This window comes from Eupeodes corollae, chromosome 2, assembly GCF_945859685.1.
Source record: "Eupeodes corollae chromosome 2, idEupCoro1.1, whole genome shotgun sequence".
In the NCBI taxonomy this organism is placed as follows: domain Eukaryota; kingdom Metazoa; phylum Arthropoda; class Insecta; order Diptera; family Syrphidae; genus Eupeodes; species Eupeodes corollae.
In genome coordinates this window covers 106,085,319-106,311,466 of record NC_079148.1, presented here as the reverse complement: position 1 = coordinate 106,311,466, position 226,148 = coordinate 106,085,319, and the positions used below count along the sequence as shown (strand labels likewise).

General features: G+C 33.2%; 8 protein-coding genes across 11 annotated transcripts; 4 read left to right on the top strand and 4 right to left on the bottom strand.

The window, feature by feature from the left end:
- The first annotated feature begins 970 nt into the window (after positions 1-970).
- On the top strand, positions 971-137,837 carry LOC129945900 (neurobeachin-like protein 1). 2 transcript variants are annotated; one of them, XM_056055857.1, is made up of 36 exons: positions 971-1,191; positions 1,583-1,780; positions 1,844-1,993; positions 2,096-2,282; positions 2,347-2,435; positions 2,656-2,739; positions 9,106-9,255; positions 9,325-9,929; positions 10,004-10,211; positions 14,985-15,205; positions 15,280-15,532; positions 15,655-15,816; positions 15,882-16,238; positions 16,294-17,199; positions 17,270-17,861; positions 17,931-18,193; positions 18,367-18,495; positions 18,563-18,721; positions 18,790-19,126; positions 19,191-19,378; positions 46,791-46,940; positions 47,162-47,319; positions 100,697-100,840; positions 100,909-101,178; positions 101,242-101,356; positions 101,419-101,587; positions 101,648-101,772; positions 101,834-102,141; positions 102,200-102,361; positions 102,427-102,545; positions 102,610-102,961; positions 103,023-103,195; positions 103,271-103,536; positions 103,605-103,719; positions 134,295-134,472; positions 134,719-137,837. In XM_056055857.1, the coding sequence occupies exons 1-36, from the start codon at positions 1,141-1,143 to the stop codon at positions 134,879-134,881; spliced, it is 8,256 nt and encodes a 2,751-aa protein (XP_055911832.1). In that variant the 5' UTR covers positions 971-1,140; the 3' UTR covers positions 134,882-137,837. The 2 variants fall into 2 exon arrangements, with proteins under 2 accessions (XP_055911832.1, XP_055911833.1); XM_056055858.1 differs by lacking the exon at positions 2,656-2,739.
- Positions 23,382-38,137, bottom strand: LOC129945904 (uncharacterized). Its single transcript, XM_056055865.1, has 2 exons — positions 37,587-38,137; positions 23,382-25,797 (listed from the first exon to the last, which is right to left on the bottom strand). The coding sequence occupies exons 1-2, from the start codon at positions 37,608-37,610 to the stop codon at positions 23,494-23,496; spliced, it is 2,328 nt and encodes a 775-aa protein (XP_055911840.1). The 5' UTR covers positions 37,611-38,137; the 3' UTR covers positions 23,382-23,493.
- Positions 54,738-55,847, bottom strand: LOC129945915 (larval cuticle protein A2B). Its single transcript, XM_056055886.1, has 3 exons — positions 55,700-55,847; positions 55,359-55,577; positions 54,738-55,291 (listed from the first exon to the last, which is right to left on the bottom strand). Exons 1-3 carry the CDS (start codon positions 55,709-55,711, stop codon positions 54,959-54,961), a joined length of 564 nt encoding a protein of 187 aa, XP_055911861.1. The 5' UTR covers positions 55,712-55,847; the 3' UTR covers positions 54,738-54,958.
- On the bottom strand, positions 69,010-69,717 carry LOC129945918 (larval cuticle protein A2B-like). The gene is made up of 2 exons (XM_056055888.1): positions 69,571-69,717; positions 69,010-69,507 (listed from the first exon to the last, which is right to left on the bottom strand). The coding sequence occupies exons 1-2, from the start codon at positions 69,583-69,585 to the stop codon at positions 69,142-69,144; spliced, it is 381 nt and encodes a 126-aa protein (XP_055911863.1). The 5' UTR covers positions 69,586-69,717; the 3' UTR covers positions 69,010-69,141.
- Positions 72,996-73,707, top strand: LOC129945916 (larval cuticle protein A2B-like). Its single transcript, XM_056055887.1, has 2 exons — positions 72,996-73,152; positions 73,223-73,707. Exons 1-2 carry the CDS (start codon positions 73,138-73,140, stop codon positions 73,604-73,606), a joined length of 399 nt encoding a protein of 132 aa, XP_055911862.1. The 5' UTR covers positions 72,996-73,137; the 3' UTR covers positions 73,607-73,707.
- Positions 82,042-84,269, top strand: LOC129945907 (cuticle protein-like). The gene is made up of 2 exons (XM_056055870.1): positions 82,042-82,404; positions 82,486-84,269. Exons 1-2 carry the CDS (start codon positions 82,390-82,392, stop codon positions 83,821-83,823), a joined length of 1,353 nt encoding a protein of 450 aa, XP_055911845.1. The 5' UTR covers positions 82,042-82,389; the 3' UTR covers positions 83,824-84,269.
- On the top strand, positions 97,137-98,261 carry LOC129945913 (cuticle protein 18.6-like). Its single transcript, XM_056055884.1, has 2 exons — positions 97,137-97,269; positions 97,371-98,261. Exons 1-2 carry the CDS (start codon positions 97,255-97,257, stop codon positions 97,968-97,970), a joined length of 615 nt encoding a protein of 204 aa, XP_055911859.1. The 5' UTR covers positions 97,137-97,254; the 3' UTR covers positions 97,971-98,261.
- An 8,105-nt stretch (positions 137,838-145,942) lies between the features above and the next one.
- On the bottom strand, positions 145,943-222,221 carry LOC129945912 (neural/ectodermal development factor IMP-L2). Of its 3 annotated transcripts, none has more exons than XM_056055882.1 (4): positions 221,984-222,221; positions 146,853-147,494; positions 146,660-146,782; positions 145,943-146,595 (listed from the first exon to the last, which is right to left on the bottom strand). In XM_056055882.1, the coding sequence occupies exons 1-4, from the start codon at positions 221,990-221,992 to the stop codon at positions 146,587-146,589; spliced, it is 783 nt and encodes a 260-aa protein (XP_055911857.1). In that variant the 5' UTR covers positions 221,993-222,221; the 3' UTR covers positions 145,943-146,586. The 3 variants fall into 3 exon arrangements, with proteins under 3 accessions (XP_055911857.1, XP_055911856.1, XP_055911858.1); XM_056055881.1 differs by lacking the exon at positions 221,984-222,221 and adding an exon at positions 150,934-151,943; XM_056055883.1 differs by lacking the exon at positions 221,984-222,221 and adding an exon at positions 148,802-148,955.
- Between the last annotated feature and the right edge of the window lie 3,927 nt (positions 222,222-226,148).

Genomic DNA, 226,148 nt, shown 5'->3' with positions numbered 1-226,148 from the left:
GATTCATTAATATCAAAAGCACTCATTTTCGATAAGAGAGCTTGCTGTCAAATACCAAGAATGTTACTTTCTCCAAAACAATGTAAAGATTTCTTCCCATGTCCAGTGAAATAAACCCTAAGATCACCAGTGGACCTATTGCTACGAAAACCATACTGCCGGTCATCAAGAAGCTTCCGTTCTTCGAGATATTTCTTATACTGATAATTAATCAGCGTTTACGACCTTGTGTGTGTACTTTTTCTAACATACGTCCTATATCATGGAGATGAACCATTTTACTTTTCTTTCTTCTAATATTGGGGTTCATTTAGTTCATATAATTGCAATATTTTTCTTCAATTACTGAGACAACCTTCCGAAGTTCAATGCATTTTTACTATATAAACAATTATGATTATCTTAAAACTATGGAGAAACACTTTTTTCCTTTAAGCAATATGTTTTTCCTGTCCAAAAATCTTTTTCGATTTTCATTACTACTTATTTTTTACACTTTCGGGTGCCGAAATATATCTGCCTATCTCACTATTCCGCATTATGTAGACGCATATACATGTAAATCCGCTTCAACTTTTTCATATGTTCTGCTACCACTGTCTTGAAGCAAATTTTAAGTCTTGAAACACTCCTAATTTTTTATTTCAAATCTAGAATAAGCGATTTTAATTCAAACGCCATGCGTTTAACTTTGCAAACTCATAAGATGTCTAGTGTACATTCGGTGTAATCCAAATAATTTCAATTCTCGCCTTAGACTCTTTCATTTCTTTCACTGCCATAGGCCCTCAAACCTATTAACAACACCCACTGAATGCATTCATCTGTCAATTCTCCAAACAGCTGATCAACAGCATTACCATCAGTCGGTATTTTTACTGTTATTTTATGTTAGTATTTTGACAGGTGTTTTGCATTTGTTTCTTCCTTTCTGGCTTTTGCTTTCAAACTTTTTCCTTTTTTCTCTCACTCACATTCCATTCTTCTTGACAGGTAGAATGTGTGTAAAGTGAAAAATTTTTGTAAACATTTTGCCCAATCGACGACATCAAAAGTTTAATTTCAAAGCAAAGAAAGAAACACTCAAAAATCTGTCCTCCTTCGCCCAGAAGTGAAGATCATTAACTTCTGAACAACACAATGGACAATAAAAAGGATATTTACAATTTGTGGGTGCAATATACAACAAAAGTAAGTCCAGATCCCGAAGTACCTGGTACCCCATTCGAGAGTATTGTAGAGCGAAAGGGTTGAGTTTGAGGAGGATTGTTCATGTTTCTTTATAATTTCGTAGATTAAGTATCGTTGTTTTTAATAAGTTAATGTTTTTCATTATCTAAAGGACAACGCCTTGGTCCTCAGGGAATTAGTTTTGTAATGTTTGTAAAGTTTGTTGTTGCGTCGACGTCGTTTTCGTTATTATTATTGCATTTTTTTAGTAGGTAGGCATGGGGCTTAGGTGAACTCCTCCCAAGTTGTTTAATTCTTATGTAACACCTTTGTTAGCTTATTTGTTTACCTGGTTAGGTGCTTACTGTTGTTTTGGGTGCTTTTTTCACCTCTGTCTATTGACTGTCCACAGAATGACGAATCTTATTTTCGGGAATTCATTGAACGTTTTGTGACAATCTGGAGGAATCAAATCACCATCGATCTGGAAGAGTGTCAGCGATGGGATGAAGTTAAACCGGACAGTGGGCCGCATTTGGGTCGACTGCCCGATGAATTGTTGCCGGCAATTGGTAAATTTATTATAATTGCACGGGATCAAAGTGAACAGGTAAGAGTTTACGTTCAGGAAAGTGGTTTTCCTTATGTTCTATTTCTTGATTGTTTTTTTAAGGGCGAACTCAGTGAGAATTCACTTAAGGAAATTGCTATTCTAATCGACTGTCTCATCATAATTTGTCGGCACTTCGAGAACATCTTGGCCGTAATTAAGTATGAATACAAATCGAATTTGATTGCTATTCTGGGAAATGTCTTTAAAAATGTAAGTATCCGTGGACAAACTCTATTAGATCCTTAGTTTGACATAGAGTAAGGGAAGACTTGTCAAAAATAATCTTCTCATATGTTTTGTCTTATTTTTCAGGCATCAGAGAATAAAAAAGCTACCCCTGCTTCTATACAAGTATTCAAGAGCTTTTCACACTTTCTTGAAGTTATGTACGATCCTTACCTGACGTGGCGAAGTTTTCTTAAAGGAATCATCGCCGATTATCAACAGTTATCATATAAACCACATTCCGTTCATGTAGAAATTATACCTTTTATTTATGGTAAATATTTCTTTGTTTCTTTTTTTGCTGTGACATTGAATTTAATCACGTTATTCTTTCTTAGATTGTTTTCAAAACGACGATATTATGAGATTCTATCAAATTGGGGAATCTCTAATTCACATTCTTGGAGCTGTTGTATCCGGATCACAGGTAACATAATCTGAAATTTGGGCCTTTCTTTGCTTTCTACTTGTGTAATAATTTATTTAACATTTAAATCTTAAACAAATATCTTTGCTTGATATGAATTTAAAAAAAAAAAACCGAAGCAAGTCAGTGTTGTATTATTTTGTTTTTCTCTTTAAATAAAATTTAAATCTTTAAATGCAAACAAAACAACAACAAACAAAAAAATCAAAAAATATTACAGAAATCCTTAACAACTACTCTCAAAAATAAATCAGCTTATATGTCCTCTTCTTATGGTGATGGGATAGATAGTTGTGATCATTCGGTGAGTCTTAATACGTTTTTGTCTCTTCTACTTTTTCTTCTTCTTCGTCTTCTAAAAAATATGTTTTAATTGTTGTTTTTCTATGCAGAGTTTGCATGGGTTTGCATATGCACTAACAAATTAAATGTTTTTTGTTTTACTACCTTAACACTTGGCTTTACATATTTATAAGATTTTACTAATGTTTCGTTTACTAATTTTGAGTTATTAACTATTTAAAAAATATTGTTACATTGCACACTTGAAATGAATGCCTTATTTTGTATTAAAAATCAAATTAACTTTTTCACTGCATGAGCTTTTAATAGTTACACATATTTATTTAAAGCTGCACGACTTCTTATAAAACGTAAACCTTATCTTATTAAATGTAAAAATATTTGTTCAACAGAAAAAGAGTCGTTCGATTTATTCAGTTACAAACTTCAACGTCTTGTTGCTTAAAACATATCGTCGGTATGCTGCAAAAAGAGCTCAAGTTTTTTTTGACTTAATGATACAAAAATGTCCCAAAGTTCATAATCTTTGCCAGGGTTCGGCAAGTAGTCTTTAATGGGGTCCTGATATGGTTGAAAATATTTTAATAGAGGCCTAGGAAAAAAAAGTTTTGTAGTTTTTATTTTGCTTCATTTAATTTATTTGTATTTGTATTTTATTTGTTTCAAAAATCGCTTACAAGGTAGGATATGAGTCTTATAAAGTGTTGGAAGCCTTTACATTAATTTCAGAATTCCAACAAAAATTGTATACCTAAGACTTCTGTTTACATATTTATGTAAAGAAAATTAAATTTAACATCAATTATTTGCCAAATAGTTGAACAGTAAAAATTTAAATCTACTTATGCTTGTTATTCTTCTCGTGGCGATGGGCAGAGAGTTCCAAACCCGTACAATATAAAGGGTGTCCCAAAATTAACGCAAGATTTGAATTAAATAGAAAACGCCGTTTTTAGTCTTTTGATAGTTATGTTTTTATTGACTCGTAAAGTATATAGGATAGGGTTATGTATGGAATAACACATCGGACAAATGGCCTCCACGGCTTTGCATGCACATGCGCACTCTTTTGTTGAAATTTTCCATGACCATTCTGCATAAATGTGGCTGAATTTCGTTAATGCAGCGTTGAATCTCCTCCTTTAATGCACGGGTGGTTGTGGGCTTGTTGACATAGACTTGTGATTTCAAATAACCCCATAAAAGGAAGTCTAATGGTGTTAAATCACACGATCTAGGAGGCCAATTTTAATCACCGAAACGGGAGAGTACACGACCTGGAAATGTCTCATGCAGTAATGGAATTCTTTCACTGGTTGTATGACATGTGGCACCGTCTTGTTGAAACCACATATTGGACACATCAATATCATCCAATTTTGGCAGAAAGAACTGTGTAATCATGTCGCGATATCGAGCACCAGTAACAGTCACTGCTTGACCAGCATCATTTTCAAAAAAATATGGCCCAATTATGCCTCCAGCCCAAAATCCACACCATACAGTCACGCGTTGTGGATGCATTTGTTTTTCGACAATCACTTGTGGGTTCTCCGAACCCCAAATGCGGCAATTTTGGCGATTGACAAAGCCATCAAGATGAAAATGTGCTTCATCGCTTAGGATGATTTTGCTCGAAAAATCAGGGTCCATTTGTTGATGTTCAATAATCCATTCAACGAACTCTCTTCTCTGTCCATGGTCATTAGGCTTCAATTGTTGTGTTAATTGAATTTTGTAAGCATGAAGACACAGATCTTTGGTGAGTAGAGGAGTTCTTGAAATTTGCAATTCTTGTCCGGGACGTCGAATTGAGGTTCCTGGATTGTCAGCAACACTCTCACGCACTGCTTCGACATTCACATTTGAATGGCTTGTTTTTGGACGACCAGTGTGTTTGACGTCTCCAACGGATTCAGTCTCCATGAATTTTTCAACTAATCTCTTCACAGTTGACGAAGTTAAAACACTATTCCGACCATATTTTGTATGAAATTTTCGAACTGCAGCCGCCAAGCTTTCACTATTTTTGAAATAATCTTTAATAATGAAGACACGTTGTTCTATTGTGTAACGCTCCATTTTTAATAACCCTATACTGTTAGCTGTCAAATTGCTTTTTTTTCAGGGTTGCCAACACTTCACTGCACAAATGGCGGCAAATTCAAATCTTGCGTTAATTTTGGGACACCCTTTAGGTACAAAATTGACGCTCAGTATTTAGAAAATTGCATCGGGGTATTATTAAAGCAAAGGATCGAAAGGTTATTAAGCTGTCTAGACTACAACCAGAAATCCGTACCGCAAAAATGGATATGTGATCATAACGACGTAGATTATAAATATAGGGGGCAATATAGTTGTTAGCAACATTCAATTTGCGGCTAGTCACACAGTGTAGTTTCCAAAAGATTTCACATCCATACAGCACAATTTGTAGTATAAGGACCTTAGAAAGTAGCAGTTTAGTTTTGATCGTGATGAAATTTCAAGTGACTTGAAGAAGGCAGAGACTTCCATAGACTTTACCAATGGCACTATTAAGGTGGTCATCCCTAGTGAGAGTGCGATTGAATACTACTCCTAGGTTTCTAGCAGTGCAATGGTATCGTCGTCAACAGGTTTAAACCCGATAGATCAAAGTTATTGTGATAGATGGGGTGGGATGTTGATTTGACAGGGTTAAGGCGGAGATCGTTCTTTTTTGACAACTTTGAAATGCGGAATGGATCCTCGTTCATTAAAGCTACGGCATCAACTAGCCCTAAGAGGTCGACTTATTAAGTTAATTCGCAGCTTTCTACAAAGAATTGAGTGGTTAACAGTATCAAAAGCATTTCAATAATCTTACAGTGTTAGCAATGTAACATGATCACTGTCCATAGCCATTCTTATGTTTTCAGTTACAAAAAGTAAGGCGGATTTGCAGCTGCGCTTAGATCGAAAACCAGACTGACAGGTACTTAACAGGTTGTTGATTGTAAGATATTTTTGGATCGGCCCCAGAATAGTTTTTTAAAACACCTTCGAAAGAAACGGAAGAATGGCAATCGGCCGAAATTCTGTAGCAGTACCTGTTTGCTTTTTGGGTATGGGAATAATCTTAGCATTCTTCCATTCTACAGGAAACTCGGAAGTAGTCAATATGCTGTTAAATATGTAGGTTATATAGCGCAGTATATATGGAAGCAGTAATCTCAAGTCAAGTCCATTTGGTCCATTCCAGTAGCATTATAAAACTCAGAGAGCTGTTGATAGCAGTTGGTTCCTCCTTAGTAAGGGAATGTAAACTATTTTCCCTTCCAATTTTCGCTTTTTAGGATCCATATTATTGGTACGACCGGTTTTTAAATACGAAAAATTATAAAACAATCGATATCGAACGAAAGCTCCGTAATTAGATTTACAATAAGGCTGACAAACGATTTGACAGCAGAGAGAATTTTACTTACAAAAAAGGCGATTGTTTACATTTTGTATGTCAATTTAATTATTTGTCTGTGAATACGTGCTTACCCTCCATATTTAAAATTGTTTAAATTTACACACATATGTTATTAAATTGAATCGGTATAGTATGGCTAAGTTTGACCTTTCGTGGTTCCACGGTTCGCAGTTTGACCTTTCGCGGTCCGCTTGTTGCTGTCTATTTACATTAGTTTTAGTTATTGTATAAAAGTGAACCTGTGTTTTACTTACACAATTTTTGTTTCTACTATCTATATTTTTACTGCAAAAAAGGTCATGTCCTCAAATTCAAATATTCCAGAAGAAAAAATATATTAAAGCCTACTTCAAAATTTTAAAAGAAATTCCTAAAAGAAATTCCTTTAAATTTATATGTAAGGAAATGTTCATTACTGAATGATCTCAATGTGAAAAGGTTAAACTTTCAAATTTACGTAAAACTAAATGAATTCTTCAAGTAGTGGTGCTGTTTTACTACAGCTTGCATTAAAAATAGGTGGTAATTTTGCAAAATCCTTAGACAAAGAAAAGGCAACGAAGGAGCCTAGTTTCATTCGACTTACAATCTGTCTTACAAATACCATCCAGTGACGTTAGTCAAATGTACAACAGCTGCACGATGAAACGTTTTAGCAATGTATAAATACTTGCATCAACTTTCACCAGAAAAGAAAGGAAGTTTCAGTGGCCAAAATAGGAATACAAATATTTCAGCACTATTTTTCCACTTGGTTCAAATCTTAAATTTGGATATAATTGAATAAACATTTCTAAAAACGGGTCAAAGCTATATGGAGGTCAATAGCATGTATAGTGCTATCGAAAAGCAAACGAAGAAAATTCCAGGCTACACTATTCCAGACAGGCTTAGTTTATTCCGACTCGCACGCTTCAAGAGGCTTAAAAGCAAAGGAAGTCCGTATAATATAACCCAAATGAAGTATACCGATTTAGACTTATCAAAACTATCGGATATTATAACAAAAAAAAATTTGAACGAAGGTGAAGAAAAAGGAAATTGGCTGAAGGTAAAATATTTTAGGTACTAGGAGATTAAACCTGGTGTGATTGAATACAGGTACGATCACAATGAAACCTTTAAGGGCATTCGTATTTTCGTTAGAGGTAGGCCCAGAAATCTAAAAGAAGTCAACATGCAAATGCTTCGAAAACCCAATGCTGCCTTGTATTGAAAGCGAGACATACCCCCTTGCCATTACCCATAGATGACACTTGCATCGAGGAGACTGAACTTCTCGGTATATGTATCAACAACCACCTTTTGTGGAACGATCACATACGCGATGTCGCCAAAAATTCCGCAAGATGTTTGGGTTTTCTAAGGCGATGCAAGAAATATATCACCCCTTCTGATCTGGCTGTTATCTACAAAACTTTTATACGTCCAAAGCTTAAGTATAACTCCGATATCTGGGTTGGTGCTCCTTATTTAAGCTTCAAGAATTCAAAACCAATGTGCACCGACACCTCCTATAAACTCCTCTCTCCCCTTCCTAGTGCTCACACTGTGTCTACATAATAAGGGTAGTATTATCCCCTTAAGTGTGTGCTTATTATAAAAAAAAAACAGTAAGGGATTGAAACCAAGACCTCTCAAAAGATTAAGTAAAGTTGTTTTCAAATTTTGGCAGGGATGCCAAACCTAGTCTCTATACAATTCGTCCTTGTAGATGCCGCCATATAAGAAATTTGTATTCGATCTTAAGGTTCTGGTTTTTCTTTAATTGGATGCAATTTACATTCTCCTTTTTTTTTTAAATCGGGGGAACAAAAGAATGGTTCCATTAATCGGATAAGATTGTACAAATCAGTTCGTGCATAATCCTTTCTATTCAAATCATTTCCAGTCACTTTGAAAAGCTAGGCAGTTACAGGATGTCCTCTTCTAACAAGCTCGTTAGTAAACCTTTAGCCAAAGACTTGTTGGTAAGTTTTACTCTGTTAGTGTTCCAGTTAACGAAAGTGTATATCAGAGTTGCTCATCCTCTTTTTGCCCATTCCATTATATGAGCATTTCCTGTATGGCTTTGTGCAATTATTCGGCGACTCGAGCTCTTTTAAGATACCTTATATTCCAAGTAAATATATGTCTGTTTCCGAGGGGTTTCGGTTCTTTCCTTACTCGTAAAGGCAGTGTACACTTTTTCTGTGCACACTGCCTCTTGTGTGGACTTTAACAATATCCCAAAAAAAACTCATGTCATCACAAAATGGTTCTCTTCTGTTCAAATTCTATCATAAATTGTAGGTGTACACAGAAATTGAATATAGAGTTTTGAATTACCATTAAGTCCTGGTATTTATAAGATTAACTCATTTTCTCAGAACGCCAAATCCTATTCCAAAACTAGTTTGGAGCAATTGCATAGAAATTAAAAGGCTTTTACAGGCTTTGGCGTCTTATAAATCTTGAGAGCATTACAGTTTTGGGTTTACTTCTAAAAAGATTTCAGATCCTGTAACCAATTGATGGATAATTTTGTGGCGATTACGAGTAAAGCTGCGTCAACATCCCTCATATCCCAAAAAATAAATAATTATTTATTTAAAAACTAAAACTGCAGCCCTTCATTCTGAGACAGTTAAGATACATTATATTAAACGATTTTACTAAAACATCTTGCTACTTATTTGAAAAATATACAAAGGTTTTTTTATTTTGAATTTTATTGTTAAAAAGTAAACAATCCAGTGAGTTTTGAATAGTCATATTTTATGCATGCCTCACCATATGTAAATAAAAGCATGCTAAAAATGCACAAGCACCTTGTATGCACATGATTTTCTTTAAAAACCACAGTTATCAAAAGAAAACTTTTTGTTTGCCATTTTATTTAATATTTTTACCCAAATTTACTCAAATAAACTAATTTAACAGCGAAATGGAATGCGTGCAATTTGTCCAGCAACAATTTCAGTTTTAATGAAACTCTTCTCCAAGTGGGAAACTGAAAATGGTCTTCGTAACGTTTCTTTGAAATGTTGTGCCCTCATGATAATGGTTCTACAACGATCTAGTCCTGAAGAAGTAAGAAATACAAAAAATATCCTTACAAGTATTCCTAATGTTTAATATTTAATTATATCTAATTTTCAGCGCCAAATTGAACTGACTACTATAATCCAACTTTATTGTGATGTCCTCAATGAACTTTTAAGCACTGAACAATTCAAAGGCGAAACATTATTTGACATAGCCATGGAAGATGATGAAAACGACGCTAATAAAGATTTAGGAGTCGATGTTAATGCATTGTCCGATACAATTGCAAACATTGCAAATTTCCTATCCGATGTTAAAAACTCCAAACAAATTTGTATTGCTATTATTGAAACGAATTTATTAGACTTACTTATTGGCATTCCAAATGAAATCCAATTGTGGAATTTAAATCACACAATGATCTCGTATAATACAATTAGAACTCTTGCGGTTGTGACACATGCTTCGTTGAAGGCAGCAGAGATAGTCAGATCGTGTGATAAGATTGATAAATTATTTAAAGGATTGAAAACTTTAGGTGCTCCAACGGAAAAACTTCTAGAGGCATGTTTTGGTTTGGCATTCGATGAGGAAAGTGATGCAATAATGTTGCCTGAAGTTATTAAAAAGATAATCGAATGGATTCCTGAGATGAATGAAAGAGAACAAGTATTTATTAGTGCATTGCTTGTTAAAGGATGTTCAAGTAGTTATGCCAGGTGAGCTAAGTTAACTTAAAAAAGTTTTTGTTTTTTTGAAATTTTAACGTTTTTGTGTTTCTTTATTTTTTCAGAAAATCAGTTGCATGTGAGAATAGAACAATCAAGGCAGCTTGTGAGTGCCTTCAATCTTTTGAAAAACTCTCTGAGACTTGCATACAAAACCTTATCAAACTCATAGAGGAACTATCTAAACTTAGCATCATTCCGATTGAACTTAAACGTGTTATGTTTTTGCTGAAGAACGAAACTAAATTTCCACAGTCAAAACAATTACTACAGGTAAATACTCATTTGTTAAAGATACAAAGAAACATATATATTTTTTAAAGGTTTCAAAAAAGATTCACAATGTTGAAATTTGACAGCCTTATGTGCATTCTACAAAGGATCTATTCAAAAGCGTTAAGTTTTTTAAACAATATTCTCCCAATCTTGATTTATTTTTTGGTGAAATTAGTCATACATAAAAGTTGTCACATCTATGGGATATTTTCGTACTTGGAAAAAAGCAAAGAATACATTTAGCAGACATAAAAATACGGTGTCGATTTTCTTCTCTAAAAAAACAAAAAACTTGGGGGTCATTCCGTAAAATGATAATCGCTAGACGAAAGCGTTTCGACGATAGTCTCACTTCACGTAAGACGATACTCGTCAAAGTGATATCGTAAAAACGATACCGTTTGCACGATAGCTAAGTAGGTATCGTCTGCTATTTATTTCCATTGACAACTAAGCGAATTGAAGCAAAAGTTTCGGTGTAGTTTAGTTTTGTAACAAAATGAAAATAAAACTAAAAAAAAATACAATGAATTCAGTTACGCATTTTTTTATATACAAAACATTAGTAATCTCTCTTAACTGTACATTCAATATTAAAATTTGTTGAAACTTTGGGGCGTAGGAACATTGGTATATTCGACAGGCAACGATTTTTGTATCGCTCGTGCACAAAGCACTAATCCAAATTAGATTTGGAAACAAAAAATATTTTTGAAGCCAAGTTATGTTTCCTGTGGATAAAATGAAGTCTTCACTTCCTTCCCTTGGACCAAATTGGGTTTATTAATGCAGCTGATTTACAAAAATATCAGACATTGGACAAACATTTTGGTATTATTGTTTTATCTTAATAAAATAGGTGGCATGTTTATTAACAATACATTTTTTGCAAATTTTCCAAGTTTAATAACATTTTCAAGGTATTGAACAAGCATTATCTTTCGTTGAGTTAATTTTGACATTTCAGTCATAGTATAATATACTCAACGAACTTATACTGAAAACGATTGAACGAGACGATAGTGAAAAAGTTACGTGAAGCAAATTATTGACGATATCGTTTTGTAGATTATCTTTTCCCTGAAATCCCAAAAACACAAGGTCAAGATTTCAGTTAAATAACACTGGTCGACAAAATTATTGTTTTTTTTTTCTGATGCACAAACAAAACACTCCTTTTTTTTAAAGCATTAAGTTGTCTTGAACTCGAATCTTGCCTTTAAATTTTTAAAACAAACAACTTTAAAAATGCTTAAGACAACCAAAAATGGGCTTTTAAAGCTAAGTTAACACACAACATATCCCTGAACAATAAAAATTACCTTGAATGATTTTGCAAAGTACAAATATTTATCTTCTAGATACAGTTTAAATCGTTTTAGTATCTTTCTTAGTGTTCGTAATGATCACTAGTTCTTAGATGGCTTATAAGTCTTCATTTGACATTTTCTGAAGTTTTTAAAAATCTTGAATGTAATTCCTTTAAGTTGTTGAATAGTTCGTCTAAGAGTTAATTTTTAGTGCTTATTCTGTACCCAAACTCTGACTAGCTATATGTGCTCAAAATTCCCGTTTTTAACATTATTTTTAAAGTTTTTTTTCTAATTTATTTCAAAAACTTGATGTTACAAACTTAAAGCTACAAATTTGTTCTTCTTAAAACTTTTTGAAATTGATGTTTCTTTCTTCTGATCTGATTTCCGATGTAAATACCATCGTAAAAATATCCTACAGAGCTTGATATCTTTACGCAGATTTTATATTAGCTCGCTTTTTTAACTGGACATTGCTTAGTTGAAAAGCAAGCCATGTGGTTTGGATTATTCAATTTTTGCAGATCTGCATGGAAAAGAAAATAATTCCTCACAATTTTCGTTCCTACCGTGATCTAGCTCAAAAACATGTAATCAACCTATGCCAATTACATTAAAGCTTCATTAGCAGCCTTAATTGAATTAATTTAGTAGAGAGAAGTCTCTGGATCCATTTGGCAACGAGATTAACTCAAGTGTATCTAATTCTATCCCTGACACCGACTTCAACCTAATTCTACCAATTATGAGATTTAACTATTCATATTGTGCGTTTAGCTAAATAATCAGTTTATATAAAAAATTGATTTTCTGTATTCCGGTGTCTATACGCGTAAATTTGGAAGTATACATTTTGTGTAAGTAAGCCCAAAATCGTAGCATAGAGGTTGGTCCGAAATAAAGATATTTTCCTAGCTTTTACTCTTGAACAACTCCTACTTGAGCAATGACTGTTATCAATCTAGACACGTCTTTTCTCTGAATATTTGTGAAAACTGGTTATCCGAATACTGTCGTCTGCTTTTTTATTTAACCTGTAAATTTTCACCTTTTTCAATGCCTGATACGATATTAGCACTAATAATAATTTGCCCAAGTTCTGTGACACGAAGTCTTAGGTAGGGAGGAAGTATGAACTCAACCCTCCAGTTAAAAGAAGAAACCTTAATGATAGTTCCAAAAAAAAATAATATGTTACGAATTAATCTTCCAAAAAAAAAAACACACAAATTTCTAACTATTAGTAGAGTTATCGGCAGATCTGCCCAAATGAACTAAGAATGAGATATTTTACCGCGGTAAAAAGTAGCTTAAGAAACTCTTTAGGCTCGTAAATACTTTCACACGAAGAATCATATCGTAATATTGCTCCGTAGAGATGCGAAGAACGGACAAACAAACAAACAACATGACTTTCCCATTTATAAAATTAGTATAGTATAGGATTAGTGTAGGTTATCTAATATATAAAATTCTCCTGTCACAGTGTTAGTTGCCATACTCCTCTGAACCGGCTTAACCAATTTCAATGAAATTTTGAATATACATTCAGTAGATCCTAGAATAGGTTTTTATTTTTTTTTATATTCCTAAGTGCTATTATCTAATTGCATCAACATCGTACACGGTGCAACGATTTTACGATAGTATTCAGTGATTACTATTGAGGATCTTTGCGTTATCATTGCCAACTTACCACTCAGTCATTTCGGTATGCATTCACCAAATCGAAATACATCTGATTTGATAGACACTGAATTGAATCTTGAATTACAATAAAATACTGTAGAAATGGCAGCGATTATAGCTCGCAATGTCCCACTAATGAATGAAGAACACAGAACCATTTATGACCACATCATGCTCAGAGTTTCGGCAGGACAAGGTAGATTCTTATTTTTGTATGCATCAGGAGGAACTGGCAAGACATTCCTTATTTCGCAAATTCTTGCTAAAAAAGATATAAAAACCACGACGGACTATTTGGCGGTACTCTGTTACTCCATTCTTATGATTTCAAAACAAAACACTTCCGTTACTCCGCGTTCAACTTACTCTGATGAGCGTGTTTAAAAGCATCGCCACTGTAGTGTTGAAAAAGCACAACTGATAGTAAATATACGTGATCGAATGTTTCAAGATCCATCCGCTGCTACATTCTTACAAAAACTGGATGCTTAATACCGGTCGCTTCCTGCCGGATTATTAATTCACTAGAAGGTCCCAATGACCAGATATTTCCAGATGTCCACAACCAATATACAAATCATGAGTGGCCGGCAGAAAGAGCAATTTTAACATCAAAAAATATGGATGTCAACGAATTAAATATCAAGGTACAACATTCGTTACTAGAAGACTTTGTGTCATACAAATCTATTGATACAGTTTGTGATCCTACCGAAGCTGTAAATTATCCAACTGAGTTTTTGAACTCATTGGATTTACCAGGCATGTCACCGCATAATTTAAAACTGAAGGTTGGATTTCCGGTGATTTTGCTTCGTAACTTGAACCCACCACGGTTGTGCAACGGCACGCTATTAGTAATTAATGAAAATTTTTATCGAAGCCATAATTCTAAATGGCAATGGCAGATGTGCCAATTCAATTCAAACGCCTTCAATTTCCCATTAGAATGGGCAGGTTCAGCTATTAAGGGACTGCCTTTGCAGTTAACTTCATTCTTTGAACGTAAATTTTGACCAAGGCAACTATTTAGTTTTTCAAGCATCATAAATTTCAAATTCAGAACTTTACTTCAGAAATCTCTACTTTAAATTCATAATACAAAAAGTACCAACAAAATTACTGCTCAGTCAAGCTACAAGTCCACCACGATTTGTATTTTGTATTGTAAAGAAATATTAGTTATTTCTCCTCCAAATTGACAAGGAACCCTTTTACAGAAAACATCGAATGAAGTTTTTCTTGACAAACTTTCCCGTCAACTTTTCAATAAAGTTGCCCTAATTGAAAGGCAAATTTTTGGCAGCCATTCAATCGAATTCTAGAAACTTGCCTAATTTTTAAGTTACTTATGTCGTCTGAACCTGCCCATTGGCATTTCCAAAGACTATCAAACGATGTCTGTCTGCGGGCGGCTTAGATTTAAGCACTTAATGTTTTTCACACGGACAATTATACGTGGCGTGCTCTCGAGTGGGCAAACCATCCAGTTTGTTTGTATTGGCGAAAGATGGGATCACAAAAACTATTGTACACTTTGTTGCATTAAGGAATTGATATTGTTTGTTTCTAGTATTGTCATAATTAAGGATATGTTTATAATTTTAAAGAATTAATTTTAATAAATTAAAAAAAAATGTTTGGTGATTTATTTCTAGCAAAATATTCTCTAGATATTATTTATATGATAAAAAAACTTGTGTCGGGTCAGCTAGTTTACTTTATATATTTTTTATTGACCAACACTTCTTTTATTAAAATTTTTCAGACACTCGTCACTATCTCCCTTCAAAGTTTGACGAATGGAAACCTGTGCTCACAATATTTTAATTTAGACAACGATAACGATGGAATTATTGTTCCTGATATAAAAAATTGGACAATGTCTGGTTCTTATGGTTTTATTTATCATATTCTATTAAAACTAAATAATGTTAATGATACAACAGAGACAAATTCTGGAAAAAACTTTCGCAGAATGTTACTTAAGTAAGAAAACAAAAAACTACTAAAGTTACTATAAAATTGAGATTCATAATTTAATTATTTTTTTGGTTATACAGCCTTCGGACAATCAATAACACAGGCTTTGAAGTTTTTATTCAAAATAATGGAAATATAGTTGTGGCAGCTTTAACTCGCAGAGAATATCTAACATCATCGGTTATGTCAAAAACCCTGCTCGATGGACAATGGCATTATGTTACAGTTGCAATAACCCCTCCGAAACGACCATTCTCTTATAGCCAAATCAATATTTTTGTGGATTTCATACAAAAGCTAAGTGCAACTTTAAAGGTTCAAGCTGTAAATGAGGTAATTAATTAACTAACTAAGGACAAAATTCCTTTACATCAGTCCTTAGCTATCCTAGTGAGCTTGTTAGATAAAAAAGTATTCAGAACCTAAATATTTTCTTCTTGTTTGTTCTATTTTAGCCATTTGTTTTTTGTGCCATTGGATCAAACCAGTTGCCATCAAGACTTAGTGAACCTCAACAAACAGATCGACTAAGTCGATCAGCATCTCAAGAAACCTCGTCACCATCACCCTATCGAGGCATGTTACCAAGCATACTCGAAAGAACTCTATCCACAAATGTAACTGCTTAGATTTCCTCTTTCTTCAAAATTTGGACCCTAAATCGTTTCTTGTTTTGTTCTAGGTTTCAAATTATTTCACCCTTCCTCTGCGAACAAGCACCACATCATTCGATCCGAATGTGAAAAATTTCCCAATTGGTATGCAAGACACCGTATTTGGCGAGCAAACCAATTTGAATGGACAAATCGGATCGGTACTACTCGCCGAACCCACTACCAACCTCAAGACTATCTTCGATGGGGCAGCTAATTTTGCTTCGATTTTCTCGCAAGACAATGAACTTTTAGATCTTACTTCTCGGTTTGTATTTTGCTTTTCAGCTGGAGCTTATAGTCATGATTATTGTCCTGACTTGATACCGAGTGGAAAATACCCAGGAACCATTTCCGCTCAACATTGTCGAATTATTAAAATTCAGGTAAAATTGGAATTTTTCATATTTGAACTTCAGAAACATTGTGTCTCTTTTTTAGGATACAATCAATAGCATTGGAGGTGTTCAATCCCTCCTGCCCATCCTGCATAGAATCACCAAAGAAAAAACGGATTTCTCCCTCTCGACCGAGGAAAGTAGTGAGTCAGAGAATCTAACCTCGGAAACTGTCAAAACACCAATAATGGAAGAGTTTTCCGATTGGGAAGTTCTTTCGTCCAACTCGTATACAGAATGGAAAATGATTCAACATCCAATTGCGAGTTTTATGTGTTTCCTTCGCTACATAATCCACGATCATGAAAACAACCAAGAAAATCTCCTCAACAGCGAGAGCCTCTCGATAATTGGGATGATGTTGCAAAAATGTAGTGCCAAACAATTCGATGTCAATGCCCTGATGGCAACTCACCTCTTCATCGAATCAATTCAAAATCAAAAAGTCAGAGCTAATGTTAATCTCCTCGAAGCTCTGTACACCGAGATAGCATTCAATTTTGGAATTTGGTCAAAAATGCACTTTCAAATAACTCTGGGCCACGTGCAGTATTTGAGTGCAATGATTAAGAACGATCGAAAGTATTTTCGCAAGAAGTTTGGTATTCAATTCTTCTTGGATATCATAAGGCAGTATTATGGTACCCCAGAGAATATTACTGCTGATGATGCTGTGACCATTCGTTCGACTCTGCTGGCAGTCATTCGATTCTACATACAGAAGGATGTGAATGTCAAGGAGATTCATTGTATAATCTCGTTTTTGGCATCGGTCAAGCATGAACACATCTTGATTGAGTTTTTGGAAATGATGATATTCCACTTGAAGAGTAAGAACTGCAAGGATCAGATGATTCTGCTGCTGCACGAGCCACAGACTGCGAATTTGCTTTATAATTTATTTATCGAAAAGATTCATTCAGTCGAGGTTCAGGAAGCTGCTATTCGGGTATGTTTCTTTTTCCTTTGAATTCCTTTTGTGTAAGTTGTGATGTTAAACTCAAAATTGCATATTTTAGTTTATTGATTGTCTCCTCACATCATCACGTGTCCATCAAAAGTACAAACAAATCATCCGTCTACATGATCCATCGCTGGAAAGTTCCCTATTTCCGGGATTTTTCTCCTTCATGATACCAATGAACCTAAGTTCAACAATTCTATTTCACATGGTCGATGAGATTCTAACATCTGAAACTGACTATTCGGGAATAGTTTTTCTGATCCATCACATCTCATCGTGTGAGTTACCAGTGAAACTAGAAATAGCCAAAAGGCTGTTGCAAACAACTTTCCTTAAACAAAATTCATCACAATCAATTGCAAAGCAATCTGGATGGCAGGAATCAATTGCTAGACTACTGATACGCAAACCTATAACCAGTGTTAAGCCAGATGAAGAGAAACGTAAGAGTTTTGGGATCAATTTAAATGATGTTCTCCTCGAGGACAATGCAGATTTTCTAAATCAATCGGATTTGATAAGTTTCTGTGAGCATGCAGTGGATTTGGAGGAGCTACAGCGAGATGGTAAAGATGGAGCTTTGATTTTGAATGAAATTCAAGCTAGTGTCACTGAAGCTGCTAATGTTATTGAAAGTGAAATTAAGGGTGAGGAGCTGGAGTGTATTTTTTTGGAATCTTGTTAAATCGATGTTGTTTTTTTTTTATAAAAATTAGAATTGGCTGGTTCAGTGTCAGGAGCAGTTGCTGAGAATATAGCGAGTGTGTATTCAGTGATAAGACAGCGGACATCTGAAATCCACGACACATTTGAATCGCTAACAATGGGTGGTCCATTAGAACATGGTGGCGGTGGTGGAGGAGTAGGAGGGGAAGGAGGACGAGAAGGGATGCTGACAAGACAACGAACTTCATCAAATAGTTCAGCTAGTTCATCTCAATCACCGAATAGCAGTGCCAAAAACAAAGACTCCATGGATGTAAGTTACCTCTATTAGAATCTGAATCTAGAAACTCAAAAAAAATCCTGAAATCCAAAATTTAAGAAAATGAATGTGAGAATTTTTCGGGATGATAGGTTTTTCATATTTTGATTTTCAGGATTCTGTTCGAGCGGTTGTTTTACAATATTTCTTTTTTGAATTTATTCTAGGTCGCTGGATTTGATTTCTCTCCTGAAGCTGACGTAGATATGGAAGAGCAATTAGTGTACCTAGTCACAAATATTTTGTTTTCCATCTTCTGGAAGGGAGTCAGTAACGAGAATCCACAATGTTGGAAGGTATACACACAAAAATTAAGATGATTCCTTATTTAGGAAATTGTATTACAATGTATTTTTTCCCTAGGAACGAGGTCAAGTATTAGGTTGCATTAATTTGCTAGCGTTGAACAATGAGCTCATAGCATCACACTTATCTCTGCGACTACGCATTCTAGAAATGGCTGTTGAAGCATCACTCTCTGACCTAGCTGAACATGGTCATCAAACTTTAATCAATCAAGAAGTATTAACTTGATTTCTTTTTGCATTAAAAGATGTGCTCTTATTTCTTTTTGTTTTAAATATTTATAGAATGCATCGCAAATCCTTCGCATGGTCTATGACCTCGTCGTACTCGGTTCAAATGAGGATGAATCGAAAAAATGCTCAACAAAACTACTTGATGGTGTTTTAGCGCTCTTAGACGCTCTCATGGTATTCCAACAATCAACATCCGACGATTGGTCGGATATGATACGATTATGTTTAGGATTATTGCTTAAATGTTCACATCATCCAAATCCTGGTGTTGTGGCCATGGCAACAGCAAAATTACATGCCATTCTACAAAGTCGCAATTCTGAGGACCCAGCTGAAATGGCATATCTTTTGTTTAGTATTAACAAAGCTCTTGATGATGCTATTGAAGGTAAGTGAAATGGATGGTACGAAAGATTTAAGAAAATACTTATTTTTTATTCTTTTTTTTTTAGTTGGAAACCCAGAGCAATATTCATTCCTTATGCCTGTTATGAAAGCAATGCTTGAAAAATGTAAAAGTGTATTTAATTTAGAAACAAATTTACCCGATCTACCACCAACATCATCCGGGCCGGTGTTCTTTAATGATTTTCAAATGTACAGCACTAGCAGAAAGTGGAAGAACTTCATTGAGAAGATGGTAAGTCATATAATTACTTTTAAGTTGGAAAAAGTGTAACATTTTTGCTTAGTTTCAAGAGACAAAGTGAATGATTTAAGAGCTATGGGTCATTCAATCTACTTTAAAGGTAGAAAGAAAGACCCATCGGGCAGATTGATATTTCTTATTTCTTGTGCTAGTACTTAAGAAGTTAAGAATGTTAAACACAATACGATACGCAATCAGGAAAATAGGACTTGATTAGAAAGGATAAAAGAATACAAAATATTTCAAAGCAGTCCACATTCGTGTAGTGAGGCTAAAATCTGAATATCAGGTAATAACAGTGCGTCTGAAACTGAGTAAAGGGTAAACTGATTTAACAGTTTCATTGTTTTATGAGTATCTATTATTTTTTTGAAATCTGAGAAAGAGAAACAGGGTTTTGAGTTTCAGGCGAAATAAATGCTTTATAGATCACATCGAAACTATAAAGGGTATAAGACTTTTTGCATCATCGGAGGAAAGCTGAATTCTTAGCATCATTTTTGATTATGTCAAATTTGTCATTATTTAATGAATAATTTAGCAACAGGAGACATTTATGGTTCTCCATTGGATGTTGCTGTCAAGGTCAGAATTCAATGAGTTTAACAATTGCTGCCATTAGTAATCCATATCCAAAGAACAAGGTTGTGTGTTTAAGAACCCACAACATTTAAAATATCAAGTGCAATCATTTTACTTTCACAAAAACTATCTAAAGATTCGTTCCACTGTTCCGTAAAATAAACGATGAAAAAGCCATACTGCAGGGCATTAAGAAGTTTTTGTTCTTTAACATATTTCCTAAGGCAAATTGATCAGTGTTTCCATAATCTTGGAATGAAGTAACGTAAGAGGTAAAAGGATTCACTATTCTGTTTTCAATCTACTCTTAAAGAGACCTGCAGAAATGTAGAATAAAATAGATAAAAAACATACGCAATGGTTTGTCTGTGCACGTCAAGGTCTTTCAATACTCTGCTCTATTTCGAAAGATAATAAGTTTGTTTATATTCTCAAGTACAGGAAGAGTCTGACCAAATAGTCACATTACGGCAGGTCTTGGAGAAAATCCAGGAATTTCAAATGGATACCCACCATCTCTTTATTGATTTCGAAGCCGTGTATGACAACATCTATAGGGAAGAGCTCTACAAAGCAATGTCTGGTTTTGGAATCCCTGTCAAACTTACCCCTTTGTGTAGAATGACGATGGAGAGTGCACGTTGCTCTATCAATGTCGGAAAAGATCTCACAGCTTTTGATGTTAAAAAAGGTTTCAGAAAAATTGATACAGTGTCATGCGTCTTCTTTAACATCGTTCTGGAAAGAATTGTGCAAAACTGAACAGTCAACACTAGAGACACGGAGATGTCCTCTCTAGAGCATCTAAAATCACCATCTATAAGACACTTATCATCCCGCTTCTTAATTATGGCGCTGAGGTGTGGACCCTGTTAAAGAAAGATGAGAGCTTCTCCGGGTGATTTTAGTCCCGTCTGCTGTTGGAGTCATGCCTCTCTTCTTCATAGTCGAATTAACAACTAAAAATGCTAAAAGGGAGTAGTATTAAAAGCGAGCGTAGGAACAGACGATGACGTAGTGTTAAGTACACTTTACAAAGTTTTTGTCAAATATGACCGTTATAGATCTTTCTTGCTTGTTCAAACTTATTCCCTTTTCTTTTTCTTAAACCATGATTTCTTTTTTGGGTTTAATGGATTTTTTCCTATCCGAAATATTACTTCACAAAGAATTTAGTTTGTGAACAAATCTACTCTTAACTTTTTAAGAAGCACAGTGACCAGTTAGAGTTTTTAAAGAAGTCATTGAGAATGTTACCATTTGGCTTTCTTATATCGGTTAATGTTACTCGTAGAATTTTTTTCGTAAACTGATTTTTTTTAGTAGGAAATTAGAGGAAGGAAAGGTTTGCTCAAAAAATTTCCTGCTTGACTAAATCTTTCCTTCTTTATCTTCACGGCGAAATTCCTTTAAAAGGTAAAAACATAAGTTAGGTAGGTTTAGGTTGGAGGGAGTGATTTCTGACCAATAGCTGAAAACATCCAACTTACATCTTTGAAGTGGATTTATTGTGTTCTGCAAGATTTAGTCAGGATTTAAGTAAGCGGAAGGTCAAAAAGAAAATAAATGGATATTCAGGTTAATGATGCCCCTTTGTTCTGGTACTTGGGACAGTTCACCTTGTTTATTAGTGGCAAAGACGAGATTCAGCAGACGTTATTGGAGAAGTATATTATAGGAGTTGTTTTCCTGTTTCAAGCTTGGTTGGATCATTTAGAAAGAAAGTGAGAATTTTCTCCTTTCGCTCGTCATCTTCAAACCACCATTATGTTTTTTGGGGCGACAATTGAGTGGTGACCAAAAGGGATAGGTGAGGTCTTTTTATGTGTACTAAATTATCTGGAAGTATTATGTTAAATATTTCTTGAAAAAATTGGCACTTGTGTTCTTTGCCATTTTTAGAAAAAAAATCTGAATGTTGTTTTTATTGAATTGCAAATAGACTTTACTTTTCATGAAAAGAATTACTCTTGGAGAATTTGCCAATTCCTCGCAAGAGGCAGTACCCGTGAAAATTTTTTAGATGGAATAGGCAGTGATAGAACCCAAGACCTCTCGCATGACAGTCCATCGCACTAACCATTATGCCACAGGTACTTCCCATTCCTGACAACAGTACTCACTCACAGGAATGGTTGAGAGTTGTCAGTCACTAGGCCCTAGTTCTCAAACGGACTGTTGCGCCACAAAATTTATTTATTTTTAAATAAACTTTACGGTTTAACTTGAATCAAATAGTAAATCATTTTTAGTAAATGATATTTCCAACCAGTTTTAATTTTTTCAGACTAGAAAATTGCTTCCTTCTTTTTGATAAAAATGTCTTTATTTTTGTTTACTCAGTTGTAAAAAGATTTTTAGCCGGGTTACAAAATTAACCTCTTGGAGTTTTATTGATTTTTCTAGGAGAAAATTAAACTGTTTTTTTGTCCAATGCTACCTTGTAAGCAAGTCTGATAGGGCTACTAAGCTAAAATCCATTTACGGGTTTAAATTGTTTGATTGCATTGGTCTGTATCTGTACCGTTCAATACATGTGTTTGCATAAACCAAAAGTCCAATTTTTGGACTGTTTTAGCCGTTGCGGATGGCACTGGAGCTCTGAAACGGGTCCTTGGCTAACAAACGATAAATTACTTTGTCTTCTTTTGGTGTAGTCTTCCTTTTACGCGAAAATTGCTCGATGTGTTGAATGGTTCCAAATTCTTCAAAATGTCGAAGCGCGTTGTAAACCATCTTTCTGGAGCATTCCCACAACTTGTATATGTCAGAAACTGTCCTTCACTTGTCTTTCATTTTTAAAATTATTTTTTGTTTATGTTCTGAGCACCATTGTCTCTTTGCCATGACTATTTAAGTACATTTTGATTTATAAGTTGATATTAACCAATACCGGATTACATCGAAAAGTGCACTTTTGTTCAACTAAACGGATTAAAAAGTGTGTTACGACTAAAATGTGCTAAATTTGGTTTAAGCTGAAAATAGTTTTAATTACAAACTTAAGCAGTTTTATAATTTAAATCAAATAGTGAGTGGTTGTTGGTAAATCAAATTTCCAACCTGTGAGAATAGAGGAGATAGCTTGAAATGACTTTATTTTTGTTTACTAAATTGTGAAAAGATTTTTAGCCGGTTCACAAAATGAACCTCTTAAAGTTTTGTTAATCTTTTTAAAAGAGAGTTAGTTGAAAAGAGCTTATATCCTCTTTTGAAAAATTTGTTTTTAAGTCTCTGTTTTTTATCCAATAGTTTTAGAGCTGCAAAAGAAAAAAAACATTTTAGTCTTTCAATTTTGTCTTAAATTGGTTGGCTTGTCTAAGGAACTATTTGTATTACAGCATTTGGTTTATCATTGCTGCGTAAATCCATTAGTAAAACATAAGTAAAACTATAAGTTTCTTTTTTTATTTTAATGTATTTCACTCTTTGAGCACCCTTAGATCTTAAAAAAATAAATAACTTTATATCAACTTATTCCTATCTCTTAACTTACAAAACTTTGTTTCTAGAACACCAATAACTTAAAATAGTTTATGATTCTTAGGCAACTTTCCCGTGCCATCGTAAAAATCCTCATCTGAATTATCTTTCACCTTAAAATAAGTTGTATCAATAATCAATCCTCGAGTTGGTTTGAAGGCATTTTCAGCCTTAATTGGTGTTGTCGTTTTCTTTGTCGTCGAAACAGTTGCCATTTTAATAGCATCTGCTCGAGAAGTCATTTTTCGAGTTCGTTTCGTTGGCATTGGCGTTGGTGCTGGTGCTGGCGCTGGCGCTGGTGTCGTCCTTGTTCTCGTCGAAGGTGCCTCAGTACCCGCATAATAACTATGAGAATGTGATTTTTGTATCGAAATTACTTCGATATTTCTAAGATCTTTCAAATCATTTGTCGAAGCTGTTCGTTGACCTCTTTGCGATGTTGTTATAGCTGTCGATGATGGTCTTGTTCGTATTCTCATTGGATTCCATGAATGTGAGGGGGAGAAATCTGTAATTTTCTGAATTTTACTCGTTCCCTGATGGCGGTGAGGTTCGATGTTTTCTTTTATGGTCGAAGCATGTGCGGTTAGTTCATCGGATTGTTCTTTATCTCGTCCAGTTTCGAAGGCTTCTTTTAGTTCTGGGACGTCGAGATTGTGTTTTTCAGCTATCAGAGGAGCCTTGGTGCGTTTCCTCTTGCGACGTGGTCTTAATGTACTGGTCGTAGTTGATATGACTTCCTCTATAAACTCAGAAGATGGAGCCTCTGCTGGCACCCCGGTTTGTTCTGTGGAAATAGGAGCCTTGGGGGTAGTTTGATATCGAGCCGGTTTCTTATAGCGATGTTTGCTAGTTGTGTATCGATGGACTTTAGTGTTTGCCTGCTGAACTTGTTCGTGTTCTTGTGAAGTTGATGCCGTGCTTACGGCTGGAGTTTTTGGAATCCGTTGAGTGTGGGTGCTGGACTCAGAAACATGCTCATGTCGTCCTTCGTCATGGTAATTATTCGGTGGAAAGTAGTCCTCATGTTCTTCAGTAGTTGATTCGAAGGGAATTGGGTCGTAGAGTGGAACCTCATAGCTGCTTTTGGGATAATCGTAACCAGGTGGCATGTGGTTTTTATTTAGAGGTAAATCCTCTGGCAGATGAGGTGGGGGAAGGTATGATTCTGGAGGTTCTGCAAACTGTCCGCTATTTGAATGGTGATACGAATCGATAGATGGAGATTTTTTGTTATACTCCGGAGGAGGGCCATAGGCGTTACTTGGAGGACCATAGCTGTCACTTGGAGGTGGTCCGTAGGTTTCGTGGGGTTTCGGATATGTGTTCTTTGGCGGAGGGGCATGCTTTTTGGGTAAAGTCTCTATATCATAAGATGGAGAGTGGATGATGTGGATGTCGGTTGGTGGTTCACCAAAGTCATTGTTGTAATTGTAGCCACTATTGGACAACTTTTTATCGTAAGATTCAAAGTGGACTTCCTTAGATGGAACCTCTTGGGAGTGATATGGAATGCTTGGTGCTTCGTACTTGTTGTCTGGTAGTTGATAAGAAACCTGCTCTGATTGGTGGATTTTCTTTGGCGGAGCTCCATAAGGAGGAAAATCCTCGAACTTCTGTTTTGGTTGTGGAGCTGGTTCATAAACTTGTTCCACCGCCGCAACCGGTGCCGCTGGTGATTCCTCATGATAGGATATTTCATAGTGCACCTCCGGCTTGGAAGGAAAATTGAAATCATACGATTCCTCAGGAGCTCCATACAAATTCTGTGGTCGCTGAATGGAATAGGTCTTCTGGGGCTTTGAGAATTCATATTGAGGTGGGAATTTTTGAGGCTTTGAAAAACCTTTCTGCGGTTTCGTGTATTCATATTGTGATATGACCTTCTTCTTGGGATATGATTCTCCATAGAAATCCAAGTCCATGGCTTGTGTTTCGTAGTTGGACTCCTTCTTTGGGTATTCCGAGCTGATCTCGTAATGAATTTCATCATAACTATACGAAGGTTTGTAGGCCAAAGTACTTGTATGAACTTCAGGCTTGAATTTGTAATAGGTACTCGGTTGGAGACTTTGTTCGAAATGATGTTGTGTGAAAATGGGTCGATTGTTTTTCATTTTAGGTGGTGACTTATTAACTACTATTCTAGGTCTTGAACGCTTTTGAGGTTGACTCTTGTGTCGATAGAAATTTGGAGGTGGCTTACTGCGATATCGTATAAGTTTCGAGGCAGTTGCATCGAGAATTGGAGGCATCGAGGAATTCGTTGGCATGGAACTTTGTATTCCTGATTTGACATTTTGCTCTGCTTCCGTACAAAATGATGTTTTTGTAACAGCAAGTATCTGTGGAAGAAAGAAAAATAAATTAATTGATATTAAAAATTTGTTTAAACTAAATTTGTAAGTTATTTTTTCTGCGTGTAAAATATCAAGTATACGCATAAGTGAACAATTGCAGACAAATTGAAAGTAAAGATATTCGATTTTGAAACTACTGTATGTCTTGATCACACACCGAAGTCATGATTAATGCCTAGTTATGGCGTCATTATCTAACAAATCGTTACCCGGCGAAAAAAAAACCGTCAGTATGTCAATTCTTCGTTAAAGTTATTGGTTTTAATTTATGGGTTATTAACTGACCAATTGGACAAACATGACTACCTACATTGCACAAGCTCATGTTCAGGTCCACATGCGCCCTCATGCATTCACGCACATGTTCAACTTTCTCACGCTCAATTGCATATTACATATGTATATGCATGCAGTGAAAGTGTTTTTTTAAATCTGCAAATAAGACGTTAAAACATCAACGCCTCCAAATTGGCGGAACATGAATCTAAAACCATTGAATAAAACAGCTGGGCAATCGATAAATTTATCTCGATGCATAAATATCACTTCTTTCAACTCCTCCTGCCAGCCCCAAGATGCCTCTGACTGAGAGTTGTAGGACTAAGGGGTGCTGCTGAGATCACACAGTAATTTATGATGACAGTGGAGAGAGAAACCCGTTTGACAGATTTAAATGAAATTGAAACTAATGCCGATGTTGATATCGATGCTGACGCCCGGTACACAGTGGATCGTTTCACGTACAAAATTCAAAAATTGTTTCAAAAATACTGTTTTATTCAAATAAAAGAAAAACCTTAAATCATTTAGGACACATTCATTTTGGTCGAAACATACTCAAAGATTTTGCGGCGTTCCTTTTTATATGGAGGCCAAAGTTCAGAATACTCAAAACGTAACATCCATAATTGCAAATATGCAAATTCATATAAAATGCAAATAGACTTCAGGGGTGCAGTTAAAGTAGGGTATCAGAGTTGGCACCCCAATAGTTTTAACAGCCCATAAAACTAGGTTTCAACATTAATAATAATAGTCAATCAAATAACAATTTAAAATTTCTACAAGCTGCAAACCATGACCACATGGTAAAAATTTTAATCAAACATGACATTAAAAGGTTAGAGAAGTCGAACAAAAGTGGTCCCCCGATTCCTACCGTTTGTCTGTCTATCCTCGCCTCTAACGCCCAAACCATTGGGTCGATTTACTTGCAAATTAAAGTCTTAAACTTATTCGCGTTAGGCGTTTTTTTAAAACTAAATGTAACAGTATTCCCCATGCAAATATTTAGAACAAAATTCGAATTTTATCAAACACAAACAGATAGATTTTTATTAAATTTTCTCTAATTTTTTTAAATTTAAACAAAATTTTAAAAATTGTACCCAATTTTTTTTCAAAAAAAATATTTTAACGATTTTTTGAAAAAAAAATTAATGAATCAAGGTTTTTTGGTAATTTAAATGGCAATTCAATTTTTAAAAACTTACTCTAGGTTCATTTTTAACTTCGATCCGATTTGTCGAATCAAAAACTTGACATTTCTTGACGTTTCAAGGTTACTAGAGTCTATATAAAAGTTTTTTAGAGAGATGTCTGTGCGTGCTTGTGTACGTACGTTCGTACGTCTGTACGTCCGTACGTTCGCGACGTTTTTATCGTCGTCCATAGCTCAAGAACCAGTAGAGAAATCGGCTTCAAATAAATTTTATTATACAGATAATAATAATAAACAATCTAATTAATTTCAAACAAATTGAAATTACGAACAAAAAATGATTGTATTTCCAATTTTGTGCAACGAAAATTACGTTTTCAACATTTGGTTAAATTTTGAAAAAAATTGAATTGACAGTTTTCTTACAAGAAATAAAAACATAAAAAAAAATTATAAAAGTTGGTAAATATTGATTTTCGACTCAAATATATTTTGAAAATTTTGAGGTATTGGCTTTAAGCTAATTCTATCCTTTAAAAAAATATTATTGTCAACATTCAGTAAAATTTTGAGAAAAATCATAGTTTTTTTATAAAAAATAAAAACCTACAAAACAATTAATAAAAATTAGTAAACATGTACATTCGACTCAAATATCTTTTCAAAAATCAAAAATATTGGCTTCGAACTTATTTTATCTCACAAAAAATATTGTTTTCAAAATTTAGTAATTTTTTTATAAGTATCCAACAGTCCGTTTTTTTTATAAAAAAAATAAAATCTATAAAAAATAGTAAGCAAATTTGATAAAAATTGATGTTCGGTTCTCGATATCTCTCAAATTAATTTCATTCATCAAATTTGTATTTGTTTATATAAGAAATAAAAAAAATTTAAAACTGCTAATAAAATTAGTTTTTGACTAAGAGTCCTGTTAACAAAACTAGATTTTGAAATAAGACTATTTCATTATATGCAAAATCTTGTTGGTAATTTTGAAATTTTTAAAAATAATTCAACTGACAACTTTTTTAACGCAACACGAAAACCTACAAACTTTTAATCAAGACAAATCGAGAGACGGGATGGGAAGTTCTCAGTGTGGATCGAATACCAGCCTTTTTCTAAGTTTTAAAATATAAGCACTATTTGGAAACGGAGTCCTTTAGTACAGGAGCATGTTTGTGTGACTTTAAATATTTTATATGGATTAGGTCGACCTTACCATTAATTTCAAGGTTTTCAAAGTAATTAACTGTGCAAACAAAAACATACTTTTTACCTTTCTAAATGTTTTAATAAATCTTGAAGATTTTTAAATAAATAGTGTTTTTCAGACGTGTGATTTTTAAAAAGAAATACAACAATTATAATTTAATGTCTTGATTAAGAGTTTAGCTTTATTTTAAAGAGTAAGGTTTGGACTTATGTTTTAAAAATGATTTCAGGCAAGTGGCCGTCGCGGCTGGCTCGAATAAACACCAGCCGAGAGGCGCAGTTTTCGACCACTTTTGAAAGTAATCGACACCGTTTGTCAGAAATAAAGCGCCAAATATTCTCTTCCAAGGCGTGAATCGTCTCAGGTTTATCTGCGTAGACAAATCAAATCAAATCGAAATCACAAAGACCAACTCAAAAGAATTGACAGATTAGAAAACACACGTCTAAAACGAAACCCTTAACATTATTACATTATACAATTTTTAGTAGTAATATTACAACAATACATTTTAGAAAAACATTTAGTTGTCCTTAATTTGAATTCTGCCTTTAAATTTCTCTATCACATTAGGTTTTTAAAATATGAAACCTTAAAAATGCTTAAAAATGTGTTTTTTAAGGCTAAGTTAAAGCACAACATATCCCTTAAAAATGAATTGTATGATGATTTTTTTGTAGTACCCGTGGCATGATGGTTAGTGCGTAGGTCTGTCATGCCAGTGGTCTTGGGTTCGATCTCTGCCTATGCCATCTAAAGTTTTTTCACGGGTAATGCATCTTGCGAGGAATTGACAAATTCTCCAAGAGTAATTCTTTTCATGAAAAGTGCTTTCTCAAATTTGCCGTTCGGATTCGGCTCAAAACTGTAGGTCCCTTCCATCCCTGACAACAGTACTCGCACACAGGAATGGTTGAGAGTTGTCAGTCACTAGGCTCTAGTTCTCAACGGACTGTTGTGCCACCCAATGTATGTATGTAAATGTATGATGATTTTGCAAAGCACAAATCCTTACATTCTAGATACATTTTAAACCATTTTTCGAATTTAGTTTTAACTATTTTCACAAAAATACCGGTTTTCGACATTAATTTTATATTTTTTTAATTTATTTAAAAAAAAAACTTGATTTAAAAAAATTGTTTAAACAACAGTTTTGCCTTTTTCTGTTGAAAACCGTTTTACTATAAATAGCTGAGAATTTCTTTTAGATTTTTTTAAGAGAGTGTTATATTATAGGAAATAATAAAAATATTTTAATTGAATATTGAAGAAATTGATTATAGATTTGGAAAACTATCACAGATTTTATTTAAAAAAGGCTACTTTATAAATTAAGATAGCCTAAGAAGGCCTTTTGTATTTGTTTCTTTTTTGATTTTAAAGAGTAATGTCTCAAAAACCTTGGGTGATAGTTATTTTGAAATTGAATTTGAAGTAAGACCATCAAAACTCATTGGAAAAATTTGGGAACAAAAATTTGTCGACTAGTGTTATTGAATTGTTATTATTTGACTTCGATGTCCGATAACTTCTAATTTGTTGAAGTCATTTTTGCGTACTTGGTCTTTTCTAGGCAATAGGGGTATTGTTATACAGGGCCATCGAGATTAATTCCAAGCCCGGGATGGACAAATCTTCTGTCCTCCATATTTAGCACTTTTTGCAAAGTTTATGCCTATGATATGTAATTTCAGAAACAAAAATAGAAAAAAAGAAACTTGATAAAAACAGAAACCGAAATAAATATTTGTGTTTTGTTTTAAGTTGCCGGGCCCCTTATTTTCACTTTGAAAATTTTCAAAATAAAATGAATTTGAAATTTGCGATAAATTAAATAAGAAAAGCGAAACAATTTATTATTACTTTCTTTCAATAGTTCGAAGTTGCCAAATTTTTCATTAAATATTAACAAAAATGTACCAATAATAATCAGGGGCCCGATCGGCAAGTCTGTGAATGATAGATTGGTAGATAACATGCAAACAGGGGCCCGATTGCGAAAGCATGAATGATTTTAAGTTTTTGGGCACCTAAAAATAAGTGGGATTAGGTATGTTGATGATGAATATAGAATATCTTGGAAAAAAAACACTCCTCATTGATTCCAATTTTACGAGCCCCTAGAAAATCCGAGGACCGAAGTTTTCTCCTCTTCCCCTCCCCTCTCGACGAGGCTGATGTTATATAATACAATACAATCGAATTCTCGATTTAGTCTTTTCTTCTGACCCTATTAGTACTCTTGTTCTAGAATCTAGATCAGGAATCACTAATATTGACAAATATCACCCCCCTTTGGACATTTTTTTTGACTTAAGTAATCACCTTACTAATCACAGTAATTCTTTTGATTGCTTATATAATTTTGATTTCAGAAGAGCCAATTTCCAGCAGTTGTCTGAAGGTAGCAAGTCGGATATAAGCAACTACAGGCCCATTGCAAAGCTTTCTTGCATTCCTAAAGTATTTGAACAAGTTGTTTGTGAAAGCGTAGCATATTTTAGTAAAAATATCATTTGCGAACAGCAACATGGTTTTGTGAAAAAAAGATCAACCGTTACTAATCTCCTCACATTCTCAAACATATGTTCAAACGCTTTAGAACAAGGTTATGAAGTTGACTGTGTATACACTGACTTTTCTAAAGCTTTTGACCAACTTAGCCAAGGAATTATTTTATTTAAACTTAAGACTCTTGGTTTTCCACCATTTTTCTTAGCTTGGATTAAGTCATACCTTAAAAACAGATCCTACGAGGTAAAATTTAGAAATTGTCATTCTGAACCTTTTGTTGCTCAATCTGGTGTTCCCCAGGGAAGCCATCTTGGCCCTTTTCTGTTCATCCTGTCTATTAACGATGTATCGTCATGTCTACGCTCAAGTGAACTTCTCATTTTTGCTGACGATATGAAGATTTTCAAAATAATAAAGTCCAACCATGATCGTATTCTTTTACAAGCCGACATTGATAGTTTCACATTTTGGTGTGGGAAAAATAGCCTTTTAGTCAACCCTTTAAAATGCCAGACTATAACTTTCACTACAAAACTAATCAGTAACGTATTTGACTACTGTATATCACAGCAAAAACTCTGTCGTGTCTCCACATTAAAAGATTTAGGTGTACATTTCTGTTCCAACTTAGAGTTTACACATCACATTAATGTTATTGTTAATAAGGCAAGTTTTATGCTTGGTTTTATAAAACGCTGGGCAAAGGAGTTCAATGATCCCTATGTTACCCTTTCTTTGTATAATTGCCATGTTCGTCCTCATCTTGAATATGCTTCGCAGGTATGGACTCCCTATTACGAAATTCATAGAAAACGTATTGAATCAATTCAACATAATTTCATTCGCTTTGCCCTAAAAGGTCTTCCTTGGGAAGATCCCTATGATCTGCCTCCCATGAACATCGTATTCTACTTCTTCAAATGCAATCTCTCCATCAAAGGCGTGTTAATAATGGCTTAGTATTTTTTCATCAACTCATTAATGGTGAAATTGATGCACCTTATTTGCTATCTTGTGTACATTTGAATTACCGGGGCGGAACTCATCACCTGCGAACATTTGATTTTATACATATTGACTTCCATAGAACTAACTATGGCAAGAATGAAGCTTTAAGTCGAATGAGCATTTTATATAACTGAAACTGTTCATCGATAGATTTAAATTTAAATAAGGTGGGATTAAAATCATAGTTTAGAACCAGTGCTCCACTATCGTAAACGTTCTCATTTTATTTTTTGTTCTGTAATAGTTAAATGCTAATTTTGTTTTGTATTTTGTGCGTGTGTTAGGCTATATTTGTATTATTTTTTACTAACAACTAACACATGCACTTATGATGAGCCTCTGATCGTAGTTTGGCGCTTGCTATAAGCTTACTACTTTCTTTAATTCTGAAGTGTAAAAAAAAAATACACACATTTAAGAAATTTTGGGTTTGATCTTTTTACGTCTTCATATATGAAACGATCCACTGTGCGCCACCGCTGCCGGACGGGACGACTCATAGAGTTACAACCAACCAAGAAATAAAAAAAAAAACTAAATTTAACGATTTGTTTTAATGGCAGCCGTTGCATTGAAACAAACAACTTAACCGGGCCTACCTCACGCATACTACATACAATACCACTTTTAAGGCTTAAGTCAGCATCATTGTCGATTGTGTCGGAGATAAAATGTGCGAATTGAGAATGTTGCTCTTGTTTTCAAAACCTTTTTTTTTGTATATAGTTTAATCAGTGGGGGACGCACTCAAATTTGAACTTGGAATTGGCTGACAGCAGGAGCTGCAGCCGCGTGCGTTTAACACACCTAAGTATGATATTTTGTAATATTTTTTGTTTGAGGTTAGTTCAATTCTCTTTAAAGCTTGCAAAAAAAAGTACATGATCGACCTAAATTTCTGATATGGTGCGTCGAAAAAACGCTGGGAGTGTTAATAGTCAAGGATGTTTTGTTTCCTTTCCAAGAAGATTTTTTGTTAAGTTTTTTTAAGGATTAAACTTTAATGCTTCTTCTTTCAAAGTTTAAAAAATTCAACAGGTTAAAGATGTGATGTTGACAAACAATTACTTCGACCCTCAAAAACTTCCCAAACGAATTTTGTATAAAAGAAAAACTATCGTAAGCATCTCTTTTAATGCAACACAACCTCTTTAACTATAAGATCTAATGAATAGCTTTTCTAACTAGACAATGTTGATGTTTTATTTTGCTATAAGATATATGTGTCTGCCATTGGCATAAAGTTGATTCATACGCAGCCGTCAGTGGCTATTATGTGGTAATTAATTTGTTGTTAATTATAGTCTTGTCTTGCTGCTGCATAAACTTTTTTTTCACAACGAAAATTGTTGTTAGCTTCGAGGAATTTCTTTCACCTATCCACATATACCTACTAAGGTACTCTCCTGCATTTAAATGAAATTGGAATTTGACAACATTATCAATCTTTTAGTTTTTATTATAAATGGAAAATATTACCTTTTATAATCTAATTGCTTAATTTTACGTTTATGTTTTTATCAATTCAGTTAATTCGCTTTTTTTCTGATGCATAAAAGGTTTGCTTTCTTGTATTTGACTTGAGTGACAGGATAAAGATTAATGACAATTTAGATGGAAAATATTTAGGAAAAGCTCGAATTAAAAATTGTTTGCTAAAAATGCATTCTCTGCTAAGGGCTTTTCTATTCGATTCTTTTTTTGACTTTTGACAAGTGCATTTTAGCTTTATACCACCTACTTTAATAAGAATGTTATAAAAAACCAAGACTTACAATAAAAACTTATATAGTTTAATATATATATGTGGTGTAGGCCAGTACCATATAAGTAGATTTTTGTAAGGCATTAAAAATGCGTAATGAAATAAGTTTGTTAGGTAAAGTGCCCTCGTTATGTAAATTATAGGCTGTTGTTTTAGGTCAAAAATAAAAATCTAATAAATTATTACAATGTTCAATTTAGTTGTAAACAATTTGACTTCAACTTTTTACAAGCAAATAAGTAAGTTAAGAAGAGAAGTTAGCCTTCACAAAACAATGTTTAATCGATCGATGTTATTTTTAATACTTTTCAAACTACAGGCAATTTAAAATAAAAACAACAAATATTTTTTTAAGACAATTTCGTTGCACAATAATAACTTATAAGTTGAGTTGAGAAGTCAGTGTTACATTACAATATGACCATACGACCATACATACACAGCTATTGAGAAAAAAGAGTAGTACCCCTGGCGAGATGTTTAGAACGTTGAACTTTCATGCTAGGGGTCATGGGTTCAATCTATGCCTGTGACATCTAAAGTTTTGTACCGATTCTTGCGAGGAATTGGCAAAGCCTCCAAGATTGATTCTCGTCATGAAAAGTACTTTCGCATAGAAGACGTTCGGATTCGGCATAAAACTCTAGGCCACCTCCATGACACGACTTTCACACAAGAATGGTTGGAAGTTGGAAGTCACTAAGCCCTAGTTCTCGAACTGACGGTCGTTCTAACTAATTAATTTATTTTTAACTTCCCATAAAAAGTTATTGTAATGGGTCTGATTTGTCAAATTGGAAATGTTGAAATTTCTCGACGTATCAAGGTCCCTAGAGTCGAAATAAAAGATTTTTAGAAAGATGTATGTGCGTGTGTGTGTTCGTACGTCCTCACGTTCGTACGTCCCTACGTCCGTACGTTCACGACGTTTGTTTCGTCGTCCATAGCTCAAGAACCAAAAGAGATATCGACTTCAAATAAATTTTGTTATACAGATAATAAAGCAGTAAGATGCAGAAAGGGCTCTCAAGAATTGAGTGGGTTAGTTTTTTACCATAGCAGTTTAAAAAAACGGTGAAAATATATTAAAAAATATATCGTAACGCGATACCAAACAATTATATTTTTTGACAAAATACGACGTTTTTTTCATAAATCAAACAAAATGAAAAAAAAAATTGTCACCTCGAAAATTTTACGAATACAAAATGATTTTATCGCCAAAACAATTTTTTTACAACGAAAAATAACGTTTTTAACATCTGCTTAAATTTTGAGAAAAATCGAATTGACAGTTTTTTTTATAAAAAATAAAAACCTAAAAAAAAATTACTTAAAGTTGGTAAAAATTGATTTTAGACTCAAAAATCTTTTCGAAACTTTGAGATATTGGTTTTTACCCACTTTTATCTTTTAAAGAAATATTGTTGTCAACATTCAGTAAAATTTTGAGAAAATTGAATTGACAGCTTTTGTTTTACTAAAAATAAAAACTCAAATTTAACAAAAGTTGTTAAAAATTGATTTTCGACTCAAATATCTTAAAAACTTTTAGATTATGGCTTCCAACTTACTTTAACTTATAAGCCATATTACTTTTAACATTCGGAAACATTTTGAGAAAAATCCAATTGTTAGTTTTTAGACAAAAATTAAAAACCTAACAAAAAAAAACAATACTAAAACTTGGTAAAAATTTACTTTCGACTCAAATAGCTTTTCAAATATTAAAAATAAATAAAATATTGTGGTCGATATTCAGTAATTTTGTAAAATTTTATGTTCGGTTCCTGATATCGCTCAAATTAATTTCATTCATCTAATTTCTAAAAATTTAGAAATGAAATGGTAAAAATTTGTTTTCGACTAAAAATCTATTTAACAAAACTAGATTTTCAAACTAAACTGTTTATTGAAATGAAAAATATTGTTGGTAATTTTGAATTTATAAGAATAATTCAACTGACAAGATAAATCGACAGACGGGATGGGCAGTTATCAGTTCGCATCCCAGCCTCTTTTATTGAAAACAAAATTGCAAATTAATCTTCAAGTGATATTCACTTCGAAAAAATCCCGAGAACGGTTAACTTTTGTGAAAGCTTTATTTATGGGTCCTTAACAAACACATTTTAGTGTGGATTCTGTATCGAAATATAACAGATAACTCACTTTCTAGGAGGCGTTTTTTTCTTTTATGTGTGACTTCTAATCTGACAATACTTTGCTCGGATTAAATCTGTTTGTACAAATCGTATAAATTTGTTTCCAAAATATTGAGAATATTTGGCGTGTTATTACTGGTCTTATTTGTTTGGCCAGCAATGACAGCCACTTGCTTTATTGCTAATTTTTAGAACATTATGCAAAGCCATATTTTTATAATAAAGCTAAAGTCTTGCCCATAACTTTAAATAATAATATAAAACCCACATCTCCAAAAACACCCTTTAGCTGAACTACAAACTGTTTGACTTCTTGAATTTTAAGTAACAAATATTTTAATACATGCTTTTTCTGTGTTCTCTCAAATAGATTTTTTTTTTTAAATAGTGCTCTTTACATTGTTGCAGATAACTTAACAACTTTTAAATTGAGAACTTTAAATTAAAAGTTTGATGTAGAAAAATTAATAATCCGCAAAAAATCTGTGTGTTTGTTGTTTTCGAAATATGGAAAGTGTGTATCTAATTTTGTTGACCAAATTTTTAGTTATATTATTTTAAGTATTTGTATTCGGGAAATAGTCTTATTTTATTATTGTCAATTTCCCAGCGACAAATAAAAATAAAAGAATCTTCCATTTAATCCTAAAAAAGCATGAAAAAATGATGAAATTTAATTTATTTAATTAAATTAACTCTTTCCATAAAAGTTGATTTGAACGAAAAGTCCATGCTGTTAAGGAGTCTTAAAATACGAGGTTTTCTTTTACTAATTTGTTGTTTCATGCTTATGCCTATTGATATAAATTCCATTTCGGGATTTTAATAAAATTAAAAGACGCTCCTAGTGTAGTTAATCTAATAGCCATAGCTAGTTTCTTATTCCAAATAGATAGTAAAAAGGCTCACTGGGGGGTATACGTATTTGTTATTTGATTGATTTTTATCAGGAAATAGCCAGTTGCATTCCTCCCCTTAAACAATTTAACCGTAATACCCGCGCCTCTAGGAATGCCCATCAGTTTACCCTTGAGCCCAACTTCGGACGTACTATGAAGTACAGAGATTCTTTTTTTAGCCGTACTACGCGAATGTGGAACGCCTTGCCACGCTCTATCTTTCCCTGTCATTGCAATGTTCAGAAATTTAAAACCAATGTACACCGACACCTCCTATCCAACCCTTCCCTCTTTTCCTAATGCTCACACTGTGTCTTTGGCATATTAAAGGTATAAAAAACCCTTTTAGTGTTTTTGTCAAATGCATTTCGTCCACTTGGAAATCGAAACCAAATCTTTTAATCTTAAAAAGATCACTTAATCCTTAAACATGGTACTGAAACCACTAGCACTGCCCAATATGTTATCATTTTCCAAAAACTTAAAACTACAAAACAAAATAATTAAACGTGAGTCGACCTCCCCGTCTCGTATATTGTTTCCTCAAGAAATCCTTACACAATTATTAAAATGTTTGACGTCGATATCAAAACTTTTAGTTTAATATCATTTCACTTTCTTTACTTATAACACTTCTTCGATTTATTTAATTTTTTTATTAATGTCCTTTTATTCACTTCACGCTTTTTCTTAAATCCTTCTTAAGAAAATATAAAAGTCCATCATAGTCACAAAACCAATTTAAAAAAAAAGAACTTACTGTAAATAAAAATGCCAAAAGCATTTTCGTTGAAAATTTAAATTAATCTAGTGGTAGATATGTACGTAAGTAATCCAAAATAATATCTCGCCACAAAGATGAACTTTCTTCCAAATCCCAAACCAAACTAATATCACACAAGGTCTTAAGACTTTCTTTTGCTAACTAAATCGTGAGCTATGAAAGTATCTTGTTTTATAAAAAAGCACACAAAATATACAAAAACAAAAAACAAGAAAGAAAGAAAGATACATCGGCAGCTATTTTCCCATTTTACGCGTAGACATAGTTTATAGTTATTTTTTCCTTTTTCCGTTTTTTGTTTATGTTTTTATTATTTTTCATTCATATCTCGAAACAACAACAAACATTTAATAAAATAAAAATAAAAAAATAAAATTATCCCCGTAATAAAGTGGCTGCACGGGTTCAGCGTCTGCCACAGCGTCATAAAACGTCGTTGTTCGTTTTTTGTTTTCTGATCCGTCTTTCCACAGACTGTCACAGATGTTTGGCATTGGATTCGCCACTGTGCTCCGCTAGTTGTCCCATCTTCCCCATAATCATGAACCTCATCATCGTCATCAGCAGCAAGAAGCTGATGATGATGGTGATTTGGATGGCATGGATGGTGGTGTCTCAGCTGCAACCTCTTAGGTGGCTGATGATATACATGAAGTTTCTTCCACTACCTCAACATCAACACGCCAAGTTATCGAACCTGTAATTTTCCAAGTTGATTCCGCGTGGTAGTGGGAATCGGAATTGGAATCGGAATCATCGTCGTTGCCTTCGTTGTTCATCGTTGGTCGGGCCAACATCATTGCATCGTCATACTCATAGACACGGATCGTGGTGTTCTGCTTCGATGTGCATTTCACTTAACCCAAGCTCCCAGTTCCAACGAATAAATTGACTAGCGGCAAAAATTTTACTTTTCACGAGACGTGCAACACGCTTCGTTTGGGCCTCTAAAGTGAGTCGGGTTTTTATTTCAAGAAAGAAGATAAAAGATAGAAGACGGGTAAAGAAAAAGATTCGTACGTTTCCTCACTTTTGAACTTGAACTTGTTGGATTGTGATCTTCTGGAGTCTGTCTGTCGACGACGAAAACTGACGGTCGTTCGTCTTCTTTTGCTGTAAGGTCTTTTACGACCAAAAGAGATTCACTCTCGATTTTCTTTTCATGGTTAGGTATATTATTTTGCAAAAATAATTTGCATTATTTAAGAGAAGAGATAAAATCGAAGGTAAATCAAACAAGCAATGACAGCAAAGACGGCTTGAAGATGACTTTTTGCAAATAAATTTTGCGTATCACATTATAAATAGTTTAAGTATCATTATGTAATCCGAAACAGTTTTTGCAGTTGGTAGAATACTTTAAATGCTTCCTGAAAGTGAAAATATTCAACTTATTGGAACTGTATGATGATGATTTAACGAGATTTCTATAACATGTGCCTCAATTTAAAAGTAATTATTATAATCTAGATCCTTGTATCACAATTCAATCGTTTAAAGAACAGTTTTTCATAACTGACTTAATTTTAAAATCAATATTAAGAAAAATGTCTTCATGACAAAAACGAATAATCGAGTTCCGGAGAATGTTTGGAACTTTCCAATTTCCCATCGCAAAGCTTTAAAAATTGATGTAAAATCTCTGAACTAGGTACATGTGTTTAATTACCCTTACCACAAATGGTGGGTAAAGTTTTAGGTTACTCAATGCAATTAAATTAATTCAATGAGCAATGAGCAAACCCTTCAACTTTTGAACACGACGTTTTTAGTAGTAGCTGCATTGGCATCATTTTCGAAACGAAGAAACGAAGTCTAATGATGTCACTAATCCACAATCCGCACCTCAGATGCGGAAATTTTGTAACGTGTCTGACGAGATAAACGAATTTTCGCCAAATCCTAGCCCAATTCAAAATACTCTTAAGGTCGAAACTTCAAAGCTGGTTGTCATGTGCCTTTAATTCCTAATTTAATTGATTATTGGAATCGAATCACTCGAAATTTTTGAAGAAGTGTTATGACGCAAACTTTTGTATACAGCAAAATGTGTACATTTTGACGAAAACTTCTTTTCAAAAAATGCTTCAAGTAGATACTGACTTTTGCAAAAAATTTTCAATATTTCCAACGTTATTCACCAGTAAATTGATTTATTTCGATTCGCAGAAGTATTATTTCTGAAAAGATATCGAGCTTGAAACAGCTGTCAGTGTCAAATAACCTATATGTAAATGACTTAAATAAAGAACACTAGATGGCCTACCCTGTTTATTCAATAGCATCTCCTGAAGTAAACTGTTGTGAACTTTTTTTAAATAATTGCATTTTAACAAAATATTAAATCACTTTATTTTTTTACAAATTTATTCACAGATTCCATTAGGGGCTTAAAAACCAAGTGTTGGTATACTTTTCACTTGATGAAATACCAAAGAGTCATTCGTGGTTTCAAATAGGTGAAGCTAAAATTTGACATCTGTCAAGTCAAACTAAGCAGTCATTTGAAATGTCATAATATTAGATGAATATTAGCAATTTTCGATACTGTATCGCTTAACAATCAAAAGTATTTATTCAAACGTAGCCGGATTTTGTGCATTATACGCAATTATTAAAGTCATTATAATCGAGCGACTCGCATGCAATTTGTACACTCTTTTATCATTTTGTCCTGCTTTTTTAGGAAATTCTAATTTACCACACATTGTCTGGATTCCACCTGAAGATTAGTCATTCATTAAAGCCTCTATCTCTTCTTTAAAATGTATACTATCTTTTCTATAAAATCCTTTTTACTTACTTACAGCGAAGAAGCTGGGTTGGATTCTAGATCTGGAGTCTATTTCAAGAATTACTAATATTTATAAATATCATTCCCTTTTTATTGCTTATATAATTTTAATTTCTGAAGAACTAATGGCTGATTACATTTCTAATATTGACAAAGCATTTTCAATTTTGTTGTTTGGAAAAAATCTATGTGTAGAGAAATCAAGAAATACAAACTTTAGCTACTTTTGGAAACTTGATCTTCTATTTGTGTTGAACAGAAAGTTAGAAATGCTCTAGTTGAAGCCCTTAAGTTAATATTCAAACTATCCCTGAAAACATTAAAACTAACCAGTTTATATAGGGTTTTTCAATAAGGGCGGGTAGATGTTTTGTGTGGATGTCGTGGTGTTAGCTGTTTAGCAAGTAGAGCCGTCCTGCTGGAAATACATGTCGTTCCCGTTCGCTGTTGAAGGTGACCACCTCACTAACGTTGTTTTCAGAAAAGTACGAACCAATCACGCCGCCGGCCCAAAATGCTCACCAAACAGTATCTTTTTGAGGATGCATTATCACCTGGCGTGGGTTGGTGTCGTCCATATACTGCAAATCTGCTTGTTAACACAGCCTTTCATTCAAAAATGCGCTCGTCACAAAAGATGATTTTTCGGCCAAAATTGGGGTCCTCTTCCAAACGATTTGAAGCCCAATCAGCCAACAAACTTTGAGCTGCTGGTTCAGTTGGCCAACGCAAAATTCGCTAAGTTTAAGTCTGCGAAAGCCAAGTTCTTGTGCACGGCGAGGAATAGACTGCTTCGGGTTCTACTGTACACTTATTCGGGCCGCGGTGATGTTCTCGGCCGATCTTGAGTTTTTTGAACGTACGGTTTTTTGCTGGCTGTCGCAAATTTGGCCACCAAACGTTGAAGAGTCGACTGTGAAGAATGGTGTAACAATATTTAATAAAAGGTAACATGGCTGACAAACTTTGTAATGAAATTTGATATCCATTAAAAATGATCCTAAGACAAATACAAAATAACTATCGAAAACGAAAAATGAAAAATCCCATATTTTAGTTTTCTGAAAATAAAATAAAAAATATTTCTTTAAAACGTTGAACAATATTACAAAAATAAAAACTTGGCTCCTGCGAGACAATATGTGGCTTTACGGTCAACCGCCTTAAAACAGACATAGTACTCTACAAATAAGACAAAAATACAAATACAATCCCTTGTATAGATAGAAACCCACTAAAATTATCAATTTAAGCTAAATAACTAGGGGTAATCCTAAATAAAAAGCTGAATTGGTGTCCAAATACATTAGAAGAATTCCAAAAAAGCTCAATTCTACTCATGCAATAGGATCTTCAGTAGAAACAAGGGGCCAAATCCTAAAATCATACTGTGGACCAGTACTCACTCATGGTAAAATAGTATGGTGGAATACGTAAAGGAAAGATAAAACTCTAAAAATCCTCACAAGGGTACAGACACAACTACTCCCGCTGAAGGAATGTAAGCAATACTTAATCTTTTACCCCTGGACGTTTATGTAGAGAAAACTGCTGCAAATAGGGCCTTACGGCTAAGCCAAACCAGTTGCTGAAAAACTAGCAACAACGTAAACTCGCATGTTCTACAGGAATACAAAGGGAACAATGTAGGCCTACATGACACCCTGTTTGAACTTAAATAAACTTTTAAGTACTATCTTCCCTGATAGGAACTAATTGTTGTTCCACACATAAGCAAGCCGAAAATATCCATATCTTATACTGACGACTCGAAAATTGATGCTAGAGTTGGTGCCGCTTTTTTTCGGCAACACTCAATCTTGGCAACACTTTCAGACTCCCCGATGAAATCAGTGTCTTTCAAGACAAGGTATTGGCAGTGGCAAGCACTGTTAAACATTTCCCGATGATTATGCTATCATGAGAATTTAAATAGAAAGTTTAAAAATCAATGTCGCCAAGAACTGCATGTTCTTTGCTCAATTGGTTCGGTTAACATTATGTGAGGTAAAACAGATAAAATCTAATAAAATACTTCAAGAGACAAATGAAAGATGGAATAACTTCAAAACCTGTGATACGGTCAAGAAATTTTGTACCCTTCGATTATTCACCTAGACCAGCTATACTCAACTTGCTTATAAAAGTTGGTCCGTAGCGTGGTTAAATAAATTCTTAAAATATCGAAAAAGAAAAAAAATATATCATTCAAATATATCAAAGATGAAAAAATATATCATTTTGAGTTTTCAAAATGGAAGCAGTGGAAAAGTGAACATGGTGTGTTTTAAAAAAAATTATTCTAGATATCACTTCTTTCTACGCCAAAAGAGGTTTGCTCAACTAAATGAAAAACAGATGTCACTGAGTATTACTTTCTTGCCATTGCGAAATTGAATTGGAATTATTATATTCCAATTTTGAATCGAAAATTCATAAACACAGCAGTATTAATAAGTATTGGAAACTACTTTGCCGGCATATCTCGTTTTAAATTTCAGTTATTGCGGTTGCAGTGATTTTTAATTTGAATTTTTGTAAATAAAGAATAATGTCAAGAATTTCTTCTAACTAAAACAAAATATATCTGACGGAACACAATTAAGAAGTGAGAAATTAACTTTTTTAATTATGTCATTACAACAGCAACAAAATTTCATGTCCTTGGCTTTATCTCAAGAGTCTGTGGTAACTAGGGCATCTCACGAAATTTGTTATACTCGTGGTATGCACATGAAACCGTTCACCGATGCAGGAATTGGCAAAGAATGTTTCGCAAGTGCTATTGATATATTGTTTGATAAATTTAGCAACAAAAAACAAATATTGTCTGAAAAAATAAAACTACAGCTTCAATTGAAATTTACAAGGAAAAAATATCACAATTTTCCAGATGGCAAGTAAAATATTTGCTTTTGAAGAAAGGCTTAATATTTTTCATGAAGAAAAAGAAGTTAACTGCTACAAAACTTCTAAAAATGGTAATGGCCACAAAGGACAAAAGGACATCTATCAAGAAAACTGACAGCGCTGTTAAGTTATTCAATATTGCACTTAGCAGCGCTGTCAAAAGAATTTGAAAAAAGGTTTCATAATATCAGACAAATAAAAAAATGCTTAACGCTTGTAGAAAACCCAAGGTATCTGGAAACAACGACTATCTCGCGGGTTTCTTCTGTTTTAAATGAAGATCAGGCAAAGTTTTTTGATGAGTTCATCGATTTTAAAACCGATTAAAATCTTGTAGCTCTGTTTAAGGAAAAAAGGGAAAAAGGGGAATACTTGGAATTTCAGAGCATCATCCCAAAAAAAAATATGCAATCGTGAAACGAAGTTCATAGATTCTGCTGAAATTATTTGAATATACATTTGTTTGAAAATCTTCGTTTTCGAGAATGAAATTGCAAACATATTTACATTTTATTTATTATCTTTAAAAGAATCTGAAGTCATTCCGTTGTTTAAAAAGGGTAGTCGTAGTGTTATGAGTCAATACCGGCCAATCTCCATATTACCAACGTTCTGTAAACTTTTTGAAAAACTCATAAAGGATTGTGGTTTTTTAAGACAAAAATGAGTTTTTCAGCAACGACAAATTTGATTTTCGTGAAGGTTGGGGTATTAACGACGCCATTTTAAAGTTATGCAGTGAAGTGAGTGAAAGTTTCAACAACAATAAAAGTTGTTTATTGATCTGACTAAAGCATTTGATTTGGTCAATCGTCAGCTCCTTTTAGGAAAAACGTATAAAGCTGGATTTAGAGGTCCGGTTTTCGATTAGTTTGCTTCCTTTTTATCCGCAAGACATAGAAGAGTTAGAATCGATGGAATATTTATAGCAATGTTCAGGAGCTTACTACCGGTGTTCCTCAAGGATCTGTGCTAGGTCCAATATTGTTTTTGATATATATAAACTATGTCTTCAAACAATCATCAATTAGCAAAATAACAGCGTTCGCTGATGATTTGCCTCTGACATATGTTAGCAATTCGCTATTTGAATTGATCGCTATGTTACAAAAAGATTTAAATGCAATAAGACAATGGTTTTCTAGGCATGAGCTCATTTTAAGTGAAAAAAAAAAATTATGGTCTGCAATTTAAAACAAACAGCTCCAATTCTGGACTGTATTGTTATCTTGCATTCAAGAACATGTAAGAAACTTAGCTTAGCTACACATTCTTGTGAAAAATTCAGCTTTGAACATATGACGACTTGTTGCAATGAGTGTTTTAAAACCAAATTCGTTAATAGTTTTAAATATTTAGGAGTTACAATTCACAAAAATTTAAATTGGAAACAACATACTGGGGGATTAAAAAAATACTTAATGTTCGTAAAACGTAAAATGTTCTTATTAAAACGAACTTGTACAAAAAATCTATTAACTACAATATACTTTGGGCTCGTTCATTGTATGGAATAACTAGTTGGGAAGGTGCATATCAAAACACGCTTGATCCCATAATTACATCGCATAAACATATTGTCCGAATCATTTGTTCGAAATCAAGGTTAACAAGTAGTTGGCCTTCATTTAAAGACCATCTTATCTTGCCTTTAAAAAACCTTTTTGTATATAAAGTTCTTAACCTTTATTTCATGAGAATTGGATACAGTCAGGTACTCAGAAACTCAAATACACATAGCTTAAGAAAAAATACTCTATTTTTAGTTAATATTCTTAAATTTTTTACACTGCAACAGCCCCCAAACTTTTTAATCGGTTGCCTTTTGAAACTAAAAAACTTTAATAGCTTAATTTATTTTTGAAATCAGTAAAAAGATGGCTCTTTGAAATGAACATTTCGATAGCCAAGAATCTATTTTTAAGTATAGCATAACTTTTTAGCTTTGTACTAACTTTTTTTCAACTTACATTTTACTTAATTTAATATTTATTATTTTTTTTTAACTTTTTGCTAATTGCATGTAACAAATGACCCCAAATATTTATTTGTTTTATACTTATGCTTCAAATTTCCTGATATGATTCATTTGCCTCTAGTTTTCAACTGTAGAATGATACCTATTATTTTGTTTCTAAATAAATATTTATGTTAACATTATTAAAAGTGTACGGATACATTGAGAATGGAATTAAAATAAATAATTAAAAAAAATCTAAATAAAGTTTTGAAAACGTGTTCTCAATTTCGAAAATCACATTAAAATATTTTCATTATATAAATAAATACGGAGTGGTATGTGTGCACATTAAAATGAGTATTATTATTTAGTAGACATTTCCGGAAACAGCCTTTTAGGTTTTATCAAAGCCTCTAAATTGCTAGAACACTATAATTCATAGACACCATTGGTTTTTAAATAATGTTTTCGGGGAAGTTCAAGAATTTTAATTTTTAAACGTTGCTAAACTAAAGCAAATTTCATAATATACATACTTCACCGTAAAGCGCTTAAACAGTTTACAGACTAAGTCAAGATGTCAAAAAACTCATAATACTTAAAGTTGAGCAATCCATTTTGTGGTTTTGCTTTTAATATAATGTTAAAAAGTTAAACTGTTTTTAATCGACAAAACAAATTATTTTTTTTATACCTTAGTTATCTTATCTATTTTGTTTAACAATTTGTTTGGTGAAAGTGGCTCTTATTAACTTTTTCTGTTCTTGAACTTATTTTTATCAAACTTTTACACAATAGTTAAACAAGCATTTATGTGACGGCTAATTTAAAGGAAATTAAATAAACATAAACACTTAAAATTAATTTCAAACAAATATTTAAATTTCGTTTAATTAATGGATTAAATGTTATCATCTCTATTAGCCCCTTCCTTTTTTAATATGGCGCGACCGTCAATTCGGTATCGGTATTGTTAGCCATACTATTCTTATGCAATCTACAGAATTTGACCAAAACCAAAATTAGCGCTTACTTGGTTTTGTTAGTGTTAAGTTTAGATTTATAGACCCATAATTTAGAGTAAAGCTAAGCAAACACAATAAAGATATAAATGCACTTTGATTAAAAATACACACATTTTCTGTTATTTTTTTTTTTCGTTTATTAAAAATACTTTAATTTAAATAACTTATTTATACAATTTTCAAAATTAATAATTCATCAAATTAATATCATATTCAAGTGTGATTAATTTAAACAAAAGAAAATCATAACAATTTTATACGAATTACTTTTTAAGAAGTTAAATCTAAAATACCCCCACGTTAATGCATATATAATTATTATGTACATTTTCTGTTAGCATAATTAGTGAAATCACTCTCTTGTTGTTATATGATATTTTTGATCTTAAACCGAAGTCAAAAAAGTTCATCGACATTTAAAAAAAAAAAACATAATTATAAACATTTGTATAAACTTAAACCTCATCTTTTGTGTGTTATTGCATTTTTAGATAAAACCTCTGTTTGACAACTATCAGCGTGAAATCGAACAAACTTTATGGGAACCCATCAATCGCTATTGGGCTGAATGTTATGAAGCTTGTAAGGCTGCATCCAAAAAACGTGGTACATTTCAAGCTGAAAATCGTCGTCATTTCCAGGTAGGAACAAAAATAAAAACAAACAAAATATTGCAACTCTTATCTGATGATCTAATCATTTTATTTCCGAGTCTTATTTTCTTATACAACAGTTTTTTAAGACTTTGCCATAACAAAGTCTACATAATTTTATATTAACATTGTCTCCATTAATTACTCTTTTTTAATGTTTTTATTCCGTTTTTGTCTCTTTTTTTATTTTAAATTTTCGTATCTATTAGCAAAAAATTGTAGTGCCATGGAAAGTGCGTCAAGTAGAAGAAATGACACGACTTAGCGCCTCAGCACTTCAACAAAAAACCAAGATAAGCTACATTAAGAAAAAATGGAAGACAGCCAAAAGATTCCTGTATGGTCCCCGCGGACCCTGGTACACTGGGTAAGTCTTCTTTAAATCCTACACGTTTTGTATTTGTTGCATAAGATAATTAAGACAAAATATAGGAAGTTAAGTGACGTAGCTTAGACAGATTGAAATTTTGTATCTCCTAAAAATATTTGTCTTAAAATCGACTGTTATAATATTAGCATATGTGTACATATATATTTTTGTAAACTGGAATCAGCATTAATTCCAATTTTGAGAAAAAAGCCGTCGAAAACAAACTAATAAGCTAAACAAAATGAACACTAAGATGCAGTCGTAGTAACTACTGTCAACATTTTGATGACACTTACATACATTGAATATTTCGTAGTAGTTTGGGAGAGCCTTTACAGTGATGGAAAACATAATAGAAACATGCTTCGTCTTCATTCTTTTTAATACATAAAAAGGTATTTCTGAGGTGATGAAACTTAAAAACTACACAGAAAGATTTTAATAATTTATTGCTTCAATGCAAATAGATAGATTTTGGCGCACCTTGGCAGCCATTTTGTTTTGGTGACATCTGTCACATGTTTTGTTTATTATTCTGTTGTTTATGACATCATGAAAAGTTACACTATTGAACAACACGTTCAAATGATAAAACTTTATTATCAAAATGAAAGTACGATAACACAAACGTTGAGCGCATTGCGACTCTTCAACGAAAAACCTTACGATGTTACGAAAATATCTATTCACGAAAGTTTGCAGCTTTCTTTTACTGGCTGAAGCAACCTCCCAAGTGCTGCACCCATAAAGAAGCACAGATTCGATATTTGTGCAACACAGTCGTAGCTTTTTTCTTAAGGTGATAGAGTTATTCTTCCAAATTCTTCGACAGCATACCGAACGCCGCTTTTGATATGCCGATGGAGAGGATACTTCTAAGGTATTGAAAGCTCTCCACTTTTTCCACCGGTTGCGAGAAAATAATTATTTGAGAGGATGGTCGGTTTCCGAGGCTGATCATTGTTGTTTTGCGGAATAATTTTCAGCCCCACAACTTCTGCTTCTCTCTCCACACTTGTTGTCATTTGATGGAGATCCATGATCCTATGAGAGAGTAAGCAAACATCGTAATCCGTAATCCAAGTGCTTTAAATAGGATGTCAAAGTTCATTGGATCCCTCGGCTACCTGACAGAGCTGAGGGCAGTTCATCGCTTATCACCAACAAAAATAATATTGGCGACAGAATACAGCCCTGTCTGACTCCGCTACAGATTTCAAAATCATTTGACAACCTACCATCGTGCATAACGTGACACTTGGATCCATCATATGTTGCTTTAATACTAGTAATAGTAATTAGTTATTCTGGGATGGATCTCCTCCGCAAAGCTAACCAGATGTATTCCCTGTTAACGCTATCAAGATGTATTCCCTGTTAACGCTATCAAGGGCCTTCTCTAAGTCGATGAACAGCAGGTGTAGTGATGATCGATATTCAACGCACTGTTCAATAATGATCCGCAGGGTGTTGATATGATCAATACAGGAGGATCCAGCACGGAATCCCATTTGTTCGGCATCGAGTGTGGCCTCAAGTATGAGTTTTGCTACTATTTTGGAAATGGCCCAGGAAGAACGCAAATTCCTCTTCAGTTTTCACACTTTGTAAGATCTCCTTTTTTGTGAGCTAGACAATAATTCCCTGCTTCTATTATCGGGGAAGCTTTCGGTGGTGCAGGCTTCTTTTATTAGCAAATGAAGCAGGTCGCTTGATGACGTTAGCACTGCTTGTAAAAACTTTGCAGGAATTCCATCAAGTCCGATTTGTTGTTCTTAATTGATTTAAGATGTTGATAATGCATCCTCAAAAGGTTACTATTTGGTGTGGATTCGGGGTGGCTTACTTTTTTGAAAACGAGGTTAGTTAGGTGGTCACCGTCAACAGCGAGCGCTACATAACGATGGTAACTAATTTCTTATGGCCTATATTGAACCATATGGGCCTAGACGGCATGTGGTTCCCGCCAGCAGGATGACGGTGGAGGAGTGTTTCAGGTCATTTCCTTCATGAACTCCCATTTAATTGTCATATCCTCTTCAGTAAATGAGAGCATGACTGAATATAGGACGTGGACATAATATAAGCGCACATCTTAACTTTGATCCAAAATATTGGACCAACACCAGAGACTGAAAAGCACCCCCAAATCATTATATTCCCTTCACCGTGTTTCACTGTCTTCTTTGTGTATTTTGAGTTAAATCCTTTGTTCCTTGGCCTTCTCCCATACATTTTTCCATCGGAACCAAACAAACTGTCCTTTATTCATGCCACCACAAAAACCTTATTCAAATAAGAACGATGCAGGTTTTTATTTGCAAGCCTTTGCATACTTTTATTTTAGTTCAAACATGGCACTTAACTTGAACTTGTTCCAGAAAGGCCTGCTTCTATGAGTCGGTTTCTTAGAATTCTAGCTGTCACTGGTCCATTTAATACATTTTTAAGTTCAGTTGAAGAAAGAAATGGTATCTTCTTTTTCTTCCTCTTATTGTTTCTTCTTTTCAGCTTGAATGTTGAGCTGTAAATACATATGCCCAAACACAGTTTATAGTTTTTGGAGTTTCACCCATCGTTTTTCCAGCTTGTCTTAGTTTTTTCATAATTTCTCATTAAAAATGAGTACAATGTAATTTACGACCCGTACTTATTAAACTTAAAGACTACTGTTAAAAATTTTGTTCAGTATCGAAAATAAAATATCTGACAAACCCGAAAACCCTCTTTGCATGAATTAAAAACTGACCCTTATGTTAGAACAACAGTTGAAGTTGCTTTTATTTTTTTTCCAGCCAAAATCATCATTGAGTTCAAACTTTTTACCTTTAAATGAAAATAAAACTAAATTGGTAAAAAAATATTGTTTATTGAAAATGATGAAGACACTTGTTTCTATTATGTTTTCCAACACTATTACTTTTTCTTTGAGTCCATTTGACGTTTGAATATTCTAAGTAAATCCGAGCTCAAAATGTTATACTGAGTGACATTTCCAATCGTCCTAAATTAACGTGTTATTAGAAAGAAACTTCAAAACTCTCTTCAAACTAAATTTAAAAAAAATGAGGGGAAAACTGTAAGAATACTTCTGGACACTTAAAAAGCAAAAATATTGAATGTTTTCGACAGCTGTTCCTTCTGCAGCTAAGAATGCCTCATTGTGTTTGGGCAGTAAAGTTCATAAGATCCCCTTAAAAATATTACCAGGTTCCTGAAAAAAAATCATTTATACGGCCCTGCTTGTATAACACTAAAACAATTATCAGTTAGTGACATGTTTGAATGGTAACTTTTTGCGGAACTAGTCATTTTTACAGTAAACTGTTAAAGAAAATAAATGCCTTCCAGTGACATCGTTGATGTTACGTATCGCGTGCGTGGATACAATTTGTTTTTTTTTTTTTTTAAATTTTATTCACACTTGTATCTGCAACAAACCGTAGATGCATAATTTTTCATTTTCAATGTTTTTCCATTTTTGTATTGCAATTATGAAGGTGAAACTTTTGTAGGAGTGATTTTAAGTGCGATAAGTAAAATATTTACAGTACAGGTGTTATGATCTATCGATTTGTACCTTAAGATAATCAAAGACAAAAGTTAATATCCGTTAAAGTCTAATGTTTATGACTTTATCAAATCAATCTGATTCATTCTCTGATGACATTACCCACAACACCAACTAATTTATTATAGGCCCACCTACTGTGAAAAAGCCTTATAAATACAGTAGGAGCAGCAAATTGTAAGACAAATAAAATAGAAATATTAGATTTACAATTTCGGATATGTGCTTGTGTATTATTATAATAATGTGTAATGTGTTCTTTTTGCTAATTTGAACAAACTTAACGCCTACTCTTTTTGTTGACTGCTTGCTGCGTATGGTAAGTATGTTAATGCCATTTAATACTTAATTTGAATAATAGCAAACAGTCTACATTGCATATCCCATTCAAGAGAGATGATGAGGAGGTAATCTTAAGTGCTTAACATTGTCCGGGTGGGTGGTAAATTGAACATAGTTCCATGCATGACTAACACGATATAAATGCAAGTTCGTTAGTTGTTTTTTTCTTCAATTTATTCTTTTTTAATAGGCTGAAATGTGTTAAAAATGTGTTGAATTATTCGTGATTAATTACTGATTAGATGCTTATGATAGTAATGATGTGCTTGATTTGAAATCATACAAACAAAATGTACGTTCATAGTTTAAAAAGGTACAGCAAAAATTGTTTAAATAACTTAAATTGATTTATCTATTGAAGCTCATGTTTTCAATCTTTGTATGTTAACTGGAAGGAAAAACGCTTTGAGGTCGATGACAAAATTCCGACTACTTCAAATTCTTTTCGTTAAGTTTTGTTTTCTCAAAAAGCCTGCAAATTATGCACAGTAAATTAAGTCATTTTAAATGATCTTTTTACAAAATAAAATATACATAGTACTCAATCCAGAAATTTTCTTTTAGTTGATTTTTGGGGACATTTTTAGCTATCATTGATTTTCATCATTGGAACCAATTATTGGGATTTTTGACAGGTTGATTATACATATATAGCTTTCATGGAAATTTTTTGTCTTTGAACAATAACCTCAGTTTAACTTTAAGCTATCAACCCTATTCATAAATACTTGATTTCAACTAGGAAATGCTTCGTTCAAATCAATTATTGTCCAATTACAGGCATTTTCAATAAATGTTATAACGAAATATGTAGTTTGATTTCAAAATCTATTTTTGTTAACGACATTTTTAGTCGAAAACCAATTTTTACCAATTTTAGTAGCAATTTTTTTGAAGTTTTTATTGCTTATATAAACAAATACAAATTGGATGAATGAAATTAATTTGAATTCAATGTCTTCTATTGTTCACCATTTTTACTAATTTTGCGTCCTATTTTTTTTATAAAAAAATAACTGAATGTAGAAAACAATATTTTCTGTGAGTTAAAATAAGTTTAAAGCCAATATTTTTTATTTTTCAAATGATATTTGAGTCGAAAATCAATTTTGAAATTTAGGTTTTCATTTTTTTATAAAAAAAACTAAAGATTCGGTTTTTCTTAAAATATCAATATTTTCTTATAAAATAAAATTAATTTAAAGCCAACATCTCAATTTTTTTAAAAGATATTTGAGTTAAATATTAATTTTTACCAACTTTTATTATTTTTTTTGTTTTTTGTAAAAAAACTGTCAATTCGATTTTTCTCAAAATTTTTCTGAATGTTGAAAACTATATTTCCTATAAGATAAAATTAGTTGGAAGAAGAATAATTTCAAAGTTTTGCAAAGATATTTGAGTCGAAAAAGAATGCTTACCACCTTGAGTAATGTTTTTCTCATAGGTTTTTATTTTTTTGTAAAAAAAAATGTAAATTCGATTTTTCTCAAAATTTAAACAAATAATAAAACGTTATTCTTCGTTGTACAAAATTGTTTTGGATATAAAATCGTTTTTTGTTCATAAAATTTTCTAGGTGACAAATATTTTTGTCAGTTTTTTTTTATTTATAAAAAACTCGTTAATTGGAATGTTCTCCAAAAAGGTATTTCTTTATTATCGCGTATAATATAAAATTCAAGTCTCTAGCGTTAATGGTTCGTGAGATATTTGGGGTTAACCGAAATTTTCGCATTTTTTTAAACTGCTTTGGTAAAAAAAAAAACACTTGAAAATCGTTTATTTCGACTCTAGAGACCTTGAAACGTCGAGAAAAAATGTTCAATTCGAAAAATCGAACCGATTACATTAACTTTCTATGGGAAATTAAAAAACTGTTTGTGTAAATCAATAAGCTGATATAGCACACAACAAGGATTTTCATGATTACTACTTCAACTTCAAGCACAAATATTTCGAAATCTCCCAAACCGATTTTTAAAAGTATTAATGATTTCTATTAAGCAAAATATCAGCTTTCATTTGATACCATTATCATGGGTGTACAGACTGGGCCCAAACTTGTATGGAAAGTGGTCATTCTTCTTTATATTGTTGGGTATAAAACCACATACACACTTAATAAAAGTGTGATGAAAATATCGTCTTGTTCGCAGCACATGAGGCTCTGCTACCCAACTACGTGGAAAAATTTGTTTTTGGTGAATGAGCTCTTGAACTTTTTAATCGAAAAATTGCATTCAGCGATGAAGCTCATTCCTAGCTGAATGAATATGTGAGCAAGCAAAACTGCCGTATTTGGCCTCGAAGAGCGACCATATGCATCTAGAAAAAGTCACTGTTTTGAAAGTCATTGGGTCTTATTTCTTCAAAAATGATGCAAATCACAACGTTACTGTGAATGATGAGAGCAATGATAGCACATTTATTTTTGCCCAAAATGGAAGAGCTGGACTCGCATTACATGTAGTTTTTAACAAGCCGATGCCACATGCCATACAGCACGCGTAACAAAAGACCAATTGAAAGGTGAGTGCAGTGAACAGTTTACTTCTCGTTTGGGGATGTTTAATTGGACGCTCAGATCACACGATTTAACGTCTGTAGACTATTTTGTTGGGGTGCTGTTACGGCTATGTGTCTATACCACTTCGATTGACGCACTGGAAGCCAGCATAGTTAGTTTTCTTACTGCCTTACCCATTAATCCAGAAATAGTCCTCATCGCTAGAGTTGTTGCTTCATGGGTAAGACACATTTTTAGGGCTGCCGTTTTAGTTTGCGACCCCAAACTTAATATGTTGTAGTTTACAAAAGAAGAATTCTGTGAGCCAAACTGACTGCCTCGTGTTCTTTTGCATAATTATAACATTCGTACAATATAAAAGTATTATTTTATCATTTACTTGACCTGATCAAGTTATATTCAACAGTCCCTTCGTTGGACAAATTCGACAAAATTGATATGGGTATTGAAAAATTCCTGTTCTAGAAGTGCTATTGAAGAAAGAATATCTGATCTTAAAAGTACGTCGATAATTAAGATCATAGGTTTTTTTTAACAAAATAATTAAATACGAGAACTAATGCTGTTGTGGAATCTAATAAATCAGAGAAATAATGTCGCTTTAAATTTCCAATAGCTTTTTAAACTCTTTTAAAAAGTTCTGTTTGGTAATTGGAAAATTTTATTCAAGTTTTGTCAAAATAGGTAACGAAATATGAAGTAGAAGTTGTCTTTTTTAAAAACCTTAACCTTCATAACATTCTTGAAATGCTAACATTCTGCAAATCGCGTTTTAATAAAGTAAGAGGAGTGATTAATTGTTGGTTCAATTATTGTAGCAGTATTTTCAGAGCACTTTGAGGTTCAAGTTTTGATCGTACTTTCTAAGGAGAATATTGGGATTTTTTAATTTATAAGTTCTTATTCAAGATCACCAATTAAAAGAAAGTAATGTTTTAAGATTTGATTTTGATTACCAAAAAAAACAGAAAGTTTTGATTTGCACATAACGTTTATTTATTTATCGCGGTCAAACATCCTTAACAATTAAAAAGAATTACAAATAATAAATACATTTACAACAATAATATATATATGACACAGATTAGGCGGATTGAAGCAGAAGAGATATTCCATATACAATAGAGAGTCTTTGATTTCGTTTGAAATACTACATTGTGATCGTGATCATAATCATCATATCAGCTTCGTTCTCAACCGTGAATCAATCCTGGATAGCCGAGTGGTCCGTGGGCAGCAGCCAATGGTAAACCATAGGGTGAGGCAATCTTGGGCAACAATGGTCCATGAGCTAGAAGTGGTGCTGGAGCCAAGAGTGGTGCTGGAGCCAAAATCTTGGCAACTGGAGCTACGGCCTTAACAGCAAGTGGTTCACGATGAACGACGGCATTGAATCCATGGACTGGATCGGCGGTGTATTCGACCACACGCCTTGTGCCATCAGGTTCGATCAGAGAGTATGATCCTTGAACGACATCTCCGCTTCGGCTTTCTTGTTGGTTCTTTACATCACCGGTTGATGGATCCTAAAGAGACAGATAAATTTGTATAAGTGTTGGTACTTCCAATGACAGAGGTACGAGATGCACTTACATGGACATCATAGCTGTAGCTGTATTGTGGGTTTGGATCGTATGGTTCTGGAGCGGCGACCTTAGCAATGAGTGGAGCGGCAACCTTTGCAATAGCTGGGTAGGCTGGGTATCCGAGTGGAGATGCAATTTTGGCAATAGCGGGGCCATAGGGCGAGTAGGCAGGTGGTCCAATGACAACTGCTGAGCTCACTGCCACAAGGGCGGTCAGGATGATCAACTGTTTCATTTTTTTTTTGTTTTAGAAAGAAGAAAACAACCCAAAAATTAAATTCAAAGTTTTGGAAAATAATATTTAGAATATTATGATATAGTTTTCTATATTTTAAAAAGCTGCCTTACCTTTTGTACCATGACTGTAAGGTTTGACAAATAAATGCTCTGTGATTCTGTGGCTGTCTAACCTTAGCTTTTATACTCTGATACGCCCGTTCGCCTAAATATTTATTCAAAAATTAATTTTTACTTTCAGGCCTACTATACGCCACTACCGTAGGCCTTTAGTTTTGCGCCTTTTATTTTCCTCAATGCCATTTTTGTATAGGTAGGTAAGTCATTCATAGTGAGGCGGTGACTATGGTGGCGGTGGCGGCAGCAGCGCGCGCTGTTCTATCTTTTTTTTTGCATTATTTTTCTCACTGCATCTTGGTGACTTATCAACATTTGGCATTATTTTTTTTTTGCATTCGGGCTTGGTACCATAACGCAAGTTATTTAACTATCGTTGTTAACCGAGAATAAAGCTATAGACTTAACAAAACTGGTCCATGCATTAAAGACTGCCGCATGCTGCTAGCCGGCCGTTCGTTGTCGCGTCACCCGTCGCTGTTCATCATTTGGCAGCCGTGTAGCAGTCTATTTACACGTGAAAAATAATTCAGACTTGATGCATGTTCTCAAAGTCGAGATCGAGAGCGCGAGAAATTACGTTATTTGAGGGGGTTGTCAAAGTCGTCGAACATGTAGAGTGGCGTCGTCGGTCGTTCGTGTCGTTATGCTGGTCGGCTGGTAATGTATGGTATCATAAGGCGAGCATTGGTGACGGAGGCACGTCAAATGGGCAAGTATCTCAACGTGTCTAGGCTTTAGGGGCTAGGATGTATGTTTGTCACTGTAAACTATACAAAGTGGTGGCCTAGTACATACCTACTTTTTTTCTAATGCTTGCCCTGAGGGTGTTCAAAAAATAGGTATATGTACCTTTTTTTTATTTTTAGACAAGAGCTGAAAGGAGATCATTAAATGTGTACCTCCGTGTAGGACTAGGCTAGGTAATCGTCAAACCTCGCCGACCGTCGTCGCCGCCGCCACTCTGCATAGACGATTGTAAGTGCTACATGCATACTATTTAGTTTGTTAATTGAAATATGTTTAGGCTTCTGATTAGAAATTTGATACCACATTACTTAAACATTTAGCTTAAAAGGGATATAGTTAGAAATTTGTTTGGATAATTGTTTAATTTAAGTTGTTGGGATTCAATTTTTCATTAACTATGAAACATTAATTTCTTCCAAAGTGTTGTAAAAAAACATTAGTTAGTTAGTTCAGTTTTTATTTTCAGAAGTAGCCTTAAAAACATTTATTAGTCATAAGTTCAGCTTGTGGGCTTTAAATAAAATACTATACATTCAAATTTTCTGCATACATGACTAAAATAACAATTCTTTTCTAAATACTACCAATACCCACCGACACAACAAAGTATTTAATTGTAATGCCGTCTGCCCCCAAACTGTTGTTAAGAATATAAGTTGTTTATGTAAAAAAGAATTTAAAATTTTATCCTACAATGTCTCAGGATTAAGCAATAAATCTATTTTTACTAATTTTTATAATTTTATATGTATATTTGATATTATTTTCCTATACGAAACATTTATCACCGAGTTAAATATTGATATGTACGAAAATAAATTTTCCAACTACGAACTTAGGTCAATACCAGCAACCAGAACTCACACGAGAGGAAGAGCAAGTGGAGGACATATCTTTGGATTTAAGAGAGATCTTAACATTTATGATTGCAAAATCGAAACTTACCGTTCCTTGTTATATATAACTATGAAAATTGATAAGAAAATTGTACGTCTTCTACCAACCTACTTGAATTGCAACAATTGGGATTCCGATTTCGAGAACCTACAAGAATTCATGATATGTGGAGGTGATAGTTCAAATGTACTACTTATAGGCGATTTCAATGCAAGAGTGGGTGATGATGAAGGTGCTGTTAACAATCGAGCTGGAATCGAGAGAAACTCAAAGGATAATGTTAGAAACGCCAATGGTTATAAGCTAATCGAACTCTGTAACTCTTTTGGTTTAAAACTGCTAAACGGAACTAGCCGAGGTGATCAAAATGGAGAATTCACGTTTGTTGGAGGGCAAGGTTCTTCCGTCATTGACTATTGTTTTATAGGATGCGAATGGAATAATCATGTTGTCGATTTCGAGGTATTAAACGAGCCATTTTCAGACCACATGCCGATTGTGGTTTCCTTCAACCATTCAGAGGTAGCTAATGTCACAACCACAAACATGGAACTCCTCCCAAAGATAGTTTGGCATAATAGCAATGAACACTCCTATAAAGCGAATTTAGATGAGGCTCTACAAAATCATGAAGTTGCGAATTTCAACGATCTAGAGGAAATAATTAAGCAAGCAAATCCTTCCAGCAGATTGAAGAAAAAACGCATAGCATTCAAGGATCGCTGGTTTGATGAAAGCTGTAAAAAGGCAAGGGATGTGTCCTATGCCTGGCTAAAACTATTCCGTAAAGCCAGTACCAGGTTTGCCAAGGAATCGTATTTAAAAGCTAATCAGAGATTTAAAAACCTATGTAAAGAAAAGAAGAAACAGTTTTTCGAATCTGAGGCGCTTAAAATCACTCTCGCTATGAACTCTTCAGAATTTTGGACCCTAGCTCGCAATTTAAATGGTACTAAATATATTATTGACAACAGCTTAAGCCCGCAAGTTTTGCAGTACCATTTCCAGCAACTTTTAAACCCAACATCAAACGAGATATCCAAGTACCATTACGCCCCACCTAACTTTCAAGAGCCTATTTTAGATTCACCTATCACTATACAAGAAGTTTCTTCTATTGTCAATGGACTCAAGGATGACAAAGCAGCTGGATCGGATAGGATACCTGTAGAATTTTACAAGTACGGATCGAATAATCTCATTCAGACGCTAACCGGCCTAATTAACAGCGTCATGGAAAATGGTGTAATACCTGAACAGTTTAAAGAAGCTTTAGTGTTTCCCATTTACAAGAAAGGTTGTGCAATGAATCCTGCGAACTACAGAGGTATTTCCTTTCTAAATGCCTCCTATAAAATTTTCACTTCAGTACTTCAGAATCGGCTCAAAATGTGGATTTCATCAAAAAATCTCTTAAGTGAATTTCAGGCGGGCTTTAGATCGGGCTACTCTACTATTGATCACATTTTCGTGTTCAAAAGTATTGCTGACTCATATCTCGCAAGAAGTAAAAAGTTGTATGTCATCTTCGTGGATTTTAGAGCAGCGTTCGACACGGTTGACCGGGATGCCCTAATGTACAAGCTGTACGGGCTTGGAATGTCCTTAAAATTTGGTCAACTCATTCAAAATATTCTGGTGGTATAGAATTTGCGGAACTGCAAATTGAAGCCCTTCTTTTTGCAGATGATGTAGTGATGATGGCAAACTCACCTGAAACTCTACAGTTAATGTTAAATAAGCTCCAAGAATTCTGTAAGTTGTGGAATCTTATGGTTAATCCGGATAAGTCCAAAGTTATGGTAATTCGAAAGGGAGCAGGCAGAATTAGTGCAAACGAGAAATGGTATTACGAAGGGAATGCTGTTGAGGTTGTAAAAGAATACAAATATCTTGGTGTACTATTCACACAAAATATGAAAATGGATAAACATTTAAAAGATAAATTATCTAAGGCGAAAACTGCAATAAACGCTACCTGGAAAAATTGCTTCAACAACAAATTCATAAGGCACAGTAGTAAATATCGGGTCTTTGAAACTGTAGCAGAATCAATCATCTTTTATGCTGCACAGGTATGGGGAGGTTCAGAATATGAATCGGTTGAGAAACTTTTAAGGTACTACCTGAAACGAGCATTCCAACTCCCCCCCAACGCACCGAACTATATGCTTATGATTGAGACTGGATTGCCACCGTTACTAATTAAAACACTCAAACTACAAGTTGACTATGTTCTCCGTGTCATGCAATTGCCTGATCACCGGCTCCCTAAGATGGTCGCCATTCAAGTGGTGCAAAGCAAAAGAGGATTTTTTAAAGAATTGGAATGTTTAGCTGAAGAGTGTGGATTTGTACTTGATCATTTTATCAAACACATATATAGAGTTTATATTGTATTGTCAATCTGGCAGACGGCAAATGCCATGCTCAAACGATTTTATGTATCCTAAATATTGTATTCAATCTCTAAAAAGAAAAAAATATGAACCAATAAAAATCTAATCTACTACTACTACTATCTACTACCAATAATGTTGGAATTGTAAATAGTCAAAAGTTGAATAAGTTTGTTGTTTCTGATATTTTAAAAGTGTTGTAGTTCTTATGGACTTAGTCGCACACTTTCCACAATGCTTTCTTTAGTCCACAAGATTGATAATTGATTCATTTCTATGGAGTACATTTTTGTTCTTAATGTTACAGCATTATTTTTACAGTCCGAAGTTATATTTAATCGGCATCTAAGCTTTCAAAACAATTTTCCTTATTTTTGCCTATTTCCGTCAAAGGTGGTAACTGTTTAATTCTATATAATCTATTTGAAACAAATAAGTATCCTATTTTGTCCCATGGCAGAATTTTGAAAAACAAAAAGTCTGCGAAAGCAATCTTCAATTCAATTAAATTGTAACCAATAAATAATAGTTTTGATCAAAATATTTCCAAAACCATCCTATTATGTCATCCGTTCCAGCACAAAATGAACTTTTAATTGTTTCTGTTTTTTTTTGTCAATTTTCAATCCTTCTTTTCGCTAAATTAAAAAAAAATGTTCTATCTTCAAAATGGTCCTCAATTTCAAGGAAGGGATTTTTCAACGAAACTTTTCATAAAGTTAACACATGCACCCCAAATTAGGAACATTTTGAAATTGTACGAAAAACTAAAATTAAGATATGACCTAAATTTTAAAACAACATTTAAAATACGTCTTATACGTTAATTTAAAAAAAAGCACACATACGCTCAGGTGAACTTTTCTGTGTTCAACAAATCAAAGATTAAAAATGAAGGAATTAACAGCCATCTATATTATATATTATTTTAAAAGGTTTGATTCCGATTAAAATAGTCGTATTCTATCAATATGAACGGAATAGTATGGCGCCCATACGACCGAAGCGTATTAAAGAATTGGCCTTTTATTGTACCATTCCCAAAATTGATTGTTTATTATATTTTTTACAATACTTAAAAGAGTTAATAATTTGAGCAAATTTTAAGTCACCTGTATAATAATCTATATAAAACAGAAGGCAAATCATAAATAAATAAAGTAAACAGCAATGGACCAAGGTGACTCCCGTGATGTACACCAGATTACTTTAAATTGACATAGATTTTGACTTATAAACATACATAAAGCAGACGAGAAATTGAAACAAATTCTGCCGCAGAAAGAGCAATTTGAAATAGCAAACTACAATTTAGCCAAAAAAAACCATGATTCTTAATTACATTTTTCTACATTTTAAGACCCTTTTTATAAACTGATATGAGTGTTTCCAAAAATCTGAAAAATAAGAATATTTGAGGAACCCGTTTAAAAGAAGAAGGAGTGAGCTTTTTGACAAATGACTGTATGATCTTTAAGAACTTCGTTGCTAAGTGTCGGAAATCCAGGAATAAATTCGTTATACTAGAATATAACATTATTACGGAATAATCAATGCATTAATGCCTTAATAGTGCATTTAGAAAGTCGAAACATTATTTTATGAAAATTATCTCTGCTTGATTCTATTTTTGTAAAAAAAACTCAACATTCATAACTTGCCAAGGCTCTATTAATAGAGTGCACCATCCGTACATACAAACAAATCAGTTAGACGCCGAAGTGTTGATCTTATGAAAAAAGAAATTACCAAAGATATCCACTGTTATTTCACGTTAACGTGGACCTTAATCGCATGGAATTTAAAATACGTTAAATAAAATCAAAGTAAGTAAGTGTTGTGTTGAGTAAAGCAACATTCGTGGGCTTGGGACAAATTTCCATGTTTTATACGTTCATACTGTTTTGAACAAGCCAGCTGTTTTAGCATTAAGCGAAACTCAGGTTGGTCAAAACACTGACCACTTGGAGTTTAACCATTACTTTTATTAAGCCGATAAGCTATAACCGTACATAAACATACGGATTGTTGATGCCCATCAACTTCTACCTCTGATCCTAATAAATATGCTTTTAGTGTATCATTCTCATGCCAAAAAAACCCCAGTTAAAGAAAAAAACTCTACGAGAACCGTATGATAAAGCCAGCTGAAATGATCTCAACGACTTCTTCAAGAACTTTAACATCGGTAACTTGAAATGGACAAGTTCGACGCATTAAATGGTTGCATGATCAGAAATTACGGCAAAAAATACTACAATGTCCTAAAGGTATTCAAAATGTCTGGTCATTTGTTAAAAATAAGCGCAACACTACTTCGTCAGTTCCTACGCTCCTCGTTTAAAATGACACTCCTTTTGTAAGCTCAATTGATATAGCCAATTTGCTTGCATCACAGTTTGCTGTTAATTCGATGCTGCGAATGAGTGACGTGTACTTCAAAGCTTAAATGATTCTATGGGACGAATCTTCTTTCGCACTCGTACAGTTGCTAGAGTACTAAAAGATCTTGACATTCACAAATCCACTGGCCCAGATAGTATCCCCGCTATTATTTTGAAAAGGTATTCTTCAACTCTGCCCTATTCTAATATCTCTTTCTGAGTGGGTGGAAAAATGCATTTGTCTAGCATGTCCCTAAAAAATTCGAATCATCCTCCCCCTTTAACTATCGTCCAATTACGCTTACGTCCCTTCTTTGCAAGGCCATGGAAAAGCTGATTAATTTTCACCTTTAGAAATATCTTCAATAACCGGCAGTGGAACAAATTTTTACATCGTTTTGATAGAGTTTCGCATCAAGCTCTCTTATCGAAAATGCGTGGTTTTGGTATTGATGAATCTCTTCTTTGTTGGGTTAGAAATTATCTTTCGGACCATCCAAGTGCTATTGGACGGGTTCAAATCTGATATCCACAATATAAATAATCTTATGTCGGAAACTTCTAACCCACTACATAGTTTGGCTGATGACAGTCCCCTTTAGATTTCCACATTGTTTTTAGATTCTCATCCCTATTTTTCGGATGTGAACTACCAACGGCAGCGCATGATAAGCTCATTAAATTCTGATCTTGACAGCATAGTTCAATGAGAGTTCAAAAACCGTGTAGAATTTAATGCTTCGAAAACTCAATGCTGTCTACTATTACAAAAGCGTAACCATCCCCCAATGCCATTATCCATGGGTGATACTTGTATCGAGGAGATTGAACAACTTATCAGTCCTAGGTATGTGCATCACAAACCACTTGTTGTGGAGTAATAACATATTTGGCATCGCCAAAAATGCTGTTAAGTGTTTAAGTTTTCTCCGACGATGCAAGAAGTGTTTTACCCCTTCTGATCTGGCTATAATTTACAAAGCTTTTATTCGTCTAAAACTCGAGTATAACTCTCATATAACCAATAACGTACTTTGAGTCTTCTAAATAGAATTGAAAAACGAGCTTCAAAAATGGTAGGAGATAGATCATTCTCTTACCGAGACATTTGCTTCTCTTGAACACCGCCGCAAGGTCTTAGTCCTGTCATTATTGACCGTTATTTTTATACACAATGCTCTAGTGAAATAGCCGGTTGCATTCCTTCCCTTAAACAAATCCACCGTAATACCCCACTTCTAGGAATGCCCATCAGTTTACCCTTGAGCCTAATTTCAGATGTTCTGTTAGGTACAGAGATTTTTTCTTTAGATACACTACGCGAATTTGATTTACCAGGCTCAATATTTCCCACTCATTACAATGTGCAGACATTGAAAACCAATGTGCAACGGTATTTCCTCTCTAATTCTATCCTACTTTCAAAATTGCTCGCACTGTATTTAATCATTATAAGGGTATTTATAACTCCCTTAGTGCGGGCACAATATATATTTAAAAAAATCAATTTTCTAAATGTTTTATATTTCGTTGTGGCAAGGTAAATGATGTATTCATATGTACATATCAGGATCTATTACTCAACCAAACGAAAATATCTTAATTTGAATTTCTACTAGCATTTTATCTTAAATTTAGTTTTCAATGATAAAGATATTCCGAAATATTTATTAAGTCTTTTTGACTTCTTGTACAAAAATACCCTAAGCCCTTTCAACAATTAAAAGAACGACTGTGATAACTTTTCTACACGTTGCTAAAATCAACGCAAGCTCGAAATTAATATTAATTTTTCTTATCTCTTATTTATTTAAGTCGATTCAATAATGAATTTATTTAATCAGATGAAGTTAAATTTGCATGCCTATAGATACCTGTGCCTATTATGCGCCTCTATCGATAGCAGCCAATTCAATTAAATGCGTCCATTCACATTTCAAAAATATTCGACAGCCAAGGAAACGCACCGATGATGTAGGCCTACAAAAATATTTTTTTTTTTTCCTGTGCGCGCGAGCTGTGTCGGCTTTTCCTTTCGATACGCTTGCACTTTCAATAATTCTTGGCATTCGCATAAGTCTATCCTCAAGGCAGCCTCTATAAGATCAAACATTTACCTCAGTCTTGTAAATATCTCACACTCCATAGAGACAGAGATCTAAGACTATATCATATACACACGACGAAAGAGAAAGATATCCATACGCAACGCGCAACTGTTTTGAATTAAATTTAGACCCGAATATTATATTATGCCACGCCTTAAGCCTTAAAAAAAAAACAGCCTTCACAGCCTTAAGCCTTTGCCTGCCTTAGCTTTAGTTGTTTCTTTTAGCTTTTGTCTTTTATAACATAGAAGGTGTATTAAATTGATGTCAACTCATGTAACTACAAGACACATACTCGTAACTTTTTGGGAATAAAAGCTGGGCTCATTGTCGATTCGGCTCTAGATTATTTAAGATTCTAAACGTTGCTGCTTGTACGCTCGCGTACCTATAATACTCTTGACGTAATCTCAGCAATAAATAGACGCTGTATGTAAGTTCCGCTTATTGGTGGGTTTTAGAGGCATATGGCTGTAAAAGTGTGCTCGAATGGTTGTAAATTGTCCATTGATACGATCATTTGGTTGGTCTTAGTTTTATATTTCTTGAAGTGGACAAAAGTCATAGATAAGCCTACAAGTTTAAGTATGGAGTAGTCTACGGAGACTCACTCAGACTTAGTGTATTCCACGTGAATAATTCATTGGATGTCAGTTATGTAAGAATTATAGCTTCGATTTATTTAATAGAAATTTTTAAGTATTGTATATAAATTTTAAACGGATATCATTATTAACAAAGCAATTTGTTTTGCAAGTTAAATGGAGGACATCAGACTTTGTATGCATCTGTTTTTTTAAAGTTGAATTTTCTTGCATTCAAAATAATTAAAATAGTTTATATTTGACTGTTTCTACAAGTCTTTATGCAATGTCGCTTAAATTTATATTTCTTGAAGTTGATTGTGATTTTTGTAGAAAAACAATTACCGTAATATTAACGAATTTTTACATTTTTCAAATTAATTTAAAAAAGTTTTTATTTAAATCAGCGTACCTATAGATAACGCTCAGCCCTCTATTGTGTACATAGAGGAAAGCTTCGGGCAGAATGTTGCCGCGTAAACGTGCACTTTCGTAGTACTCATTGTTAGGGTGGTAAGCCCCAACAATTAAGCTGTTAGTTGACAAAATTGCTTTCGCAACGTACCCCTACCAAGCCTCAGCAGCAAGAAATTATCTATTCTGTTTATGTTGACTCTGTTGCACAGAATCTGGTTGGAATAGTAAAGTTTGTAGTCCGACTCTGGTGTTCTGTGTAGTCCAAGGCAACGCTCACAGACATTGTCTCTCAAGCACCTGAATCTTTTCAATTTGAGATGGAGCAACGTTTAACCATACCGGGCACCCATAGGCAATCATCGGCCGAATAAGAGCCATGTTGCAAATAACCTTCACTCTGCTGTCAAGACGACTGCTAAAAAACAACCATTTTGTCAAGGTAAAGGCTGCCCTAGCTTTGTTCAGAGTAGCACTCATATATCTTTCGAAATACAAGTCCTGATCCAAGCAGATGGAAAGGTACTTTACTACACTTTTATTCGCCAGTGGCTGTCGAATTGGTCCAACGATGACTCGATTTTTCCAGTTCTTTCTCGTATCCCTTGAGGCTCAATACAACGGAGTCCTTAAAATAGTTTCGCATTTTTGAAGGTTGATTTTCAACTTCCAGTCATCGCAATATTGCTGAATCTTGTCGTACTCACCCTGCAAAAGTGTCTTGATAACCTCAATTTTCGCGGCCGTTCTATACGCTATTAGGTCGTCGACGTACGCTACTGGATGAGTCAGACTTGCTATCAGATCACTTAGTCCAGTCAAAAAACGAAAAAAATTGCCTTCACTTAAAAAAAAATCCAACGGTTTTAAAACTTGGAACACTTACTAAGTGATGTTTGGTGATGACCCAAAAAAGAGTTCCCAAGAATCGTGAGCTCTAGCTAGCGGCAGTTAAGAGAAACATTGTGTTTTTTTTTCAATTTTCACGTTTGTCTCGAAAGCTATTTGTCGTATCAAAAAATTTTGTCCCACAAAATTAAAGCTCATTAAATTTTATAAAAAAAGCTTTGATGATTTAGTTTGTTTCTGTTATAGTTTATAAAATAACTCTATCGGCAGTGAACAGAAAAATATGTTTTTTCGGTTTTTCGGGTTTATCTTGAAAACTATTTGACGTATCAAAAAATAATCTTTTACAAAATTAAAGATTATTAGTTTATAGTTTGTAAAATAACTCAATATTCATGGAAGGAAAACATGTGATGATTTTTCAAATGATGACGATTGTGTACCTAAAACCCTAAAACAGAAACTCTTATACTAAAGAAAACGTACATTAAAAATAGGAAAAGGAAGTGCATCGCAATAGGGCATAGCATTATATCAGTTGTGCGTCCCAGGTAATGCATGTCTCCAATGCTTTGCAGCCTTGTCTTATTTATATACAGAAAGCTTATTTTACAGAATTTGGTAAACCTTAGGGTTTTCTGCTTCATGTTATGAAGCTCAGTTGTTGGATATATATTGCCACATGCGATTCAGATTCCAGAGGTTCATTTAACCAATTTGAGTTAGATAGATTAAATACATTACATTCTTTGAGCGAAATAAGCTGAGTACTTTCTTTGGAAACATTTCAGAAAACAGATGACGGATTAAAAAATTTAATTTTCGAGAACGTGAATGCGTGTTCCGAAGAAATGTTACAGCGAAAACCATATGACACTCTTTGGTTGGCATCAAAGTTTATTGGCATTTAAGATGTTCCAGGGTGGAAAGGGTACATGCAATCAATAACAACAGGCTTGTTTAGTACAAAAACTAAAATCATTCCTCTTCCGTTCATAAACTCTCCACCGTCCGACTATAATACACTTTACACTGCATTGCACTAGGCAGTTTGTGTTGCAAAATTTTACCAAAAATGCCTAGTGATAACATTTGACCAGCCTCTTCATATACAAAGTAAAGAAATCATTGCCGCGTAGTCAAATTTCTGATAAAAGGAAATGGCCTTCAAGTTAATCAGCATCGTTGGAGATGATAAAGTAACTTGCTACAGATGTTAATTCTCTAGGCATGCAGGTAATAAGCCATACAGTAGGCCAACGAGTTTCAGAAGTAAGAAAGGACATCAAAATTGAATACTACAGATTTTTTGTGGATGATGACAGACACGAAAAAAAGCATACCATATTTATTTAGGAAATTTAATAAGATTTCTTTTCGTGAAAAAAAACAAATGTTTTCCTTAAATGCCAATTGCAAAAAAATAATACAATTTTTGATACTACAAGAAGTTTTCGAGATAAACCTGAAAAACCGATAAAAACCGTATGTTTCTCTTCTTCACTTGGCTTGAGTTATTTTATAAACTATACGAACAAAATCATCAAAGCTTTTTTTATAAAATTTAATGAGCTTTATTTTTGTGAAATAAAATTTTTTGATACGACAAAAAGTTTTCGAGGTAAACGTGAAAAACTGAAACAAACTCCATGTTTCTCTTAACTGCCGCTAGAGCTCACGTCGGATTCTTGGGTCCTTTTTTTGGGTCATCACCCGACATCCCTTAGTAAGTGTGCCAAGTTTCAAAACTGTTGGATTTTTTTTTTGTGGTGAAAACCTTTATTAACTGGACTATTTGGTGTAAATTCTGAACAAGATTGCGAGTTTACCAATTTTAATATCGAAGATTTTGGTAGATGTTACATTTCCAATTTTGACAACAAATCGTCTACCATTAAGCATGTCATAAAGCATAAACAACAGTGGTTTACTTATGCCAAGTCAGGTCAGCTTTAGATACAGACCCTCCATACGGTCTCGAAGGCCATCTCCAAGTCAACCAGACCAGTTCCTGTATTAATTTAACATTTAAAGTCTTGAAACCTTACTCTTTATGCAAGATACAGATTGTGCAATGCCAAGTTCTTTAAATCAACTAGGAATAGGCAAATCTGGGTTCTCTCAAACTCAATCCGAGAAGAGTTTTTCATGACGACGAAAAAGTGAATTAGTTTTTCTAACTATATCTCCAAATGATCTTCGTCATTTTTGCATTAAATTGTATACAGCTATTTCAATGCGTTAGTTAACAATAAATCATTCCAATTCTAGTTATGACGCAGTTCTTACTCGTAGTTCTTAAATGTCTAAAGATGACAGGTTCAAAAATTACTAAATAGCAGGCTTTTCAAAATGAAAACCCTTATTAGAAACCCCCTTTATTTCTAGTGACAAAAACCTATTCCATTACATTCACAACCAAAAGTTAGGCATAAATCTAAAAAAAAAGGAACTTAAGGTATCATGCTATTTAAGTGCTCTAATCCTACCAGAACACATAAACATAATTGCTGAAACTCCAGAGTATTATTTCCAGCAAAACCTGTAGTTTTCTTAGCTTCACTTTTTGCTCAAAATAAAAATAAACGTTAAGAATAGAAAAGTAATTTTTGAGCTCATCATTTAGAAGAAAAACAAATTTTAAATTCACAACTAGAGACTTCGAAATAACGAAACAGAATTGTAAAGGGGAAATTTTGAGATTCCAAACTTGTTTTTCAAATCAAACTTTTAAAACAATTGTTGTTAAAATTTAAATATTAACAAAACATCAAACACTTATAATCCTAATTGAATGAAATTTGTTCATGCAATCACTTATTCGAAAAGTGTGCTCTAGAGCTATGCACAAAATATATTAACCCCAAGTTAAAGAATTTCTTCAACTAATAAAAATATTTTTTTTATGGATGCATCTACTACTGTTTAATTATATTATAATTCTTGTGGCTAATTAACTATTACTATTTCAACTATAAATTTCTTATGACAACTCTTATAAATTATTATCACTTTTACTAATTACGAAAACAAAGTATTCACACGAATTTTCTAAAAGAATCGAACTGGTGCTGGAGCTACAGGAACAGCTGGTCTTGGTGCAACCAATGGTCCTCGCTGAACAATTGCATTGAAACCATTGATGGGATCAGCAGTGTAGATGACAGTACGAATGGTACCATCAGGTTCAGCAACCGAGTAGGAACCCTTTACAACATCTCCTTCCCTGGTTTCTTGCTGGCTCTTGCTATCTCCAGTCAAAGCATCTTGAACATTATAAGCAAAGGTATATTGCGGATGTGGATCATGTTCAGTGTTGATTGTAGCCACAGGTGCAACAGCAGGAGCAGCAAATCCTTGGCCTGCGAAAAGGTGACCACAGCTAACTGCTGATATTAGGACACAAGCAATTGCAATCTAACAGAATTTTCACAAATTAGTCTTTTGATAAATTGTCCATAATGATTTTTTCAACTTTACCTTGATTAAAACCATTTTGTCGATTTATTGAATTAAAAACACTAAGTTCCTTTTTTATAATTTAGTTCAACAATTGAAGTACAAATGATGTTGATATTATAATTTGAAGCTTCTTTTAAATGAAAAAATTCATCAAAACTTGTTTAACTGTCCCCACGCCCATTCAACTGACCCATCACATAAAATGGGACAAACCATATCACTTAATGTCTATTAGCACTAAATTGTACATAGTAGAGTATGTCATCATGACTTATTGCCCACCGTAATAATTTATCCGTATACTAAATCGATGCAACTTAACTGCAGATTTGATAATCAGAGCCAAAAGTGAAATTATTAAGAAAAAAAAAAAACCAAAACAAAAGTATTAGTATTCATAGCGAACGATCAAGGCCTTGCCATCACAACTTACCGCACGTACACTTCTTGTTTTAGACTTATGACGCCCAAACCTTTGCCGTTGGCGACGGCTGGCGGCAGTGACGGTGGTGATTGCGGCGTTTCAGAGAAAAACTTGCGCTTTTCATCATACATTGAAAAATAAACAACAGTGAGGCCAAAGAGTGTTTCTAAAGTTTTATGAAAAACTTTCCAAATTTTGAAGACCTTCTTTTTTTCAAGAGCACAATGGTCGAAGTTCCTTAAAATGAGAGATGGGTGGCAAGTCACACGCCTTATGAAATCAAAAACAAAATTATTAATATCTTAAGACAATTGAGACAGGTAAAATAGAAGAAGCATGGCTTTTTTAAGTTCATTCCCGCTACTTCTAGTGCTTGCCCTAAGGGCGGGTAGATTTTGAAATGGAATAAAACAAGTTGTGTGTTATTTTTTTATTTGAAAGGTGCATGTATGTATGCAGGAATATGACATCATTCAAATGCCCGCCTCGGATCCGAGTGCTCCAATTTTCAATGACTCTTTCTCAAAGATCCGGCTGAATTTGAACGATGGCCTATGTTTTGTTCACCTTCAGGGCATCGGTCGATTGTGGTTAGTTTGCATAGACCTGCGACTTCAAGAAACCCCACAAAAAAAGTCTTGCGGTGGCCAATTCACATCACCCCTGCGAGAAATCGTTCATGCAAAATGTCAATCGTGGCGTTTGCTGTGTTGCACGTGGCGCCGTTCTTCTGGCACCACATGTCGTGCAGGTCCATATACTAAACTGGTTGTTTCAAATTTGGCCATCAAACGTTGAAGAGTCGTATGTAAAGGGCAACAACGTCTACCGTCAAATGGACGCAATGAGCGCAACGTTTGCGTTAACGAACACTCATTTTCATAATAAAGCTTTATCATTTGAACGTGCTGTTCTATTGTGGAACTTGCCATGATCATTTGGCATAAACAACTGAATAATTAACAAAAGATTTGACAGATGTCACCAAAACAAAATGGCTGCAAGGGATTGCCAAAATCTAGCCGAGCCAATTGAAAAACCCTTTATCATAGCGAAACTAAATTTATTTGAAGCCCTTTGAATTGGCATTATAAACCTGAAGGAATTATTGGGATTCGAAGATTAATTACATTTTTCACGCTTTCCAATGCCGGTTAAGATATTAGCCCTAATAATGTTTCGCCCAAGTTGTGTGACACCACCAAATAAAACAAGAAACGATTGACAATGGTAATATGTCCAAAAGCAGGAAGCACCTAATAATAGGCTACTAATTAGTGTTCTAAAAAGGAATATATCAAATATCTCTGATCGTATTTTACAAGAGAAAACAGTAGAAAAGATAATTAAGTTTTGTATGTTTCCACCAAAGGTTTATCTCATTTTAGATTAAATAAATCTACTTGGTGTTGCCACCGCACAAGAAGTTTTAAAAATGATTAAGTTTGACAGCACTTTCTAAAATACAAATGCTGTTTCGATGTTTCTTATGAAATGCAAGTGAAATAGGTTGATACCGTGTTAAACAATGAAGAACTGATCAGTTCAGCACCATATAAGAATATGCACCCTACTGCATGTGCAATTTGTTTTTTAATTTGATTGAAACAAAACAATATTTTTGTACACAAACATGAAAAATAAATAGATTATAATGCATTTTCTGTAAAACCAACTCCTCCGCACTGGTTTTTCTTCACAAATTTTGTGAATCAAGCTCATTTCAAATCGATTCAGGTATATAAAGAATTGAGGTGAGCTTCAAGCTCGCTTTAACACGACGTGTTAATGTAGTAGTCTACGAACAAACCCTCTTCTTGAATCAATTGTTTAATGAACGTTTTTTTGTTATAGAATCTTAATTTCTAGATGTTTTCTAACCATTTCTTCTTGAAAATTCTCTTTCTATTTGTGTGTTCTTATTATTATTATACTGATAAATCTTCCTTCAGTTGTACCAATTTTTAAATACAAAAATCTGGCTACTGCCAATGCTTTTTCTTGGGGATTTTTTACTACACTATTTATAGAATGCCAAAAAAACACAGGTATTAGTTTACACAGATATTTTTGACCTTAATCCATTCCCAGCGGTTAACAATTGGAGTTGATCTAATTCCTACTTAGTCTCATTACTAGAAATGTGGATAAAATCAAAAACGTCTTGTTTCCGGTAATTTGACATTCGTCAAGAGCAACTAATGACATTTTCTTTCTAAATAAGATGTGAATCATAGCTGAGTAAATTTTTCATTTGAATAGAAGAAACCCTTGAATTGTTGTAATTGTTGAATAATGTTGGTATATTTTAAAATTCGAGTTTACCACCTCTTTTCGTTAACGCAATATAACAACATAGTCAAACGTGTCAAATTTTCTGTTTAGGGCTTTTGCGAGCAACATTTTCGACTAAATACAATTTTTTAAATAACAGTATTCTTTAGGATAAAGACAAGAGAAAAGTTAAAAATGGTGAAATGTTTTTTACGGAACTGAAATCAAACATTGGTTTGAAACTTTACTTTCTGTCATTTAAACGCCCTGATAGACCTCACTGTACAAAGTGTACCTAGCTATTTCTTCTACTGGACAATTTAAAATAATATAATTCATAATATATTTTGAAGACACCATCATACATTTTTATATGACTTACAAGCCTCGTGATCTACATAAAATCAATTTGAATAAAAAGTATCAAAATTTTTAATCACATAACCTCAACTCTTCATACATACTCCCTACCATTATCGAATCATACTTATGGGTTTCCCGATGAATTGCACAGACTTTAATATTATTTGTTGTTGTTTGTAAACGTAATTAAGTAAGGAAAGGGATTCGAATTGGCACGCTTTTTAATGCAACAATTCACGATTACATATTCGTTAATTGAATCGATTTTCAATTAGGAAATGAATTGGTGACTTATTTGAACTTTTGAGTTAAATGTGATGAGCGGTGGGTGGCGATAGCGGTGGCGGTGTTTTTTTTTATGCAATTTGTTATGTGATGATTTATACAATCCAACTAGTTGGATGTTTTTTAATTATGAATAAGTTTTTCATTTAAAAAGCAACGTCAAGGTTTGAAAGTTATCATTCAATAAAGTTCATCGATAACGAAAATAACTCGTTAAGTAAAAATAACAATCTAAAAGAATGGCATTCATCAAGGTAAGATATTCTTGTTTTATGTTTGCTCTTTGAAGTGAATTAATTTGGTTTGTAATTTGTCATTAATAAGATCGCAATTGTGTGCTGTGTCCTTGTGTCAGCGGTTAACTGTGGAGTCCTTTTTCAAGGTCAAAGATTTGCTGCTCCAGCTGCGGTAGCACCAGTGGCTGCAATCAACACCGACTATGATCCTCATCCACAATATACTTTTGCTTATAATGTTCAAGATGCTCTAACCGGCGATAGCAAGAGTCAACAAGAGACCCGAGAGGGTGATGTTGTTAAGGGTTCGTACTCTGTTGCCGAACCTGATGGCACTATTCGTACTGTCATTTACACTGCTGATCCCATCAATGGATTCAATGCTGTTGTACAAAGAGGACCATTGATTGCTCCAAGACCCGCGGTCCCTGTTGCAGCTCCATTTGGTGCACCAGTACCAGCTTTTGGTTAATGGTTCCAACAAATTTTGTGCAATAGTTAAATAAGTTTTGATTATTTTTTAAATAAGTTATTTATGAGTTTAATAAATAAGATTTTTTAATTTTTTTACTACATTGTGCATTTTGTATTTTTAACCATTGAAAACTATTGTAATAATTCGGATGTGTCAAATTGAAAATGTTGACATTTCTTTATATTTCTAGATCTCTAGGAAGTAAATCCATCACGTTTAGAAAGATAACATTGGTCCTTATGTCAGGATAAACTTCGTCGGAAATTTTAAATAAATTATGGTTTACAAATAATAATATCAAGATTTCCAGCAAACAATTTCGTATTACAGAAACTTTGACGGAACTACTTCAGAAAGTTTTCGACATGCATTTCTATTAAATTTATTTGCTTCCGCAAACCAATTTTTTCGTTGGAAGAAACAAGATAAAATGCATTTGGTTGCAATTCAAAGATAAGTCGGAGAAACTTTCCGAATATCTCGAAACGAAAACTCTTTGAGTCGTGTATAATCGGAGATCGCATTAATTGATTTTTTAGTCTAATTTCCATCTTTGTTCTGACTTTCTTTCCACCCCTTTCTAGATCGAATTCTGATTATTTTTCCAATTTGTATCATAATAAGTGTTTTGCGTTGATGTATCACACCTACACACAGTCCAAAACTATTTTTAATAGTTTTTTAGCCCATGGTATTCTAAACAAGTATTTACTGGTACCGGGAAATAAATGGTGCACATTTATCAACCGATTTCTTTAAACATGAAGAGGCTGGGATACAACCCTCACTGATAATGGCTCGTCCTTACCCGTTTGTAGATATGTAAAACTTTAACAAAATATTGGCTGATTTTCATTGAGGTGCAAAATTTTAAATTCTAGTATTGAGCCGAAAACCATTCCTTATCAGTTTTTTTTTCGATTTTCGTGTTTCCCAAAAAATGTTCTCAATGGAATTTTTCTAAAAAAATAACTTTTTTTTAACTTAAAATATTATGATTTTGTTAACGAGTCGAAAACCAAAACTGACAGCAGTACTCGCACACATTAATGGTTGAGAGTTGTAAATCACTAGGCCTTAGTTCTCAACAGACTTTTGCGCCACCCAATTTTTAATTATTCAGTAGCATTTTTGGAAAGTTTTTATTTTGCAAATAAAAAATACAGTGGATTTTTCTAAGACAATTTTCTTACGTTGACAAAAAACTTCAGCACAGAATGAAATCCTTTCGAAGTCATTACTCTCATTTATTTATAATATATCGAGGATCGAACATCAATTTTTACCAATTTGGTTTAGTACTTTTTGTAGACTTTAATTTTTATAAAAAGAAAACTGACAGTTGGATTTAATAAACGGGAGGACCAGCTCGGTCCCTAGCCAGCAGTCTCCAGTTTCGCACGCCAAGTTGGTTGAGGTCTTCACTCACCTGCGTGCGCCACCTAATTCGCTGCCTTCCTCTACTGCTCTTGATTGGATTCGAAAACTCTCCGGACTGGAGCGTTGATGTCCATTTGCTGTAAATGACCTAGCCTAGAAGTCGTTGATAACTATTTCAGTATCGCTGTACAGCCCGTACAGTTCGTCGTTATATCTTCTCCTCCATTCTCCATCTATGCATACGGGACCAAAAATCACCCGAAAAATTTTTCTCTTCAAAGATCCAAAAATGCTCTCATCTTTCTTTGACAGAATCCAGGCCTCAGCACCATATATGAGAACCGGAGAGGATTTTACTACTCAATTGCCTTCTAAGTCCAAAGAAGCAGCGGTTTGAAAGAGTTATTCTTCGTTTGATTTCAGCGTTGGTGTCGTTGTCTGAGTTTATAGCGGTGCCTAGATAGACAAAGTCCTCACCCACCTCAAAGTAATAGCTGCCATCGTGACGTTTTGTCCAAGACGTCGTTGTTCAATGACCTTTTTTGATGACAGCATATACTTGGTCTTGCCCTCATTGACTACTAAACCCATCTTCTTCGCTTCCGTCGCAATCCTCAAAAACTCTTCACTGACATCACGCTTTGATCTGTCAATTATGTCAATATCATCTGCGTATCTGAGTTATTGGATGGTCCTTTCAAAGATTGTGACTCTAGTGTTGACAATTGAGTTTTGCACAATTCTTTCCAAAACGATGTTGAAGAAGTCGCATGGCAGTGCATCGCTTTGTCGAAAACCTTTTTTGACATCAAATGCATCGGCGAGATCTTTTCCAGCCTTCATAGAGCATCGTGCACTCTTCCTCGTCATTCGGCACAAAAGATTAAGTTTGACAGGGATGCCAAAACTAGACATTAATCTGTAGAGCTCTTCCCTATAAATACTGTCATACGCGGCCTTAAAATCGATAAAGAGATGGTGGCTGTCGATTTGACGTTCCTGTGTTTTTTTCCAAGATCTGCCGTAGTGTGAATATTTGGTCAATAGTGGACTTTCCTTGTCTGAAGCCACACTGATAAGATAGGCCCTTATCAGTTTGGCTTCAGACAAGGAAAGGTTGTTCACTAACGGCTTCAGACGTTCACATAATACGGCAGAGAGGATCCTATAGGGAATGCTTCCCAGAAATATATTCTCTCTGTGTACAAATGTGTATTTGAAGTCGATATCTCTACTGGTTCTTGAACTATAGACGACGAAAAGAGGTTCCCGAACGTATGTAGACACGCACACATAGAAACCTCTCTAAAAATCTAGATTCTAGAGACCTTAAAACGTTTAGAAATGTCAAAAATTTCAATTCAACAATCGCGTCTCTGCGCAAAATCAAATGACGAATTGACCGAACTTTACAACGTTATATAAAACTGAAAACTTATGCATTTACAACAAACATCTGACTTATTAAAACAAAATATGTTATGGTTACAAAAACAAATAAATTTTACTAAGAAAATTGACGTATTTTACATTTTGGTAAAATTTTTAATGTGACTGATTTTCCTTAGAAAAATAAAAACCTACCAAAAATGATACTAACTTTTTTTTCTCTTTAAATTCAAGTTTTTTTTTGTCAAATGTGCATTTTAGGTGCGGGTTGCATCTTGCATTCCATCCTCGTTTTATTTTTACAATCATTTTTGTATATTTTAATCATCTCAATCACTGTTAAATTAAAATTGTTTTAATGTTGCAAACACTTTACACTCTTGAATTATAAAACCTTAACTTAAGTTGTGATCTTAATTGGTAAAAAACAAATTATATTCTGTGCATATAAAGTGAATCCAATTTCGAACTCAAATGTTCTAGACCACTTATTTTTGGCCAAAATAAAATTCGTGATTTATTTATGTACTTACATTACTTTCAATCTTCTAACATTATTAACTTTACGCACAAAATTATTATCTTTTTCCAATTTTTAAAAACTGCTTCACTACAACAAGAGCTATTATATCTCACACCTGAAAGGTTCAACGAATAAACTAAAATTGAATGTTTCACCCAAGTTGTCACCACAAAACATGTTTTGAAGAATCCTATTTTTGAAGAAGTGACACCTTTTTAAAATATAAAACAGAAAAAAAAAAATCCAACCCAACAATTTCGCACCATATAAATAATCTTCAAGCGCAAATTAAACGTAACATTGTTCAGTAAGTAAAATAAGTTAAAGATAGTAGGCCTAAGCTTGTAACATAGTTGTTGTAAATTTTGCAATTTTAGTGCACTTTGTTAACGCAAAAGATTGGCTTAGAAACAGAAACTAAAACTGAAATAGTAATAGTAATGGTAACAGAAATCGAAACAGAAACCTTCCATTTAACCGATATGTTTGACATCGCAGTGCGTGATGCATGCAGCATGCCACAGAAAACACAACCAATGCCTTTAATTATTATCACAAATCAAAATCTTACATCAGAATTGAAATCATTTTAAGACAATTCGGGCAAATTAATTACATATACATAGTATAGGTTAGGTATCTGCTGAAAGGCGGTCATCCATATGTCCGTCGCGTTGTTGGTCAGTAAGTCACTTAGTCATTTTGGACAGTCGACATGCCATCGAAGCACATACCAAACGGATACAAGGTCTGACAGGTGGTTTGCGTTTTTTCCTATTTCAAATTGAATCGAAACACTTTTGATGTTGATCCACATTTCAAACTCCAGATTTAGACAATTTTCAATGTTGTTTTGGTCAAAAATAGTAGATGTCTGGTGTTGGTGTCCCATGAAATGGAAAGGACCATTGACTTATTAAAAATCGGTTTAATTGAATGGCCATAGAAATTACTCAAAAATACGTTTTGTATATGTTCATTACAACATATTTCACAGTTAAAAGTATGATTTTTATTTTGGGTATTTGGATATGTACATATTTGACATGCGTGAAAAATGAAAGTGTAACTGCTTCTTTCTTTTTTCCTTATTTTCTTATACTTAACTTTTAATTGAGTTATTCTTTGAAAAAAATTCAAGGCATCATTAAACACTTAAGAATCAGATTTACTTTTTGATGGATTTTTTTAGGAATACTATAAGACTTCTACCATTTTATTAAGAAAAAACATATATTAAGTAAATCTGTCAAAAAAGGAATTCAAATTTATAAATTATTTGACAAAAATTAATACAAACTCAAAAGAAATATCAAAATAAATTAACTATTATAGGGTTTTCCATTAAAAGGTTTAATTTTAAATAACCCGATTAAAGGTTTTCCAATAGATACTTGACTTCTAATTCAATTGAAGAACTGGCGTGTCGTCGCTTCAAATGGTTCATCGTCTTCAGTTCATGACTCAGCCTGATCTTGTAAACCTTGAGTAAACCGAGATCCTAATGCGCCAGTTATAGCTATCACTGATTTTTATCATTGAAAACAAACATAAGAATTTTTGACAGGTCGTTTATAGCTATCATTAAAAATGTATGCTATTGAACAAAAATTTCTTGTTGAAATCCACCGACAAATTTTTACTGGCGGAAATCTGTCATTGAAGTTGTGTGAAATTCAAAATCAAATGGGGTGGCGCAACAGTCCGTTGTGAACCAGGGCCTAGTGACTTACAACTCTAAACCATTCCTGTGTGCGAGTACTGTTGTCAGGAATGGAAGGGACCTACAATTTAAGGCCGAATCCGAACGGCTAATTTTGAGAAAGCACTTTTTCATGACAAGAATTACTCTTGAAGGATTTGTCAATTCCTCGCAAGAGGTAGTACCCGCGAAAATTATTTTTTTTAAATTTAGCTGGCACAGGCAGGGATTGAACCCAAGACCCCTTGCATGACAATCCAACGCACTAACCATCATGCCACGGGTACTACAAGTTGTGTGAATTTGGAACATTTAATTATCAGCTGTTTAGGAAAATGAATTTCAGTCCGGAAAATAGAAAAATACACTTTTAGAGAAGAAAAAGTGTGATTTCCAATAGATCAGTATATAATTTTCATTTTTAATAAAGGGAACGCCATCAAATATCGAGTCAAAACATTTTCCGGATCGATTTTAATGATAGCTATTAAGAAATGTACGCCATAAGGTGGTTTGAGCGATGACCAATCTTCGAGAACGCCTGCTGTGGAATTAACTGACTTGGATTTTTTCTTACGGACGCTTGAACGGCAACAATATTTTCGACACTTCGACCAACTCATAGGAGTTAAAGGTCTTAAATATGCGGTCAACATTATCACAATTGTATAATTTGCAGACGTTGCTCTTTCGTGTACTTTAACATGACAAAATTGTTAACTTTACTAACAAGTTGGGTAGCCGTTAAGAGTTTCCTCTTCCTGCAATAGAGAAATTGTTAAGAAACGTTTGCTATTGAGACTAGTCAAGAACTAAAAACTTTGTAACCCATAATGTTGTAGAAAACCAAAGTTTGTCGATTTCTGTCGGTCTTTGGCACTCAGAATCCTTTAAACGCAATTTTTTCACGCTGAAGGCGACGACGAACCGAATTCCCCTGTCAGGCAGGATGATCCATTCAACCAAGACGACGAAAGTCAACAATCCCGTCATCTCGACTTAGACGAAGTAAAGTTATATCTAATCTGAAGTCTAACAAAGCCGCTGGAGCAGATGGCTTAAATGCTGAGCTCTTTAAAGCAACTGGAGATAATTTGGTTAGGAGCATGCACCATCTTATCTGTAGGTTATGGCCGGAAGAAAGCATTCCCCATGAATGCAACCTCAGTATTGTTTGCCCGATTCTAAAAAAGAGGAAACCCTTTAAACTGGATTAACTATAGAGGTATCAGTCTACTTAAAATTGGTTACAAAATCTTGCCTGCCGTAATACATATGTGAACGTCTAAACCCCATCGTCAACAACCTGATAGGTCCTTATCACAGTGGTTTTATACCAGGAAAGTCCACGGTCGATCAAATATTCACATTACGGCAGATCCTGGGGAAAACCCAAAAACATCAAATCGACACCCAACATCTTTTCATCAATTTCAAGGCTGCATACGACAGCATCTACAGGGAAGAGCTGTATAAAGCCATGTCTAGTTTTGAAATAACTTTCCAACTCGTTTTTGTAGGATGACCATAAAGTTTGGAAACAACTGTAGACAAGGTGATGTTCTGTCATATGATTTCTTTCAAGCATCTATCCAATTACTGGCATATGCCGATGACATTGACAAAATCGGAAAAACTCCGCGCGATGTCAATGGAAGTTCCCGATGTCTCGGTCATGAACGTCACCATCGACATACGTAACTTTGAGGTAGTTAAGGATTTTGTCTACCTAGGCTCTGCTATGGACGCAGAAAACAACACCAGCGCTTAGATCAAACCAAAAATAACTTGCTAAACAATGTTTCGTTCGGCTAAGAAAGTAATTGAGTAGCAAAACCCTCTCTCGAGGCACTTAAACTTCGCTATATAAGACCATTATCATCCCCGTCCTGCTTTACGGTGTAGAAGCATAGATTATGACAAAAGTGGATGAAATAAGATTGGGTGAAAAGTTCTTTGTGTGATCTACGGTCCCGTATGGATAGAAGGGCAGTAAAAAGAAGATGGAACAACAAGCTGTACAGCGATGTAGACTTAGCCAGAAGAGTAAAAGCCCAACGACTAAAATGGCTGCGTCACATAGAGCGCGTAAAACCAATGCTTCTCCGAAAAGTCTTCGAATCGACACCCACAGGGCAACGCAGTAGAGGAAGACCGCGGATTAGGTGGCCCGCACAAGTGGAAAGTGACCTCACCCAACATATAGCAAGAAACAGGAAACATCTAGCTAGGGACCGAGCTATTCCTCATTGAACTTTAAGAACCTAAAATACAAGAAAAAGAAGTGACCAAAGTTTCAATAAGACGTTTAACACCTGCCCCGAAATCTGAGAAAAAGTTCAATTATTGCGTTAATCATTTTCTGATTGAAGTGACCTATTTTTCGATCAGAAATGGCAGTTTAAATCTTTCTATTTCACTGTTTTTCGTTTTTGTAATTAAAAGTCTGTGCAAAAATTGAAAGGAGTATTAATATTCAGCTATATTTATGTAAAACATTCGTATATTTTAAATCAAAAAGGAAAAGCAAATGTGATTTTCCATACATATTTCCAATACTTACAAATACTTTATGTTTTCAACGTAATATTTCTGCAGCAAATGTTGTAATTTCTACTCACACAACACTTCGTTTCCCGTACATTTTAATAAATAAACAAAATCCTATTACGACTCGGGGAATAACTTGAAAATATTTCTTACAACTTTTCGGATTTGAAGGTGAAGTTCAAGCACATAAAATAATCTTTTGTCAGCAAACAGCCAAAGGCCAGCGATCTCCATAGCTTTTTTTTCTATTATAATGATGACATAAGGCTCATTCGTGATGCTCTCACGTAAGTTCAGAATTTTTCCCCAAACCCAGACCTAGACGTTTAGTTGTGAAGTCTGATGTGATGTGTGACTCTTTTAGGTTAAATTTTCAATTAATCCGTGATAATACACCTGATGCAGTAACGCGTACAAATATCATATCTAGCACACAAGATGCGTGCTTAGATCGGTTATACAATCATGTTAATTGTTTCTAAAACGTCGCGTCGTCGACCCCATCGTATCGCCATCACCCGTCTATCAAAATATGCGGCCGCGAAGTCACGCAGTGTCTATTGGATTCAGACGTTACAACTGTCAGACGGTTCGTCATTGCAAGCCGACTTATCTGGCATCTTGTTGTGCTCCATAAATGCGTGATCTCTTTTGGGGAAAAGCATTAACGAATTAAATTGATTCATTAAAAGTCAAAGTGCTGAGACTCGGTCGTCGCTGTTGTCTTCGTCGACGTTGTAGTTGTCGTTGTCATCGTCATCATCGTCGTCAAAGCCGAGACCGGTTCTATAATATGGTGTGCCCATCAAAAAGGCGATCACTTGCTGCCGCTCATATGGTACACCACCCAGAAAATTCTTCTGCAGAAGCACAAATCAACTTTTGTTTCCAGCTTTTGGACAGCTTCACATGCGGATTGCCATATCGAACATCAAGGCATTGGTTAGTGAATACCTATAATACATCATGGAGCAGCAGTAGCTGAGTGCGCTTCGTACAACCAAGGCGACGAACGTCGACAGCCAGAAAGAGAGGAGAAGAAGTGCAATCATTTTGGAATTGAACTAATTATTCAGTGATGAAATCAATCCAAACGTCAGATCAGCAGCTGGCCAACTCAGGTGGCTGGGGCATTGGGCATTCTTTGAGCGATCGACGCACTTATAAAAGTGAAGTTATCCAAGGAAATGTATCTCAAACCAAAGTTGTAATCTTCTAAGTGCAGGTCGACACAAAATGATGTTCGCAAAGGTAAATCTCTCAGTTTTAGCTTTTGCCAGCATCCTTTCGACCATTTAACCGTAAAACAAAACAAAATTGTGTTCTTTGCAGGTTGTTCTGTCAATCTGCCTGGCTGCCGTAGCTCAGGCAGGTCATCTTTACGGGGGCCATGGATACGGGGCCATTGGAGGACTCGGTGGTGGAATCAGCCTGGCAGCTGCCCCGTCGATCTCGTACGCTGCGGCAGCCCCAGCTGTCTCAGTGTCGTACGCTGCTCCTAAACTAGTTGCCGCCGCTGCTCCTGCGATATCAGTTTCTGCTGCACCATCCATCTCGTATGCCGCTGCCCCATCCATCTCGTATGCTGCTGCTCCTTCCATCTCATACGCTGCTGCCCCATCAATTTCTTACGCTGCTCCATCGATTTCTTATGCTGCCGCTCCTTCCGTATCGTATGCAGCTGCTGCTCCTTCCGTGACGTATGCAGCTTCTGCTCCTTCCGTGACGTATGCAGCTGCTGCTCCTTCCGTAACGTATGCAGCTGCTGCCCCAGCTATAAGTATCGCTCGACCAGCACCAGTGGTCGTTTCGGCACCGGCTCCAGTTGCAGTAGCTGCTCCCGCACCAGTTGCTGTGGCTGCTCCCGCACCAGTTGCAGTTGCCGCTGCTCCAGTCATTAAGGCCATCGTTCCAGAACCAGTTGATCCAAATCCACAATACAGCTTCAGCTACGGAGTGTCCGACCCAAGCACCGGTGATTCCAAGTCAGCCTCCGAATCTCTCAAGGACGGAGTGGTCCATGGAAGCTATTCGTTGAGTGAACCTGACGGTTCCATTCGCAAGGTCACCTACACCGCCGACAAAATCAACGGATTCAATGCTATCGTCCAAAAATCAGCCGGAGTCATCAACGCTGGTCCACTCAAAGTAGCAGCTGTAGCCGCTCCGGCTCCAGTTGCTGTAGCTGCTGCCCCAGTAGCAGTAGCTGCCCCAGCTCAAATTGCAGTTGCAGCTCCAGCTCAATATGCAGTTGCTGCCCCAGCACCACAAATCACTTATGCCGCCGCTGCTCCCACTGTTGTCGCTGCCCCAAGGGTGACCTACGCCGCAGCAGCTCCAACGTACGTAGCCGCAGCTCCGGCTATCTCTAAAGTGGCATACGCTGCAGCTGCCCCATCGTTCGTAGCAGCGGCTCCAGCCGTCTCTAGGATCTCTTATTCGGTTGCCGCTCCAAGTGTGAGTTATGCCGCTGCTGCGCCAACGTATGTAGCTGCAGCTCCAGCCATCTCCAAGATTGCCTACGCTGCTGCCGCCCCTACGCTTGTTGCCTCGGCTCCAGCCTACTCAAAAATCGCCATCGGTGGCGGTGGACTTGCATTAGGCGGACTCTCATTAGGTGGAGGAATCTCCTACGGCCATGGACTCTCCTTAGGACACGGATACCATTGAGAGCTGCGGCGGCAATACTTAGCCGGCCCCTGCACTTATTAATTCGACGAGCGCTTTAATCATGGACAATTTATTTTATCTTTTTATGTTTCATTTTTTTATTTTATTTTTATTTTTTTTTGTAATATAACGCGATATAGAAAATGATATACAATATGAAAATAATCATCATACAATTTATATAATATTTTATCTACTCAGTCTATTCATAATAATTAATTATTTTTTAATTTTTATAAAAACATATATATTTATACCTATATAATATATGTATGTAATCGTTAAACAAAACAAGACAAACAAAGAAAAGAAAAAAAGCGATGAGAGCAAAGCAAAACAAAACAAGACCTCTAATAGTGAATTACCCTGCATTTACTGGAATAAAGAAATTCAGTACAAAAATAAATAAAAAATTAAAAAAAACTTAACTCTTTTTTTCTTAATAGCCCCAATAATTGAATCACCAAAAAAATAAATCTTTCGAAAGCCTAAGAAACTTTCAATTTGTTCTTAAAAAAAGCTTTCGTTAAGTTTTGTATGAAAAAAGTTGTATTTCTTTTGGATACCCTTGAATTGTTCCCTTCAATTAAAATGTATTAAAAAGTACTATATTTGTTGTTAGCTGTCAGAACTAAACGTCATAATTTAACGAAAAGTGTAACTCAAAGAAAAGAAACATTTGAACTGTCAAAACTGAAGTCTTGTTTTGTTGTCCTTACTTCACCAATATTCAGATTCACATAAGTGCGTTCGAAAAAACGAAAAAACGATCCTTATTTTTACTGTAGTGTAAGTGTCTCTCAACGCATTACGTTTCGTTAAGTTGATCAAACATATTATTCTTTATATGTACATAAAAGCAAAAACGCCCAACACAGTCTCAAGACTTTTCCTACTAATTATGCAAAAATAGTACTTAGTTGGTAAGTTTGCATATCTCTGATCAATTCGTGAAAATTTTGGCTAATCGATTTTTTTCTTTTGGTGGCTTGGTTGATAATAAAAATAAACGAAAAGCTAAAAATTACATTGAAGTTGAATACTGTTACTATGACTAGACTAGGCTTTGTTATCAAAGTATCTTTTTGGCAAAGAGTGTTAGCAGCTCAATTAGAATACGTAATTTAAATGTGCCTCTATAGACTGGTGCTGTGTATAGTGGCTTGCTGCTCAAAACATTACGTGCGTGTACCTACACGTATATTTATACATAATCAGTTAGCAATCTTTAAATTGTTATTTTGACATGAACAACGCCTTTTTTGATTTTTAGGTGTTGAAATGCAGAAACTATAAAAAGACAGTACATAATTTATTATACAGCAAAATTAATCACGGTATCATTTTCAATGATGTGGTAAATGTCTTTAGTTTGGAGTTTAAATCCTTCAATTGTGTTTTTTTTTCCAAGCAAGATTTGATATATTGAATTATGTTGAAATATTATTAAGATAATTCATAGACGAGTTATAGCAAAAAAAGCAAAGGACTCTTTTAAATGTAGACAGCGACTCTATTGAAACACTATATATATATATAGGAATCTATTATCCATAAAAACAGTCCATTTTGACAAAAAACAATTGTTTTTAAAAGAAATTAATGTTTTTTATTTCGTTGTAAAGACTAGTCTACAAAGTTTCGTTCCTGTCAAAAAAATTGACTTTTGATGGCCTCATTCAATTCCGACTTCAAAATTAATGTATCACGCAAAGTTTTTGAGATACTACATGGTTTTTCAATAGAGACGATACAAAATCAGAGCGACATCACAGTGGGACGAGTGCATAGGAAAAACGGCGAAATTATTATCTATGGTTTAAATGGCTGAAACCTTATTATTTTGCATGTAATCACTTATTGCATTAAATATCTATTTTAATTACTAAAAAGTACATACTTACCCCAGCAATTAATGCCCCGCCCAGCTTTTTTGGAAATAAAATAGTTGAGCAGCGAACTTTTTTTTTGGAACTCAAACTTTATTTTTCTTATCTTTCAAATATTTTTTAAGCTTTATTTTTCTGTAACAAATTTAATTGGTTAATAAACTTCAAACTTTATGTTATTTATAATAATTATGATAAAAATAAAATATAAGAATTAGAAATGTATTATTAATAAATTAATTGCTATCGCTATCTGATGTTCCATCAATATCGTTTAAATCTATATCAATTGGCAACGTTAAGACTTCTAAATTGTTACTGACTAGATATTGATCAATATCTGGATCGACTTTAGAAACATGAGAGCTATTTGAACGTATATTTGATATAAGTGGGTCCGAAATTATTAATAAATGATTAATTAAATCAGTCATTGAGCTTATTCTGGAGCACTTTCGGCTATAATCCAACCTGGCCTTTCGGATTTTCTACGTCAAGTTTTTGGTCTATTTCAACAATCCAGCGACAGACGATTGATGAACTTCGTACGAATATCGATTTATGCTTGAAAACCGTTGGATTCAGGGTCCGAACTTTTGCAAGCGTGCCCGTGGTAGCCATGCAAAAGAAATCGAGTTCCATAAATAATGGTATCGAACGTGTTTTCACAGGAATAAAGAATTTCATTGATATCCAAAACCGTTTTTGTTTTATATAAAAAGAACGTTTGTAGCGCTCTTATTAAAAAACCGGATACTTTTTAAAATTCGAAAAAACTCTTATAAGTATATAATGCTTTTTGAGGCTATCCAAATTTATGAAAAAAGCGTTTTTCCCTTTTTTCCATATTCATTTGAAATTTGTATTTTCTATAATATTCGAAGAATTTACAATAATCTGAAAGAAACGGTAAGCCATTAATGCTAAAATGATTTTGAGAAGAAAAACGCAAAACGGTTTGAGTAAACAAATAAGTTGTCTGAATTATTCTACTATATTAAGTTTTTGAATATATACAAATTTATGTTTAAAAAGAATTTATGTTTAAAAAAATTATGAAAGTATTAAATTCAAGGTTTGCTCAAAACTTGATATAGAGTCAAATAAAAACTCATAACTAATGAAAATTTCCAATACTTAAGTAAGGTAATAAAATGATTTAAATAAAATCTAAAAGAGAAAGATTTGTGGTTTCGCAATTCACCATACAATTTATTGTTAAAACATATTTTAAATTTTAACTAAGCCTTATAATTTTTTTATGATTTTCTAATGGGCTTATTTTAAAAATTAAAATTTATTTAAAATCTCAATTCTTTAAAAAAGCATTGTTTTGTTTGTGCTCTCGAAAAAAAACGAAATTTTGGCAACAAGTGTTATTCAAATCACAAACGTGACATTCTTTCTACTTAAAGTGCTATCCGCTTCGAAAATTCACTTCATAAATAAAAAAGCCTTTTCATGTTTTTGGTGATCGACTGGTTTTGTTATTTGAACTTTAAAAGGCTTAACATTCAAGTCTTCATGCAAAACATTGATTTAGAATTCCAAATTCCAAAGATTGAAGAAGAATTAAAAAACCTGGTATTTTTTCAGCACTACAGAAGCAATATTTTCATTTCTTTTTTTGCGTTGCTCATAATAACTTGTCATAATATCTCAAATTTTCCCACCATTTTTACTTCTGGAGGCAGCAAAGATTCTTCACAAAAAGTTCCCAAGTTTTTCATTGTCCACCAACTGCATGTGTTTTGTAGTTCTATTTTAAAATCAGGCGTAGTTTAAACTTGTCAAATATTAAAATGGAGACAATTTCAATAATGCCAGCTGCTCAAATATTTAAAATGAAACTTCATATTGGGAAGACCCTTTTGTCATCATATTATTAATACTTGTATTTCTGAATCTTATTTCGAACATAATTTCAAATCAATAGCAATCCTTACAAACTCGAATGTATATAACAATACCCATACGTTTTACAAGCAATATCAAACATTTATATAAAGTTCATAAATAAACGGTAAGCCGGCCGGCTGGCTAACTGGCTAGCTGGTTCTAGTTGAACTGCTTGTCTGGTTAAATACCTATTTTACCGGCAAAGTGAATGGCATTTATATATTGGTTGGTTTGGTACTCGTAGACTCATGCAGCAGAATGTATTTCTATCGCAGCAGTTGGGCGTCTTTTTGTAGCCTAAATTAATTCTTCCAAATAAACGTAACTTTTCTAAATCAAGTTTCTAATGTGTGTCTTTGCACCCAAATAAATCTTTTGCTAACAAAACCTTGCGAAATTGTTTTATTTTATTTTATAATACTCGTTGTCAAAAAATATAAAAATAAAAAAAAACAACAACAAACGATTGAGGTAACCATTTAATGAGCACGACAATTGTTCCAACCGAATAAGGGTTGATGGCGGCTTACTAATTACTATTTTAAGCAATTGAATGATGTAAGACAAAACTAAATGATTTTAAATTAAATTAAAAATTACTTTCTCCATATTGGGTTTATACGATTGCAATAATGTATAACTTATACTATAGGTACATATAAATTTAAGACATTACATGTTGTAAGCTCATTGCAGAGTGCATTTGTAGCATTACTTTCAAAAGAATGCTGTTGAATAGTTTTGATCTAACTCTTATTCAGCGGTACCGCACAATAAAGAGTCACGTCTGTTATAATTCTTTATAAATATTTTTTGCTTTGCAGCACTGACAATTTTCCCAAGCTTAATTTTTTTTTCTTTTAAAAAAATTGAAAAATTGATCTTATCATCGATTAATGTTTTCCTTTTGTATTTGGAATTTAGATATGGATGGAGTTTTTAAATTACATTATTTATATTTTATGTGAAGTAGAAGTCAGTTTGTAAAATCTTTGACGTTAGACAAAAAGGACTTAAACCAGAAACTGGCCACAAAGACTTATATGGTCTTTAAATGTTAGTATTAAACCAAATATGAAACTTTTCTGATTTATTGCCTGAAGGCTTAAGTAGTTGGAGACCATTACCTGAACCAAATCAAAACCTTAGATTTTAACTGTAGACCTTTTTACCTAATTAAAGAATACATAGAAGAAATAATATCAGAATATTGCGTTTGTAATAATTAAAGATGTTCTTTAAAGTACATTAAAAAAATGCAAAAGAAAAACTTTCCTTATTTGAAAAAAATGAGCCTAGCCCGTCCAACCCTTTTCAAGCTTTTATATGATTAAAAACTTTAATCTGGTTGGAATTCGCAAAGCTCTTTCGAATTTATTTAAAGTACCAAAAAATTGGCATATGGCAGTTCATATTTTGAAGGTTGATTTAAAAAAAAAATTAACAAAGAAATAGCATGTTTTTAAATAAAATTTCCAAAATAATGAGTGTTTTAAAAAATCTTCTTATTTATGGTCCAAACTGGTTAAATAGTGTTAAAAAAATGAAATAAAAGAAGACATAGTCAATAATATTCATGATGCTAAATTCAATGTTTTTCAAAAAACAATTGAAGCAGTCTTTCATTTCTATTTCAAACTGTGGCCGTCAAATTTTCATTTTTAAGACTTTATGTTGCTACTTATGTTGCTACTTATATTTCCAGACTAAGTAACAGTAAGTGTTGCCAGGCGCCATCTGACATTTTTAACCGAAAGTTTGACATTTTTATCCATAACCTTCTACAGAACAAGTTTCATTTGAGTGCGATTTGTGTTGTTGACAGTCACTTGAAATATTCATTTCGGGCAAAAAATGGAATTAACTCGTGAATATTTTCGTGCGACTATTTTTCATAACTTTCGACGTCGATTCCCAAGACAAAAGTGCAGCGATGAACTTAATTCTTTCTACAGTGATAAAACACCCTCCTATAGCACTGTAAAAAACTGGTATAACGAATTCAACCATGGTGGTCGTTCGCTCCAGGACGAATTCCGTGAAGGTCTTCCAAAATCGGTTGTTGTGCCACAAAATATCGATGCTGTGCATGAACTGATAAAGCAAGATCGTGATATAGAGACATCTTCAGGCATTATATCGCGCATAATCTGACAAACTCTCAAAAGAAGGTTCGTGTCGATTGAAGCAAGGAAATGGTGACAAAATACGGTCAAGGTGCATCAAAGGCTGTGTTATACACATATCTACACAAGTGACGAATCATGGATCTATACGTATGAGCCCGAAACAAAACTGCAATCGACTGTATGGGTCTTCCAAGATGAGCCAAATCCAACAACAGTTGTTCGCGGAAGAAGCACATCGAATCTAATGGTTGCCGGTTTCTTCGGCATTACTGGTCACGTGGCGACCGTAGCTTTAGAGCAACGCAAGTTGGTCAATTCTGAATGGTAAACGTACATTTGTTTTCTAGAAGTCATCCGAGAAATTCGAAAGAAGCAGAAAAAGAGACGAATCATTCTTAATCATGATAATGCAAGCTCTCACACATCGACTTGAAGAAAGCCAAAACATCGAATTAATGGGTCATCGGCCGTACAGTACTGATTTGGCACCCAATGACTATCTTTTTATTCCCGCACATTAAAAAATGCGTGGACAACGTTTTTCGACCCCTGAAGAAGCCGTTTAGCCGTTTATGCATTCAAAAACTATGTTTTGGAGGTACCTCAATCGGAGTGGAAAAAGTGCTACGAAAATTGGTTCAAACGCATGCAAAATTGTTCGGCAGTAGTGAAAATGGAAGAAAAACTTAAACTGTTGTGTCTAGTTAGTGGCCATACGAATCGCTCAAGAGCAATTGAGAGAATTACTTCTATGGCCCGTAGTATTGATGAAAGCAAAGACTTGTCAATTTCTTATTCATTTTTATAACAAGGTATCCGAGAAGCGATATAAGACCGTATTTTAAATAAGATCTTAAGGCTTTTAAAGTTCCTTAAACACATGAACTCAAGACAGTCGATCACCAGCCACTTCGTATCTTTGCTGAATATGTTATTAAAATACATTTAATTTTATGTATATAATTAACAGTCACTCAAGGGGCTAGTAAAGCCCTTAACATGTTTAAAGTTTAAACACAGTCCGAGCTTTCAGAAAATAGGGAAGGATTTAACGAAGACATCGAAGCTCATTGGTTTTAAAGTTTTGAATATCATAATGGGAAGGATGATAGAGTTAGGTGAAGCGTTCTACACACCCGATGTGCAGTACTTCTGAGTACTTTTTGAGCTCAGGGGTAAACTAAGAACTTTCCTAAAAGTGAGAGTATTACTGTTAAATTATTTATTGGTGTTAATGCAACTGGCTAATTCGAAAGAGCATTTGTACGGATTTTCATCGGAGACACTACGTTAATAAGTAACATTTGGAGTTCGGAAAATCCAAGAATGATTGTTGTGTTATTTCTCGAAGAGTTTATCACAATTTTCCACAGAGATCTTATAATTAAACATTATTATGATAAAATTCGTGAAGTTATCGAAGACAAATCATGCGAAATGGTCATGGAAATTTTAAGACAAGGACATAATCGTTGCCCTGGTAGCCAATTTGGCTGATATCGTTTTCCACTGTAAGTTGCGTCTTCTTTTTTACAATTAAATAACAGTGCATTAATTTCTATTCAAAATAAAATTTGTTTTAAATATCGAGAAGAAACGTTTAACTGAGACACCTTGCATAAAATTGCGTTAAACATCCATGCATTTTTTGAGCTTGGATCTAATACAATGTTGTATTTTTTAAGTAAAAACATTTATTTTATAAGGTAAAATTACGTTTTTTAGTGCCCATTACGGGCTTTACAAATTTCAATTCAACTGACTTATTTTGAAAATGCTTATAAATGCTTATATACTCGTATTCTCCTTAACAATACTTCACAATATACGTCTATCATTGAGTCCAAATAAAAAACCAAGACTTACATAGTTAAAAATTATATTTTAAACCCCAAGGTCAAATCTGAAGTAACTATTACCCTAAGTAAGCTAGTCACGTACTTTGATCTAACTGCTTGTAGGTATAGTAAAATATGGACTTAACATTTGAATAGTGTGGACAGTGCCGTATATCTAAGCTTCATTAACACGACTTGTTCATCTAGCTATGAACGACACTCAACTGTAAATGAATCAAAATGAAATGCTATTCTGAGAAAATCTCAGTTTTAAATCGATTCCTAAAGTGATCAGACTTAATTGTGGTAAATATTTCAATTCACCACACCGAAGAAGAAGAAAAAGTAAAAAGCACAACGAATTTTAAACTTCAAGCTCTAGTTTATATTTGCTTGTTATTGGCATAAGATTATGTGGGTCACATTCTCGCGAGCCAACCAAAGCCAAATACAGATGCGTGAGTTCAACACTTGCGTTTTGCGCATGTTGCCAACTTCTGGGTTATTTATTAACTCAAAAATTTGTTTTAAATAATTGTGACAGAATTTAATATTTTTGTATGCAACACATGATTCATTAACACTTGGCATGGTTTTTGATTTTCTTTTAGTTTTATCTGAGAAATCAAATATAAACTTTGATGAAGAATTCAGCTAATGAAGAAAATAAATTTCATGCAGTAAAATGGAAATAAAATTAAAAGTATTAAAATCGAACCACACTGAGCATAAAGTGCAATGAAACATAAGTCACACCTGTTTGGAACTGTTTTTCATTGAGGTATATAATAAATCTATAAAAGAAGACCTTGAAATAATTTTTAGAGACAGCCGTTTTTATGAAGTGCCTAAAATATCTTATTTAAAGTTTTCAATATAAAGAATAAAGTAGAAGTATTCATGTTGATTACAGAATTCTAAGAGTACTACTCCCAAAGAGTCAACTTGATCAACTGACGTTTCGCAGTCTTTGTAAAACTTACTTATGACATTCGCTGGATGAACTATATTGGCGATTCCTAAGAACATCTTATCATTTTTAAACTTACAATTCGACGCTGTCAGTTTCTTACATGGCCAAAGCATCTAAGATCTCCCAGGAGGGATTGTTTTCGAGGAACTATAACTTTGCCTCTGTTCCGGTCGTTAAATTAAATTTCATGAAATAGAAAGTAGAGAACCCTGGTCAAATGAATTTATTGTTCGATGGACATAGCACAAATTTGTTCGAATTTTCGTTACGTTTGAATAAGGCTTTCTTGAATTTTCATCAGTCCTACCTTCATGAAAAAGTACCAATGTCGTATACCTTTTAAATTGAATCTGTAATTGTATTTTAGACTGATTTTTTTTTCAGTTTAACTTTTGTGTAAAAAGTGTTAATGACACTTTTAACAGCATTAAGGGCTGATTCCAAAAAAGTATCATCCACATAATTTGGATTGTTCCCATCATGAAAAAAATACTGAAACATTTTTTATTATAAGCATTTAGCTTGCATTTTAGAACTTTTTGTTTTGTTTTCATTTAACTAAACAAATGCGAGATGAGTGAGAAAGTGTTGCGGTTCCACATAAAACAAATTGTCTTGGGTCGATTTTGATAACAGCAAACGTTTGGAAAAAAGTCACTGTAGTCCATTTACAGAGTTGTGTAACAGGGGTGAATACCTCCATAAAAGTAAAATCAGGTCAAGAACTACAAAAATAATTAAACGTAAACAAAACACTAAATTATTAAAATGACCACCTCGTAAATTGTTGGAAACATCGATTCGTTTGAGGTAATATTCGACCACTTTTTGACACATATTGGGCGGTATCTCAGCCATAACTTGACAAATGCTAATTTGTAAGTGCTCTGGAGTTCATAAACACGGTCTTTCGCGTAGCCCCACAAAAAAAACTCCAGCGATAACAAATGGCATGATCTGGGTGGCCAGTTGATATCGCCACGTCGAGAACTTACGCGGCCATGGTCTCCTGCAATAAGCCATATTCGCTCGAGGTGTGTGACATATTCTTCAAGTCGTATTCTTCAATAGTAGGCAAAAAAAGTCGGTTATCATATACCCATAACGGTCCGAATTGACGGTGAAGTTAGTTCCATCGTCGTTTTCGAAGAAAAAAGGTGCAATCACACTCCTGACCAAAGGGCTCACCAAACAGAGACTTTTGTGGCTCCAATTGTTGTGTGAGCTGGTTTTTATATAGATATAGGTTTAGATTCAAATGTGCCGTAAGACAGTCATAATTCCTAGAACGACGAGGAATCTAAACATTGCGGTCTTCGTCAACACTTTCCCTTACAGCAGCGATATTTTCAGTGGAACAAGGGAAATGATGATGCATAAGCCTTACAATATTTGTCACCAATCCAGTATTCAAAAATTGTCCAATTGCTTGCGTAGTTGGACGATTATTTAAACCATAATCTCCTCTTAAAGCGGAATATGTTGTTTTGGCAGAATAAAAACAAGCAATTTAAATGCTAACAAAAACTGTCACTTAGATTTTTCAATAGTGCCAGAAACTTTATTTTTAATAATCTAAAATTATTTTGAAACTATAATATTTGTTTTTCGCGAGATCAAGAATATTTTTTTCACTTTTTCTTATCTATAAAATACCTGTTGATTTTTACTTTCAACAAATATGAACAAGCTAAACGGCAAGCATTGCATTCGTAAAAAATTTAAATTCGAGATTTTAATCAAATATGATATTACGATGGTAGAGAAGTCGAAAAAATACGTCCCCCGATACGGTCTGTCTATTTGCCCGTCTTTCCTCACCTCTACAGGTCAAATCATTGGGTCGATTGGCTCAAACTTTTAAATTCAGAAATAAGCGTTAGGCGTTATTTTAGTTTTTTTTGGTCAAAAATCGATAATTGGATTTTTTTAAAAAACGAACCACTAGCTTTTTATTTAATTTTCTCTAAATATTTTTTTTAACGTGATGGTTTCTTTTAAAAATAAAAAATATGTTTGTATTGCTCCAACCTTAGGGAACCGTCATCTTGTTATTAAGTTTCCAAAACTTAATAAACAGATTTCAATAGTTTATACCGATTTCAATAATGATCAAAAATGTAAAATTTAACTTTTTCTAGTAATAGTTTTTATGATAGCCAAAATATAAGATATCTTTCTTAATCATATTGCACAATTTACAGATATCAATATCTACGCTATCTTACAACTGCCAAAAAATGAATTATTTTTTACAAATACAGTTGAACGAAAAGTTACGATTAAAAAAGCTTTATTATCGAATTTTGCTTTTGGATTCTAAAAAACAATGTTACTTTTTTCAAAATTTCATATGTCAAAAACGTTTCAGTATTTTTAAAACGTATAAAACTAATAAGTTTAAGAAAAAAAAAACAAAAACGTTCTGAGCATTTAAAACAAAATTAATAATTTTTTGATGAATATTTTCTACGTTATAAAGGGTCTTTCAACTGGCGTGGATAGATTTTGGCACCTTTTGTTTATTATTAAGTTGTTTATGCCAAATAATTTCGTAAGTTACACCATTGAACAGCACGTTTAAATGATAAAACTTTACTGTTAAAATTAGAGTTCGTTAAATCATTGCCGTGGTCCGCGAAGCGGTACAGCATAACCCGAAGAAGTCTATTCCTCGACTTGCACAAGAACTCGGCTTTCAACTTGCAGACTTCAATTTGGCGAATTTTGTGTAAGGGCTTGGGCCTACACCCTTACAAGATTCAACTGACTCAGGCGCTTAAAGTTCATGACTACGCCGTTTTTTCGCTGACTGGGCTTCGATCTTCGAGTCTCTTTGAAGAGGACCCCAATTTTGGCCGAAAAATCGTCTTTAGTGACGAGGAGCATTTTTGGATAAATGGCTGTGTATATTGCCGTGTATAAGACGACACCAACCCACGTGAGGTTCACCAGGCGATAATGCATCCTCAAAGAGTTAACGTTTGGAGTGGATTTTTGGCCGGCGGGCTAATTGATCAGTACTTTTTTGAAAACGACGTTCGCGAGGCGGTCACCTTCAACAGCGAGCCCTACATAGCAGTGATTACTAATTTCTTATGGCCCAAAATGAGCCTAATGGATCCAAACGACATGTGGTTCCAGCAAGTCAGCGCGGCGCTACGTGCCACACAGAAAACGCCACGATTGACATTTTGCATGAACGATTTGAGGGTGAGGTTATCCCTCGCAGGGGTTGATGTGAATTGGCCACCAAGGTCATGCGGCCGGATCTATGCAGAAGAGTCATTGAAAATTGGACCATTTGGATCTGTGCCACCGTAAGAAGTCGAAGATTGTATTTGAATGATTTCATATTCTACTCTTAATAGCATACATGCGCCTTTCAAATAAAAAAGTATTTTGTTAATACCTCATACACATATTGTTTTATTCCATTTCAACATCTACCCACTCTTATTGAAAGACTCTTAATTTAAATGTTGGAAATAAAAAGCTTCTAAAAGGATGAAAAGCTAAAGCTATCATGTACAAAAAACGAAATGTGGTTAAGAGGTGTGTCCTTCAATAAATGAATGTTTATGTACATTCGTTTAAGAAATTTGGTGATTGCAATTCTTATTGAAACAAAACTTCTTTTTCTTTGCATTTTATGGTGATGAAGTGTGCAAACATACTCGTTTGTTTGATAAACCATTCTTTGTAAACATAAAAAGTGTAATCGAACTCGTAAAAGTCGTTTGCAAGGAAATTGAAAATGGAAAGTCCTTTACTTAAATGTCAATACTTTATTATTGTAAAGTTTTTACACTTAATATTAAACCAACTTATGCAGGTAAAATAAGTTAAATTTTGCTTATGAACATTGGGATGGAACTTGAATGTGTCCTTTCTTTAATGTTCGACTTTCAAATGACAAGTTTTTGAGGAAAAATAATGTCTGATTGATTGGCATTGAGTTTTAAATTTGAACTTCGCAAAAATACAAAGCTATACAATTTGGAAAGCTTCCTCATATGGGTACCCGATATTAACATAGTGTGCCTACTTTGATGGTTATTTAAACAATGTCACCTAAAATGTGTTTTACCTGAATACACCCATTTGTACGGTCGTCACTTGGTAGTAAAAGCAGACGAAAAACATGTTGGTATTCGATGATCTGGTTTATTAGACTTCTTTATTTGATTATGCGTGAGAGGACACACTATTGCCAAAAAAAATATAAAATAAACATTTGACCAAAGGCCTTCACAAGGCTTGAAAGTATTTTGTTGTTTTGTTTTTGGTTATTTCAAACTCTTATATACCTTTACGCCCGCCATCGCCATATAGCCGTATAGCCAGCCCATACGATGATGATGATGGCTTCCATGCAAGTTGAAAATTTAATTGTATGAAAATTGAATAACAATTATATTCCCGCGTGCATATTGCCATGGTATATTACCCGATTTACGTGCCCCGACTGCGGAATATTATTTGGAAATTGAAAACGCTGAATTTACGGGGCAAAATCAGTTCGCGCGCCCCATCTTCTCTGGTGTATAGGTTTGTATGTTTATATGCGAAATATTCAAATTAACAAAATGAAGTATGGAAATCTTTTTTTTTGGGTATAAAAAGACGCACTGCCGTTTCAAAAGCATGTCAGTTCACTTTAGAGCATCAGACAGTGAGAAACAATCCTTCCTAAGCCCACAATGAGTCCGCTTATTGTAAGTATTGGTTCTTTCGTCATGTGCACTCTCCTATCACTCACGCACGCATTTGGATTATATACAAAACGGATTACACTAATTCTTAACTTCCTTCGCAGATTGCAGTTCTTTCCACTTTGGCCATCTCAGCTAAGGCTGGCCTCGTCCCGGCGGCTGCTCCTCTGGTTGCTGCAGGACCAGCACCTTTCGCGTACGCCTCGCCATATACCGCTCAGTACTACTCCGCTCCTTTGATCCAGAGGGCTGCTTACGCTGCTCCAGTTGCCCGTGCTTTCGCTCAACCAATCGTTGCCGCCCCAGCTCCAGTTGTTGCCGCCAGAGCTTTCGCTGCCCCAGCTCCAGTTGTTGCCGCCCCTGCTCCAGTCGTCGCCGCCGCCCCAGCTCCAGTTGTTGCTGCTCCAGCCCCACTTGTTGCCGCTGAAGAGGTCGACTCCTTCCCACAATACAAGTTCGCCTACGATGTCCAAGATACCCTTACCGGGGACTCAAAGACCCAAGAGGAAAGCCGTGACGGCGATGTTGTCCGTGGATCCTACTCCCTGATCGAACCCGATGGTTCCCGTCGTATTGTCTCGTACTACGCTGACGACATCAGTGGATTCAACGCCGTCGTTCAAAAGGATGTCCCAGTTGCAGCAGTTGCCCCAGTTGTAGCCGCCAAGACAATTGTTGCCCCCGCTCCAGTTGTTGCTGCCTAAGATTGTGCCGGATCTCGCCGCCCAGAACCCCATTACCTGATTGAAAACAACCTAAACTATAATAGCTAATTGATCACCGCCAAATTCGGAGTTCGTGGAATAATAAGAGTGACATCTATTGTAAAAAATTAGTAAACTCTTCATTGTCATTGTTGTAAATTGCTTTCATCACTTTTTTCTTTTTATTCTTTGTCCTCATTGAAATTTGTAACAAAAATCGGAACAAACATAAAAAAATATTTTCTTAAAAAAAAACAACTTACTCTTTTTATTAAACAACTCAAAGTTCAATATATTTGCGGTAGATGGCGACGACATGACAATGAGATATTCGATATGAAAGAGATTCTTATGGTTGGACTCATTAGAATTCCAAATAGGTGATTCCTCATTTAAAAGTTGATTTTCGAACGAGGTTGCAATAAAACATGAACCTCAGATCTGCGTCTCTTCATATTTACGTGAAATAATTATTTAGATTTTTATTTCTTTTTCGATGATTTCACTTTGTTGTGCTTTTTTTTTTGGTTTTTTAAAAACGCTTTTATTCAAATATTTAGTTTAAAAAAATGGCCACTTATAAGATTAGTGTAAAGAATACTAATTCTTTGGTTATTTTTTAAAAGAGAGTGGAGAGTTGTTTTTTGGAATGTGTTTTTTACAAATAACATGCAATTAAAAGTTCCAAGTTTAAAAAACTTTTAAAAATGAAGAATTTTAAGTGGTACAAAATGAGATCAATGCACCTAATCATCCTTAAAATTGGTGAAGTGCAATTTTTCGCTGTCTCATTATGTGCCTAAATTCCAGTACGTCCATTTGTGATAAATTATAATTCAAGCAAACCATTGTCAAAAGGTTTTCGCCAAAATTTAACCCACGTTCATTTGAAATTCTTTGGTTTATTGGTGTACTAATAGTTAAGTGACATACATTTTGTGAATTTTTTAATGAGAAATAAAATATATTTATGTATGTCATTTAAGCCATTAAGGCCCATTTGCTGATACTGTTTTTAAATGTGTGCCGCAACTTAGTACATCTCAGAAAATATTGAGATACACTTAACTAAGTTCCACATAGATTGAAACGCATCCAACTTCCAACAATAGAATGTGATCTTTTGATTTGTGGAAAGAATACAAAATAGTTTTCAATTATTTACTATCGATATGGCTGACAAAAAAGAGGAAGTAAGCCAGATCTTACATCAAATGGAACACCGACGCTTTTAGAGTGTGCAGACGACTGGTTGCTTCAACTTTGCCTAGCTTTAAAATTACGTACGCCGGAGACCTAATAGCGTACAGAACGGCTCGCAAGGTTGAGGTTATAATAATCCTCTTGCAGCGTGATTTCGACAAGATTCAGGGATATTGCGACGACTTTAAACTGAAGATAAATATCCAGAGATCGGATACAATCCTGTTCCCGACTCCCTTGGCTAGGGCCACGAGGGATATGTGCAAGAAATTGCCCAAGATGGTCTGGTCATCGTTGATCTTCACGGGCAGCGATTAACGAGCAAAAGTGTAGTGAAGTACCTCGGTATCTGATTAGATCAGTATTTATATTTTGACACACAAATAAATGCTGCTCTGACCATGGCCAAAGGAGCCTTCTCTCTGACAAAACGGCTGTTTTACAGCAGTCGGCTTGACACAAGAGTTAAGGTAATTTGCTACATGGCCCTCATACGGCCGATGATCGTTTATGGTTGTCCTGTGTGGTTCAACGTTGCCCCTTCCCAGATGGAGAAGTTTCGGATGTTCGAGCAGCAGTGTATACTACGCTGTACCGGCTTATATCGAACAGCCGAATATTCTTTCGTGCATTGCTATTCCAACGAGGTGCTATACAACGGAGCTCGAATCAACTAAATTGATAATTTCGTGATGAAACTTCGACCAACAATTTAACTTCGCGGTGTTCTATCCGAACGACGAGTATTTTGAGAGTGCCCGCTTAAGCAGCATTCCTCTTCTTAGATAGATGCGGTCCGGTACAGAATAGATTTGCAGTTCCGCTAATCTACCACGTCAGACGACCGTGGATAGGCGGCTCCTGTACAATCAGGACGTCATGACACAAGGCGGAGCTGAGTTTGTTCGGTTTAGTAGGGCTGTGTCCGATCGGGACCGAATTGATAGGCTAAGAAATAACAAAAATTAATAATAGTAAAATATATCTTAGGATCGAAAGTCATTAGAATTAGTATTATTGTTTAACTTATAGTTTCCGTATGGGGTAAGTTAGTTGTAAGTTATGGTTAATTAAGCTAGTTTTATGAATTTGTGTCTAGTTTTAAGATTGAATTAATAAAAATGAATTACAAAAAAAATGCGTTTGACTTTCATGCCAGAGGTCTTGGGTTCAAAGCCTGCCTGTGGCATTTTTTCACAGTTACAGTCTCTTGCGAGAAATTGACAAATTCCATAAGAGTAATTCTTGTCGTGAAAAATGCTTTCTCAAATTAACCTTCGGATTCGGCTTAAAACTTTAGTTCCCCCCATTCCTGGCAACATTACTCCCACACAAGACTGGTTAAGAGTTGTTAGGACTTGGCCCTAGTTCTTAACAGATTGTTGCGCTACCTAATTTATTTATTTTACATCATTTATTAAAACAAACTAGTTTTGTTGATAAATTAAAAGATTTATTTAATTGCTAATTGTGCTAACAAAAATGATAATTTTTAATATTTATTGTCATTATTTTATTTACAGAAAACCAGTAGAAGAATTTTGGACTCTTTCTAGTCACGAAAATGTGGCCCGCATGCGTTTAAAACTTGAACCGCAATTATATCCAAATAAACATGAAAATGCTGCAAACTTAAGAGATAATGCTGCTAATGCTTGTGATACAAAGTAAATACCTAATTGTCTCTTTTCTTTCGTTGCATTTATTTAATTAGAATATTTTAAACTACCAACAGAGAACTTTCTGAATTTGATTCGACAATTAAAACTGCTGTTGTGAGAGATTTTCTCGACGATGATAATCCAATGTTGGAAGAAGAACTTCGAATAACAATTGAAGCACAATCCCAACAGGATGTTCCATTGGAAAAAGCTGTGATCGCTCAGGAGTGTGAACTAATAACACTTATGACCAAAGTTAAAGGACGTATAGAAGTTAATCAGGCTGTGTTTACATTTATTGATTTAAGTCCACCGACAGAAGATGGTGAAAAGAATGATTTTAGGTAAAATTTTGAATTATAACATAAATTGTTTTATAAAATATAATTTTCGTTCCTTGTATTTAGATTTTCAATCAATAAAATTCGTGAGGTTCATTTGCGTAAATACAATCTACGTCGTAGTGCTTTGGAAATATTTTTAGTTGATCAAACTAGCTATTTTCTTAACTTCACAACGAAAGTAAGTTTAAGTCATTTTTAACAATTTCATCTGGAAATACGTAACATTTCTTTTTCTCATAGACAAGAAACAAAGTATTTACGAAGATACTTAGTCTACAACCACCAAATATCCTTTATGGTTCGGGTCGTTCGCCTGCTGAACTTCTGAGGTCTTCTGGACTCACTCAAAAGTGGGTTAATAGGGAGATTTCAAACTTCGAGTATCTAATGTATCTAAATACTATTGCAGGTAAATTTTAAAAAGATTATTTCAAAACAAAGTTCTTACGTCAGCTCTTTTATATTTAAGGTCGTTCCTATAATGATCTAAGTCAGTATCCTGTGTTTCCTTGGATATTGGCTGACTATACGAGTGATATTCTCGATCTCACCGATCCAAAGTCATTTAGAAATCTATCTAAACCAGTGGGAGTGGTAAGTTACATTTTTGTGTTTGTATTGAAATTCTCAGTTGATGCTTAATTTGAAAATGTAGATAAATCCGAAAAATGAAGCTGAAGTTCGAACAAAATACGACAGCTTTGAGGATCCATCTGGTATGATACCAAAATTCCACTATGGAACGCATTATTCCAATTCAGCTGGGGTATTGCATTATCTTTTGCGTGTGGAACCGTTTACGTCACTTCACATTGAACTACAAAGTGGGAGATTTGATGTTGCAGATCGTCAGTTTCATTCAATTCCACAAACCTGGAAACTTCTTATGGATAATCCAAATGATGTGAAAGAATTGATTCCGGAGTTTTTCTACTTTCCAGAATTTCTTAAAAATATGAATAAGTAAGTTTTAAAAACTGTTCACTGTTTGGATTGTTTTGTGATGAGAATTTTCTTTTAGGTTGGATTTGGGACATCTCCAGCTGACAAAAGAAAAAGTTGATGATGTGATTTTACCGCCATGGGCAACTACACCCGAAGAATTTATTGCCATTCACCGACGTGCTCTGGAATCAGAATACGTTTCTCAGAATCTACATCATTGGATTGATTTAATTTTTGGGTAAGTTGTAATTCATAATTTGTAATGCAACTTTACTTACTTTACCCTTTACTTTTCTAATTCAGTTATAAACAAAAAGGTGCCAAAGCCGCAGAAGCCTTAAATGTCTTCTATTATTGTTCTTATGAAGGTGCTGTTGATTTAGATAAAATCGCTAATCCCGTCGAACGTGAAGCTGTCGAAGGTATTTCACCACATTTTTGTTTATCAATAGCTGTTTTTTCACAAAAAAAAATCTGTTTTTACAGGAATGATCAATAATTTTGGTCAAGTTCCATCACAGTTATTGCGTGAACCTCATCCGAGACGCCTTACACAAGATGAAACCTCATTGAAACTAGTCCGTGCCGAATTAAAGCGTCCTGACCTCACGCAATTCCTTGACAAAGTTGTTCAAGTTTATTGTGAACTTTCAACACCGAAAGATCCAATTGTCTTCCTTAGCTCACCTAGAAGCCCGCCGCGGTCATTTCTACAGCTAAGTCCTGATGTTTTAGTGAGCATATCGAAATCAAGTATACTTGGTTGTAATTCATGGATATCCTTTGATAAGGATAGGGGTTTCTTATTGGAAATCGATGCTACCACAACGAACCTTAAGTAAATTTCAAAGATAACAATAATTACACAGGAACCACTTATACTAATTGTCATATTCTAGAAACCGCAAGCGTATCTTTGGACCATATCATCCATCGTACAGCCTTAATTCACAAATGTTTGCAGTCAGTACAGATGGAAAACATTTATATTCCGGTGGAATTTGGGATAATTCATTGAGAGTCTTTAATCTGCACAAAGGCAAGACAATAGCGTCCGTCACAAGACATTTAGGTAAATTCCAAAGATTTCCAATTTATTCCTGAGTTGAATTTTCATCTTCATTTTGGAACTGTGTTTTTTTTTCAGATATAATAACTTGTGTTGCATTGGACAATTGTGGATCCTATTTGGTGACGGGATCGAAAGACTGTACCTGTATTATATGGAGCATTCAATCAAATAGTTATGGACAAACAACTCCAGCTCCTAGTCAATTGCATAGTAGTGCCGCACAGTTAAATACACACAATACTTTTTCACCAAAACCACTCACGACTCTTTATGGCCATGATGATGCTATTTCTAGTGTGGCTATCTACACCGAATTGGATATGGTTGTATCGGGATCTTTGGTAAGTTTTAATTAAGCGCTAAATATTTTAATTAAATAAAGGCTAAAGTAATATTTTAAATTTTAAAGGATGGTACCGTTAATGTGTATACGATTCAAGATGGACAATTTGTGAGAACATTAAAACCAATCGGTTGTACGGAATCATGTGTCCAAATATCATTTGTAACGTTATCGTATCAAGGTGAGTAAACATAATTCTCATGATACAAGTAATATTGGCTTTTTGATTTTGAAAACTTAACCGACCATTTGTAATACAAATTTTCTGATATTTAAAACCAGAGTGGTGTTTTAGGTATGTACTAAAACCGATGAAACGCCAACGAGTATGCAACAATATTTTTTTGAATTGGAAACGAAGTACAAAAAATAATTCACAATAGCTTTGTTTGTTTTTATTGGTTTGTGCTTCGACTAACAGAGTTACTGTAGGGTGTGTTTGCTTAAATTTGTGTTGAAAATTCTTAAGAATAAAATTTATCTGTCCATTTATCGATCTTTGCAATAAAGCATTTAAAAATGACTTAAGTCTTAAGGCTTTTAAGGATTCGTTAACAAAAAAGCACAAGCTGGTCGACTACCAACAAGATTTCCTGAAATGCGTTAAAATGATCTGTGATTTCATCGAAATATCATTTTCGCCCATTTTCACCTCGGAGGATTTGTAAAAAGCAGAATTGTTTGGAGCTGACCCTGTAGCCTTTTTATACCAAACCCAAATCCGGGTTTCCGGCAAAAACTTTTCGAAGACCCGAAAATCGTTCACACCGAACATTTACACTTTTTATTTGACATTTAAATTTATTTAACACCGGCTGTCAAATTTTATTAATTATTGTTGGAAATAAAATTAATTCTAACCAATTTAAATTGATTTTAACGTAACACTAGCTCGTCTCGAAGAAGAGTTTCAACTAAAGTTCTGGGGACGGGTGAATTTAGCTCACGACATCAACAACAACTACAAGCTCACTTGGCTGCATCTATCCTCTTTGTTTACTTCAACCGGTCCGAACAATTCACTAAGGAGAAGCTAATTGTGTAGAAAAAAAATCATATAATCAACAAGAAACAAAACTGTTACATTAAAAGTTAATTTTATTTATGTAAAACATTTTCTTTATCTTTCACAACAAATTCAATCCAAAATACTGAGCTTACGACTATTGCTTCTGCTGGCCAAATGTCCCATCAAAATCTCCATGTACTGTGGCCGTCCGAGCAACTTATAGGCGGAGTTGAGAAGATTCTGAACGATTTTGTGTAGGTCCTTATGGCCAGAGCAGAAAAGGTCAATTCGTAGTTCCAGAATTGTACCAAAATCAAAATCATCCAGAGCGATCACGGAATTTATGATAGGCTGCAATTTCTCCATGACTATCTATTTGGTTTCTTCCTTTGAGAACTCGCCTGGCTTGTCCAAAGGACTGATGATCTTCTTTATGTTGGCATCACTTTTCATCAAGGGGCGATAGCCCACTGTTATGGTTTTATTTACTGGAACAACGATTCCCACATTGTGGAATGTTTTGGAGCAAATTTTCCTTGTCTGCTGCGACATAGTCTCCACCAGAGATTTTCTTTCATACTTATTCTCCTCTACAAATGAACTGATCGCCTTTCTCATATCTCCAAAACCCTTGTAATTGAACGGAGTTACCGGAAAGTCTTTTTCCTGGTAGTAGGCGAAAACGTCGAACATATTTGTGGAGACGAGTTCGAAGACGCATCCCTGGAAACGTTATTACGTTATTATTGTGAGCAAGTCTTCCTCGACCTTGGGGTCGTCACGCCAGTGGGATTATTGAATTCCAGTTCCTCGCTTAACAATGAGCGTTTTAAACTCTGGACGATCGTAAAAGAACCGCCAGTGCCGCAAATAATCACTGGGCTTTTTCTTATTCTATACGTTTTTTTGTTGCCACGCATCTCCCCCAAATTTTTCTTTTTTTTTTTCTTTCATATTCTGTAAATTAAAAAAAGTAATAATTCTTATTTTGTAAGGAAATTGTATAAATAAACCAAATTTTTTCAAAATGAAATATTTGTTTTGACAGCAGCCATCAGTTGTTTTTTTACATTAATTTGAGCGCTGAATGTTTCGAAAGGTTTGTTTGTTTAGATCAACTTTGGATTCCTACTAGTTTTCGAGAGGTTTTATATAAAACTTATGGTTTAATAAAACTTGTGGTTCACCAAAAATGTATGGGAACACTTGAGTTCTCGATGTAGGTTTTCGGCCAAAACCGAAAATTTCGCGAAAACCTGGTTTTGAACTTAGTGTGAAAAACCTATTGGAATGATTTTTAAAAAGCGCTCCATCCTATAAAGGTTTCGTTTTTTGTTGTGATTTGTAGGCATGCAAAGTAATCCAAAAATAAGGTTGGAATACGTTACCGAGCTATGATTTATGAATTGTATGACATTGGATGATAGACTATGTTTATTTTCAACAAGACGGTGGTGGGACTGAAGCTAAGTTCCAAAGAGATGATAATAATTGAGAGATTTTTAAATTTAACAACCTACATGAATGATAATGCTCGACAAATAATTTGAAATTAATTTAAAAAGTATTCGTGATGTTGTCGAACGCTAACAGCCGAAAATTTGGGAATCGACTATAAAAAGGCATTTGATTGAAATGTCTTTCCATTGTTAATAACATACTTTCCTCTTTGCTATAAAATACAATGAACATTGATTCTTCTTAAAAATATATTTTTGATACCAAAATAAATCCTCTTAATGGAAAACCCTGCAGCTAATAAATACATAGTATTAATTTCAACATCTGTTGCTAAAAATTAGTGATCTAGATATATAGATTATGTAATATAATTGAAACAGATTCGACTATTCTTATCAACTCATTTAATTGTGTCAAAAATATGCCAGTCATGTATCACGATTAGCATCTATTTAAAATTACCCAAGATATCTTAATTTGTATTTTTATATTCTCATACTATAATTCTGATCTTATCAATTAAAGCTTAATTTACTATACTAAATAGTTAGAAAAAAAATACACCTTCCAAATTCTCTTATCACATCACGTTTTCTTCATTAGGCCACTCAATCTCAATACCATGGTACAGCAAAGTTCCAACTCAAGGAAGCCAACGACCACTGTGATTAAAACCATCATCTTTTTGTTTGAAATCACAAATTCACCAAACGGAAACTATCTAACAATTACGTTGTGCTGACATTCATAAAAGTTTCCACGCATCTGATTATTCACGCATTACTTCGCATTTGCACTCGCACTCGGACCTGATGTTCTTCTCCGTAGTTAGATCTTACGTCGCGTCGTCGCGGTCGGTCGTTCGGTCGATCGTCTCGACAGTATAATAATTTCATGATTTCAATCACAGAAATCAAAATGTTTCCAATCTTAAATCTACAAATTAGTGGAATTTATGTGCCATGCTTTCAATTGATAAAGCGAAACACCATCAGGCCGCCACCTCCGCGCCGCCGACGCGTAGTTTGAGTTCGAATCACGTGAGTTAGACCATAGAAATCACTTTCAAGATAGCGAGGCTTTTTTGAAATGGCAATGCAGACGCGTATAAAAGTATACCTATCAAATAGTTTATTCCCCTTGATTCACTTGAAGAGTGACAGCTAGGCCACCACCATCCAACCCATCCATGAAATTGATAAGAAGTGGTACAGTCATGGTGTTCCATTTATTTTTATCAAAGGAAGTTTCTTTTTTTTGTGAAGCTTTTTAATCAAAGGAAGAGTAATGGGAATGATTGATTGATTAAAAGTTGCCAACAATGTTGCACGTTCTTGCTTTGGGATAAGAAATTGTAAGCTTTGATTGATTTATTGTAATCCCATCGAAAGTAGGAACTAGCTAATTCAAATCCACTTCACATGTTACTTAACCGTTCTTATCGTACTAAAATACTTTGAAATTGCTTTTATCTTCTGAAATCGCGGTCTTTAGAATTTTCATTTCACAAGTACAATAAAAAAATAAAAAACGGATGACTCAGGTTATGAAAGCCGCACACCAGTTCCTTGCAATTTTATCTGACATTTTCAAGATAAAAAGGAGGCAGTCTTGTGTTTACAAAACCTAAGTACATATATTTTATGTATTTAAAAGAACTTTTATACAAAAAAGAAATGCTTCACCCGCAATTATATAGAGTGTACGTTTTTGTGTACCTCCTCTTTAACAATTATTATTATGATAAATGTGATAAGAAGAGTCAGAGTCCAAATAATGATCACGAGATGACTCTTATCGCTATCATGTGCTTCTTCACTCAAGTGCAATGATCAAAACGATGGGCTCGTGAGCTGTCAACACACGAACTACAATTTCGCTCCACATCATCATCATCGTAAAAAAAATTTGATAAAGTTACAATATGTACCTTATATAAAGTATTAAGCGTGGGTCTGATTTTAATCAATTTATTTATTTATTATGTATTTACTTATGATTAGAGTTTGATGTTTAATTAGCAAATCTTGTAATTCAAAAGTAAATTCTCTATCCGGAGCGAACCAGGTTTTTAGAACAACCTTCGGTACTTAAACATTTAATAGCTATACAAACATTGGAGACAATTAGTTTTGTTACTTGATTTAGTGTGGCAATGATAAGCAATGTCATATTTCACATGAGATTGCAAAAACTTTGTTCAGATACAGTTTTGTCAAAAGTGCTACTTTATTTTAATTACTTAGTGTCCTGTTTGGATTTTGCAAAGGGCAAATTGATCAGATCGAAAGATTGAGCTGCTTTCGAATCGATGTGTTCTTGCAATGTCCGTTTTGTATTCATCTATCAAATAAACAAACTTCCAAAAATGTCAACATCAAAGTGAAGACCAATAATGAAAAAGGAGTTGATAATGATATCGATAGAATCAATGGTAGTTTTTTGAGCAGTTTTTTTTTTAATAAATTGAGTAGAATTTGATATTTCGAATGCTCAGTGATGGGTATTATTGTCAAAGTGTAATTTACAACCTCTACCACTATCCATTAGTGGAAATTTTTCATTTTAAATTTTTGGTATATGTATTACCTCTTATTTAACGATTATAATCAGGTTTTATACCCTTCTGTTCTGGTTATTGTTTATAAAACTAACAAACGCATTTCCTCCAGATCTGGCAACAATCTACAAAACTTGAATATAACTCCCATTTTTGGGCTGTTACTGCAGTAACTTATTTAAGAACCTTGGACAATATTGTTGGAAGAGCTTTTAAAATGAGTGGTTACATTTATATCATCAACTCGATTATTACAGTCGAACATTGTCAAAAGGTTTCTTGTCTAACCCTTTTTACAGTTACTTTAATGGACTATGCTTTAGTGAAAAAAAGGCAGTTACAATCCTCTTCTTAAACAATTTAACCGTAATACTCACGCTTTTAAAAATGCACATCAGTTAACCTTTGAGCCCAACTTCGGCCGTGCTATGAAGTACGAAGATTCATTTTTTAGCCTTACAACGCGAATGTAGAATGCCTTGCCAACCTCTATCTTTCCCTGTCATTGCAGTGTTTAAGAATTCAAAATCAATGTACCCCGACACCTCCTTTCCAACCCTTCCCTCTTTTTCTCTGCCCCAGTAACTCCTTTGGGGCTCTTGAAGAGTACCCGTTCAAAGTGATTGTGGAGTTAATTAACTTCCCATAGGAAGTTATTGTAATGGGTTCGATTTTTCGAATTGGAATTTTGAAATATCACGACGTTTCAAGGCCCCTAGAGTCCAAATAAAAGATTTTTAGAAAGATGTCTGTGCGTGCATGTGTTCGTATGTATGTTTGTACGTCCGTGCGTTCGCGCCGTTTTTTTCGTCGTCCATAGCTCAAGAACCAGAAGAGATATCGACTTCAAATAAATTTTGTTATACAGATAATAATGCCGAAAGCTGCAGAAAGGACTCTAAAGAACACTGCGTGGGTTGTTTTTACCATAGCAGTTTAAAAAAGAGGTGAACATTTTGGTTAAATTTTATTTTATATATTGTAACGTGATACAAAACCAGTACATTTTTGGGAAAAATCCAATTAAGGGTATTTTTATAAATCAATAAATAAATACAAAATAAAAAACGAAAAATAACGTTTTTAACATCTGGTAAAATTTTGAGAAAAATCAAATTGACAGTTTTTTCTTTATAAATAATAAAAGCCTAAAAAAAACATTACTCAAAGTTGGTAAAAATTGAATTTCGACTTAAATATCTTTTGAAAAAAACTTTAACTTATAAGAAATATTGTTTTCAACATTCGGTAAAATTTTGAGAAAAATCGAATTGACAGTTTTTTTTACAAAAAATAAAAATCTTAACAAAAAAATTAATAAAAGGTGGTAAAAATTGATTTTCGACTCAAATATCTTTTCAAAAATTTGATATTATGGCTTCCAACTGTTGTTGTCAACATTTAAATTTTGTTTAGAATAATTCAACTGGCAACTTTTTTAACCCAACACAAAAACCTACAAACTTTTGAGCAAGAGAAATGGACAGACAGGATGGGAAGTTTTCGGTGTGGGTCGCAGCCTCTTTTTTTTTATTTATTTCACTAGAGCACAATCAAAGGATTATGTTCCAGTGAAATGGTCAATTTTATTCATTCCAGATTAAACTTCACATAGAAACATAGTGTCATAAATACTAGGGTGGGGTGAAAAGTTTTCGTCTTGACCAAGAACAAATGAAAAAAAAACGATGCTTTTAAATTTAGTTTTCGCAACATTATCTCCATTAAGTCTGTCATTTTAAATTTTTGGTATATGTATTACCTCTTATTTAACGATTATAATCAGGTTTTATACCCTTCTGTTCTGGTTATTGTTTATAAAACTAACAAACGCATTTCCTCCAGATCTGGCAACAATCTACAAAACTTGAATATAACTCCCATTTTTGGGCTGTTACTGCAGTAACTTATTTAAGAACCTTGGACAATATTGTTGGAAGAGCTTTTAAAATGAGTGGTTACATTTATATCATCAACTCGATTATTACAGTCGAACATTGTCAAAAGGTTTCTTGTCTAACCCTTTTTACAGTTACTTTAATGGACTATGCTTTAGTGAAAAAAAGGCAGTTACAATCCTCTTCTTAAACAATTTAACCGTAATACTCACGCTTTTAAAAATGCACATCAGTTAACCTTTGAGCCCAACTTCGGCCGTGCTATGAAGTACGAAGATTCATTTTTTAGCCTTACAACGCGAATGTAGAATGCCTTGCCAACCTCTATCTTTCCCTGTCATTGCAGTGTTTAAGAATTCAAAATCAATGTACGCCGACACCTCCTTTCCAACCCTTCCCCCTTTTTCTCTGCCCCAGTAACTTCTTTGGGGCTCTTGAAGAGTACCCGTTCAAAGTGATTGTGGAGTTTATTAACTTTCCATAGGAAGTTATTGTAATGGGTTCGATTTTTCGAATTGGAATTTTGAAATATCACGACGTTTCAAGGCCCCTAGAGTCCAAATAAAAGATTTTTAGAAAGATGTCTGTGCGTGCATGTGTTCGTATGTATGTTTGTACGTCCATGCGTTCGCGACGTTTTTTTCGTCGTCCATAGCTCAAGAACCAGAAGAGATATCGACTTCAAATAAATTTTGTTATACAGATAATAATGCAGAAAGCTGCAGAAAGGACTCTAAAGAACACTGCGTGGGTTGTTTTTACCACAGCAGTTTAAAAAATTTTATTTTATATATTGTAACGTGATACCAAACCAGTACATTTTTGGGAAAAAATCCAATTAAGGGTATTTTTATAAATCAATAAATAAATACAAAATAAAAAACGAAAAATAACGTTTTTAACATCTGGTAAAATTTTGAGAAAAATCAAATTTTTTCTTTATAAAAAATAAAAGCCTAAAAAAAACATTACTCAAAGTTGGTAAAAATTGAATTTCGACTTAAATATCTTTTGAAAAAACTTTAACTTATAAGAAATATTGTTTTCAACATTCGGTAAAATTTTGAGAAAAATCGAATTGACAGTTTTTTTTACCAAAAATAAAAATCTTAACAAAAAAATTAATAAAAGGTGGTAAAAATTGATTTTCGACTCAAATATCTTTTCAAAACTTTGAGATATTGGCTTTTATCTTTTAAAAAATATTGTTGTCAACATTCAATAAAAGTTTGAGAAAAATCTTATTGACAGGTTTTTACAAAAAGCTAAAAACCTAAAAAAATTAACAAAAGTTAGTAAAAATTAATTTTCCATTCAAATATCTTTTCAAAAATTTGATATTATGGCTTCCAACTTTTGTTGTCAACATTTAAATTTTGTTTAAAATAATTCAACTGGCAACTTTTTTAACCCAACACGAAAACCTACAAACTTTTGAACAAGAGAAATGGACAGACAGGATGGGATGTTTTCGGTGTGGGTCGCAGCCTCTTTTTTTTATTTATTTCACTAGAGCACAATCAAAGGATTATGTTCCAGTGAAATGGTCAATTTTATTCATTCCAGATTAAACTTCACATAGAAACATAGTGTCATAAATACTAGGTTGGGGTGAAAAGTTTTCGTCTTGACCAAGAACAAATGAAAAAAACGATGCTTTTAAATTTAGTTTTCGCAACATTATCTCCATTAAGTCTGATATTTTCTGATAATGGTGTTCTAGTTTAGCAATACATGTTTTAAACGTAGGTTGGTGAAACTCCTCAAAATATTGATTTATAGATTCAATCATTTCTTCATTGCTTCCATTTCTCTTACCTCCCTGTCGTGTTTTTGATGTTAGGAAACATACAGTACTAGTTGGGGACTACGTCTGGAAAATAAGGAGGAAGCGACATCAATTCGAACCTTATTTCGTTGAAACGCGGCACCCATCTTGCACAAAGCTTTTCCATGCCCGAATGGGTGTTAATTTCGCACACCTTCATCTGACTTCTTACAGGTCTCAGCTATATCATGCAACACTATTTTATGTTTATTGTTTGATACTTTTTAGAGTTGGAACTCCGGAGCGTTATTCGTCAAGGATGCTTGGACGACCAACTTTAAATTCAGAAACGCACTGCCTAATAGTTGAATATCATAGGAAAGTGAGTCCTTGTGTTGAATGCATCTTTGCTTTTATTGGCGTTGGTTTTAAACCCTCAAATAGAAGTATAAGATGACAGAACGATTTTCTAATTTTTCCATTTTCACGAAAATAGCAGAAGCATCTAGCTTAGTGCTGTTTTAAACGTAATCACTTTATTGCAACTAATTTTATAAAGGGTGTCCCAAAATTAACGCAAGATTTGAATTAAATAGAAAACGCCGTTTTTAGTCTTTTGATAGTTATATTTTTATTGACTCGTAAAGTACATAGGATAGGGTTATGTACGGAATAACACATCGAACAAATGGCCTCCACGGCTTTGCATGCACATGCTCACTCCTTTGTTGAAATTTTCCATGACCATTCTGCATAAATGTGGCTGAATTTCGTTGATGCAGCGTTGTATCTCCTCCTTTAATGCACGGGTGGTTGTGGGCATGTTGACATAAACTTGTGATTTCAAATAACCCCATAAAAAGAAGTCTAAATCACACGATCTAGGAGGCCAATTTTGATCACCGAAACGAGAGAGTACACGACCTGAAAATGTCTCATGCAGTAATTGAATTGTTTCACGGGCTGTATGACATGTGGCACCGTCTTGTTGAAACCACATATTGGACACATCAATATCATCCAATTTTGGCAGAAAGAACTGTGTAATCATGTCGCGATATCGAGCACCAGTAACAGTCACTGCTTGACCAGCATCATTTTCAAAAAAATATGGCCCAATTATGCCTCCAGCCAAAATCCACACCATACAGTCAAAATGTGCGATTATTAAGGACATCTTAAACTTTTGTTTAGTTTGTGCGATAGAAAAAAACCTAGTTTTGTCTTCCAGTTTTATCAGACACACAATGACTACCAAATTTTTAAGATTTTTACATTTTATAAACTTGTTTAGATGTCATTCACACGTATACATTTATTAAACTATAAACTACCAAAAAAAAATATAACTATTTTTTTTGTTTTGATAATATTTGTTTAGTCAAAGAATATTAAGCCCACGCTTTTTTAAAATTCTATTATTCATAAGCCCATTTCGTGCCCACCTGTTTCAATAAAAAAAAAAAGCAAAAAAAAACGAATGAATAATAATACATACAGTTCAATTTCACAAGCGAACTCAAAGTTTAATATTTTTGTAGCTTCTAGTTTTTGGTGGCGCCCGACTTGTTTGATCGTGTTTTTGCTAAATAAAAAAAAGAAAAAGGCCAAGAACAAAATTTCAAAAATGTGTCATACAAACCTAGACATCCACGTCATATTTAAATACGATTAGTTTAAAAAAAGGAACTACCAACGCAAAGATTGATTTATTTGTCTGTACTTAAAAAATTGAAAGGTTGTCGTTTCAAAGTTCAATCATAAAAAAACTAAATTTTAGAATAATTTTGAATGTTCGTTAATTGAAAAACAAACCAAAAAAGAATTCCTAAAAATAAAGTAAAATGTTTTTTTTTTTTGTAATAGTTCATTTAATATAGCACAATTAGTATACAATTCGGTTAATATTAGCAACTTTTAAAAAATACATCTATTTTGTTTAGACTTACTAAAATATTGCTATTATTTTTAAGCAAACCCCTTGTTTTGAATCACCTCAGCACATCTTCGAGGCATGAAGCCAATTAAATTAGAATTATGATGTTTGGGATACTTTCCCAAGCCAATTTGATTTGATCAAGCAGATCGTTTTTATTTTTGCAAATAGTTCTCACAATTCGTCGATCTACAATTTCTTATAGATTTTCTATGAGTTTGAAATTTTGAGACTGTGTTGGCGCTTGTAACACATAAATCTGGTTCTCTTGAAACCACGTCTTAACCGTATTGAACGTGTGCTCTGCCCTGGAAAAAACCCACATTATTACCTTACCTCCTCCATGTTTCATAGTAAATTTGGTGTGACGTAGATTTAGTGACCCTTTGGCTGGTCTGTAAACGTGACGGAAACCATGGGAATCCTTGAAATTGAATTTGAATCTGCCCAAAAAAGGTACGTTCATCCATTTTCTAGCGGTCCAGTTGACGTGATCATGATCAAATTTGAATTTGGCCAGCTTGTTTTTGGTTGAAATAAAAGGAGACTGCTCGTCTCGCGCTTACGTTTAGTTCGGTTGGGTTCGTATTTATATTGACAATTTAAAAGAGTCTTTAAAAAAAAAATAACATGATTTGTTAAAGTTATGAGATTTGAATGACATAAAGATGGAGGTAGTTTTGGTTACTAATGTTTTGGTCTACACAAATTTTAGATTTAGATTTAGAAAACGTCAAGAAATGTTTACATTTACGTTTTTAATTCTCAAAATTGGATCTATTGAAATAACTTAATGTTTTTTAGTATAAGCAAAATTCGAAAATCTCTTAAAGTTTATTGTACAGTTTACCTCGAGGCTAAAAAACACAAACTCCTTATTAATTGACATGTTCCTATCTTGGTAATAGAAGGAAATATTAAATTTCAATACATAGACACTTTTTCCTAAACTATAGCATCCCTAATTTAAGTTGAAAATATATTTCACTACAAATAAACATCAAGTAGGAACCCACTTGAATAGTATAGACTTGTATCCTATATTAAAGCAGCTTGCTCCTCTCATTTGAATAAGTCCTTTTTCAATACTGACACATGGACTTAAAAACCAATTTACCCAATTCAACCAACACAAAACCAGTGCCTACCATTTTAAGAGTATTTTTTTAAATTTTAATTGAGATTATCTCTGACGAAAGCCAATTATTAACAACTTTATATAAATGTAGCTATATAGTATACGACCCGTCATTGTGAAGACATTTAATTTGCAAACAAATATACACAAATCTATATAATCTTCTATCAAACAACCATCCCTCTTTTTATTGAAGGTCATTCGTGAGTTTTTGTTTTTATTTATATTCTTTTTTTTTGAGAAAGCGAGAGATTAGCAGACAAAACACGAAAACAAATAATAATGCCATCGAATGAAATTTAAAAAACAGGCCAAAATGGGTGTGTTTGGTAGTATAAATAAAAAAAGTACTGTCTATTGGCTAATCCAAGGATTAATCCCCTTGAACGCCGCGCTGCGCTGCGAGGAGTATCATCTTCTCAATGATGGAAAAAGCACGTGACCGGCCTTAATCATGGTATACGTACGCGTACACTTTTTCGTGACGCAAATTATTGTTATTTATGTAGCTCTCTGGCATCAGACCAATATACGAGTAAGTGATCTAATCTGATTTTTTTTTAATACAAAAGCAAAAACTTTTGACAGATAATAATAAAATATGCAAATATTATTGTTTGTTGATGGCACTTCAGTATTTTTTGTTTAAATTGATTGTTCTTGGATTTCGTCACAATTCAAAAATAACATTCTATGCATCAATATTATATTTAGTATACGTTTTAGGTTTAAGAGATATCAAGAATACCGATGAATCACTCTGCTTCTTATACTCGTAGCCTGATTGCTAGTAGAAGAGAATTTAAAAGAAAAGAAACCAAAATAAATGTTTGATATCACTAAAGAAGTTCTAGAATAAAAGTGGGGTGATTAAATACCTATCTATTTGTGATGTACCTACTTACCTGGAGATAAGTTTTGAAATGTATTTTATTATTCTTTATACAAAGAATTTGTTTTATTTCAATTCCCCTATTTGTCTTCTTTTTGTGTACCTTATATATGTACGTTTTTCAAAGAATACGTATGCCATTGAATATTTCTTTAAGTAAGGAACAATTCATAGGTTGTCAATATTTGCAAATTTTCAAATTACGATTTTGTAAGTTTCATGTACCATTTTTCATTTTAATTTACTTTTGAAAAGTTAAATTATATAAATAACAATATTAAGTACAAGCTATAAAATAGATACAACATTCTTTTTTTTTTGTTGAAGCCGTAAAACAAGCAATCTATGAATTTATTAAGTATGGACTACCCTTTACTTATCAGAAGTTTTTAACGATTTACAGAAATCGTGGTATTGCGAGGGTATTATATTTTTGTTACCAACAAAAAGATCACTTTCTGTGTTCATTTAAATATAGAGTTGATTTTTGTAAGTCATCCGTACCTAATTGCCGCAAAACAATTTTCACAGCTGTCAACTCTTCCATCATTGTATTTTTATAGATCTACTAGCTGACCCAACACACGTTGTTTTGTCATCAAAATAATTTCAGAGAATATTTTGCTAAAAATGTTATTCATTTATTGTAAGTGTGTAAGGATATGGTATATAAGTGGCAGGGATATAGAACACTATAAGTATAGTAGGGATTCGCGGTAATAATATGTTTTCACCTCAAAATTCGCCATTTAGAATTATGGCTTCGATAACATTTTTCATTCATTTTCTATTTACTAATCGCGTGTAGTTGCACAACCGTGGTGGGTTCAAATTACGAAGCAAAATTACCGGAGATCCAACCTTCAGTTGTAAATTATGTGGTGGCATGCCTGGTAAATCCAATGAGTTCAAAAACTCAGTTGGATAATTTACAGCTTCGATAGCATCATAAAACTGTATCAATAGATTTGTATGACACCAAATCTCCTTATAACAAATGTTGTATCTTGAGATTTAATTTGTTGACATCCACATTTTTTGCTGTCAAATAGTCTGTCGTTGCTATTTATATCTTTAAATGTCCTGTTCAACGGCTCAAGCGAATGTTTGTGTGCCATAGTGCAAACATCCCAGATGATAATTATACACTGTTTCAGCACTCTGGCCATGGATAATTGTTTTTTAATATTACACACCGCGTCTGGGTTATTTTGAATATTTAGTGGAAGTTTAAATACTGAATGAGCTGTTCTGCCCCCATCCAATAATGTTGCCGCAATGCCAGAAGATGCAACAGCCAATGCGATACCATTATTTGATCATATTTTAGCAAGAATAAGCGAAATAAGGAATGTTTGCGAGCAACAATCATGCCATTTCTACTGTATTGTATTGAAGTTCACGATTCAATTCAGTGTCTCTGTCTACATTAAATCAAATGTATTTTGATTTGGTGAATGCATACCTAAAAGACTGAGGGGTAAGTTGGCAATAATAACGCAAAGATCTTCAATAGCAATCAATGCTTCATTGAACATAGCGTCACTGAGTACTATCGTAAGATCGTTGCATCGTTTTCGAACTTGATGCAATTAAACAATAGTACTTAAGAATATACAAAATAGATAAAAACCTATTCTCAGACCTACAGAATGTATATGCAAATTTTTTTTGAAATTGGTTAAGCCGTTCCGAAGGAGTTTGGCAACTAACACTGTGACAGGAGAATTATATATATAAGATTTATCAAAAAATACAGACATTTCAAAGGCAGGATTTTGTTAAGAAAAGTGTTCAATACCACCTGCATTTCTATTTCAATTGACGGCAAACTAGTACAAAAATTGACTCAACTCAGTTTTTCAATCATCTACCGTTATAGCATAATTTCTTTCGTTTTTGAAAAACATACAATTAATTTTGTTTCGCTTGCAAATACGGCTTAGCCTCTTCGTCAAAGTTAGTGTTACAATTTCTAGGGCATTTCGAATTAAATTTGAATAAACGTAATTCCTCATAAGTTTATTTGCTTCGATATATTTTCAAAAAAAAAATGTGGAAATTTTAACTTTTAAGTTATTTTTATTATAGGTATTATTTATAAAATGCTATACGTAAAGAAGGGTGGCATGCCTCAGTCCAAAATAGTTAAAAAATGTATTAAGGTGCTTGTGTCACTAGGGCGATCAATTGTGTTTAAAAGGTTATATCAGTTTTACCATAAAATGTGTTTGTTGAAATCATGTTTTGTGTTTTTACATTTAAGGCTCAAAACATTGATAATTTTCCCCACTTCCTCATTAACGTAAATCAAACCTTACGTACAAAGTAAAATGATGTCAAGGATGTAGAGGAATAATAATATGTATTTGTGGTAGAGGATTAAGTAAAATAATGAATGTTATCCCACGATTCACGCAAAATGCAATTTTGTTTCAAAATGTACGTAAAAATAAACACAGGATAAGTGAAAGCAATTGCTTTGATAAAAAGTGCGTAATCTTTTTTGGAAATTTTCTGTGACTCCTAATTTATTTATTATTCAATATCGTTACTAATCCATATATAATATTCTTATTTTGTTCGGGCAGTAAAATTTGGAGAGGATGAAAAGAGGTCGCTATACTTTTTTACACACATTTACTCAAAAGTTACAGTTTTTTTTTAAGTCAATGTTTCTTTGAGATTATGTTGTGAAAACATAAATGTCTTGGGAATTATTAAACAAAATACTTTTTTCAAGATGGCGCGGGCTGTACCACTTTGAAACTTGGGTTTCTATTCCATATACTTAATACTTAATAATATTATAAATTCGAAAGTTACTCTGTCTGTCTGTTACTCAATCACGCCTAAACTACTGAACCAATTTGCATGAAATTCGGTACGGAGATATTTTGATATCCGAGAAAGGACATAATCTACTTTTTACCCGGAAAATGAAGCATTCCCATGGGAAAATTCAGATGGACTGATCGCATTTATACGTCTGAACTACTGAACAGATTTAAATGAAAGTTGGTAAGGAGATAGTTTTAGACTTAGGAAAGGACATGAGTTACTTTTTACCTCCGGAAAATAACGCATTCCCATGGAAAAAACTACTTTCCGGGGAATCTGATCGCTTTCACTTATTAATTACCAAAGATTTTTGGATACAATTGGTATTACGGGAAAACAACGCATTATGAAAACCTTATAAAATAAGTTGTCGAACATATTAAAATTATCATACACGTATGTTAACGCGGGATTCGCGCGCCACGTACCTCAAACCCTCAACATTAGCCGCTGCTCTTCTAAAAATCGGAGAATATTGTATCCCAACAGACTGTAACGGCTATCAAATTCTATCAAATTGTTTGCAGCACTGATGAATTAAAAAGTAATGTCTATCCAAACCTGCATATAAGTATGGGCAATTGGGAGTGGTTGCGTGAGAGACTATTTTACGGATTTAGAATCCACACACTTAGGCCAAGAGAAAGGCCCATTGTGATACCACATGAATCTAGAGAATTACTTCTAACTAGTAGAACCATTTTGAGCTTTTTATAAAGCGAAGAAGATATTTAATATCCTTTTTAGCTAGTTCGCTGGGATTATCAAAAGAGTAGTCCCCCAGATGAAGTTTGCGTTTGATTGAAAGAGCAGGGCAGGTGCATAAGAGATGAGAGATTGTTTCCTCTTCTTCTTCGTCCATGCAGCTCCTACAGAAGTCATTTGAGGCTACGCCAAGTCGTATTGCGTGTCTGCCTATAAGACAGTGTCCTGTAAGGACACCTATTAGGGAGCTAATATGAAGTCTGCTTTGAGATAACAAGTCTTTAGAGCGCTTTAGGTACAGTGAAGGCCATATGAGTTTTGTGGCTGCGCATGTTGGTAAGCTGTGCCACCTAGAATTTGCTATCGCAAAAGCTGTTTCTTTTAGCATAAGTTTACATGTAGCTATCGGTATACCTATCTTCTCCCTTTCAGGTGAAATAGGTTTGACGGTTCCATTTTTAGCGAGTTCATCGGCTCTACAATTACCTGTGATGTCTCTGTGGCCCGGCACCCAACAGAGGTGAATGTTAAATTGCTGCGCCATCTCCATAAGAGACGATCGACAATCGAGGGCCTTCAAAGATTTGGTCGAGACACCGTCAAGGGATTTGATAGCAGCTTGACTGTCAGAGAAGATGCGGATATCAGAAGTTGATATCACGTTTTCTCTTAGCCAGGAGAGAACCTCTTTCATCGCCAAAATTTCCGCTTGAAAAACGCTACAATGATTAGGGAGGCGGAATGAGATGCTTAGATTAAGCTTTTCTGAGTACACACCACCACCAACTCCCTCATTTGTCTTAGATCCATCTGTATAAAAATGAATACTTTTGTTATCCAGGAGTTTTTTGTCCTCCCATTCATCTCTGGATGGAATGGATACCTGGAAGTTTTTTCCAAATAGGGGTTTAGGTAAAGTGTAGTCTATTGTTCATTCTATATTATCCAAAAAAACTATCTAATGCGGATAATGTGTTGCTTTACTTGGCTTGTAGAAAAATATAACCTTTTGTTGCCAAATAACAGAAGGCAAACACGCAATCGGCGCCAAATTGAATTATGTTCTTTTAGAACTTTATTTTAAAAATTATTGTACAAAACGGGTGCAGGTTAAAAAAATAAATAAAAAAGAGGCTGGGATGCGACCCACACTGATAACTTCCCATCCCGTCTGTGGATTTGTCTTGCTTAAAAGTTTGTCTATATATGTACTCGTATCAATTTTTACCAAATTTGCGTACTATTTTTTGTAGATTTTATTTTTTATGAAAAAACGGACTGTTGGTTTTTTTATATAAAAAATTACTTAATATTGAAAACAATATTTTCTGTGAAATAAAATAAGTTTGAAGCCAATATTTTTAATTTTTGAAAGCTATTTGAGCCGAAAGTAAATTTTTACCAAGTTTTAGGATTGTTTTTTTAGAGTTTATTTTTTTTTTTTAAAAAAGCTGTCAATTCGAATTTTTTAAACATTTTACCAAATGTTGAAAAAAAAATTTTACCAACTTTTATACATTTTGTTTATATTTTTATTTTTTATAAAAAAAACTGTCAATTCGATTTTTCTCAAAATTTTACCAGATGTCAAAAACATTATTCTTCGTTGCACAAAATTGTTTTGGAGATGAAATCATATTTTAGTCGTAAAATTTTGGAGATGACAAATATTTTTTTTCAGTTTTTTTTCATTTATAAAAAAACGTTAAATGGATTTTTTTCAAAAAATATATTTCTTTGATATCACGTTACAATATATTATATAAAATTTAATTCAAGTCTCTAGCGTTTTTGGTTCGTAAGATATTTAGGATTAACCAAAATTTGCACCTTTTCTTTAAACTGCTATGGTAAAAAAACCACCCACGCAATTTTCTTGAGAGCCCTTTCTGCCTTATTATCTGTATAACAAAATTTATTTGAAGTTGATATCTATTCTGGTTCTTGAGCTATGGAGGACGAAAAAAACGTCGCGAACGTACGGACGTACGAACGTACGTACACAAGGACGCACAGACATCTTTCTAAAAATCCTTTATTTCGACTCTAGGGAACTTGAAACGTCGAGAAAAGACAAAATTTTCAATTTGACAAATGAGACCCATTACAATAACTTCCTATGGGAAGTTAATAAAAACCACTTACAACCAATTTTAATATCCTTCATATTATTTTGACATGTCTTATTAAAATTCTGTACGTTGCTGCTAATCAATTAAAAGACAAATGAATGAATCTATAATTTTGACAGACAATTTTATAAGAACAAAAAGCAATAGTTTCATCTATTTTGTAATTCATCTCTAATGTAATCTGGAACATAAATTGATATTGAAATTGCTCTTGACACTTGGTGTTGTAATGTGTGGAAATTGTGGATTTATAAATAGCGCTGTAAGTAAGTACTTAATATTGGGCAGTAACATTGTGAGGACTGAAAAAAAGGACAAAATAAAACAAAAATAGTAACTAAATTTTTCTTCAGAAGTCTTGAACTCATACATTTTATTTTGATTTAAAGTCTCGTTTGACCTCAATTAATACACCTGCCTCAAGGTTTTAGTAAATTAAATTTCAATAATTAGAAATTCTACAAAAACCCAAAAATTAATATTCTTAAAAATTATTAACCAAATTCAAATTATAAACCAACCAAAAAACTACAACAAATTAAAATTATTTTTGATGATGACTAAATGCATTTTTTGTTAATTCTTCGTTCCCAATATTATCAAAATCCAAAAACCAAACAAAAAAACATAATTCTAATTGCGCATCATATCTTTTTCCTTGAACATACAAGTTTCATTCACTTTTTTCCTTATCGCACTTTTCGTTTTGAAAAATTGATAACGATTTTGAAAAATTGTCGTCTAGTAACCTCTGACTGAACCCTTCATCGTGCGCATAATTATTTTATTTGTAATAATTCCATTCAATTCAATGAATTGATGATGAGCACGAACGCCCAATCTCCCTCTCAACTTGTATAACTATACGAGTTGTATATTTTATACGTCGCTGCGCCTGCCGCCTCCGCCGCACAGTGGTGTCGAGAGTGTGTTGAAAATATTTTATTAATTGGCACTGATTGCGACTGAGGATTTTTTGATTTTAGTTAATACGCATCTCGGTAGAATTGATCTATTTAATATGTCAAGATAGTCGTCATTCAAGCAGTTTTTGTTTTAACTCGCCGTTTGTCTCGTAGAGAGTTATCTCGAGCTTCGATTTCATTTTAATTGATTGCGTTATCATCTTTCATCCAACATTGCAATAAAAAAGTATCCTGGTCACAAGAAAGAATTTTTGATTTTTATGAAAAAACGATTATGAAATAGACTTTTAGCCTTTAGCAGGCTTTATTTCCAATCATAAATCATACCATTTTTTGCTGATTTCTTGGAAATCTCTACGGATTAAATGGGTTTTGAATTATATTCAGTTCAGAAACAATTGAATTTCCAAAGACAATTATTTCAAAACTCTCCTTTAAAAAAAAACCCTGTCGACTTTTCAGTAATTGTGCTTTCATGGGTGATCTCTTAATCATCGATTTGATCGATGACCTTAGGAAAAATAAATTAATCCCGTCAATTGCGTATTTCTTAATTATAAAGAAATTATAATTGAAATATGATGTAAATTATTCTGAAATACGCCTCAGACATTGAGATGATTATGAGATTTTATTGATTTAAAAAATCCCATTCAGCTTTTTTTGTTTTAAATCATGGCATTATAAAAATAAAAACGGTGTTAAAAGATCACACAGCATTTCCGTTTAGCCAAAAACAAACCCACAAAAAATATATTAATTTGAAATACATTTAAATTTTAAATTAAGTGAGGAAACGAACATAGAAAACAAAAAAACATGACAAAAAATTAGACATAGACATGTGATTAATATTAGATGAAAGCAAGGAATTGTTAACAATTTTGTATGACGTTGAAAGACGACAAAATATGACGTCAATTATATGCAGACTGATTATTAAAGACTTGTCACAGGCAAAAAGAAATTTTGAGACAACTTAAAAAGGTTGAATTTTAGAATTTCTAGTGACGTCAAAATATAGAATATTTTAGCCAACGAAAATCTTTTCCAGCTAAATGAATACAAAAATATTCAAAGTGATTTCTTTTTAAAAAACGTTTTCTTCTTCTAAATGGTTTTTATTGTATAACAAGTCATTAAGATTTATTTTGACATCAACATTTTTGGCGCGCGCTTTTAACTTATTATAATTCCCATGAATTAATTTAAAATAAGACTCACACTTCTTTTTTCTACGTGAATAATTATTTTCGGAAAACCAATAATTTTGGTTAATGTTCGATGTTAATTATATGATCTTCATTGATAGTCATATTGTTGAGGACAGTATTAGATCTCTTTTTCAATGGCATATCTTGAAATAAACTGTGCTGATTTTTAAAAGAATAATTCTATTTTTAAATAAACTAGAGAGTTTTCCAATTAAAGGTTTCATTTTAAATAGCAGGCTATTTGTAACTGTAACTTTTCAAGCTCTCATTTTTCGACACTACTCCAGATAAAATCGTACCAGCTGAGCTACATTTTACCATTCACATAACATTGCCCATCATTGAGATGATCTTTAAAAGTTGTCTAGATCTGGCCTACATACCTCAGCGATGGAGGGAAGTAAAGGTAGTTTTTATTCCCCAGGCGGGCAAATGCTCGCATCCTAAAGATCTAAAACCTATTAGCCTATCATCATTCATTCTCAAAACTCTGGAACGATTGATTGATATCCATGTACGTAATAGCATTGGCTTAGCATTGCAAAGGCAAATCGGTAGAAACAGCCTTGCACACTCTGGTAAGTACTATTGAATACTCCCAAGAGCAAAAGGAATATACCATGGTGGCCTTTCTGGATATTGAGGGCGCTTTCAACAACGTAGACACATCCACTATCACTTCTGCTATGACGACTCTAAACTTTGAATACTTACTCTGTGAGTTGATTAATCTAATGTTAAAAAGCAGGATCATCAACTCTAAGATGGGGGATTTTTGTACATAAAGGTCTATCGGTAGAGGCACTCCGCAAGGTGGTTTTCTTTCCCCTCTCCTGTGGAACATAGTGGTTAACGAACATATCCCTTGTAGTAAAGGCTACAGAGCGGTTGCGTATGCCGATGGTTGTTATCGCCGTCAAAGGAGAACATCCTAATACACTGAGAGACCTCCTCCAAAACGCACTCAATATGCTCATTAGATAGGCTGATTACTGCGGACTTAGTATTAATCCTCAAAAAACAGACCTCTTCCTTTTTACAAGGAAATACAATACCCCAGTAATTGGATTCAATAAAAGGTGTACCACTAATTTGTACCAATGAAGCCAAGTATCTTGGTCTGATATTGGATAAAAAATTAAGTTGGAAACCTTATATTCAGGAAAGTGTTAAAAAAGCTACAGTAGCTCTTTTCCTTTGCAAAAAAGGCATAGTAAATAAATGGGGTTTTCAAACTCGCATAACCTATTGGCTATACACATCGGTCATCCAACCAATACTTAAGTACGGGGTTGTGACTGGAGAAAGTCACATACTACGACAAACTCAGCAAAGTACAACGCACTGCATAAGAGGGGCATTGAGAACCACACCCTCAGCAGCGTTAGACACTCTCCTCCATCTGACACCCCTCGACATATTCAGCAAACAAGTGGCCGCGAGTACAGCTATATGACTCAACGCTTCATCTCACAACAATGGAGTGCCTCCATCATTTTGAACCTCTTTGGTTCCATACCAAAGTACATAGACTACACTATCTAAAACCCCAATTTGGAAAAAAACTTCCAGGATGAATGGGAATACAAAAAACTATGACAAATGAATCCATTTTTATACAGATGGATCCAAGACAAATGAGGGAGTTGGTAGTGGTGCGTATACTCAGAAAAGCTTAATCTAAGCATCTCATTCCACCTCCCAAATCATTGTAGCGTCTTCCAAGCAGAAATTTTAGCGATCAAAGAGGTTCTCTCCTGGCTAAGAGAAAACGTGATATCAACTCCTGATATCCGCATCTTCTCCGACAGCCAGGCTGCTATCAAATCTCTTGACGGTGTCTCAACCAAATCTGTAACGGCCCTCGATTGTCGATCGTCTCTTATGGAAAGGGAGAAGATAGGTTTACCGATAGCTACATGTGAACATGCTCAGCCACAAAACTCATATGGCCTTCACTGCACCTAAAGCGCTCTAAAGACTTGTTATGTCAAAGCAGATTTTATATTAGCTCCCTAATAGGTGTCCTTGCGGGACACTGTCTTATAGGCAGACACGCAATATGACTTGGTGTAGCCTCAAAAGCAGGAGCTGTATGGACGAGAAAAAAGGGGAAATAATCTCTCACCTCCTCTGCATTTGCCTAACTCTTTCACTAAGACGCAAACTTCATCTGGGAAACTTCATCTATAAAGACTTGTTATCTCAAAGCAGACTTCATATTAGCTCCCTAATAGGTGTCCTTACGGGACACTGTCTTATAGGCAGACACGCAATATAACTTTGTGTAGCCTCAAAAGCAGGAGCTGTATGGACGAGGAAAAAGGGGAAACAATCTCTCACCTCCTCTGCATTTTCCCAGCTCTTTCACTAAGACGCAAACTTCACCTTTTGGTTACCCCAGTGAACTAGCTAAAACGGATATCAAATACCTCCTTCGCTTTATAAAAAGCTCAAAATGGTTCGACTAGTGGGAAGTAATTCTCTAGATTCATGTGGTATCACAATATGGCCCTTTTCTTTTAGCCTAAGTGTGGGTTATGAATCCTCAGCCACTTTAACCTATCCTAAGACGTTCTCATCTTTCTTTGACAGGGTCCAGGCCTCAACGCCATAAATGAGAACCGGGATGATAAGTGTCTGATAGATGGTGATTTTAGATGCTCGAGAGAGGACTTAAGAACTCAATTGCCTTCTAAGTCCAAATAAGCAGCGATTTGCAAGAGTTATTCTTCGTTTGATTTCAGCGCTAGTGTCGTTGTCTGAATTTATAGCGGTTCCTAAGTAGATAAAGTCCTCAACTACCTCAAAGTTATAGCTGTCCATGGTGACGTTTTGTCCAAGACGTCGTTATTCAATGTCCTTTTTTGATGACAGCATATACTTGGTCTTGCCCTCATTCACCACTAAACATAACTTCTTCGCTTCCGTCGCAATGTTCAAAAACGCTCCAATGAGATCACGCTGTGGTCTTCCAATTATGTCAATATCATCTGCGTATCCGAGTAATTAGATGGACCTTTGGAATATTGTGCCTCTAATGTTGACGGTAGAGTTTTGCACAATTCTTTCTTTCGTCTTGTCTTAAACCTTTTTTGACATCAAATTCATCGGTGAGATCTTTCCGACCTTGATAGAGCAGCGTGCTTTCTCCATCGTCATTTTGCACAAATAGATAAGTTTGACAGGGATGCTAAAACTAGACATTGCTCTGTAGAGCTCTTCCCTATAGATCTATAGATGCTGTCATACGCGGCCTTAAAATCGATAAAGAGATGGTGGCCATCGATTTGAAGTTCCTGGGTTTATTTCAGGATCTACTGCAGTGTGAATATTTGGTCGATAGTGGACTTTCCTGGTCTGAAGCCACAGTGATAAGGACCTATCAGGTTGTTGACGAACGGCTTCAGACGGTCACATAATAGGCGCATATTTTGACATTAGACATGTGAAAACAAAAAAAATAAATTTGACTTTGCAAGCGTAAGATAAGTATGGAAATTGTACGAAATTCACTACAAAAATAGTGACAGTTTGGTAGTAGTTAGCAAATTTATTGAAAGTCTTTCCAGCAATTAAGAAATGTTTGGAATAATATTTTCGTTGAACGGGTTCTAATCGGATATCCACAAAATATACTCTAGAGTAACCCTTTGTTCTTTGGGCTTACACTAGATTTAAAGCGCTCCCCCAATGCAACATCCTATGTTACTTGCATGAACAACTTTCAGTTCTTGGTTTTTGCATCATAAATCATCTTTTGTAGAGTGCTTACTTATTTCCATTCACATATCCTCCGAAACTCGAGTATAATTCTCGTATTTGGGCTATTACCCCAATAACAAACTTGATACTTGAAAAGAGAGCTCTAAAAATGATTGGGGTTCTCTTACTGAGACATTTGCTACTCTTGCTACCTATCATTATTTCATCGCAATTTTCATAAACAATGCCCTCGTGAAATTGCCAGTTGCAATTCCTCCAGGGCCTCCCCTCAAAAAATTCAACCCTAACACTTGTACTACTGCGGAAAATAGAGGTGGCAGTTTTCATGATAGTATTCATTGGATACATTTGTGGTTGAATCCTCCTAGGGTCAAAACCATCTTCGACGCTCACCCCTCTATATAAATCGCTTGCCCCTTATACAGCTTGAAATCGTCGGGTTTCCCTCTAAATGAAGTCGTAACACCGTCCAGTGCAGAGATAGCAAGAACCCCTCCTCCGGCGAGCTAGCTCGTGCTTCTGCAAGAATGCCAAGCTGCCGTTTTCTGAACACCCTTACCTTCTTGCTGCCCGGACCAGCCCCTAGATCCTGTAGCTAGGGAGAATAATTGTTAACAACACCACTATCTGGCTATGAGCCATAATTTGATGGCAAGTTTTTACACTTACTGCACCTCGCATTGTTTATTTGCTTAGTTTACGAAAATAACCAAAAGGTTTTACCCAAAGATTTGATCTCCTTTTATTTAATCCTTTAAATTTACAGAGATGCAAAACCAATTCAAAACATTCAAAACCAATGTGCATCGGTAATCCTATCTTCCATTCCCATTATAAAGGTTTTCATAAGCCTTTCGAGTGCTTGCAAAATATGGAAAGAAAAAGTTCTGACGAAAGAGAGTTTTATAAGAGATTCTTATAAAACTTTTCTTTTCAACATTTGTGATGACGTTGACAAATTAAATGATTTAGAAGAATATGACAATATAAAATATTACTTAAACGTTCAATTCACCAAAGATAATTGATTAAATGGAAATTATTGATAAATCATATTATTATTTAAATACTTTGCACACACTCATTCTAAATTTATTGAACTAGTTACTAATTTTAATTGTTTCTCTTTAACTTTCCTTAATCCATAAACCTCTAATTAAATATACCCCCAGGCAAATCATAAAAAATTCCCCATATCAAATTATTAGCTAAATATTTATGTAGTTTTCCACGATTACAAACTTCCCACAGACTATAATAATATATCTAATAATTGTTCTGAGTCACACAGAATAATGATGTATGGCCAGGCCAGGCCAGCCGGCAGCACGCCAATTAATTCAAACAAAGCTGTTAACAAAACACCAAAGAACCAATTAAGATTTAATAGCAAGTCATTGTAGTAACACGAGGCGCTGCTATTTCAATTGAATAAAAAAGGAAAAAAACTCGGCTTAGAAACCGAGTGGAAATTAAAATTAAGAAAGATATAACACGCAGGTCAGGCGGTCTTATTGCATAAATCATATATGAAACGCGTACGTCATACATAAATCTTTGGGCTTAAGTTTTGATTTTGCTTGCGAATGTTTAATTTCTATAATGAACATCCCAGCTCAATTAAATAGGAACATTCTGTTTTTGTATATGTTGATTTAAATTTATTGTTAACTTTTAAACAAAAATACAAAAATCAAAAACATTTCAAATATGTGTTGTAAGTTTACAGTGGTTTATCAAAATTATTTATTTTCTGGTAATTTTAAGAAATTTGAAGTGTATAAGCTTCAAAAATCTGAAAGTATTGCAGATACAGATGTCTCAAATGTTTGCATGCCTGTAAGCAAATACAATTTTAAAATAAAATTTAATGTAGTTTGACATTTGACAAACATTGATCCATCTCTCAATTTGCCCAAATATTGGTTTTTATTTCGATTTTTGACAAAATCACAACTAAGCTAATCAAATCACTTGAAGTGTATTTTGGGTAACCATTCAAAATAAACAGTTTTTTTTTGTATCGAAAATTGTTACAGATATTTTCAGTTTCAAATAATTGTGAAATTCCGGAAACAAGACTCCTCAAAAATAATTGTACGAATAAAATTTATTTAGCTGCTTGGAAAGACAAAGATTTCTCCTTTTCTTTATACTCGCTTATATAGTTCTAATTTAATGTTCGATTATGTATTTTTTGGTTGCTAGGCAAACATTAAACTTCCTGTCGTCGTTGTAGTTGTCATAGTAGTCGGGGCAACCAAAGTGTCTGCCTGTCTGTCTCACTGTCTTGGCCTTGTTCCAATTGTATCAATTTATAGAAATTTCAGACATCCGAAACGGATGAGAATTCAAATGCAATTGGAGTCTCATCTAAAATATAAACGATAAAAAAGTGGCGACTGTCTTAATCACACAGAGTGCAATTGAATTTCTTGATTCTTTCGATATACATTTTATAGTTTAACAAATCTATCTTCTATTTTTTGTTTTAGATAAGAACAAAAATGAATGTAGTTGTATATTTAGATGTCTTATCATCAAAAGCAACTAAACACCCATAATTAAATAATTATTTATAATTATCAAATTATTGTCAAAACGCCCAAAAATTTTGCATGATCCATTCGTACCTCGTACGATTAAAACGCTGTATAAGTTATACCACCTTGAAGATAGTGACTTTTGGCATTTTTGAGATTGCTAGTTGAATATTACGAAATGTCAAATATATATTTTAGTGATATCTCTCATAATCTATTTGGGCCTTAAAACACTTATTTCCTGAGATTTTATGCAATGTTAAAGTTTTTTTTAAATAATTTTGTTTTAATGGGGTCAAAAACACTTAATTGGAAAAATTTAAAAGAGATTATATAAAATACACAGACAGACACATTTTAAAAAACCAACACTTTTTTGGTTACTCGAAATCATCACGAAATAAAAAGAAAAATGTATACATTGGTCTTTAGAGTTATAGAAAGGATTTTAAGAAATTAGAATTGAATTACAAAAATGCATTTTGAGGGGGCGTTAAAAAGAAGTAACATTATTTTAACATATAGATTTATTTCGAAAGCTTGTGAGTTTAAAAAAAAATCGGCTCTGATTTTTTGTATCTTGACGCAAACATAACACAAAATGTTCGTAGGCTTTCCTTAACATATCGAAATGTTGAAAGATTGTTGTCGAATTGAAGGTTTAAGGTCTTCCAAGTGCTGATGTTTAGTTTCATACACTTTGAACTTTAAAAACTGTCTTCCTTCGATCCAATTCCAGCCTTACAAAGTAATTTAACAGATGTCTGTTGCGTTTGCTGTTGACTGTTCCGTTGAAAAATAAGGAAAACACTGCTCCTCAAAAGTCGTTTCCCTAATTCAAATAAAGATGGAGCTTTGATTTGTTAAAATCCTGGTTTTATATTCTTTTTTTAAACACATTCTCCAAAACCAGAAATATGTATTTTTTTCCATGCATTTCCACCACTTTTGGGAATAGTTTTCAACAACTCGTAAATGACCTCGTAAACACAATTTTAGCCTATTCTATTGTAAAAAAAATATAGATGTTCCTCAAATGTATTTTTAAAGTTTCGAATCGAGCCGAAGCAAGGTGATTTTAACTGATTTTTGGGCTTTTCGTTTTTACAATAAATCATTCCGAATTCAACATTCCTCAGTTATGCTGTGACACCACATGTCTGGTTATGTCAAGAAAACATGCGAGCACTTGTTTTGAAGAGCTTTAACTTTTTGATTTTGATTTGATTTATCTGGAAACAAGAAATCAGGCTCGTAAAAAATTGTATCTCCAATTCTGCTTGAACTTGATGTAGGTCAAAAAATCTGTAATATTTTATTTCAAAATTGACAAACTTCTTTGCAGCAATGGTAAAAAGTACATAAAATACCTTTCCTGCTCAAATACGGAAATAAAGGATGCATGGAATACAAGTTTCTTTTTTAAAAAAGATTAAAATTACATAACAAAATGTCTCAGTTTCATTTTCAAAAACGCCACTCCTCTTTTATAGTGAGTGAAATTTTGAGCTAATGAAATCGAATTAATTCCCAAACTCAAGTCTACAGCAGCCGCATTGAATATTTGATGACGGGCACCATGAGTTCTGTCTACTATCATACCAATGTAACAAACTTTCGTTCAACCTTGTATAAAGCAAGCGTGGTGGGTCCTTTATTTTAGCCAACACTGTTTTTCAAATAACGCAAACGTATATACTGACAAAAGCTACACAGCAGTTTTCAATATATATCTTAGATTGTTTAAGCGTCAAGCAACTCATTTAGTAGTAATCATACTTTCTGCCCAAATTTCATTAAAGAAACAGCTTTCAGTGTCAAAATAACCTATGATTTAAAAAGAAACGACTAGATGGCGCACAATAACGTTCCATATATCATACTGCATCATATAACTACGGTTCTAATCAACAAAAATACAAAATTTCAAAAAATAATTTAACTTACAAGTTGCTATAACCTCCTGATTAAATTAGTCTTTACTAATTAGTCTTGGTTCTTGTGAACTAGGGCCAATTGCTCCATCCAAGTCGGGTGAGGTCTCTTTAATCACGTTTTTAAAAGTGTAACCGTCTGAATTGCCCAAATAGTGTGAATACTTGCGTAAACCCTACCCAATGTCAATCTGATATGGTTATTCCGTGTAAGAGTTTTGTTATATATGTTTATGTATAGCTACATAGATTTCTTGCAAATTCAACACAATCGATTCGAAAGTTATTAAGATAAATATTCGGAAAATATGAAGTATTTATCGGTTTTCTAGAAACAACCGAACATTCTGATTTGGACGGATTGGGCCGTTCTCTCGAGGTCAGTGGATAATCCTGCCGAAATCTTCATTTACTTCACAGGAAGCGTTTTCTTTGAGACCCAAAGAAAAACTTTTTCGCATCTGCACATCATCTGCGTCCAACATCATGACAACTGAGGTACTTAATAAATACTCAGGCAAGTCATTAATGTAAATGGTAAACAATATTGGCCCAAGAATCGAACCTTGAGGAACACCTAAGGATAGTAAAAGAAAGTCTGATACAGAGTTATTACAAACAATTGTTTAAAATTTACAATAAGAAAAAAATCAGTTTGGAGGATGATGAAGAAAACTTAAATTGGCTTTGAACTTTATCGCATAGAACATTGTGATTTACCATGTCAAATGCATAAGAAAAATCAAGTCGGACAAGAAAAGTTACAGCTCTTCTATCACATTTATTAAAGCAGTTGTGCAACTATAGATATTTTGGACGGAAACTTTATTGATTGTCACATTATAATAGAATATTGTTTTTAATATTATTTTGAAGAAATGTTTGTATCAGTGAACTCATAATTCTTTCAACGACTGAAACGGTAGAATGGCTGTTCCGCACCATTATAAGTCCGATCGAAATAAAAAGACGGTAACTTTTTCTGTATATAAAAAACCCACATTTATTCTCCTGTTTATTTTTAGATAAAGGGAAGAACAAATTTAACGAAAGCAGGGCATCAAACCCTATCGAGCTTTAATTAGTTGAAAAAATACTTTTTCAAACCTCCTCCTCACCGACAGCTGAAAGCCATAAGCTAGGAGATAGGTTGTTAACATTCGCAAAATGGTCGTCAATATACCAGATATTCAAAATTTTACCAATGTTGTTAAGAGATGGAATGAATACAAAAAACCTTTTTAGCGCATTACAGTCAATGTTATTATTATTCCCTTTCATTTGCTTACCTAAACCAATGTCCTTTAAATGTTTCCATAATGTATGTTTAACCTGTGTCGGATAAGGGGGGCATATTAGCGTTACTTCATTAGTCACCTTATTCACCCTTTTCCATCGATTTCATGCCTTGTCACGTTACGATACTAGATTTTTGATTCTAGTTTTAAACCAATTACATCAACATGGTTTTTTACAATTAGGTTATTAGAGGACCACTTAGTCATCCACAAATGATATTTCATATATCCTATACCATTCCATTGCAACAACGTTTTCTTTAAATTGGTCTATATTAATTGTCTCAAAGTCAAGGAACGTAATTTAACCAATAAAATTCGATAAAATTTAAAAATTATATTTTTATAAAAATATATTGCATATTACTAGAATCAAAGGCCTTCTTAACAGTTGTTGGACTATTATCCTTCTGGCTAAGTTAGAGTTGCTGCTCTTCGCTTCATCTTCTCCTACACCTTCTAGGCATACTAAGTCTCTAGTAAAATATACCATTGGCCGCATATCTTTGCACACAATATGTGTATTTTATCTCTTTCATTTTTCATAATTTTTTCCTCCGGTATCTAGAACTCCTGCATAGCAACTGATTTTCAAAGTAAAATTATAATTATTGTGACCTTCGAAAACTGATAGGTAGTAACTATGTTCATATACTTCCTTGAAGCCATTAAAAAATTGTATTGATTTAAAAGTGATAACATCGCTCTTAACTCATATAACTTAATAATCTTATTGTAATAATTTCTTATAATTTATGTTTTTTTTTTGTTCTAGGTCATATCGCTTTTAGTGCTTTAGATGATACTTCACATTCGGTGCATGTTTGTAGCATCAATGGCACTAGTCTGGGCTCGAAATATGTGTCAGGAAGGGTAACTGGTTTAACTACCGCCTCCGATTATTTAGTTGTTGCTGATGATGCAGGTGATATAACGATGAGTCGATTAAATGGGTGAGTAAAGTTCAATGTTAGAATTTATCATCATCATTTTTCTGTCCCTATTCGAAAAAATTAAAATATATATTGAACAACGATTTTATATCAAGGTCTCTTCACCTTTCTTCTATTATTATAAATTGATAAGACCGCTAATTAGCTAATAAACGAATACAACAAAAATAAAAAATATAATTAAAAATCAATCGGTTATAGGTATTTAATATAAATAATCTCAAATTCTTATCACCTTTTCCACAGATTGAAACCAGTATTTGACATTCCATTGCATATACCGATACAGACTGTTGTCGTAACACCTGGCAACACTCATATTCTGGCACCGTTACGTGATGGCCGATTGGCGGTTATAGCTGTTTCGACTCCTGTTGCTAACAAGAAACATTCCGTACTTAATGTGTAGAATTATGCTCCTGTTCCTGTTCCTACTCCTGCTCCTGTTTCCCACACATAAATAGTTGTATCCATCCCAAACACTTACTACTGACACACGCACCCACTCACAAAATCCTTGAATAAGAAAATTATTTTGTTATTTTGACAAAGACGCGATGACGTGATGCTAGCGCGAGGAAAGAATCCCCACAAGGACCAATTGGATCTTGTTGCAAACAAACAGTGTGGGGCATCACTGCGGCATGCCACAGAAAGTGTCTTCAATTTATTTTATTCTTTTTTTTTTCCTTCCAACCACAAAATCATTTGTACGGGAAAGTAATTTTAATTTACAAGTTGATTTCTAGTGTTTCCTTTCTTTTTCACTATTATTTTTATTGTTTATATTCAATTCGTCCTTCATTTGTTTTATTTGTTCGTTTGCTATCAATCATCAGTATAGAAGAATACTATTGTCCATAGGATGCGCACAGAGTCATCATTCCTTGAGATACAAAAATAGATTTCCAATTTAGTGCTTGTATCTTAAAATAAACTTTTTATATTAGATCGAACGATTTGTATGTAGAGATATAAAAATTTATAGAAAAAGAATATTATAAGAAGCGGTAGTTATGTAGATTATGACGTATGTTTCACAATCTTATATATGTAGGTATAAAATAAACAGTGCCGGATGAGGACCAAATATGTTTTTTTCTTTTTCTAATCACTAAATCAATTTCATTCATCAAAACATCCGATAAAATTATTATCACTTAACCATTGGGTTATTCTTTTTTCGCAGTGCAGAAATCAAACATTGCGATTATTTATTTTGTGATAATTTGTTTAAATTTTCAATTTAATGATAAAAAACTGTGTTAGGAGTTTTATAATTGTTTTATTTTATTTCTTTTTCTTCAACAAAAAAAAAGTATTAGATAAATATTAGTTTAAGTTAGTCAGAAAAAAAGAATGTATTTATTTTTAAGAACATTTTAAGCATTTTATCTTTATTTGATATTTTTAATTGTTGTAATTTTATGTTGTTTAAGGAAGATTTAAGACTACGATTGATTCAATGTTATTTACAAAATAAATGTCCATTATTTGTATTTGCTTTTTTTCCTGTATTATTCTAGGCTGTATTTTCCAACTAACTTTTATGGAACAAATTTATATTTGATTTTTTTTTGTAAAATAACGAGCCCTTAAAAATAAATTGTCTTCATACACTTAAGGCTTTTAAATTATAATAATTATAAAATGAAGGCCAAAACCTTTAATTGTAAACAGTTTTTGGACTCTAAAATGTAATTATTTTAATTTATACAAACTTTAAAATTTCATCTTACCGAACAAAAAATTCTCAAGTATAAAATATCTAAAAATAATATTAAATAAGATTTGTATTTGCTTCAAGTCCAGAAATTATACACAACAGATCATGCGTTAAATTCACTAGTAAGGATATTTTAGTGACTTGTTTATGATGGTGGTCTAATTGATAATGCAAATTTCCGAAATACAACCATAATAAATGTATAAAAAATACATGATAAATGTTTTATAATAACGGAAATATGCATAATAAATAAACATTTTGAACAAAATTCAATTAAATTGAACTGAAAAAAAAGAAAACTGTTTGGTTTTGGATACACAAAAACGGGATTGGTCTCAAGTTGATGAAAATTCAGATAACTTGAAATCGTAGAGTGTGCTTATGTCGACAAAAAAAAAATTAAAATTGCCAACACTTGAAGAAAATCTAAGCATTTTCAACTCAGTTCAGACCCTCGAGGTTTAAAAATGGCTTTTTCTGACCGGTGAAAAATGTACTTTACTAAAAAAAATAGTGAAGTAGATTTAATTGCTTCAAATTTGTTCACAAACTAATCTATATTTTAAAATTTTACTTTATGGGTTTAATCTATAATATTGACCTTGTCATAAAAAAGACGGTACTCAATTACATACAAAATTCTTTTGTTTTTAAGATTTAACATTAATTTTTCTGATACTATGGACAACATTAACATTTTTTATAAAGTAACAAGATGGATTTCTGGCTTTGAGAAAAGTTATATACAATGTAGGTGTTCTTCGTTGATTTCCAATCTTTAATCTTGTATGTCAACACACTTTGCTCAAAATAAACCCCTCCCGCCTAACAAAAGGGATATAGACCACCGTAAGATTTGTCGAATTGAAAATTGTCACCTCGAAAATCTTACGAATAAAAATGATTTCATTCCCAAAATAATTTTGTGCAACGAAAAATAACGTGTTCAACATCTGGTACAATTTTGAGAAGAATCGAATTGATAGTTTTTTTACAAAAAATAAAAACCTAAAAAAAAATATTAATAAAAGTTGGTAAAAATTGAATTTTGACTTTAATATATTTTCAAAGCTTTGAGATATTGAGACATCCAGTGAAGGTTATGAATAGTACGCAAATTTGGTAAAAATTGATGTTCGGTCCTTGATATGTCTCAAAATAATTTCATTCATCCAATTTGTAAAAATTTAAGAAAAGCTACTAAAATTGGTAAAAATTTGTTTCGACTAAAAATCTATTCAAAAAAACTAGGTTTTCAAGCTAAACTATTTCGTTATATGAAAAATATTGTTGGTAATTTTATTTTTTTTACGAATAATTCAACTGACAACTTTTTTAACCAAACACGAAAACCTACAAAATTTTAAGCAAGACAAGAGACGGGATGGAAAGCTATCAGTGTGGGTCGCATCCCAGCCTATGTTTTTTTTCTTTTGGCCCAATCTTTACACTCTGAAGTTTTGGTATACCTTATGGCAAGTTGTATGTTTTTGTGTTTTAAGTATTAACTCGTCGGTTTTTTGTAGAAATCGCATTTAAACACATTTTTGAACAACAGTATTCTAAAAGCCGTTGCATCTAAAGGCACAACTTTAGGCTTAAACTGCCAGTTTATTTGCCTTAAGATCATAAAACATGATTGTATTACAAAAAAACTTACTTTCAGGGTAATTATCAATAATCGTAAAAAGCGCGAAATAACACCTTGCATTCGGCGTTCGAATTCGGAAACTCGGATTATTAATTAGGCCAACATCTTAAACAATTTATTGGACTATTCCCAAAAACACGAAATCTGTTTCCAAAATTACATAGCCCTGTATAATTGAGGTTATTTCTTGTACTTCTGTCAACTTTTGACCTTAAAACGGACATATGTACGAGTACCTATAGTGGGCTGTTTTTGTGTTTGAAATATAATTCATAGCAATTGATTTCCATTTTTATATAAAAACTACGACACCCTATGCGAAAATTGGTTTTTAGGGTCTTGGTTCGCCGTGTTAGAATTAAGGCTGTAAAAAACTATTAATTTAAAGTAAAGTTGTGCAGTACAGCTTATAGGTAGGGAGCATCTGCTTTTCCCTCCACAAAGGGGTATGATATTCCTTAATAATGTCTAAGACTTATCTCATTCGGCTCGACAAATCTTAAGCTGAAACAGCTGTCAAAATATTGCATTAACACAGCTGTGGATGCATACTACCTAATATTTTTATGTTTAAGTTAAACAAGCTGAAAGGTTTAAAAAATATGGATAATTTTTCAGTCTTCGTGAATCATTTCGCAAAATGATTTTTTCATCTTGAAATACATTTCTCCGAAGGACAAATTTGAGTATAATTCGTATGTTTCATTTTTAACTGACAAAACACCATATTAACAATAATTATGAAAGCTGATAGAAGTAAAGCGAATAAACCTAAAACAAATCTTCAAAAAAAGTAAATTGGGTTTTGAAACATGATGTTTGTTTTCCTTGTATATGTATTGCACAATTATCTATTATTTTCCTGTGAAATAGAGCATCAATTATAAGAAATATTAAACGAGAACTCTGGTTTGGCTTTTATGTATTTACAGAGCTACAATACATAGTTTAAAATAAGTATTTAAGACAGTATTTTATTTATACAAATTTTAAATGTTTATTTTTGTTCTGATCATTGTATTTATTTTTGTTAAACACAGTTGACATTTTTATAAGCAAAAAATATAATGGCTCATTTTTTGAAATGTACATCCGGTACTGTTTTTGTTTTATATAAATTATGTGTGTCTTAGAGAACAAAAAACACGTTTCTTAAATCTAAAGTAGCCAAAGTAAAATCATAATAATATAGTAAACGCTATTTTATACAGCGCAGCAAAACGTTGGTTTCGCCAGTATAGTCAAATTAAACAATAAACAAAAAACTATATATAAATTTATAATTGTTGCAACAAAAATGTAAAAGTGAAAAAAATAATAATATTCGCAATTTGCAATCACAAAAAATAATGTGCACATTTGTTTACAAAATAAGTAAAAAGAAAAAAAAAAAGAAGAACACTGAACAATAAAATATTATAAAATAAAACTTGTTGTTTATTAAATTTAAAAAAAAAATGTATTTGTATATGTATGTATATTATACCATTGGTCCGATCATTTTAACAATTAAATTTATTTTGGTTAAAAAAAAACTGTTATCGTTGTAGTAGTATTTAATAAATATAAGTAAAAACAGAATGTATAACAAATAAATATATATCTACTAATAAAAACAAAACTTATAAACAATTTGTTTAACTCGTTTTTCCAAGGAATTTACTTTTTCAGGAAATTGAGGTCACTTTCTACTTGTGCACGCCACCTGATCCGGGGTCTTCCTCTACTGCACTGTCCTGTGGGCGTGGATTCGAAGTCTTTTCGGGCCACAGCATTGGATTTCATGCTCCACATGACCCAGCCATCTTAGTCGTTGGACTTTTACCCTTCTGGCTAAGTCTACCTCGCTCTCGCTGTACAGTTCGTACAGCTCGTCGTTTCATTTTCTCCTGCACTTCCCTTCTATGCACACGGGGCCTGTGAAGGGAACGCACCAGCGATCACTTAATTAATTGCCTCACACGAAGAACTTTTATCTCGAAATGACCCAAGGTGCTTTCATCCGCTTTTGTCATAGTCCATGCTTCTGCACCGTATAACAGGGCGGGGATGATGAAGACCTTATATAGAAACTCAATTAAATTGATTTCTTAGCCCGAATAAACAGCGGTTAGCGAGAGTTATGCTTCGTTTGATCTCACCGCTGGCGCTGGTGTTGTTTTCTGCGTTCATTGTGGCGCCTAGGTAGACGCCTTAACTACCTCAAAGTTACGTCTATCGATGGTGATGTTTTTGACTAGGGCCTCGGTGTTGTCGGTCCTTTCTTGATGACAGCATGTACTTTGTTTGTCTTAGTTAACCGTTAAGGTTAAACCCATTTTTGCATCCTCTGCCTCAATACTCCCAAAAGCCCCATTGACATCACGCTGAGTTCTTCTGATTATGTCATCAGCATATGCCAGTAGTTTGAAAGATAGTGCTTCTTGTATTGTAGAAATAGCTTGGCAGAACATCACCTTGTCTACAGTTGTTTCCAAACTTTATAGAGCAACATGAATTCTCCATGTGCATCCTGTACAATCTAACGAGTTGGATAGGGATGTCAAAATTAGATAAGGCTTTATAGGATCTGCTGTTAGTTGAGTATTTGATCGAAATTGGACTTTTCTGGCATAAAACCATACTGATAAGGACCTATCAGGTTATTGAAAATGGGCTTTAGACGTTCAAATAAAACTGGATAAAACTGTTACTTCCAAATAAATTTTTTGAAAATTCGATGCATACAAATATAACATAATTTTTTGTTCTGAAAATTTTCGAAGTGATAAATATTTGTTTTTACTCAGGTTTACTCAGTACAATTTGTTCGAATTTACACCACTTTAGCACGGCACAATGCATTATACAAAATGTTATTAAAGCCGCTAGCGCCATTGGTTCGAGAGATATAAAGGGTTAAACAAATTTTTTTAAATTGATAAAGTAAAAAAAAAAAACAAAAACTCAATTTTTTGGAAGTCCTTTTTGCATCTTTTCATGTTACTACCTGTTAAACAAAATGTATTCGAAGTCGATATATCCTCTTGATATTGAGATATTACCGACGAAAAAAGTTAGCTTGAAAAGACGTTCGAACTTTGGTGCAGATACATACACAGACATCTCTCTAAAAACATTTGATTAAAATTATAAGGACGTCGAGAAATGACAAAATCAATTTGAAAAATCGGACTTCCTGTTGGAAGTCAACAAACAAAGAGAAGTTCTTGTCTCAGGTTAAGATCTATTTTATTTAAAAATGATTTTTTACGGTAAGTCAAAAGGTATTAAAGTATGTACATTTTGCAATAGCGTTAACACGCATACGAACACATTTTAGGTAAAGCAACCTACATATTTCGATACAGGGCAACAGTAAGTATTATTTTGTTCAAATTCTTCATTCCACATAGATTGGATATAATTCGATATAAAATTAGACCTTCCAAGAATATAAAACAAGTTATTAACTAGTTCAGTAACAGGATCTATAAGTATCCATTTGAAATTCGAAATAGTGGCAAATATAATTTCTCGAACAATTTCAAAACCGACATAAGTATCAAGACAGAGTAGACAGAGTTTTGGTCAAAATGTTAATTACACTCTAAAATCAAATACAATCAATTGGTACGATTTGCTTCGAAAACATGTTAGAGCAATTGCAGAAGTTTTTTGACTAGAACCATCTTCTAGTCAAGAGTTAACTACTTACTTACTTAAGGTGGCGCTACAGTCTGGGGCGGACCTGGGCCTCAACCAACAAGCGTCTCCAGCCAGCTCGGTCCCTAGCTAGCTGTCTCCAGTTTCGCACACCAAGTTCGTTGAGGTCCTCTCCCACCTGGGTGCGCCACCTGAGTCGCGGTCTTCCTCTACTGCGCCGTCCCTCGGGATTGGATTCGAAGACCTTCCGGGCTGGAGCGTTGATGTCCATCCGCTTTACATGACCTAGCCATCTAAGTCGTTGGACTTCAATTCTGCTAACCAGGTCAGCGTCGCTGTACAGCCCATACAGTTCGTCGTTATATCTTCTCCTCCATTCTCCATCTATGCGTACGGGACCAAAAATCACCCGAAGAATTTTTCTCTCGAAGCATCCTAAGACGCTCTCATCTTTCTTTGACAGGGTCCAGGCCTCGTGTCTTATAGAATCGTGAATGAGTGTCTTATAGATGGTGATTTTACATGCTCGAGAGAGGACTTTACTTCCCAATTGCCTTCTAAGTCCAAAGAAGCAGCGATTTGCAAGAGTTATTCTTCGTTCGATTTCAGCGCTGGTGTCGTTGTCTGCATTAATAGCGGTGCCTAGGTAGACAAAGTCCTTAACTACCTCAAAGTTATAGCTGTCATTGATGACGTTTTGTCCAAGACGTCGTCGTTCAGTGTCCTTTTTGATGACAGCATATACTTGGTCTTGCCCTCATTGACCACTAAACCCATCTTCTTCGCTTCCGTCGCAATGCTCAAAAACGCTCCACTGACATCACGGTTTGATCTTAAAATTATGTCAATATCATCTGCGTATCATGGCAATTGGATAGACCTTTGGAAGATTGTGCCTCTAGTGTTGACGGTTGAGTTTTGCACAATTCTTTCCAGAACGATATTGAAGAAGTCGCATGACAGTGCATCGCCTTGTCTAAAACCTTTTTTGACATCAAATGAATCGGTAAGATCTTTTCCAACCTTGATAGAGCAGCGTGCATTCTTCATCGTCATTCTGCACAAACGGATAAGCTTGACAGGGATGCCAAAACTGGACATTGTTCGGTAGAGCTCTTCCCTATAGATGCTGTCAAACGCGGCTTTAAAATCGATAAAGAGATGGTGGGTATCGATTTGAAGCTCCTGGGTTTTTTCTAAGATCTGCCGTAGTGTGAATATTTGGTTGATAGTGGACTTTCCTGGTCTGAAGCCACACTGATAAGAACCAATCAGGTCGTTGGCGAATGGCTTCAGACGTTCACATAATACGGCAGAAAGGATCTTATACGCAATATTAAGGAGACTGATGCCTCTGTAGTTGGCGCAGTTTAGAGGGTCTTCTTTCTATGCTGAGATTCCACTCATCGGGCATGCTTTCTTCCGACCATATTTTGCAGATGAGTTGGTGCATGCTCCGTACCAAGTTATCGCTGTTGAAACTCAAGACTTTGTTTAGTTTCTAATAAAAAAAACTGAAAGTTAAAAACCGAAGAAGTTACCGAACTAATGAAAAAGTATCCTTTACTTAATTATTAGCCAAAAACAACTTTTTTATAATTTCTTTGATTTTTGTATAGGTTCTTTTGCTGGTTTCACTTTCAATATTATATTCACCTAATTATTTTAGCAATAAAATTTTAAATTTAATAATTCAAATAAAAATCAGCTGAGATATAAATTTGTTGACTCAGAAACGAGTAATACTGAACGTTATTTATGGTCCATAAAAAAGTAAATAAATTCGTGAAATATATTATTGAAGATTTGGACTTCATAAAACCTTGACATTATATTTATTAAAAAAGAAAGAAGAACGTATAATTTCAAACAGCAGAGGTACAATAAGGTTAAGTAAAAAAACAATTTATGAACATTTTGTTGTAAATCAAGCAAAGTTAGTTAACTAATTTAACAAGTTACACATTTAGGTTAGTGAGCAAACCAGTTTAAAAAGTTGGTGTTTTAAGGGATGTATGAATTGAATAGTAATGAAATTAAGAGAAGCACTTTTTGACTTAAATTGTTTTTAAAAGGATTTGTGATTCTTAAGTAGCCGTTGAGCGCTGTTAGTCAGGAAGCATTCTTATGGTAGATGTTTTTATTGAGAGGATTGCAACTCATGTCTAATTGCCAACCAATTTTTTTTAAATTCAAAGGACGACAATCAAATATATTTTGGGACTAAAGCATTTATACATTGTATCGGAGTTAAGCGTTAAACTAATAGAATTGAAATAAATACTAAATGAAAATATTTACTGAGAAAATGGAACCTTATGGTACAGAAAACGTAAATAAAACACATATAAAATATTTATGTTCATGATATTTATTTGTTATTATAAAGTTTGAAACACTACATCATTTAAATAACCACCACGCGCATTTTTGGAAGACACGATTCCTTTGAGGTAATTTTCGACCACGTTTTAACACATATTGGGCGATATTCACCCATAACTTGACAAATGCTGGCTTTTAAGTGCTCAAGAGTTAAAGGTTGCTGCTCGCGAGCTCTACAAGCAGAAGAGGAGAGAGGAAGGAGCATGGGAAGCGCGCGATCGTGGAGATCTGCAAAATATGGTCGGAAGAAAGCATGCCAGATGAGTGGAATCTCAGCATAGTGTGCCCGATACATAAGAAAGGAGACCCTCTAAGTTGCGCCTGCTACAGAGGCAACTGTCTTTTTAACATTGCATATAAGATTCTTTTTGCCGTATTATGTGAACGTCTGAAGCCATTCGTCAACAACCTGATAGGTTTTTATCAGTGTGGCTTCAAACCAGGAAAGTCCACTATCAACCAAATATTCACACTACGTCAGATCTTGGAAAAAACCCAGGAGCTTCAAATCGATACCCACCATCTCTTTATCAATTTAAAAGCCGTGTAAGACAGCATCTATAGGGAAGAACTCTACAGAGCAATGTCTACTTTTGGCATCTTCGCCAGCACTCTTCTCTTTCAAGGTCGAAAAAGATCCATTTGATGTCAAAAAAAAAGTTTTAGACAAAGCGATGCGCTGTCAAGCGACTCCTTCAATATCGTTCTGGAAAGAATTGTGTAAAACTTCAACACTAGAGGAACAAAGTCCATCCAATTGCTCGGATACGCAGATGATATTAACATAATTGAAAGAACAAAGCGTGAAGTCAGTGGCGCGTTTTTGATCATTGCGACAGAAGCGAAGAAGATGGGTTAAGTGGTGAATGAATGCAAGACCAAGAATATGCTGTCATCAAAAAAGGACATTGAAAAACGACGTCTTGGACAAAACGTTTAAAACACAGACAACGAAACCAGCGCTGAAATCAAACGAACTCCAAATTATGTGTCAAGCGTGATCAAATCGCATAATCTTGGTGGCCAGTTGATATCACCACGACAAGAAATTACGTGTCGCTTGCAATAAAGCCGTATTCGATGGAGTTGTGTGGCATGTGGCATCGTCTTGTAGAAACCACATATTCTATAAGTCGTATTGTTTATTAGCAGTCAAAATACCCACTGAACAGTTGTTCTGACGGTAACAGTTGTTTCTTCGTCGTTTTCGAAGAAGTAAGGTCCAATCACACCTCCGGACCAAAGAGTGCACCAAACAGTGACCTTCTATTTGTTTTGTTTTATTTGTTTATTAACATTGAGTCCTTAAGTATATCTCAAATGTTGCAAATATCACTTACCCACTTCTTTCAAAAATCAAACCGCTTCAATTATTTTATGCCACTTTATTAAAGCATAATATTATCATTAACATTTTGATCTTATGGACATCATACTATTCAATATTTTTTCTCACAATCTTTGAAGTGACGAGAAAAGTGTCACAATTTTTTTTGTTAAGAAAAAACTCGGGGAAGCCCTAACCAACCCTTAAATTATTCGCTCCACATCAAATTTAAAAATGAACCTGTCCATCAAGAATCAATTTTGTCTGAAGCACTGTAAAATTTTGTAACTAATTTTCGTTTACTTCCAAGAATCTCTAACAATTTTGACCATAAAAGAAAAAAACGGAAAATAATTTTTGTATTTCAATTTTTATTAACACTTATTTTTTATTTTTTTGTTTGTTTTTGTTTTATTTATTTTTTTTTTTATATTTTTTATATTTTCATCCTCACTAAAAATAATCAGTTCATACAAAAATAAAACATCTTTGAAAAAAATTATAGGAAAAGAAAAATTAAAGAACTACTTTTTAACTTAAACTTAATAAAATAAAATAACTTAAGAAACATTTAGACATTATTTGTGTGTTTTGTTTAATTCATATAAACATTTTATAATGAAATTAATCTGGTGCTATTTTGTGTGTTTGTTTTGTTTAATGAAAACATGGAAAGTATATTCGAGAGAGAACAAAAAATTAATGTGTGTAATAAATAAAAAAAAAAATAATATAATTATAAACAATAACAAATGCATTTAATGTAGGTAGGTATGTATTACAACAATATAATGTTTATAATATTTTGTTTTTTCTTTTTCATTTTATAAAACTATTAAGTAGATCTTGGCCGTTGATGCGGTGAATAAATTAACTGATTTGTACGCACATACAGAAATACACAAACAACAATAAAGATAATTTTTGTTTTTTTTTCTTTCATTTTCTTCTTCTTTTTAAAAATCAGAACATAAATGCGCTGAAATAAATTTTTGATTTAGAAACAAAAGAAAAACAAAAATAAATACTATTTTCTAGAGATTCTTCTAGTTAAATTAATTCATAAAAAAATTAATAATCTGACTTAAGACTAAGACACTCACAAAATATGATTGGTTTTTGTTTTTGTTTTTGGTTTATAAATATAAAATAGTAGTAGGTAGGTAGTACAAATGTAGTAGAAGGTAATTGTTGGGATATAGTAGTGCTCTCAAACTAAAAAGTCGCTCTCTTCAAAAAAGTTAGTGTCAGCATAAGTTCCGAAGAATAAAACGCTTTAAGTAGAACTGGCTCTTATATAAAGATGGCTTATTTTTTTGTTTGTTTTGTTTTTCAAATAGATAGCTCTCATTGTTGCTTTGAATTAAATTTTCATTCTTAATCCCTCTGTAAATCAAAGAAAAGAAAATGTTATAGAAATTGTATCGATCGCAAGAGAGAGTAAACTTACAAGTAATGGATAGACGAACGTCTCCGCTACAGCTTTACCCACGGAATTTCGAGCTACACACTTGTATGTTCCCATATCCTCCCATTTGAGGTTAGATATTAATAGTTCTCCAGAATCAAGAATCTTTAATTAAAACAAAAAAAAACTATTAGCATTCAAATCGTTAAGAAATAAAACCGTGTGTTAATTCTACCTTGAATCGGTTACTCTGCTCGGTAATCAGGCCTTCCTTGCCCATCCAGAAGAGCTCAGCATGTGGCCTTGCATAGGCTTTACATGGCAGAACAACATTTGTTCCAATGAAATCGATATGCGTCACATGATTGAAAGTGATGATGGGTTTCCTGGGCCTAGCCAAAGCCTTGTTTCCGAAGTGGATCAATTCCTTGGACTCCGTTGGGGGATACACGGTGGTCGAGCCATAAACAATCTTCGATCCGGATCTGCCAACACAGGTGAAGACTTTCGGTTCGCTCAAAATATGATCGATAACATGCACCGATCGCACATTAACAATCTCACTGGGACTTGATTCAATCAACGTATTCATCTCGAAACTGTCCATTTCAGGCAATGACTCATGCCCGGCAACCCATTGTATCGTTGGAGCCGGTGAACCGCCAATTTCACACACTATCTCAACCGGTGTGCCAAGCTTTTGCATTATTTCCGGTGGTGGCATGCTAACCTTCCTAAAGCCATCCGGTGCCGGATTGCGTGGCCTTGGCCTTTCATCTTCAATCGAATTGTTGTCTAGGTCATCGATTGCTCGGCTTTGGGCATCTAAAGCCCCACAAATTAGCAGCGCTATTATTAACACGGGTTTATTCATTTTCTAAAAATAAAATAAGAAAATCACGAATCGTTAAAATTTTATTACAACATTATTTTTATGGTGCCATAAAATGGCTATTAAATAAAAATTAAATCTATTTCAAATATTATGTAGGTCAACGAACCATGCAAAAGTTATTAAAAAAAAAAGAAGAACACACACTTGATTAATAATATTTTTTACGATGATGTGAACGATAATAATATAATACACACTATCTCTTCTGTTATAAATATTATGGTCAGATTTGTTTGAGTGACATTTAGAGTGACGTCAATTGTCAAGTATAAATTATAGCAATGACAATAATGTTAATCGGAAGAGGAGGCCAACAAAGGAATCGATCGAATAATATAGAAGGAGGCGTGTCTCCTTTTTATTTTACAAACATACTTAAACTTATATGTACATAGTTCATCATGTTGCAATAATCTTTAAATTAAATAAAAATGAACAAATATTGAAAAGACGACAACAGCAAATCTTTTTGAAGAAGCTTATACGAGACAAGATAACGTAAATTCTATGAAGCTATCAAAAGTGTCAAAGATCAATTTGATTGATTCGTTTTTTTTTATTAAATTACGTATTTCAGAAATATTATCTAAGTATTATTTTATAATAACGGTATTATACTGAAATGTGACCCCTAAAATTGGATCAAGTTTGACAGCATCATGGATTTAATGTATTATGGAGATTTAAAGTTGATGCACGTTTTCAACCGTTTGAGAAAACTATTACAATCTGTCATATAGGGGAACGACATTTTTAAAAGCTGTCAAAAACTATTGACTGTTGACGTAGGACACCTGTCAATAGTTCGATGTTTTAAAATTGTGAGTGTCCTATGTCATCTTATCAATCAATATTTAAATAGTCAATGCAAAATTAGACCGCTACGGTAGTTAATCTATTGAAAAACAGTTATTTGTTGAATTTTATTGCGAAGAAAAAGAACTTTCCAAATAAAATTAAGAGCTTGTTCCGCAAGTCTTCTATTTAGTGAATGAAATTCTTATATTAATATCGAAATCACAAGATTTACACGTGCCGATCGTAGAGAATTTATATTCAATTGTTTTTTTTTTAGTTTTTAAAGGCTAACAATATTTAAATTGCTTTTGAAACAAATATTTTCAAAACTTTAAAATCAAAATTCATTTAAAAAACAATGTCTCATATCTAATTTCAAAATTATAACAGCCAATTGACAGAAACATATAACCGCATGCAAACGAGTCACTTGACATTTAATTTCGAATTTCGAACTATTAAAAATACACTTTGACAGAATGTCAATTTACCTCTTTTCGAATGTATAATTTTTTCGACGCACGTGTCACTGTATATATTTTTGTACGAAATAAGTATAGTGTACTAAAAATCTCTTTTAAAAAATTTAACTCTCTCTCTTAAGGTTGTATTAAAATTAAATAGATGTTATTCATTGGCCAACTGATCAATGACTGATCTAAATTAACCCTGCTTATAAAGATATGGTTAACACGGCCCCAGAGCCAAAGAAAAAAACCAAATACAAAATGGCGCTGGAAGAGTATATAATATTGTTAGATAAGAACAAAATGAGAGATAGCTTTACTAGGAACAAGAAAAAGAGAGAGAGGGAGATACTGTGTGTAATAATAAACGTATAAGAAATATAACTTTGACTGTAATTTAACGGATATGATGTCAGAAACATAAGAAAAGTTCTCGGTCATGCAGGATGAACCTGCCAAAAAAATTACGTGACATAATTATGTGAATCCCACATTTGTATAGATGTTCAATTGGATTTTGCTTTAAGTTAAGATACGTCAAGAATGCAAAATTATTTTCTTTTTTCGTTTGTAAATTTAGTGACTCATAATTAAAAAAAAAACCAATTCCAATAAAGTTGGGGATCTTCTTGCTAAAACGGAAGGTACTTTTTTGGAATCCGAAATCTAAAAATGTTATTAACCAAAGCCTAGTTTAAGTCAATTTATGCGTTAAAATTTCTTTTTAATCATTTTAATAGTTTGCCAACTTTAAACAAGCTCTGAAGTCACAAAAAAAAGTATTTTTGGGGTAATATATAATATTACTAAAAAAAGGTTTTGAAAAGTTAGCAACTATTTGAAATTGCAGCATTTTGACAATTTTTACAGTATTTTGTTTGAGGTTCTTAAATTTACATATTCCAACAATTTTCAATCTTTAAATTTTTAATTTTTGTGGTCTCCTTTATAGTTTTCTGCTGACATCGAATTTTTTTTTAGTCTTAAAACAATTGTCTGTATTTGAATGTATTTAAATTGTTTGTACTTTTTTTTAATTAATATTTAATTTCAAACATATAAAATTGAATAAAGTAATTTTTTCGTTACTGAAAACTTTAAAATTCAACCTTTGAAGATTGATTTAATTTCCTCTGTTGAAATTCCGTTCAAAATATTAAAGACCTGCTAAAGCTAGTATGGAGAAAGTTCTGATAATTCATTAACTTCAAATTTAGTCTTAAATTTATTTATAAATTTACTATTTATTAACTTAAAGCACTTTTGGCAATCAGTACAGATCATTGAGCCGTATTAAGTGCCAATAAATTTAAGTACAAATAAAGTTTAACGAAATAAAAATGAAGTATCATTTAATTGCCTTTAAAAATTATAATCAATTAGTAAAGTAAGAAACAGAAACTATGTCAAAAAATTAGTTAATTCGAAACGGACATACATATGTAAAATTTAATAATTTTGAAACGTTTATTAAAATTTCTATTGGAACTTTGTTTGAAACAACTTTTTCTTTCTTATTTTTTTTCTGTTTAGTTTTTTGCAAGAAAAATTGAAGGACGAATGGAATAACCATTCAAGGAATCACAATTCTCAGCAAACGGCAACTCTATACTCGTCTGGTTTTCAATTATTGAGTCATAACTCATAAATTCCGCCGGTATAATTCTTATTTAATATTTAATTAACTTATGTACACTTCTAGTTACCTCTATAAATGTTGCTATAAAACAGATTATGCCATCAAATAATATCAAAAGTACCAAACCCCCACGTTTCTAATACCTACATAAGATTTATATGAGCGACCATCCACGAGCACCTATGTATGAATATTGTAGACAGAAATCAAGCCCACAAAGATACAACAACAACAATAAATAATAAATCTCAACAAATATTACTAAATCATTGCGTCAGATTTTTCTTCTTTTTTCCAGTTCAATGCACATTATATGCCTTCAAGTTCTACATAAGAGTAGGTACCTCAAGCTACACTATCGTCACTTGCATTCTCATCAAATTTATATTTATCAATTCACCTGTGCGAGACTAAAAATGTTTGTATAATAGATCAACTACCTAGGTTACCCTTATTTTACATTTTTAATTAATTTATTTTAAAACAAATTAAAAATTGTTTAAAAAACGAAACTTACCAGTATCATTTTTTTCTTTGCTCTCTGAAGTTTATAAAATCGTCGAATTTTGATTTTGTTTTAGTAAATTTAAAATCACAAGATTTTTTTTCTTTTATTTCAAAATAATAATTTTCTTTCTTTTTAATTTTTTTCTTCCGAAAATGATGATGATTATTTAACGGTGGCGATAAAAAAATCAATCAAAATTTTTTTGTTTTAATTGAATTTTCTTGTTTTCTTCTCTTTTTCTGATTTTTTGATTTTATTCAAATTCAAACTCTTGAATTGGGATTTTGTTGGTTGGTTTGTTTTGTTTAAAAAAAAAACTTTTTTAATAACTGTTATGTTATAAACGAATTACAATTCGCATGTAAATTTGTTGTCCTTGCGTATATATCGTTTCGATTGAAATTTAGGACTAAATCACTTAATATTGACATAGGTCCTTTAAATGCTTCCGTTGTGGAAACAGAAAAACTCTCGCCTCGTATGGGTGGAATTTTGCTTAAATTTTATTAAAAATTTTACGGAAAAATTTTATTTCGTCAAAACTCGAACGGAAAGATCGAAAAAACAAATTGCACATTCGCTGTTTTTGAAACGTTGGTAAATTTTTAGTGTTTTTTTTTAAATACAAATTTTTCAAATGATTTAGATAATTTTTTTAAATTTGACTGCTGAATAGAAGCACTGTTTTCTTTTTTTTAATGACACTCTTTTTTATATAAGTTGAGGGGGAAATGTTCTAATCGATGTTTAAAAACGATCGAAAAAGTTATTTGATTTTTGAAAATTTTCTCACTATATTTTCTTAAATCGATCACGTTTTGAATGGATTATCAAATTTTTAATTGAATACAAGATCGTCACGAGACAGAAGACACACGTTTGCAACTTGGGTTGGAAGCTTGCTATTAAAATAAAATAAGGTGCGAAGCGAAGGAAAATATTTTATAATTCTCTCTTTTTATTTTCTCAAATAAAAAGTTATGTTTAACAGCCAAAAACTGTAACAGAACTGATTGTAAATTCCCACCGGTCGATCAATTTATATGCGCGGTGCCACTGCTGGTTGGATTGTCAATTCGAGCGTGCGTTCGCGTTGTCTCGTTGTATTGTGTGAGTTTGGAGAGGCGGACGCGGACGTGAGGAAAATTGAAGCCAAAGCAATGAGTGCTAGCTGAGCAGAGTAGAGCAGAATCAGAGCAGTGCAGAGCAGAGCAGAGCAAAGGCAAGAGCCAAGAGCCAAGAGCAACAGCATTTAGCAGCTGAAACTGAAAAGAAACAAACCCAGACCAAGCCAGAAGCAACCAAAAATTCCTTGACTTTACAGTCAAACAAATGTATTCGAACACACAACATGCAAACGCAACAAATAGAAAACCAACGATCACTTTTTGTGCCATACTGTGTATAGGTAATACCAACAACAACAAAAATATGAGAGCAGCAAAATGCGCTCATTTACAGACGTTAGCTTAGATTTATCATTTTTTATTAGAGGAACTGATCTACAGCAGCGTTTATGTTCGTCGTTCGGTCGCATCGTCGTCGCATAGCGTCGTTGATCGCATCGTGTCGCAGTCGTGGTCGTCGTCATGCCAGCACCACATCTCCTCGTCCTCAACCTCTCAACCATGCATAAAATGTATCAGTTTCAGAGTATAATTATTTCCCAATCGATCCTCTCTCTCTCTAGATGATCTTAAAATGGGCTAATAATTATTATATGTAGGTACCTCCTTAAGTGATCTTGTCTAATTTGTGATCGTAGGACAAAGATTAAAAACCATACTGACGTTAGACATAAGTTTTCATTCAAATATAAGCGGGAATAACCCCAGCCACGATCACTGATCGCAGCAGCAGGTTATAGAGCTATTTGATTTTGACTTAAATTTGTGTATGAAAACCATATTGAAAAAAAAACTACAAGAAAATTTATACCTCCATTGAGAACCAACCAACTACCGATACCGAAACACTTTAATGAATAAAGTGAAATACTTTAAAATTCCAGAAGTAATGGTAGTGATTGTGCGCCGATCGTGTGTGAGATCTTAAGTGCCTATTAGCGAGCGATCGGCTTTTGGATTAAACCTATTGAGTTTGATACAGTCTTAAATTAAAAAGAAAAAGAATTATACAAAAAAACGCTTTGTTAAGCCGAAACTTTTTTGATAAATCGATCTACGTCGTCGTCGTCGTCATCCACTTGGTTCGTTGGTGGATTTATCGTGAAATAAAATTAATAAAAGTTTAATAATATTCAGATAAGCACAGGTTTAGATAGTAGATAGGTGTATGGATGGATCTAGAAGTTTTAACTAAATTTAGATTTACCATATGTACATACATATATTAAGATCATAGAGCTGGTTTAACAATGAAATTGATTTGTAGTTAGTCATGGCTAAAGGCGTTCAAAATTAAATTTTTGACTTTTGATAGTAGTGGACACATATTAGTTATGATAGAAAGTTTTATTCGATAGAAGTTGTTATATCATTTCAAGTAATCTATTTTGTCTTTCGAGTGATATGTAGATCTTGTAGCAATACATTTTTGAATGAATACAAAAGTATCAATGTATACAATATCTTTAGGGAAACCATGCTCATGATAATGGTTTTAGATCTTTATGTTTGAACCAAAACATTGAATTCATTCTAAGACCTCAATCGTGGAGAATATAAACGGTTTTGAACGCTATTTTGTCCACAGAATTTTGGAGAAAACAATCGATTGAAAAAGGCAGATTTAAATAGTTTAAAAATGTAAGCAGGTCATTTAGTCCGCTTTTAAGTGCAAAAAGGTGCTTCTTTGATAGGAAATACTTTAAATTCTCTTTCGTGATGGCCGATTTAACAATTTTCGGTAATTTCAAGGTAAAATTTAATTTATATTTGATAAATTAACAGACTCAGTTAGTTATTTAGTTTACTCAAGAGGAAAATTTTGTGCCAGATTTCAAGCACACTTTTTAAAAATGATTATGAAAAATGAATAGAAGGGTTTTAAGGCGCCAGTTATAGCTATCATTGGTTTTCATCATTGAAAATAAACATTGGAATATTCTTGACAGGTCGTTTATAGCTATCATTAAAAGTTTCTGTCATTGAAAAAATGTTCCTGATTGAAATCCATCGAACAAATTTTACTGACAGAAATCTGTCATTGGAATTGTGTGAAATTGGAACACAAATCAGTGGAACGATTTGTTTCACTTTTGAACATGAAAGTATCAGCTGTTCAGGAAAATGAATTTCCGTCCGGAAAATAGAAAAATCCATTTTTAAAGAAAATGCGCAATTCAACTTTTTGTCTGGGTCGATTTCAATGATAGCTTTAAGTGGCTTCTAAATTAGTATCGGCATAAACTTTTAAGTTTAAGCTTTTGATACTTGAAAGTCAAATTTATACGTGTAACTATTCTTCATTTGCTGTGAAAAGTTTAAAAAAAGGATCACTTGCACCATTTAAGTAGTATTCACATGAGCGTGACCAACGAACGACAAATACATTACAAAATGTCAATTTGTGTACGTTTGAAGACATTATTTCTACACAAATTCTTAACAAAACGATAACAATTAAGTTTTTTTTTGATTTATGAAGCATACTTTTACTTTTCAATGTCATATATTAATAAATAATAAATTTAAGAAAACAAATTTATTTGTCGCGAACAAAATGTAAGTTTATACGAACTGTCAAACTTTATTCGCGTTCCACATTATCCACACTCGCAATGAATACAATAATCGCGCGTACTTAACCTAAAAAAAATCATTCTTGTTTTGGTTTCGGTGGTGAATGGTGTTTAGTTGTGGCCCCTTGTCAAACCTCATTCGCGACGAATTAAAAACTCTCAAGTGAAAGAAATGTCAAATTCGACGAATATTCGTTCATTCGTTGGTCGTGCTCATGTGAATAGTGCCTTAAGGGCCTTGCACATGAGAGCGAACAACAAATGAACGAATGGAAGAACAACCTTGATTTCACACAATTTAAAAAGTCAATTTGAGACAAAAAACACATTTAAAGTACAAACATATATGAAACCAGTTGATATTTATGTTAGGATAATAAAAATTGCATTTTGATCTCTTAAACAAGACAATTTTGCAAAAACAATTCGGTAGTAACGAATTACATTGTAATTGCTACGAACTCTATTCGTGTTCCACATACCATCCACACTGCAACAAATAAATTATTTGCACTCAACTTAACCTCAAAATTAAACCACTAACCACTCTTGCTTTTTTTGTTGAAAAGGGTAATTATAAATTGTCAATTCGTCGCTGTCTGCGAATAGAAATAAAGCTCATGTGAAGGAAAAGTCAAAATATGCGAACATCCGCAAGATGCTCTAATATTTCCCAAAAAATGCATTACAAGTCTTATGAAAAATAATATATTATCACTAATAAATAGATCAATGTAAGGTTCATAGATGTAACATCCTCCATTAAATATACGCCCATTACTTTCTTATGAAGATGCTTGTTACGTTATAATTAGAACCCAAATAGTCATTGATGTCATAAGATTTAAGGAAATCCTTGAAGAGTGATTCGACATAAAATTCAAGGCCTCATCCATTCCTATTAAAATACAACATTCAAACTTAAAAGTAGTGAACTTATGGAAATTCAAATGAAAGTATTTTTTTTTCACGCTTCTTCAACCTATTCTAAATTATGACTGATCAATCATATCAATACTCAATTTCATATTGTCGAAATTTAAGTACTCTTATATTTTATGTTAAAAGATGTGCGTTGAAAATGGCTGATGTAATAGTTAAACAAAAATTCATCACCATTCAAAGCGGCTCTTTTACATAGTGTTTATCTATACAAACACAAAAATCAACAAACAATAAGGGGTGTTTTCCAACAATAGATTTTGTATCAACTTATACCTAAAATTTAGGGGAAAACTGCCTACATAAACGATTGGCCTACGTGCAAATCATTTCGTAGTGAACATTTCTGATGCAATGTTTAAATAAAAATATCACTGAACTCAAACCATACTATGATATTATGACCCACATATTTATATACGAAAAAAAAACACTCTTATGGTATCGACTCGGTATATTCTGACCTCGAGGTTAAGCAAAAATTATAATAATTTACCTCAACAGGTAGACCAAATAAATAGCTTGATGTTGAAGATATATACAACAGTAAATATATCTATTTGTAGATACATGAATACCTAAACTACGTGCCAGAAGTAAGAAAGTTGAAAATGCCATATGCTATAATATAGAATAGATACTCAAGCGGAAGCATAGATAATTAATTTATTCGACAATTTGTATTGCATGTTTTTTGTCATGTTATTTCATTGAACAATTTATTACTTTTTTATTAAGTGGCGGTATTGTATACTTGAACTTTAATTGACAAAGTGTTTTCTTTATTTCTTTTTGTATTGATTTTGGTTTAAAATAGTTTTTTCAAGATGCTGTATTAATTTTAAATTCATTTTTTAAGTTTTTATGTTTTGTTATTATCACAATTAGTAAACCTTATTATTAAAGTTCAAAATGAGCTTATTCGATTTTACTGCAATACTTGAATTTTCAAAGCTTATAATTAATACAAACTTAATCACAAATATACGAGTACATGTTTCTAAATTATCAGTAAATAAAAACCAACTCTTGTATATAAATAAGTTTATCGAAGTAGAAAGTTTGGCTTTGAATGGCAACTTTTACTTATGACACAATCATCCTTTGACATTTGACAAGCAAACATTACTATATTACTAAATATGGAACAATAAACACATAGAAAATTTTGCAATAACAACAAATCCAATATTGCAGAAAAGTTTTTGAAAGAGATGGCCACAATATGGGCCCAAGATCTTGTTATTTGACACATTTTTGTGAAAGACAAAATAGTTAATGGCATGCATACATTTTTTAGTGAAGGCAAGTCTGTTAGTCCGCTTCTAAGTGCAAAAAGGTAATACTCTAAATTGGAAATATTCTTAATTGCCTTTCGTGGTAGCCAAACTTAAATCGATTATAAGCAAACCTCCTGTGCATGTATACGATGATTTAAAACTACAAGTAGATGCTAGTTCTACAGCACTAGGTGCTGTCCTATAGCAAAAAGAACAACCCATAGCATTTGCATCAAAAGCACTAACTGATTGCCAGACCCGCTATTCACAATTAGAAAAAGAAGATCTCGCAATAAAATTTGGTTGTAAGAAATTTCATGAATATATTTGGGGGAAAAATATTGTCATTGAATCCGACCACAAACCGCTAGACGTAATCTTCAGAAAGCCAATTCATTCTTCACCAGCCACGCTTACAACGAATTCGACTGAGCTTACTTACCTACAATCCAATAGTCGTTTACAAACAAGGCCAACATATGCACCTAGCCGAAAGGTTAAGTAGAGATTGTAGAAACAAAAAAGAAAAAGAGCACGAAGAAAACGACTTACAGATTCAGCTCGTACTCTCGATTTCGGACAAAGAGCTAGATCGTCTGATTAATCTCACCAAAAATGATGAAACTTTCAAACAACTTAACAGTATATAACTGACAGCTGGCTGGAATTTTAGAGAAGAGCTGGCAATATATGACGGAGTCATATTCAAAGCACAAAAAGCACTCATACCAATCAAAATGAGAGATGAAGTCCTCAAGTACATCCATAGTGGACACCAGCCAGGGATGCAATTTTCTGGCCAAACATGAGCACTAACATAGGCTGGCAGTTTCATCAACGTGAAAACAATAAAGTTGAGATTGGACCCACACAGATACCAAATTTTCCGTTTGAGATAACTACAGCTGATTTGTTCTATTTTAATGGTGAAGACTTTATTGTTTTAACAGACAGCTACTAAGGTTAAATAAAATTTCAAATTTTATCAGACGTTACAGCCAAAAATGTAATTCGATTTCTAAAAAACGCGTTTTTTCCTAGCAATGGCATCCCTCGTATATTAGAAACGGACAATGGCCCACAATTTCAGGATTTCAAGACCTTACCAACGGATTGAAAGTTTAAACATAAAACAAGTTCTCCATATCACCCAAGGGCTAACGGACTAGCTGAAAGGGCAGTCCAAACAGCAAACATTAATTTAAAAAAAAATGCATGTATGATAACACCGACCATTACCTGGGTTACCATTACAGTAACCATCACCTGGGCTTACTAAACTTCATGAACCTTCCTAGAGGTAAATTAGGAAGCCCTGCCCAAAAACTCTTTGGCCGAGACATAAGATCACCCTTACCAACAGTCATTTCCTTGCTTGTACCAAAAACAAAAACAGCTCAGCTGACATATCACAAGCCAACTACGCAAACAAGGTAGCCAAGGTAGACAAAGAACTGAATCAAGGGCAAAAGGTTGTAACCAGGATTAGTAAAAAAAAGAATGGAAACCAGCAGTCATCATCGATAAAGTTCGGGTGCTTTCATAAATGCATGGTTGCTTTGTTTACATGCGATCAATTGCCAATCAGACTAACGTCACATAAAATACTTGCGCATGTGTTTTAAGCTGCATTTATGAACACTTTCTTATGATTTGCGTCGTATGTCAAAAGACTGTCAGAATTTGAAGTTAAACTTAATTCAAGTTTTGAAATTTGATAAATAATGAACAACAAAAAGTTGTTTTCAATAATAATAAGTGAATATTGTGAAAATCGGATTAATCGAAATCATGGCATTGATTTTCTCAGAAAAAGGAATCTTAAGAGACATCAATTAATCAGTTTTATTTTATCAAAAAGAAAAAAGGGACAATTTAAACGAAAGATTCCGGGCTTAAAGGAAAACTTTCATCGGTTGACAGTGTTCCATAGCACATTTTTCTTTTTTTTCCCATCGGCAAACTCCTTTTCCATTTGTAGCCTCGTTTCCAACATAAGTTGAATATATTTATGTTCCCACACTTTATCATCCATCCTTTAATAAAATTCAATTTTCAGAACAATCTATTAATTTTTAGCAAACATTTACCTTTATTGAGCCAGAACAAGTTTGTGATGCCGTTTACTGTTTTCAATTGAAATTTGAATTTTCAAGGAAAAGAATTTGACAGTTTCAATAATAAAGGAAAGAAAATCGTGTTTACCATATACCGGTCTCTTTTATAGAAAGAAATTCAGATTGCATGTGAGTTTTTGTAGTTGCACATTTGCGCTGCAAATATTTGCTTTTTGCTTTTATGAACATCTGACATTTATCATTTGCATTTATGAAAACTATGCATTCGTCAGACTTTCGCAACCATGCATTTATGAAAGCACCCTTCATCCCAGATCATACATAATCAGTGACGAGGAAGTAAAGCTATTCAGTCTAAGTTCCTGCAACATAAAGCCTACGGAAGCCGAAATACGTAATCCTCCAACTAATATCGCAGACTTCCAGACGCCAGAAAGTTCATTCCACCATCACCATCTAGAAACGCTGAGTCAACACCACATCCGTCAAAACCCAATAGTGAACCAAAAACCAGTGATCCTGATTTACAGAATCCATCCTCGACTGGGCTACAGTCGTCATCAACCTATACAACTAGGTATGGAAGGACAGTTAAGCCTGGTCAGCGTTTGACCTACAGCCACCAATCATTCGTTATTGAAAGCTTCAAAAGAAAGGGGATGTAATGGGAGCAGAGCCCAAGTAACTATCTTAAATGTCATAATCAAAATCAACTATCCGCCAACGCGTTTTAGGTGGCAACCGAAAACCAGCCTCTTCTCCTTTTAACCTCAAAGAGCATAGCGCTCTTTTTTGTATTAAATGTTTTTGAGGTAATTTGTAATAAAATAATTGAAATCAATCCAAAAATAACGCGTTTGATTTACTTTTAAACCTTTTGTGTAATCGTTAAAGTCCAAATATTGGCATGAGAAAATCAACATCGTCTGACAGTATTCACTTAAAATTATTGCAAGTTGCAGATAAAATTAATTTCAATCTGATTGTATTCTAAAAGCCAAAGAGCATAGCGATGAATCTCTAACAAAATCTAGAAATATCAGTGTCAACTGGAATAAGAGCAGAATATACCCAACTACTCAACCATCCAACATGTCCAGACTCTTGTACATTTATCCATTAATTTATAGTTATATGTATTTCAGATTCAATAAGACACTAGATGTCAATTTAACGTTACGTACATATGATATTATGTGAACTTCTTGTTCCTTTATTTTTGCACTGCACCTCTACATGTCAGTAAAGTTTAATAAGTCGAATTTCTGGTTATGATTTCTCCTTCCCGAAAAGAGCATAAAAAAGATTAAATTGACTTAAATTGACCTTAATTATTGTGAATCGAGAGAGAGAGATAAAAATATATATATATACATTTATATAAAATAAAAATCTTAAAACCAGGTTTTAACTAGTTTTCACAGGCAGGTTCTTATTGCAATTTAAATCACATACGTACATATATCCAGCAGTAGGTTCAACCTGCAACATAAAGTGATTTAAAAAAAAAAGAAAAAGTATTTAGCTCATTCTGACATCATACTTCTTGATTCTGGTAGCATTCAAATTGATAAATTGACTTCAATTTCAACCAAGAACAAGAATCTAAACTTGAATACTCATTCATATAGTGACATCAAGGAACCGTAAGGAACAATTTTTTTTCGTACAAGTTCAATAAAAATGGTCAAGGTCATGTTCCTTGGGCTTCTTACAAGTAGTATTTTATATCATTATCCCTCAGAATTGATGACCAATATTTGTCTTTAGGAAATTGAAAGTTTTAGTTGAACTTATTTTTTGTCATAAATTGTATAAACGATAATTCAGCCTAAACGACTTCGACGAAGTGAAGATAGCTATATCGAAGCTTAAGTCCAACAAAGGTGATGGATTTGACAGCATACCTACCGAATTATTCAAAGCACCAGGAGATGACTTGGTAGAGAGTGTGCACCAACTCATCTGCGTCGGAAGAAAGCAAGAATTGAATCTCAGCATTCATTCATTAAGTATTGCAACAGTCCTTTGAGAACTAGGGCTTTGTGACATACAACTCTTAACCATTTCTGTGTGCGAGTACTGTTATCAGTGATGGAGACGACCTACAGTTTCAGGCCAATTCCGAAAGGCTAATAATTAGAAAATGCACTTTTTATGACAAGAATTACTATTGGAGGATTTGTCAATCGCAAAAGTTCCTCGCAAAAGGCAGTACCGATGAAAAAAACTTTAAATAGCACAAGCAGGTCTTGAACCCAAGACCTATGGCATGACAGTCAAAATGCACGAGTAGTTTGCCCAATACTCCAAGGAGGAGACCCTCTGAATTGTGATAACTACAGAGCTATCAGTATCCTGAACATCGCATATAAGATCTTTTCTGCCGTGTAATATGAACGTCTTAAGCCGTTCATCAACAACCTGATACGTGTCTGGCTTCAGATCAGGAAAGTCCACCATTGACCAAATATTCACATTACGGAAGATCTTGCAAAAAACTCGGGAACTTGAAATCGATACCCAGCTGCTCTTTATCGATTTTTAAACCGCGTATGACAGCTGGCATTTCTGTCAACCTTATCCATTTGTGTAGAATGACGATGGAGAGTGCACGCTGCTCTATCAAGGTCGGAAAAGATCTCACCGATTCTTTTGATGTTAAAAAAGGTTTTAAACAAAGCGATGCACTGTCATGCGAATTCTTCATGGCTGAAACACAAACACATTTCAACTTTGGCTTCATCTGCGTTACCTTGGACCTGCTTCGAGGTTGCTTTGATTGACCCCATATGACGTTTCTAAAATGTTACTTCTTCTGTCATTAGCAGCTGTTATTTTTTCTCAAAATAAAAAAAATAAGTTTCAGCATATAATAACCAATGGAAATCTCTCCAAATGCAAATACATTTTGTTTGGTGATTTTTTTCAGCTGTTGAGCTGTCAGACAAAGCAAATGTTCATCAAAATTGAACTAGAGCTTCCGTTTAGAGTGACATTACGTAACATTACGTTCTTTTCCTTACGATTGTCAAATGAAACGTGAGGTTGAAGCTTCATTGTGATAGCATGGAATGAATTCCTATGGCTGAACTCGTAAACGTCAGGCAAAGACAAAGTTGAAGCTTGTTTGTATTTCAGTCATTTACATCTTTCTGGTAAGAATTGTGCAAAACTCAACCTTCAATACTAGAAGCACAATCTTCCAAAGGTCTAACCAATTACTCGGATACGCCGATGTCCTCTTTTGAACATTTAACATCACATCTATAAGACACAAATCGGTTCTTATTTATGGCGCTGAGGTCTGGACATTGTCAAAGTAAGATGAGAGCGTCTTAGGATGCTTCGAGAGAAAAATTCTTCGTGTGATTTTTGGTCCCGCTTGCATAGATGGAGAGTGGAGGAGAATATAGAACGACGAACTGTACGGGCTGTACAGTGACACTGACCTGGTTAAAAGAATAAAAGTCCAACAACTTAGATTGCTGGGTCGGTCGTGTAGAGCGAATGCAAATCAACGATCCAGCTCGAAGGACGGCAGCGTAGTAGAGGATGACTGTGACTCAAGAGGCGCACGCAGGTGGGAGAGGATCTTAACCAACTTGGCGTGAGAGGCAGCTAGTTAGAGAGCGAACTGGTTGAAGTCGCATGTTGATTGAGGCCTAGATCCGCCTGCAGACTCAAGTTTCAATCAATGGATCTTTTATATTTTAGTTTACAATCTTGTGCTTTAGTTTAAAATAAGTATAATTGCTTGTTTAGTGCAGTTCAGCTCAGGTCAAAAGGTCTTAAGTCAAAAAAGGCCTTTAGTTAACATAGGCAAAGGGTGTTTTTTCAGATATGTGGTTTTCAAGGCGAAAAGAATTGCATAACATTTTTAATGTTATACCCAAAATAAAGATTTCCCATTAAAAAAGACTTCGAACAAATTAGCGCAGTGACTAACTTCAGCATGGAGGCCCAATTTTCGACCATTTTTTTAAGCTCACCAAAAGTTTCCTAAAATTACTTCATTTTTTGGTTGAGTCTCGAGATTGGGTCTCGAAATTTTGCAAATAATGCAAATATTTTTGCATTATTTGCAAAAGTTATTCATTATGAAATGACAAACCAAACTGATCAAAAACCAAGTGACAGCTGTCAAAAACACCAATTCCTAAAAAAGTATCGCCAGATTGAAAACCAAACGTCTAAAAAAACCACCCGTAATAATAAAAGAGTATAATCAAACATTTATTGTCTTCAAAGCAAACACCAAATATGGAAGGATTTCGAAATACGAACTTCACTGTACTTAAGCTGGCTTTTGATGGATACTTGTGAGTTTCAGCCGTAACTATTGTAGGATATAAATATCCATTAAATGATGTTCAAAAATTCAATAAGGAATTTTTTGACATAATTATTCACAATCCTCTAAGTGATATAAGGAACAAGTCAACTGATGGATGATGATTTCACAGGAAAACCTGCCTAAACTCCTGATGGACTCTCCATCTTCATTCAGAGCGAAGTGAAACAAGTCAAACATGCATTTTCTAGGAACACCGAACCGTAACGTAATGCAATTTAACTCTATCATACGGTCCGGTCCGGTGCGGTCCGGTCCGTCTGTTTCTATACTCGTATTGTAGATGGCTATTAATGGTTTGTTCTTATTATTATTTTTGTATATGTCTTTATTCTTTTATTTTTTTCATGTACGAGTATTTTTGCCGATCGCAACAGCAATTGCAAGATTTAAAACTATCAGTCGGAAATCTATAATTAATTAGATGGCAATTTATTTTCCACGGCATACACCGTTTGCACTCTTTAGAGGACAATATTATACAGCGCGATGCACTTTCAAGTGAGTCAGCGTCAGCCGGGCAAAATGAGTTCTCATTCCTCTGTATACGAATGAGTACCCCTCGGATCGCCGCCACGCTGCTCCACTCCCAGCCGCGCGCCACCATCAGCCGATCGGATCGAGTATAATCGAAGGAACGACCGAGACCGATCGTACGTGTCGTGTGGTAGTTTTTCTATGCAATTAAAGTATCTACTAGTAGATGGAAGTCCATTTTGCCAGTGCCAGCATTGTTCTGAAAGCTACAAGCTCGGGCGACTCTGACTACATAGACAGAATGACTACAGCAGAATTTGCAAGGTTGTCGACAACGACGACGACGAGCGACGACGGTGGTGGTAGCGGTTGGTGGTTGGTGGTTGGCAGTTTGCAGTTGGCAGTGGCGGTGGTGGTGGTGGTGGTGTTGTCGGTGCCGGTACCGGTGACAGTGAAGGGCAGCGGGCAGCGGCAACTGGCAAAGCTGAGAATTCAAACGAAAAAAAAATCCCCATCAACCAGCCGTAGCTTTATAAGTGGGCAACAGAGAGCAGAGACCAGGAGGAGGCAGGAGTTGTATCTTGTTCGCTTTTATTTATGAAGGCGGTTTAGGGGCAGTTTTATGCGGTGCAATTTATAACTTTGTAACTTTGTATAGGAATAAGCGTATAATCAATTACGTTTTAATGCATGCGGTTTAAGTCTTTTAATCTTTTGGATCTGTAATCGTTGAAGTGTGTATAAATCGTTTAGAGATGCGATTTTTTTTTATTTTTGGTTGCATTGGATTTCTCGGATCGTTTTATACCGATCGGTGATAAGACGGCGAGGTGCAATGCAACTCAGCTTAGCTTAGCTCAGCGCGGCCGGCGCAGCGCAGCGACCAGAGTGCACAAAATGCTTGTGTGTGATGTGATCGCGCATTGATTAACATTTTTTTAGTCGTTAGTGTTACAAGTTTCGCCTTTGCAAATGGATGAAATTGAAATTAAATGGGCGGGTAGAGTAATTGCACTAATAAATAGGTTTGGATTACTTGAAATGAATGCTTCTCTGTAGCCATTAATAAGGAAAAGCACATGTTTTTTTCTTAATTAGATTGGAAATTCCAAAATTTAACAACCAACAAAAAAAAATTATTGTTAGGATGTACATACATATATATGCATGTATGTATATATAAGTCGTTCTTGAAATACCTACTTACTTACTAAACGAAATTTTTAACAGCTTTGTTTCACTTTGTTTTACCTTTAAGTGAACTGTTAGTGTTGATGTAGGTTAAAAGACTCGGTTAATTTTTTTCGTAAGGAATGACAAGGGTAAGTTATGTTTTTTTTAAATATAGATTCTCAAAATGTTGGTTCTTGAAATTTAGTTTTTCAAAATTTGGCACATGGTGTAAAAAAATATTTATGAACACGAATTTTAATAAAAAGTGTTTTGAAATAATAAATTTTGAAAGTGATTAAGGTTTTATCTTAATTCTTAATCGAAACAAAATAAACTTATTTAAAGGACAGGATTTATTTCATATTCAAGAACCATAAATAATATCCAGTGCACCAGTTTAATTGTCTCACATCGAAGAAATAACAATAATGAACTGGGGCGTATACGCACTATTTTTGTTTAACATTATGGCATGTAAATTACTTTATCGACATGTTGAACAGAATAACTTCTATGTAATGAAAGTTGAAGTAGATCGTAGCAAATAAAAGAAATCTACATGTTGAAGTGAATTTGCTTCAGATGTTCTAAAATTGAGATTTAAACACGAATTTCAACAATATAAATGTCACAAAAACAACGAAAGTGACACTTTTGTTAAACAATTGGGTAATTGTAAAACACAATGCACGTTTCATATCTATTTATATATGAGCTTTGAATCTCTTGAGAGCTGAAGTGAAAAGCGATTCTGAAACGTGAAATTTGAGACTTCCCCACAAGAGTTGTTTCCCAGCTTATTTGTTTACCTTAATTTGTTTTTATTTTATATTCAGAGAAATTATGTCCTTAAATTCAAGAATCACAGATTTTTCTCTCTACAATTTTTAATTTTTGTTGACTCCTTAAGACCAAAATATTTGTTAGCAAATTGAGTCCGAAAAAACTACTTCAAAAAAGCCAGAAAATCTGATTCTTTCTCATTTTCTGGGTTTTTGAATTTTCGTATCGTTTTTCGTATTAATATAAATGGCTTTTAGGAAGAAAGCAAAGTTTCAAAACAATTTCTCCATGAAAGCAATAAAAAACCTTTAAAATATTGTGTTTTGCTTGGAATGCTTTCATAATAAGAAAGTCTATAAATTAAATAGTTAGACTATACCTTGCTGGACAATTGCGTTAATTTAATCACTAAAGTTGTCACTTAAGCCCTAAATGTGTACATTTAAGGCTAAGATGCACATTATGATATTTTAATTTTGTTAATCTCCCTTATAGAACATTTTCAAGCGGTAAGTAAGAACTCGTCTATATGTTAAGCGCGTGACCCCCCTGATTATAAGTCTGGATCCACCCTTGATGCGACATCTGTCAAATCAAGTTGTTAAACCACTTTATTTGTTGAAATTCTGACATTTACGAAAATGAATCGCTTAACTATCGCACAGTGCATGAATAAAAAAATTAGGTGGCGCAACATTCCATTGAGAACTAGGGCCTAGTGACTTACAACTTTCAACCATTCTTGTGTGCGAGTAATGTTGCCAGTTATAGAGGCGAATCCGAACGGCTAATTTGAGAAAGCACTTTTCATGAAAAGAATTACATATGATAAGCGACTTTTTTTGCCTGCTATTGAAGAGAATGTGTGGGTTCAAAAAAACGGTGCCCCATGCCACAAAACTCTAGGGAATACGGCTTTATTGCTAGAGATATTTCATTGCCACTTGTTTTCTCGTCGTGATGATAGCAAGCTCATGTGATTTGACTACACAATTGACCGTATTTATGTAGGTATACCTTTAACTCTTGAACACTAAAAAACTTACATTCGTAATCTTATAGATGAGATACCACCCAATATGTATCAAAAAGTGGTCGAAAATTATCTCAAAAGAATTGATGCTTGCAACAATTCTCGAGGTCGTCATTTAAACGATGTAGTGTTTCACACATAATGTCAACGTTTAAACTTTCTAATAAAAAAGGAATATCATTTTTTTAAATAAGAGCATACTCAAGGGGATAATAATACCCTTATTATGAAGCCACAGTGTGAGCACTAGGAAAGGGTGTCGGTGTGTATTGGTTTTGAATTTCTGAATATTGCAATAGCTGGGAAAGACAGAGTGTGGCAAGGCATTCCACATTCGCGTAGTACGGCTAAAGAACGAATCTCTTTACTTGACAGTACAACCGAAGTTGGGATTTATTTTACTTTTAAACATCAAAATGGAAAACCCTGTATAAGAGCGATTTGGTATTTCATTTCATAAAAAGAACCATGAACTGTTACAACCTTTACTCACCTTATTTTGTTTCCAATTATTATTCAGTTATTATCCATTAATTTATAAAAACATAAATAAAAGTAAAGACCTAAGTTTTTTTGTTTAAAAGGTTTAAATCAATTTATTAGCGACTTCTTAAGATATTATAATAAGACTACATGCCGATTTAGATGGTATCCAAAAAAATTATTAGCCTGTCATTCAGAAATTTCAAGAAAAAAATATTTAAAAAAATATGTCCATACTTATGTATTTATTAAATAACAAATCGACAATTAAAAAGGCAAAAATATAGATATATCATATTTTATTTCAAAATTTGTGACATTTGACGATTTAATTATGAGCCAACTGCCTAAAGTTTAAATATATTATAATCTCCCTAGAATATTTGACTTTTACTTATAAGTAGAAAGAGGTATTGAAAAAGTCTTAGAAGTGAATGTTGAAGCAAAATATGATTATCAGTGTTTCTAACTACACGCGATGTCGTCGTATGTTCGTAATGTTCTATAAATTCAATAAAATAAATAAACTGGTATTAGTGGAATTTTTCCTAAGCCTTAAGGCTTTCATCTTTGCTTTTTTATAAGTTCAAATCAAGGTTTTAGCTACTAAGACAAACATTAGAAAATTCAATTTTATTTTTACTCAAATTAATTAATTAATTTCAAAACTTTACCTGATTAATAGTTCACTTTTTGTTTTATCTGTATGCATATGCGTGTGTATGTGTTTTACCATTTTTGTTTTATAATTATTAAGATCAAATGAGATTGATTTAAGGTTACGTCTTAACGAAATTCAAATTCCATTGTTTTTATCTATACTTTGTAATTAAAATCACCTGATGTTATCTTTTTATAAGTATGAATCACTTAAACATTCTCAACAAATAAAAATTACCGAAAATTGTCTTCTAAGAAAATAATCAGTACTTCATTACCAGAACTAATTTACTTTCTCTTCCAGGAAACCACTGTTCAAATAGTTAGCTTTTTGTATCCTAAACTGTCACGAGAAGCTTTATCAGTTTTTAATCTTTTGAACTAGCATTCTGACAGGAAATACGTCATACAAGTACAAAAGTATGTTTGAATATAACAAAAAGAATTATTTTAGAATTTCCCAGTTTTTTGTATTTTTCTTCAATGACATAGAAGTATTTTTTTCTTGGAAATGCTTTGCTTAAAATATGTTTTGTCATTATTACTAATAGTGCCATCGTCGCGTCGCTACGTTCGTTCGTCTATATAATGAAAGGAAGTGATGAAATATTTAAACAAGATAACTGCTAATAGGTTCAATGTGTTACAAAAGTATTTAATTGCATTTTTTTTCTTTCAACATTTCATATGAAGCAAGTAGAAATAAAATAACCTTAATAATTTATAAAACAAACAACAAGTAGTATAAGGGAAGTTATAGGTAGCTACCAAACGGAATGTGATATAATTTACAACAAACACTCAGTCGGAACGTGTCAATAATTCAAATATATCTTACATACATTTAGCTTATTATAAATACTTCAGACGGATTTAATAGCAAGTGGTATTTAAAAGAAATATTATGATGCGTATTGGTCGGATGGACTTGTTTTTTGTTGGCTTTTGAGTTAAATTCGTTTTTATATACCTTTTCAAGGTATTGCATTGAAAGAGTTCTAAAAATTGTCTATAATCGATCTTTTGGTCTATGATAGAAAATGATTGTTTAGTGATACTGATACTTTATACCCAGTAGAAGAACTTCTTTGATATTTGATCCTTTAAGAATGGAGTAGTTTATAGTTACATATTTTAAAAAACTTAGTTAAGTCAATATTTCCAACAGAAACATAATAGATGAGATTAGGTAAAAAAAAACCTTTTATTGTAAATCAAATATTCAATGATCCAGGTTATTGTTTATTATATAAAAAAAAACTGTCATTTAAATTAACAATATTTTTAGCAAAAAAGAAATAAATTTTGTAATAATTGGTTTAAAAAGTCCATTTAGCAGATTGGAACATTCATCCGTCGTACTGTAGAAATTATATGAATAACAAATTAAAAGTCCTCAGTAGAATCACTGCAGATAAAATTTATCGTATACTCGAGTATCGAAACCAATCTTCGAATTTTTCATTTTTTACGTTGGTACCTTCTTGAAACTCGGAGGATGTGTCCGTAGAGCAGTGTTCAATATACAAAATACCATGACGTCTTATTAAAACTCAAAATAAACTCTGATATTTCGACATATTTTCTTTTCAATTTATTTCAACTAATGATTGCTTATTTAATAATAATGAGCTGACGACTAAACTTCTGCAAATTCATGTTTTCAATCTTTTTACAGTCATACAAAATTGTCTATGATACTACGATGTACGAGTATCTTTACAAGTCTTCAAAAAAAGAAAATCCAAATCTTAATTTTCATTCTGGGTTGCAACTTTGCTTAGCATAAGATCGATCTGCGCGTTGTCATTGTAGTCTTTTTCATAATTTATTTAAAAACTGAATAAAAACATATTTTTATTTTGTAAACTGAATCTGTTGTTAAATTATACGGGCATAGAAATATTTGTTTGTTATTTTGCAAAAAAGTTCATGACAAAAATATATCGCCATATTTTGCACTAAAAAATCTACGCATTATTAAACCATAGTCTCCAAAAAAAAACCTTTCGTTCAGTTCTTATTTTATTTAGCTTTGACTTTAAAAACAAAAAAAAATATTCCTGATATTTTCCTAACAATTTTGTTTTGAACTTGTCCATTTGAAGTTTCAATTCTTTCTGGTCTGAATTTCGTTTTTTTTTTTTAGAATTTTGTTATAAATTATTTTGACAAATGTTCGATGGCATCAACTTACAAATATAAAAACCGAACTAGGTGAATCGTAATCTTTGTTGTTGAAATTTCTTACTGTGCTTTATATGGTTTAAAGTTTTTTTCGAATTTCAAAATTGTAAATTAAAATTATCAGATAAGATAAATAATGGAACCACCTGAATGTGGTATGGTAATTAAGAAAAAACAACATGTCTCTCAAAATTAGTCGCATTAAAATAAAATTGCCAATAGATAGTTTGAAATTCAAACCAACATAATTAAACCTTTTGCCACCAACTGGATAGTAGGCTTACGTTGACAGAAGAAAAAATAGCAACAACCAAGATTTGAAGAAACTGACTAAAGCGTTTAAAACTAACTATTAACGCGAAAAATGTCTTTGTTATAACATTTTGGTCCTTTAAAACTTTCAAGACACTTTTTATACAGTACTTCTTCAAATACCAACATCAGCGTTTTTAAAACCGATTTTTAAAAACTGACTTCCAAAAAAAATAAAACTGCAGGAAGACAAAACAAAAAACACAAGAAATAATACATTGTATGACAATAAACGAAATTGTTTATTTACTGCAGGAAGACAAAACAAAAAACAAAAAACACAAGAAATAATACATTGTATGACAATAAACGAAATTGTTTATTTACTGATACATATGAACATATGTAAGCTGCTTTAATTATACTTGAAGTGGTTTTGAAAGATATTCAAAGTTATAAAATTGATCGAAAGATGGAACCCTGATTTTCAATTCAGAGTTCAATTTAATTTAACTCGATTTGGGGAACCTAGCTGATAGACTATTTTATATTCATCGCCTAAGTTTATAGTTTAACAAAATTAGGAGTATTTGTTTTTGGAAAAGCCATCCATAGTGCAGGAGGAATGTACGTATTTGAATACAAAATACAAAATCCGCACTAGAATCACTGCAGATAAAATAAAGTTATATTTGCTGCGGATAGATATTTGATTTGTATTCGAGTATCGAGATCAATCTTCAATTTTTTCGTTTTTAGACGTTGGATGAAGCCTTCATCCTTTTTTGTCCAACAAATGAACTCTATGACGTCATTTTAAAACTCAAGATTAACTCTGATATTTCGACAGAATAGCTTTTCAATCAATTTCCAATAATGTTTGCTAATTTAAAAACTTGTGATTTTTACAATAAGTTGACTACTGACCTTTTATTTAACCTTTTTTGTAAATTCATGTTTTTAACAGTCATACAAAATTGTGTAGCGACTCCAAATCAACTGTAATACGACTACTTTTCAAAGAAGTAAAAACATCAAAGGTATTTTGACACGTCTTCAAAAAAAGATAAAGATAAGAAAATTCAAAACGTACTTCTTACTTGAGTTTCAAATTTGCTTAGCATAAAATCAATCTTTTTGATTTTTTCATATTTCTTTTTTATAATTTACATTTGAAAATGAGAATATAATTTTTTTTTAACTAAGTTATTTAATTATACGGAAATAGTCATAAGCTGAAATATTTGTTTGTTATTTTTCAAAAAGTAAGTGTTAAAAATATTATAGATGGATCTTTTGCACTCAAAGATCTACACATAATTTTACCATAATCTTCGAACGAAACCCTTTATTTCATTTAGCTTCAATTAACAAAATGGAAAACATGACGAAAATTAAATTATACCTCATATTTTCTTTTATTAAGTCAAAATTAGTTCTGGTATAAATTTCGCAAATTCGTTTACAATTTTGATTTAAATTATTTTGAAAAATGTTCAATTGTATCAACTTTCAAATATAAAAAGTTGTCATAGGAAACAGGAAACATGTCAGATTAAATAAATAATGAAATTACCTGCAAATAATATTTAACATAAAATTCAAAAATAATGACAGTGGTAATGACAAAATTAGTCTTAATGAAATGAAATCAATGCCAATCGATAGTCCGTAATCAAACAAATATAAAAACATTTCAGCCACCTGGATACGCGGCTTAAGTTACCGCAGATGGAAGTAACCCACCCAAATAATTCGTTAAAGGAAATAAAATGCTGTATTAAGTAAAGCAAAAATAAACAAAATTTTTGATTGATTTTTATAGATATTTATACAGAAAGTAAATAACTTCGAAACTAAATGGCCAAAAACACATTTTTTTAAATTGTTTGTGTATTTACGTAAATTTTAAAAGATTTTTTTTCATATCTACGAACAATTTTTGTCTTAAATAACGGACACAAAATGTTCACGATTATTTCCAAAGAAAAATAAATGTGCCATGTGCCATACAGTACGAGTTTTTAGAATGATTTGTTAAATAAAAATCAATTGTAAAACAGAAAATTGAGACCAACAATTGTAAGTTAAGCATGAAATCTAAAAAACAATCTAAAAAATTCACAATGTGAGGTAGTATGCTTTCTTAAGACCTTATATAAAATTTCCTTTTAAAAAAATAATTAACTTCATATAAAATCTCATCTCTAACAACGACTTTTGGCTTGTTCACTCTGGCGTATGCGTCCTTTTTTTATCAGGTAAAACCTTCTTTTTTGATCAGGGAACAAAATAAATAGAAATCAACATTTTCACAAAGTCTACAAGAAAATAAATAAATAAACCAAGTTTATTTATGTTTTTACGAAGCCATAACTAGCATTACAGCGCAGATAACAGTAAACCAAAATGAACTACTATATACTTACATATTTACATATACAATATCATGTAAAGCTATAAGACATTGTAAAATTTTAATTAGTTGCAATAAAATTTTGTGACAAATTAAGTAAGTGCACAAAATATAGCAGCAGTTAGTATTAAAGTTTAGTGTGCCTTATCTTGCACAGTTCATGACCGAGTTAATAAATATTGAAAAAATGAATACGAAGTATTATCTAGAAAGCAAACTATTCTAATACAACTTAGTTTGAAATAAACCTTAACTAAGTTTTAAATAAAACTTAACTAAGTTTTCTATAGGTACAGGTTTTTCTAATTTTTAACCTTTAGTTATTTACAAAAAAGGTGCTTATCTTACCTTTATCGCTTTACGAAACTAAATATTCATCAATTTACCGATCAGAAATAACAAAATTGTTTCGGGGATATTTCATTAAATCGACATTTAATTTCTAAAACTTAAATTTATTTTCATTTGAATTTCTACCATTTGTCCAATTGAACAAGGGAATAAACTTGATTCTAAACTAATTTTACCTGATGTATAAGTTTAAGGACCTACATCATATGCTAAAAAAGCTATAAAATATCAATATTTATAATCATCCCAAATATGTAGTTTTAAGTTGTCAACATGATACAACTTTTTTTGATAGAGCTCCCACCTCTATCGACATGACCTCATGAGTCTAATAAACTAAAGAGTACTTGATAATTAATACCCTTAATACTTATTAAGTTAATTTTAAGTACGTTGTAAACTACTCAATGCCAATTATAAAATATTATTTGACAACAGACTATGAAATAAAATTATACTTTTTTTGTATTTGTTTATATTTTTCTGATTGGACAGCAAAAAAAAAGGTTGTTTCAGTTTGATATTTTACCTATTTATAATGTATAAGTAAAGCCAGCAATCTTGGGTTAGGTTAGTTCAAGGTTAGTATAAAATATAAACACTTGAAGATAGAAGCTATCTGTTAATTGATGACAATGTTTGTTAATTACTAAATACAAATACTCAAACAAAATGATTCAAAATCAATCGTTATAGTCTAAAGTCTATAACAAAATAAATGGCTTTAATTTAATTTGGTTGGTAATGAAATAGTATATTAAAGAGAAAGAAATATTTATTATTACATTAATTGCACTGCATTTTAATGTGATATCGAAAAAATTCCAAATTTTAATATAAGACATCTTTAACAACTACTTGCTACCCTTATTTTCACGAAAACACTCATATTTTATCAATTTAAATTTTAAAACCCTCAATGTAAGAGAAGGGAATCTCTTATGAATGCAATCATTAGAATATTTAAAATTTGAATGCAATCATTAGAATATTTAAAAATTGAATTCATTCATTTCAATTTGATATAAATGAGACTTAATACTATTTATTTTCCGTTCCAAGGATTCTAATCATTTTTCATTTGAAACTTTATGCATTTGTTTCCATTTGTTTAAAGTCTACATGCTTATAGAGTTCCGATATCATTCTACAGTGGCAATAGTTCCAGCTAAGTTTATCATAAGATCTCTCTACCAATTGAAATATATTGTCAATTTAAAATCGAGGAATCTATATTTGGTGAGCAAAATTTAGATTCAATTGAATTCATCCAAATCAAGTGCATACGTAAGTAACAACTTTCTTATCGGTTACCTAATATTGAATCATTTAAAAAGAACTTAAAATAGACAACAGCCATAGTTTTCCTAATTGTTTTAAATGACATACAGCTTCAATAGTGACAAGAAAAAAAGTGCAAGGCCGTAGTTGTAAAATATTTTGAGAAAAAGAAAATGCAATAGGACTGAAATATAAATTTATAGTTCACAATTTTTAATTTTACTTTATTTTCGAAGGCTTTAGCATAGTTAAGAAATCAAATGGTTTTGTGGACGAGCAGTAAACTTTTGATTTGTCATTAACGATCGAAGTTTTTTTTGGGGCTGTTTGTTATGCTGGAAAAGGCTTGATATTTAACAAATATGTTGTCAAATAATTCAACAAAAAACTTATAGAAACGCTGTTTGCTTAAGCAATATTTTTAGTTAAATATATTGTTTGGGATTGGGTAATTTTAGGTAACAGAGAAAATTGCAATAAAAATAACCCTGAATCCATATTAACATTCATAGGAATAGAAGCATATCCATAAGAAAGATCAAGAACAATAAAATTATATCCATAAGTAGGATCAAGAAACAAGGCCAACGTTTTGCAAGAATGGTTCCTTATGTCAAAAAATTAAGCAAACCAAAAAAAAGTTATTTTTTTTTAATTTAAATAAAAAATACTTTTGACTTGCAGTTATAAAGAATTATTAAATACACCTATTTTCAGGATATCGAATTTCGAAAAAAATCTTATATTTTTTTTAAATCAAAATCAAAAACAATGACATTTTTGATCATCAAATATTATTGAGACAGTTTAAGATCTTCAGCAGAAAATAAAACTTGGAATACATTGAAAAATGTTATTTCGATGTCAAATTTTAGAAGAATTTAACTACAAGCTCATACAATCCAATATTGAAACAAAAAGGTCAAATGCCCTTAAGTCCACTTTTTGTTATATTTAGATGGAATAATCAGGGAAAAGTTATATTGTAGGCATACCTACTGCAGAATAACAGTTATAAAAATATATTCTTTCGATAGCGTTTCTAGCTGAAAAACAAGTCTAAATATTATACACAATTTCCTTAGTTTTGGTCTCAAAGGAACAAAATTGATGTCTTGGGGTAGTTTGATTTATCTTTTATTATTTAGACAACATTACAGTTGATTCGGAAAATTTAATAAAAATCTATCGCCGCGTTTTTCAGAAAAAAAGAATTTTAGATTCTTGAACAAAAATGGGAGGTAATGATATTTTTGGTCTTAAAAAAATTCAAAAATGCCTACCGTGAATCAGCTTAAAACCTTAATGGCTGAAACAAAAACCCGCTTCATGGGACTGCTCAGAGGTTACTTTGAATGACATTTCTAATATGACATTTCTAAATGACACTTCTATCATTAGCAGCTGGTATTTGTTCTCAAAAGTTTGTTTTGATTTTTCGTGCAGTAAAAGATATTAATTTTGAAATCGAAAAAATTTAATTAATCGCGGTAGCAGCTTGCACAGCCTATCGTGGATATGTTCAGCTCGTGGAACAAGAAAAAGCGCAGACTGAGAGACGTTGGTGGTTTTAAGAGCTCAATCTACGGAGTTCTTCAATCTATGAGGAGTTTTTACAAAAAAAAGTGTTTCCAAGAAAAAATTGTGTTCCCATAGTCAATAACTTTTTAACCTTTTAACATTTTCATTTGTTTACTTTTTTTGTAGCTGTTGAGCTGTCAGACAGAGCAATTGTTCAGCAAATTTCAACTAAAGCTTCCGTTGGGGGTCACATTACGTAACATTACGTTATTTTCCTTACGATTGTCAAACGAAACGTGAGGTCAAAGTTTCTTTGGCTGCGTTTAGTCTCAGGCAGATAGGGTATCTAGATACCTTTTTATTAGTGTTTTACGTGTAAAATAACAGCTGAGATGTCAAAAAAGGAATCCAAAGGTATCCAAGAATTTCTGGGGTATGTATGTAGGTATCTGACAGAACAGCTGATTCAACACATGGTTGAATTTCAAGAAACTTGAATATTGATTTCAGTTTTTTGTATTAGTTTGTAAACAAAAAGATACAAAATGTTAGTTGAAGTTGTATTTGAGGATGCTCTGTACATAATAGACGATGAAGAAGCTATTTGCCTCCGAATTTTAGAAGGTAATTATGATCAATTTTTTTAAACTTCAAAATTTATTTATTTATTAAATTGTTACGCACCTATCAATTCATCATCGTTCAACGAATCAGTTGAAATATCCATTAAATGTTTTATCTTACAACAATTTTGACTTCGAAGCTTAAATGCTTAATTTCCAAGTTTAAGCACAACTGACCCAATCGTTTAGGCTGTAGGGGCGAGGACAGACAGACAGACGTAAAAACAGGAAGATGGAAGGAATCGCTGAAAAGTTTTATCGATTTCTCTACCATCTTGATGTCATGTTTGATAAAAATCTCAAATTCGAAATGTACCTCATATCTTTTTCATGAAATTTGTCCTGCTTAATTTGTATGTTCTCAATAACTTCACGAATCTTTAAACTCAATTCTGGAGCATTGAAAGATCTTTGAAGTTCCCCAAAAAAATAACTTTTCAAAACTACGAACTGGGACAGCAATAATAGTGAAACATTGAATGCCCAGATTTGAATTGTCAATTATCAAAAGATGATAGCTTAAAAGTGACTCCCTTATGGGAGTATTCAAAATAAAACTCTCTTTTTTTAAACCCCTTTTTTCACTATAGCAGCATTTCGTTCGAATACTTTAAAACAAATTCTTAAGCTTCTAAAAATGTCAGTAAAACCTATCAGGTCTTTTGAACCCTTGCACCTTTCCTGACTATACGTTCTAACGTACAACCGATGCAACATGCAACAGCATCAAATCACTTGATATAAGTAAATGAACAGAATTGAACATCTGGAAACAATAGATACACTTTATAAAAATGCATTTTATTTCATTTATTGAACATCTGGAAAATAAAAACCTCTAAACGAACTCGAATTGATTCCGTTCATTGCAATTTATTTGGAAAAGTTCAAGGGCTAAATGTGAAATAATTCTCAAATTAATTAATCATATGTATGTATACATAACTGCTTAACAGTTTTGACTTCGTATATAAAAATTCTAACTTGACTCATTTTTACTTTATTGAAAATGACAATCAACAACGCAATAATTGTCGTTTAACTTTTGATCTTATCGGGAAATACCTACCCCTTTTTTTAAGTATGCGGTAACTGATAATAATTAATTTTTGTCATTTATAAATTGATGCATACTTATATATGTATGTATGTATATGACTTTTATAAAATTGGAATATATTTGGAGTAGATATTGCTAAATTAATGCGTAGTAAAGAAACGACCTTATTGAGTACCAATTAATTGCTTTTTTTTTGTCTTGCTATCAGCAAATGACTACTTCAAATCATAATTAGTGTCTCGCTGTTTGATAAGCGTGTATAGCAAAAATGGTTGCCAATTTCTTTTTTGAATTGGAAAGGTTTTTTTTTGCGTTTCTGAAATGTAATTTTTCGTATGGAAATCGCTAGTGAAATATTTCTGTTTCCCATTTAAAATGGCAAACTTTATTTGGACAGCTTCTACATAGCTAGAAAATGTCTAAGCGGTTTAAATATAGATATACCATGTCGCAAAAAGTGAAGTGTCTTATTGATAAAAATGTATGAAATAAAAAAGTTTTGAAGTTCGTTAAAGTTGAAATGTTCGTACTTGACGAAAATTTAAAAAAAGAAATCAAAAATGTCGATGATTTTTTTCGAATTTACAAAAATAGGACACAAAGAAACATTTAAGAAATGTTTTTCAAAGCGTCTACACCAAAAAAAAAAAAAAACAAATCAGCAACATTTCTGAAATGTTCTGGCAAAGTTTCTGAAACATTTTTTTACACAAATCAACATATAATTTAAACTAAGTTATAAACATATAATATGTTTGTAAGTCGAAGACAAATTCAAGTGATTATGATTGGCTTCTTTTAAAATCTAGAATTGAGTCACGCATTGCATTTATAGGATTGAAGAAACTTGATATGTATCTAAGCCGCATGTTCAGTTTTATGTTGCTTGCCAGATTTGTTGTGGTTTAAATAATGATTTGTGGTCTACTTTTTTTTTTATTAAATATGGTTTGAGAATTATTTTTTGTGGTCTTAAAAACATAAAGTTTACAAGTAAGTCAAAAAACAAGGGTGATGGATAAAGATAATGAAGATTGACTTCAATGTCACAATTTTAGTATGTATGTAGGATTTTATTACTTTTATTCAGTTTTTTTTGTATTTACTTGAGATGAGAATGAGAGAAAGTTCTTTTATTTTTCCATTAAAATGATGATATAATAAAAATTACTATTATAAAAAGAGGCTGGGGTGCGACCCACATTGATAACTTCCCATCCCGTCTGTCGGTTTGTCTTGCTTAAAAGTTTGTAGGTTTTCGTGTTAGGTTAAGAAAGTTGTCAGTTGAATTATTCTTGAAAATTTTAAAATAACCAACAATATTTTTCATATCAAAAAACAGATTAGTTTGAAAATCTAGTTTTGTTAAATAGATTTTTAGTCAAGTTTTTACCAATTTTAGTAACATTTTTTAAATTTTTACAAATTGAATGAATGAAATTAATTTGAGAGATATCAAAAACCGAACATCAATTTTTACCAAATTTGCGTACTATTTTTGTAGATTTTTTTTTATGAAAAAACAGAATATTGGATTTTTATAAAAAAAAAACTACTGAATATCGAAAGCAATATTTTCTATGAAATAAAAAAGTATGAAGGCAAGATTTTTTTAAATTTTTGAATTTAGTCGAAATAAAATTTTTAAAAAGTTTTAGTAGGTACTGTTTTTTTTAACTGTCAATTAGATTTTTCTCAAAATTTTAGTGAATGTTGACAACAATATTTTTTAAAAGATAAATGTAGTTTAAAGCCAATACTTCAAAGTTTTGAAAAGATATTTGAGTCGAAAATCAATTTTTACCAACTTTTAATAAGGTTTTTGTGTATGTTTTTATATTTTATAAAAAAAAAACTGTCAATTCGATTTTCCTCAAAATTTTACCGGATGTTGAAAACAATATTTCTTATAAAGTTAATGAGTTTAAAGCCATAATCGCAACATTTTAAAAAGATATTTGAGTCGAAATTAATTTTTTTTTAACTTTGAATAATGTTTTTTTAGGTTTCTATTTCTTATAAAAAAAATGTCATTTTGATTTTTCCAAATGTTAAAAAAGTTATTATTCTTCGCACAAAATTGTTTTGGAGATGAATTCATTTTTTATTCGTAAAATTTCAGAAGTGACAAATTTTTTTGTCAGTTTTTTCAATCTATAAAAAAAACCTTTAAACGATTTTTTTCCAAAAATATACTTTTTTTGTGTCAAGTTACAATATATAATATAAAATTTAATTCAAGTCTCTAGCGTCATTGGTTCGTTGGATATTTAGGGTTAACCAAAATGTTCACCTTTTTTTTAAACTGCTATGGTAAAAAAACTTTTTTTTTTCTTTTTTCATGACAATAGTTACTCTTGGAGAATTTGTCAATTCCTCGCAAGAGGCAGTACCCGTGAAAAGACTTTAGATGGCATAGGCAGGGATCGAACCCAAGACCTCTAGCATGACAGTCCAACGCACTAACCATCATGCCACGGGTACCTCCATTCCTGACAACATTACTCGCACACAGGAATGGTTGAGAGTTGTAAGTCACTAGGCCTTGGTTCTCAACGGACTGTCGCGCCACCCAATTTATTTTTTTTTTTTTATGGTAAAAAAACTCCTACCCAATTTTCGTGAGGGCCCTTTCTGCATCTTTCTGCAATATTATCTGTATAACAACATTTATTTGAAATCGATATCTCTTCTGGTTTTTGAGCTACGAACGACTAAAAAAACGTCGCAAACGTACGTACACACTCACGCACAGCCAACTCTTTAAAAAATCTTTTATTTCGACCATAGGGACCTTGAAACGTCGAGAAATGTCAAAATTTTCAATTTGACAAATCTTACCCATTACAATAACTTCCTATGGGAAGTTAATAATATTAATAATATGTTTTTTCTAAATAACTCTAGGTTTATTAATAACAATGGGTCTTGATTGCCTTCATTCAAATCCGTTTTCATAATTAATTTATCATGTCAGGTTTTTGAAATATTACTTATTAAAATTCTTAAAAACACGTATACCTGCATATAAGGCTTTTTGGGGCTATCTAAATTCATGAAGTAGCTTTTTTCAATGAAATCCGTGATGGTTTTCCCAGGACATACTCTTTTCTTTAATATTAATTTTAAATATTTATATCATTTCATATAATATTCGAATCTTCATAAGTTTTTACACTTCACCTGTCTTATACAAAAATCTGAAAACTGTTTTCAACACAAAAAGTTACAATGGTTTAAAAATTAATTTTGTTCTTTTTTTGTACAAATCTGTTGTTTGAACAATTCTATTGAAATACATTAAACAAACTATAAAATAATGTTGAAAACGGGTATTTTGAGAACTTGAGCAAATAGTTAAAACTGAAGTTTAGAATCAAAATAAACACTAATAATAAAGGCCAAACGTTTTTCAAACCTATGTAAAACAAAATTCATGGTTTTCTCAAAACCCTGAGTCAAATAAAAACTCGTAACTTAAATTCATAACTTATGAAAATTTCCAAAAACTACATAAGATTCTACAATGACTTTTTAGGGTCTACCACTATATCTAGAAATTAATTATCTAGAAAGTAAAAATCTCGAATATGAAAATCTGGAAAACAAAAATCTAGAATGGAAAAAATCTCGAAATGCAAAAATTTAGGAAAAAAAATCATTCTGCATTCTGGATTTTTGCATTCGCGCGAATTTTAAATATTGCCTCAAAAATTCAAACATACATTCTGGATAACTTACTTCTCCTTAACAAACTTAAAGTTGACAAGTAAAGTTTGTTATCAATCATACAATTGCACATTGCTACACATGCACCTTTCTTATTGTTTGGAAATTTTTTTTTTTCTTGCTCAGAAAAAAAAATAGTGTGTAAAAACTATAGTAGTCCAAAAATGTTACACTATAGCACTTTTTTTAATCGCTATTAGATTTGACAACGAATTATGTGTTTATGAAAAACATTGAAAATTTAAATTAAGGTATAAATTTGTCCAAAACATTCATAAGATTCTATATTAAGGTTTAAAACTTCTATGTGACTATCTTCTAAAGTACCTAATTTGTATTGTTGAATTAAGTTTTAAGTTTTAAGAGAAAGAAATCCGTCACAGTTTGCCACTAAAAAATACTATGGGGCTTAGACCAAGGGGCCAATAGACTTCCCCAAACGACTGATACAATTATGACCAGGACCAAAGGTCGAACAAATCCATTTTTCAATTACAGTAAAATAAAAAGTCGGTTAATATGGCTCTGCAACACCCATCTTTAACCAAAACTTTGTTCCTACCTTTTGGTAAGTTCATTAATGTTAAAATGCAGCAGTAATGCAAGACCTGCGTTCATAAACTCTGTTCAAAAAATAGTCTGACAGCTGAAATTCGATCAAAAGTGAAGTCATTTTATTTCTGTTGCGGCTCTGCAGGAAAATGTCAGAACAAGATGAGGAGGTAAAATAATTAAATATTTATTAAATTTTTTGCAAAATAAAATGATTTGTTGTTAACAAGTTGAAATATGATATTTATTCTTCATAGGAATAAATGAATGAATTTCTTCCATTCAAAACATTAAAAATTAGTTCTAATAAAACCTTTTTATTGGACATTTTGAAAGAATTTTGTTAAGACACTAAAAAACCTAAACCCGAGTAACTCAAAGAAAAAACTTAATATGTTCTGTCATTCGGTGTACATTTGTTTTAAATTCTTGAACATTGCAATGACAAGGAAAAGTGGAAAAGTAGAACGTGGTAAGGCATTCTACATTCGCGTAGTACGGCTTCAAAACGAATATATGTACTTTACTGTACACAAAAAATGTCTATGGCCCAAAATGCGAAGTGATGACAGAACAGATGGCCGCATCGTGTGGCTTCAATTTCTAAGTCAATAAGATCGTACATTCTTTGTATCTTACCTTGAAAGCCATTTAACCGATTTTTTCTGCAAATTTCTATAAACTCCATATTGCGTGTATGGTTGAGCTGTTAAGAACTGAGTCTCAACCTGTCCGCTACAGCATGACAACATTGACCTTGTGTGTAGTACATGCCAGCTTATAAGTTTCAGAGGAGGCCTAGTGGATGCTTTATTTAGTCCAAAATTTCATATAAGAAACCAATGGTTTGGGCTGCAGAGCATTTACTTTAAAAGCATGTGTGACATTTTTCCAAACGTGTCGGTAGAGAGCAAAAAGACTAATTTTGTTCCGCAAAGGAATCTTACTAACGTTTTGTCAAAATTTCTTGAAGAAAAAAGCTGTCAATGCAAACAAACAAATGGTCCATCGTGTAAAACTTCTTTAACTTACTTAGATGGTTTATGGTCATTTTCTAGCCATCACTTAGTGTAAGTGTTTCATGGTAAAAAACTTGGTTGTACCACAGTTTTACTCTTAAGCTTAAAAATGTATCTGTAAGCAACTTTTTAAAATTGTATAACACACCAAATTGGAATATATCACATGACTAAATAAAAAAAAAAACTTCCATTTCCAAAAGAGTCATTTGTAAAATTTGTTTTGTTTTTTTATTTATTTACCAAGCATGTTGTATATTTCTAAATCAACCACTGTATTCATTCAATTATACTCTTTATGAACCTCAACCTATGCATAAACTACTGTGTTGACACAGAACCTACCAAAAAGATTTCCGAAACGGAATATTTTCTTAATTTTATTTTTCCTTTATTAAAATAAATTAATTCATATACTCGTAGGTACTGGAAAAAAAATATATATCAAAAATACCTTTCTCATGACAATTGTGATCCACTGTTATGATATCGAGGGCAACAATTACATTAGGTGGTACATATTTTATTGAATATTATGTGCGCAGTTAGTATATTTGATTTGATAAAATTGAAACACGCTTCGTTTATCAGTTTGTAGCAAGTTCATAAAAAAAGACGCGCATATCAAATTGCATTTTATGATTTTCTTTTTGTAATTTAAAGTGAATCGTTGTTTTTATTTTATGTTTTGGTTACTTTTAAATGAAATGTGATTTTTTTTCCAGTACATAATTCAATAAAGTTGCATTTTAAAAACTTGACAGCTATAAAGTTGTGTTAAGTGGATGACGAATGTGTCTGAAAAACTAATCATTTTGTATCTTTTATAAATTTTTATACTATCGACTGCAAAATATGAAAGAAAAGGGTGTTTTAAAAGCAACGAAAGATTGCAATTGATTGATTTTATGACAGGCTTGAAAGAGAATGCAATCCTTTGAGAATGCAATCTATTATGGCTTCAATTTAAAGCTTGCATTCATTGAATTCACCTAAAGATTGGTATTTCAAAGTTTGAAATCATCAAGTAAAGGCAATTTTTGTATTCAAATACAAACTGTATACATATTTAATCTTTTGTTACATTATAACCTTTTTTAAAAGTTTCTTATTTTTAAATATGTTTGTTTTTTACATTCGTAGCATTTTTGTATACTTTTTTTGTTTATTAAATAAGGATTTAATTAAATAAACAGAAACTGTTATATAGCCTCAAATCTGTTTGTTTAATTTGTTTCGCTTAAAGGACCATGATTTTTGATTTATTGAATTCGTTAAACAAACTAACATTAGAGCTTTAGAAAAATGTTACATTCATTCTTAGATGTATAGATTTGCAATGCTTTAAGCAATTCGTAAAAAAAATTTAAACTGAAGTACTGAAAAAATTTACTTTAAATGTTTTACTTTTAAAATCATCGCTTATGGAATATAACAAAAAGTAAGACGTTTTTTACCATAGTTGGATCTGCTTGATATAGGACATAAAGGAGCTTGTCTTCTAATACTTGTACGGCTATAAATAGAGTTTAATTATTCCAAAATTGATGGTGATTAATTATATAATAAAGCACAGCTGAATGTACCCTCTGTGTTTAGAAAGCGATGTAAGATTTACGAGCGCGAGCCTATGATTGTACGTGGAAGTTTGAGCCTATTGGACCATGGGAAAAAACGGAGGCAAAAGCGCATGAATTTTCTTTGTACTCCTTGCATTCTGTTTATGTGGACTAAATAAAAGGGAGCCCATATTATGCAGCCATATTCTAATATTAGTCTTACAAATTTGTGAAAATCCTGTGAAAACCGTTTTATAAATCCGAGTGTCGTATTTGCTTTTTTAATAATATAGTCATAATGATTTGTAAAAGTTAATTTTGAGTCAAGAATAATACCTAGGTCAGAGAAAGTAGAGAGTTTAGTCAAATAAGAAGAGTCTTATTGATAATTGAAAGTCAAAACATTTTGTTTGCGTGTAAAACATTTTGATTTACATTTGTCTATGTTAAGTAAAAGCTTTTTTTTATAAAATACCATTCGCGAAAACAATTTAGACCATCTTGTAGGAGTAAACAGTCGTCAAGTAAGTGAATACTTTTGAAAATTTTGATTTCATCAGCGTGTTTATAATAGAAGGTAAGTCGTTAACGAACGAAGTAAACAGTAAAGATCCTAAATGGCTACCTTGTGGTACGCCAGAGTTGGTATAAAAATATGATGACCGCTAATTCCTAAAAACTACTCTATGTGATCAATTATATAAGTACGACGAAACCTTACTAACAAACCTATCGTTAAAGCTTGGAAGTTAATGTTTTATGGCATAATTCATCAAAGGCCCTACTGAAGTCTGTGAAGACACAGTCAACTTGTTTCCGTTTTTCAAACTTATTGAATTGAAATGAAAGACTTACAATTAAACGATAAGACCTTATAAATAATGGACTCAAATTCCTTAGGGATGACGGAAAGTTTTGCAATGGGACCATCATTTTTTATTTGATTTTTACTACTCTTTTTTATGTATCGGTGCTATGTACGAACTTTTCCAGATTTAAGGAAAAATTGAAGATTTGAGCTATTCATTAAAAAGAATATGAAGAGGTTAGGATAAGCTTATTTTTTCAAAATATAAGAAGGTACACCATCTGGACCAGGGCTATAACAAACGTCAAGTTCTGAAGCTTTGCGAACGATTTCATCATCAGAGATCCAAAGACTAATTGAATTCAAATGAGGGAAATTTTGTGAGAGGGCCAATAACTCAGGCGTTTGACAGGAGTTCGCTACTTCGAAAGCAACTTTTTTTTTAGAGTCATGGCTAAGTTCGTTTCTGAAAGACGTGCAGTTTGGATACCCGTCAGTATTTCTCTTACTTTTAACATAGCTCCTAAAGTTGTTCGGGTTGTTTTTTATGTCGGTTTCAGTATTGAAAATAAAGTCAATATTAAGAATATCTGAATAGTCAATAAACATATTTCTTAGCTGATTTTATATTACCAAGTCATGAAGTCTCGAATAATTGCAATTTATTGCAGTCAAATGATTGGAGAAAAATGATTGCAGTCCTTCCAAAGTCAAATGATTAAAACAAATAAAAAAGGTCAACAGTCCGTTGAGAACTAGGTCGCCTTAAACTATATCCGAAGGGCTAATTTCAGAAAGCACTTTTCATGGCAAGAATTACTCTTGGAGGATTTGTCAATTAATCACAAGAAGCAGTATTCGTGAAAAAAGAAATTTAGATGACACAGGCAGGGATTGAAGACAAGACCTCTGGTATGACAGTCCAACGCACGAGTTCTACTTTTAAACATCTAAAAGGTCAAATAATTTGTGATTGCGAAATTCCGAGTCCAAATCTTTAGGGTAAATCAATGCATACAATCTCTAAGTTGAATTCAATAAACGATTTGTATTGAATGCATTCACAAAAGATTGCATTCGTTTCGTATACTAGCCTGTTCAATGCAAACAGTTTGATAATAGATTTTAAAACCTAGTTAAAATTCGATACTTCTTAAGAGTTTTTTAAGTTACTTTATATCTCAAAAATTCTAAAAGCGTGCAGTTTGAAACATCTAGTGTGAGGTTTTCCCATAAGAGATTTTATTTTGATTTTTAAAGATGAAAGTTGTTTTCATCACAAAAAAAAAATTTTCGTTAAAATTTTAAGGACCCAATAAGAGAATTTATGAAATTGCTGGCTACTTTATATCTTGTGTAAACTGAACATTTTAAGCTTTAAGAACTAAGTTTTTACTTTTCAAAAGTCTCGATACTCATAAATAAAATAAAAAAAAAACCTCTTATTCGAAAACCCTTTATAACTGAAAGGTAACTTCCGTTCTTTGCGTCCCGATTCAAAGAAAAAACTAGTTGTTGAACTAGAATTGAAGATTATTTTTTTAATAGTCAAACAAATATTCAAATTAAAAAATTCGTTTCGGTTATTAGATTAGTGATATTGATCAGAGTTTTTAGGAGTACTTACGTAGGTACCTGACTGAATAATTATCAGCATTTATAGCTGCATTTGCCCAAAACGTGCCCTGATAACACACCTCATTCAATGCAATAAAAAGATACCACATTTTAATTGAGTGCTAATTAATGCAATAAAACTTTGAAATTTTACTGAAGATCCCTCTAAAACATACAGTTTAAAGACTGCTTCATTTACAAGCTATTGGACTTATGATGTCCCTAAAAGTTCTAAAAAATTAAAGATAGCTCTTTTTCTTTCATAAAAATAACCATTAAATATTGGTTTCTGTAACTGACTCATTATAACTTCACATACATATGTACGTCCTACAAAGATTGTAAAAATCATGACGTCTATATTCAGATTAAATAATTTATAACCTTCCATCAATTAATGAGTCAATAAAAAAAATTATATCCAAACATTGACATACTCGTACAAATCAATTATCAATAAAACAAAAAAAAACAGATTATTTATGCCTTGCTAGTTAATTTAGACAGGTAGCTTTAACACACTATCAACGGTTTTTTATTAACCTCTTAAACATTAATTTCTCAGTCCAATTCTCAAAACATCAACTTATTTAAATACCCTATACCTTATCTAAATAAGTGTCAATTAACTCTCTGACGTTGATCACCATCACCATGCTAATAAAATATACCCATGCAAAATTGGTTATAAAAGATTTACGAAAAAGCAGCAATGAAAAAATTTATTCAAATGCAAATCTCTTTAGCTGACTCATTTTTATGATTTCAAAGAAAACGACAAAACTTCGATTTCAAACAACCTGTCGTGTTGTCTTGTTCTTCTTAGAGACTCATTAACGCCGTGTCATGTATAAGGCTCATTACCATTAATCATTGGCTTGGCTGGCCTGGCAGTCTTTTTTACTGCTTCAAGCATCTTCTTCTTCGTTTGGTCGTTTATTTGTTTGTTCGTTTTAAATCTCATTCATCGTTCACTTCCATTCATTTCTACTGAGCTGAATACGTGAAGAAATGCATGTGTTCTTCATGAATGGTCACTGGTCTTTGGTCTCTGGTGAGTGGTCATGACAGAGCAACATGGAGGATATGGGCATTTTTCCAGAGAAGTTATGCCAACAGCTTGGAAATTCCATACCAAATTAATAATGCCATCAAAGCAGCGACAACTATTTTTACCAAGCTTTAAGAACAAAGCCGGCAAACGTAACGAATTGTTTAATATTCATTTTTACCCTTCTTCTTGTAAGAACCACCACCACCATCATCCTCATCATCTCCATCATCCATAAGCACATGACTGGACCGGAGCGGACCGCACTGATATCGCCGGGAAATTCCTGTTTTATAAAAAAAAAATAAAAAACGATCAAGAAGTCATCCACTCTCCAAAGCATGCCTCCTGCTACTTGGATAACCTTGATGCAGTTGTTCCTGCCTAAAATGGCATTCAAGTTAAATAAATTAAAGAAAACGAAGAAAAAAACAAAGATCCACATCCAAAGCAGGTTCATTTCGATTGAGGCCATACACGGTCATGTGGTTTGCCGCTTCAAGCTAAGCTGCACTAACCACCACGTGCTGGCTGCTCTGCTCTGCTCATTGTCGGTGTCGGTGTCGGTATTGGTATCGGTGCTGGGGCTGGAAGAGCTGAGGAGCTTAGCTGATCTGAATTTAACTGAGGAGAACTGTCAAACGTCATCTCTCGATCTCAATCTCGACTTGTTCATTGCCTTTTAGTCCGTTCCATCATCTGTTTGCAACCGGCTTTCACCGGTTGTGTAGACTTCTCTTTTTTTTCTTTTTTTTTTATTGTATGTTGTATTTAACTTATTTATGAGTGTTCCCCTTAATTCGGTTGTTGCTAGGCAAAGGCAGAGGCAATATAACCAACCACCTATATCTACGAATATACTATCTGATAATCTAGCCATGTGGTCGTCTAATGTATCTAAGTATCTAACAATACATGGTGTCAATGGCATATTCATTATAGTACCTACTTGGGGTTGAGTTATGCCATTTCCTCTTCAATCGTGCCGATAGGTATATTTCTGAGGAAATGCTGACTTTCTCAGAATCAGAAAATGCATTGGTTTCAAAGGAAACGTGTCTATATTTCTTCTCATAACGTCCCATTTCCATCTTGATCATGGCTAGAGATATACAACATATGAATGTACCCTACAAAGATCTTTGAAATCTTTTTTTCTTGTATTTTTTGTTTTGTCATCCTACAGATTTCTTGTCGTGTGTCTTTTATTTTTTTTTTTGTTTCCGTTTAATTTTTAGATCGATTATTTTACACTGAGAGAAATTGATGTTGATTTTTAATATGAATACAGAATTGCAATTTAGTGAGGTTAAAAAATAAAACGTCAAAATGAGTTGCCTTAAAAGAATCCAATGTGAATACCGTCATTGAAAAGAAAGAGTCTACTAAAAAGATTGAATTGTTAACTGTTATTGTAATCGGTCTAATTTGTCAAATTGAAAATTTTGACATTTCTCTTCGTTTCAAGGTCCCTAGAATCTAATTAAAAGACTTAAGAGAGAGAGACTTTCGACGTAAGTATCGTTTTCAGAATTAAAGATATTGGCTTCAAACAAATATCATATTATAAAAATATTGTTTTCAACAACCTTAAAACCTAAAAAAACAATTAATTTCGACTCAAATATCGTTTCAAAAATTGAACGTATTGCTTTTAAACTTATTTCATCTTATACAAATTTTTTTCATACAAATTAAGAATCACACAAAATAGGCGCAAAAATGGTAAAAATGTATGTTTGATTCTCGTTATATCGTAAATGAATGAAGGTATTGACTTCAAAATGATTTCATTCTGTGCTAAATTTTGTTTCAAAAACCCAATATGTAAAGGGTGATTTTTTTGAGGTTAGGATTTTCATGCATTAGTATTTGACAGATCACGCGGGATTTCAGAGAGAAAGATGCTCAGTATGCTTTGACATTTCATCATGAATAGACTTACTAACGAGCAACGCTTGCAAATCATTGAATTTTATTACCAAAATCAGTGTTCGGTTCGAAATGTGTTTCGCGCTTTACGTCCGATTTATGGTCTACATAATCGACCAAGTGAGCAAACAATTAATGCGATTGTGACCAAGTTTCGCACTCAGTTTACTTTATTGGACATTAAACCAACCACACGAATGCGTACAGAAGAGAATATTGCGTCTGTTTCTGAGAGTGTTGCTGAAGACCGTGAAATGTCGATTCGTCGCCGTTCGCAGCAATTGGGTTTGTGTTATTCGACCACATGGAAGATTTTACGCAAAGATCTTGGTCTAAAACCGTATAAAATACAGCTCGTGCAAGAACTGAAGCCGAACGATCTGCCACAACGTCGAATTTTCAGTGAATGGGCCCTAGAAAAGTTGGCAGAAAATCACCTTTTTTATCGACAAATTTTGTTCATCGATGAGGCTCATTTCTGGTTGAATGGCTACTTAAATAAGCAAAATTGCCGCATTTGGAGTGAAGAGCAACCAGAAGCCGTTCAAGAACTGCCCATGCATCCCGAAAAATGCACTGTTTGGTGTGGTTTGTACGCTGGTGGAATCATTGGACCGTATTTTTTCAAAGATGCTGTTGGAGGCAACGTAACGGTGAATGGCGATCGCTATCGTTCAATGCTAACAAACTTTTTGTTGTCAAAAATGGAAGAACTGAACTTGGTTGACATGTGGTTTCAACAAGATGGCGCTACATGCCACACAGCTCGCGATTCTATGGCCAATTTGAGGGAAAACTTCGGAGAACAATTCATCTCAAGGAATGGACCGGTAAGTTGGCCACCAAGATCATGCGATTTGACGCCTTTAGACTATTTTTTGTGGAGCCAGAGCCAAAATGTGGAGCTATTAAACTGGCCGCCCTACTCACCGGACTTGAATATCATAGAAAATGTTCGGGGATGGGTGAGGAAAACAATATTCAACTATATCTAAACGAACCCAAGCCATGGAATTGGCTTGGAGCTCGATTTCGCTAAATTATTTGGTCAGTTTGAATGCATCCCTTCCAAACAGGATGTTTGAATTTTTGAAGCAGAAAGGTGGCTCAACACACTATTAAAACATTTTTGTTTGTAAAATAAAATACTCCAATTAAAGTAAAGTTCGTAATAAAAAAGAAAAGTAATACTCTAAAATGGTTTTTTATTCAAGAGGTGCTAAATTTGGATTTTTTGATTAATAATTATTAATTAATACTTAGATCCTTAGCATTTAATCTTTTTTCAATTGAAATAAAAACAATTAACTGAACTTAAGATTTAAAAAATAGGTCTCTAGCATGTTTGGTTTGGGAACTATTTACGATAGAAAAAAAACCTAAGGGGTGTCCTATTTATGTGACGAGGAATGTACTAGTCTTAATAATTTTTGATGATCAAAAACCTCATGGTTTTTGTTTTGGATTTTTAGATAGTTCCAAAATTCGTTATCTCAAAAATAGATTGTCATTTTTATACGAAAATGAAACGCAAAACGTAAACATATTAAAAAGTCCTAAACAACTACATCATATGAGCACTATTTTTAAATAGATAGATCTTTAGATACAAAAGCAAGTTTGCGTGACCAGTCGTGCACCTTATTTCTTAAGGTTTTTATTTTTTTGTGAAATAAAAGTTTAGATTGGATTCTTATGAAAATTTTAAAACACTATAAAAACGTCATTTTTAGTCACATAAAATTATTTAAAAATGTATTTAGTTTTTTGTTCGTAAATTGTGCAAGCTGAAAATGTTTGTTTTCAGCTTTTTGTATTTATAAGAAAAATCGTGTTTTTATTTAGGAGAAATTATTGAATAATTAAACATTCAATATAAATTAATTTTACCACTGTACGGAGTTGTTAAGCTATGTTGATATAGTATAAACACTATCAGCCGAATTAATAAAAAACGCTTATTCCAACTTTATTCCGCTAGTTTCCTAAGCCACGGAATAATATTTAAGCTGTGGGTTCAAATGTTTCATGAATAAAACCAAAATGTTCCTGGAATATTAAAGTGAGGTTTACCAAAAATCTTTTAAGAAAATCTCCTACGATAAATACGATTTCTGTTTGGTAACTTGAAATTTCTTCCAAGTTCCGCAGGCTTGGTTTTTTTTCGTATGGATTTTGACAGCAAATTGTGATAATTTGTAAACACGTCTGGAAATCCTTTAGTTTATAAGTTTGTCTCAAAATTGTTATCATTCTTCAATTGTTTGTATTGTGTCTGTTTTCTAATTTATTTTTCTTTGTCTAAATGAATAATTTATTTTTATTCAAATTTTTTTCTTTCTCTAAATGGACAATTTATTTTTATTCGATTGAAGGTTGAATCCACGTTTATTTTTAATTTCAGATATTGATTCTACAAAGTCATTAATTGCTCCTGATAATGAACTCAGTATCGCCATTTCCATCTTCAACAACCGCAATAAGTTTTCTATATTTCTTACATACCTGGTTTTGCACATTTTTCTTTTTCTTTTGGTTGATTAACTGATTGATTGATGAATAGCAATGTTTACTTTTTCATCACACTTTAAATTTTCCTTTTATGTCAAGCTTGTGAGGCCTGTTCATGACTGAGATCGTTGAAACTGGTTCTTCAGAGCTATATCTGGTCTTTTGCGCCTACTTCCTTAGAGCGTAACTGAGGTGTCACAGCGATGGATCTAACGGTCGTCGTTAGTTTACCTTTCGGCTATCCAGTGGGCACGACTAGGAGGTGCCGATAGGACTATGCACCAAAACGTGACAGTTGATAGGTATACCTTTAAGGTGGTAAGCGAGTTTGTTTATCAGGGCACTGCTGTTTATTCTTCAAACGACATCAGCGCGGAAATCAAACGTAAAATTACTCTTGCTAATCACTGTTTCATTGGCCTAAGCAAGCAATTGAGAAATAAGGCCCTATCGCGAAGTAGCAAAGAGACACTGTACAATATCTTAATCATCCCAATCTTGCTGTATCGTGCAGAAGCATGGACCCTCTCCCATGTGGATGAAGGACCTTTTGGTAACTTCGAGAGCAAGGTTCTACGTACGATCTATGGTCCTGTTTTGTGCCGACAGAAAAAGCAACATCTGGTGGAGAAGATATAATCATGAGCTATAAGAGCTCTACAGCGACTTGACACTGATCAAAAAACTGCGTGTTCAACGATTAAGACAGGCCAGGGCATGTCCAGCGAATGAACATCGAAGATCCAGCCCATGAGGTATTCAACGCCAAGCCTGAGTGAACAAGAAGCAGAGGCAGGGCTCAACGCCGGTGGAGTGATCAAGTTGAGGCCGACGCACGTCAACTTGGTATTCGAAACTGGAGGCAGAGAGCTAGAGATCGAGTAAATTGGCAAAAGTTATTATTTGAGGCCCAGGATCAAAATGCGCTGTAGCGCCAACTGTACTGTACTAAGTACTGTTCACTTTTTTTATTTCAGAATTTAAAAACATTTGGATCTTATTCTAATACACTTTCTTCGGTGGTTTAACTTAGTAAACGTCACTAAGTAGGAATTTAGCTTTGTTCATAATATTTTGAACTTAGTCCATGGAAAAGAGCTAACATGTATTGGCTGCATAAATGTAAAATTTGAATTACTGATTTAAGACTAATAAACAGCCATTAACTTCATAATACTTTTTTAAACTTATTTTTGGAGCTTCTTTGCGAAACTGACAACCAAATTACCAAAGAAGCTCAGAAATGTACATATGTTATGTATTTAAAGCAAACATTGCATGACAAAATCAAAATGTTCATACCTAATTAGTGACAATAATCGACTTAATACATTTTTGATCATTATAAGTTTTTTTGTTAACTGAAATTCATCATCATGATAACTTTGAGTTGAACGTCATAAGGTCCTACTTCATGGACTATAATTTTTTTTCAGTGTATATCCTAAAAGAATTTATTTTATTTGAATCTGCTCCACATATGTATGTAGATAAATAATATGCCATAGTAACAAAAATGAAAAGTCTGTGTGCTTTGCTATCGAAATTTATTCACAATTTAAATGACATCTATGTAGAAATATGGTAAATATAACAGATAAAGAGGATCATAAACAAATCCATGCGATCGGTCACATCCAATCCCAACCATCCGAACCGTCCGCGTCCGTCCGGGCAATTTCTCAGATTTATAACTCGCTCATAATATAAAAATATATAATAACCAAATGAATTATAATAAAATTTGCCTTTTTCTGTTGCCAATTCGATTGCTGCCCGCACAGCTCACTTCCCACAAAACAGCTACAAGCTACAAAAAGCCAAGTATCATTTAGACAGACAGAGAGTCTAACAGAGCCAGCGAAAGCGCCCACTCGATTTTGTATTTGTAGCTAATTTCTACAAGTTGTATATTATACACGTATTGTATATTGACTCATTGTGACGATTACGATGATGGCTTTGACAATTTTAGTGGTTTTCTCAAAAAGTTTATTTCATCTCACAAAACCACACCACGTGATAGTTTAATGGGTCTTTATCGTATCGTAACCCGTATTCGTATGGCATCAATCTGAAAACCAACATAAACTTAAATTTTATGATTCTTGGAAACTATTATAATGAAATCGAGGCCCTTTCATTGAAAATTCAAATGACATTCACTCGGAATGGATAAAAAATCGAATTTTGATCAATGATATTGACAAACGATGAAGTGGATATTGATAATTTTGTGGCAAATTGCATCAGCCACTTTGTATATAGATACAAATAGTCTTAGATAAATATATATATGTATGCACATGTGTGAAAAGCAGGTATCTAATTCTTCTTCAGTGGTTTATTGTATCTTATACCTGCCTTTCCGTTTTACTCTCGCTCTCGCCACTTTAGCCAAAACCCCGTACGTACGAAAAAAAAGTATCTTATCTATGAGTTTATACAATAGATTAGAAACACTCATACCTGCTATGCTCTGTGGCACTATGGCACTGAAGGAAACGAACAAGCAACTTGAGCTATGTTCGAATAAAACCGTCATACCTACATACATTTTAATTGGTTTGGTTGGTAATGATCGATGATAAAATATAATTCGTCACGTTTTAAGAGACAAGGTTACTTAATAATATTATATTAGTAATTTTCTAACTTTAGGAATTTTATTTAAATATTTGAAAAAAAAAACGGATAGTTTAGAAATAAAATAGATTTTAATTGTGTGGGCATGGATGCCTTCTTTTCTTTTTTTTAAATAAAAGGTCAACGGAAATATACCTAGGTTGTGAAATGCTAACCGTAAAAACTTCTCAATTCTTAGAATTCAAAAACGGAAGTAAGAAATGTGAATGGAATTTTTAGGAAGTAGATGTGAAAATAAATTCTCCCACATGAATATGTTTGGTTGCCAACAAATAATTAAAACAAAAACTTTTATTTTTAATTCATCACGAAGGACAAATTTGAATTTTTAGTTACTACCGCGACAGTGGAATAGAATTCGCCCATAATGTATAACTGAATTAGTAAATGAAGGATGTAGTAATTTTGAATTTTAGATTCAATGGAAATGAAAGTGTTACAAAATGGAGGTATGATATGATAATTCACGATCATACACATTCGAAGATCATAGTGACAATGAGGTCATATTTTAATTTACCGTACTTTGGTAGGTTTTGTTTGGACGAGGTAAAAAAAGACAGGAAATTTTCCGTTAGAATCTTTAACACGTGCGCTTTTAGACTGATTCAGGTTTACTTTTTTCTTATAAATTTGCATCGGTGCCAAAAATCCTCTTCTAGACTAATTTTTTATAAAAAAAAATTAAGATAAAGAAGTCATCTTCTTGAAAGGAACACTTAAAACAATTAGATTTTATGTCATAGCTGGTTATAGATTTGAAACAATGGCGGAATAGTTCTATATTAAGGGCCGGTAAAATCCAATACTAAAATGTTTGGCTTATATTTTTGATGCTTTCTTTTTAGCAAAAATGCAACAACATGATTTCTAATATCAATTTTTCGTTTCAAAAAGAAGCAATGAATTTAACGCTTAAGTGATTTCATAAATTAATTTTACAAATTTGTATGATAAAATTCAATTTTCATTGAATAGTTGACTGCGGATTTGACTGGCGTTACAACTTTGTACTGTTCCGGTGAGATGTAGGGCCTAGCATATTACAACTCTCATACACTCCTGTGCGCGAGTCATTTAAGGAATGTAGGGGACCAACAGTTTTATACCGAATCCGTAAGGCGAATTTGAGAAAGCTTTTTTTAGACAAGAAATGCTCTTCGAGGATTTGTCAATTTCCGTGAAAACAAAACTTTGGGTGGCACAAGCAAGCCAAGACCTTTAGCTTAATATTAATTTAAGGGCGTAAATGTAGTGATAGCTAAGTTACTGCTCATCACTTAAACAAATTTCAAATCAATCCTTTTTAAATTTGTTACTCCACCACCTCCTTCTTTTGTTTTTGAACCATCTGTATAAAAAATGGATTGACTCATCTTCCAAGAATGTCCCATCATCCCAGAAAGATCTGGGAGTTATAGAAATCTGGAAGTTTCCGTCGAATTGGAGTGGGGTGATGGTGTAGTCAGTGTGCTTTGGAATTGATTCTAAATACCTAAGAATTACGGAGTGGCCAATATTGTGGTTAGTCCACTGCGACGAAGCTTTGAGGCGGATAGCAGACCTTGCAGCTATTTGTTTGCTAAATATGTCAAGAGGTGTTAGGTAGAGTAAGGTGTCCAGTCCCGGACATGGGGTCGTGTGAAGCAATCCGCTTATGCATAGGCAAGATGAACTTTGGACTTTTTTAATTAGTCGCGGTTTATAGCTTTCTCTAAAGCAGTCTACCATACTGTCACACCGTACATTAAAATCGGTCTGACTACCCATGTGTATAGCTAATGCGTGATTCTGGGTTCTAAGCCCCATTTATTACCAATAGCTTTTTTGTACTCTTTCCTGTACGTTGCGTTTCCAATTAAGTTTTTTTATCTAAAACAAGACCCAGGTATTTACCCTCGTCTGAGAATTTTAATTGAATTCCTTTAATATAGGGAGGGTTGACAAATGGAATTTTGTATCTGTGGGTTAACACCCAGTCCACACTGATCAGCCCAAAGCATTAGTCTGTCCAAGGCATTTTGTAAGACTTCTCTTAAGATGTTAAGATACTCTCCTGAAACTGCTATAGCAACGTCGTCGTCCGCATAAGCGATCACTCTGAAATCCTCCACATCCAGACTAGTTAGGATTTCATTTATCACTAGGTTCCAGAGGAGATGGGATAGAACACCACTTTGCAGTGTCCCTCTACTAATGAATCGTCTGCCAGAAGAGTTGCCCAGTTTTGAGTTAATTATTCTGCTAGTCAGCATTAAATGAATTACCTCCCGAAGTAAACTCTCTATTCAAAGTAGGTGTGGACAGATTCAGTAGAGCCTTTTCCAGAAAATTCAGAAAATTTTAAATATCTAAGACCAAATTGTAATTTTTCCTAGACACTTTTAAGATTGACTACCATAGTCCAAACTTCAACTCAAACTTAATTTCAGAAAACTCTCAAGTATTAACATTATATTTCTTCAACCGCACATTAAGAATGTGGAAGGCTTCTGTTTTTCAATCTCATTTTGATATTCTGAATTCTAAAACCAATGTTGTGAGTACCTCTTTTTGACTTATTTCCAATTTTATCTCTACGAAATGATAAGTGCCAATTTGTATAAGTTATGACGCTATATTCTGTTGGCTACGTAAATATTATGGTAATAAAACAATTTTGATAAATATTTTGTAGTATTAAATAAATATTGAGATTTATTATATTTAAAAACAAATGTTCATATACCTAACCTCTAATTTAAAACTCAATGAAACAGCTAAATAAAAACGATTGTTTTATTCGACTTTTTCTAAACTAGATCTAAATTAATATATGGCATTATTTTATGTTGAAAGATAAAACTGGTATTATAAATTTAAAAAATTCTTTGAAAATTTTTTGATGTGCCATAGTTGATATGGCGAAAACGTAGTGGTAATTAAAGTTCGGCGAGGTGATATTTTTTAAGAAAGAAAACTTACATTTGGCATTTTAAACATTTGGTGAACTCAAATGCTCAATTTAGTTTGAAATTCATATACATATATGTAAGTAAATAAAAGTACGTATTCGCCCTAGATAAGTAAATAATTTAAAACTTGATTTTATAGAATTTATGCAAACTTTAAGAATTTATAATGTGTACTTTTTAATTGAAGTTTTCAAATTTTCACTTCCACACATTTAATCATCCTATCGTCTTAAACATTAAATCCTATCCTATTAGTTATTGAATCTTTTTAAATTTCAATTCACAATTGCAACTTTATGCTATTCAACGTTTAAAGAAATATCTGGACTTTTATACAATATGCGCATTTTGTGTAGATGTGCTTTTTTCTACAACTCATATCAGGGTACAAATGTTCAGGGGACATTTAAAAACATACTCAAGCTGATTGCCGTGACATTACGAACTACATCTGTACGCTGCTTAAATCAGCTAAAAACTGACATATTCCGCAAACGTTTTATACTTTTTCCTACATAAATACGAGATGCGTTATATGTTCTTCTATATTGTATAATATTCATACTAAATAAAAATCAGTTCCCAAACGCTTGTAAATTGATTCTCAATTAAAGTATTATTGATGATTAAATTGATTGATTTCCGACAGCACCCAACTCATCAACTCCATAATATTACTGATGCCTTCAAATAAACAATTAACGTCATTTGGAATATGGAAACAAAATATATAAGCACAGATAATTATAAAACAAAACCTACACAGTGTGCATAGAGTTGAATTATTATGTCACATCACATGTCAGAACAACTATTATTTTTATAGTCACGGTTATAATAAATTGCTTACTTAATATTTGAAAAATTTACAAACATAAGGTTTTTTCATTTCAATGCATACAACAATTCCTATACATTTTGAAAATGAAAGCTCGTGAGAGAATATATAACAAAAATTATTAGATCTTGTCATTTAATTATTAGCTTGTGTTAATAATTTTGTGTATTTAAATACTTCATAAAAAATTGATATACTTTTAGATGGGCCCCTAACGAATTCAAGATATAAACAAGGGTTTTCCCATAAGAGGTTTCACATTTAAAGCTCTAGTATCTTTACATTTGACAACTAAAAACTACGTTAAGAGTAAAATGGAAACATACACCGTGAAGATAAGGTCTATGCCAATGTTCTACAGTTGATTTAAGACTACAAAGATGGAATTTATGAAGTTATCGAGGATATACAAACGCAAATGTTAGAATTTCTTATAGAAAATTTCATGAAAAAGGTTTAAATACTCCGCCATGGCTGCTATTTCGCTGATATCGTTTTCCTATTTTAGTGTCATACTTTCCTGGTTGGAGTGAAATAAGTTTAATTTTTTTATCAAAAAAGTTATTCGTTTTTTTAATAATTAATAACAAAGATGATGAAATGTGTCTAAAGGCAAAAGTTTTTTGGGCTTTTTTATCGTTAAATAAATCCAGTCCTATAATTGTTTTTTTTTTTTTTACTAATTGTGTAGCATTTAAAAGGTATTAAAATTAGATGTCTTAAGGTCTTTAGATATGTTTATGGGCAGTGTTATCCTTTTAACTAATTCGATATTATAGAACATATCAAGGGAGAGATTTTTGTATGATTCTGACTTTTTGATTTTACGTTAAAAGTTTCAAGACCTCTTAGATTTTCGGTTTAAAAGCCTTACAAATTAGTAGATTCCAACTTTTTCGGCTGCTTAGCAATATCACGTTTTGATAGCCTCAATTAAAAACCGACTTCAAAAGGATTGTATCGCGCTAGGTTTTAGAGATATTACTTTTTAAAATTCGTAAAAACAAGTTATTAGCCGTTTTTTTGCCATTCTAAAATAGTATAGTAGAAAATTCCCAAGAAAACCCATCGGCAGTAGCCATTTATTTGTGTTTAAATATTGTTACAATATTTAAACACAATATTTATGAAAGAAGATCTGTCAGAATAATAATGAAGAATGTTTTGTGAAAATCAAAAGTTAAATTTAACTTCAAATGGACAATTTTCAAGAAGAAATGGTAAAAACATCTGGAAATTGAGATTCTATAAAAATAGTTCATTTAACAATTGTAGCTTTGACATAAAATAAAAACTTCAAGAAGGAGGTTTGTTCGTAGGACTACTACATTAATGTGAGATATCAAATCGAGCTTGAAGCTCGTCTCAATTCTTATATAACTGAATCGAGTTAAACTGCACTTGATTTTAATCGTTTCCGGTCGGGGATCGGTGTCGATTCAAAATTTGTGAAGATAATCCTGTGTAAAGGTGTTGGTTTAACAGATAATGCATAATGGTCTGTTTATTTGCACGTTTGTTTAAAAAAATATAGTTTTAATCAAATTAAAAAAAATTCCACATGGAGTAGGTAGCGTATTCTTATATGTTGCTGAACTTTTCAGTTCTTTATTGTTAAACACGATCAAACTATGTCACTTGCACTTCATCAGAAACATCGAAACACCATTTGAATTTTAAAAAGTGCTGTCAAACTTAATCATTTTTAAATCTTCTTGTGCGGTGGAAACACCAAAAATATTTATTTAATCTTAACTCAGATAAACCTTTAGTGGAAAAAAAAAGGAAAACTTAATTATCTTTTCTATTGTTTTCTCTTGCAAAATAAGCCTAGTTAGTCCATTTTCATTAACAAAACTAAATAAAAAACAGTTCGCCAATGGAAAACACATGATTCCTAATGCACAACTACTCAACTAACACAGCCATCGAGATACGAATGCAATGTCAATGGAACCAACATTCGAAAACGAAATATATAATATAAGATCCATTCGAGACTCGTATAATTGTCAAAAACCCATCCATAGTAAGATTCAACTTTAACTTTTATCGGTAGTATTCAAACTACGGATATTGTTTTTGTTATTCGTGTGAAATCCTACTATACTATTCATAGATTTAAAAGGTATTAAAAGGCTTTTTGAGGCTATCTAAATAGCTGTGTTTCAATAAATTTTGTGATGGTTTTCCAAGTCTTTAATTTTTTTCTTCAATATTCAGTTGAAATATTTGAAATCAACAAATTCAAAACTATGAAAGAGCTAAATTCAAGGTTTTCTCAAAGAGTCAAACAAAAACTTATAGATAATGATAATTTCCAAAAACAAATTAAGATCCTAAAATGATTTAAATATTATCTAGACGAGAAATATTTCCATTTTTAATATAATTCATATAATTTATTGTAAGGAGATATTTTAAGTTTCAACTTAGCCTTAAAAACATTGTTTTTGGTTGCTTTTAGCATTTTTAAGGGGCATATTTTAAAAGCCTGATTTGAAAGAAACATTTAAAGGAGAGATTCGAATTATGAACTTAATTGTACACACAAATAGTATCAATTAAGCCACTTTCACCTAAGACGAGAGTAAATAAAAATTGTAAGTGGAATGTTACGCTGTCTCAAAGTTATCTATCAATAATGCAGATTAAATCTGGAGAAAGTGATTAATCCTATTGAAGGTTGAAAGTTACTCCTGTTTCCAATTTCTATCTATGGTTTGACAAAGTACTTACGCCCATGATTCGAATTTCGATTGAAAGTAAAATTGCAGGTTCTTCAATTCGATCGATTTCGAAAACATCGAAATTGGTTCGAACTGTCAGAACTGAAGGAACATCTATTTTTTTTTTTTTTCTGAAGTAACATTTTTGCTGTTTTGAAGATGGATGCAATATTATTGGCAATTTTAAGTGAAAAAAGGAAGAAGAATTCAAGAGAAAATATAAGAAGACTAATGAAATATATTGGATTTGCCTGACACAATGTAAGTGTGTGAAACTTATGTAGAATTGTTCTGATAAATAAAGTTATTTTAGATTAAGCAAAGACTGCTGTCATGACGGCTGTCATGCAAAAGGGCTTGGGTTCGATCCCTGCCTGTGTCACCTAAAGTTTTATTCATGGGTACTGCCTCTTGCGACGAATTGACAAATTCTCCAAGAGTTATTCTTGTCATGAAAAAGTGCTTTCTCAAATTAGGCGTTCGGATTCGGCATATAAACGGTAGGTCCCTCCATCCCTTCAATTACTCGCACAAAGGAATGGTTGAGAGTTGTAAGTCAATAGGCCCTGGTTCTCTACGGACTTTCACGCCACCTAATTTATTTATAAAGACGATTTTTTATATGTTCTAAGGGAAATAGAACCTTTTATAATACCTTCATCGATTCTTTCAACTCAAAAACCTCCAATTCCTTCCTAGCAGAGGGAAGCTATCAATTCACAGAAATAAAAAATGTGATTTGAATGCATTCAAAAAATGGAACAAACCGAAATACAGAACTTCCATTTACATGTTCGAAAATCCAATTCACTATAACGAATTGTGGAACACCCAAATTCACTTTCGCCAAGTGTATTCACAATAAGTGAAATACAGAAAATGGGCATAAAGTCAGTAAAACCACAGATATGAGGCGACAGTTAAAGCTATCATTGGTTTTCATTATTGAAAACAAGCATTGGAATTTTGTTGGCAGGTCGTTTATAGCTATCATTAAAAATGTCTGTCATTGAAAATAATTTCCTGATTGAAAAGCACCGAAAAATGTTTACTGACAGAAATCTGTCATTGGAACTGTGTGAAATTGGAACACAAATCAGTGGAACGATTCGTTTCACTTTTGAACATAAAAGTGTCAGCTGTTCAGAAAAATGAATTTCCGTCCGGAAAATAACAAAAATTCTTTGGGTGATAACTGATCGGTCCGTATGTAATTTTCATTTCTAACCAAAGGGAAACACCGTCAAATATCGATTAAAAAATTTGTCCGGGTCGTTTTCAATGATAGCTATAACTGGCCCCTAAATTATTGATCTGTTAGCCAACACATTTTTATACGTTTTTTGAAAATTCTAGGAAGTTTCAACCTTTCAACATCCTTCTAAGATTAAAGAATTATTGTTGTAATTCGAAGAATTTACTTTATTGGCTTTTTTCGAAAATAAGCCAAATCTACCTAACGTTTACTTAATAACAATGTGTTTACTGTTTAGGTCCACTTAGTTATTATAGAACTAAATGATGTGCAAAATTATGCATCATCACAACATTTGAGTAAAATTAGTTCCCATCAACTTTTGCGTTCTTTATATCTACAAGCAACTAAGAGTATTTCCAACGATCTTATGTTTTCGTCGTCGCGTCGGTTGCTCTTCGCCAATTATTATTTTATTTACATATCTTTTTATTGGGCTCTATTAAAACCTACTAGATAGATGATATTATTCCAGATTGTGTGACGTATAGTTATAAAATCTTAATTGAAGGAGTGCAGAATCAACAAAAAAATAAAGCTACATCAACCATCCATCCCCCATATACATATTATGTCCAACCTCACGAAGTGGGCACATCCGTAAAATATCAAAACAACAACATGTTTTTGTCAATGAATTTTATGAATGAATGAATAAATTTTATAGATAAATGTACCTACATATGGATCTCGATTCTCAACCGATATTGTAGGTACGTACCAATGACGTCTTATTGTGTTTATTTTGGAATGTCGCGTCGTATCATCATACGATAGTCTTAGAAAAACATGCCTTTAGATTCTTACGACTCGTACAAAATTAAATTGAAGAAATTGGCTATCTGCCTCTCTACACTACGTATGTACGAACGTACATATAACATACGTACGATATAAAATGTCATTCTACGCATGACAGATCACACGCCTTTCAAAATCGGACTCAGCTCTGGCCGTCCTCAGTGTCGTGGCGGTAGAGAGGTATGTACTTCAAAACGTTCTCAGTATAAAGTATCGGTCCGGTCGGTCTCGTATGATTCCGTATATCCATTATATAGAAATATGGACCCACCAATACCGTTACAGAAAAAATAAAACTTGACTGTGTGCATGTATCTAATTGCGATAGAAAAACTGGTATTCAAGGAATTTAGGGGGCTCGTCCGACTCTGAGAATCTGAATGGCCTCTACGGTTTTACGGCTTTACGACTTACGAGTGCATTATCACATCGATCGAACAAGCAACATGCCGCACCGCAACCAGCAGCAGGCAGGCAGCCAGCAGCAATGCTACGTGATCATGCGGTAGTAGGTAGATAGGTAGGTGTGTACATATATTTATACGTTCATGCGATACGCGAAGGCTTTGGTGCATCCATGTGGCAATGCCAGTCGATGACGCATGGTCTCAATAGATTAAATCGCACCGCACCGCATCATTTTCTTTCGTTTCGATTGTAAAATTATTATATGACTGTTAATGTGTGTGTCAATACATATGTATATATATGTTCCTACACAAATGTATATGTATGTATAAGTATCTCATAAATATTGTCAGTGCCAACATATTTAACGGTCGACGACTTGTCGCTTTTATATTGGAGGTTGCATCAATTAAATTGAAAATGAAAATAAAAAAAATAAAATCTAAAATGTTTGCGTGTATTTTTGAGAAATTATTTAGATAGTTGGATTCGTAGAAATCTATAGTGAGATGGCGTACAGTGGGACACAGTGGTCTGAAATTAACGACATTTAAAAAACTTCGTGTTAAAGTTAATGAAACTATCTTCATTTATAAATATTTATATTCATTATTGAAACTTAAAAATAGGTTAAATGAGTATATTTAAGGAAGTATAATTTTTCCTGGGAGAAAATGGAAAACTTAAAATGGTAATTCAATAGCTTATTATAACAAGTACCAGTGGCGTTTTGGATTCAATCCCTGCCTTTGCCACCTAATTTTTTTTTTCACCTTTACTGCCTCTTGCGAGGAATTAACACATTCTCCAAGAATAATTTGTGTCGTGAAATAAGCCGTTTGGATTCGGCATAAACACTTTAGGCCCCTTCATTTCGGAAATGATTCGCACACAGGGCTTGTGAGTTGTAAGTCTTTAAACCCCTAGTACTCTACGAGCGGTTGTTAATTTATTTACTTTTAGACATGACATCTTTTTTTTATATATATTGTGCGCTTACTAAAGCGGTTATGAATACCCTTATAATGATTGAAGACAGTGCGAGCAATTAGGAAAGGAGGATAGGATACGAAAGGAGAAACCGATGCACATTAGTTTTGAATGTCTGAACATTATAATGAGTGGGAAATATTGAACCTGGTAAAGTATTCCACAATCGTGTAGTGCGACTAAAGAAAGAATCTCTGTACTTAACAGTACGTCCGAAATTGGGCTCAAGGGTAAACTGATGGGCATTCCTAGCAGTACGGGTATTACGGTTAAATTGTTTAAGGGGAGGAATGCAACTGGCTATTTTGTTAGATCATTGTTTATAAAAACAACGATACAACAATTACAGGCATTAGACCTCGCTGCGATGTTCAAGAGAAGCAAATGTCTTAGTAAGAGAACGATCTCCAATCATTTTTAGAGCCCTTTTTTCAATTCTATCCAGAAGACTCAAGTACGTTATTGGAGCACCAGCCCAAATATGAGAGTTATAGTCAAGTTTTGGATGAATAAAAGCTTTGTAAATTATAGCCAGATCAGAAGGGGTAAAAAACTTCTTGCATCGTTGGTGAAAACCTAAACACTTAGCAGCATTTTCAGTCTTCTCGATGCAAGTACCACTCATGGAAAGTGGCATTGGGGGAGGGTTACGCTTTTGAAACAGTAGAAGCATTAAATTCTACACGGTTTTTGATTCCTCATTGAACAATGCTGTCAAGATCAGAATTTAATGAGCTTATCATCTGTTTGTGTGTTTTGATAGATTTAAAAGAACTGAATTTAAAACTGACATTTTTCTTAGGTACCATAATTATTTACGATTTTACCGATAGTGATAATAAAATTGTATAATTTAATTTCAAACTTTATTTATCGAACAATTTTAAAAATGCACAACTTTTTTACGCTGAATGTATTTTTTTGAATCATCTAAGTAAGATATTTACAAGGTACGTTTACATTTTATGTACACGAGTAATTTTTAGAGTTTAAAAAAATGATTTAAATTTACTTGACGAACTCACTTTGTGATCAAACAAGTTGATTTATTAAAAATTAAATTAATGAAATAATTTAAAGATGCTATTTAAAAGAGGAACATTGTTCATAATTATTTGGAATACTTGTATATCTACGTAATCGAATAAATTCCTAAAGTTTCTTTGGCGAATATTTAAGCTGATAAAAGAAACATGAGGTAAAGGGTGATTTTGTAGCCATTATCTTTTCGGCAACACTGGTTTAAACAGTTGACGCACATTTCGTGTTTTATTTCACAGTCAAACATCTTCAGTTTGGTCTATAATGTAACTAGATTTTTTTTTTTTTAGATTTAGATTGGTTTTATTATTTTTTCAATGATTTAATTCCTAATTTACAAAAACATAAAAGCATGGCATTTTGCCGTCTGCCTAGTTGACAACACATGAAAATTTCACATAATATGAAAATTTGTTTTTGAGCAATAATTCGTATGTATTTTTGCAAAATATATTTATAAAAAAAAAAAAAAAAATTAGTTTATCTTAGAAGCTTTCATTTATGATTTTGTTTCTGTAGAGAAGAGCTAGCCTGCAGTATTTGTATAATTTGTGTATATCCATATTGTTAAGCAGTTGTATAATTTGGCTTTGTGTCAACATGTCACTTCCGAATACATCCCTTCTGATTTCTCTTAAGATCGGACATTTACCCATAAAGTGAAAATTATCTTCTCTTTCACCTAAGTTGCACAAAGAGCACACAATGGGTAAATCATCTCTATGAGGTATGTAGTTCAGTGGCATAAGTTCGCTCCGCAGTTTTACCATCATTGAAATCTCGGCTGTACTATTGTCATCCCTAAAATAATTTTTCTCCTCCAGGTTATGATTCAATTGGCTGTATAGTTGTCTGTAGATAGATCCTGTTGCCTCATTTATATATTTATCACGATGTTTTAAGTCCACTGCAGCAATGAGTTGATAAAGCGAAGTTTCTAATTCTTCACTGCACAGGTTTAAGACTATCCCACATTCTGAAGCAAGTTCCAACCAATCAGCGCACCAACTTGCCTTTGTCCTTATGACTTCAAGAGCTACTATTTTAGGTAGTCGATTATCATCCATCTTCAAGACTTTCGTGACATAATCCACTTGCATTTTTAATGTTCGAATGAACAATGGCGAGATTCCTGTTTCTAACATGATAACGTAGTTAGGTGTGTTACGCGGAAGCTGGAAGATTCTTTTGCAGTAGTATCGTAGAAGATTTTCCACCGTATCGTACTGCCTTGTACCCCATGTCTGAGCTGCGTAGAAAAGGATTGATGCTGATATCGCTTCAAATAATTTGAATTTACTGCTGTGTGCTATACTTTTGTTATGAAAGCATCTATTCCATGTAGCACTGATTGCACATTTTGCCTTCATTAATTTTTCCTTCAGATGTTTTTCCATACTCAGGTTTTGCGTGAAAATAACTCCTAGATATTTGAATTCCGTTACAACCTCTATATTTTCTCCATTATAATGCCATTTTTCGTTTGCACATTTGCGGCCTCTTTCACTTTTGAATATTAAAATCTTGGATTTGTCAAGGTTAACTATCAGATTCCAAACCCGACAGTATTCGAATAATAGGTTAATCATCAACTGCAATGATTTAGAAGAGGCTGCCAACAGAACAATATCGTCTGCAAACATCAATAGTTTTATTATCATCCCCGCGTACTCTACTCCACATGGCAGAATGTCAACCAGATCATCAATGAACAATGCGAACATGCTTGGGCTCAATGTACAACCTTGCCTGACTCCCGATTGTGTTTTGAATTCTTCCGAAAGCGCTTCACCATTCCATACTTTACTTGTTGTGTCGTCGTAGAGATTCTGTATGACTCTTCCAAACTTGCATGACATACCTTTACTATATAGCTTATAAAATAGAGCCTTTCTATCGATCATATCGAAAGCAGCTCTAAAATCGACGAAGAAGGCATATAGCTTCTTTTTCTTGCGAAGGAATGTTTCAGCCATACATTGAAGGGTAAAAATATGATCGATCGTTGAATATCCACTTCTAAATCCTGCCTGGTACTCCTGCAGTAGTTTGTCGCTATCAATCCATTCGTTGAATCGTTTCTGTAGTATTAGTGTAAATATCTTGTATGAAGCATTTAGGAACGATATACCTCTGTAATTAGCTGGTTCAGCCATGTTTCCTTTCTTGTGAATCGGAAAAATAATCGATTCTTTGAATTCATTTGGTATAGTCCCGGTTTCCATGATATTGTTAAATATGAAAGTTAGCCTTGTGAGTAGTTCTGGTGTCCCATACTTATAAAATTCAGCTGATATGCCATTCGAACCTGCAGCTTTTCCATCTTTAAGCTTCGTTACAGCTGATATTACTTCTTGGTAACTAATTGTAGCATCAAGAACACCGCATTCATAGGCTGGTATAGCGTATTCCACCGAAGGTGTCTCATGTACTGGATTCAACAGTTTCTCAAAGTGAGCTGCCAGAAGGTTTGGACTCAAGTTCGTTTAGATTGAAAACCGTTTGCCATTCAGCTGTCTTGCCAAGTTCCAAAAATCTTTTGAGTTTTTGCATAGCGCTAATCGTCTTGATTCAGCTTCGTAGAAAACAGCCTTTTTTTTATTACATATTTCTTTGTACGCCTTATTAGCCATCAAATACTGGTGTCTGAAATAGTCCTCATTTGAGGTCCTATACGCTCTTAACCAGCCAAACGATAATTTTCTGTATTTTTTACAGTCGGCATCATACCATGGTGCCGAAGAGTTTCGCTGAGTGTTGGTGTTAACTGTGTAGTAAGATGCTTTGATTATCTCTTCTATCTGAGGTAAATCGTAAGTTCTTTGGCATATCAGTGCATTATTTAATCTCAATTGATACTCTGACTTGTGTTTCGATTTCCATTTTATTTTCGGTAAGGTATTCATAATTCTCAATTCCTTTGCTTCTCTGGTATTAAGTTTAAATTTTACGGCGATTGGAAAGTGGTCAGAGTAAGGTACATTATGGATTTCCAAATCAACAATCAGTTCATTCCATTCACTACCTACCAAACTATAATCAATCACCGAGCTACCTTGTCCTCCAACAAAAGTAAATTCTCCGTTCGTATCCGATAAGCTAGTTCCATTTTGAATTCTTAAACCGTATGTATCGCATAGTTCAATAAGCTTCAGTCCTCTTGCATTAACAATAATGTCCTTCGAATTTCGTTCAATTCCCAGGATCTCATTTTCATTTCCCGCTTGTCTTCCTGTCCTCGCATTCATATCACCCACCACCAGCAAGTTAGATGTTTTACCTCGAGTTATTACACCTTCTAGTTGAACAAAATCTGTATTCCATTGATTGCAGTTGATATAAGTCGGCAGGATTCGGAAACATTTTTCTTTGTAAAACAGTTCAACAAAAATAACGCCTTCGTATACTTTAAATTCGCAACACATATTTTTAAGATTTTTTTTTAATCCGAAGAAGCAACCTCCACTAGCTCTTCCCCTTGATTGTGTTCTAACAGCTGGAACTAATTTAAATTCAAAATTCCTAAATTTACTTTCAAAATTCGTAAAATTATTTTCCATAATAAATGTCTCATATAAAAAAACAAAATCAAATTGATTAACAAATTCATAAAAATCTACAAACAAAGTCTTATTGGTTAATCCTGCAACATTATAAGAAAGTATTGTATAATTAAAAGATTCTAAACAATTTTCATTTTTTCTAATTTTAATTAAACTATTTTTATGGCAGACGGCATTACAATCAAACATGTCTCGTGTGAACACCACTTGAAGTTTGAGAAGCTCTGGTGTTGTCTTCTGTTGACTTCTCATTATTCCAGTCTTCCAGCGTTGTCAGATCAAATGTGTCACCAACCAGCTGTTTAAGTGTAAACAAACCATCTTCTGCGTCCGAAATTATTTTGCCACTTTTATCGAAAAAAAATTTGTTTTCATCAATCAAAAGGGTTTCTCCTTTAATTTGGCACTTAATGCCCCTATTATTTGAAGTGATGTTTCTTCTCAGATTGTTTAATCTTTTTCTTCGTTCTCTCGCCGCTGCTGGATAGTCCTTGTGAATTGTTGTGCCGGTGTTTTGTAGCTTATTCTTTGCTCGAAGAATCCGAAAATAATGTAACTATGAATCGTTTTACAAACGAACAACGCTTGCAAATTATTGAATTTAATTATCGAAATGTGTGCTCTGTTAAGAAAGTTCATCGCGCCCTTCTTCCATGTTATTGTCAGTTTAATCGACCCATTGAAGTGGCTATTCGGCTTTTGTGACTAAATTTCGCACCAAATTTAAATTGTTGTGACGAATCTCATTTTTGGCTCAATGGGTACGTAAATAAGCAGAATTTTCGATTTTGGAGTAAATATCAGCCAGAAGCATTGTAAGAGATACCAATGCATCCAGAAAAAGTCACAGTTGGGTGCGGTTTATGGGCTGGTGACATCATTGGACCGTACTTCTTTAAAGATGATGCGAATCGCAACGTAACTGTGAATGGTGTGAGCGCTGCCGTGAGATGATATCCAACTTTTTTTTTTGCTCAAAATGCAAGAGCTTGACTTGGATGACATGTTTCAGGTTTCAACAAGACGGTGCCACATGCCACACAGCAAGTGCAACAAGTGACCTATTAAGAGGCGAATTTGGTGAAAATTTTACTTCACGTTAGGGACCGGTCAATTGGATGATTAGATCGTGGGATTTAGGCAAGCTCGCTTCAATTCACGCTTTGGATGACAGCATTGAAGCATTTATTCGGGAGATACCGGCCAAAATTTTGGAAAGAGTATGCCTAAGCGGACGGACCATTTGAGGCGCAGTCAAGGTCAACATTTGCATGAAATAATCTTCAAACATTAAATTAAAAATACCATACTATCGATTAAAATAAAGGTTTTATGCATTTTTTAACTGTAGGAGTTTTTTTTTGAAAAAACTACCATATAGCTTTTTAAAAATCACCTGGTCAATATTTTCATCTGTTAATTTAACCATAAACACAAGGAAGATTGTAAATCAGCGCATATCTCAGAAACCTTTTTTTACCAGTTTCAGTCTGGATTTATGCCAGGTATAATTTAGTGCCCAGACCTGGATAAGGGTATTCGAGAATTAGCCAAACAAATGCTGAAAAAAGGTGCTTTCTAACATAAGAGAAATGTTTGTGTTTACATTTATCAATGTTAAAAAGCAGTGAGTTATGAACACAGCAATTAAAAACGAGTTAAGATTACATTGGAATTCTTTACAATCACGAAAACTGGAAACAATTTTTAAATTATAACATCATCAGCATAAATGATGTGCTTTCAGTGTTTCTAAATAAAATAAAAAGAATAGGGGCTAAATGACTACCTTGTGGTATTCCAGAGTTTACTTAATATAAATAATGTGTTTTGATTTTTCTTTTGAGTTAAATGGCTAAGAACTTCTGTTAACCTCTCTTTCAACTGCAACTATAAATTATTCGAACCATGTTGTTTCTGTTAAAGACAAATTGTGGTTTGACCATAATTTCTTACGCTTTATCATAAACTATTCCATTTCCCATTACCATTGCTCCTTTTTCAGTTTAACCTGGGACCAATAAAATTTGGAAATTTCTTGTAATTTCTACTTCAATTACTGAATGTTTGCGAAAATCAATGTAAGATATTAATAATATATATATTAATAATATATTAATAACTGCCAAATAAAATACCTTTAAGAAAGTTATGATTTTTGCATGCTTTGTTATGGACCGCTCCACTGTATATAGATGGCGTGACAAATGATTTATTGATGATTTTTTTTTTCAATTCTTACGGGTAGACCTACAAACTGACGGTATTATGAGGCAATGTGCACGTAGGTCTGTGTATAGGAGGCATCGAAATCTAGTTTTGAGAGTCATGGAATCTTTTGGTTTGTCATTTGAATTAAAAGTTCGTATTTCGTTTATCGCTAACCAGAGATAGTATTTAACACAGTTTCAGGGGAACTCAGTATAATTATTGTCATCATTTTTTATTCCTCAATCATAATCATTGAAACGATCTTCGTGTGAAATCGTATAAAAGTGATGGAGAGAGCAAGCAACGATGTATGTGTTAATATTGGTTTATAGCTTGTATAGCGAGGGAGTGTTTTGTAGTTGTACTATGTACAAATTTGTATTGCTGTGATTTGTATCTGTCTTTCGTATTGCGGTTGGTCAGTTTCCAATACAAAGCTAAAAAAGAAAAGTACGCCGTATACATAATATGAACGTGTGTTGGATGCGTACAGTGGAATACAAAATGATTATTTGACTCACGGTAAAACACGCAATAGAGATATCTATTTTTAGGCGCATTTGTTTATTATTTTCGGGCTTTTTTTAATATTTTGAATATCTAAAAAATAAATTAAGTGGAGCTGTTATATGATTGAAAGACTTTTATTAATATTTCAGTGTTCTTTATTTGAGCTTACAAAGTGAACTGGAAGACCAAGAAAAACTATCAAAAAGCGAGACCACCACGCTAGCCGATTATGTTATGCTTAGTCATTCATTTTAATGTTCATTTTGATATAATTGTTGTTTAGACAAGTATGCTTAGAGATGGGACATTATACATCAGGAGCAACAGTCCGTTGAGAACCCTGGCAAATCTCAACCGTTCATGTGAGCGAGTAATTGCAGGGATGGAGGGGACCTACAGTTTATGTGCCGAATCCGAACGGCTAATTTGAGAAGGCACTTTTTTCATGACAAGAATTACTCTTGGAGAATTTGTCAATTCCTCGCAAAAGGCAGTACCCGTAAATAAAACTTTAGGTGGCACAGGCATCATGCCACGGGTACTATTTTGAATATCTACTTGTTCAAAATATTTTCGAAAAAAGTACTTAGGAAGATTAAATTCTAAACCTAATAGGTATAATCTGTACTTATTTAATATTTCGAAAAATCCATAATTGAAACTTGTAGGAGTCTATGCTACCTCAACAATAACGTGGGCTTTTATGCACAAACAAGATAAGATACCATATCCAATTAAATGGTTCTAAAGTATATGAAACTGATAGGAGAAAACACTTGGGTTGATTCGATCTTGAAGAAGATTATTGTTTTCTATTAGAAATAATATTTTGTAATGATGCAAATGCCTTTGAGAAAATTCAGTAACTGACGAATATGTTTTAATTTAAAGACTTACGATGTTCTGTATCTAACCCTACAAATTATTAAAAAAAAAATAAATTGGGTGGCGCAACAGTCCGTAGTGAACCAGGGCCTAGTGACTTACAACTCGCAACCATTCCTGTGTGCGAGTACTGTTTTTTAGGAATAGAAGGGACCTACAATTTTAGGCCGAATCTGAACGGCTAATTTGAGAAAGCACTTTTTCATGACAAGAATTACTCTTGAAGGAATTGTCAATTCCGCGCAAGAAGCAGTACCTGCGAAAATTATTTTTTTTTTAAATTAAGGTGGCACAGGCAGGGATTGAACCCAAGACCCCTTGCATGACAGCCATAGGAATACAACGCATGCTATCACAATGAAGCTTCGACCTCACGTTTCGTTGTTTGAAAGAAGAACGTAATGTAACGTCATGTGACTACAAACGGAAGCTCTAGTTCAATTATCTGAACATTTGCTTTGTCTGACAGCTGTAAAAAAATGTCAACCAACAAAATATTTGCTCTTTGGAGGGATTAAATAATAGAAATGTCATTCAAAGCAACCTTGAAGAATGCGCACCGTAATGCAGACGAAGCCGAAGGTGAAGCGTGTTTGTAATTCAGCCATAAGGAGATTTGAAAAGTTTTTTTTTAAATATGTAAATTGCCTACAAACCGGTCTTAAAATTATGTTGAATTAGTGCCTTGTTTTTATTTTCATTGCTTGGGCGTATAAGCACTTTTCTTGGTTTTCTTTCAAGTAATATGATTTGCCACAATTTTTTATTTTTCTTATCAATTGGTTACAATCAAGTGAAATTATAAATAAATTTAAATACTAGTTTTAAGAATTGTTAAAATATGTTTTTAGTATTTCTCTCTATTTTAACATATATAAAAAATTGATTTTTTTTTGAGCACAAACAATCAAAAAATATATTATAAGTAGCCATTAAATAATGGACTCTTAAACAATATTAACACTACTCTTAAAAAATTAAACAGAATTATATTATCCCGTAGAAATATAAAGAAATTGAATATTTTTGTATTGTTGTTTTGTAAACATAACTCTCAAATATTTGTACACATGGGGGTAATTCTGTTAAGAGCTGTAGGGATTTTGATAAAAATTAACCAACATATCCCGGATTAGTCGGATACTTTCAATTTTTCAGGATTCTATATGTATCGAAAAGTTGACAATACAATACCTATGCATACTTTTTTGACGACTTTCTTTTTCTTTAAAGTTCTTGCGATAAGACAATTGGTTTAAAAACTATGAGTTTTTAGACGTTAGACTTCTGGAATAGACGGTGAAGCGATAATGAAGAAGTACTATACGCAGCCCTTTTAATCACAGATGACTTTCTAGATGCACCGTTTTCAATAAATGAATTAAAAGAAGTTATTTAGAAAGCTAAAGTCAATCAGGCACCAGGATATTATCGTATTCCTTTTGAGCACTATAAGCACGCAACTGATGAATTTTTATTGCTTTTCGAAAATGCTATAGTTCCCGAAAGTTTCAGAAAATCAATAATTTTTCCGCTTTTCAAAAAAGGAAACTATGATGAAGCATCAAATTATAGAAGTATTTCTTTCTTAACGCTGGGCTTATTGAGAATAGAATGTCCGAATGGGTGAGGATAAAAAGTATACTCTCTGAATGTCAGGCCGGTTTCAGGAAGAACTATTCCACAACGGATCACATATTCTCACTGTACAACATTGCCGATTCATATATCAGGAGAAAAATAAAAATACATGTATTCTTTGTTGACTTTCGAGCAGCATTCGACTCTATCGTTCGTGAAGCGCACTTTTTTTTTTAAAAGTCTTCAAACTGTTGAATTTCTTAGATTTCAGCTTCTAAAAATGTTAAATGTTAGGTGTGTTATCCCCCTTAACCCTTAGAAACTCTGATCTAGTACAACTAATATCAAAACTTATAAAAATGTGCTTTAAGTGTTTTACAGAGTGCGGTGGTTTACTGTTTTGTTTAAAAGAAAAAAACTGTTGAGATCGTTGTGGAAAACTGACTGCATTGCTGGCAAATTAAGGTAAATATATATTTGTTTTTGTTGTTTCTGTAGTTAATATATAATATTATAATTTGTAGCTTAAAACTAAGTAAATAAATTATATTTTGCCTTTTCGAACATAGGAAACCAAATTTTGTCAAGTTTCCTACTCGAACACAGGTGTTCGAATATAGGCAACTCTTTAAAAGCCTAGAGTTCAATATTCGAAAACCTTTTTCTTCAGTGTTCGGTTTAAGGGAATTATTTATTTGTGGTTTCTTTTTTCCGAAGAGTTTTTGGATTTTCAATAAAGTAGGCAGGACACAACGATTGTCAGATCTTTCAATATTGTTAGATCTATCAATGGTAAACAATAACTTGAAAAGAAAGTCGTCAGACAATGAGTTGGGGTGTTTCTAACAATATTGTCAGACAAAATACCTACCTTCTTAATTCAAACGGTTGGAAAACATTTAAGACAAAAAATGAAACGAAAATATCAAACCAAAAGTGAAGCCTTATTGGCGAATGCTTTAAATTAATATTGTATTTAAACTCAAAAATTTTAGTCTGGTAGACGGCCATAGGCCAAACCATATGGACTCAAGTAAGTTTTTTATTATACATTACTGTATATCTAAATTGAATATGTAAGAAAATATTATTAGCTATCTAATGAAATAAAGAGTCAACTAAAACTAAACTAAACTAGTTTGAAGGTTTATTTTTAAAAACTTAAAAAAAAAAGTTATTGAAAACAAACATTTCTAAGAACTGTTTTTCAACAAAATCCTTGCTTCATTTTGTTTTATTTGTTCATTTGACATTCAAAAAATGTTATCAACATACAGTGTTGGCCAAAACATAAGCAACTAACACTACCTCCATCTTTATTTAAAAATTAAAAACTTAAGGAAATTATATAAAAAAAAAACGCTTCATTACATATGACATAAGTGGAACAGCAACTTTATATTGCTATTTCTCTTTTTTATCAATAGAAAAAAGTAAGTCCGTTAACTACAAAATCCATTGCTCATTCTGAAGGTGTTTGCAAACGACTGCAGTTGAATCTATTTGTTAAGTGTTATTTAGTTCACGGGCAAGCTAATCAGTGTTCTTAGCTTACTGTTGTAAAATGACTGGAAACAAATAATCTAACGAAATAAAAGAAAAAAAATATAAAAGAATATAACAGTCGAATGAGTCAAACAAATCCAAAAAGTCATTTCAAACGGTTCCTCGAGGTGGCAAACCAAGAAAAATAAGAAAACGACAGGATTTTGCAATAATATAATCAATTAAAAAATACCCTTTTATATTATCAAGAGAAATAAGAAATCAATCAGACCTGAACGTAAGCGCGACAAAAATTCAGAGACGAGCTGCTGATGGTGGACTTAAATGATTCAAAGCTGTAAAAAATCCTTTTATTTCAACCAAAAACAAGCTGGCGAGATAAAATGTTGCTCATGACAACATTAACTGGATCGTTAGGAAATGGAGGATCATATATTCTTTTCGGAGGAGTCCAAATTCAATCTCAAGAGTTCCGATGGTGTAGGCCGTGTTCGCGGATCAGCCAAAAAGTCACTAAATCCACATTACTTCAAAGCAACTGTGAAATACGGAGGAGGTAATATAATGATGTGGGGATGTTTTTCAGGGCATCTACCGAACCCGATACATTAAACAGATGGTACAATGGATCGTTTTTTGTACCGTGACATTTTGCAAAATGTGATGTCCCAGGACGCCTCTGTTGGCGCTTAGTTTGTGGGGATAGAAACTCTCATGAAGTAAATTTCCTGAATTACAAAAACCTTAGCTTTTATCTCTTTTAATGTTATTTTATTGATTCTTATTACTGTTTTTTTTTCAAATAAAGTCTTACACGTCACTTTGAATTACTTGCATTCTATTCATAAACAAATAAGCATTTATTTCTTAATAAATAAAATGCTCAGTATTTTATTCATTCATACTTTTAAGATGATAATTTACATTTCCTTTTAAACCTAAATAAAACTCACCATTTCAAAACTTGTGTTCAAATAAGAAAATATTGGATTCACTCCACTTCCACTTCTTTTTGGTTTGACCACACTGTTCAACTATTACTTTCAAACTACTAACGAAGTAATAAAATGGCTCTTTTATAACCTAGGCACCTCAGTAATCTAAATTTCAAAAAATAAAGTGATGCCAACAAAAAATCAAATATGCTCAACATTGTACATAATGTAGAAATACCTATAAGCAATGCGGCCAGATATATACGAACCTTTTTATATATAGAAACAAAAACTCCAATTCTCAAACATATGGAGAAAAAAGTGTGATATTATTTTCTAATAAAATTGCGTCATCCTTTTGTGAGTTGAAATTTGAGTTTCAAAGGTTGATATTGACATGAGGAGTCTGCTAAGCAGCTGTAGTAAATATATAAAGTACATAGAACATACATAATGTAGATAAAAAGAAGTTATTTTATGTACAAAATTTCTATTTTGGGTGAAAGGTTTGGGACTTGTATATGCGTTTAGTGAAATTGTGGTTAATATTAAAATGAAACAAAATTATATAAAATGTAATGATTTTTCATAAAACTCAAGGAGTCAATATCAAAGTAAGGCTAAAGAATGTGTAAAATATATAATATAAAAACAATTTTTTACCAGCAACTGAGTATATATGGAAATGTATATATTATATTTATTTATCGGGGTTTCCAATAAGAGATTTCATTTTGATATTAAAAACACAACAAGTACTTTTTGAGAGAAATTAATTGACAGCTATGGTAGAAACATTAAAATTATGCATTTGCTGCTATAATGTCCTCGATCACTTTGTGGTTCTATTATTGAGAATAGTGATCACATCTTCGAGAAATATCACAATCAGTAAACTTTTATTTCAAAAACTGTGAACTGTGACTGCAATGTTTTTGTAGGGAGTTTTATCAATTTCCATACGCCACATAAAGGTCTTTTAGTGTGTAGGGGTCCCTAAGACCAAACGAATTACGAAAAAGAGACTGGGATACGACCCACACTGATAACTTCCCATCACGTCTGTCGATTTTTCTTGCTTAAAAGTTTGTCTATATGTAGTATGTACTATTAATTTTTACCAAATTTGCGTACTATTTTTTGTAGATTTTATTTTTTATAAAAAACGGACTGTTGGATTATTATATAAAAATTACTGAATATCGAAAACAATATTTTCTGTGAAATAAAATAAGTTTGAAGCCCATATTTTTAATTTTTGAAAAGCTATTTGAGTCGTAAGTAAATTTTTACCAAGTTTTAGTATTGTTTTTTTTTATAGTTTTATTTTTTGTAAGAAAACTGTCAATTCAATTTTCTTTAAAATTTGTCCTAATTTTGAAAACAATATTTCTTATGACTAAAAATTAGTTACAAGCTATTATCTCAAAGTTTTGAAAAGATATTTGTGTCGAAAATCATTTCTTACCAACTTTTGTTGATTTTTTTTTGGTTTTTAATTTTTTGTAAAAAAACTGTCAATTCGATTTTTTTCAAAATTTTACTGAAACTTAACAACAATAGTTTTTGAAAGATAAAAGTAGTTTAAAGCCAATATCTAAAATTTTTGAAAAGATATTTGAGTCGAAAATCATTTTTTACCAACTTTTATTAATTTTTTTTATGTTTTTATTTTTTGTAAAAAAAACTGTCAATTCGATATTTTAAAATATTTTTCAGAATGTTGAAAACAATATTTCTTATAAGATAAAATAAGTTTTAAGCCTCAATTTCAAGTTTTTGAAAAGATATTTGAATCGATATTCAATTTTTACCAACTTTGAGTAATGTTATTTTTAGATTTTTATTTTTTATAAAAAAAAAACTGTCAATTTGATTTTTCCCACAATTTTATCAGTTATCAAAAACATTATTCTTCGTTGCACAAAATTGTTTTGGAGATGAAATCATATTTTAGTCGTAAAATTTTGAAAGTGACACTATTTTTTTCAGTTTTTTTGATTTATAAAAAAACCGTTAAATGGATTTTTTTTTAAATATATTTCTTTGAAATCACGTTACAATATATTATATAAAATTTAATTCAAGTCTCTAGTGTTTTTGATTCGTAAGATATTTAGGGTTAACCAAAATTTTCACCTTTTTTTCAAACTGCTATGGTAAAAAAAATCACCCACGAAATTTGCTTCAGAGCCCTTTCTGCCTTATTATCTGTATAACAAAATTTATTTGAAATCGATATCTCTTCTGGTTCTTGAGCTATAGACAACGATAAAAACGTCGCGAACGTACGAACGTACGTACATACGCACGCACATACATCTTTCTAAAAATCTTTTATTTCGACTCTAGGGACCTATATATATAGAGATATATTTAAAAAACCTGACGTAATAAACAAATTAAAAGGTGAGATTCTAATTCAGGACAACAAAATCCTTTGCAAAAGTATTGTTTGGTTTTTACTGTGTGGCACGAACTATACATAATAATGGTTAACAAGGTTTTGTAACAATGAATTAAAAATATTGTTTTGAACGCAGATGTGCAAGAGGGACTTTTAAAGAAAATTCTATAAGTGTTCTTATTACAATAGCAATTTTTAAACAAAAATTATCTGGAATTCGGTTGAGCCCCATTTGTGGTACGAACCGTACAAAACACTGGTTAACAAGGTTTTGTAACTGGCAATAAAATTGTACTTGGTTTTTGATGACTTTAGTTCGTTTACTTGACTTCAAAATCGATATGTCGCTTCAAAAAAAATTACATTGCGTTTTTTAGGCTATGTTAAATTAAAAAAAAATCCTATAATCCTTTAAATACCTATAATTGTTTTATCTACATATATTCCGTTAAAAAAGTTTAGTATCTTATTTTTTTCGAAAAATAAATTCTTAATGTTTGTTAGGCTTCACCTGTCCTACTTGAATCTCAAAGCAACGCTTAATCATCTATGTTGAAACGGAAAAATAATTCCGGTAAAACGTATTTTTCAAAACCATGAATGCATAACATTCAAGATTTTTCAAATTTAATTTAGTCTTCATTTCAGACCTTTCAGTGATCCCGTATGACTTGCCAAAGTGATTTAAGCTGTATTTGAAAGATATAGACTTGTGCTGTGCTGTGCAAAATCACTATAACATTTTTGTTAAGAACTACAAAGTTTAACCATAACCTCCAAAATAAGGTAAGAATATTATATTTTTCTTTTACATTTTTAAAGAGATATATTTAAAAAACCTGACCTAATAAACAAATTATAAGGTGAGATTCTAATTCAGGACAACAAAATCCTTTGCAAAAGTATTGTTTGGTTTTTACTGTGTGGCACTAACTATACATAATAATGGTTAACAAGGTTTTTAAACAGTGAAATTATAATTTGTTTTTGATGATTTTAGTTCGTACTCGACTTTAAAATCGATCTGCAGCTTCAGATTTTTGCGATTTGTATAACCGTTTGAAATTCAAAAAAAAAAAAACTTATAGAACTTTTTGAGGCTATTTTAAATTTTAAGAAATCTTGAAGATTTTCCAAATCTATAATACTTTTATCTTTATTCCGTTTGCTTTTCGAAAAATTCTTATTGGTTCTGGCTTCACCTGTTTTACTTGAATCTAAAAAGGAACTCTGAAGCATTTATGTTGAAACGGTAAAATACAAAGTGGTATAAGAATAATTTCTTAAAATGGAATTTTTAAAAGTATGATTCAAGATTTTTCAAAACTTGATTTACAGACCCTTAAGTTATATACCAAAATGATGAGAACTATGTTGTGTTCAACCCAAAACTTAAAGGTATTTCAAAAACCTGACTTAATAAAGAAACTATAAAATGAGATTCTAATTCAGGACAACAGAAAGTGTTGTGTGCTTTGTGTGACTGAAAACAAATAATTTTGATTTTGATGATTTTTAAAATATTACGCAGATTATATTTTTAAACAAAAATGCTGATATAATCACTTCTAGCTCGATTTTTTACGAACAAAAAATGACATGCATTCAAAACTTTGTTTTAAAAAGAATGAAGTTGTTGGCATTAGGTACATTTTTAAGAAAAATCAAATACTACCAAATTGGTTTAACATCTCGAATATCACAACGTAAATAAGTTTTCAAAATTCTTTAAGTAACAATTTTACTTGCTACAAGAAATATTTGTTAAAGGTCAAAAGAAAGGTTGCCTATTTTAATTTGTTTTTCACTTTTACTTTTCACTTAATGTTTTTAATTTTTGTTTTTGCAATTTTATTTATTTAATAACTTTAAAGATCAGCTTGTTTTGGTTTTATTTAATCAATAAGAAATATTTTTGAAATCAATTTTTGTTTTTCGAGCATTAATTACATTTTCTTTAGATATTCACTTAAGAAAAATATAATAAGAATTATCTTTGATTTTTATGAAACAATTATTTAAATAATTACAAAAATTAAAAAAAAATATCACCAAATTACTTTATTTAAGTCACTAAATTTATTGAAAGAAAATATTTCTTGAAACAAAAAGAAATGAATTAAAATTATTAATAAATTTATCTGAAAAATAAATCCCAACCATTATTTTGTTGTAAATTTTAAACAAACTTAACTCTTAACATACAAAATTTAAATTTAGGATTTCTTGTGATTTTTAAAGATGTCAACTTATAAGAACCTCGGTTGTATATTATTGCCACTTAACTTTCTAATTATATTATATTTTTAAACTAATACAAAATTATAAAACTAAAAACAATATTAAAAACACTTTTTCACATACCTGAGACATATTAACAAGGACTGATTTTTTGTGTACTTCTTTAATTTTAATTTTAAAACCACAAGTTCGTTTTCTTTTTATGAAATAAAGTTAAACACACAATTGAATCGAAAACAAAAAGTATTGAAAGTCTCTTCCAATGCAGAAGCTAATAAAGAATTAAAACAAAATTCACTTTGAAGTTCGATTGTTCGTTCGGTCAGTATTAAGAGCTAGAGAACACTTCTAAAACATCCTGTTGAATGTATCTTTTGGAATTGTGAATCGGAAAGCTTTGGCACATGCCTTTTATACCCATCACGTCGTACTATCCGGCATAACAATCACCCAATGATGAATTGAAATGCTTTACAGATAGTAGAATTATATTTTTTTTTGTACTATATACGAATCCTTGCTTTCCACCCCCGACCGTTTGTGAGTTTTGCTGTGAATTGTCTACTTTAGAAAAGATACAAATAAAAATAAAGATACAAGACCATAAGCCAACTGTTGCTCGTATTTGGTATATTGATGCTTTTGTATGGCGGGACAACGGGGTTTCGCGTTTTAGGGGGTTGTCTTCATCTTCATGCCACCTAACAACAAAAAAAAAAGAAACCACCAACCATTGGAATGGTTGCATATTGAAATCAACATTTCCGTACGAAATAACGGAAGAGAAGTATCTCCACTGGACGTCATACTATCGCGCAACAGGAATTAAGCTCGAATACTTGTAATAGAAACGAATAAGTGATCACAAATTGGCTTGTGTTGTTATTTCTTCGTTTTATTTGGTTATTAATAACATTCAAATTGATTCGAAGACGTTTTGCGGGTGATTGTGATGTGTATTCCGTTTCACGCCCACTTGAACTTCTTAGGCCAAAACGTTGGATTAATCATTTGGTATGGTATTTTGGCATTTTTGTTTCCTTGAGAGTTAGATCTGTTTTGGCAGGATTTATTAAAAGTTAGTAAAGATTGCATGTTGCTGTCTCTATGATCTCTATGGCGAGGAATTCTAGGAAAAATTCATTAATGTGACATAATAAAATAACAACATGTCATCACTTAAGGGTTGTAGAAGAAGGGCCATTGCAACAAAGCTACAATAATGTTGTGGCATGAGGGGATCAATGACACATCAAAATTATATTAAGATTATTTATGTAATTCTAAGACTAACAACATGATGTTCAATGTAAAAATTGGAATGGAACTAACTCATTTATGGATGGTTAAGGGGTTAATAGATTTAGTGTTTTTAGGCTCGATTAGCTGAAATAAAATTTGTGAAGAGCTTTTTTGTGCTAATTGGGATACAACTGACAGGAGCCATACATATTTTGTTTGTGAATTTCTGTAATATCAAAAGGAATATCGATTCCTTATAGCAAAGTTTTTGATTTATCGACCAAAAACTAATCTGCCTTTATCTACTACAACAGACAGTTTGATATGGACTATGATTATACTTTTTAACGGCTTGTTCTTATGTGCTTCATTTGAACAATGTTTAAAATTTTTAAATGACCGCACAACCAAATGGTTTTGAATATCTATAATATGCCAGATACACAGGAGGAAAAAAGAAAGGTGTTAGGAATTAGATATCGATGCACATTCAATTCTGAAACATTGCAATGACAGAGAACGATAGAGTGTGCTAAGGCATTCCACATTCGCGTAGTACGGGTACAAAAATAAAATCGAGTATTTTTTAAGAGATATACTTACTTACTTACTTACTTAAGGTGGCGCTACAGTCCTGTGTGAACTAGGGCCTCACCCAACAAACTTCTCCATCTTGCTCGGTCCCTAGCTAGATGTCTCCAGTTTCGCGCTCCAAGTTGGGTGAGGTCACCTTCCTCTTGTGCGCGCCATCTGATCCGCGTTCTTCCTCTGCTGCGCTGTCCTGTGGGTGCGGATTTGAAGACTTTCCAGGTCGGAGCATTGGGTTCCATGCGCTCTAAGTGACCCAGCCATCTTAGTCGTTGGACTTTTACTCTTCTTGCTAAGTCTACGTCGCTGTACAGCCCGTACAGTTCGTCGTTGCATCTTCTCCTCCACTCCCCTTCGATGCATACGGGACCGTAGATCACACGAAGAACTTTTCTCTCGAAGGGACCCAAGGTGCTTTCATCCGCTTTTGTCATGGTCCATGCTTCTGCAACGTATAGCAGGACGGGGATGATAAGGGTCTTATATAGCAACATTTTGGTCCCTCGAGAGAGGACTTTAAAACTCAATTGCTTTCTTAGTCCAAAGAAACAGCGGTAAGCAAGAGTTATTCTGCGTTTGATCTCAGCGCTGGTGTTGTTTTCTGCGTTTACAGCGGAGCCTAGGTAGACGAAGTCCTTGACTACCTCAAAGTTACGTCTGTCGATTGTGACGTTTTGACCAAGACTTCGGTGTTGTATGTCCTTTCTAGACGACAGCATGTACTTTGCTTTGCCCTCATTAACCGTTAAACCCATTTTTGCCGCCTCTGCCTCAATACTCACAAAAGACATCACGCTGAGTTCTTCTGATTATGTCAATGTCATCAGCTAGTAATTGGACAGACTTTTGAAAGATAGTGCCTCTAGTGTTGACGTGTGAGCTCGTACTATTCAAGCACAATATTAAAAAAATCGCATGATAGCGCATCACCTTGTCTAAAACCTTTTTTGACATCGAAAAGTTCTGTTAAGTTGTTTCCAACCTTTATGGAGCAGCGTGAATTCTCCATGGTTATCCTGCACAAATGGACGAGTTTGGCAGGGATGCATATACAGCTATACAGCTCGTCCCTGTAGATGCTGTCATATGCGGCCTTGAAATCGATGAAAAGATGGTGGGTATCGATTTGGTGTTCTTGAGTTTTTGCCAGGATCTGCCGTAATGAGAATATTTGATCAACTGTGGACTTTCCTGGTCTAAAACCACACGGATAAGGACCTATCAGGTTGTTGACGATGGACTTAAGACGTTCACATATTACGGCAGAGAAGATTTTATAGGCGATGTTAAGTAGACTGATTCCTCTATAGTTGGTGCAGTTTAGAAGGTCTCCTTTTTTCAGGACCGGGCAAACAATACTGAGGTTCCATTCATCGGGCATGCTTTCTTCCGACCATATCTTACAGATAAGTTGGTGCATGCTCCTAACCAACTTATCTCCAGCTGCTTTAAAGAGCTTGGCATTCAAGCCATCCACTCCAGCGGCTTTATTAGACTTCAACTTAGATATGGCAATCTTTAGTCGGGAGGACGGGATTGTTGGCTTTCGTCGTCTATATTGAATGGATCATCCTGCCTGACAGCGGAATTCAGTTCTTCGTCGCCGTTATACAGTCTGCAGAAGTGGTCCTTTCATATCCTCAGCATTGACTGCGGTTCTACTATGATGTTTCCACTTTCGTCTTTGCAGCCTTCGGTTCTAGGTTTATGTACCTGAATTTCGTTTCACCTGTTCATAAAATTTTCGAGCTTCATTCCTGCTTTTAAACCTCTCAACATCTTCTCATGCCCTCTCTTTTTCCTTCTGAGAAGTCGGCGGTCCTCTCGCCTCTTCGGCTCATAGAGCTCACGAGCAGCTCTCGTCCTTTTATGCAGCGCCGCTTTGCGTGCCTGTTGTTTGGCTGCATTTGCCTGCCGACATTCCTCATCAAACCAGGGGTTCCTTGTTGGTGGGTGTTTGAAACCCAGCACATCAGAGACGGCTTCTCTGATTGCATCTTGGCAATGTTTCCACTGGTTTTCGATACATTGTGTTGGCGGCAGAGAACTTCGAGAGAGGTTACTTGTAACTCGGTCGGAAAAGGATTTGGCGATCTCTGGCGATTGTAGCCGTTCGACGTTGTACCTTCTCTAAGCACCTCCCTGTTTTGCCTTGGGTCTGGAAATCCGAAGTGCTACCTTGGCTACAACGAGGTAGTGATCCGAGTCGATGTTAGCTCCTCGGAAAGTTCGTGCATCCATAATGCTGGAAGCGTGTCTGGCGTCGATCGCAATATGGTCAATCTGGTTGACGTTAGATTGATCTGGAGAACTCCAAGTTCCTTTGTGTCTGTTGAGGTGTGGAAAACGCGTACTGGCTACCATGACGTTTCACCCCGTAGCAAAATCTATGAGCCTGAATCCGTTGTCGAAAGTGTTCTCGTGCAGGCTGTTTTTCCCGATTATTCCACCAAAGATG

Bases quoted from the DNA above. Each gene is read 5' to 3' on its own strand.
- LOC129945915 (XM_056055886.1), bottom strand. The intron at 55,292-55,358 runs GTAAGTGCATCT...CTGTCTCTTTAG, and splicing joins GCTACAGCTATGATGTCCAT to GATCCATCAACCGGTGATGT.
- LOC129945900 (XM_056055857.1), top strand. From the start codon at position 1,141: ATGGACAATAAAAAGGATATTTACAATTTGTGGGTGCAATATACAACA. The intron at 15,206-15,279 runs GTAAGAAAACAA...TTGGTTATACAG, and splicing joins TTTCGCAGAATGTTACTTAA to CCTTCGGACAATCAATAACA. The intron at 19,379-46,790 runs GTAAGTCATATA...TTGCATTTTTAG, and splicing joins AGAACTTCATTGAGAAGATG to ATAAAACCTCTGTTTGACAA.
- LOC129945912 (XM_056055882.1), bottom strand. The intron at 146,783-146,852 runs GTAGAATTAACA...TTTTAATTAAAG, and splicing joins AGCAGAGTAACCGATTCAAG to ATTCTTGATTCTGGAGAACT.
- LOC129945904 (XM_056055865.1), bottom strand. From the start codon at position 37,610: ATGCTTTTGGCATTTTTATTTACA. The intron at 25,798-37,586 runs GTAAGTTCTTTT...TTTCTTCCACAG, and splicing joins TTTTGGCATTTTTATTTACA to ATACTTGCTGTTACAAAAAC.